The sequence below is a fragment of the Anomalospiza imberbis genome, chromosome 6 (assembly GCF_031753505.1).
Source record: "Anomalospiza imberbis isolate Cuckoo-Finch-1a 21T00152 chromosome 6, ASM3175350v1, whole genome shotgun sequence".
NCBI classification, from domain to species: Eukaryota; Metazoa; Chordata; class Aves; order Passeriformes; family Viduidae; genus Anomalospiza; species Anomalospiza imberbis.
Window position 1 is genome coordinate 20,144,150 of NC_089686.1, and position 243,793 is coordinate 20,387,942.

Sequence of the window (243,793 nt, forward strand, 5' to 3'; positions counted from 1 at the left end):
GATATTAACAGATCCTGTGAGAACCCAAGAGTCAATGATTTAAAACAGGCAAAGAGGGAGGACATAGGAAAGGTGACTTTTACAGTGGCTTGCCAGCTATCAGTTTTGACCCAGTGTTAACCTGTTTCCTTCTCCATTCCCTCTTGTGCCTGGAGCAAGGAGCAAGCTGCTGCTTTACAGGCAATTTACTGCTTAAATAGCTTTAGGTGAGGAAATATAAAACCAAGGGGTCACCAATAGATGACAGTGTCAGCTACAGAAAGATTCCCAGCCATAAATTTTAGGACACACTGCACACGCACACACTCAGTGCTCATTCCCCCTTATGGCTGAAAAAGTGGAGCATCATTAATTAATACAAGGATCCTCAGTGAATCCTCCCTCCATTCTTTCCCACTCAGGTCCCTGCTGCCAGAATACACAGAATATAGAATACCTAGAATATACACTCAATCTTTACTGCTCAGTACTCAATCTGGCCCTGCTCAGGAAAGTAACTGTCAAGATACTTTGGGGCTTCTAAATATTTCAAGACCAAATATGTCAATATTAAAAGTCACTCAACTTCTGCTGACTCAATTTTGGCCATTCAAGCTGCTGTTTTCATCACTTCTCACTAGGAATAAAGGTTTCCAACAAAATAGTCAGCTAAGATCAACTTTTGTATACATGGCATAAAATCATCTGTTCTGTGGTTGTATTAAGTCTACAGAGCTAGCAGGGGAATCACTGAACTATTATTTCACTGTTTTGCTACAAGAAAGATTATGTACTAAGATCTTAGGGAGATGCTGTTGAGACCTAACTCTACTTATGTCAAGATTTATACTGGGGAAAATAAAAAACTATGAAAAATATCAGCAAAATATTTTGTTCTGATGGTGTGCTACCATGATTTTCACCATTTGTAAGTGATAGTACAAAACTGGACAATACAGTATAAACAATTTCACTGTCTGTTGAATAAAAATGTGCAATTTAATGATGTGTTTTCAACAGGAGACAGAGTTTAGGGTAGGAAGCTATCTATTACAGCTTTGATAGTTGGCAACATTATTTGGCATGCTGTATGTTTCCATGCAGGACTGTTTTATGTGGTTATTAACCAATAACTGCTCATAAACAGAGTACAGCATTGACATTACATCACTAATTGCAGGTTTGCCTATATTTAAACTTGTCAGGAAAGTAGCAATGAAAGAAGTGTGGCCTTTTCCTTGAGGTTTTCAAGCGCACAGGATTTATTTCTGTTTTGGCAGACAGCGTTCATTTGCTAGCATAAAGGTTTTTCTCAGCCTCCTTAAAATTATTCAGGACCAAAACCGTTTGCTAATCACCTTATAAAGAAACAAGAGATCTTTCTAAAAGACACTGGGAAAGGTTTCAAAAACCACCAAGCTGGGACTATAGGACCCTCTGTTAAACAACACAGCAGAAATCACAGTCACAGAAGGGATTGGAAGGGACCTCGGGTAATCACCTAGTCGAACCTGCCAAGGCAGGGTCACCTAGAACAGGTTATACAGCAACTGTTCCAGGTGGATTTTGCAAGTCTCCAGACAAGAAGACTCCACAACCTCCCTGAGCAGCCTGTGCCAGTGTTCTGCCACCCTCAGCATAAACTCTTGTTCATGTTGAGGTGTTTTCCAGTTATACCACAAGGGAAGATTTCCCTTTCATTTGCATTATTTTCACTACTCTGGAAAATTAAGCTTTGAAGTGAAAGCTAAAACTTGGAGTCCTGTTTTTTAAAATGAGAAAAAATATTCCACCTACTCCATCACAAAGGCTAGTCAGCAGAGATAAAAAAAAAGGTCCCTTCCATGAAACAGGTCTCTAGATGCAGCTAGACCACAGCCATCATGAAGGGATTCCAGTACTGTCCTTCAGCTCTTGGACTTCACTGTACAGGTGGCAAATATTTAGCTGAAAGGAGGAGGTAGAAAGAGAGAATTCAGAGCTAAAGACAAATTGCCAGTGAAAATGCACTACTCAGGTGTATTGCTGCAGTCTGGATTATTTCAAACTCTGAACAAGGCAGGACGGGGCTGCAGAAGCTATCGGCATAACCCCTAGTCTACAGACTGGCCATTGTGCCCCCCAGCACATGGCCTACATAAGACTGCTGAGCTTGTACACGGCTGTAGCTGTGTGCAAATTACACACTATTTATGTCACCTCTGAATTCAGCTTGTTGCTTTTTCCTTTTAATAGAAGTTGGCTTCTACACATGGCAATTAAAACTAACCTGGCAAGTGGGAAAACACCTGTATAAACCTCTCATTATTCTGGCATTCCACACTAATTGTAACACATTTTAAGAATTCAGTATTGCCTGAGGTGGACAATTTTTGTGATGTTTTACAGCCAATGAACTTCCACCAGAGGAGCTGACACTTTCCCTGAGCCCACAGTTTTAACATTACCAAATCCTGATTAGCTTTGTGGATTAATCAGGTTTCAGGTCTAACAGCCAAGATGGATTTTACCTAAAGCTCTACTCACAGTTGACTGGGCAATACCTGTTATAATTTACAGGCACTGGCAGATCTGCTTCAGATAGCTCCTTGGAAGTGATTATCCGTCTTGCTTCACGGATGCTACGTGTAATATATTCCAAAACACTAAATTACACAGAATTTACTGATGTCTTGAGTTTTTTTATTCAAACTCAAGACTGATCACATTCATCCAGAGGGCCACAGGCCTGGAACGAGCTTCCAAAGAACTGCAATTTGTTTATCATGCAAAGGTAGTGGCTTCACTTTGCTTTCCTGAGAGAACAAAGCAATTTTGATTTGGAATGTGTTTTGCTTGGGTAATCTGAGACTGCTTAATCCTGAAATTACAAAATTCACATCACCTAACTATTTGCCTGAGTTTTGAAGAGAAACCTAGCTTCACAAATCCTGCTATCAAGGCAAATTCCTTATAAATAAAAAGAATCTGTTCTATGTACAGGATGCAGTTATAAGGACTGAGAAATACAAAGTTCTTCTACAACTCCTATTCTGCTCTCCTTGAGGTCAGTAATATTTTGGGCAGGCAGAAGGCAGCATGCTGACAGAAGGGAACAAGATACCACAAAGAGAGCTTACCTGTGTTGATACCAAAAGAGTTACTATATGGAGGTACTCGAGGCCAGGGTGGACAGGGCTCTGGGTAACCTGGTCAGGAGGAAGGTCCTCTGCCTGTACAAGGGGCTTCAAACCAGATGTTCTTTAAGGACACTTCCAAACCAATCTATACTATGAAAACTCAAAACCTGTTTAAGAATACAAACCTCATACTTAGGAATCTTTGGAAGGCATTACTGAGTGTCATCACACCTTCTCCCTTTGAAAAGTTGAATATTCACCTTTGTACCACCCTGTCCAAAAGAAACTTATTGTTTTTATTTCATCAACTTCAACTGATCCTGTTTTGCAGGCAGGCCTATGCAAGAGTGAAGGACAGAGGGAAAGTAAAGGAAGTAAAGTAAAGGAGGGAAAGTAAAGGAAGAAGGCAGCATGATTACAACTCCCAACAAATCCTGGACAAAAATCCTGAGAAGGATGCAATAGTATGGGGTGCTGACCCTAGCCAGCAACCAAACACCCATCCTTCCTTGGCTCATTCAACTCTCTTGTGAGACAATAATTTTTTAAAAAAATCAAAGGAAAATAGCTTATAGATGGATATATTGACAATTTAATAAGAAAACTACAAGCTGTGTAAGCAAAGCAAAAAGAAGGTATTCACACCTTGCTGTTGGCAAGCAGGCAGATGTTGAGCCACTTTCTAGGAAAGAGTGCTTCCCCACATTTAACAGTTGCTTGGAAAGAAAAATGCCACTTTTCCCTGAACTTTTACTGTTGAGCACATCATACAGTATGGAATATCCCTCTGGTTAATTCAGGTCACTGTTCCAGTTTTGTCCCCACTCAGTCTCTTGCCCACTGCTAGACTATTCATAGGGGGAAGCCTTGACACTGCAAGCAACATGCAGCAGTGGTCAAAAGGCCAGTGTTACCAACACTGTTTTAGCAACGAAGCACAAGCTCCTTGTGAACTCCTGCAAAGTCAAGTACATAACTCCATCCCAGCCAGGACCAGTACAAGTATACATACCCCATGGCAGGGTACAAACCCAGTCTAGGGTACTCCACCCTAAAACGAGTTGGGTTTTTTTGTTTTTAAGGAGTGCACTCATGCATTTAACTCCACCTTTCTGTGACTGTAGGATAATAAGAAAAAATGCAGGAGGACAGAAGTTTGGGTTTGAGCACTTATCTGCCAAGTAAGTACAACAAAAAATGGTTAGTATGATTTCATTAAATTAGAAGAAAGAAGTAAAAGCAGGACAACCTTTCATTCTTGCAGATTACTCTTAGACTTTAACACTTCCACTTTAATATCACTTGTCACTCAACCCACCTCCTTACAATCCCAAGAGTTCAAGCAAGTTAAGGTTGGTTTAACCATGCTCAGCACCATCTTTTTGCCTTTAATTTTCAACCTTAGATGGAAATGCTCTCCATAAGTGGTTCTACTGCCAGTCTTATGCATGATTGCATTAATTAAAATGCTAGAAGGGATGATTTAAGAGTCTCATCATCAGGCTTAGCATAATTAGACTCCCAGACCCAGTGTCAAATGCTCCCAGGGCTGCCCCAACCTTTCATCCTTCTAAGACAGCCCTATACAACATGCTTTGCAGCAAGAACCATTTCTGAAAAAAAAGCTTTAGGAGAAAGGTTTTGTCTTCTTTCTTGAAACATAAAAATCCCCCTGGCACTTGTTCACAGAGTCCAGATTTCTGTTTATAACCACAGCCAAAGCAGCCCTAACATCTACGCCAGAAGTAGCTTTTTTTTTAGTAATGCCAAGTGTATGAAGTTGAAAATTGCCTGGTGATCCCTCTGGAGCAGAAGATGGTATGTAAATAGCCTCGCTATTTATATCCTATATAGGGCTAGGTTCAAACTAAAATGAGAAAATTAAATGGGAAAAAGAGGTCAGTGCATTCAGATATTCTCCAGCACTTGTCAGCATCAATTAAGCACAAAAGATCAAAGCATCAGAAACAGAACAAGACTTTTTTCCAAGGTGTCTCAGATCCCACTGCACTGAGTTGGCAATTGGGTATGTACCATGAAGGCTCGCCAGAAAGAGCCAGAAGTGAACCACTGTGGTCATGATATAGGTCTAGTCTCTCAATTACTACATTTCCTCTTTGTTCTTGGAGATTAGGTTCTAGCTTTTCCTGAACTATGAGTGCTGTTTTACATGCACTGCTTTCACAAATTAGAAAACACTGGGGAATCATCTTAATTGTTAAAAATTCTTGCCTGTTGTATAGAGGTATTATTACCACAAACGAGCAGCTAAAATGTTCATTTCTGGAAAATCAAATTAAGCAGGACATACACATTACTAAAATCTCACAGCTGGGGCCTTGTAGGGAGAACTTACACAGATGTAGTCAGTTTAAACAAGGCACATGGTAGTTTAAGTAAGCAGTTACCATAAATGATGCATTTTCACCACTGCTGAGGTCCCAGACTACAAGCTTTTCTGCACCCGCTATTTCTGTAAGTGTTGTTGTACTGCCATCTGGTGGGAAAAACTCATGGGAAGAAGGATCGTCATGAAGGCATAGGAACAGAGGCACTGCAGTGAGTGAGAGCAAGAGAATTCAGAATTCCCTAGTCCAATGGGTGTATTTTAGGATCCAATTCCAAAGTAACATGCAGATACATGGATAACTGCTATATAGTTTCTACACAATAAATAAACAAGACAAGGAGACTTGGGCTGAGTATCAGTAAGACAGATGCCACAGGCACCAAAGCATGTGACCAGACCACAAATCAAGCCACATGAATAGATACTGACACTCTAACATGAATCCTCTGAAGGCCCACATGAACAGAAACATTTTCTAGGGGAAAGAGAAACTTACATTCAGCAAATAAATCACTAACTAGCAACTATTATCAAAATTACTCAGAAGTGCACAGTGCTCAAAGGGCACATGAAGCTTTATGGATGTATCCCTTCTTCAGGTTGGTCTAGTTTTACAGTCAAATGCACTTAAGGGCAAACCATGGCCTGTTTCAGTCAATTAAACAAATTAGTGCCTTACCTTGTGCCACAAGTTTTAATCAACTTGGGAATGCAGTGTCCATTCTAACTTAGAACCTGCAAAAGGGTTCTATTTACCCCATATTTCCTTGGTCCATATTTCTGGTCCAGTAAGGGCCAAAAAGGACCATCTGTCCCTTGTTAGAAGAGCCAAAGGTAAACTGGAAGGGCTGCTGAGTTCTTTCCTCTGCATTGTCCAACCCTAAAACAGATGGTGCAAACAGTTCTCTGTGTCTGGCTCTGAAGAGGAAGCAGAAGGGATATTCCTGGGTAGATAAACTTGTCCTCTTACTTCAGTGAGAGCCAACTTTGAAAGATGATGAGAAAGTCTTTTGAGGTGGTTTGGTGGTTTTAAGACAAAATATATCCCATCAGTTGCCTTTAGCCAGTGAGTTTCAGGCCAGGACCTGAGATAATGGCATGGAAATGTGACTGATCTATTAATACAGCATGTCACCATCAAATGGTATTATTATTTACATTTTCTGAGTCTAAATGTTTGGTATATTTCTGAGTGTGCTTCCATTAACTCCAAGGCATAAAGGAACATGTTTGAATTTGGCAGCAGATTGTAGACAGTGTGTGAAAGCAGAAACTGGGAGAAGTGCAGCTGAGGCCTGCCATTCTCAGCAACAGGCACTAACTCAATAGCAAATCCCTGCCTACAGCCCAGGATGGCATGGCAGAGCTTAAGAGGTCAGTGCTTTCATAAATACAAATTTGCTATTGCAAAAGGGCATGATTCAGCTTACACATTGAGAGTTGCCAATAGTAATCAAAGCATTCTTGCTCTCTGGGTCATGTCAAAGCTGAGATCCAGGTATCTCAGGATCTACTGCCATGGTAACAACCAGACAAACATGGTTGTCTGGGTAGTTTATGGGCAGTGCCTGACCACAGATTTCAAAGAGCAAGGGACTGATTCACTCTTCATCACCCTCTTTTGAGTACAAGAACACACTAAGTTACTGTGAGGTCTTATCCTGAATAATTTTTTATTATTCTAGGAAACTAACGAGTGACAGACCAGAGGGTGTGCATCTCCATTGCTATTTGGAGGACAAACAGATGACCTTCTCAGGCTCAGTACTTAAGATAATACAAAGACAACTATACAGAAAACCAAGGATATGACTAAGATTTTGAATTACATCCTTGCTTTGACAGACTATCAAGCACTTCAAATAGTAGGGCCCAACCTAACCTGACTAATTTCTATTAAATTAGTCAGTGAACTGGTATGAATAGTCAGGATTTGTCCCTATCATTATTTGTTCCATAAATTGTATCAGTTTAGAGTCCAGGTTAATTCAGTGTGAGTTTGGTTTTAGGTACCTCAGAGATAAAGGTTTGTTTTTTTTTTTTTTTTTTCTCCCAAAAGTGATTCTGTGGTCACTGAAATCCACAGACTCTCCCAGAAGGGCATCTTTTCATTTAACAGAAGAGATGGCTGACAGGCAAAAATTCACACTACATTAGTTAAGAAAAATGGGGAATTTTCAGAAAATAGCAATTAACTCTTCAGGAACACCACACAGTCTATCTGCTAGACCAGGTAATAGATAAGCTGAGGCCATTAAGAACTGCCTGAGTAAGAGGGAGGTGTAGAAACAGACAAATAATGACAAGATAACAGTGCTGTTATTGTTAGAATCTTTTGCTGCTTCCCTGCGTCTTTAACTAGAAGCAGCTAAAATGCCTACCTCTAGAACAGTGAAACTGAGCAAATGTCACATCAACAGACACTTCAGGAACAATCATAAAAGCACAGGAAGGAAAAATGGAAGCAGATGCACCACTGGAACAGAAAAGACCAAAATATGATGAAAAGGTACTTCAGAAACTAGAGGGAGACAGACAAAAGAATAAGTTTACTGAAGTCAAACATGTATCTCCTCCTGTGAGAGACTGCTGGTCCCAAAAGATGAAAAAAAGAAAATTTACTTTTCTTGGTAATTGTATTTGCTCTATTATAGCTTATATAAGAAAACGCCTCACAGAAAGGAGGGTAGGCAGATGAATCAACAGATAACTTTACCCTTCAATGCCACCGGGGTTGTGATGGATGTTTAAGTATTTCCAGTCACAGTGCCAGAAAAATGCAAGGAAGTCTCTTGCCTCTTAACTGCAAATGCTTGGGAAGTTTGGAAAGGGCGGACACCATTACTTAATGGTAATGAAATCATGACAATGGAACAAACCCCAGAACAGCAGTGATAGTCCACTGCTCGGGAACTTTACAGGTTTGGAAGCAGAAACTGGCCAGATGAACAATGCCAAGTTTTAACCAAGATCCAGACCTTGTATTTCTATTCAGACTTGTACCAAATCAGACCACTTCTGAATTTCTCAGCAAGTTTCTATGCTTAACAACTTAAATCCAGTAAACCTAAACTTTGTGTTTAGAGAGCAGACAACCCAAAATCCAGATCTGAATCTAAAGCATGGAAAAATAGGCTTGAAAATATCACCTCTTCTTCCAAGAATTTCCAACTGAATGGAATTCACAGAATGGGTAAAGTTGGAAGAGACCACAGTTGGGTCATCTGGTCCAACCTCCCTGCTCAAGCAGGGTCATGCTAGAGCACATTGCACAGGATTGCATTCAGACCGTTCTTGAATATATCCAGTTTGCGAGACTCTGCAGCCAAATCTGTTTCAGTGCTTGGTCTCTTGCACAGTAAAGTTCTTCCTCGTGTTCAGGTGGAACTTCCAGTGCATCAGTTTCTGTTGCCTCTTGTCCTATTGCTGGGCACTACTGAGCAGAGCCTGGATCCTTCTTCTTGGCACCCTCCTGTCAGATACCAACAGACATTGATGAGGTCCCCTCTGTCATCTGTTCTCAAGGCTGAACAGTCCCAGCTTCCTCAGCCTTTCCTCATGAGAGAGATGCTCCAATCCCTTAATTGTCATTTTTGCTCTCCACTGGACCTGCTCCAGGAGCTCCCAGTCTCTCTTGTACTGAGGAGCCCAGAACTGGACACAGCACTCCAGCTGTGCCTCACCAGGACTGAGTAGAGAGGCAAGATCACTTCCCTTGACCTGCTGGCAATGCTCTTCCTGATGCACCAAGGACACCATTGGCATTCCTGGCCCCCAGGGCCCACTGCTGGCTCAGGGACAACTTGTTATCCACCAGGAGCCCTGATTCTTCTCTGCAGAGCTCCTTTCCAGGAGATCAGCCTCCAGCCTGGACCAGTAAGTGAAAGCTGCTTCTGTCTCTGCAGCAAAATTAATGAACTAATACATGGACAAACCTCCAGGTTCTCTGGATTTAAGCGCCCCTGTCCCTAAGCTCTTTGCAGTCTCTGGTGTCTGGGATCCTTTGAGCAGGGCATCCCCCCCTTAGACATCTGGGCAGACTTCATACTTTGCAATTCTTCAGTCAGGGACCATAGGTAATAGCAAAGTATAGTCTTCTGTTTCTCACTTTTAACATAGGAATGTATGCTAGTGATAAAAAGTACTGGAAAATGACCCATAATTCCACAGTGAAATTAACTGGGCACTTACAACCAAGTTGAAACAATTTTCAGCTATTTTATGCTACTCATTTAACTTGAAATATTTCAACTTTAAGATTTGTTATAAAGAGAAGGTACTAAAGGCAAAGAGTCGCTACGTAAAGTTTCTCCAGTTTTCCACCCACCAGATAGTTATTATCCTTAAAAATGCATACAAAACAGAAAGCACTTCTCTTCCCAACACTTGCTACAGGATGCATCTTTTGGACATTATAAGCGGTCCTCTATCATGTTTGTACATAACAGCTTCCTCTCCCACCTCCTGGGCATCAGCAGTGCTTTTGAAATGGAACCAAATTCATTTCAGGGAACTTTCTGTAGTTGTATTTTATTCTTGCATCGTCATGTCACAAATCCAGAGCTATTTTAGCAGTCTTTTAAACCCTCCTCTGCATAAATTAGGTTACTTCAAATGAAAGAAAGGTATAAATAACAGGTACTGTATTTCATTCTTGCTCCTTGTTAGACAGACTTCATTTGGGAATAATTGCCTTGTTGCACATGGCAAGCAAGATGAATAAATAAGGATTCAAAGCAGTGTAACATTACAAGCAAGCCTCACAATATAAGAAGCCTCATCAGTTAGTGTCAAACTACATTTTTATGGGCCAGTGGCTGCACAGCTCCAGTCTCCTATCATGAGACTGTCACAAAAGAGCATCAGATAGTGCGGTCATATCATGTCACAAGAACCTACTGGATGACTGTGCCAGAAGACTATAACTGATGTTGTCACACAACTCTGTGATATCTTAAAGGGACACTCCTGAGTCATCATTGCTTCATAACAGCACATTTTTGGCATAAAAGCAAATCATCTCTGAGCTGTAGCATGTGGGATAATTAACATCTGATATGTATCAAGATACTGCAGCATATGGGGAGAAATGCCAAAAGCAAACAGGTTTCACATCATCTGATTTTGGATGCCTAAATTAGAAGGCTAATCACCTCACATCATCCAGAGACAAAAATATATGCATTCAAAATACAATTTATAGCTACAGCTTAAGTGACCTTGCCCTTAGCTGCTTCCTGAAAGAACCCATTGCTACCACGAGGGGAAAGTAGTCTAAGATAAATGTCCAGTGTTTGACACAGACTGACTTGATTTAAATAATTGTTTGAAAGATTATAATGCACAGGGCACAGAAGGCCCCACCAAATTCAAACAAAAGTAGTGAGCAAACCTTGTACCTATAAGTTAACACAAATTCACTTATATCAGTAGAGCCTCGCTAGTTCCAGACTGTCAAAGAACCACAACAAAACTAGTTGGCTGCTGCATTCACTTCCTGTTACAAACAAGCAGGCAGTTCCACAATAAGATACACTCAATAAGTAATCAAAAACTTTAACACATAAACATTGCAGCATATACAGTTGAGAACAGCATACAGCAGTTGAGAAGGCCACAACACACAGAGTACCACCATACAATTCCAGAAAGCTTTAACCCATACAGAGTAACATCACTTAAAACATTACCATACCACAGCAGAAGGCTTCAGGTGTCTGCCCATAAAGAATAACACCATGATACTTCAGAAGGCTGCAAGCATCTACCCTTCCTGTTCTTTAGCCCAACCTTTTATACCCGCCATGTCCATGCATGGCACCCGTGTGTCCTCTGTTCCCTTTGTGATTGTTCAGTGCACCTGGGCCCTCCATGGCTCATTGCTTTCAATACTGCTGACCTGCTTCTCACAGCTTCCCACAGTAACAGTACCCATTGGTAACAGTGACAGTACCCACTGGACATGAGGCTCATCCCCAGAAACTGTGTACCTACACATGAATGCAAGAAAAAAAAAAAAAACAGAGATAATTCAGTGCTACATTTGTTGGTGTAATGTTTCCTTCATTTCTTTCAAAATGCATTTTTAATAGTGTAAGATGTGCACATGGCTGACCTCACTGAATGCCCAACTACATCATCACCATTTTAGTCCTGCTGTTAAAAGGAACTGCATCATTTATACATGTCTAGAAAAGCTTATCAAATCAAGTTTTCAAATCAAATAGAATAGTCTCTTTGTGGTATTCTTGAAATACACCGTGGTCCTCTTTCCTTTGAGCTCCAATTCAGAATTATCAATATCTCACATAAGGCTACATGAAAAAGATCAACAGCAGGCAAACCAAGCCAAGTGCTTCCCCAGCTCTGCCAAGAATTAAACACAGAGCTCCATCAGCAGGAGGGCTTTCTTTGGTACCAAAATCTGTTTCAGCCTGTATGTAAAAGGTTTCCTAAGGCTGCAAATTAAAGCTTAAAGACCAAAAGCAAAGCCTCAAGACAAGGAGAGCTCCTATAGAAAAAATGCTGTATAGAATTTCCAAAAATAAATAGGTAATAATTTTTTCTAGTAACAATAGTAATGGCAACAATAGTCCCCCTTTTTAATAATTCTCCTTCCCTAGAGATCTCAGCATGCTTTATAATTTATATAAGCAGCAGTGTGCAGTTCACTTAATATTGAAATCCAGCCACCTCTGAGCACAACTGAAAAAGACAGCATGAAATAACATTTCATCATGTAAGAAAAAAAAAAAAAAAAGCTATGTTAATTTGAAATCACAAGGGAAGTTTCACAAGACATTTGGTGAAAACACCAGGGCTACAAACCACTCCCTGGAAAAGTGCCATTGAATATTTAACAAACTGAAATGGTCAAGACTTCTTGCACGTCAAAAGGAAAAATTAGACTGCACTTCATCCCCTAACCCCTGCCAGCACTGCTCTGAAACAAGCTGGGGAGGCAGTTCATCAGTGATTGAAAGGGAGAAGCCCAAATGCTGTATTGGAGTGCTTTTAATAGCAGCTCTTAAAAAGGTTTGAAAAATGCACAGGCACTACTTGCCCTGGAAATGGATTTATTGGGAGCATGAAGCAGCCTGCTAGTTCTGTTCCACATTGCATGTATGCAAGCACGGGCTGATGTATGGACCATACATCTGACTGATAATGTCATATAAGTCTGATTTGTCTTAGCACAGTATTAAAGACAAAGGTGCAGTGTGATGAATGAAACTGTAGCAATGCAACAGATTTCTGAAGGAAATTAGTCGGACTTGACAAAACTGTGCAACCCAAAGATAAGTATCTTTCCTATTGCAATTCTTCTTGTTAATTAGCAGCAGTGAAGAAAGAGACTGAGCATTTCACTTCCTTCCCTTTTTATTAATATGCACAGGAAGTCAAAGTTTCCATCATACAAAGCAAGATGGAACACTGTTAGTCCTATTCCAAAGGAGCACATGGACCTCCTGTAATGTAGCACATACAAACACTTCTAACTCCTTCTGCTCAGCTTTTCCATCACCCTTCATTCATGCTCATCACTGAAAGCCATAAAGTGTGTGGTATTTCTCAAGTACAAATCAAGTGTTACACTCAGAAAGTATCATAATGTAAATAAAAATATATAACTGGAGGTAAACAGAATTAAAACAGAAATTTAATCATGTTTTTCTTTTAAAATTATCCTTGTATTCCCACCAGACCGGAAACACTAGATTGGAAATTCTACATAAGCTGTCTCTTTGAAACTCCTGTCATCTTGGATGTAACTAGAGTTTACAGCTAACCCCCCCCCCCAAAACAAACAACCAACTCAAAATAAAAACAGAAAAGAAAAAAAAAAGGCTAATAACCACATCAGAAACATACCTGGGCCCATTTCATATTGTGGAACTGTGGCCAAAAAAAAGGGCATCAATCCCAAAGCTGATAATCTAGTAACACCCCACCATGATTAAAACATGCTTCTTTTACTTTAATATAAAATAGTTAAAGCCAGCAAGACAGAATTGTCTTTTCCTTTTAACCAGCTGTGATGGCTCAACTGGCCTCTGATTACATGAGGCTTACAAGTCATCTGAACACATTCATATGTGACTATTTAATAACACTACAGTGATTAAGTGTCTAAAGTTATCTTAACCAGTTCAGTGAATATCTAATGCAAAGTGAGCTAAATTTACAGTGGAAGTGCAAGAGCTCTGATTACCGCAAGAGCATTACAGCCATTTCTTTTAGTCATAATCTCCTGCCAAATTGATGCTCATAGATATTACAGAATTGTTTAACAATGAAAAGTGGCCATACTGTCACATTCTCAGAAGTCTTGCCATGACAAGGAATGAATCACAGAGACTTAAACTGCTCATTAATACTCAAAAAGAGTAATCTTAAAAGGTGAAGTCCTGATATTGCACTGGAAGGAAATTTTGCTGCAGAAAAGACACCAATTAGCACATTTTATTAACTTCAGAAAATTGGCAAGGAACAAAAGCCACATTTTTTAGTAGCTTGAGAAGATCATGCCGAACATGAAGAAAAGTGTCTTCACCAGGAGGGTAATGTAGCATTGCATGACATAATCCAGAAAGATGGTGGAATCTCCAAGCTGCTTCCAGACAATACCACGGTTGATCTGGTCTATCAGTAAAAACAATCCTACTCTCAGAGTGATGTTTGGTAAGAATACGCTCAGAGATCCCATCCAACCTTTCCAAGACTCTGTGATCTTGTGAGCAGATGCAAACCAAGCCAAAAATTAACTGCAGCAGGAAATGGCTGCAGGAGCCCCTAGTACAGCAGTAAGGCCATACACCTGGACAACTCTCAGGTAAAGCCTCACAGAAGATCTTGTGCAGATGCTTTTGTCAGCAATCGCGTTTCTTTTCAAGACACTGATTTTGGCACTGCCTTCCACCTATCAGAAAATATTTTAGCTGAATGACTGAAGCTCAGCAGGCACATTCTCATCTTTTCCCTGAGACACGCTGTTTTGCCTATCAGACATGCCTTTGCTGAAACATGAAGATGTTCCACATGTTCAAGTTAGAGGGGAAGTCTGGCACACCAGGTTCCCTTGAGAACAGCTGGGGCTGGCATGTACTGGTTACAAATGCATGAAGAACCTTAGCATAGCAATGGGTGTTCAATAGAAGATAAAAGCTCTCTTTTGCTGTTACAGTCTTCATGGTTTAAATTCGAAAGAAATTCTCTGCTACAAAAGACTTTCATGCATATGAATGTGATTTTCAGCTTGTCTCTCAACTTCACTGTTACAAAGACTTGTTAGGAAAAAATAGTAACTGAAAGGACTCAAGGGTAAATGAAACTGACAAACCTTTCTTGTGCCTGGTTGCACCCTTCACCCCCACTGGTACAAAACATCATTTTTCACATCATTTAAAAATTGTGTGCATTGGACACTTCTATATATGCCAGTAAACATACTTGCATCTCAAGCTTTCTTGTAGTCACTGGTATGATTTGCTCTGCAGGGTAAGCATAGTTTTAATCAGGTGGTGCAGTTCTCAAGACAATATTTTTTTTCCTTTTATTTAAGTTTTGGCTGCAAGACTTTACAAAGAATTTTGGGGGAAAAAAGCTGTGGGTGGTATCCAGGGGCTTGCCTTCGATTGCAAAATTTTTCTCAATTTTTTAACGCCTGATATCCTTCTCATTTCAGTAGCAGACAAGAGAATTTACAATAAATACAGCTCTTGCTGTGACTGAAAAAGTAAAAAATCTTTAAATCAAGCACTCAGAAATAGATAAATCTCCAAAAGGTTTATTCTGTAGTCCAAAAATTGAGTGGGCTAAAATTCAGAGTCCTGAATTCTTATGATCTGCTGCAAAATTGAAAAGAACTCCCTTTAGCCCACACGAACCATATTAAAAGGGAAGTTACTGAAATGACCAATACATCATATGTGGCAAACATAGTGAGGTCTTGCTCCCAAATGAAGCATTTTATTCTTCCCCATAATGAAAAGTACTAGGTGAAACTAGTAAGTAAGGTATAACAGGCATGAAATATGTGCATGCTAAGACTGGGGCATCTGTTTGGAGTGGTTCATTCTCTAACATCCCTTTTCTTCTTAGCCTTTTCTCCAGTTTGAGGGTTTAGTGTTTTCCTCCTACCTCACTAATACTTCTTTCCTTGTTACTTCAGTTTCATCTTCCTCCCCCCAAATCATGGCTTTACATTTTACCTCACACTCCTCCTTAGAGATATTTAGGACATTCATTAGACAAAGTCTTGACAAACCCAGTCAAACCAGCATGCCCAAACAAACCACAGATCTCCACAGATTTTAATGCCTGCCGACCTCATCTAGCATGATTTCTTTAAATTTTAATACAGATTTCTAGCATACTTAAATTATATTTAAGTATGCTTTTCAACAAGAAAATCTTAAAATGTTAAAACATCAGAAGTGAGGGCAAGTCCACCACACTCCCTAGTGAACTGCTTGAAACAACCTTCACTTAAATACTGCATCTTTTTTGAAGTAAATTCATCTATTTCATTGTGTTATTGCAATGAAGACTGAAAATTTTCCCTACTAGGGCATCATGTTCTCATCTGGAGTTATTAGTATATATTAAGTCAACTTTGAGACTCCAGAGAAAGAAGAGAAATATATCTAAGTATTTAAATCCATCTCCAGCTAAGGATCATTTTTATGCCCTTCTCTGAAGTTCCACCAATGTTGCTATGTTGGTTTTGGATAGAAAGTTCTAAACTGAACATAAGAATGTAGTACTCATACCAGTATTTCATGCAGAGGTAGAACTACATTTGTTTGTTTACTTGCTATTCCGATTTTCAGAAGAGTCTCAGTGTTTATACCAGAAACGTTTGGAACATCACTTCAGTAAAAACCTGTATCATGACAGGTACTCACTTTCATAATTACTGCTCTAAGTTACCCCCTTTCAGGAGTTTCTTTGAATTGGTATGGCCAGTATTCTCTACTCCTACACATACTATGTTTTATTTATCTGCAAAAATGTGATGGCTTTAATAATTTAGATTACACTGTAATAATGCAGTCTTATAATTACAGTATTATTTTCTATTAAATAATTTAAATAACATTTCAGAACACCGCTAAAATGCTGAATAATATAAAGCAAACAGGATTCCTGAGGTACCTTGTCAGAAAACAGACACCCTGTTTTCTTCCCAATAGCAACTTTTTAGATCAGCCATGAAGCCAGATTTTAATCCATCTAATATATAAACTCTTGGAGCCAAGTTTCACTGGTTTCCCCCATCAAGATGTTAGAGTGATAAGACAAATGCCTTTGAAAAATTCAAGTATACTATATTCATTATGCTCTCTTTATCAGCCAGATCTATGATCTTGTCAAGTGATGACAGTTTTGTTTGACAGAACACGTTTCCATAAAATCATCTTGACTGACAATAATATGCTCTTCGTCTCTAACCTTTTGTAGATGGCATCCAAACTGTTCTGTTCTGCTGCCAAGACTTCTGTGAAAGTCACTATTCTGTTGAGTGGTGGATAGTTCCTTATAATTCTCCTAAGTATTTGTATTGCGATGGCACTCCTGCATTTTTAAGGAGCTTCTCCACTCTCCAACACTCTTTAATACTTAATTAATGGCTCCAAAACACAAATGCTAGATTTATTTACCTAGTAGGATTTCAGAACTGCTGGTCATAACATACTTATTTTTACCCAGTGCTCCCCATATTGCACTTTGACTATAATGAATAAACATATACTTATCTATCATATCAGGGTTGAAAAACAGAACAGAAACAGCTGCTGAATATTTCTAGCTGGTCTGCATCACTCTTTATAATTTTACTTTCAGTTTAGCAACAGATAATTTGACCCAATTTACATCTATCAACTGAAGGCTGATTCATAATATATCTTATTCATAATATACTTGCATAATATCCTTTAAAATGCCATCTTACTACTGTTAGATTTTGGTATTCACTTTACCCTCCATAGCTTGCTTTAAAACAGAGATAAAGTATACATCAACTTAGACAAAAATGTCCTTATATCAGTTTTACACTGAAAGAAATGGGGGAAAAAACCTTTTTCCAATAAAGATTGCCTAAGTAACAAAGTACATGGAAGAAAACATACTTCATTGAAAAAAATCAGATGACACTGCAAGCAAAATTTAGACAACTGCTACCTCAGTGCTTTTCACTTGACTTTGAATGCAGGCAATTACTTTTTATTATTTTTACAAGATACAGGGTAATACATAAACCTAAAAGACTCTTAATTGTTGTACAATGTAAAAATAGAACTGTCGCCTGTAAGAAACACAGCTGAAAGAAATCAGTTAAGGGAACCAGAAAATACTTCACCTTGGACACCAACACCCCTGACACACACTCTCCATCTCATGGTTTTAAAGCAGTGTACAGGAAGTTGAGAGACCAAAAACCTTGCAACCCTAATCTTTCCCAACACAAACGGAAAACAAAGGTGGATTCTGAGCTGTGGTTAAAAAGTGACTGCCAGAGCTGAACAGACACAGAGGTGTTCTGACTCCTTCTCTTGATTAGATCATTGCCTAAGGTTCGGTGAATTTCTAATACAGTTTTTTATGCAGCAAAAGTTTATTCCATTCTGTTTCTCTGAGGAGTGGGAGGAGATGGTGGAGAGGCATCCATACCTCTCCCAATATGTTCGGTGCTGTTGTGCTTAGCTGCGCATATGCCAGGGACATGAAGCATATGGCCCGGGGGCTGGCACTGTCCTGTTTAACAGATGTCTTCAATACATTCTGCCATAAAAATCTTTTGGGGGACTGGTTGATTGCTTTTTATCATACAATTCTCTCTCTCTAGTTGATAGACAGTTACTCACGTTACCTGAAATTCTACTAAGCCCCCTTAGAAAAGTTGTTTAGCTTTTCATATCCAGCAACTAGGAAATAAGATTTTACTGCTCTCTCAAATTAAGTCTGCACCTAGCAGATAAATTGGCTGCAAACCGACTACTAGGTGTCACAGGAAGACATAAATCTTCCTAAAGTAGTTATGCTGCTTTGCTTTTTTGGACCAAGCAATCAGAGACAGGAATCAATCTTCAAAGGCAAGCACTCTTCCCCTTGTGGCATTACTCCAAAGCAGCCAAGGATGAATACACCTGTAATCTGTGCAGGCCTGCCATGCCAGCAGGGAAAGAGGAAGACTCACACAGCTTACAAAAAAAAGCAATAGAACAAGTAGCTATTTGGAAATCCACTGTAAATTAATCTTGCATGTTGGCATTGTAAGGATCTACCAAATTATTCAAATGGTGAACATTATTTAATCCTGTGGGCTGTTTACAAACTCTGCCTGAATTGTTTTATGGACAGTTAATTCACACTTTGGGTTTGTGCATTTGACAATCCCTTCCCCATGGGGCTTCCAGTGTTTGGCACATCCATCAAGATGATGGACAAAATAATCCTGATAGGAATTAGTCCTTTTTGCCTTTGTAAAGGACACACCAGATAGTGAAATAATGGCTGGATGGGAGATGAAAATGCTGTTGCACAATATACCAAATCACATGACAAAATCACATGCCTATACCAAATCACATGACAAAACTAGACCATCAAAGGCAATTAGCTCCTAGTCAGTGAGCTCAAAGGCAGAAGAATACCCAAAACTGACTTAATTTTTTTTTTTGCTTTAGTTCTTTTTATAAAGGCTGAACACTTTTACCAAGTATCACAATCTGCTTTAGTTGAGCTCAATACCTGTATCACCCTAAAACTTCTACATCCTCACTTACAAATTAGAAGGGAAAGTGTAGCACACTTTGTGATCCCTCATGAAAATACAGAGTAAGACCCAAGAGAGCCCAGAAGAATTGCCCTTCAAGTGTCTCAAACTTGGAAACTGATGGTCCACATTGAGCATTCTCTTCCCCCCAACCAGTGGTAGAGCATTCTTGTTCCCTAGCTAGTGATATGAACATGCCAGGCTTCTAATAGGTAATTTTTCTTATAACCACAAAAACAACTCACACAAGAGACCTCTTTATTGATTCCCTTATCAATGTGGTCAAACGCCCTGATGAAAAATGAAATTAGATTGCCTCAACAAAGTCCACTCTTCAGTGAGCAAGGGTCTGCCTTAAAAAGAAGCATGGGAAGGCTTTTATAAATGACTCAACAAAATTAAAGAAAATCTGTATTATATCCCCTTCACCCCCTTCTGTGACCCCCTAGGGCCAGATTGTGTCTAAATCACAGATTAATCCATCATTTAAGAACAATAATAATCTTAGCTCCCCAGTATTTCCACTACACAGCTGTAAATAGCCCAATGGACAAACTTCTCCACCCCTCTTTGGTAGGCTAGTCCCTAGCTTAATACATTTCACCATCCACTTGGGGTTCAGTACTCCACAGATCACAAATTCTGAAGAGATTAATGAAAAAGCGTCTAATTCTCCTGACAAATTACAGTCCATGTAACCTTAACAAATTTTCCTGTATCATTCTCTGAGAAGTTAACCACCTAATTTCTGAGACTTTCACTAGTGTGCTGCCATTTTGAAAGACAGCATAAGAAGTGTATATTAAAAGACTTAAATTAACAGAGCTATTTTTGCCAGTCGCTTCCTAATCCTTAAAAACATTTTTCCTTGGCCCCTACCTTGCAAAGCACTTACAAGCACATTCTTCCCCAACTATGTGCCCAAAGTCCCAATGAAATAAAGCCTGCTTCATGTTTTCTATTCAAGCCAATACACAGACAAGAATATTACACATAACTGAACTATTTCAATGTAGTATGAACCCAACCTCTCTGCCCAAACCACTCAGACATCTGCTGATGACTAGACTAAGCAGATTACATGAAGAATTCATACAAGATTTACATGATTGCCATCACCTGTTCAAATTGAGGAGTGTAAGTGTCCATGGTGCCATTGCAAACTACATAAACCCTTACTCCCCTGCAGCCCATGAGCACTATGGGGCTATTGGATCCATCATATGATCACAATCTTTGCTTGGATATTAGATCTATGATATGATCACAATCTGTGAACAGTCTTGTCTTCTGACTGTTCAGCTTTTCATCTCTGTGAAACCATAAGAACTCCATGATTTGACAATGGTAGTGCACAGTGATTGCTTCAGGTGACCTCAGTAATGCCACTCACATTTTCGGGAATTAGACACTACTTTAAACATTTCTACCCACAGTCTCATTATTAGCCTGTGAAATTGTCTATTCATATAAAAAGCAAAACCAAAATAAACTACTGCCTTGACTAGGATTATTAAAGAAAAAAATGAGGGTAGGAAAATTGATTTTCTTGATGCAACTCTTCCAGAAAGACAAAAGACATTTTCAATTATACTAAAAAGAAAAAAGGGTGATCTCTGTAGTGCATGGGTAGCTTGACATAAACTAAGAGAAGGAAAAGGAAAGCAAAAGAATGTCAAGCACTGCCCATTTGTATATTTTCTGTGGAGAGAAAGATGCATGCTGGTGATAAACATCATGGCATGTGAGTGGAAGTGAGGCAGTGGCACAGCGCCAGCCTGGCTTTTTTATTTGAGAAAGCACTGAACACTGATGTATGAGACCATTTACTAGCAAAGCTGGGAGAGCAACTCACAATAAACAATTTAGTCTCCAAATGTAGCTCTTTTACTATTCAAACTGTCCACAAAGACCAAGCTATTTTATAGATGCTTGCTGTTTCTACTTATCCAGACAAGTATTTCCTTCTAGTCTATACCAATGAAAGTGCTAGTAAGTTAAGGATTCAGCACTCACAATGACAGCACTGTGACTGCTCAGGCAAGTCAGCTGGCATTTCTATTGCTCCAGCTTAGCTGCATATGCTAAATTCCTTTATACAGAACTAAAACTTCTGAAAGTTCCATTTCAGCATCTACATGTCTGGGGTTATTTGTCCCAAAACTTAGCATAAAACCCCCTGCTCTTTCTGTACACTTCACAACAGATGTGAAAAACATGTCACCATAGGATTTTATTGTAAGGTTAGTGGGTTTTTTTTACTTATTTCTGCAGTTCTGCTCAAAGGACACAGAGAAAAAGATAATTTAGTAGACAGTCTGAGAGATAAGACAGGTAGAATTAGTCCTTTTTGTTATATGTGCTCTGTCCCTTTTCTCTATCCTTTGAAATTCAATTTCTTGTTTGCTGATATAGCATCTCATAAAAGCTAACCAGAATACACATAAAACATTTCTTCTGTAAATCTGAGATTTATCTTTTCAGAAGGCAAGTGTAAGTCCAAGAGAATCATACAGTTACTTTTCTAAATGTAACTTGACTACAGACTTCATACAGCTCCCAAAATTATGGCATGATGATATCACATATCAGGCAGGTAATTTTATATACATTCACTGTAGTTCACATGCTTACTCTGTTTATTCATAATAAGCTGCAGCTGTTGAAGTATTTATGTTTCAAAAAATAAAACCATTTAGGGTTATGCTCTGGGATTTTAGGAAACCGATGGAAAATAAATTGATTTTTCGCCACAATGAACCTCAACAGGAAGACAACCATTTTCCATGAAGAATGTGATTCTTTGGGATAATACAATTCTACATATTTTAAAAGTCAGTGTTAGGCACAATGTTCCCTAATAAAACTGGACATACTGCTTCATAATATACTTCTCTGTAAGACATACAAAACTAAAGGTGCAAAATAGAAAACAAGGTTTAAACACTGTTCAAATCCTAGGTGCTGAAACAGAAAAAAAAAATTTGCTGTGATTTGGCACTGGAGAACAGATGAGATATAAGTAGTAGAAGATTAAAGGAAGACATCTGGAAGAGCTCAAGAAGCATTGTGCTATCTCAGAATTAAAAGGTTATCAGTCATTAGAAACCATGTGTCCCCTGACCTAGGGAAAAAAAAAATCACAGAGCACTGTACTCTGTACTTGCTTCTGGTCCAATAAATTTTCCTCATAATGAGGTTCTTTTCATAAAATCTGACCCAGTAAATATTCAGCACACTTTGGTTTTAGGTACAAGTGATACCATGCATTTCTAGGACACTATTCACATCACATAACAATTCACAGATTTCAAAGTTTGCTTCAGAACATCAAAATAATTAAGTTCTTGTAGGATTAAACCCATTACTAAACCTCTAAGGCACATGATTTCACTGGCACAGTGCTAATCATCACAGTGCTTTCTAATATGATGCTTTCTGTCCTGGAAAACCTGTCTCTCTATTTCATCTTAAACTAATATTTTTTGCAGTCCTAATAAAAATTATACAATTACTTTTAAGTCACATAAACAGAGTCAAAATGTCTGTTTATTTCTTTCTTATTCAAAAGTACAAATAAGCACATTAGCAAGAAGGGAGAAAAATGTTCGACTGCAACACCTATTTTTCTAAAACTATAAAGAGATTTTTAATGCATGAGAGCTTTTAGAATAATTATATTTCCAAGAGATTACTCAAGGATTACAAGTCTCTTTCAAATATACTAATCTTAACCTAATTAATATTTCTAATTTTACAGATGGGGAAATTGACATAACTGACATTTTCAAATTAGGTCTCCTATACTCAAATTACTATATTCACATTGAGAACTGAAGGAATGCAGGATCTTTGAATGTCAAGACAATATTTTAGGAACTTATGCATTGACTAAGCTAAGAATTACAGGAGTTAATTTTTGGGCATTGTGGTCAATATAAGACCCGGGATATAATTAGGAAGAAATTAATACCTGTTCAGTAGTTTGACTAGTGTCTGACTATAAAGCTAATAGCTTTGTGGTCTGCAGGTCCAACTGAAAGGAGGGCTAGAGGTTTCTGATCTAAAGCAGTTCCTCATTAGCTCATAATGCTGAGCCCGGATCACAGTGGTTGTGTATATGGGTAGTTAGTCACACCAAAGAAGAAAAGCCACTCTTGGTCCAAGCGTGAAGTCAAGGCTCAGTTCATTAACAAATCCTGGAGCCTAATTGTTTCTCCATGAACTTTGGGGAAATTTGAGTTTAAAGCAAGGAATCAGCAGGCTACATTGCTTTTCAGTCATAAACTTTCAGCATGGTAGAGGAAACAAACTCAAAAGGCTACAACATCTACAACACTAGTCGATTACATGCAGAAAGGTGTAGAACATGTTTGCAAAGCAGTAGTTACACCCACTTCACCATACAGTCTTAAATATCTAGGGCTGTCTCCAATCCCATTTTGCTTTAATTGAATTATGTGATAGTAATACTCATGCACAAAGAAACTGACCTTTGAACTGCTTCTCCTCCTGAGTCACTAAGAAGATACCAGTATCTCTCCCTTACTATTCCACACAATAAAACATTCTAGAGAATAAATATCAAATAACAGTGCTATCTTGATATTAACTTTATTTATCCTCTTTAAAGTCTCAGTGTCTTGCCACTAGCAAGTTTTCATCAGCAAGTACAATATTAAATCCTGATTTATTTCTGCCCTCACAATACACTGGTTCACTTCAGCAGTAATAAACAAAAAGAAACAAAGACATAAAATTTGGAATAAAAAACCCCACTAATCATTATGAAACTGGAACTGGATGCACTTGTAATGTCAAGCTTCAGCTACATCTCCAGCAATACTGAAAGACCAGTTTTAAATCAGACAGCAAAACTTAGCCACAGTTATCTGGAATGTGTTACATAAAAACTATATAGTTCAGGTTTCAATCTCAAATCAGAAAAGTGAGCTATTTTAAAATGAAATTGTTTTGAGTTATAAGTTGCTTAAAATTCAAAAGTGAAAACAAAGTTACCTAGTCGATCCCCTTTAGATAAAACAAAAACCTACAAGCAAAAAAAAAAAAAAAAAGCACACACTAAAAACACTAAAGTAAAAGTAGACATAAAAAAGGATAAAAATATAAACTCTTCCTCATGGTTTTGGATATACATACTTCAAACATGTTTAGAGATTAAAATGTCTCAGTCTCTGAACACTTGTTTTCATGATGAAGAAAACAACTATTATTCTACAACTTGGTGAGGCAGATTATGCACAATGATGCCACACGCTATTTACTGTATTGAAGTCAATTTTGCCCTGCATTGGCTTTCTTTGTGGTGTTTACCCAGAGATTTAAATAGCTATATTATTAAAATACCAGAATATCACTCCACAAGCAAGTTCAGAGAAGCGATGCGTTACTAATGCCATTTCACAGTTGAGCTATCTAAGTCTTGAGAGATCAAGGCAAGACTTCTCAAAAAGGGGACTCTGAACAAGAAAAGCTTTGCCTGTTTTTTTACGGAATGACAGCATGGGGTTGAAGGGGATCTTTGGAGACCATGTCGTCCAACCCCCTTGCTAAAGCAGGTTCACCCAAAGCAGGCTGCCAGGATCGCATCCAGGCGGCGTTTGAATAGGAGGTTCCGCAGCCGCCCTGGCTAGCCTGTTCCAGCGCTCAGTCACGCTCCCGTCAAAGGACCTTTCCTCGTGTTACGACGGAGCTTTGCGCTTCAGCTGGAGCTTGCTGCCCTCGCAAGAAGCTGGGCACAGCGTCCCTCCGGGACAGTCAGCAGCAGTGGCCCCTTGGAACCGCAGCAGTGTTTTCAGACACTCACAAGGAGACCCTTGGTACGTGTAAGCGGCGGGGAAATCCCTGAGTGCCCGCGGAGCCCTCCTTCTCCGCGCCCGGCAATCCCCGACCCGCGCAGCCTCACCCGGGCCCCGCCTGGCGCCGCAGCGACACCTGGCGGCTGCCGAGGCACCGCGGGCGGCGGGCGGGGAACGCGCGCTACAGGCCAAGGTCACGAACGGCACAAACACACACACCCAGACAAAGGTACACATGGCAGGCACGCGTATCTACGGAGCATTTGGATGTGAATACATCTAATATACCTATATGGTGTAACAACGACCTTAAAATACTGTTTGCAGCGTCCAACTGTCACAGCTTTCAGAAGCTTTGCGGTATCTGAGTTAGTACCCAGCAGGAAACTACAGTAGAGAGGACCCCCAGACAATTCAGGACAAATCTAATCTACATCGCAAGCATGTTTGTTTAAATTGTTATTTTACTTCAGTGTTTAGAACGGGCACTGCTGAGGAACAACGCCCAATCGCTAAACCAAATGTGATATGTATGGCAGCAGCAGTAGTACAGACAGCTTTCTGCTCAAGTCAAAATTATTCTTAAACTTGAACTCCTCCTGCACAACAAATGGATAGTTGGATCTCTAATCTAGTCAGTTTATAGCCAAGAATACTGAAGTTTCCAACATGAACACTGAGCTCCACCAGAACTGTTTGTATGCTGTGGCTTACAGATCAGCTAAGCAGACAAAAGCCAAGATCACAACAGAAGTTGGTCATGAATGTCCTGAAGGAATGTTAAGGAGTCAAAAAAGACTAATATGCCAAACATTTAAAACCCACAATCACACCAGAGGAAAAAAAATCTGAAGTTCAGTTTGTACTCCTTCCCAATGTGAGAATCATCTGTCCTTCCATGGTGTGAACTGACGGATGCTTGCCCTGAGCAATCCATTGGAAAGCTCAGACTCCTGGTGCAGCAGATGAGTAACCTGCCTTAAATCACATCTGACTGGCAACACCTTAACCTGAGCACCATAACTCTGAAGCCATCTGTGACACCTTTGTGTCCTCTAACAAGGTGAAAAATTTATGAGACACATAGCAATAAGAAAAATTCCAATTTATTTCCCAGCAATTCTTACAGAATTTTCTTACATTCTTACAGACATTCTTACAGCCATCTCACTTTGTAGCTTACACTTTTAGTTACAGTTAAAGCATTAGAGGAAACAGCTTTTTCATCAAAGCAAATATTTTAAAATAAAATAGGTTTGATACTTATCCATTATTCTCTCTCTAGTCATCTGATCACAGCATTGTTAGTGCATCAGGGGCTGGACATGAGAAACACAATGAAACTGATAGCAGTGTGAATCAGTGTGACAATATCATTTGGTGGCAAGGTGCTGTTCCATTCCTGAGGAGCAGAGCCCAACTCATATATTTCAGTCCTGTCTTTCTACTAGTCCCATTTTTTATACCCTGAGTTAGTTCTCTGATTATGCGCTTCAAAGAATCTTGCTGATATCTATTCTGAATATTCTAATATCAAATATTAGGATATTTTACACGTAAATTATTTCTACATACATGTTTCTAAATAAATACAATTAATAATTTTTACCATTCTCTGTTCCCAAATAATCTTAAAAAAAAAAAATCCCCCAAGCATGTTCATTATTTGAAAGTATTTGTTGAACCATTTTTCTGCATAAATTACACTCTGCACGAATGCCAAGATTGTTTATTTATGATTGATAGTTTAAACCTTGTGATTGTTTTCTGTTTTTTCTACCTGGATTACTCAAATTTTCTAAGCAGAGAATCCTAACTATCCATATTTAAGAGCTAACTCTGAAAAAGCCCAAGAAATAACAGTGTTGGCATACTGTAAACACAAATTAGATACCTGAGAGTTCAGAGAAAGCTAGGGGGTAGTTAATATAGCAAAATATTATGTTTTCAGAAATGCACTTTTATTCATCTGGCATTGTGTACCTCCCAGAATTACATCTCCCAGCTCTGGAGATGTTTCCCAGTTAATACTCAGCCCTATTACTGTAATAAATATCCTGCTTCTTGCCTGATCACTGAGCAGAACTCTGGCTTTGGTCTTGAGCCTGCAGTCTGCACAAAAACTTTCACGAAAAGGCCTCACAAGCTGGGAAGAAAAACATCAAAACCAGGTCCCACTTACCCATGAACCATTTCCATGCTGTACTTGTTATCTTGTCCTATTTTCCCTTGAAAGCTTTTAGCCCCATTAAGGTTTCCTTACTTTTAAGTAATTCAGGCTACTTGAGAAATTGTCACTAAAATAACTGACACTGCTAAATCCATAACTGCAGCTGAAGTGCAACATATATGAAATTTTTACCTTGCAGGCAGCATTAGATTTAATTTCATCTGCACTGCAACTCATAAGACACTTCTCTGGAAATCATGTGAAAAACACACTCATACACAAAAATTCACATATATGTGCATATTTCAACTTGTTTATCAATAGCCTGGACAAACAGATAGAATATACCCTTGGCAAGTTTGCTGATGATTTAAAACTGGGAGGAGTGACTGATCCTGAAGGCTGTTCTGCCATTCAGCAAGACCTTTAAAGGCTGGAGAATTGGGTGGAAAGAAACCTAATGGTGTCCAACAAGGCGAAGTTCAGGGTCCTGTACCTGGGGAGGAAGAACCCCAAACACCAGCACAATCTGGGGGCTGTCATACCAGAGACCAGCTCTGCTGGGAAGGACCTGGCAGTCCTGAGGGATGACAAGCTGGCCATGAGCCAGCAGTGCCCTTGCAGCCAGGAAGGCGTCATCAATGCATATTAATATCTCAAACATGGGTGTCAAGAGGTCTTATCAGTGGTGTCCAGTGACAGGACAGGGAGCAATAGCCATAAACTAAAACACAAGAAGTTCCATTTCAACGTGAGGAAGAACTTTACAATGAGGGTGGCAGAGCAATGGCACAGCCCAGGTAGGTTGTCAAGTCTCCCTCTCTGGAGATACCCAAAACCCACCTGGACAAATTCCTGTGTCACCTGTTCTAGATGACCCTGCCTTGGCAGGTGGGTTGGGCTAGATGATCTCCAGAGGTCCCTTCCAATACTAAAAATTCTGTGATTTTGTTCAGTAGCACAGAAAGGGAACAGACCATCATTTGTGATTTCCAATTATAGACACTTAACAGTTAAGACTTTCTTCTTTTCTTCATTTTGTTCAGTTTCTAAAAATTAGGGGCTAGAATACAATTCTACAGATTTTACACAGTCTCAAAGCAATAATCCAATTTTTTTTTAAATTATAAATACTATGTTTTCACCAGATTTGAATACAGGTCAGTCTGATGTCACTATATCTCCAGAGCAGGCTAGCATTTGTTTTGCTGTAACACTTGCAAACTCATTTGTGCTTGCTATTCATTGTCCTCTAAAGACAGGACCTCGAGCACACAGACAACTGGATAACATTATTTTTAGTGCAAGCACACCAACTGTTCTTGCTGGAGGGTTCCCACACTAGGCACCGAGCTGAAGCTCTCAGCACAATTTGTACACAGAAGAAATCTATATAAACAACTCAGTCATGCCTTTGGGACTCTAACATTACAATTGTGGTCAGCATCAATGTAATACTGAGGTTTCGTTCAATCCTATAGTAAATCTCATTGAAGATAACTGGAGATCTTCCCTTGAGAAAATGTACAGAAAAAAAAGCAAGTGAGAGCAGTAATTCAATAAGAGAGGTAAAACCAGAACCAATACAAATAGCAGCATGATCCAGGACCTTAAATAAACATGAGTATTTTTCCTCTATGCCACTGTAAGAGTAGGTAGACTGTAAAGAGCACGTGGTTCATTAAACTGTCTAGTTAAGAACCATTCAGTGTAATAGAAGCAACAAGGAAAACAATAAAGCAATAAGGAAAGGAATACACAAACCTTAATGCGCAGGTAATAAGGTGACAAAGACCAGAACTTTTCAGTCGCTGTTAGATGGGCTGTTAGAAGGAACTACTTAGACATAGGCAGGGGCAAGAGGGAGGGGGGAGCAGAGGAGGGAACAGAGAAGAAATCCAGACTTCATGACTATGATGGCATATTTAAAAGTCTTTGTGAGAGTGTACCAAAACCATGGAAAAGTAAAAAGAACTTGTGGGGGTTATGTAAAAATTATAGATTCTTTATAGGAAGTGAAAAATGTAAGGGAAGTTAGAGATATGGACGGATAGCAGAGAAACAAACATAGGATACTCATCTGAGCCACATGATCAACATGTGATCAGCACATGATCAACACATGATCAACACAGCGTATCCTTTCTTAATAAATTATAAATAATAAATTATATTACTTAATAAATTATATTACTGACTTTGCCTTTGTAACCTCAGTCTATTCTACATGAGTGCTACAATGTCCAATTGCCAGCAGCTAGAGAACACAGCATGAGTCTCCAGGTTGTAGATCCAGGTGACAACAGAGAGACTAGAATACAATTGAGATCTGAGCGCCAGCAACAGGGGAAGGGATCATTCCCCACTGGGAATAGAGTGTGTATTGGTGGGGTCTAAATGCCAGCAACTGGAGGCCTAAAACTATATATTTTGTAAACTAATTTTAAAAACTAGACATTTTTTTGCCAGAAACATCTGTCACAAAGCCAAAGTATTTTAGGACAGAAATCTTCCCTGAGAGGTGTCTGAAGCTTTCTCCTTTTAGTTTTTCTGAAGCAAGCTCAAAAACTTTATGAGAACATTCTGCAAAGAGAACTCTTGGGAAATTGCTCTTCAAAATCTACCAAGCTTCATACCTCTCCCAGTTGTGCCATTTTTCATTAAAACAAAATACAAGAAATTTTCTGCAATCAAAGTAAAAAGTGATGTTGGTACAACACAGATAGTTGTATGATCAAAATACATAGACAGAAGACAAGAGAGAGAGACTATGACAAATAATCATAAAGAATACATATCACTGAAGTATTCCTAACTTTACTCCTGCACTTGCATTCTCCCAACTAGAGAACATCCAATATAACATTATGCCACAGAAGCTAGGAAGTACTTAACAGGTCAAATTAAAAAAATCTCTTGAAAATTTAGATCAGATAATAGTTTGAGAAAACATACCTAAGAGTACCTGCAAAGGATGCAGTTTGGGCCCTTACCAATTTGTCTGGTCACTTGGACTGCTGCATAAGAGACCACAACAGTTTAGCACAGCATAGAGAGGAAGAACACTGCAAAAATACCTAAGACTCCATTCAAAGCTTCAGACAAGAAAATGCAAAATGGAATAAGAAAATTAATGGCAATTTTATGGCTGCTGCACACATAAATGGAAAGGCAGCAATAAATTTACCAGACCCTTAGAGTACAGAATATACTAAATTAATCAGAACTAACTCAGTCTTGCAATATTATATTTGTTTGTTTGTTTTGTTTTGGGGTTTTGTTTGTTTGTTTGTTTGTTTGGAAGGTTATTAATTAATTCAGAAAAAAAATCTGTTTCCCCCATTTAATTTTTCCTCTTGCACCTCCAGTTCACTTAACCCCCCACACAGAGCTTTAGATGTAGAATAAATTTGATTAGAAGTGACATCCAGAGGTCATCTAGTTCAACCTCTGCTTGCAGGAAGGCTGACTGGATCAAGTTGAGGAGAGATTTGTTCAATGAAGTCTTGAACAACTCATAGGCTGGGAGTCCGTAAGGGCTCTGGGCAGCTGTGATGGGTTGACCCTTGCTCATCACCAGGTGACCACCAAAGCTACTCTATCACTCTCCTCCTCAGATGGACAGAGGAGAGAAAATATAAGGAAAGGGCTGAGGGTCAAAATGAGGACATAGAGAGATCACTCACTAATTACTGTCAGACTGTCCGAGCAAAACAGACTGGACTTGGGAAAATTAATTATGAATCTAATCAGAGTAGGGCAATGTGAAGTAAAACCAAATCTTAAAGACATATTTTCCCCCACCCCATCCTTCTTCCTGGTACGAAGGATGTACTCACAAATTCTCTACCTCTCCTTCCTAGGGGTGCAGTGGGACAGGGAAAGGGGCTTATAGTGAGTTCCTCACTTTCTGCTGTTCCTTCCTCCGCAGGGGAGGGACTCTTCAAACTTGTGCTGCTACAGCATGGGCTCCATCACATGGGAGAACAGTCCTCCACAAACTTCTCCAACATGGTTCCTTCCCATAAGTTGCAGTTCTTCACAAACTGCCTCAGTGTGGGTACCTTCCACGGAGTACAGTCAGTCCTTCAGGCACAGCCTGTTCCAATGTGGATCCTCCGCAGGGTCACAAGTCCCACCAGCAAACCTGCTCCAACGTGGGCTCCTCTCTCCACAAGGCCCCAGGCCCTGACAGAAGCCTGCTCCAGCACGGACTTCCCATGGGGTCACAGACTCATCCAAGCATCACCTGCCCCGGCATGGGATCTCTGCTCCTCCATCAACCTCCACGGGCTGCAGAGACATAGCTACCTCACTATGGTCTTCACTACCCTCCAAGGACTGCAGGAGAATCTCACCTCCCACACCTGGAGCACATCCTCCCCTCCTTCTCTGCTGACCTTGGTGTTTGCAGAGCTGTTTCTCTCACGTGTTCTGTTCCACAGGCATTGCCACTGTGCAGTAATTTTTCTCCCTTCCCTAGAGGTGCCACCACTGTCAGTGATGGGCTCAGCCTTGGCCTGTGACAGGTCTGTCTTGGAGCCAGCTGCCATTGGCTCTATCAGACATGGGGGAAGCTTCTGGCAGCTTCTCACAGCCCTGTAGCCCCCCACCATGGCTACATGTTGTGGTTTGATATTGGCCAAATGCCAGGCACTTACAAAAGTTGTTTGTTCACCCTCTTCTGCTATAGTTGGGCAGAGGAGAGGGAAAAAATTAATGAACTGTTCATGAGTTGAGATAAGGACTGAGAGAAAAACACTCTAAGGGCAAAAACAGGTTCAAATTTAAAGGTATAAGGTAAATTTATCATTAACAGGGTCAGAGGAGGATAAGAAGTAAAATAAGCCTTTAAAACATCTTTTTTCCCTCCTAAGTCTCTTCCTCTTTCTTATCAGCAGTGCAGGGAGACAGGGCATGGGGGTTTTGATCAGATCATCACTCAAGATCTTCTTCTGTTCACTCAGGAAGAGGAATCTTTTTTCTGTTACGCCGTGGTGTCCCTCCCACAGGCAAACATTCAGCCCAAAACTGTTGTGGTGTGGGTCACTCATCCACAGGGTGCAGTCCTCTGAGGATAGGCTGCTCCTATTTGGAAGCAAGGGCCCTCTCTCTATGTCTGGAAGCAGGGGCCTTCTCTCCCTATTTTGGTCTTCCAGTGAATCAGACCTTTCTCTGGCATCCACCCGCTCCTGACATGATCCGACTTTTCCCACGGGCTGCGAGTGGATCTCTGCATCCCCCATGGACTTCATGCATTACAGGGAGACAGTTTGTTTTACCACAGTCCTCTCCATGGCTTGCAGAGGAATCTCAGCTTCGATGCTTGAAGCACCTCCTCCCCCTCATCTTTTTCCAGTGACCTTGGTGTTGCCATGTTATTTTCCTTCACGTGTCCTCACTTCTTCCTCCTCTCTGACTAGAAGAAAAAACTACTGCTTGTAGGTACCACTGTCAACAACTAAAGACTCCTGCAGGATCCCGCAGCACTGAGAGGTCGATCTCGTCTAGGTTCCGTGTCAGAGAGCCTCTCGCCATGTTTTCACTGCCAGCCACGCGGCCCCACCGCCACAGAGCGAGCAGTGGCAGCCGCCTGTTTAACGCCTCTCCTCACACGGGGCACCGGGAAGGGGAAGCCACCACTGCCACTCCTGTCCTTCTGGCTGCAGCACGGCTGGCCACAGGCGGCCAGGCAGAGAAGGTTTGCCGTGAGCCGCACCGGGGTGGCAGCGGCCACAGCAGCGCATTGCTGCACGCTGCGCCAGGGATGGCCGCTGGCGGCAGCGCCTCGCCACCCCTGGAAAAAACTGCACGCGCACTGTTCTGATCTTCTTCAGTATGTCATCACAGAGGCGTTACCAACCTCTCTAATTGGGCCAGCAGCATGTCCATCTTTAGACCCATCAGAGATTGGCTCTGTTGGATATGGTGGAAGCTTCTAGCAGCTTCCCACAGAAGCTACCCCTGCGGCCCTCCCCTGCCACCAAAAACATCAGGCCACATGAACACACTACCCAAACCTGCCCCACCCAGCCCTGCCCTCATGCCTTCAGGGCAGGCCGGAGCCATCTCGGGCAGTACTGCCGAGGCCGCAGGTCACCTCAGGCCTTTCATGCTGCCTCCCAGGGCTGGTCCTTCCAGCTCCCCCGAGCGCTGCCACTGCCGCACGCGGGGGGCTCACGCCACTCCCCACACGGGCGGGCTCCCCTCCTCCGCTCCAGGGGTGACATTCACGTTTACCAAAATATAGGTTAAACTTAGGGCTGATCTGAGCACAGAGAAGCGCCCCGGTGAAACCCCTTCAGACCCATTCCAAAATGGCACTCCCACGCCTGTTCAGCTTTGTTCTGCCGAACTGTTTAGCCATGTGTGCTGTTTAGCTGTAGTGCAGCTAGAAAAAAATTGAGTGGTACTTCAGGATTCTGCTACTCAGAATCAGAACCATTCATTAGTTCTACCCAAGGCACCTACATGCTCTTTACAGACACCTCCTGTCTGGAGCAGTGCAGGCATTCCGTTGCCTGCAGACCCTGCTGTAGCAGGCAGAAAATCCCTCAGCCAGCCCTGGGTGGGACAGCTTCTGCCACTGTGTCCCATAGGAAAAACAGGCGCTGGTGGCCACTCTCACCCTGCAGAAACCCCACGTGTAGCGCTGCAAGGCTCAGGTGGCTTGACACTACTGAGACAGAGTGGGAAAATCCCACCTTATCATTCAGCACAGCACCGTGTAACAGGACAGTCCTGTGTCGCGGTGACATTTACCACCCAGGCATGTTTCAGTCCAATAAAGGCTGGCTTCCTAGTTCCCTTCATCGTTTGCTTTCTAACTGACACAAAGATGCAATTCCTATGAGAGCCGAAGAGTTGCGTCCCACAGTTGCACTAAAACTCTTTTTGTTTCACATAGTCTATCTGTGCTGCTTTAGGCAGACACTTAATTTACTGCCGCTTCCATACTCCCACTCAAGCAAGCGCATGTCCTGCCCCGGAATTCCGCCGTCTGGAATGGGCGGGGTTCCGGGCGGCGACGCCGCGCTCGCGCCCTGCGCCGTTCGGCGCGGGGACTTGTGGGTGTCGTAGTCCCTGCCCCGCCGCGGGCGTCGGGGGCACACGCTCCCAGGCGGCGCCGCGGCCTTCGCAAGGACTTGTGGGTGCTGTAGGAATGGCGAACGAGCCAATGGAAGGGGCCGTTTCGGAAGGAATCGCTCGCGCAAGAGCCCTCGCTGAGCCACGTGCGGCGCTATTTGCTAACGGGAGGGCGTGGCGGGCGAGCCGGGCCTCCGCGGAGCCAATCGGAGCGGGCCATGTAGAGCCAGCCGTTCCCCGAAGTTGCGTGTGCTGCTGCCAGCGGCCCGTAGTCGGCCGTCAGCGCGGCAGCTGATTGGTGGCGGCGGCGCGGTGGGCGGGGCGAGAGAGCCGGAGTCGGGGGCGCTCGGCGCGGCCCCTCAGAGCCCAGCGGGATGGGGCGGCGGGCGCGCTGGGTGACCCTGGCGCTGTGCCTGGCCGCGCTGTCGGCCGGAGCGCTGCCCGCGGCCGGAGCGCTTCCCGCGGCCGGTGAGTGCCTCGGCTCCACCTCCCTACGCCCCCCTGGGCCCGAGCGCTGCGGCGGCATTGCCCCCCGGGGCCTGCGGCGGGGGAGGGGGGCGCAGAGGTATCTGTGCGGGTCCTGACGACGCCTGCACCGGGGCGCGGAGGCGGCGATAGCGGGGGAGGTGACCCGCTGGGCTCCTCGGGGCTTTGGGGTACGTGGGGGCAGCGCCGACCTCGCCGGGGCGCTGAGGCGGCGGAGCGGAGCGGAGCGGGGAGCGGGGCTCCTGTCAGCTGGGGGGCCGCGGGTGGCGGGACCGGGCTGGCTTGAGCTCTGCCTCACCGGCGCTGCCCCGTAGGCCTGCTAGGGGTAGACGCATTGCTCAGTGCCGTACCTGCCTTTAAGCAGCTCGTTAGCAGCCCACTCTGTAGTGCTTGCACTGCTTAAAAGCGAAGTGAGGCGTTTTTTCTCCCTAGAACGCGTTTTCTCCCCGAGGCGCTGATAATGCTGATTTCAGCCTTATCAGAACGGTTTTCTCACCTCGATGCGTAGAAAACATTTATGCGTCCTGTTTTATGTCCCCATAATATTTTTTCCCATCCCTGTTTTGTTGTTATGCTGCTGGGGTTTTGTCTGATTCTCATGTGTTGTCATCTACTTCCTTTCCTGGGGTTTCTACCTCCCACACCCTTCTTTCCACCATGGGCTGGTGGGGGGGATGTGCAGTGCATTTATTTATAAAGCCAGAAGCCGCTACCGTAACGACAGCCATATGCGGTGCTGCTGGGGATTGGCTTTTACACCGTTTCAGGAAAGTAACTTAACGTTTTCGCTAGAGGTAAGGTCAGTAGTCTGGGGTTCATTTTCCGGTATGCAGTCGGAAGTTGAACTTTAAAATAATATTACCGAATTATATGAGTTTTGTAGGTCATTTTATAAGCCAGGCGTGCATTTTTGAAGTTACAGACAGGATGGACACAAGTTCTGTGAAACCAAAGAGATGTAGCCAAACTTTTGAACTGTATGCTCTCATTTGTAGTGTATTTGAAGAAAAAAGCTAGGGTGAGATGGGGCTGTGAATGTCAGATGAATCATGTGTTGTGTACGTGGAAGTTAGGCGATAAGGGCTAGTCAAGTGTGCATCAGTGGCTGTACTACCATGCAGCTCTCCTCTCTTGACTGTTAGTCCAAAATCACAAAGTTGTTTTGTGAGCATGAAGTTCTGATAGTTTAATTCAGCCTGTATAAACAAAATGTTTAGATTCAATTGAAGTGGTACAATTAAAAGGCCATAGAAAGCACAGTGCATGAATGTAGGCTTAGGAGGTGTTTACAAACTAAAATTGCTACTGTGATGTCAATCTGTTCATTGATATCCACAGTTAATTAGGAGAGGGTGTTCAGAGTCCGTCATTTGGCAGAAAGCTGTGAGAGGAATACATTTCTTGCTCCAATTTTTGACAAGAATAATTCTGAAAGTTGTCCTCATTTCATGCTTTGATTTGCCACAGTAGCAGTATGACTTTCTGTATTAGAGACTGGTATAAGTCTTGGGACTGTGTCTTAAGTGCTTCCTTGAATGTTTAATTGCTTCTAATGTCTGGTCTGGAAAGAGTCATCTGGGATGTGAGTATAGTGGGAGGGGTTTTAAGAAGAATGAGTAAAAATGGTCCAAGTATGACATTTGCTTACTGTAGGAAGAGTTTTTATTGAGTATTTTTTTTTTAGTAGTGAATATTTTAGATGTAACTCTCTTGTCATAAACTTTGTTTAAATCAATTTATTGAAAACTTGAATATGAGAAAATTCAAGCGTAAGGGAATGGGCACTATATTTTTTTAAATGTATGATATTGCTGCAGATTATGAAGGCATTTAAAATTAGGACTGGGGAAAGATACTAAGAAGCACTGGCAAAAGGAGCTAAAAAGCGTTAAGCATGTGTGTGTTTTCCAAATGAAACAGGCTATCTTCTGGTCATTGCAGGAGTGATGACCTTCCCCTGCTGATCACTCATTAAGAACATTGAAAAAATCTTTTTTTTTTTTTTTTTGTTGATTGCCAGTATTATTTGGTTCATGGGATTGTTTCCTCTTGTTTACAGACTAAGAGGTAAAATTGTTCTCATTCTGCCTGAAGAGAGGAAGTGATTCTTCCTCTGACTCTCCTACGTGTTCCATGGCTAACTTCAGCAATAGGCAGATGTTTTTATGCTGTCCCACTGATTGGTGGGACAAATGAGCACACTCATATTCCTGTAGGGAGCTTCAGCCTATTCTGCCTATTCACAAGTCAGTGCTTTTCCCTGACCGTTCTGTTTTTACTTACCTGATTGAAAAATATTCCCTAAACTCTTTGCCTTGTGGGCTGGTTGGGAATCTCAGTTCCTACTGAGGAACTGCTGGAGAGTAAGTTCTGTAACTAGTTAGCCAGCAATTGTAAAGGACACTGGAAAAAAGACTTTTATTCAGGGTGAGGGCTGACCTATATCTCAATCTTCTAGTTGAACTAAAATGAGTGTGCTGCACAGATTGTAGCTGGGAACAATTTATTTGCTGCCAAGGATACTTTGGAACTATTCTTGCTGAATAGGTGCCACGTTAGGATTTTACTTAACCCACTGTATGTTTTAAAGCCTCATGTAATGGGAATAGCATCTATGCTATCAAGTCTGTTTCTGTGCTGAAACAGAAAAAAAAAATCAGTCAAAAAATTGATGAGAAGCTGTCTGAGGTATTTTTTTTCTTAAGATTACCTTCTTTCCTGCAAGAACTGCATAAACAGAGTTTGCATCCTCTTTCCATGTCTATCTAGTCACTGGCACAAAAACAACTTTGAAAGAAATTGCCAGAAGTACTACAGAAAATCTCTCACGGATGCTCTAAAGCAGCCACTGCCAAACCATTTCTGTTCATGCACCCCTCTCCATAGAAAGATTTTTGAGCATGCATTTTACATGTGTTTTTTGTAAGTTAAACATTGATGTACTCTTGTCCTAACATATTATGCGCCTCATAAAACATGCACAAAAACACAGATGAAAAAATAATGAAATAAAGGTGGAATTACCACTGTACTAAGAAAAATTTTATGTATTAACAGTCCAAAAGGTATGTTATTCCTGCAGCCCTGGTGAGTTGGCTGGCATACTCCCTGAGGTTTGCACACTCCACTTGGGAGATCCCTGCTCTCAGCAGAAGCCCACTAGTTGCTTTGTTGTCAAAGTGTTTAAGGCTTGAAGAGCTTGGCAAAAACTAGAAGGAAACTGACAACAGTAATCAGTTAGGGAGCTGTGGGAGACTGCTTTGCTTACTGAATTTTTGGCTACTTCCTGAGTGACCATTTTAACATTGAAACTAGTGGTATTTCTTGTCTGGTAGTAGCAGCCCTTTAGCTTTATGGGCTGTTAGTTGATCTGGTCTTCTGGTACAGCAAAACTTTGGAACTGTTAAATTGCCTCAAGCTAATGATGTTATTGCTGAATCACACTGCATAGCTCTTCTGATTTCTACCCTTCTCTCCTTAGTGCTCTCTTGAAAACAGTAATTCTCACAAAATGATAGGAGCTTTATCCAACATATGGGAGGATCTTTTTCTCCAGCATAGGCTGCCAGAGTACTTTTGATATATTTACGTACTTGAACACTGGCCTTTCTAATTGAGAAAAAAATAATACTTCTTAAAGCTGATTTTAATTATATATGAACTGGTGGATGGTTAAAAAAAGATTCTGGTTCTATGAAGTGCTTTAAAGTCCTAGCTGGGTGTGAGAGTACCCAGCAATGTCTACAGCTCATCACTGTTTGTAAGTGAAGCATTCTGTACAACATTGTCAGCTGCCCATTTGAGCCACAGGTATTTTTGCCTACCTTTTCCTTTTAATAGATCATTGCACTCCCTAACTTGTTTAACAAATTGTGAGATTAATCTCCATTTGGCCTTTTTAGAGGAGGTTTATGGCATTAGACAGCCTTGGTAACAGATAAAAATAATAATAATAATAATAATAAAAAACTTAGTTACTTTGTATAATTGAACTGTGGAAAAACAAGCTAAACTATCAGCTTTAATCTCTGAAGCAGGTGCATAAACATAACATCTGCGACTTTGTTCAGTAGCTCAGCCTTGACTAATAAACTGTTCTAGGTCCAGCTGTGACCTTTCATGGACCTGTCATTAACACTTTCAGAATAGTTTTAACAGTTTCATAGGAGTAAACACACTTCTATAACCAGTGGGTGCATATTAGTCAGCAGTTCTATGAAACAACAAGGCTGTAAGTGATCCCTCCTTTAGTCATACTATTCATTATCTCTGCAACCTCATCTGCCTATCTTAGAAGAAGACTCAAAGCTAAGAAAAAATATTATTTTGGTTTTGCTTTAGTGCCTTTTGGAACCACTGTTTGAAAACAGTCGTTCAAGTACTACTTCTCAGTAACAAAGCTGGTTTCTTCAGAGAAAATTTAAATGATGCAATAGAATGGAAATAGGTTTATTTACTTTCAAAGAAGAAGAGCAAACAGTGAACTCTACCTTATGTTGCTCAGGTGTCTCTCTCTTGCCTTTCAATTTAGTAAACCTTTTGCATATGAAGTTACAATAAAATTGTTCTGTCATGTGTGCATAGACAGTATAACCTATTTATATTTGTTCTTGTGTGGTCTTTTGACATACAGTGAACCTACCACCACAGATTGACATCAGTTAGTGAAGCCTTTTCTGAAATGTTAGAAAGCTCAAGTGCTGTCAGGTATATAGGCTGGTTTTATACAGACAAAAACAATCACCCTAGCTGGTGTAGCTGTTCAAAAAAAAAAAACAAACAAACAAACATGATGCTTCCTACTGCAGTAACAGGTACTTTATAAATGCTTTGTATATATTAGAAGGAGCATACAAGCTACTAGGTAGGTTACCCTTAGTTTTCCTGCTCTCCCGAAGCATGTCTGGATGTCTTGACAAGCTCTGAAGTTTGAAGGTGGCATTTGGTCTTAGATCAAAATTATTTAGGATAATAGAATATAACATGTAAGAAACATGGTAAATGACAACTTCTTTCATAATTTCAAAATAGAAACACTAGCAAGTATCCTAAATGTATGTGTACTTTTACTGAATTTAAAGACCAATTGTCATATCATGATCTGGAGTGTCAAAGTTCAGTGGCAGAACTTCTTATGATATATCACAATCACCCTTATCTGTTAGGTTCCTCAAGCTGCTAAGCCCTGAGGTCTCTGCCAAAAATGCAGCTGGCCTTGTTTTTTCCTTATGCCTCATGATGGTTTTTTTTCCAAATTTGTGTTTGTTCTAATGCTGTCTTGGTTGCTCCTTGCAGGGTCTGTTTCATCTGGAGTGCTCTGCTGTCTCCACAAGTTCTTCTGAAGTGCTGTATGCATTTTCTTTTTCAGACCTGTAGAGTACAGCTGCTTACCTGCCTCAACTGTTCTAGATCCTTTTTAATTCCATGACTGCTGGCAGTCAAACTCTTTGAGCTTTACATTCTCTGCACCATCCTCAACAGGTTTTTGTTTATATGTCTCAGTTGTACTCAGTCATCTCATCACCATAGTTTTTCAGCTTCACTTACAAGTCCTCACATTTTTTCTTAATTTCTGTTATGCTGTTACAGCTTAAAGTTGAATTCTCCCTCATATTTTCACTGGTTCCAATCAAAGGTTGCACTTCAAGTAACAATATGGAATCTAGATTCCAGAAAGTGATTTCCAAGTTGAACCCTTTCATTGTAAGGGTTATAGTAGTAGGCTTCAAAACATGACCCCATGAAGTGTCATGTTTGGAATTTGTTGCTTCAGAGATGGTTTATCTCTGGTAAGTCACTTTACTTGCATGACAATGAAAATTGTGCAAGTTTCGTTTGCTGCTAAGTGCTTACAGGAGTCAGCAGAGTTCTTTAAACTGTTGGAAGTGTTTATGCAGGTAGCCTTTCATGGCTAACTGTAGTGTACTAAATGTATCTCATGTAAAGGGCATTAATATCTATCAGTTTAGACACCTTTTCCAGTCACAGTGCAGGTCTCCAACCCATCATTTCTTTGCCACTGCTACAGGGCATTGTGCACCCCAGAGCCTCAAAAAGGGGGATTTCTAAGTGTAGGAGGAGTTAGTGGCAGCTTTGCTAAGTGGTCTCTTTATGTTTTGAGCTTTTATTTTAATGTGAGTTGTGTACCAGAGAGAGAGAGGCCTGTGGCATCTTCTGTCAAATGTAGGGGTTTTTTTTGCTGAAATGAGGTGATATCAGATACTGATGACTGAACAGTCACATCTCAGTGATGTTAATTTTAGAGGTTTCCCATCAAAATGATAATACAGGCCAAGTTGTTTGAAGCCCATTTTAGTTAAAGGAACAGACAATTGTTGCATAAAATATTCAGAAAAACAATGTCATAAATAAGCTTTTCTGTTTATCTTCACCTTTTCACATGTATTCCTTTAGTGTCTGCCTAATAGCCTTTCTTGTTTACCATTTCTTTCCTTCCAGTCTTTCTAATAAAATATCATATAGCTTTTAGACAAGAAAGATGACAGTTAAACAAGACTTCCATCTCCTGAAGAGTATCTTAAAGACAAACTAATTCCTCACAGTTTTGGAGAGAAACCTCTACATAAAGGTTTGAATATGCTGGTCAGGCAGAATGAATTGGCATTCTGTAAAGGACAATGTTTAATTATAAGCATGGGGGTATGAATATAACTTTCTGGTCACTGCTGAAGCTGTTGGTACTAATGCTGATTTGGTGACTAAAAACCTTATGTACCACAGGCCTTTTTCACTTAATGAACACCTTTTTAAGTAGTTTAATTGGACTTGAACCATTCAGACTGTGATTTGGATTTAGACAAATGACACTTTTTTCACTATGGAACACACAGTTGTGTTGGCATAATTTAAGGAAGAGGATCACCCCTGAAACATTTGATTCTTCCTCGTCACAGTAATAAGGTTTTTCTGAAGTGTATTAGTCAACATAGTACACTAGACTATTTCAGAACTATAGTACAGTATTGTAACTAAAGGTTTTCTTTTTGAGATAGTTACTCATGGAAAAGCATTTTTACTCACTTATGTCTCTTCTAGATGAAGAAGGAAATCAAGATGAATCACTGGAGTCAAAGGTGAGGAGATAAGTTTCTAGTCATTCTGATTAACCTGTGGAGTGAAAGCAAAGGTCTGAAATTCAGAACAATAATTTGATTTTAGCTTTTAAGCTTTTTTGTATCTCTTGCTGTCTCATTAATTTTTTCTGTGCATCAGAGAAATTAATACTGTATTACAAGTTTCAAACTTATTTTTTTCAAAGACCTGAAAGGGATACAGACAATGAGAGTTGATATAGCTCAGTTTACTTTTGATTTGACTGTTTAATTAATTAACCATACCTTTTAAGAAGTTTTTAAATTGATTTTAAGCCAGCTGCTGCTTCTCAGTTTCTAATCTTCTAAATAATGTGGCTGCTTTCCTTCAGACTTTATCTGCAGAGGACCAGGTAAAAGATCATTCCACAGGAACTCGAGTGGTAGCAGGTCAGATCTTCCTTGAATCTGGAAAATCGGACTCTCAGTCAGAGAATGAAGAGAGCTTTCACAGTCAGGAAGAGGAAAAAGAGAATTCACTGGAAGACTTGAACTCTCTAGGAATGTCAGATCTATTAAATAAGGATTTGGAAGAAGCAGAAATACAGAGTCCAGGTAACTGCTCACAGACTTTTCAACAAGTGTTAGCATAGATGAGTCTGCATAACTCCAGCATATGGGTGAACACAAACTGTAATTTTGAACGTATGAAATAAAAAGTGTCTTAACCTTTCTGCAATGGAATGGTAGTTGCTGCCTTTTTCATCAGACGTAGCATCAAAATGTCTTGAAATGTATTGTGATTGAAATGAGTAGTTATTTTCAGATGCATTTGAAAGAATATTCCTTTTTTTTATTGTTTCCATCTTGCTGGAAAGCTTTAACTATCAAACAGAGAAGGCTCTGACTTCTTCAAATAGAAGTCATTACAGATTCTGTGCTCTGTATGTACACCAGCAATACAAAGAGAAATTTGCATCAGTCTTTTTCAATCCATGGCTGTGTGCCTGGTGAGTTAATTGACAGAAAAGGAACAAATAGTAATGTAAAGACAAGCTTCCTGGAACAGCATTGCAAGCCTCAGGGCAGCATCTAAACTGCATGTAAACTTCATGAAGATTTAAATATAAGTAATACCTTACGTCTTGGGCCTAAATTCCCAGGAAATTCTAATATGGCTTTTTATGATTTTTTGATTTGCAGTTAGTAGTCAATGATAATTAGATGGCACAGTTGAGTACCTTAGCCTGTGCAGCAGGCTTTTCCTTTTTACTTGTCCATAAAAAGTAAATCTTCAATATTACTGAAAAATACAGTTATGTGGTGCTAATGATATTTGTCTTCTCAACTCATATTGAAATGTCAAAAGAAAGCAGGAGTTATTAAATGAGCTTTATCATGTAATGACTGTTTTCTAAGCTGTTTCCTTATTAGAGCAGAACTAATACAAGTTTGTGAAAACTCAGTAATAGGCTTAACCATTGCTGTGTTGTTGTTTGATCCGGTCTTGTACAGGAAAAAAGTATGTAAAATCCACTAAATGTCTTTCTGCCACAAAACAGTGAACTAAGCACCATATTTAGTCAGTGCAGTCTATTTCAAAAGTAAACTTTAAGATACTTTTAATCTAATACAAAAATATGTCAAGCTGACTAGCTCCTCAGGAATGAAGGTTTTTAACTGTGCCTATCAACATACAGCAAGTGACTTTCAAAAACCATAAGTTTAAGTCTTGCACAGTTTTTGGAACATCTTATGAATTAATGAAGCAGTGTGAATGGAGGAATTTTTCATTTAAAAAAGCAATACTGAAAGAAAAGTATATGTTTTCTGTTAGGAGAAAGGTGTGCTAAAGGACAGCTTTACAAACGCTTTAACTGAGCATCTATCTGAGGTAGAGATGTTACACTTCCAGATGAGCTACTGGTGATAGGACTGCATTAAGGGACATAAAAGCTTTTCTAAAAATAGTTTAGCTACTGTGTATGGTCATGACATTGCGTGGAACAGAAGTATATTCTGCAAATTTCCACATATGCTTTGTAGTATATGGAATAAAGAATCAGTAATTTACAATTAGTGCTAGTAAAGGTTTTAACTTTCTAAAAAAGTTGTCCTACTCTCTTCTGATGAGTGATGAGGTTGTGTGTAAAGAAAATGATAATTCTTTTGTTATTGCTATTTTGTGTTTTAGGGTTTTATAACACTAAAGCTCCATACTAACAATTTTTGCTGAAAATTGCTCACAAGTTTATATAAAGAGCTGGCAATTCCTGTTGCACTTATTTTCCTATTTGGAAGAATCTTACAGTAATGTTGCCAGTACTTGTAAGTCATCCATATTTGGGTTTCCTGCAGCTTAAAGTATGAAACAATTCATATGTAATTTAGAACAACTATAATGAAATACCAGGTATTTTATTCAGAGATAATAAAGAGGTAAATTGCTTCTGGAGCATTTCGTTTGACAAAAGCTGGTTTATCCTCTGGGTGAATTGTTTGCCTCACTTAGTATTTATCAATATCTAAGTACATAAATAACTGTTGTGGGCATTTTAACCTGTGATTGCATTGCTGTGTTGCTCTTGGGATTAGTCCTTGTTATTATCTGGGAAGAAAAACAGCATTATGGTTGAATTTAGAATTTAAAAAATGCAAAGTGGGGAGGAGCATTGGGGCAGAGTAATTTCATAACTTCAGTATGCAGCTACATCTCATGCAGAGCACTGTGTAAAACTGCTTTGCACACAGGAGACAAGGAACAAAACAATACAAGTAAAACCATGAGTTCTTGAGGAGTGCTGATATCCTGGACTTGGAGCTTGTTCAAATGACAGTGATAAGAGGTCCCATAAGTTGTAGTTACATGAACCCTTAGCAGGAGCTTCTATATTAACAAATATCTGAAATTATTCCAGGCTAATTGCATATTAACATATTATTTTTGAGTGGAGTTACTGAAAATAACAGTTTCTCTCTTTTAATATAATTAACTTGGAGTGATGTGGTGGAACCTGTGTGTAGGCATCCAATTATCAAGAGAGGTTTCAACAGATCCAGCTATACCTAAAGACTTTCTTTTGCTTCAAAAAATCAACCTGAAATATTTAAATTAGTATAGTCTTTAGGCCTTTCAATTATAAACCTTCAAAAAAAGGAGCTAGTTTTCTCTGTGACTACAAAAATTACAAAGTTAAATTGAAAAAACTCCATAATTGACATTGTCAATTGCATGGTTTGCAAATGAAGCTGAACCCAACTGTTGGATTTAGCTTAGTGAAAGAGGAAAATTTTTATAAAAGCCTAACTGAAATAATTCCATCTTCAAAACCTAGAGAGTGAATTCTTATTCTTCATAGAAGATTGATTTTATTTTAAAATATTGTGATACTGGAATCAGTAACCTTTGAAGTTTTAGTGCATGAGAAATTATAAATTGTGCTGTTCAAAGCCACTTTGAATGTAACTAACTAAATATATTGGCAAGATGAAATAATATTTTTAATCTAAGTATTTTCAAGAGTAGAAAATTACCAAACTCATAATTATGAGAATTCTTTCATCTACATCATAGTGATTTCACTTAAATCTTTTCATATAGTTGTATGTTCGAGTGTACTCCCTGCTGATACTCCAGTACTTTCAATATAGCATTTTGTCATGTGTAATGTTCTGTCATGGTTGTGCCTAAAACCAATACAGGAGCACTTTTCTGTTTGTAATATATGATTTAAATTTGGGAATAAAGGAGAGTAGTCTAATTGCTGGGTGTGTATTTCCAGTTTTGACAGCTATTGGAGGCACAGCAGATGGTGAACCTTGCCACTTTCCGTTTTTGTTTATGGAGAAGGAATATGCAGAGTGCACTGCGGATGGGAGGGAAGATGGCAGGCTGTGGTGTGCAACAACCTATGATTACAAGAAAGATCAAAAGTGGGGCTTCTGTGAATGTAAGCAACCTTTGGCTTGTCCTTGTTCAAGGAATGCTTTTTTAGGCTCATGTTTTCAGTCCTCTTAATGCTCTTTATTTCAGGATGTAGAAGTCCCTGGCCACTTCATACTATAATAAACAAGTAGTTATAAAGGCAAAGTTTTCATGATGGAAGAAGTTTTAAAAAATGCCAGTTCCCAGACCTGATTTGGAAATCTTGCAGTGATGGCATTTATAAAACTGTTTCTGAGGCTGTAGGAGGATAAGGGTTTGACAGTGGTGCCCATTATACTTAATGATTTGTTGCACAAAGGCAGCCCTTCTCTAGGAAACGTCCTTCTGAAGGAGGAACCTGCACAGGTTGCTTTTGAGCAATTAATGAAAAGAACATTTTAGCAGCAAAATTATACATGAGAGACATCACACAAGAAGAAATAATCTATTAATAAATATATCAAACACATCCATTAGAAAGCTTTTTGTAATGCCTTTATTGGTCTTCAAAAGCATGTTTCTCGTTGTATTTACCCTTTAGAACAAATAGGAATTTTGAGAGGATAGTCTTGAATGGTATAGTTTGAGCTCTTAATGTAGGCTTTTTTTTTTTTTAGCTGAAGAGCAGTCTAATAAGAGAAGGCAGATGCAAGAAGCTGAGGATGTGTATCAGATTGGAATGAAAATCCTTAATGAAAGCAGTAAAAAGGCTCAGAAGAAAGTGTAAGTATACCTCATCCGCCCCCACAGGAGAAGGATGATATGACTGGTCGCTTTTGCTTAACTCAAAAAGAGCTTGAATGAGCTGTCCTGAGATTTTGAGCTTTATTGGACTCAACATCAAACTATGCAGTGATAGAAGATAGATGGTAAATACAGGGTATTTAGAAAAAAAAAAATTCTTGCATTCCTTTGAATGCAGTAAAAATTGTGTAAGAATAATTTCCGAAGAGTGGGTGTCATCAAAACATTGACTTAATGCAAGGTGATGCTGCAGTTCTCTAGCTCCACTTTATACATGGCAACTGGCCAGGAAAAAAACTGAGAACGTGATATGAGATAATTGCCCTTTTTCACATGCTTCTTACAGTCTGGTTCTCATTCTGCTTCAAAGATGAAGTGGGAAAAATTGGCATTTCTTGTCCTGCTCTGTTTTTTCTCCTGCTTTCTGATGGTTTTAGTCACTATAAAAATAGTATTAAATTTAAGATAAACAAATCATTAAAATTCTAATAATTAATGTTGTTAGAAAGAAGAGGGTAATGCTTGTAGACAAATCAAAAAATTAGAAATTAGTGTTCTGTTCATTCTACTTTCTCTTCTGAAGGCATCCAATTACTGATTAAATAGCTGTGGACTTAACACTATAATTTAGAATTGCTGTGTTTAGATCTTCCTCCTATTCATGTTGACAACTTCCTCAGTAAGTGGTGACTTCTGCTGATTAATATGTGAGGACTATAACTTATTTTAGATTCATTTGTGGAAATAAGGGAGTGTATTTCTACTTTGTGTGAAGGAAAGTGAGGCACATCTAAAGTTGTCTGCGCCTTGGCAAAGACAAAGAGTGGCAATATCTATTGGATTCTGAGTAGTATTTTTTAGTATAAAATAGTGTAAGAATTCTAAAACAATATTAGGTGTTAGTTCTCTTGTACACCTTACACTTCCTTGGAAGATGTCTGTGAGGAACCAGGTATGCCTCAGTCTGTCCTAAAGAACAAGAAGAAGCCTGAGAATAAAAAGGAGAGGTAAATGAAAATCTTGGAATGCTCTCAAAGGTCCCTGAAGCTAAGCTGAAGCAGGCTTGCTAATACTGTGTAACCATGTGTGAGGTTAGGAGGTTTTTAATTGCTGTGAAACCAGCTGCTGTGAAATTACTTTGAAGGACTACCAGTTCCCAGACTGAAATAGAAAGGAGTTTCCAGAGATCCCCCTGTTAGTTAGCATGACTTTTTCAGCACCAAATTGATCATGTATGCAGTTGTCTTGGGCCCAAGGCTTGGTGTTTTCACAGGAGTGGTTTTGTACTCAGATTGTACAGACTACATAGTCTTTTTCACGCTGCTTCTCTTTACCGTGATATACAAGACTGTTACGGGAATGGTTCTACTGGAGACCTAGTACAGAACTAAAAATTGTTGCTACAAAAATATCATCATTTGACCTTACATTTCTTGTGTATCTTAGGAAATGCATACTGCTTTGCTTATGGAGTAGAGCAAACATTAAAATTCAGCTTGTCCATTAACTAAATCATGTGTTGTTGTTTATATTGATGATTTGTAGTGGGAACAAATGACTGTAGGTAGATGCATTTTTAGAAAATAAAGGCTAAAACAGAGAAACACAACCCTTCTCCAGAATCTTCAGGTTTATGAATGGAATTTGCTACATTGCTTCAAGTTGACAAAGAAATTGTTTTCTCTTAAGAGCATATCAGTATCTTCTGAAAGCAGCTGACATGAATCATACCAAGGCCATGGAGAAAGTGTCTTATGCTTTGTTGTTTGGGGATTACCTGAAGCAGAACATCCAGTCATCAAAAGAACTATTTGAAAAACTAACAGAAGAAGGTTCTCCTAAAGGACAAATGGTATGTATATCCTTAGATCCTACAGATGTTTCTATAGGTTTATAAATGAAATAAATGTAACCTATACATGTTTATAGATTGTACTTCCTCTAGGGTGCTTTTATAGTTGGCACCTATATCCTCAAAGTAAACACAAACACATCTTTTGTTGCAGTTTTAAAATATTTAACTACCAGTAATATGGGATGGTGATGGTCTTTTAATTTTTCCCCCTTTTGTATGACTGACAACATTGAATGTATAAGTCAAAAAAACAGGTAGATATAGGTGACTCCAGCCAACAAACCTTCTGAAACTGTGTACTTTTTATGTGTTTTTTGTGCAATGTTGTGACTTTTCATTTGCAGTTTTATCTGAATTTATAATCTAGGAAATAAAAACTCCTAGGAAACTTGACATGTGTTTAGTGGATTGGGACTTGCTTTGTCCCTGTGCCTTTGCACACAGAATTATTCATACTTACTGTTACAAAATGTCATAAAATATGGGTGTTACTGATTTGTCTCAGTATCTGCATATACTTATTGTTTAGTTATCACTTGTTTTGGAAGTGTCAGCTTCTTAAGGAGCTATTAACTTTGTCTTCTCTTTGGCTACTGAATCTCCAGGTGTTCCCTGTTTAATGGTAACCCATTTACCATAGAAAGCAGGAACTTGTTTTCTCTAGAGACTTTATCTCTCAGTGATGACCTTGACTTTTATCGATCTAAAATTCAGTACTGTCTGCATGAGATAATTTTTGTGTATGCTTTCAGATTGCCTAGAATAGTCTTAGAACACTGTGAAATATAAGCATCTTTACATATACACTATCTTCTGTGCTATTAGTTTCTATTCTGAGCTGCCAGCGGTAACAGGTGTGATAGGTAGAGCAATAACTATGTAAATCTTTAAAACAAAAATAACTTCTGAAAAAATCTCAGATAAATAGCTCAGAGCATTCTGATTGTTTGTATTTATAGTCACAGTTGCAAGTAACCAGTGGAGGAAGAGATGCAAAACTGTGAATTGATAGGATCTGTGAATCAAAGAGTGCGAGTCTTTTCTATGCAAGGCTGGGGTTTACAGATCTTTACACTGGTGTCTGAGGCAAACTGGGTACATGAATAACCTTATAGATACTGCTTAGCTTCACTTGAGGGTCTTGAAACTGGGATACTTTCACTGTTTAAGACCTTTGGATCTACACTTGATATTCTGGGAAGTAGTAGTTTGCTCCATGCATTTGATTCATTTGTCTGAATTGTAGTGAAACACTAATTAATGCTAGCATCCTAAGCAACTGAATGATTTTGAAACTTCATACTTTGAAAGGGGCAGGGAAGAGCATAGATATAGGCAGCACCAAACTGAAGGTAGAGCTTGGCATACTCTTTGCAGCTTTGAATCTTTATGCCTATATATTCCAGGAGAACTGATCCATGGTTTTTTAAAAGGTATGCTTTTTTATTTCTAGGCGCTTGGATTTCTATATGCATCTGGCCTAGGAGTCAATTCTAGTCAAGCTAAGGTAATTTAGAAATTTTGTGTGTGGTCTGGTGTTTTCTCTTGGGGGCTGATGTTAAATAACCAGTGATTTTTGTTTTAAGGCCCTGGTGTATTACACTTTTGGAGCTCTAGGAGGAAATCTGATTGCTCATATGATCTTGGTAAGTAAGATGGTTAATAACCTTAAACATAAAAGAGTATTTTTGTACTCCTACATTTTCAGTGTTAAGATTTCCTTTCATATGAATACCCTGTCCAAATACTGCATCATTTTGCATGAATTGGGTGGACAGTAGTATCTTCCCCATTATTCATTTTTAATTCAAGGATGAGTCTGCTCATTTTAAGCTATGTGCCGCTATGAATTTAGATGGACTATGTTTACATCTCTTGACTTAAATCAGAGTTGTCAGACTTAAAATTTTTGTAATCAAATGAGTACTATGAAAGAGTTCTTTACAGAAAATGCTGTTTTAATTAGTACTGTGAGATTTAAGACAAAGTGCAATATGTAAATAAAAGGCTTTACATATTTTCTGTTAAGCATTATTCTATTTGTTTGCTTTTTCTTGAGTAATATCTGAACTATGCTGGCCATGTTTAACCTTTTAATAGTGTCAGTCATTTGTTTTTTTTATGTAGCTACAATGGGCTCGTGACCTTCGTCCAGCCTATTGTCTTGTCAAATCTTGATCAAGTCATGTGAAAGAAGTTTGTAACATTGCAAGCAGTATGTTCCCAACTAATTGATAGTCCCATATTTATGCCATTTCCTTTCTAGGGTTACCGGTACTGGGCTGGGATAGGCGTCCTTCAGAGCTGTGAATCTGCTCTCACTCACTACCGACTTGTAGCTAATCACGGTAAAAACGTTTTACTAGGGTAACATTACTGACTTTCTGTGTGCTTCTTTATCATTCAGCTGGAAGATACTAAAGTACTTCCAACATTAATAGGATAAATAGAGAACTTCTGCTATTAAACAAGTTACCCATTTGGCTCTGCATTACGATATGCTATTTTTATCTCTATTGAAATGTCTTAAAGGGTGTCAAAGTAATTAATTCTCTCTTGAGTAACATCTTGAAGCTCTGTAAATGTCTGGTTTTACTAAGTTATGGTGTAACTTCTGTATTGAAAAAACCTGTCTGAAAATTTATCTCATCTGTTTTCCAGTTGCTAGTGACATTTCCTTGACTGGTGGCACAGTGGTTCAGCGAATTCGCTTAGCAGATGAAGTAGAAAATCCAGGAATGGCAAGTGGGATGCTAGAAGAAGACTTGATCCAGTATTACCAGTTTTTAGCAGAGAAGGGAGATGTACAAGCACAGGTAAGATTCAGTTCACCTAATGACATTCAGATATTTTCAAAAATTACAGGAACATCTTTATGAAACATGGGAAAGCATTGTAAGTTTAGTGTTCTCTTCATTTGGAATCAACCCGTTTCCTATTTTCCCCTTAGTTTCTATGTGAAGAGACTTATATTTTAGTGTGTTTAAGGTAGAACTTGGACAGAAAATGCAATTTTTTTTGAAAACAACTTTAGCATCCTAGGAATGAGATCTTGGCTTTCATTAGAAACCAGCCAGACTATTTCAAGGATAGCTTCAGATGTTGTGCAGGAAGGCTAGATAAAAATACTGGTCTTGACAAGGGATTTCAATTTCTCACTGCTCCTGCTCTTGTGTGACTGCTGCATGCTGCAGACCGGACCTCTATACACAGTCCAGGAGGGGAGGATGCTAACAGAGGCAAATTGCCCCAAGCCAACTTGTTCATGTATCGCTTATGACTTAGGTAGGCAGGATTCAGATGAACAGTTGTTACTTTACATCTAGGACAGTATGTTGCTTCTATCTATGATAAACTTCCATTTAGGCTAGTGTGAAAATGTAGGACTGTACTCTAGTTATTGAAGCAAATCTGTGCCTTCAAACTTTGGGGCATCTTTTAACTCTGATATTGTCTGTCTTTGTGCATGTAATTAGCTCGCCTGTATCTGTAGTGCTAGAAAAAGGAGGTCCCAAGGGAAAAGTCACTTACTTGCAATGTAAATTTTTTTTAGGTCGGCCTTGGACAGTTGCACTTGCATGGAGGAAGAGGAGTAGAGCAAAATCATCAGGTACCTTTTCTCTATATCTCTGATGCATATTACACTAGGCAGAGGGGGAGAAAGTATAACTGAGAAACTGATGCAAAAGTGTGTAAGTACCACTGTATGATATGTAATAATTTCAATAGCCTTATTCAATAAAACTTAGTCTTTATGTGACTAGAAGATGGAACTGATTTTTTTACATAATTAGTTTAAGATTAACCATCTCAGAAATAAGAATGTCAAAAATAAAATCTTCTTATCAAGTAGTACTGGAGCAGGCTGAGCTTTTGTAAATGTGGTACAATCTTCATGATGCAGTGGGCCTGCATTAGTGATGATAGTGTAGTTTGTGGCTTGCAAGAATCTTTTGCTTCTGTAGACAAAACACTGCAACTTGAAATACTAAAGATATTAAGTGTGCATAGAAAATAGAACTTCTGCAGATGTAAGCCAAGCTACCTTGCTTATGGAAGTTAAAATAGTTGACCTCGTCTTGAAGTATGTATTGAAAAAATGGAGTGCTAAGGATGTGGAGTCCTGAGGATTATTTAATCCAGTACAGTAATTATTTAACAGAAATTATTAGTCATCATATTTAAAATACCTCAAAATTACTGCTTCAGGAGGGTTCAGAGATTATAGTGAGTGATCAGAAGGAGTATAACCAGTTTCTGTGTAAAAGTAGAATAGGAATTGGCAAATCTTGCCTATTCTAAACAGGGTTTGATGGTACAATAAGAAAGATTTACCTGTGTAGCTAGTGCATAGTAACAGTTGTAGTTTGTTGGTTTTTCCCCTTCTGGTTTTTGGAATACACTGGTTGGAGGTATTGCTACTTAATATTGCAATTAAATAAGTGAAGAGCCCTGTCACATATATTAAAATAGGTGGGATTGGTAACTTTTATTCCCAGAAGAACCTGGTAACTTGGCAAACAAATCTACCTGCTTCTACTCCATTTGCAAGAAAAGTTGTTCAAATCATGGTGATTAAAACACTTGTTTTCTTTTCTATAGCGAGCATTTGAATACTTCAATCAAGCAGCTAATGCTGGCAATTCCCATGCTATGGCTTTTTTAGGAAAGGTAAGATATAAACACTCTGAAAAGTAAGAAAACTGCCTTGCAATGAAAAATAGAGAATGTTTCCTACTTTCTGATATCAGTCAATCTAAAACTTGAATTCTGGAATCTAAGTATTGCAGTTTATCTCCTGTTTTGAATTTTTCTGCAGGATTTGAGTGTTGTAGTCTTTTATGTCTTGTCTAAGTTTTCCTTTACTTTAGGAATTTTTGGAGTTTTTTTAAACAGTGCTTGAACTAGAGTTTTGTTTGGGTTTTTTTTAATCAAATAATTAAATATTTGAATGTCCTTTTTCTGTGGTGGAATTCAAAACTCTAAATAGGCAACTACTCTTTTCCACACAATGTATGGGGGAAACTAGGCTTCTCAAAACTTTTCCCAGAAGAAAATACTAAGTTGTGAAAGGAAATGGGAAGGAAATTATTTCCATTCCATTCTGTGTAGAGAATTGAGGCATCTGAGTCAGAATTGCCAATAGGCCTGTACTTACTTTGCACTAAAGCTTGAATGTATCTGCAGGGTGGGCCTTTGTTTCAGTTATCTCAGATTTAAGGCTTTTTTGTCTAGAGGCAAATCTTAATCTGACCCATCTGATTGCCTTCTATGATGGAGTGAAAACAATGGTCAGCAAGAGAAGAATGTCTGATAGCAGCTATCTAGATTTCTGTAAGGCCTTTGGCATGGTCCCATACAACATCCTTGTCTTCAAATTGGAGAGACAAGGATTGGAATGGTGGAATATCTGGGGGATAAGGAATTGGCTGGATGGCTATAGCCAGAGAGTTGTGATTAATGACTCTATGTCCAGGTGGAGGCTGGTGACAAGGGGGATCCCTCAGGGCTCTGTCTTGGGACCGGTGCTCTCTAATACCTTTACCAGTGACACAGACAGTGAGATCGAGCGCAGCCTCAGCAAGTTTGCAGATGACACCAAGCTGAGCAGTGCAGTGACACAACAGAAGGATGGGAGGCCACCCAAAGGGACCTGGACAAAACTGAGATGTGGGTCCATGAGAGCCTCATGAAGCTCAAGTAGTGCAAATGGGAGGGCTGCACCTGTACAAATATAAGTGCAGACTGGGAGATGAAGTCATCAAGACCAGCCTTATGAAGAAGGACTTAGGGGATCTCATGGGTGAAAAGCTGGACATGACCCAGCAGTGTGCACTTGCAGCCCAAAAGGCAAACAGCATCCTGGCCTGCATCAAAAGAGTAGTGGCCAACAGGTTGAGGGAGGTGATTCTCCCCCTCTACTCTGCCCTCATGACATCCCACGTGGAGTACTTTGTCCAGTTGTGCACTCCTCAGCACAGGAAAGACATGGACCTGTTGGAGCTAATCAGAAGAGGGCCATCAAGATGATCAGAGGGATGGAGCACTTTCCCAGTGTAGACAGGCTGAGACAGCTGGGGGTTTTCAGCCTGGAGAAGAGAAGGCTCCAGGGCGACCTCATTGCAACCTTCCAATACCTAAAGGGGTCCTACAAAAAAGAGGGAGAGCAACATTTTGCGCAACAGGTAGTGATAGGACAAGGGGGAATGGTTTTAAACTAAATGAGGAGAGATTTAGGTTAAATGTTAAGCCAAAGTTCTTTATTCAGAGGGTGGTGAACCAGTGGAACAGGTTGCCCAGAGAAGTTGTGGGTGTCCTGTCCCTGGAAGTGTTCAAGGCCAGGCTGGTTTGGGCCCTCAGCAACCTAGTCTAGTGGCTAGCATCCCTGCCCATGGCATGGTAGTTGGATCTAGATGATCTTTAAACCAATCTGTTCTATGATTTTTAATTTAAAACATGATTGGCAGGCTGCTGGCAGTGATGACAATGCCTTACTGCTTAGAAAGGTATTTAGGTCACTTGTCTGAGATCGAGGTTGCAGACTACCTTCAGCCTGTGAAGAGCTAAATCCTTATTAGTCCATTTGAGTACCTTCTAAGGTTAGGCTACAGTAAGCACCAGCTCTAGCTCATCTTTTTCAGACTGTCTTTGTAATAGAGGATTCAAAATTAATGTCCTTAAAGCCTAAAAAATAGCATAATATGCTGTTCAAGGCACCTGACAGAAGAAATTGCAGTTACTGCTTTCTCTATTGGTTGAGTGTTTTGTCGTTAATTGTTGTTGAAGTGAACTGTGTTTAGTAACCAATTTTTGCTATGTTTTTGCAAAGTATTTTGACTGTCAATACAGTTTGATGGCCACTGGTCTCAAGATTTTTGCTTGATTGCATGTTTTTCACTGCACATTGGTAGAAATGAAAAATAAAAGGTATTGTCATTTAAAAAAATTAATTTTATTAACTTTTGGGCAGTTAATTTTCCATTAGAAGGTTAAACCCTCTGAATTTTGCAGCAGAGAGGTGTATTTTCTGCTTCTGGACAAGTTCTAATGATTATTCAGTAATGCAATAGTCAGAATAATCTAATTACAGTAACTCCCTCTGAATATGTAAAGTGAAGATGTTTCATGGTCTTCATGCTAAACTGACTACTTGGACTGTTCTTCAATAATGGCTTTCTCTTTCAGATGTATTCAGAAGGAAGTGATGTTGTACCTCAGAGCAATGAAACAGCCCTTCAGTATTTCAAGAAAGCTGCTGATATGGTATGATTATCTGTAAGGTGGAAGTACAGCGTGTGCACTAAGTTGATAAACTCTGAAATGCTGCAAATGCTTCATGTGCTCTTCCATGTGCAGACACTTATTCCCAGCTTCCGTCCCAGCTTAATTAGCTCATAATCTTGCTTCCCTAACATGTCAAAAACTGCTCTGGCCATGGTGCTTCATGAAGCTCTGTTCAGCATAAGGAGTCTAACTCTCATGAATAGAGTCTAACTCTGTTTCATCAATATGAAATACTGTCCATCTAAACAGACTGCAATTCTGTGAAGTGCTAGTCTTTGTGAATTTGAAGTTGTCTTGTCAGAGGAATTTACAGTGCTTCTGTTATATGAATATATAATAGTTTTATACCTCTCATCTCAATGGAATGTTTGCTTTTTGGGAGGATGTATTTTGATCATGTTAATCCCTTATATGTGTCTTTGATCTATGCCTTATGATAGTGCTTGTACAATTAAAGCATGAGTTGTCTTCCAGGAAGGGTGTTCAGCATATGAAACACACTAGATTAAGTTCTAAAGGAATTGTTGTAAGATAACTGCCTTCATGGCTCTTACTTTCCACAATGAGGATGCTGTTCCACATCTCTGTGCTAAAGTAAGGATCTCTCAATGTGCTCACTCTGCATTGACTGAAACTTTCTGATCTGTCCCATTGCCTGTCCTGGGACTGAAGCAGTGCCATAGTGCCTGCTTTTGCAGGGGCAGTGGTTAGTAATGTAGCCTACAGGGCAGCCACCATTCCACCCTTAACACAGGTTCTTAGAGTTACTGGAGTTGTTTTGGGAGCTTCTGTAGCACCCAAAACACTTTGAAGTTGGAAAAACTAAAGATAAGTAAGCTATTAATGCCCCATCATTCTAGAGTTATGAGTTCTACATCTTGTATGACACTGTAAAAGTGTACAGTAGACTTTCATAACTAATGTTGAAAGCTTTTTCCCCGTTCATCAGCTGTGTAGTTACTGAATGAAAGTTATTGCAAATGCTGTTTCCTCCCTAAATAACTATTACTAGGACAAAAAATTAATCTCTCTTGAGTACTATATGTTTTCATGACATTAAACACATACCAGATTTGAAAGATAGAGGTGTAGGTTTTGCCTTTCTTTGCAGAAGTGTTTTTCTGTGTTTTCAGGGTAATCCAGTTGGACAGAGTGGATTAGGAATGGCTTACCTCTACGGAAGAGGTGTTCCAGTGGTAAGCTTTTGACAGTCGTCTTTCTTATCATAGGTGATTGTGTGACTTTTTGTTGCCAACAGATTTTTTTTTTTTTGCTGGAGGGAAGTACTGTGGAAAGCTTAATTGTGAAGATTTCTGTTAGACTGAAAATTCCTTGAGGAAATCTGTAATGTAAAAAAAAAAGCACTATGGGATTAGCAGCTATGAAAGAAACATCCTGATTTTGCTCTCAGAGGTTTGAAAATGTTGCTTAAGCTATTAGAAATGCACAGAAGTGTGCATTTTAACAGGAGATTTGAGCTTGTCTGTAATTTTCTTGTGAAATAAAATCCTAACTGTCCCCATTTTGTGACTTTTGTGGGAGTGAAGGAACACTGAAACTTCTAATTAGTTCATTTGCTTTATTGCTTTTCCCACAGGAAAGTTTCTTGTCAAATGTTTTATATTTAGCTCTGCAAACAGATACTCAAAATTTGAATTAGCCCAAAGTTGAGGAAATAAGTAGGTGTTCCAGAAACAGAACAGAGCTTCCATTCTGTTAAGCATAACTGTTCATAGCAATGCTATATGTGGATGTCAGCTTTGAGATAGCTGCAGAGCTACAACAGGCTAAATGTTATTGTAGTCTATTTCATTTTTTGCTTCCAGATTTTGAACAGGGGAATATTTTCACTGGAAAATCTTTCTGTAATTTTTCTGTAAAATAGATCTGTCCTTTCACATATGCACATGCATAATTTCTCTCTTAAACTTTGGTGAATTGCAAGGCTCTAATGACTGGACCAAATCTTCCTGCAGAACTATGAGCTAGCACTGAAGTATTTCCAGAAGGCTGCAGAACAGGGGTGGGTTGATGGACAGCTTCAACTGGGTTCCATGTATTACAGTAAGTGACATCAAAACCATTTGCAGGTCTAAGCACCTGCCCTTTCAGTCACTGTTCACTAGGTGGCATTAGAAGTGTGCATACACTGCATGTAGAATGGGCTTTCTACATTGAGCTTGTATTTAGTTCTGTTTTTTCCTGACTTTGTCACAAAGCTTTTCTAGAGTAATTTTAAAGAGTAAGTACTGTTTCATACAATGCTGCTTTGCAAGAGGAATGAGTAACAATGATTTAACCTTTCTTTTAGATGGCATTGGAGTCAAGAAAGACTATAAACAAGCTTTGAAATATTTTAACTTGGCCTCCCAGGGTGGCCACATTCTCGCTTTTTATAATCTGGCTCAGATGCATGCTACTGGCACTGGAGTGATGCGGTCCTGTCATACTGCTGTTGAGGTAAGGCCACCTGTTTGTTAAGATCAGTAATAGTGACTTGCAAGAGATTGGCTATAACCATATCAGCCTGTATAGGATGTTTCCAGCAGTGACTGCAGAGTCAAGGCTATCAAAAGGGAAGGCGATACATTAGCAAACTTTTTTGTATTTAATGAGAAAAATCTTTGGCTTTTTTGTTATGTCAGGTTTCTGTTTCCTTTATTAACTTTGAAGAAAATCAAAAGAATGGAATGCAAAGCAAGCAACAGTAACTTATAAGTACCAAATTCTTCTTTTATTCTTGGAGTTAAGTGTAACAAAACTAAGATACTAAATAATTCTGAGTAAGCATCTGAATCTTACAAGTTGCTGTCTTTGCTAATAATCTTACAAGTTGCTAAGCATCTATCTGCTTAGCTCCTTGTATCTTAAAGTAAGCCTTTCTTGAGCAGTGGAGTTTGCTTGTCATGTTTTTATGTGAAATACAAATATTTTGAACAGGCATCAGAATGTGAAAGTGTTACTTCTTGCAAAACCTAAATTTTTGAAGTTCCTGACAAACCAGTATCCTCCCCCTTCCTTTTTCCTCTGCAGTTGTTTAAGAATGTCTGTGAACGGGGGCGTTGGTCTGAAAGACTGATGACTGCCTACAACAGCTATAAAGATGGTGATTCAAATTCTGCTGTGGTTCAGTATCTTCTTCTGGCAGAGCAAGGCTATGAAGTCGCACAAAGCAATGCTGCTTTCATACTTGATCAGAGTAAGAATCTGAATATGTACTGAAAAGGGTTTCTCTGGAGGTGGAATGTTAGAACTTTAATGAAGCTCTTGTCCTCTTTCCTGCTTTTCACACTGGAAAGTTATCAGTTTTCATTTTCACTTCTAAAGATGATTTCGTAGACTGAAAGTTACAATACATTCAATTTCTGACTTAGGGATTTTAAAATGGCATAAGCAGAGAGTCTTTAGAAAATTGCACAGTGCTAAAAATTCTCTTCCCTGGATTTCCCAAGCACAATTGTAAAAGTAGGGATTGCTTTAGGTTTACTTTTGACCTGTACTATGCATAGAAGTCATAGTGTCCTTTGTTCTTTCTCTTGTAATGCATTTTCTCAGCACCTTCTTCTTTTTGTGACTTTACTGATGTTACTCTTGAAGCAGGTGTAAGGAGCTGGGCAGTTGATTCTCTTAGATTTGAAAAAAAACTTGTCCTATGTGTCTTGCTGGAACTAGATGGCTTGAACTTGGATTTGAGTTTGAAGTCATTGGGAGACAATGGAAGTGCAATGGCAAATCTTTCTAGAAACTGCAAAACCCAGTATTTTAAACTTTCTCTATACCAAATCTAGGTCTCATTGCCAGCTTTGTCTTAGTATGGAAAGCACCTATTGGTGGCTGATGGGCTAATCTAACATCTTCATTTCTAGTTAATGTTTTTTAAAGGTGTCTGAGTTAATCATCTTTAGATAAGGTACAGTAATGACAGTCTTGGCGGGAAGTGCATGCTTGCAAAGAAACAGCATTTTTCTATGAGTTAAAACTCTTATCGCCTTTACTCAGATATATCTGCATCTCAACTGGGGATTGATTTAAAATGACTTTATATGTTTTATACAAAATCCTTGTATCAGCTGTGGGATAGTACAGCTGAAACCATAATTACACTAGAAGTTCAAGTTATAAATCCTTTCAATTATCTGATAGTTCATGAACCTTCAAACTGTGACATGGACAACTTCTGAAGTAGCCGAAGCACTGCCATGTAAAAGACTGCAGTCTGGCTGGTTAAGGAGTTGAAGCCTTCGTTTTACCTGACTAGTCCTGGGTTTCAGATGGCCAAAGCTATAACAGCCTTGTATTTGTCAAAGTCCAAATTATGTGCTCTTAAGACTTGCATTTTCTGTCATTCCTCAAGTATGCATCAGAATCTCCTACAGCTGGCATGGGAGAGACACTTGGTAAGCCATAGTTCAGGGTGAAATTACATAGTTTGTTCCTAGCCCTCTTATGTAGGCAGATAAATGGAAAGGCCATATAAATGAAAGGGGTTTTTATGAGTTTCAGATGGGTTGAATCTTGTTTGTTCTGTAACACAGATTGCCTCAAGTTTTTAATATATTTCAGCAGACTGAAGATAAGCAGGGTTTTTTTTTTTTTGTGGTTGTGTGTGCTTATACCATGGTTCTATTTAACTAGATTATTTTCTTCTTTAGAAGAAGCTAGCATAGTAGGAGAAAATGAAACCTATCCTCGAGCTTTGCTTCACTGGAATAGAGCAGCTTCTCAAGGTATGCGTGTACCTCACAATTCCAATCTGTTTCTTTTTATGTTGAGGGATACATTCAGTGTAGGTTTGCAGCTGCAGTGTGAGCTGCAGGTTGAGCTCTGGGTGGGAGGAGCCAGAGGCAAGGGGCTATGAACTGCCAACCTTTTCCATAACAAGGGGCTCAGGGACCTGTGGCCCAGCCAGGTGACAAGACACAGCAGGAGCCAAGAACCGCAGACTTAAGTATGAACAGACTGTGAGGGTATAAAAACCCAGGGATTCTTTTGTTTGGGATTCCTCCTCGGAAATACAAGCTCAAGCTGTTTTTTGTGCTACTTTGCCATTATTAAATTATTTAAGAGATTCAGGCATCTGAGACTCTGCTCTTGGAATCCCAGGGTCGAACCAGTAAAGAAAGCTTGTTTGACTGCCTGAGAGTGGCACAAGAGAGTGGCACCAATCAGCCCTTGCAGCCACCCACTGCAAAGGGGGAAGGAGCTTCAGTCCCTGCAGTAACAGTCTGTAGTGGTGGGAGTGTGATGACCAGAGTGCCTCCCAAATGGTCAGATAGGAAGGTTTCCTTAACATTTAATAGAGCCATTAATGCCCAGTTTCATCTGTTTTGCTATGAAACATGTAAAGAGGGAAAGTTTTCATCTTCCTGTTAACAGAAGTTGTATCCCAGATAGGGTAGTTGGTGTTCTTGGGTCTATTGTTAGCTATAGTGTCATTAAAATATCCTTGCATGTCTGAGCCTTTCTGTGGTTCTGAAGACTAAAAAGACTAAATTACAAATGTACTATGTGTTTCTTTTGCTGTTCCATATGGAATTGTAGAGCAGTGTTAAACAATATTAGCAACATTTACACTGACTTTTCTAAAAATATATCTGCTTGGAAAAATAAATCCAAAATCCATAAGAGTAGTTTGTTACTTTTCATCATTTATTAAGAAATGCAATTTCCTATTCAAAGTAAGCAGTGATGAAAAATGCATCCTTGCTCTCTAAACAACACAAATTTAAACTCTAGTGCTTGTTTACCTACCCTAAAATAACCAAAAGTTAACTTAATGATGAAATATCTTGAGGCATCGAACTTCCAAAAGGATGTATCTACACTACTATCTGTCTACTCGTTTTTGACTTTAGAGCAAGAGTACCATGCAAATTCAGACTTTCAAGGCTTTTAGTTGAAAGTTAAGAAATTGACATGATGACATGAATGATGAGACACTATTTTTAAAGTTTCCAGTGTTACTGCTTTTAAAAAAGAGGTTGAATCCTTTAAAGGCCATATAAAAAATGAAAAGTTTTTCTGTAATAAGGGACTGATCCTGAACATGTTGTGGGTTTTCAGCTGATACCACTTCATAGCAATAAAAATGTTGGTAGGATTACCAGGAAAAGGTCTTACCTGCAAATAGAAATTGGTTGTGTTTTGGTTAGCTTAACCAAATTTTAAAAATAAAAGCTGTTTATGTGAGGGAGTGGTGAAAGATAAACAGTTTGTACACACTGTGAAAAGTAATACTAACGGTCCTGCTGCATCTTCATAGGAAGCCAAAAGGGTTTCTTTGCCTAGCTATTTTATAATTTTTTGTTGTTTTTTGATTTATAGGATATACTGTTGCAAGAATTAAGCTTGGAGATTACCATTTTTATGGGTTTGGTACTGATGTTGATTACGAAACTGCATTTATTCACTATCGACTAGCATCGGAACAGCAGCACAGTGCTCAAGCAATGTTTAATCTGGGCTACATGCATGAGAAGGGATTGGGCATCAAGCAGGTGAGTAAGCTGTACGCTGAGAGTCTTTGTTAGAGTACATTTGCTGATATTCAGTTAAGTCCACAACTACTACTGGGCTTTGGGTACTCTATAACCATGAAATTGCAATTAGCATGTCTCCCAATAGGCAAGGGACAAGTATATTGACTTTGCACTTAACTATGTGAAGTAATGATGTGTAGACAGGGAAGAAATGTTTGCCCAAAACCATGAATATTGGCAAAAGAGTGCCATATGCTTCAGAAATGCTTTCAAGACTTTGAAGTGTCGTAAAATGAATGCAAATCAACTCCAGGCTCATGGTATTTTAGTAAAGGATTATTCTTGTCCTCTGAAACACTGGTTAAATTGTTTCCTGTATCGTGACATTTTGAAAACAAGGTAACAAAGCATAACCACGACCAAATCAGCTGTGGTTTTTCAAGTTAGGCAAACATCACCTAAAGAAGACAGTATAGGTTTTCCTAGGAAGCCTGTGGTGTGTTGCTGTCCATGAGTTAATTCTTATGGAATCCAGAGCAACATATTTCTGTATGTGTCAAAATAATGTAATGGGCAAATGCATACTAATTTTGAGCAGCCTACCTTAGCGTCATGTATGAATTTAATAATAACTTGACATGAAACTGTAAGAAATGGCTTAATTTTCCCTATTTTCAGTAAGCTTCAACTTTTTTTTTTTTGTCTACTATGCACCTTTTAATTATTCCGTTGGTCTGTTATAAAAGACCAATTTTTGCTTCTTGACAAAATATGAGAACAATACAGAGCAAATCATAAGTCGATACTTTTACTTTGGCAGCATCGGGCAATCAACATTTGAAAAATGCTTAGTGACCTAGATGTAAAAGTGACAATACAGTACACAAACTGTATTTTTTTCTGAAGTTCATTTTCATATGTTACTTTAGGATGGTTTTCCCTTTGTAACTGAGCCCTCAAAGGTAGTTAACTTCTGAAAATAAGTCTGCAGCTAAAAGCAATAGTTCTAAAGTTGGAGGTTTCCTTTAAAAAAAAATCCTTTCAGTCATGGACCTTTTTATTTTGCTGCTGTCTTGAATACAATACAATTTAGATCAAATAATAAAAAATGTGAAAAGGTTATTGCATGATGTTCAGCATGATGAGAAAAAATATTCCTAATGCTGTCATTTGCACAGTGTTCTCCAGCCTGAAGCAGAGATGGCTACACAGAGAGCCAAAGTGAGTGCACAGAGGCTCATGATGACCATATGTAGCCTTGCTTCATGCAGAGGAATAATACTTTCTCTCCTTCAGATCCACCATGGAATGAAATGTTGAATTGCAAGGGAAATAGAGATAGTTAATATAGATAAAGGAGCACTGAGAATGTCTAAGCAAGGAAACTGCATGTATAAAACCAGTCTTAGTAATTCTGAATATGTAATGTCCTTGCTTTCTGTGTTCTAAAACATTACAACTGTAAGATGAGAAGATGGATATTTAGGACTGATTTAGATAAAGCTAGGGGCTGGGCCAGGATATTTTAAAAAAAGGCTAAGACTGAATTTTGCATGAAGCAGAATTCCTTAAATTGCTCTCTGTGCCAGACTGCTCTCACCAATGCCAGTTTATGTGCAATTTGGACAAGTAGTAAAATCTGTGTAAATGTGCAGAAATGGTTAGAAGCTGCACTACGCAGCAGGCATACTGTAGCGTAACTGAGAGGAAATGTTGCTGCATATTCCTCTGAAACATGGGTTTTCTAAGTCTTTTATGTTTCTTGTGTTGTTGGAGATGTTACAGTACAAGAGTTACTGAAATATTTGCCTTGGTTTACAGTGAATAAGTTGAATATGTTATTACTAACCTGTTTGTGAACTTCAATTCTAGTGTCAGTTAAAATAGTTTCATCCTCAAATTGAAGCTTCCATTTACTTGTATATTCAAAGATGAACATATCTCAGAAAAAAAACCTATGGTTAGTTTTTCAAGTTCTTCAAAACTCTGCTTTGAATTTTCTTACCTTCAGGATATTCATCTTGCCAAACGATTCTATGACATGGCAGCTGAAGCAAGCCCAGATGCTCAGGTTCCAGTCTTCCTAGCACTTTGCAAGCTAGGAGTGATTTATTCCTTGCAGTACATACGAGAAATCAATGTAAGTAATGCCGAATTAAAAGAAAACGGCAAATGTGTTTCCCATTTTTTAAATAAGCTCAATTTGTAATTTGACTTAAGTAAAAGTGTTGCTTGAACCTTCTGCAAACTTAGGATAGATTGTTTTCGACTGTTGCATATTAAGGAAGTCACTGAAGCTTTTATTCCTATTTCCTATTTGTGCAACTCTGTGAATCTGAAATATGCACCGACAGTGCTCTTCTGTGCTGTTCTTCCCTTGAAGAGAATTTCTCAAAACTGTTTGACTGTTCATATCTATGACCATCTGCTATCAAAATGAAGCAGATTAAACTGATATAATTGCTCAGGGGAAAAAAATAATATCCCTAATTCTCATGCTATTTTATATTCAGCTGTAACAACCCCATTATAGTTGTTTGATCTCTGTGGGGGAAAAATGTGTTTGTATTAGATAATTCAGGTATTTTATAGTGTTTCTACTGGGTGATGGCCCTGAAAAAAAAGTTTTCCGGAATTAAAGTGGAGTGTCGCAAATATTTCTTAGTGTTCTGACATGTTACTGCCTTTTTGGATTATTTAATAAATTAAAATGGTATGGAAGTTATTACCACTTAGAGCAAATGCAGCTTCAGGCAATTCAGCAAAGTTTGACAAATCATAGTAGTCTTGAGGCTGAGGACAGTCAAAAGTCAATTGGGCAAATACCCACGTAGCACTCACAGAAGCTGGTATGCAGAACACTGCAGATTTAAATTGGCAGTGACTGTGTAGTATCATCAGATATACTAGTGAAGCAGAGAAGTGCATGTTGGTTAATCCTTATGTAAATGGAGTCTTGCAAAAAGGCACTTCAATCAAAATTCCCTGTCCATTACCTGCAAAAACCTCAGCATTGTACCACACAAGTGTCCTGAGGCTTAATGCTCTGTCATTCATGGGAAAGCCACAAAACTCCATAGTGGAACTTTCATCTCTAAAATAGAAAATGGAGTACCTTATTCTATATAGCATGCCTCTTAGTCTTAATGGTATTTTAGTTCCTGGAAACTAAGAATGTCACTGATGTGATACTATTTTTTTTCACAGAGGAAAAGTGCCACTAGCTTTTAAAACTGATACTTGTATGTGAAAAGTGTTACAAGTCAAATTTAAAATCAAAGTAATTTCCCATTTGTGTTCTTTGACATGATGTGGACTTTTTCTTTCTTAGATAAGAGAGGTATTCTCACACATTGATATGGACCAGCTGCTGGGGCCTGAGTGGGACCTCTACCTTATGACTATCATCGCCTTGCTCCTGGGAACAATTATAGCTTACAGACAAAGGCAGCACCAAGCAATTCCCAGACCAGCAGGACTGCGGCCAGCTGTGCCTCAACAAGAACCACCCCCAGAGCATCAACCACCACAATAGCAACAACAGCCTCAGTGAAAGAACTGGATTTTTCCAAAAGGAACAATTTTCATTGTGAATTAGGACTTTGGATCAACAGTCCCTCCCCCAAAAGAGGCACAAAGAAGTTAAAAAAAATGTTTGAAAGCTGCTTAGAATGATGCCTTTTTTCAGGGATAAGAAAATTATTTTGAAACTGATTTGAATGTTATTTCAGTGCCAATGGAATAACACTATGGCTTTTTTCATGGAAACACAAGAGTGCTACTACAAAAATGTTGCCTGCTGTATCTAGTTCCTCTTTATTCAGAGTCCTTTTCATCTCCCAGAGAGACAGAAGGCTAGCAGTGGAAGGTTTTTGCCTGCTTGCTAGCAGTTGCCCTTTATAAAAGTAATAATAATAAATTTATGGCCAATTTAAGTCCAAGAAGCTGACCTATATTCAAATTCTGAAGACATTACGGCTGTTAGGAACTTAAATTCTGACCTGCATCCCAAGTATTTCTGTAGTCCTTATTTCTTTTTTTTTTTTTAGTAGTATTTCTTTCACTTTGATCTTTTAGGCTGTCTTGGATGGTTTAACATAGATTATTGATAAACCCTGTAAAACTAAGCCAGCAAACATGCTACTGTCCATTTGTGCTTTGTTTTGGGTATTTTCCTGCATTCCCCTTAGACAGTTCTCAGCAGTCAGTATGTTGCCCGTGAGGTGGACTGGGACAGATGAGGTCTGTAAAGCTTGTCAGTCAAAAACTGCCCACACAATGCCCAGACCTCACATACTTCTAAAACTTTTCAGGAGACTGTGTACTTTGCAGTCCTTCATGACATGAAAACCTATTGGTAGAGTTGCTAAATTTAAATTTGTCTTTACCAAGAGGCTGAGTCTAGATAACAGAAAGCACCAGTATTACTGCACACACTGAAGAAAGGAGAGAGCCAGAAGTCTCAGTGAGTTAGCTGACTTGCTTTTGGAGTTGGAAGTTTTGTGGTTAATTTTCAACAAACCTGTTAGTGATTTGCACTGCAAGAAAGAAATGTGTGTATCTCATGCATGCATCTGCTTAATGCATCTACAAAAAAGAGCCACAAAATGCATGCTCTCTACAAAAGGGCATGGGCTTATGCCATTGATGCTACTCCAAAGCTACAGGGGTGCTCTGGCTGTCGCCAACCTCTCTTGTACCTGGCGTAGAGGAAAGTCACAGTCATGTCTCTGGCTGTGCCATCTCAAGGACCCCTTGTAAAAAAAAGGAAGAAGACTAGTGGCTCCTTGATGCCACCAGGTCAGTGTAAAGGCCTTTTAATGAGTGTAAAGACTGTGACCTGTGGACTGATTATGTAAGACTGCGATAGGAATCTTCACTTAATGATGATTTTCATTGAACTATAATTTCTGGGGCTGGGGATGGGAAGCAGTGGCAAAATAGTTTAGGAGCATGAAATGCATAATTGTCTGTTCTTATTTTCCAATGGTAGTGAAATACTGGTTTCTGTACTAGCATTAAACCCTCTGAATATACTGTCATAAAGCTGAATGAATACAAATGAGGAGGCTTTAGCTGCTTTCTGACAGAAGCTGTTGTGTTTAAAGGGTTAAGGGCTTCTTTTCATGCAAATGTTTTTCTGGTGTATTGGCAACAACATATCAATACACTTTATTTAGAATTGAGATTTTGGTATGGTTTCATATTTGGTAAATGTGAAAGGAGATCATTGCACAATAGATCTCTAGTTTGGGATAGAAGAAAAGCTATCCATTCTTTTGTAAACGGAAGTGTCACGGATGACTAGTATTAAAGGTACTAGTATTATAGGTAGAACTCAGTACTTCACAATGCTTGTGCTGGTCATATGAAGACAAATCTTTAACTTTAGTGTGGAGGGTTGCAGCATGTGGTAGAGGAATGCCTTGTTCAGTCTCAATCATCATTAGCAGATGAAACAGTATTGAACTTAAATGTAGTGTCTTATATGTACAGCATTCCCCAGCAGCATTTCTAAGATATCTGTGACTTCTGAACACTCCCTCTGAAATAATTTTGCCATTGTCACTTAACTCTTTTTAGCTTGGCATGAGTAAATTAAAGATTATATGGAAAACATTTTTCAATTAAATACCATTCATTCATTGGTATTGATCTCTTAGGCAATTTAACAATTTTGTTACTGCATTATTAAAATGTTTTGGTTGTTGATTTATTAGAACTAAATTCTAAAAGCTCTGTTTTACTTGCATGAGAATCTCTCATCGCTGCTGCTATGTGACAGTCTTACAGATGACTTTCAGTGAATCTGATGCATTTTTACATCCAAGAAATCAGCAGAAGAAAACAAATGAAGATCAGCAAGTTACTTCATTTTAAAAAATGCTTATTGAAGGAGCAATAAGGAAATCTTTCTCCTGCTTTCTTCCCTTCCACCAAATTACTACCACCAACTCTTCAGATGACATTCATTTGAATGTGGTGGTAGAAGAAAAAGGTACTTACCATAAATAATGGCAAGTTAACTCAGGGATTAAAGATATGAATAAGTTTTCTAAATCAGTTATCTACACCATGACTTAAGTTTTTGTGACAATCCCTTACTACTCTGTTCTGAAACTTGCATTTTGAGGAAAGTATATTTAACTCTTACTAGCAATATGTTCCTTGTTGTGCACTCAGTTAATCGAGCATCTTTTTCCTAAAGAAGCTGAGTTGCTCAGTTTACTGCAGTGAAGTACTTTTCCCTTTTGGTAGCACACAGGTTATCTTATAGTTTATATGCAGGAGTAATTTAGAAGGGAAACTTGATGTAAGAGAAATCTTTCTGGGTGTGTTCAGCATGGTTTGAATAGAAAAGCTGTATTCTTTGTGTGTAGTAACATAGGCCAGAGCCTGCCTTTTTGACCTTCATAGACACATGCTCTTCTTTCCCTGCACAGAAAATGGAACTACAGAGCAGTAAGTGTTATTGGTGGGATTTTTATATGTAGGAGAACTGTGGGAAAATATGAAGAAACGCATTATTCTGCACCTCAAATTACTAATCAAATACATTAGCTGTTCTTGCTAGTTAAAAGAAACACTGAACTGTTGAGAAAACAGGATTTTAGTTCATCACTGGTGAAACTTGTCCCAGAGCTGTCTGTTGAAATAATTTTCTTGCTTTATATTGTCCATGATGGGATGGTGTAATAGAAGGTAAGGCCTTTGATACAAACATCCCCGTGAAACTCTTGTGAGATAGTTTTACTCACTTTTTAGTTATCTTCCATAAGTCAGCTACTCTTACTTTAAAAAAATGTTTTAATTTGGGGGGGAGAACATTAGGATATGGCTTGTGAAAGGACTTTTTAAGACTATGCATTGTCTAATTTCCACCTATTATATGCTAGTTTTGGCCTATAAAAGGGGATTACACTCACCTTTGCAAGTTGCTTTCCTTTTAGATAGGCAACAATGAACTGAAATTCTATTTTTTTGTTTCAGAGAATATTAAATTGAAAAGATTTAGTTTGATTTGAACTACTGCAAATGCATATGGCAAATAGGGACTATTGGGGGGAACCCTTTGTTTTTATCAGCTACAGTTCTTTAAAGGGTCTTGTAGGAGTTTTGTAAATTTATTTTGTATTTAAAATCAGTATAAAGGCTGGTCAAATGTAATATAATTGTGTAAACAAATTCTGTTAATAGAAAGATGTACAGATTCATTTTGTACTGTATCTTTAATCTTGTGAAATAAAGATACCACATGTGTGGTTACCCTCAGTGTTCACAGTGGTTATGATGACAGAAGATGTGAATTGCTAGTCATGTGCTCTGGTATATGCCACTGTTCCATGCCTCCCTTCCTATAAGGATTCTCATACTTTCACTTCCATTCCTTAGGAAGGGCAAAGAGAGGAGGAATGGATCATTGTGCATTTTGTCTTCAGTTATGCTATAAACTTGCCCTCTGTGTTCGTGTATGTGTGTGACAGTGTATATAGCATTTGTACCATGGCTGGTAGGCACAGAACTGCTGTGTGATTCAAGAGTAGTGACCAGTAACTTCAGAATTATTACTGCATTTTCAATGATACAGGGATAATTCAGTCAGTTGGAACAGATACTGGGGGAGGGACTACTGCAAGCTAACAGATTTGTTTGCTTTGCAGGCTGTTTTTGACCCATTCATCCCTTCAGTCTCCACCTGTTGAGACCAAGTACTCCCTTATTAAATTCATTGAGTTGATGCGCTTTCCAGTGTGCTTGTTCATTGCGGAGAAGGAAAGTAAGGACAGTGGGGGAGCAGTAATGCCTAGGAAAGGTATCAGTAGGTAAGTGATCCTGAGCATCAGCCCAAATCACATAGTTTTCTGAAGTACCTGGAGGCTTTCCATGTTGTCTGCTCCTGCCAATAGCACTTGTTGCAGGTAAAAGCAGAACTGCAGGTATTAAAACCAGCTTGCGTTCAACTAACAAAGCTCAAGCTTTGTCATCCCTCACCTTCCAAAAAAGTCCATTGTTTGAGATGTGATTGCTGACATACTCAGTTGAGGTGGGGTCAAGTAGATACTTTATTTTATTTGTAGCCTGTGTGTCAATGTGGAGCTGTGTTCTGTGGAGGGAACTGAGTACCAGGTGTATATGATATATGATGTGGTGTAGGAGAGTTTTGGGGATTTCTGTAGCTTTTTTGTTTTAAAAAGCTCCAGGAGTCCATTGAAAACTAGTATGTTTTGTTTGGTTTTGGTTTTTATATTGCTGTATTCTCTATATTTTAGTCTTGAGACTGAAACTAATTAAAATATTATTAGGGAGTATAATTTCTGAACCTGCAAGACCTGTTTGATTAGAATGTGTTATTTGGTATGACAAAATGTTCTTCCTCCTCTCTAAACTATCATAATCTTAATGGATTTTCGAATCATGACTTTGATTCCTTTTTTTTGTAAAGAATATTTGAGGAAAAAAGTCACTCTAGCCTACTTACTGTCAAAAATCTTCAGACTACTGTAATCAACTTCTTCTAAAGCCAAGGATGAGGGAAGACAGTGTACCATCTATCCAGATAATGAAAAATGTAACACATAGTCCTAAATTTTATTTTCAGAAAAAAAGTAAGTGGAGATGGAGTACCATTGTAGTTGCACTTCAGGTAGTAAGGGAGATAGATGTCATTTAGCTTCCACAGAGATGGGTTGCTCACATTTTTATTTCTTTGATGTCCAACTTCTTGAGCTTTCCATATAACATGGGTTACAATTCCAGATTTTTGAAAATAACTTTGAAGAATATCAGGTTTTTGTGTTGCAAAATACTGAAATTATAGCTCTTTGATTCTTCTGTCAATCATTTTCTGTATTTCCTTATTTTTATATGCATGTTTTTCTTCATTCTTCCTCCTAAACATAGGCAGTTCTGTATAAAATTAGTTGTTCTAGTTCCCATCTGTTATGTGGCTCCATTTCTGCACAGGAGTCATACCAACTTTTTTTATTGGTTCTAATTAACTGTTTTTGCTGGGGGAAAAAAATATTGTGCCTGGGATGTGTGTTTGTAGCAACAAGGGGGTGTTAGACAATAATGGCAACTTGGACTTGTTAAATACTAGAGGTCTCAAAGATTGGGAATGGAGTAACTTCCAGACTTTGAGTAATTGTCGCATCTTGAGAGAATGTATGTGTTTATATACATACACATACACAGAGATATAAGAAGCCCTTGGTTGCAGGACCTTCGGAAACTTAACAAAATTAAATAATTCAACAATTTTTATTTCTGTCATATTTGTGGAGCAAAAGTTCAAAATTAAAAAACACTGTAGCTTCTGGTAAGACTTGGTAAATAATGACCTTCCCATGACTATTAAAACTTTTTTAGTATGTAAATCATTCTAAAATGTGCCAAACTGTCTACCAACATTGCTTGGAATATTACATGCACAGCTCCCAGGAGAGTGGCCTCTTTTGCAAGGTTAAATCCATATTCTCTTAGAGGACAAAATCTTTCCCACTAAAATAGGTGATGAAGAAACTTTTTTTAATCATTTTTCACTGACATCATCTGATGCAATTATTTGAGCTATCCAAATAGCTTGAAAACTTACTAAAAATATGTTACGTTATTTGTTTCTGACCAATCTTACTTTAATGTTTGTTAGGCTCCAGACTTTGCTATATACTGAAATTCTGTTAATTAATGGCATTTTAGGTGCTTCTAAATAATTTATTATTATAGTTATCACTGCTACTATTTGGAAATTTTCCCAGATCTAGTCTGTTGGGGAAGATGAAATAGGAAAACCTTATAAATATGATTGCCTGGCAAAAGATTTGGAAAATACAGACATGGAGATGAGAACTAGATTTGAAATAACAAACCTTGACTACTGAATAACTAGAAAACAATAGTATAGCCAGGTTGAAAGCAATCCCCCCTTCTGATTAAACAATGCCCTTTACCTGCAGATAGGTCCAAAGGTCAAATGGAATGCTCTGTCTCACCCCCAATGTATGGTTCATCCCACACCTGTAACCCTCCCCTGAAGTACCAGGTATCTGTGACCCCATTGGCCCAAGTCCTGTTCCAGCCCACCTTGAAGCCCCCTGATAAGGTGTGCCCGAGGGATCGGACGCTCTCTTGGACCTTCCCCTGGGACCCTCACCTGGAACCCTTGCTCCCTCTCTCTCCTTCTCCCTCTCCCCCTGGGCCTGCCACAAGTTGCGCCTGGCAACTCCAAGCAGGGCCTTTCCCCCTTTAATAAACCACATTTTCTAAGACCGACTTCAGAGATCTCTCATCCATCCAAACCGTCCTGGAGACCTGCTCTCGCTACATAGTCAACAGCAATTTTAAAGGAAAAGCCAATTTGCACTGCTAGTATTAAAAAGTGATATGTCAAGTGATAAGTCAAACACACTTCACAGACTTTAAAGTCATCATTATAGCTGATGTTAAAATTACTGAAGAAATATGTGGAATGTTCCAGTTTAAGGCTTATAACTTTGCATTATAAAAAATATATTTCTTGAACAATCATCCAGCTTTGAATTTAAAAGCCTGACAATCTACATGTTGGTGAGTTTTCCAAAGTGATTTTGTTATCTTCATTACTGGGGCAGTGAGATCAGTAGGACTTGAGTTAATTCTTTTCAGGTTGTATTTAGTTTCATCTCTAGTTTTCATCCTATTGATTATAGGACTGGACAGTCCATTAGGAAGAATAGCCACACCAAAATACGTATACATTTTCTTGTAGAATCCAGTGTTATGTTAATGTTCAGCTGTAATTGGATAACTAAAGAGTTCGTATTTTTTACAAATGATTCTGTGTTTGACTTAGTTGTTGAAATCTGGGAAACATTGCACAGAAGGGAGGTGACTCTAGTAAGAAAATTCAGACCCAGTGAGATAAATGTGGTGATCTCACTGCACGCAGCTGTGTTGGCTTTTCCTGCCTCTTTGCTAAACTAACAACTTACTGAGTTCCCTACTAGGAGTCTGATTTTTTTGGAAGGCAAAGGGTGCGAGTAAGTAGGAACTTCTCAAAACAGGGCAAGAAAGAAGGATTTCTTCATTGATGTAATCGCTCAACTAACAAACTGGACATTGTATATTAACTGTTTGTGTACTCTATCTTGCATATTCAGTGAATAGCTCCATAGAGACACAAAAAATACTTCAGGTGTTTTGCACATGTAATTGCAAAAAATTGGCCTAATTATTATGTTTGGGTTTACAAGCCCCAAAGAGTTTACTCTTCAGTACATTGTCATTCTTAGTTCAGTTCCAAAAGGTAGATTGATACAAAATACTTCTAAATGTCTCTGGTGATATTAGTTCAGCATCATAAATCACAGCTCTCATGTTTAGAGTAAACAGTTTGCAAATAATCCTTTGGCTGAAAACTGAAAAACTCTATGGTAAAAACTACTAAAATTTACAGAAAAGTAAACTAAAAATAAATCCCCTTTAAGATTTCAGATCTAGTGTCTCATTAATCCTATTTGGCACTGTGAAAGGTGCTAGAACAAACGATATTCTCTGTCATTTTAAAATACTCTTCCTTATTTAAACACATCAAATAAAATATTAATTTCCACTGTCTCCTTGGGATTTCTAAATGCCAAATCATAAAAACTTTCTTGCAGCTACAGAAAAGAAATCTTTCAAATTACATAAAATGAGTATGTTTGATATGCCTTTAGCTCTCTCTATGCTTATATTAAGCATTTGATGCTTCCAAGTTTCTCCACTGGCCTTTGCACTCCTGGCACTGCTATTCTACAAACTCTTCATTTGCTCAGATTGCAAGAGAACAGATACTCTGCAGATACTTGGTTTGCTGTGATATGGCAAAACAAGGGTGTCTGGTCATTGAGAAATGCCCTTCTGTGGGAAAAATATTGTGTGTGAAGGGGAGGTGAAGGTAATGGTCTGCCATGCTGGAAATAGTGCATTTGTCCCAACAATATTTGCTTTAAACTAATCTTGCCATTACTGAGATGTGCAGTTAAACAAATCTCTCCTGAAGGATGTGATCTTCCAGGCTGGGCTGTGGCAGCTGAAGCAAAGACCATGCAGGTGTGTGCACATGGTCTGTGCTAAGAGCGCTAAGCAAACAATATTTTGGCACCACACATTTCTTTTCTTTTACTGCTCTGTGTGTCAATATCAGCTCACTGGCTGAGAAGTAGCACTCCTGTGAGACTACTTTGTGATTCAGTATAAAGAAATACGAAGTACAGACTTAATTGTGGGAGCAAGTCCAGATAGGTAAAGAAAATCTCAAAGTGCTTCTGTACACTTCTGGATGGAGCCTCTGTTGGCACACCACTAAGGGTTAAGTCACACTGCCTCATTTAATATGATGAAATATATTGAATTCTGTTAACTGACAAATTTAATTAAATTTGCAGTAAAGCTTGCATGAGAATCATGGGTTGGTATTGGAATAAAATAGCATTGTTTTCCAGGATATAATGAATTATTAATATCTTTATAATTAAATATTAACATTAAAAACTCTAGCTGTCAAGTTGAAAGAACAAAAAGTCAGGTTACGTGTATATTCAAAATAAATTAGAATTGGGATCATTCTAGCTTTTAGTTACTCAGTACATGTGTTTATAGCTATGATTTCACATGCTCTAACCCAGTAGAGTCATATCCTAAATACATCTTCTACATCAGTCAGAATATCAATAATAGAATCCTGTAATTTTATGGCTAATATGGTTAATATTGTCATATTCTAGAAAATGGAAGAATATAATCTTTGTTCTTCAAACCCAAAGTATTTGAAGTAGGAAATCAGACTCTCCGGAGTAGCTTTGATTTTTTTTTTTTCTTTTTTTTTTTTTTTTATTTCCCCTATGTCTTTACTTTGGTGGTGATAAACGTTCAAGTATATTCTAACTTCTCTTTCAATTGTAGGAACAGCTATGTTCAAACAGAAATTGAAAATACTTATTTAAATAGAATAATTTTGGGTTTGATATTCAGATGTAGTAGAATATTTCAGTGGAAAAAAGGACCTGTAATGACCATCCAGTTCAACTGCCAGACCACTGCAGGGCTGACCAAATTGTCTTCTGTGGTTTTGATTCTGAGAAGACTCAAGAAAATATAAGAACCTCTATCAGGTATGTTACCTGCTAGTCCTTCCATTCCAGATCTTGCTAGTAAAAGAACTTCAGAAATATAAAGCAAAAATTTCTTGCAAGTCCAAACAGAATAGTAGTAGAAAAACAGAGTTGTGTGATGTTGTGGTAAGGATGTCATAATTTGGATGGAATAAATAGTGTAAGAGAATCAAATGTTGTAACACGTTTTTGCTCTCCCCCCACCTCTGTCCCACTCCTCCTTTTTAAAAAGATGCTTAATACAGGAACTCCAATTTGCCTAATATCAGAAAAAGTAATTGATCCTACAGCAAATTTAAGCCTGGTAATCTGCATAGAAGAGGACAAAGTGCTCAAAAAAACCCAATATATTATATGCAAGCCCTTTTCCTTTAATGATATCTTAAATGAGGAAACATCCCTTTCCTCAGCCCTTAAGGGCTGATCTAAAGGCTATCAGTAAATATGCTCTGGAGTGAAAAGAAAGCAAAGATGGAAAATATATATCTGGTGATTGCAACCTGATTGATGACATTTCATGCTTTGTGCTTTAGCAATGAGAGATACAGCAACCACTGCAGCTGTTGCACTGTTTGTGACAGCATTTGTAGCTGTCACAAGCCGTTGTGATTGTACATTCAAATACTGTTGTGAAAAGTTACTCTGTAATAGCTTTTACTTTTCTTCAGAAAACAAAGAAGAAAAAGCAAAAGAAGAAATGGGGTTCAGAACTTGACCAAAACCAGGGAAGGGTTGATGGCCTTCAAGTCTCTTTCTAGCCAGGATCTTTCATAGTACAGTACACCAAAGGTCAATAATGTAATTCTGGATCCTGGATTTATAAAAGATGGGGAAGATAAAGGGAAACAATTGGAAAACTAATCTGTAGTTCTTTCAGCTCATAAAACAACCCTGAGAAGAAACAAAGACACCAGTTGTACCTGAGTAGAACTATCCATGTCCTTGTTGAATTTACCCTGTACACATGTAAATGAGTCTGACAGCCAGCCTAAACCCATTCTGGCCCATGGGGAGATTATTCAACTGAACATCTTCCAGGTGACTGGCTTTGTCTGGGCAATCCACATCTTCTACTCCTGGATAAGACAGAATCAGCAAGTCCCGTTTGGGGAATGTGCGAGCCGTGTGCTCTTTTCTCCCAGCCACCTCTAGCTGGCACTCGTGTCGGTGCTTTGGGACACGCCATGTCTCCCCGCTTGTGCCACGGGGACTTTGGGCTTCGTCTCGAGTGTTCTCTGTAATGTGTGTCCCCGCACTGCTCTGCACCAGGACCCCCTTTGAAAGCTCCTTCGAAACAATCAGGTAAACCAGACATGCTAAGCTGCTGAGTGTAACATCAGTTGTAATTACATGGTTATCTTGCACTTTGCATTTGAGATTTCCCAGTGGTTTTGCACTTTTTAAAACTCTTAGTTCACCCAGAGAAGAATAAAACTGCAGCTTTATTTTTGTTTTCCTTTTTACAGTCAGCCCCCATTACTAATTAAGGCTGTTATTATCATGTTTATTGCAAATGGTCAATAACATTTCTCAGCTTGCAAGGCTGAATTTTCTAGGAAGCTCTTTGGTAACTTGCTACTCCCTCAGCTCTCCAGAGTCATTCTCTGAGTCTGCTAATGGCTGTAAATGTACACATCTGTGCTCATGTTTGGGCTAATGATGATGCACATGTTCATTTTGCATAAGCTTCCTTTCAGCTGGAGTGTCGGAATTGTACTGGGGTTAGAAATTAATTTCGCCATAAAGACATTTTCATATGCAAATTGCTCTCCGAACTATTTGGAGGAAGAAATAAGATTACTATTACCATAAAAATTATTTTATTAGGTTTGTAATACTCTTGCAGTTTAACAGTTTAAGCATAATTTGGTTTATAGACATTGTATTAATTTATACCTGCTTAATCCATAATCCACAAAAAACATCAGGATCCAACAAAAGAAGTGAGGTGCCTGTTAACTGGTGTTAAAAAGCGTGTACACGAACTCACCAGTTACAAATAAATAGCGCTGTATTTAAGCACGCCCGGTGAATATCCCCGAGCAGAAGGATATTTTGTTTGCATTATCGATTGTTATTTGCACATTGCTATTTATTTTTGCCCGTGGGTGAACAGAGACGGCAAAGTCCGTTGCCTTTGAATCGTACTTAGAAGCGGGCCTTAAGAAACTTGGAAGGGATCGATGCCGGGAGTGCGGGACGAGCCGGCCGCTCCGCCGCCACCTGTGCGCGGGCCGGCGCTGCGCGGCGGGCAGCGGGGCCGGGGCCGGCTCCGCGCGGGGCGGGCCCGGCCAATGCGGCGCCGCCGCCGCCGGGGAGCGCCCAATGGCGGCGGCGCGGGCGGGCCGGGCCGGGCCGAGCCGGGCCGGAGGCGATTGCGCCGGGAGCGCGCCCGCGGAGCAGCGCGGCCGGCGGTAGGTGCGCGGGGCCGGGCAGCCGCGGCCCGGGGGGAGGAGGGGGCGCCCCGTGCTCTGCCTTCGGAGAGCCTCGGGGAAGGGGGGCCGCGGCTTGGGGCTGGCGGAGCCCAGCAGAAACTGGAGCCGAGGAGCCCTAAAGCGAAGGCAGGTGGCCCTGCTGGTGGAGCTGGGGCCGCCGCCTGCCCCTCGGTGCCTGCGGAGCGGGGCCGCCCGAGGTTCCCCTCCGCGCTCCGGCCCTTTCCCCGGCCGGGGTCGCGGCCCTCTGTTCCGAGTGTGGACCCGTGCCCCTCGGTGCCCGCAGCCTCCCTCAGGGCCGCTCTCCGCGGAGGGTGTTGGTGCCGGGCAGCCCGGCGCCCCTCGGGATGTGCGGCTGTGCGCCTACGAGCGGGTCGGCTCTTCGGCTGCGGAAGGGTTAACGCTCGTTAGCAGCAGCGCGGGGAAGCTGCTCGTATCCACCTACCCCTCAGCTGCCCTGTGTAATTACTCATGGTTTGGATGTCTTTTTTGCTTGGGTCCGCTGAATCGTGCTGCTTTTGAAACGTTTTTCTGCGGTTCAGATATTGCAAGGTAAACAAAAATCAATCGCTCGCTCATCTTTCTGTTGTCGCGTTTGAATACGCTATGTAAATTGTAGGTTTAAAATGCTCAAATTGCATATTTCCGCGCAAAGTGGATTTTTCTGTTGTTATACGATCAGACAGCCTTTTCTCTGCCCATGTGTTAAGTATTCTTCCTGTGCTGCATCTCTACTTTTCCTCTATTGATTTTTCTTCATTGTTTTGTGGATTCATTTGTTTTAATCAGCCTCAACTTTTCTGATTTTTTCTTTCCCGTGGCTTAATCTTTTTAAGACTTCAGGTTTCCAGAGACACAAAAGTTTTAAAAATGCTCAACTGCTTGGCTAGATCGAGTGATGCTTTGTAGCTCCTCTCTTCTCATACTTTAGTTGTGCCTTCTGCTGGGAAATATCCTTAGGATAATTTTGCAGTATTGGTTTTAGGGCACTTTTGGTATTGTCGAGGCAAAAATTTGGCAAACATTGGCATTTCTTTACTTGTGAATCCAATATGAATCACTCTTGTCTTCTGTGAAATGTGTGTTTTGCAAATTACTAGTCTGGGCAAGTAAATTTCAAACTACAGGTTGCTTGGAAAATGATTGTGTTGCTAATTCTGGCATGTGACTCTGATTTTGTTTTTTCTTTTCTCTGCCAAGGTGATGGAAACATACCTTGCATTAGACAGACAAGTGAGGTCTGGACTTTGCCTTAATATTGTCCAGATAGACAGGTTTATTTTAGTTATCACCAAAAAGCTTAAAGAGCAGTTTCCCACATCTCTATGAGATGTATTATGCGGGATTATGCAACACATTGGACTTTCCTAAATACTGAGTTTCCTAAAGGCTAGGTTGTCTCTTCTCTGAGAATTTTCAGATTTGATTGATTATAATTTAAAGCAATGTTCACTATGGATTACGTTATTATGTCATGCTTTTTTCAGGTAAATCTTTGACCTTTTCTGTATATTATTAATGGCTTTTCATTATATTCCTTTGATGCTTTAAAGTACAAAGTGAGTAGCAGTAACTGCCTAGCAGATCTAACATACAGGTTTCCTTATATATAGGAATACAGCTGGCAACTTTAGTGATCTCTGCTCTTTTATAGATTGGGCTTTTAAATTATTTTTAAAATATCAGTGTCATCAGGAGCATGACCATTAAACTTTGCAGTAAGAGAAAAGGCTCAGATATTTTTTTCTCTCACATGATGCAGAGTATCTCAGTTCTGACTAGTTGTATGTTCTTATAATTTGTGTCCTCCATTATCATTAAGGACAGAACAGCATACCTTGGTCTTTAACTACAGAGCTTTCCTTGAGTTCCTTGTATCCCTCACTACATCAGAGGCATAATTAATACTCTGGTTGATTTAGATTACAGTCCAAGGGATGCAAGGTAAAAAGGTAACAGCTACAGCCCAGCAGTGGCCAGTTCCCCATGTCGAGTCCTTGTTTGTGCTGCCTTGCCACCTATCTTGTTAAGAACTAGCAGCTGGTACAGTTCCCAGGTTGAGAAACCCAGACTGTGTGTGGGTTAAAACCATATTGTGAGTGGGCTAAATCCATCATGTTTATGGAGTCCGTAATTTTCAGCTATCTCAAGTCTGGCATCAGCAAGTGAAGATGAGAAGTGGTATCTAAGTGTGTTACAAACCTCTGAAGATGTTTTGCTCTGCAAGGCTTCTGTTGCCCCTGAAGCAGTGACTTTCCCAGTCAGTGAGACAGTTTCCAAGGTGGCATCAGCTGTAAGGTCATGGCTTGTGGATTCTCCTGCTCTGACACTTGGCTCCTGGTAGTACCCTTTCTTCATGCAGCTTTTAACCCAGGTATTGCACTGAGGCTTTGTGCAGTAAGCTAACAGAATCCATTTTGAGTTGTTGAAGTTCTGTTAAAGGCTGTCTTTGCAACACCATCAGTTTTCTCTTTGGAAGCTGGAAAACCAAAAAGATATTAGGAACTAAGCTATAGAAATATAAGGTTTCATGTGGTAGTGGCAGTCTTCTAACACAATCTTTGCAATCTAAAAGTTGTGTTTATTCTAAAGGCTATTCTTGGCTAATTTGTCTGAACTATGTTGCATTACCAAAAAAAAAAAAAAAAAAGTATTCAACTGCAAAACCAGAGTATTTTGTCCTCAAATGTCTTAGTACATTTCTTTGGAGTCCATCATCACAGATGTTTTCTTACAGGATTGTGAAATCTGCTAATGGCTGTAATAACTTCACAGGTGGTTAACCTCAAGAAAGGAATGCCTGTCACTGTATGTGTCGGGTATGAGCATGTGCTGTCTTCAAGACTACAGCTGTAATTATGACCACAAGAATTTGAGACCTAGGAAATTAGAAGTTTTACAACTTGGCTTGTATATTTGGAAGCTTCAGGGATTAAATCTTTGTTCCTTGTAGGTGGTGAAAGGTTAACCAGGACATTAAACAGGGACAGAAATCCATCTACAGGTGTCTTTGTGGGTGAGACTGCTTCCCAGGAAGGGATTATGTATTCCCTATTGACTTCTGCCATCAATTTTCACTGTCTTCTAAATTTTCAAATAAGGTGAATGGAGTGGAACCTCCTATTTTTTTCTAAACTGAAAGGGGAGTAAAATTTCAGAAACTGTGATTGAAAAAAATTTAGAAGACGCAGTCCTGTGGCAATACCAAGGAACACACATTAGTGTGCCAGATTTCTTTTCTTTTCTGAAAAAAAACTGTAGATTAAAATACACAAGCACATAATTTAGAGCAGGAATGTGCTTTTTAAATGAATGTCCTGCATTTCTGCATCTAAAAAAGATGCACATTAACTGATTCTATTTGGAATAAAACTGAGCAGAAGGAGGAGCTCATTTAATGTACTCCGAGTGCTAATGTAAATTCAGTCTACAGGATCATTTTGGAGATAATTGTAAGCAAAAACCACAAAAAAGGTAGTGTGAAAGTTGTGCCCTTAATGCTAAGAATTTCACTCTACCACTCAGCTCCTACTGGTAAGGTTTTATGCTGTTTACTAGTGTAAACTTAGGATATAGTCTCTTGACCAACTTGACAACCCATTTTTAAATTTAGCGTAATCATTATTACATGTTGACAGAAGAAAAATACAAGAAAATTAATAAACATCATAGAACAATGCTGAAAGAGTTAATAGCAAACAATGTGTCCCTTAGATAAACATAGAAACAAACAGTGCTTTTTAAATAGGAAATAATCTTAAAATAAGTAGATTACTGAAATGCATAGCTTTCTTGTACATCAGCTCTGTAGAGATACAATTTCTGAAAGGAAACCATAAAATTAAAGAGCTTTTGCTCTGATCAATCCTGAAAATCCTTCAATAGGTGCTCTTTTGACAGTAAGTATTTCTCATAACACTGAAAATTTTTTACAGCAGTGATATATTAAGGTTTGTCAGCTGCAGTGAAATGTCTAGAAATGTGTGTAAGACTTCCTTGAAGTTTACACCCTTAGATGTGAAAAAGACATGCCAGTGTAAGTTAGTTACCATACTCTTCTGGCAGGGGGATTCACCTCATTTGAAAATAGATCAGGCAAAGGACCTTCTGCAGTTGCTGTGCTCCTTGTACTGACTATAAGCAGAGCATCAGGTGACTATCTCAGGTGTCTGACTGGGTGTCTGGAGTTAAAGGAGGTGTGATTCATCTTGTTTCTCAAGGTAACAGAACTAAATGTCTCAGCACAACTCCTTCAGCTTGAAACGGAGGGCAGAACTGACCAGTGTGCTTCAGGATTCTATGGAGATGCTTTGGTAGTTAAAAACTATGCTGATATTCAAAGAGCAGACAGCGTGCTCCAGAGCTGAGATTCAAAGTGGAACTCCTGGTCCAAGGGCCAGCAGTCCTGCCTGAGCTAGAGAGAAAGGATGTCTTTTTGCTGAGCTGTTTCTTAATTCATTATGCTCTTTTAGGCCAAGTTTTAGTTGGCATTTATAGACATGAATATTTATAGAAACCAGTTCTCTCTGTGGGCTCTTGGGTTTGCCAGCTGTGAAATGAAATGAACTATCTTCAATTTACTTTTGAAATAGGGGGTGGCTATATGATATAGTAATTTTGCTATCTGAATCAGGGGCCTCTGGTGAACAGAAGGTACTATTTTACAGAACTTCATGGTGGTTTTGTGGTTGTGTGGGTGATGGAAATGCATGAAAAAAAACATCTACTAAGCATTTTTGAAGAGAAAAGTACTACGAGCTGCAAAGCTGAAATTAGAGCTGGTCAAGCTCCGCAGCACAAGGCCTGTTTATTTTCTAATGGAGCAGTTTCAATTGAATAGCTGTAAGGAAGAATTTGGCCTATGAAGTTTAATGATTAGTTGCTGTTTAGTTGCTAGCTGCTCCTAATGACAGAAACTTGCCTACAGAAATGCTCCTTTCTTTCTGGTCCTTGTTATGTTGTTTCAGGTTCACCACAGTTCAAGTATTTACCTAGCTAAAGCTTATATTCTATATATAAAAATTATACATGGTGAAACATCAAGTGCATGCTTCCAAATTTATCCTACATTATCCAGTACATGAGTTTAGCACGAGGAATGAGATCTCAGTTGATAGGTACATGGATTACTTTGGGGGCATTCACAGACAGAATCTCAAGTGTCACTGAAGAGGATAAAACTGAGGTAGAATAGATTTGGCAGATCTGGGCTTTCTTCTCCTAAACAACACATCTCTGACCTCTGCAATTGAATTGTCCAGTCTCTCTGAATGGAGGCAGCTATGTTAGTTTACCACACTACACGCAGGCTCAGAGCTTGACACCAGCATTCAACTCTTTTTTTCCCAGAAAAGTTTGCTGATTCTCGCTGTATCCAGCTAGGCTGTTGATGTGAATGTGCTTGGAGCTGATCATTAAAAGATGATCTCATGGAAGCCATGCAATAACATTGGTATTAATCATTTGATGCCCTCTAGCATGAGGTGTGACCAGTCCTTCTTCCTGCAGTTGGTATCAGACTTGCATTGTCTCCCTGTTGCAGCTTCCTCAGCAAAATACTGAGTGTAATAAAATATGAGTGCCTTGCTGCCTCCATATGCAAGAGGGGCCTGCATCACTCACACCATGTACCTCTGCATCACTTAAAAGATCTCACCCAGATAGGTGGCCCCATGTCTTGGATTCCCCTTTCGGAATGCACACGGTAGCCTGCTGTCTCACAGGCACTGTCATCAGGGTGCTACCGTAGAGTACCACTATTAGTGTGTGTTAGTAAAAACAAAACAGCCCAAAACCTCAATAAAACCAAAACCAAACAACAAAAAGTGAATGATTTTTCTCATACCCTCTGTTCTACATCTTGTTAGTGTCCTGTGCATTCTTCTGTTTTGACAACTAAACAAATACAATTAGGCACAAAAGCATTAGACAGTACCATTGCAAACATACTCTTTTGTACTGTGCATGAACTTGACTTGTCAGGAACTTTGTTTCTACTTCAGATATATTTTTGGTAATATTATATAAAATACTGGGTACCTTTAAATTCAATCTTTGCACAAGCTTTTTTTTTTCCTAGGGTTGTTTCATCATTCTCTTGAAACAGGAGTAGCCATGCTAAAGGAATAGAACCATCATGTCTAATGGGCCTATATTTAGGCTGTCTAAAATAGAGTGACAACAAACATGATATTTGTGGGTTGTCCTGAAGGATTGCAGTGTCCTGGCATCACATTCAGTTGCATTTGACTCTTCAGACACTGGAAATGAGGAAAGACTGGTTGGATCATAGAAAGAATTTTCTGCTAGGGCAAACTTGTTCCTTGTTCTGTCTCCTCCAGAGTACTGGATTTTGTCTGGCTTTAAATAATCAAGCAGGGTTTCCTTAAACTGGGAGACAACTTCGCATTTTAATGTTGCCTTTATCTGTAACAATCAAGAACCATCTCCTTTAAGACAAAAATGCCTTTTTAAACTCTTCATTGGAAGGGTACTGCTGATACAGATTAGAAGTTATAAAAGATGTCACGTAGAAATACAATTACAGGGAAATTATTTTTATATAAATAGTTGCTAGTTACATGGATATACAGAGAAGGCTTGAACAGAAGATGACTTTCTCACTCAGTGCTCCTAAGCACCCTTTTGAGCCAACATTCACCACAAGAAAACTTCTTTGCTTTCATTCAGGGCTGCATCACTTCCTCAATAGTCCTTGTCTTCCTGATGCTTTCACAGTTGGATTCTGTGTTTTTCTCTCACTCTGAATCTGTTCTCCCATTCTGTGCATACTCACAGCTCAGGCAGATCAATGCCCATCCTATCTGTAGGCAAACAGCCTCCAGTGAAGCATCTCTCTGCAGAATTCAGTTCCTCCCTTGTCTTGAATGTGACTAGTGTTTGAGGGCTTGACTTCCTTCTTTCTTGGAGATTTTTTTTTGTTTGGGATTTCTTTTTTTCCTCTTCCCCAGCTGTCTTAGTCAAAATGGGAGTTTAACTGATACTGATTGATGGCAAATAATTGTACTCACATCTTCACTGAAAGTGTTTTTACTCATCTTCTACCATTTAACTTATTTGTAATCAGAAAATAAAGCCCTAGTTTAATTTGTGCAGGTGAAACACTGCACAATGGAATTACCATCCTTACTGATGGAAGCCGGATCAGTTTTTGAGTAGTACAGTGAATACTTGAAATGCAGTAATTTGTTGCAATGCATATAAGCAGCGCTGGAAAGTTAGTATCTGTCACAATAGGATGGCATTTCATACAAGCCAGGTTGTGTGTTTTCTAAAAGAGTGTTTATCATCCAGCATGATATTCCAGTAAATTTGTGATAGCTTACTCCCTTCCCTTTTTCTTTTGTCATTAGTCCCAGTATAGAAGGAGGACAGGTAGATAGGATTTTATTATCTGTGTTCACTTCTTGATGGCTGTCTTCAGTGATGTCAGGCTGTTATGGCATAGTTGGTTCTACAGTGATTGATTGTAGAACATTGTGCTTTTTGAGTTAGTGAGATAACTTTAAAAAACAGTTTTATAATCATCACAACAGCAAATAAAGTACAGGAGCTTTTGGAGGGTTTGGTAAATGGAATACATCTGGCTAGCTTGTCTGTGTAGAATTTAAATGAGAACATATGAAAACATCAATATCAGATGTGCAAACCAGGTCACTCAGTGGGAATTTTCTTTTGAAACACACGTTCCTTGTATCACTCACTTTTTGATGTTTGAAAGAAGAAATCATTTCTTAAACACAGTTCCCTCCACATACTGTGGACTGGAGCATCGGTTTTATACTATTGTGTTGTGCAATAGTTGCGACCACTCCAAATTCACCATCCTGGAGCAGAGAAGAATCTGTGATACACGTAATGGGCAGGTGTTGAAGTCTGGGATCTGGGTGCTGCTTTGGACTTCTGCCCTGTGAAGGCCTTGAGAAAACAAGGAAGAGTAGTAAGGACCCTGTACCCACCCTCTCCTGAGGGGATGTTAGCAACCTCTCCTCCCTTACTGCATTTACATTTCTTGTTGCCTACTTTGATTACCAACAGAATTTTGCTGAACAAAGTAAAACCTGAACTATTCTAGTCTTTGAGAAGAAAAATCTTGAATTAGTGGTTTTTTCTTCTGTTTTTTCTCCTATTTGTAAAATATTGACCGTGGGGACAAAAAATGCCAGATTTTAGAGATGCAAATGTTCTGCTAAAAAAATTGACACATTGCCTCTTTCCTGTGATCTTGTCCCAGTCTAGTTTTATTGTACTGTTGCTCTATATGGTAAGAGAAGCATTTGACTGATTGTTGCCTCAGATTATAGTTTGAGTTGAAAGGCTGGCGGTTTGGGAAGTTGTCCTTCAAGTTCCCATGCAACTACATGGCTTCAGTTACACTTTGAATGAATCATGTACCCAGTGAGCTATACGGAAAGGCCTGAGATGCAGAACTTAAGTTTTCCTGGTGTGACTGTTGATGTGAACTATCACTGTCAAACATTTTGTCTCACATCCTCCCTTGGTTTTTGCCTGCTGTATATTACTTCTAAGAGTAAAAATAAATACATAAAAATTCCTATTTTGTTTTGCACTGCTGGTTTTCTACAATGTTTTTCTACATTTCTCAAGCTTTTAGGAGTACAAGTAATAGAGGAGATTGTACAATTTATCTCCAGCATCAGACTTTGAATCTCTGTCTCTCAATATGAAACATCCAGAATCCATGAAGTGTTTCTGAGGCATGGCCTTGGCAGGAGAAGACATTATTGCATTCTGAACTGCCTAAATATGCTGGTATTGCCTGCAGGAGAGCATTTTAGGTGTCTTCTGTCTCTCTGTGGAAAACAGAGAAGCTTCTGTGGCAGATAGATTTGGTGCAGAGAAAACAGCAGCTGTTGGCCTTCCAGATTTGAGCCTTGATGCAAATATTCCTTATGACTTTCTTACCAATGCATCCTGGGCAGACTCTCCTCTCGTCCTGTCACTGAATTGTGAGCTTCCAGGAAAGCTGGGATGTATGTTTGTGGCATATGCTTTTATGGGTGCTGGCTGTGCTGAAGAAAATAAGGTCATTCCAGGTCACCTCAGCTTTAACACTGCTTCTGCCGTGGACTTGCAGTGTAGATTTAGGCAGATCACTTAGTATCTGTTGGAATAATTGGGAATGGTCATTAGTGTGGCTGCAGTGGGCCCTGGGCTCAGGCAGACCCCCAGGCTGCTTTTCTGTCATTCAGTGTGCCAGACAGCTCTAGTCACCTTCAGTACCTCACTTGTAATGGCACAATGGGCATTTGCTCTTGCTCTGCGGACACAGCACTGTCAAGGCTCTTGTTACCATTCACTTAGGTGGAATCCATAACTGGAAAAGCCATCCTTTCTCCCAGAGAGGCTGCAGGAGTTCCATAAGGCATGTCCATTTATCTCCCTTTGGATCCTAATTCTTCCTTTCATATTGTGAGTTTTTCTTTGTTCTGCTTTTGTGTGCGTTAGTAGGTAGTGACTGAGTTTTGTAAGATACATCTGAAGGCGTGGAGCTCATATAAAAGCATGTATCAGAGTAAGTAAAACTGGACTAAGATCTAAAACAGAGTTTTACCAGAGACTTTCTCAGGGCAATTTACAAGCTGGCAGAGCTGTATATGTGGAGAAAATATTGTCCATATTATGAATACAATAATCACCAAATATGACTTTATTCCTGTCATCATCTAGCTCATTCATAAGGTAATCTTATCTCAGGCATTTAAGCAGAGGTTGGTAAAATGATTTTTTTTCAGTAAGAATGATATCCAGATCCACTTCCTTTATTTCATTTGGTTTCTCAAGTTCATTGTTTTGGGCTTTTTTCTATTGTTTAGAACTGTGTTCTGTTCATACTGTTGCACCTTGAAGTAGCTGGGACTTGGTTTTGATGCTGGAGAAGAGAGTTCCAATTTGGAGCTTGTTTATTATTCAGATCATGATGTGCTGATGGTCAGTGTTTATTTACAGGCCAAGCTGAGAGGAAGAGCCATTAGCTCTCTCTCACTTGGAAATTTGCCCAAGGAAGCAATCATTCCTCAGCTCATGCTATCAGAATAGTTCCATCTGTACAGGTTTGCCAAACACGTGGTCAAGATAAAATTACTTATTTTTCCTTGAGGCTTTCCTGGTGGGAGTGAAGTTTGTTTGTTACAAGAAAAGCCCTGGTCAGTCTTTCCTTTTCTTACTGTCCCTTTGGCTTAGTTTCTTTTCTCTTCTAAGTGGAATTTAACAGCTTGTCTAGTTGTTTTCTCACAGTGGTCTCCTACAAAACCAAATGCAAAGCACTGTAACCAGGTAATGTTTCAGTTCCCGAGATTGTAAGGGAATGTATAAGCAAGAAAAACAGAATCACTGTATGGATTACAGGATTTTTTTCAATAATGTTACCATGTAAGGCAATAGAGTCTCTGCAATTAGCACAAGCTTGCTATTGATATATTTGGAAAACAAGAAAGCAAACAAGTGAATTTCATTCTCAATATTTTTATTCTGACTTTTTTCTCCTGTTTTCCCATATAACTGTAACCTAGTAACTCTTGGTAGTAGTAACTCAGCCAACTGCAGCCTGCATTATATGGATGTAACTTGAAGCAATTGGAGAAATTACCCTTAGTGCTTAAAATTATTAATTGTGCTAAGTTGTTTCTTCTAAGCAGAGTTGAAATCTACTGAGAAACTGTTTGAGTTTGCTGTCCAAACACATGAGTAATTAAATACTTTGAATGGTATGTTTACAAAAACACCAGGCAATTACAGATGTATCTGAAATCCATTACAGTTATTTCTGATACTTCTAAGCCTCAATTGTGCCACAAACATTTCTACGTATCAACATTAGTACTGTTGGTGTTTGTACTCACATAGTGTGTAAAGGTCCCACCTAAAGTGAGGGCTCACTGTACAAGGTGCTGCATGTCAGACTTCTGGATAATTATGTGTGTCCTTCTGAAATACATGTTTTTGGTTTACCAAGATAAAGGGATAAGGACAATGATATTCCTTTTCATCACTTGCTAGAGTTGTACAAAAGAACAGATGTATAATCATGTCACAAGAAGGAATGGCTGTAGTCTGTGAATTTACATAGTTTTGGAATGAGAAGTTTCTAGTTATCAAAGCAATTTTTTCATTTTAGAATGAACCTTCATCAGTTTTCAAAGGGCTTGTATAATGTGTTTTTATCAAAACACTGGGAAGTCTAAAGAGACAAGGAGTTTTGTTCCAGCTCTGTGATCTCTACCTTCTGGAGAACTGGAAATAACTGTCACCTACTTGTCACTCAGATTTATATGCACCACTGTGAAACTATAATGTGAAAAAGGGACACCTGAAGCAGAAATTTCAGCTTAGAGAGTTTTTTTGCCTCATGGTCAAGTCACTGCCTTGGAATTGATGGTAAGGATCATTGGAGTGAGTAGGTAAAACATTGCATTTACTGTGTAATAGTAGGAAACAAACTTCTGATTCACATTTTTTTTTACCAAAAATCTGCTCAATTAGCTTACTTTTTTTTTAACCAGTTCAGCACCAAAAGCTTAGTGAACATAATAACACACATCCAGAAGTAACAATCTAAACAATCCTGTTCATGTAGAGAGAAAAAAATTGCTGGTCTGGCCTGGTAATATCTTGTTCCAAGAAATGTTTTTCCATCTGCTCTTGTTTGGGCTGTGCAGCATAAACTTTTGCTTTAATTGTAGCTCACTTGGAGTTTAGAGGATCCATTTGTTCTTCTTCCTAGTAAGCTCCAAAGTTCATTGCTCTACAAATAGCCAGAGATGTTTGACAAGTCTGAAGAACAGGAACACTCTGAAATTCACTTGCAGAGTACTCACTGCAGTGTTTAAATAGTGGTCCTGACTGCTTTGGTACAGAGAGGATTCAGGTTTACCCACAATTCAAATGGTTCTTCTGGAGAGATTGACCTCTGTAGTAGTTCTGCAGATTGCAGCATCATTGTGTTAACTGAATGCACAGTGGCACTGGTGTTGTTCTGGCTGAGGCTCATTGGTTCACAGTGGGATGGTCTTAGGTGTTTCTCAAAGAAGGATTTTGGAGAGTGAATGAGAGGTGAAAATTTGTGGATGAAGTACTTTTTCCACATAGTCTGCACGGGTGTTAGCTATACATGATTCATAATTCTGTACAGGCCTTTAGGTCAAGGGGTGGGATTGAGGATCTTTTGTGAATGTTGAAAGAATGCAAAATTCTGTCTTTTTCTTTTCTATTTTTTTTTTAACCTAACATATGCCTCTATTCTGAATATCTTTGAAGTTATTAGCTACTCAGACTGCCTTTCTTCTCTTTCAGGCTGCTTTTCTATAGGGCATGATAACCCTGATAAGTCAACATAGTCTCTTTTATTTACCAAACTGAGAAGTCTCTAGAAAATTCCAGTCATGGGGAAGTTGTGTAACCCTCAATGTACAGTATTCTGTCGCTTTTCTGAGCTTATAATGATCACTATCCATTTTGAAGTGCTAGTTTTGCTGTCTGGTACTAAGTGGATTTTAAGAATTATGTTTGTCACAGGGCAGTAGCGTACTAGAGGAAATCCATCTTAAAATAATGCTATCATTCTCCCACATATTGGTACTGCTGAAACAGTCCATTTTCTTACCTCCTTTCATATCTTTCTTCCCCTTGAAATTAAAAAGAAAAAAATTAACTTAAACATGAGCTCTACTACAGTCTCTGTGCATCAAGGGCAGGCTAAACTGTTTTCTTTTTTCATTTCCTGCCACTTCATGCTTCTGTCAGACTTTTCCAGGAGAAAGGGCCGGTTAGTATTCAGTTGTCTGGGAAAAGAAAACTTAGTTACAGATATTTAAACAAGCCCAAAACAAACAGTTTAATTGGTCACATGAGGAAAACAAGACACCAAGGTCATCCTCTCCTTCCCTCATATGACCTCCAAATGACCCTAAATATCTGATTTTTTTTTTCTCTTAGCTTGCTTCTAAGTCTAGCTTTGTAGTTTCTATTAACAGCACCCAAAATAGATACTCAGGGCAGGCAGGTGTACCTGCCCATACTGCATGGAGACAGGGGTCCTGCCGTGGCAGTGGAGGAAAAGGGGCTCAAGTGCTGCTGTTCCTCCTGCAGGAGGGAATTGGTTGTGTAACAAGGGTAAGATATGCAGGGTGACTGGTCAGGGGGCCATGGGCTCTGGAAAGTCTATGGCAAGGGGATCAGCCTTATGGCAGATTGCACTTCACCATCAGGATTATCTCTAGGAATCCTTTTTTGAGTTTGCAGGAAATTGTACATTTTGCATTCTATTCTGCTCAAAAAGATTTATCTTCAGACATAAATTCTCTCTAGTTGTCAGACAGGTTTGTGACTTCCAAACTTTTGAAGTTTTCAGCTCTTTTTTGATTGCTGATCTGCCTTCAGCCAAAAAAGACTTTGTGGCCCTGAGGAGAATATTAATGTTGGAAGCTATTTGATGATCTGTCTCCTTCAGAAATACTTAAAGATTGAATACATTTTAATATGTCTGCTTTTTAGGTCCAAATTTTGTTAATACGGGGTAAAGAGAAGTCTCAGTGAAGTATCTGTTCTTGTATACTAACATGAACTTTCACTCTGAAAAACCCTTTAGTTAGTTGAGAGATAGGAGGCCAAGAAATGCTGCTTAAAGCTCTTTCAAATAGGTCTGAGTTTCAGTATTTTCAAGTACTTCAATACCATGGCAACAAGAGCTTCAATGCTTGAGATAATTGGGGACAGAATTAGCATATTTCCCTAGGAAGAGTCTTCTGAGAGTTTTGAAGTGGTTTGCAAAACTGAGGTGGTCATTGGTTCTTGTCAGAGAGAATTGCTCTGCCTGGACCTGACCCTTCCAGTTACTAGCTAACAACCAGAGCGCTTTCCCCTGCTCCATTCCATCTAGCAGATTCACATATCTGTGTGGGGTGCGTACTGTTGGAGGGCCTACTAAGTTCAGTTTTCACATCTTCATATCTGTGAAAAAATTTGCTGAGCTACAGCAAAATCATGCTTAACTCTGGAATAGTCTAAGATTGGCTTTTAAAATTAAAATGTGAAGTTCCAGTCAAGCAGCAGAGTGGAAGTTGCATCTAGATGAAAGGGCAGCTCTCTGTACCTACACCATGATAAGAGTCATTGGCCACTCATCCTCATTCCAGAATTTGCTACATAAATGTTATTGATAATGAAATGTGCAATGTATTGTTTGCTCTGGAGAGGGATTAGACATTGTAAGCAGCAAGGTGGGCAAAGACATGTTGACAGCTTGGAGTGAGGATTAAGTTACATCATAATCAAAATTTTCTAAACCTGGGAGAATCTCCTCATCTGCTCTTGCTGGGATTATGAGAGGCATGGCTCCTTGAGTAAGGACTAAAATGTTGGGTTTGGTGATGGACTGTTTGAACATGAAGATGTCTCAAGACCCTCAGTTGCTTTATATGAAGGAGTTGTTCAAGTGTAACCCTCCTCTAGACACAGGTGACATTCCTGTCTCAAAGGTGGTAGTGCTTTGACAGTACTGTGACTGTGGTACATAAATTGCTTTAACATTCTATTTTATAAAACGGTGGCACAGTTCCTCCCATTTAATTTTCTAAAAGACATAATCTACTTTCTTGTTTTAACAGCAGTTGAAAATAAAGGGGAAAGGAGTTGTTTCCCTCCATTGGCTCATCGTCACCATACCTCTCCCATTCTGCTTCCTCCTCCTTCTGATCCCCGAGTGAAGATGAGTGACCTGCTGTGAATATGACATCTCTGACAAGTGTCATTGCCTCCCACCAGTCCGAGTGGGTGTCCTTCACTGAAGAGGTGCTCCTCCCTGTTCCCCCACGAGGTAAGCTCTGATTTTCTCTGGAACTGGTAAGACTTCCTTGTTTGATTTAGACCAACTACTGTCATATATCTAGCATGGGAGATCTTGCCTTCTACGTGGAAAGAGTTTGTGCAGAGATTGAATTATCTCCTGCTACCCCTATGTAATGGGAGAATTTGGGCCAAAAAGGCAAATTACTCTCCTCGTGTGATGTAATGTAGATCTACTACAGGTTTTGGATCTGTGCTTCAAAATTCAAGACAGTATCCAACCAACCATGGAGGACATCTCGCCTATTAAAATCAAGTGCAAGACTGCCCAGCATTAATCCAAAAACTGAATTAGGTGAAGGAAAATTTCCTACATTTAATGGCAAATTTTAGATGTTTCAATAAAAACCAATGAAATAATGGTCAATCCTGTAAATCTTTCTATGTTACCTCTATTTTAGGTAGCACTGAGGCTCCTCCAGTGAAATGTTTTAATTCCTCAGACACATCCTCAGAAGAGAACCACAATGCAAATGGAGAATTTCAAGACCTTTTCTGCACAGAGCTGGAGGAGGCAGCTGAGCAGTCCAAGGTGGATTCTGCTGTGCTTGGTAGCCATGTATCTCCCAGCACTGATCTGTCATCATCCATCAGTGCTTGGGTTCAGTTTGAAGATGCACCGTGGACCAGTGCTTCATCAACCCACCCACAAACAGGTGAGGCAAAACAATGAGAAGGACTGTTCCAGTAAGATAACAAAGTACAATGAGAGCATTCAGGATTTTTGCCTTGCTCTTTGGCTTCTCAAAGATTTGAGTAGTTTGTACTGTATTTTAACACAATTAATGCTATCAGAGTTTCAAAAAGGGCTCACACTATCTTTCTAGACTGAACAAGAAATATTTTCTTTTTGTAAAGAAAATGAAAGCTTTTTGTGATTTGCTCCACCTGTGTCTTGACTAAGTCTTGGAGATGGCCAAAATTCATTCATGGGGAAAGAGCACAGAGGTGTTTTCAGTCGTGACATTTCTTACATAGATGTGTGAAAAGCCATTGAAAAAGTCTGAGCCATATTTGCCTCTGTAACCTGGAACCCAAAGAATGGTGATCACCTCTGTGATCATAGCCTTTACCTGATCTTAGTTCCCATATGCTTTTTGCCAGCAGTTCATTGATACCAGAAACTAGTGTGCCAGTGCTCATCAGTACTTCCTGCTGTCTTTTGATGCTGTGATTTAGCAGCTGGAGAATTACAAAGACAACAGACATTTACCTCAATTCCAGCACTGCATGCACTTTTCTTCAAATACAGCAGTTCTTTCTGACATGCTTTAAACATGCATGCAAATCCTCTGCCTTGCCTCATCAGCTTATGGTAACTGATGTGGCTATATGAGCTTCTAGCTTTTCTTCATGAACAGATTTCTGTCCTTCTTGCAGGAGTTTGCGGAGTAATTGCCCAAGAAAACAATAGTTTACTTTTTCATGTTTAAATTGAGATTCTCTCTTATTAATTCCACTTTATGACTGCTATTTATTAAAGCAGTTTAAAGAGTTTTAGCTTCCCTCTGCTCACTGAGTCCATCAGATATTCCCTGTAACATGAATAATACTTCTTTCAGAAAACTTGGATTGTCAGCTTTGGATTGGGTTTTGGATAAACCCCATCTGGTTTTCCATCTGCTCTTTTGATGGGTGCTACAGACCGGTACTTTTGAGACAGTGTGGTTAGACCTTTGTGCAGAAGTAGGGGAACCCTTCAAGCTAAAAGAGATTTCTCTGACCTTCTTTATATTTATTTGTTGGTTCTTAGTTGTAAATACTTACTTATCCTTATGATGTGGAGAGAAGGAAGAGTACCCATGAAGTATAAATACGTAAAACTGAGGTGCTCTACCTCTCTCTCTAGTTTCATGGCTATGTAATCCCTATGCTTACTCATGCAGTCATGTACTTTTTCAAATGGGGCTGTTGGTTGCTCTGACTTGGTATTTCCTTCCTAATGTTGTTATAACCTTGTAAACTGAAAAACCTGTAAATGCATCATCTTAAGCAAAAAATAAAAATCTTTGTTCAACCTTAATAAAGTGAATCATAAGAAAAAGACTTCCATAAAACAAATTTTATGGTATATTACTTGATGCCTTACCCTTAGAGGGATGTGGCCCAGTCTTAAGGTATGTGCTTACCAAAAACACTGCCTGTTGGTGTGTGTTTCCAGTCACAGGGGACACTAGTCTATAGGCAGAGGTCTAGGACATCCAGATGAGGAGAGCAGAGCAGACTTTCCAAAAGCATTGCAGTTGTGAAGGAGACAGTCATTTGTACCCCTGTAGAGGCCTGTCCTGTGTGATCCATGTCATTCAGGGAGGAGATTTACACACTAACTTTGGTGTCTGACTGAGATTCATGGAGGAGAGTGGTTCCCCTAACAGTCAAACCAGGATGGTCTCCATGTAATTCTTGCGTGGGTAGCTATTATTCTATGAACTATATAGGAGCCCTAAGGAAGTGTTTCCTAAGGATATTTTAAAATCCTTACTTATGAGCTGGTCCCACTCCTTTTCTTGAACCTGTATGATAAAGGACCAGACCAGTGCAGCTGACAGCCTCTGAAGGGAAGCAGAAATGACAGCTCTTTGTTTCTGGTCCTTTACTTTGAGGGACATTTGACAGCAAGAGGTAGGAGAACTGTCAGCCTAGTTGTTCTCCATTATTGTGCAGATCACGATTTTTTCTATGGGCGGCAGCAAAGCCGGAGACCTGTGTACGCTGACACCCTCAGTGGAAAGCCCTGGTGACAGCAATTATTCACTTCCAGTAGCAAACATTCTGCATAAGAACAATAGCAAATACCCAGCCAGGGGGAGGGAAGAGTATAAAAGCTAAGTACAAACAGAAGGATTGGTGTGAGAAGGATGGACACATTTGAAATCTGTTTCCTGTGCAGGCAGCTGTGAGGAGCAATGTCCTGGAGGCTCAGTGCCCCCGGTTGCATTCCTGTCAGGGCTCCAGCACTGTTAGGAAATCGTGTCTGTCTGTCTGGCTGTGCTTGAGCAGCTGCTCAGCTGACCAGATAATTACCCAGGTTGCCTGGAAACACATTTTGAAAAGGGCTTGCAAAGTGGGATTTCCAGAGTGCCATGAGAGCAAAGAGGATGGGACCTCAGAGAGTGAGATGCTGTCTTGCTCTGACATTAGGGCTACAGTATTTTGGTGCAGGTTCCCCCAAAAGCAAATATTTCTCCCCAAGTGCTCAGAGTCTGAAAAAATAGCAATTTAAAGACAAAGTGTCATGGTTATCCTACAAGAAGTACATTTTAAAGAAAACCAAGGCTAATGCTGGACCCTTGCTGTTCTGGGAAAACTGAAGTCATTATTGGGGGAGCAGAGGTTGGGGGATTGATGGCAAGAAACAGGGCTGAGCAAATAGGCAAAGAATTTGGACGATGAAAGAAAGGTCAAAATTTGAGGTACAGAAACGAAAAGCACCCATAGTAAGTCTCACAGTGAAAAGTATTCGGGATGTTCTTGTAAACCCTTCCTTCTACCAGGGTGAGGCAGAGTAAATGCTAATCAAAATGTTTGTTTCAAAGTATTTCTGCACTTGGTGTTTATGTATAGTTAACTGACAGCTGCCAAATCATGTGGATTTCTCCTCAAGAAGCAAAAACCCTTGAATGAGGCCAAAGAAATATTTAGTCACAGAAATTATGTATTGTGGTGTCCCATTCGCTGTTTTCCTTTTGCTGGGAAAAGAAGAAATTTGATTTTTGCTATGATTATTATCAGCCTAGTCAAACTGTTACTGCCAAAGTGAAAAATGAGATTTTTAGGCTGACCCAAATGTTCCTATCACAAATGCTACACAATCTGTAAATGATCACAGCCAGCAGGTGACAAAACATTTGCATTTGTTACACAATGGGCCTCCAGCTCACAGTCTCATATTCTATCAGTGTTAGCTGCACTCTTCAATTCAATGAGGTGTTCTTAGTCACCATAATTAGACTAAGGCAAGATCTGTTACATCATCCATCCAACTCAGCCACGCCCACTTCTTCCCAAGAGCTTTGTCTGGTTTTAAATGGGTCAAATTACTTGGACTCTTACCATGTCCCTTGAGAGGCTATCCAACAGCATATCTGAGCTTAACTACTTTGTGCTGTTCTCTCTGAAACAGGCAATATTTGCAGCACAAGATCACCAGCTGGAAACTACACCTGTCACTAGAAACTGTGATGCTATGTTAAAATCAGAAAAATCTGAAGTCCTATGTGATAAGAAAGGAAATGATGCTAACATGGTTTATTGTAATACAGTGTAGGGATCAAGGAACAGGTCCTCAAAACACCAAAGAGGAATTAATGCTTCAAGGTAAATCTGCATGTTAAAAACTAGTCCATTGTATTAAGAATAAACATGTCAAGAAAAGTAAAATGCATGTTGAAGGAAACATTTTTTCTTTTGGGAAACAATGAGCTGATTTTCAGTATCCAACGCATGCTACAGAATTTGCATTTTACGGATAGTTCTGGCACTGGTTTTTCAACATAAACAGATTTCTGAGAAAATCCTACAGCAGAAAGGCTGTGACTCTGACTGTTGGCATTAGAGACTGAATTCAAAATCTCTACAAAAGAGCCCTGCCTCATTTAGGAATTTGGATGCAGCACTTCCAGGAATCTGAAGAGGAGCAGCAGAAGCATCTGAAGAGAGATCGTAAACATATGTAGATGTTTACTTTTGCTTGTCTTGCTTTTTGAGATTGTTAGATGGTCTTCTGGCTCAGCATAGGGGGAAATGCCCTTTTGCTAGTTTTAATAATTACTGTTGGGGAACCTAGAACAATCACAGGTAGAAGTTGACTGTAGTAAGAATTTAAAGAACATCTGTTGCAGGAGAAGCTGCCTGTGATTTTGGTTTTCCGAAGTACAAGACTCATTTTAGAAAAAGAGCAAACGTTTCTGTTCTTTCAAGATGGCCCAACTTGCCTGTAATAAAATTAATTTGCCCTTACATAGAAGTATTTGGCAACTCCAGTCCAGTGAGATGCCTTCTTAGATAAAAATCGAGTTTGGAAAGCACAAAACTAGTTGGCAGTATTTGAGTTACGAGATCTTAAATGTTTCTGAGTTAGCCTATTTTTTCATATTGTTGTGACTGACTTAAAAAAAACTGGAAATCTAAGATTTTTTTAAAATAAAATAGTTCCACAGTTTCTAGGATATAAAGCACACTTTAAAAAAAAAAAACACTTGGCTCCTGTTAGTGATCCACATACAGATCTCAGCTTTTCAGTTTGTCCTCTATGTCCAAAAAAAGTTCTCTGTCTGCCAAAGCAATTTCAGCTGAAGTTTTAATGATGGCTTTTCAGGTGCTGTGTTTAATAAAAGGATTGAGAGAGAGACTGACAGATTATAATCATGCATTCATCATCCTTTCTCTACAGGCACTGAGCACCACACAGTGTGCAGCTACTGCAGGGAGGAGGGATGGGCTTTGGTTGTGTGTCTGGCACAACAGCTGTCAGCCTGTGCAATAAGGAGGCAGATCTGACTTTCAGCTCCTCATCCTCAGGGATGACTCCTCAGAAGCCACTCAGTGTCAGTAGGCTCACAGCTGTACACATATAAAAATACCACTGCCTGCTTAGCTGAGGCTATCAGTGCAGATATACGAAACACATTCACACTTCTCAAGAGGCAAGGCAGAGAGCACTGTTTGGATATTCTGTCTATGCACACATTGTGGTTTCCATAATGAGGAAGTGTCCTATCACATCGCTTGGATGGAGAGAGATAAATCTTCTTAAACATTAATTTATCATTTTTTTCCAAGGTATTTGTCAACCTAGTAAGGGTTGTTTGTTTATTACATACTGAGAAGAGAATCTCTGTGTCAGTAGTTGTTCACTGTAACTGCGAGATTTGGGGAGCATCAAGATCTTTGTTGGTTTAACAGCTAAATACAGATGTGCTAATTTAGAAAACAGTTATTAAGCTGATATTCAATTAGAACTAGTATGTACCTGTACACTTTTCCTTAGTTCAGGAAAACTTTTTAACCATAACTTTGTTTTTTATTAGTATTATTTCCTCACTAGAGTCACCCATTGTTGCTAGCATTCAAGTGATGATGTGGACAAAGAGCATGCAATACAAAGAGTACAGAATACAAACTCTTAGCAGTGGATGTGTGTGATTGTGTTCTGAACTCTGGGTGATGGTTAGGCAGGTCTGAACTGTTTGGCATGCAAGTCTGGCAAATGAGTAGAACAGGATTTTTGGTCTACACTGAGCAAAAATGTTACGTAGTGTATTTAGATTGGGACTCTACATTCTGCATGTTTAGAAACAAAAGCCATTCCTAATTCACATTAATAGGTCAATTTCAGGTTATTTTTATACTCCCCCTCCATCCAGAGCATTCCTGAGATGATGGCTGCATTTGAGTAGGTGTCATAGATAGGTAATGCTTAATAAATAAATAAATATAACCACTAAATATATATATATATATATATATATATATATATATATATATATAAATAAATAAAACCACTTAAAAATATCTGTGGTGCTGTAAAAATTCCACTGTGTTGCACAACAAACATATTCAGGTCTTGTCAGCAGTGTCAGAAACATGAAATCTTCTAAAAAGTCACAGTTTCTCCAATACTTGAGCAACAGGAAAGCTTATGGCTGCCTGCAGCACGGAATCTAAGGCAGACAGCTGAGTAGTGCTGGAGGGTGACAGTGCCAGGGACTAGCTAAGTTGTTCTGCATTTGTTATAAAATAACTGTGTTGCTGTGGATGTTGGAATTTGTATTTACAGAGCCCCAGTACACTGATCTAGTATATCTTTGGAATAGTTGTGATCTTCATGTAGATTACCCTGCATGTCTGTAACCAATACCTGTTTTCTGCAACCAGTGTCTGCATCAAAAGCACCCAGCTGGACTTCTCCCTCTTCCAACTCTTCTGAGAGGCAAGCCCGTGCCTCAGAGAGCAGCTGGACAACCAACTCAGAGGACACCAGCAGCCCAAGCATTGCTCCCTCCTACACAGATCTGCAATCACTTAATACCGAGGACTTGACCAGTGGAAGAACATCTGCAGCAGATTCAGCGGGTAAGAGGGAAGCCTTCAAGCTTCCATCTCAATCTTTTTGATGCTACACAAACTTAATGTTCAGAATTGAGCCACAGGGAATGGATCCAAAGCAGAACAAACTCAAGGATTAGGCAGACTAACATTTTGTTCTACTCTAATTCCAAAAAAATCACGCTTGCATTTTTACACATGTGCACTGACATGTGCAGGCTTCTGAAGTTAGAGCCAAATGCAACAATGTACCTGTTGATAGACTTGGAGCATTTCTGCTTTTCACATGCCAGGTCAGCTTAAGTTGATCTAGGAACTGGTATGTTGTGGAGGAGGCTACTAGATGCCTTTCCTGAATTTCCGCGCAGAAATTTTCTCAGCAGTGCATTCAGCTGAGGCAGGCCCAGTTCTGCTTGCTCCTCTCTGTTTCAGTGAGTCCAAGACACAGACTCAGTGTGCTGGAGGCATTCCTTGCATTGTGCTTTGCACTGTTACTGAACAGTAAATGCAGAGAGAGTGTAAGACGTGGCATAAGATGGTTCAGTAGCAGATTTTAACTATTTAAGCATCTTATATCTGACCTTGTAGGGCTCTGTTCAGACACAATCCTGATTGTGGAAAAATGTGCTACATGGCATTGTAGCTTTTTGCTCCTCAGTTGTACTCTGGGTAATCTGAAGCAGGAGAAATAAAGCAGAGTGGTGCCAGTCATGTCATGGAGAATGGGAACTCCTGAATGACAAAGCTTTCACAGTGCATAAAACAGCTGACGTGTCAGGACACAGAAAAAAATACACAGCTCCAGGAGGAAGCACCTGCACTACGTTGAAAGCTGTTCAACCCAAGCTGAGGAAGGTCAGTAGCTATGCAGTTAGGTGATGAAAATTGATTCCCTGGTGTTGTGATAGCTCAGACCTGGGAGATATTTAATGTGTTTTCTCTCAGGTGGTGAATGTAAAAATATGTGGGAAATAAGATCTGTTTTGTGAGAATCTGTAAGATCTGTTTTGTGGCTTGTTTCCCAAGACCTCGCTGAGGTCTTATGGCCCTTCCATGCGTACATCACCTGCAAAGAGTGTTATTTGCTGGTTCAGTGAAGCTGGGTTAGACTTCTAGGCAGGTTTATAAACAGCAGCATGATAGGTACTGGCTCAGCACTTTTGACAAAGGATTGTGGAGAAGTAGTAGTTACTTTGGATAAGTAGAGATGTTTCTTTTTTCAAATAATGAAGTTACTAAAAATCTGTCTGACCATTTTTATTTTGGAGTACTCTACTTCTCTGTACCTCTGAATTTGGAAACCACTTTTTGGTAGAAAGATAGACTAGGCAAGCTGGAGCATGTGCTGGATATTGCTATTTTGTTGATTTGGTATAGGCTGCTGTCACTAGGGCTGTCTCCATCTGAGCAAAGGGAATGAGGGATGCCCAGTCCATATATAACTTCACATTATATAGGCAAGTCAAGGACAAAAGGGCTGCTGTATATGCCTGTCATATACACAGGATTATATCCTATATATGGCCTGAAGTGAAGCTGATACTTCAGTAAAAGCTTTGTGTGCAACTTTTTTATCTCAGCCAGTCACAAACTGACATATTTATTAGCAAGATGAGTACAAAAACTCACTCCAGTCACCTAAAATTTTTTACAAGTTAAAAAGGAGATAATATAAGCAAAGCTGTGCTGTTAGTTAAAACATAAGATACACTAATCATAACCATAAGATACATAAAACATAAGATACACTCACGCTTCCAGTACCTTAGTGATACTAGAACTTGAAGTGTGAAATACACAGTCTTCCTGTCACCAGGTGCAGAGTTTGCAAAAAGGCAGCATGAACAAAGTGCGTCTGTTTGTCCTCTTCCTGGGATGCCTCACAGTCCACTCCCTGAGGTGGCTGGTGGCATCAGCCGGGTTTGTGGAAGTGGGGAAGCTAAGGACATAGTGGCCATGGAATTGTTGTACAATTCTGGCTGCTCTTCTGTTGTTCAGTCCACTGTCATCCCATCATAACAGTGCATAAGTGGACAAAAAATGTATGATCATTTTCTTTTCTCCATCCTCTCTGCCCCTCTCCAAAAATTCAGTTCATTAAACCTGACTTGATTCAAGCATTTGATTTGCATTTCTCCCCTCAAAGGACTGGCTGCCTCAGTCTATAGTAAAGTTTGAAGGCTCCATCAAGACAATGAAATGGCATGGTATTTTGCCATGTAGGCAAAGAGAGGAGTCCTCATGCTCTGTGTGATGATGAAGTCACATTGACTGCTAACAGGATATTGACTTCCAAGTCAAGCTTGCTGGAGGGGAAAAAAATCAGACTAATTTCACTGCTAAAAGCCCTATGAAAATAATAAATCAATGTTTGATCTATTTAGTGATGGTAAAGAATCAGGTCTATGAAACAGTCTGGGTTTAATACTGTTTCAAGTGAGAAAAACCTAGTGATGAGAAAAGTATGAAAAATTCTGCTCTGTGATCAGATGCTAAGTAAAATAACTATTTTAGCCATGGTGAATTTTTATTGCCTGAACAGAATAAAAGGATACTCTGTTCCGTAATTTCACCACTTGTCTTGAATTTATCCTGCATGCAAAATGCTTAAACACCAACTGCCTGTGGTAGTTCAGGGTACAGGGTTTTGTGTGGGAGCAGATTAAAGCCTGAGGTAGATCTGACTGCAGGCATACCCAGAGACAAGTCCCAGCCAGAAAAATGTGCATCTTGGTGTCCAGGGCTGGTAGGCTCTAAGCAGGTCGAATTGGCTGGGAATTAATTTTCTCACTACTGACACAAAATTTGAGTGTAAAACCTATGGGCTTGAGCTTATATAATGCATGTGTTTATGCAAGATATGGCCTAGGAAGATGAGAGAGACGTGAATGACGCAACCTGAAAGTTTACCCTTGCTACAGGGGACTGCAGAAAACCTCCCAACTGATGGAGTTGGGATAAGCAGACTGATGTCCTGTAAAGGCAGCAGTGTTCACAGTGGTGAAGGTAAATGTTGCATGAGCAGAGCTGAAAAAGATTTGCTTTTCTATCAAGTGCAGCTAAAAGATGCTGCACTTCATTGCCTATGCTTGTTTGAACTCTGGCACCAAGAAGCCTTTTATATTGTTGTCATCTTTGTCAGCACAAGGGACTCTTTAGCCTGCAGCAGCTAGCCAAGAAATGTGGGTCAGGTGATAGCAGACTGTCCATTTAACAGGGGCGTTAACAGACATGTTTATGTGGTTATAAGAGCAAGAACTTTGCAACAGCTGGGGTTTCACAGTGTGTGTGAAGCTGTGTTTGGTGCTGGTGAAGTGCCCTTGCCTCAGAGTTCTTACCATGCCTCGCCATGTTGCCCAGCTTGGATCAATGAGCATGAAAAGAAGTAGGAACTTTTGGCCTTTGTGCTGTGCTGTGCAAGATAAGTAACACAGGACATCTCTGTTACTGATACAATACAAGTATTTGTTCCTTCTGTAGCAGATGCCTGTCTCAGCTTTCAAAAAAGGCCAAATATCTGCGAGACAGAGGAGCAATGGAGAGGCCTTCTTGTAACTGTGGCTATGGATCTGTTCTGAGGTTGTGCCCAAATATCTCACAGCTTGATTTAGATTTCTGCATTTATATAGATAAAATAATTTTATCTATATAAATTAAAATCATATTGTGTACAAAATAGAAATAGTTATATATGGTATGTATATAATAAAGAAGATATATATATTTACATAGCTCATAAACTATATTCTGTTATAAACTTAATGTAAGATATAATAGAATCTCTCTGAATTGCATAATAAAGCTGTGTGTGTGTATGTCTGTGTGTAGGCATGTTTCCTCATAGCAATTTTAGGTTCATCATTGCTCGTTGTGTTGTTTCTGTTGTGATTTGTATCTTAGCAAAGCTGCAGCTATGCTGTGTTTGATGTTAACGGTTCAATTTACTGACCAGTTGTTCTCTTTGGCACTTCCTTGTATCTCTGGGACGGCTGGGATACTGAGGAAATTGCTGTGTTATTATTTTCTGAGAACATCTACATGTTTGGAGATAGAAGGTTGCATGTGTGACCCCTAATTTCTCAAAATCCAGACAGTTCATAAATAGCACAAGGAATTAATTCTGAGAATGTTGTTATTTTCAACATCATTTAATGGGGTTCTGGTGCTTCTGTTCCAAACTTGGAAATGGCAATTCTGACAAGCTCAGCTCCAGCTATCTCTTGAAGGAAATAGAGGACAAGTAATAACTTTTCAAACCTTTTCCTAATGCTTTTCTGCTGTAGTTCTGTTACATTTCTTCTGTAACTGTAGCCAGTTAGATACTGAGTCCTGATATGATGACTGCAAGAATGGTGTTCTGTGAGTTTCAAACAAGCAGCTTTGAACAGATTATATAGATGTGCAGTGTGGTTGCACTGAATGCCATGAACAGGCTACGAGCTCTGAAATTATTCCACATTAATTACTGTGGCAAGGGGGAGAATAATATATGCTGATGATTACTACTTCCATCCAGAACTGCATTTCAGTTATTCTGTGTAACTATTAACCAGCTTGTGCTGTGTCCCAGTCTCAGACACATGGACAACTTGTATATGAGAAGCTAAATGCTGAGCCTGCATGGTATTCTTTATGTAGTTCACTCTTTGCACACGTATTCACCAATGTTTTTACATAGATCAGCTGAAAGACAGCAGAGAGAAGTCCAGGGCGAGTCACAGGACTGACCTTCTGATCTGCCTTTATATAGGCAATATCCCAAGAAAATATATGTGAGTAGGTGCTTTGTAGTTTGTCTCAGGCTAGTGAGGCAGACTAGGTGGTATGAAGTCCTTTATTTCTGTTTGAAAGGCTGTGATTCCTCAGCCACAGTGTTTACATTGGCCCCAGCTGGTCTCTAATGCAGAAAGCCACATGCTGATATGATAAGCCTGAGGAGTTCAGCAGGAGATTTTGCATCTGGACAGGACATTTCAGTGTAAAGCTTAATTGGAGATGGGATGCTTAAGTGCAGCAGCTATTTGTGATTGCTGTGTTCACAGAGAAATAGCTTGGTTTATTTGGACCACTTCTGCAGGATGCTAAGTGGCTTCCAAGCTTAAAGCTACTGGGAGTGAAGAAACCCAAGGTATCTCCCCACATACATCTCTTAAGAAGTGAAAAACATCAGTGGCAGTTTTCAGCAACATCATCTCGCCTGTTGCATTCAGTTCCTGGGAGCATGCTGCTGTACTGCTGACAGGAGGCTGGAATGGCACTGTAGCCATGGAGTAGCTCTGAAAAAGCAGTGTCCCAGCTTCATGCTGCTCGGCACCACAGCCAGTGCCCTACAGCACTGGCTGCACCCCAAAGAACACAGTTCTGCAGCTCCAGAACCACAGCGGGATTCACCGCAGGGAGGAGTCACCCACCTGAGAAGTGGCATTTTCCACACTTGATTCTACATGGCAGAGAAGCAAGCAAGCCTTCAGCAGCAGTACCAATTAACAAGAGTTGTAAATCATTGCATGTGCAATTAGAGATCCCAGTTCTGTGTGGAATTTCCTGTCTGATTATGAAGGGGCTGAATGGAGCTGGTAGAGTAAAACAGCAGTGAAAAAGCTGGCAGCAGCAGCAGCAGACAGCAAGTAAGATTGAGAAATTTCACAATACCCAAATGTATGGATTTGCTTATTTGTCTTGCTGTGATATCATCCAAAACCTAAGAAAGGCAGACTACGCATCACAGGAATTGGAAAAGTGATGATGAACCTATAGGAGATCAGTTAGAGAGTCATCTCCTCAAAGAACTGTGGGGTAAAATGGGAAGCAGATTTGTCAAAAACATGAATAGTGAACAGAATAATTTAAGCAAAACCTTCAGCTTCTATGTTGACAACTTGTTTTCTTGTGCCCACTTATAATGTTGTGATAAATGTCCATTTTTATCAGGGCTTCTACCTCCCTTTTTCTTTTCTTCACTGCCAGTGTTAGGGACAAAATGTAACACACTCTGTTCTTTCAAGGCAGAAATGAGTAGAGTTGGATGACAGTACCCTAGGGAAACTGCTGATTTATGTCTTTACTTCAATATCTCTGGTTTTCACCTCATCTAGTCTTGATCAAACCGTATAATACTGGAGCACAGGTATGGCATGAATCTTAATAACTATGCTCATCTGGTATTAGAAGCAATTTGATCTTAATTGTCCTCATGTTTGACAGATGAGACCAAAATCCTCTGCCTATATAAACTGGTATTTGCATTATGACTCTGCGTATTACATGAGAGAAAGACGAGACTTCATGCTATTTCTTCATTCTGATCTTGGTTAGCAAGAATGAGAATTGTGATTCTGGGTTTTGTCACATGGATGCCAGTCCAATTTACTTGTCAGTACCCTTGTGGTACTGCAGTATATTTCATGCACCCTGATTTTAACTAATCACTTAGGACTGAATTTTTTAAAACTATTAAGAGTGCTCAGTACTTTTTGTGAAGAAGTCCAGATCTGGGTTTTGCACCTAAAACTGTTTCCAAGATTCTCATGTCTCAGCTATTCTTGTTAAAGTTGAACAAAATTCTCAAACCGCTTCAGCTCCTCTCCAAATCTAGCCATTTAATTTAGTGTCTAAAAGGAGATTAGAGATCCTGCCAACATATGCCCTGTAGCTCTGTATTCTCAAACCCATTACAGGCTTTGTAGAAATTATTCCATTTAAGTGGAGACTTTAGTCAACAGTTTATTGAAGCTGCTGTATTTTCACATGTAGACATTTCAGAGAGCTTTAAACATGATTCACTTAAGATCATAGGAATGAATCTATTGCCCAGGACCCTGATGTAAATGTATTCATGACCATGTCCTATCCATGTGTTCCTGTGCCAATATTGTCTTTCAAATAGCTTTTTGCCCTCTCCAGTGTAAGCATTTTAATATATTTATACAGGGTAATTATCTCTCTCTCTTTGTGTTCATTTGCTAAACTGAATGAGACAAGCTCGTTAGTATTCTGTCTCTCAATTCTCCTCCTCATCCTAGAAAGCTTTTCTCAGCTCACATTGCTGTTTGAATTAATCTTTCGGGTATGTGGTGATCAAAACTTTACAACACTGAGGTGTCACCACAGCCTGATATCAAGATATTCGTTTTCCCATCTTCAGGAATTGTCTCCTTGATACATCCCAAGATCTTATGTCCTTTTGTGGCAGTGCATCAGGCAAGTGCCCTTGCAGTATTTTAAACTGATAGTCTATATGTGCTTGCTATGTCCTGCGTCTGCTACACGTGCATTTGTATGCTTGGTGGTTGGCGTGAGTCTTCAGAAGGGGCTGGGGTGGAAGGGGAGCAGAGGCCAGCACAGAGTGTACAGAGAGGCACATGGTGCGCCTGGCAGAGCACACAACTGGAGGGTGTTAGTGCATTTGTCACGCCAGCCACAGCACCAGCTTCATCGCTTCCTGTGCCTCGGGGCTGCACAGCGCTGCCTCCAGCACGGGCAGCTGGCTCCAAAGAGGGACACGAGGCTGGCCCAGGGCGATTCACTGCACCTCCTCTGCAGCAGGCCCCTCACCAGCCAGCCAGAATTAGGATCTGGGTGGGAAAGTTTACATAAAAGAAGTAAAGGGGACTTTCCTGGTGGCTTTGCTTTCATGAACCCACCACTCCTCCTCCTCCCCCGGACTGATTTGTTTGTTCAGGCTTGGTTGCCTCCAGCAACGCATTATTAGTGTGAACTATGGTGTATCCTGGGAGACCTGCAGGATTCCCCACAAATCTTTTGAGTTTTTTGTCTCCAAGGAGGAAGAGACACAAAGGCATTTCACTCTCTTGACGCAGTTGCATGTGCATTGTTCCCCTTCTTTGAGTGTTGGTGTGTCTCTTCAGCAAATGCTGTAATTGGACTGCACAGTTTTCATCTTGCATCTTCATCTCAGTAAGTAGATTATGCTTTTCTTGGTAAAGCCACCAAACTGCACTGCTTTAAAGATTGTATTTGAAAACATGCTTAGCTGAAGAGGTTTCAGCAGAGCTGTGTGCTTATTGTTGCACACACAGATCTGTCCTTGCTGATGGCAGGCCTCAGGCTTTCAGGGTAAATCTGGCCTTAAGATAAATACAGATTGTATTACGCATGAGCAGTTTTCCTTGATTTAGCATGGCTGCCAAGGCAGTGAAGACACAGTGACAATGGATTAACAACATGGGTATGTTCTCAGGGCGCTGCTGAGACCATACATCTCTGCTAAAATCCATGCCACTGCAAATTCTTTAGATATAACAAGTGTAATGAGAGCTTCACCACAATGTGATCAAACTCTGCAGGTATGCTTTTGATCTCTGCTTGGTTTGAAATTACAGGACTCGGCTTCAGCTCCTTTGGCTGTTCTGTGTCCCAGGCTTGCAGGAACCAGCCTGTGTGTCACAACACAGTTCAAACATCATGGAGAGCACTTGATTTCCTGATTAGTCACATATATGTCCAGAGATGGACAGCATCAGATGAACTGATCTCCCATAAAGGTCAAGGCAGCTTAGCTAAGAGAGGTCAGTGCTCCAGTAGAAAAGGCATCAACAACAGATGGCATCTCAATAAGAGAGCAGTCAGAGGCAATGGACATGAGGGTTCTCATAAGGGTGATGTTGTTGGTAATGGGGGGCTATTAGAGGGCAAGGGAGTTAGGGAAATAAAGAGAAGGTGTTTTGAGTGCGATCTGCTTTCACCAGGTGATTCAGTTGCCAAGAGACTCAGATGTTAAAAAGCGGTGACTGAGGCTTCAGCCCTGTCCTCTGTCCCCCTGCCAAGCTGATCCAGGTCTGCCAGAGGGTGGGGGACTGCTGGGGCAAAAGGGTGAGCTGTGCTCTGCTGAGATTGACAGTCCAGCTGCATCCACAGAACAAAACCAGTTTGTCTCGCGTGTCTGAACAACCTAAACCTGAACTAATGGAACAAACTGGTGTGAAAGGAGAAGGGTTTTGCCAGAGCCAGTAGCTCCTTGTCTGCTGGATAAAAGGAAAAGCAGGTCAGTAGAAATCAACCCATCCCTCATCAGATGGCAGGGAGAAGAGTCACTCTTCAATGAGCAAAGGCACTTAAGAATAACCTGATAATTCCTGGATCACTCTTAAGTCAAACAGCACAGGACCAGGACCCAGAAGGCTTCTCCTGCTAGTCCTGGAAACCCATCTCATGTACCTCTTGATATCTTTCTCCAGGGAAGAAGTAAGGGGGAAGAAAATACAAGGATGGATGACTAGGCTATACTTTTTTTGCATTTGGGTTATTTCTTAGTGAACAGCTTTAATCCCCCCTGCTTCAGTCCATCTCCTGCTTTACAGAAAAATTTCAAGGTGGCTCTTGAGCCTCTCAGTTGCCATGCTAAGAAATGCTCTTTAACCCACACGGTCCCTTTTCCCTTTCTTCGCCATGGGATTTTCTCCCTGCCCATTTTTTTCTCTTCTGGATGGTGCTCTACTTCTATTTCTTTCCAATTTAAAGTAACTCAAATGCTTAAAAGCTTTGATGCCAGTGGCATCACCTTGTTTCTAGTGGGTGACCTGCTGCATCCTGCATTCCCTTCTGGGAGGGAAGGAAAAATGAGAAAGGGACCGTCATTCCCCTTTACTTGGCAGAAGGTCCTTCTGCGTGCAGAAGAATTTCTTCATAATCTACTTACAAAGTTAAATTTCTCTTTGTTGACTGGATAATTGCAGTAGCACTGTTGCAAAGTAGTGAAGTAATAGTAGTCTTTGAGAAAATACATACCAATTCTAGCAGTAGCCAATGCTTTACTGGAGTGCCCTGCAGTGTCATTTGAATTCCATCAGTGATTACAATTTCTGCACCTTACGGGAATCTGAAGCTGCAATATTTCCCTAGAATATTTCCATAGAAATTTTGCTATTTTCTATGATGCTGTAGGAGTTTGACTCTTATACCTAGATTTCTACCATCACATTAAAAAAATATGTATTATCTTTAAAATTCAATTTTATGGATGAAAATTTTGTGGATATTTTCATTTTTCTAACTTCATTCATTAAATCATTCCCTCACATCTCAAAAAAAAGCTTTATTTTCTATACTCAAACACTATGAGTAGTGTTTGAGTATAGAAGTCTTCGCTCAAATTAGCATAAATTGGGAAAATACCACTCAAGTTGATGAACAAGTTTTGGAGGCAAGTGGTCTCTGTGCTTAACATCATAACCACCTAGAATCCCCATGCAATAATCTAGAGAGACATGTATTAGAACCAAATTGCTAGCGTCACACTGAACCTGTCACCTACCTGAAATGAAAGTGTAAAATATGTTATTTAATCTAATTGCCTAGTAATCATCAGGAGGTAAATATTCCTTATTACCTGAAAAGTTTAAGAACTTAACACTCCCTAGATATTTTTTTAGGTTTTTGTTTCAAAAGCTTTCAATCCCAGTTCACTTTGGCAAATGCAGTATTTTGTATTTTTTTCATGTATGTAGAGCTGGCTTTGCAATGTGTTTAATAAAGTCAGTTTTCACACTGACTATGTGCAACCAAAAGGGAAGATGTTTAAAAAGAGGAAAACACTATGGTGAATATACAGTAATGGTCTCCAAATTGTATTCTGCATCTGCCAGTACAGTTTACTTTAAAGTAATTTTCAAGTCAACACTTGTACAAAACAGTGAACAAATGGTAAAAATGATGAAAAGACAACTTCTGTTAAAAAATAACTGCTAGACTCACTAAGGCATTGAATTATGGCCATGGCATGTTTTTGTGCTATCTCTGTCTTCTGTGATGAATGGCAGGACTGTTGAGCACTATAAGCATAAAGTAATTTTTTATTTCTGTGATGAGGTAAGATGGTGGGAAGAGTGAAGATCCTCCAACATAGTTTTCTACTCTCTGTTTTCTCCCACAGAAATTTGAATACAAAGGCTGCCTTTATCAAGTGCATGGGTTTTTTTTTTTCCCTAAGCTTCTCATATTTTATAATTTGGCTAGGAATTTTAAAGAATGGAGCAGAGATTAGCACCCTTTGTGTCTTATTGAAGACATATCAACCCCTCCTCCTTAGACACTACAAAATTCCTTGCTAATAAGGCTGACTGAACAAGTCTTCATTAAACTGCATGTTGCTGGCCTGGAGAATTTGTCTCCATCAGCCATTCAGACCATGACCTGGACAAATCAACCGTGATGCCTCGGATGTGAAAAGCCTTTGTTTGGCTTCTCATGTTCTGCACACAATTAGTAGCTCTGCAACTCATCCCCTTGGCCAAGGTAGAGTCACACTGTCCCTTGCTGTAACTACTGGTCTTGAGGAAAGTCACTCTGAGCATTCCTCAAGTGATTCAGTAGAATGTGATTTTAACCATGTTACTCCCAGTCCTATGGAAATGAGTGGCAGATGAGAATTAAGCTGGTCACACCCAGTTAGAATAGTCATGCTGTACTGCCTGTGCTGACAACCTAATAGGAAAGGTAATTGGACAAAATTTCCACTAAATTGAGGTAAAGAAACTGACTTTTGCAATGTGTCTGTCATTAATGTGACTGAGGCATCTCTCAGCTTCCAGACACTGTGGTCCAGATGTTTACCACCTCTTCTTTCAACCAGAAGTAAGTTACAATAGATGTGACTTTTGTGTAACGTGGCAGAATACACAAGTCTTTCATTAAATTCATCTCCCACTAGAAGATAAAGTTATTATAAACTATACAAATAAAGGAGACAGCTTTTTGTAATAGTCATTAAAGGCTTAGGAGCTGTTTCACAAGTATGTAACTCCTTGAGCATGTCAGAGTTTGCTTTGCTCCAGAAGATTGAAGCTTTTTTTCCTCCTCATAAATCCTGAGGATCATGCATTTACTTTGGCACTGGTTTTGCTGCTTCTTCAGGTTATGTCTCGGTTTCCTTCAGTGTTACTGCACTGGAGAAGTGGTATGCCTTCTACTCATTATGGTCAGGAATTAAGATTTCAGATTTTTTGCCTCAGGCACTGGTTGAAGCCTTTCTCTGTTATGTGCCTGCAAGTCACAAGGCAGCAGAAGCATGCAGCAGGTGAGCCAGGGTACTCTATCTTTCTGTCTATTCATATAATTATCTGTATTTCTATGTATGTGTGGGGGTGTGCATGTATACCTACTCTCATTTGTAAATTCTTGAAAGACTTCAAACAAAAATATCAGTTGTGGTTTTTGTTGAAATGGATGGGTGAACATCAGACCAACCCAACCAAGTGTCTCTTCAATCAGACAGGTCTTAACAGTTCCCTATGTTTTCCCTGGCTTCCTCACCCACTCCATCCCTCTCTTTGCATACAGGTCCTGATCTCCTCAGCCACAGCACAGATTGCTTTCCAGCAGCAGGAGAAATGTTTTCTGTCAGTTTGAATCCAACCAGGATGTGAGGAAAATAGCATTGTCAGACACTTCTGAACCAGCCTTTTCTTTGGGGCACAGAGCTCCTGCCTACAGCTCGGAGGCCAAGAAGGGCTTGGTCACTTGTGATAGGAGGTGCATCTGAAGGGATCCATTTCAAATGGATTTAAATGGCAGGCATTGTTAGGACACCCTTAGGGTTGAGGGAGGCATCTCTCTGAGTTCTCAGCATGAGAACTGGACCAGTTGGACAGTGGTCTGTCACCTGTGAACTTCTCTGCAAATTTTTCTTCTCACAAACCTTAAACGCTTATTGGCAAAAGGCTGCTTCAGGCATGTGGATTTATGTAACAAGCAGAAACTCGTCAGAGACTATGTCTTGTAGATGTCCCAGGTATCAATGGCTTTGGCTATTCATATTTTCAGTCAACTTTCAGAGATGTTGTATTTAGCTCTGACTAGTGCCTGGATTATGCCATGTGTTACATAGCTGAGGAGTATCTGGCTTTCAGTTAACCTTTTCTCCTAATGTATTTTGATGCCTTTCTTTCTCTATGTTTTGGTTTTTTTGCTTTGATTATATCCTGGCCTAAGCCATCTTGTCCTGCTAGGAAGATACTACAGAAAGCCATTCTAGACTACTAGAATGAGCTTTAATTTTTGCCATCTTTTCCTTCCAAGAAAAGGATCCTGAAATAGCAACTGTTCAGAATTCAGTGGTTGCAAAATAATTGATAAACACAATCCAAATGCTGCTGGCCGAGGATTGTCTTCAGCCTGGGCTTGGTTCCTTCACTCTTTCTCAACTGCTGCAGGACGAATACAGGCCAGCAATGACAAGATACTGCTCAAGAGCAAGTCCTTATCTGTTACCTATGCTTCAAATGCCTCAGGAAACAGAGCTGAAACAGACTTTCATACAGCTTTCATATTTTGCAAAGATGAATAAGAATAAAAGAAATATGAATGTGAGGTGTGATGAAAATTACACCTTCTCGGGGGTAGCAGGGAGAATGTAGAGGTCCCTCGGTGATTTGCTCTGCAATGAGATCCATTAGGCTGCCGAACAGGCCCCAGCAGTAAAAGCTCTATTGGTTTGCTCTCTACAACACTATCTGCCAAAGAGGTGTCAAACATCCAAAGGACAATCTTAGAAGTGCTGAACTAGACACACAGTATTTATCAGCTGGCTTTAGTTTTTTTGTAGGGATTGTTGAAAAGGTATTGTGGCCACACTGGATTTTGACTGAGCTCCTGTCAAGGTCCAAGGTGGGGTTTTGACAGACTGGACTCAAGCTGGCAATTTCAGGGTGGGCAGGATCCTTCTCTAGGCTGAGAGACGTGAAGTTCAAGTTGAGCTCTTAAAGAAAAACAGAGTTGAGCTTAGGTTTCCCACAGCCAAGCAGAGGCTGAGTTACCAGCTTAACAGGCATTTTGGAGTGAATTTATCCTTTACATTTTTCACAAAGGCTGTTGACAGTTTTTGAGACATTGTGCTTAGAGATAATAACAGCTTTATAGTGCATGTATTTTTTGGAAAGCAGATTTTATTTCTTTCCCCACAAATCTGATTCTGTCCCTAATTTGAGTTAATTAATTTTAAAAGTTTTAAAAGTTTAAAATTTTAAAAGTGCACATTTTAAAAGTTTTTTTTTTGTATTAGACAAAAGGTCAAGGGACTGCCACCTTATGAGGAAAAAACCTGTTTCCTGAGAAACAAGTTTGCTTCAGTATGTCTGTGACATCCCAGCACCCCATGCAGTGCTCTGTTGTGGTGGCCAGATTAATTATGGACCCTAATTGGGAACAAGAAACAAAAGAGGGAGTCTAAGGAAAGATGACTTCATCTCCCTGATCATCTTACATTACCGTTCCACACAAAAAGATTGAGGCAACAGACAGAACAGCAAAGAAAACTATCTACATAGAGTTTTTCCTTGGCTGAGGAGAGAAATGATAAAATGAGAAAAGGAACACTGTTCACCTGGAAAGTCACAAGAGCAGGTCTGATTTTTCATCTTTTCCAGCCAGCATGTTTGTTTAAGCCCACACCTTTAAAAGTTTTTGTTCAAACAGTTTGTCCTTGGGCTAATTTATCCATCTCGTTCTGCTTTAGCCTCAACTTGCTATAAGCCTGGGAATTTTTAGCCTCTGTGAAAGAAGCTTTCTCTTACACTGACAGAGAACGCCTTATCTGCTACATGAAGTTGTTACAACAAGGTGTGGGAGGGAAGTGAGGCATGACGGTGTTGCATAAGGGGCGGCTTCACGGTTGGCAGACTCGGGGGGATTACAAAACAAGTGTTCCGGTTCTTCCATTAATTGTTTAATTTCAGATGAGTAGTATAGGCTAAAATTGGCAAAGACCCAGACAGATAGGTTGGCACAAGTAAGGACAGCATGTGGCTATTCCCGATTTACTAGTTGTTTTGGGTTTTTTCTGAGGAAAGGCACCTAACCCCTGATTCTGAGTCCTTGCCTGTCAACACATCCCCTCTAGTAAGGCAGCCGTGTCTCTTCTGCAGGCTGGCAGGCTCCAGCTTTGTTGCATGCTGTTTGGCACCTTTTGCACAGGAGAGACTCACACAGTTGTCCCTGCAGTGCTTGATCACATTCATTCCATCACCTATGCTCACCCCCTTTCATCATTTAATTCACAGTCATCATTGTACCAACACCCAGAAGTCATATCTTGGCCTTTCATTTCTGGTTCTGCATGCTGCCACAGTCCACCATTCAAACCATAAAGCCATTTACCGTCTGTGGGTAATTTCACGTACTTAAAATTATTTCTATACTGAGATAATTTAATAGGTAAATGGCAAATCAATCATTTTTCTGTACACCAGGTACTTTTTGGTACTTCCCAATTATCCAGACAACTTTGCCTTCAAACAATCTGTTTTCCTCAGTGTGTCAAAATATCATATGTATTTTTTTTCTGCATAGTAATCAATAAGGTAAAATGAGAAAAACCTGAATAACCCAAGGAATGTCACAGAGGAGCAGAAGGATGTTAGCTGTTTCTCAGAGACACTGACAGATTGTTCCTGTGGTTTTCAGTCTTACACCTGAACTGCTTGGGACAGAGGTAAGGGCAAGGAAAGAAAAAATACAGGCTAAACCAGGGCATTTAGGAATACCTAGAAGTGTATTTGGCAGGTGGAGCACTCTCTGTTGGTGGACCTGGCTGTTTGGTAGGTAGGTTGGGTCTCCTTCTCTTTCCTTTTATGGCAAGAGCTGGCAAGAATTTCCTGGATCATTAAGTCTAATTCCTTCTATCACAAATGGACATATCCTATTATTGATGTCATAAATTCGTCTTGCTTGGTGTTTAAAAACAGGTGATTTATTCCTTCCATTTTCCATCTGTAAGACTGTACTGGAATCTCATATCCTTCCAATGATCAAAAACCACCCTCGATTTTCTGTCCCTTAGTTTGAGAGACTCGTGTCTATGATTGAAAAACATAGGAAAATATTTCCAAAGAGATTAGAAATGACTGGTTGAGTTCTTTAAAATGTGGTATGTGCTTTGCATTTGAAAGTTATCTCTGTATTTACCCAGCCTGGAGTACATCCAAAACAGTTCACCTGAGAGGACAAAAGGAAATCCCAATCCTAAAGCCAGTTGGTGACGGAAGAGTTAATGGGACACAGTGGTTCCGCTGCTGACACGGGGAGCAGCCTGCTCCATTTCTGCAAGGTGATGAGCTGAAATGTTTGGCAGTTTGGTTTAGTTTCACCAAAAAAAAAAAAAAAAAAAAAAAAAAAGCCACCAAAAAACAAAGGCGCTTTTTAGTGGAGGAAGAAACCCCAAAACTTGGGGAGTTTTGTTCGGCGGAGTTTAACGCGAAGTTCCGCTCCGTTTCGCCGGCTGCTCCCTGCCTGCCTGTCCTTCTCGCACCTCCTGCTTTTCTGGGTGTGCCAGACCTGCCCCCAACCTGCGCATTCCCCAGCTCCCCGCCCTGCCCAGCGGGCGGGCCGGCGCGGAGCTCCTTCCTCCGCGCCACGGGCACGGCGGGGACGGCCAGCCTCCCGAGGGACCTGACCCCGGGCGGTGCAGCCGGGACGGGATCTCTTCATCTCGGCCGCCTCGGGTTAGTTATCTTTGCTTCGGTGGGAGGAGGAGGAGCGGCGCATAAACTTTTAGAAGCAAGGTACTGCAGCGGCGCGGCCGGTGCGCGCCTGGGCAGGCGGAGGGATGGCTGATACTGCAGAGGAAAGAGGCTGGGGGAAACACCTCCAGCCCATGAGGTCCAGGGGAACCTCCAACACGGTATTATTGACTTGGGAAAGTTTTATTTGCAGGCAGAGTTTGATGCTGTGAGCACTATGGTAGGGATGAGGCAGAGAGTTGACGTTTCGTCCCCTGAGAACAAGTGATTAAAAAGAGAATTGTACGTTTTATGCAACTAAATCGGCATTTGATTTCCCCCTGGGCCGTATTGCTAGCGCCCGCTGCACTGGTAGGAACGCACCGTGTTGTAGAGCCGAGGAGGATGTGGGGGAGGAGGGTGGTTTGGTTCGTGAACTTTCGTGGGACGTTATTTCTCTGCTGATCAGACGGAGGAAAAGTTGGCTGTTTCTCTGTAGTAGAAGATAAAATGAAACGTACAAAAAGAGCTATATTAATTTTCTCCAAATATTGCTGAAATTATAATGTAAATTTGCGTCTGTGCCCACTGAGATGTTGAAGGAAGGGAAGGTTTGGAAGCAGGTTTTGCTGTGAGCTTAACAGCTCGGAGTTGTTCTGTATAGAATTTCAGTGGGTGAGTGAGCAATTCAGATTCGTCAAGGCTGCATTGTTAGGGGATTTCAGTGCCTCGGTATTTGTTGAAAGCACAAGCAGTGTATTGCCCTCGTGTATGCAGGAATAAGCAGCTGGATTTACACAGAAGTGTACATCAGGAACCGAGTTTTGAAGTGCAAAAAAGCACATTTCAGCTCAGTTGCGCTCTATGAGGATAATCTCATGAAAAACATTTTCTTTCCTCTGTTATTTTCAACATCATTTAATACTACAGTACCATGTGTAGGATCATGTATGTCTGAGCACTTTGAGAGCAGGTTGTGTGAGGACATCCTCACAGAGATGTTTATATTTGGCCTTCTGAAAAGTGGTCTGGCTTTCTTTGTAACTTGAATTTTTCACTTTTTACAGCCAGTTCCAAGATGCTCAATTTTACCTCAACTCTACGCATCTAATTTAGTTTTATTAATATTTTTCTGTGAAGGGAGCAGCACTAAAATTCATTCAGCTGTTTTGAAATTGATCACACAACAGGGGAGTGAGATGGAGGTGCTTAAATAACCATTGCTATATTTTTTCCCATGCAGATTAAAAGGTCAAAAAGCTTTCATGTGATCATGTAGCTGGAGCTTTTGCATATCACACAACATAGCGCATCCCTGACTTGGTTCCTGTGAGAACTAGAATCATCTCACCTGCCTAAAGCACTCCTGTGACTTCACTGAGCAGGGTTTTTTGTAAATCAGTTCACTGGTTAATTACCTCTGTGTGGTTTTTAATATCAGTTTCTCCATGTTGCCTACCAACTACCACATATCACTTATTAGATCACAGTAGGTTTTCTTTTATAATCTTCTGTGTAGGTGCTTACAGACTGATTGTTCCTGAATCTCCTGTAGAACCAATTAAATAGGTTGAGCTTTTGTCTTTTGGTGTGTGGTAGAGTTTTTATTCCTTTATATTGTTGTGAATATTTTCTGAAGAGTTCTGAGTTTTTCTATGTTCCTGAATTGTAGACAAAAGATAGGGTTCCACCAGGAATCATACCATACTACATACACAAGTGAAATTATTTCCCATCCCCTTCATGTTTTTCTCTTCCTAAATCCTGTTATATTGGTTCTTTAGTCTCAAGATCACATCAGAGGTGATAATCATTCAAATCTTCTCCAGAATCACTGCTTCCAAAGGTGCCATGCGTCCCATAATGTTGCCTACTTCCCTCTGACCCTCTTTACCTGAGGAAAATCCATACACATTATCCCTCAGTACATACCACTAAACATACCATTTATGGTAAAACACCTTTACAGTCAACATTAAATGAGGTGTACAAAATTATTTCCATCTAAAAAGTGTCTCCTGCTGGCTTATTGTAGCAAGAAAGGCTCCCTTTTGCCACTTCAGCAGAATTGCTGCTCGCAGGATAAAGGAGTTTGTGCTTTACATATCTTTTATCTGCTGCATCGTGCAAGTGCAGACATCTGAGGAATATATTCGCTCAGCACTGTAATCTGCTTGGCATCTGGCCATCCATGGGCAGACAGGGCAATACCCCCTTTCCAGGTGGTCCCTTGTTAGGAATTGAATGAAGGAATGTAAATGAAAAGAGCCAACCTGAACTTTCTCCTTCCCAAATTTAAGCTGAACTCCAGAGCTCTACCGAAGCTGGAAGCAGTTCAGTTGAACTTTTTGTCTGTTTTGCAGCTGCCTCAGCATGTACAGGTTCCAGCTGGGACCAACAGAGAATCACTGAAATGCTGTCAGGAATGCTGATCCAGGAGACTCTGTCCTGACCTGAAGTTCATATACGCTCATGAGAGCTCCTGTTCTCAAGAGATTTTCAGCCTGCTTTGCAGGTCAAAAAGACAATAAAGAAACACTCAGACTTTGGTGTACTTATATAAAACTTACAGTTTACAAACTGCTGAAGTGGACAGCTGCTGCAGGCAGGATCCTTGTTCTTCCAACCCCATCAAAAGTAAAGCTGGTCTTGGCTGAAAAGGGAGTTGCTTTGTCTGCTTGACATTGTTTCCTCAATTTCTGTACCCAAACATGACAGTGAATAAGAAGGGAAATAAGAAGATAACAATAGATATTTTTGTCTTCTTTTTTCCCATCAAAAATCACTGAGAAAAAGGTCTTGCCTTTCACAAAAGCAACCAGAACTTTTCCCTTTGGACAGTGAGGCTCAGGTGTGGATTATCAGAATCTGCGTACTCTAGAGCTGCATGTATGTACAGAGACTCAATGCTGGGAATCAAAACTTGGGGAAAGCATGTTCCATTCCATTCCATTCCATTCCATTCCATTCCATTCCATTCCATTCCATTCCATTCCATTCCAGTAGCTGCCCTCCTGTTAAACTCTACCCTGTGTTTACAGAGGATAATGCTACCAGTGCTCTCTGTATTTATTCTTTGTGTTGGGAAAGTGTTGCCACTTCCACTCAATGACTTTCTAATGGTTCCCACTGTAGCCTGCTTTGCTGGAGAGATAAAATATGTAGAACTAGTTCCTGCCTTATGTTAAAATTGCTAACTGTCCACTCAACATCCGTGATCAGCCAGAGCTTCCTGTGAAATGACTATAGCCAGGGACCTCCCGTGTTTTCCCAACACGGAGATTTCTGCGGGGCCCTGAAGGATGCCAGTTCCAGGCACGCAATGCTTTTAACGTGTTTGGTGCGTGTTAATTTGATCTAGTTCAAATTCTGTACCCAGCGCCCAGGCTTGTCCGTACAAGCCGGTCCTGCGGAGCAGCCTGTGGCGAAGGCCAGCCCGCAGTGAGCGCCGCGCAGCCCCGGCGCTGCCCTGCCCTGCCCTGGCCTGGCCTGGCCGCCGCGGGGCCCGGCACGGACACCCAGCCCCGGGCTCCCGGCGCTGCCCTGCCCGGCACGGACACCCAGCCCCGGGCTCCCGGCGCTGCCCTGCCCGGCACGGACACCCAGCCCCGGGCTCCCGGCGCTGCCCTGCCCGGCACGGACACCCAGCCCCGGGCTCCCGGCGCTGCCCTGCCCTGCCCGCCGCGGGGCCCGGCACGGACACCCAGCCCCGGGCTCCCGGCGCTGCCCTGCCCTGCCCTGCCCTGCCCTGCCCTGCCCGCCGCGGGGCCCGGCACGGACACCCAGCCCCGGGCTCCCGGCGCTGCCCTGCCCTGCCCTGCGCTGGCCGCCGCGGGGCCCGGCACGGACACCCAGCCCCGGGCTCCCGGCGGAGGGGAGGGCAGCCCGGCGGGGAGGGCAGCCCGCTCACCCCGCTGCTATGGCAACAGGCCGGGAATGCCTCTGGCTCAGCCGTCCCGCTCTCCGTTCCGAAGCGCCTGCTCTGCAGACCGCTCCATTGTCTGCCGGACAGTGGTCTTTCCATCGGCTTCCAGCGAAATAGCCTCTTCCCGAAGACAAAAGGCTCGGCACAAAGAGATTTAACAGGGCAAAAAGTTTAAAGGGGAAAAAGAAAATCCCCTTAATTTATGTTTTAACTGTAGGAGAGAGAGGAGAAAAATAATTCTGGCTTCTCCTAAGTGATAGTTGGTGATGAAGGAGAGGGGTCATAACCAGGTTTTGTTGGGATTTGGTAATTGCTTCCTGATGCATCCCGAAACTGTTCACAAGGAGACTGGCTCGCCCACAGGACTGTGGCATGGTTTTTATCCCTGCACAGTCAGGCTGCTGCCAACTGACAACTGTTCAGATCACGTAATGACAGATCTAGGTTTCAATTTGCTTTATGGGTGAACCACTCTTTATATCCAAAATCATGAGAGCTGATCCCAAGAAACAATTTTGTTTAGATCCAGCTCAGAGGACTCAAGTGCACATTTGCCAAGTGTCAATAGATACCTTGTTTTCTGGAGTTTCCCCCTTATGTTGTGGTGCAGTGATGATGGAGAAATTTAGGGGGGAGGATACTGCTGAGGTAGTAAATACAGGATTTAATCTTGCAAGCTGTCATCATTTCTAGAGCATTAAAATTCTGGTTCAAATAAACACACTCCCAGTACATTCTTTTTTCTTGTCTCAAACAGAAACATGCTTTCCTGAAGCCAGTGGGAAGGCAGAATCCTCCTTCATGACTTCAGGTGCTCATATGTGTGCTTCTGAACAAAGCCTACAAGAAATGCCATTCCATGTGAGAAGTTAAAATCGAACCTTTCCATAGGGTGCCTGTCCTTGTCCACATGACTGGCCTTTTTGTTTCTGCCATTTGACCTTGATGTGACCTAGATGAGTGGTACAAATCTGCAAACTGAAGACATGCAGTGCAAAAGATCAGAATACATTACATTCCTAAACGAGTTTAGATATTTCTTCTAGACTTGTTAACCTAGTGGAAGTCCACTTGGGGGTACTTTCTCATCTGACAGCTATTTCTGACATTTTATACAAGTCCTTTATCCATATACACCAGTGGATGAAAAAAAATTCTCCCACCCCTATTTTCATAACATACTGAAGCAATTTTGCAGCATTATCTCATGAAGAAAAAAAAAATTTCTTCCTAGGACATGATCAGTCTTTGAAATGGTAGAATAGAATGCTCACCAGTGAACTGAGCATTCTTGTCCACAGCAGCGTTGTTCCTCCTAGGTAACTCCTGTCAGTTTCCTCCACCAGTCAGTGCACTATGTAAGATACTGCTTTTGGGTGTTTTGGTTACGCATTAAGCGTTGCCCATTTATTTCTTAAATGTTCATTGATCTTTTTGTAGGAGTACAATAAATACCTACTTTATAATCTGAGTACCTTTTGTTTAAGCTCAGTGAAGTCCTCATTTTATTATCCCATGTTCCTCATTTCTCTAATCCCTGTTGTTTCCTTTGGGCAGACCTCAGTTCTTTCAGGACTCTTCTGCAAAATCTCACATGGCCCTTCAGAAAGCTGAGCTTTGTTTACAGGGCACAGCAGCTGTGGGGGCCCTGTTGTTTTCCTTCACATTGGTCACATTCTGTGCTCAGCTCTTGTCTCTCCGGCGCCACCACCAAACCAGCTACGCAGTTTGGTGATAGAGGCAGTGAGTCTTCTTATCACATTGTCCATACTTTTTTTTTTTCCTCCCTAATCTTGTCTTGTACCCTGAAGGGATCTGTTAGGTCCCTTCCACATTTCCAGAATATAGAAGTCTATTTCCACTTAGCTTTCTGTGGTGTATTTTGTACAGGGATTGTGCTGACACTACCAGAGCTCCATCCTATCCAGCCCTAGTAGCCCTGCCTAATTCCTACTTCTGGTGCCTCAGGACAGAAGTTTTCAGGATTCCCTGTTCCTTCCCTCTCTGCATTCCCAACAAAGGAATGGTGAGCATCATTTGGGATTGAAATAGGGCACACAGCTAATACTAGGTGGTGATGAGGGTTGTTAAAACTTAAAATTTGTAAAAGAAATCAGTTGTCTGAGAAGTTATTCTGGACTAGCATTCAGAAATGTGCACCTTTTATACTCTGTTTTGCCTCCAGCCAGAATTCTAGCTTGGATTGAAGATGCCTGTTAAAGATGGAAAGCTGGGAAGTTAAAATCAGCACAGAGGGCTGAAGTATAGGTTTCTTCTTCACTTCTCCCCACCGTGCTGTGATAACATGATGAGTTACATCTTTCCATTCTTCTTGTGTGGGTCACTTTTGCTCAAACTTTTACACTTAACAGAATCCCATGCCTTTCTGTTCACTCTAATCACACCAACATGGTCCAAGGGAGGGAGGAAGAAATTGCATGTTGGATCATTTCTGTTTGGCTGCTTCTGTGGAGTGACCCTGAATAATCCTGTTTACCATGGCAGCAACACACATACATACAAAAAGGGAAAACAACTCCAAATGACATAAGATAGGCAACAGCCCAGTATTTGGTTCTGTTGATTTCCTGCAATTGTGAATAGCTGCACAACAGCTGGGGTTTTATGGTGGGAGCCTGGACTGGTTGTGCTAAGGGAATCTCAGGCCTGGAGCAGATGAGTGTAGAAAAGGGGGAATGGCCTCATCAATCACAGCAGTATATCGTAAAACAAGCAGGTCTGTCACAGCAGCCTCCCAGGCTGGTGGACAGCTGCCTGAGGTTGGAGATGACATGCTGATAACACCACAGGATGATAAGACTCTCAGACTAGGACAGAGGGCTGTATAGCAGGACAGTTAATTAAAATATATTTGGATGAACAAGCTGGAAAGTTTTCTGTCTTCCACCCTCTTTGGGAGTCCTTTTGTAATATGTATACAATGGGTGAGATGGGTCAACTGTTATTTTCCAGAGTTGGCTGAAGTTGTTAATGGTAGGGCTATGCTCATCAGACTGGCAGGGCAAGCACAAACTGACAGCGCAGCCGTGCTTTTCATAACACTCTCCAAGACAACCCCTGTAGCATCACTTTTTTTTTGAATGGGCAAAAACTGAGATAAGTGTCATTGTAGAGGAGACTGGAGTTAGGTTACCAGTAGTGGGAATATTTCTTCCTGCTATGTTCTGTCTCTCTGAATTGTCCTGCTCAGCATATACCCAAAACACATCTTTAAAGGCCTCAAGAGGTGAAAAATGGCAGTGCAACATCCTGACTCAACCCTGCAACCCAATATGAATTTTGAAGACAATAACAGAACAATAACCAAATAAAGTGGTGCCTATCTCACTGTAAGGAGCATGTTTCACAATCTGTTGCTGCAAGCATTTGCTTTCCAGGGTCTTGGTAAGCCTTTTTCACTTACCTCCGGTATTTTCTGGTGGAATCCTCCTTGCCTCTAAGTAGTGTGGACAGTACCCTGTTTCTCAGCCTATGGGAGGAGCAAACAGGATGAAGCAAAAGCCCAGCATTTCTCCTTGAAGTTCACAGCCAGTCCGGTATGTAAGCATTGAGCCTTAGCTGTTTACTCCAGTTTCTCCATCTTTCTCTTTGTTTTCATCCAGATACACTTGCTTGCAATGGCCAGTGCACAAAGAACTACCTTGACACACATAAGTTAAGTTTTGCTCAGCCAAGGGCCACAGCTTCTACTCTCTACAATTGTTTTAGTCCCTACAGGAGCTTCTTTGCTTATTCTCTTTATCATTTATGGTTCCTAGAAAACCCACAGGCTTTCACATGACTTATGACAACTTATTTATCAAACACACGTGACAACAACCATTAACGCTTCCAATTACATCAGTATTTTTGCTTTGCTACCGAGAGAAAACTTGTGGAGCAGAGACCATAAATTGCTAACTGAAGGTCACTTAAACAGTCACATGGTTCAGATTAGCACCTAAGACTTTTGTAGCCCATTCCTGTGTCATATCCTTTGTATCATCCTGCTTCTCAGGCACCTATAATTACTATTTTTTTTATTGAGGGTGTGGGTGTTGAGCTGGCAGGTGCATCTTCAGTGATATCTATGTGGGTCAGGCATTGCATGTAGATCATGTCCGTTTTGTTTTCTCACAATATTTCCAGCCAGTTACCTTCAGTCTTTTGTGTTATGGGTCAAAAATCCCTAAAAAAAAAAAAAAAAAAAAAAAAAAAACCACCACAAATTCAGACACACACGTGGCTTTGTTACAGCTCTTCTCACCTTTGCATTGAGCACTTCCCATAAAAACTTTCCTGTAGCCTGGAGCTCACATATGCTTTGAGTCAAGAAGAACTGGCCAGACTGTCTACTCTGATGCAGTTACATGGTCTTCTCTGCATTTTAAACAGAAAATGTTTGCATAACAAGCTACAGGGGTGAAAAGTGTAAGTGTTAGGCAAAAGTTGAGCATTTCTATCTTCCATAATTTATAGCTATGTATCAGCTGTGTTGTTTATGAAACACATTTGTCTTCACAGTTCACCTGGTAACTAAATTATTAAAATACATAACTGAAATGGAAGTTTCTGCAGACTCTTATATTAGAAATTTCTAAGTGGTTCTTTGGGTTTGTTTTAAATGTCAGCAGTGACATAACTTGTAAATCATTTTGATATTGCTCAGGGTGAAGGTAGCATATAAATACAAGATTACCTCTTGACCGCATGACCTGAGATATGCAGATGTATCTGGCGGACAGGATGTGAGCTGCTGACTTGATATGATATAAAACCTGATCCTGGGAAGTGCCTTGGGCACAGGAATGAGGAAGTTAGTGCTACTATTTTTAAATGTTGTGAGGAGCCAGAAGTGTTTGCAGTAGTGCATTTTGAAGATGTAAAATATCCTGTCTCTTTCTAAATGATGTGCAGTGTTTATTTTTGTAAGCAGTGGATTTAGCACTGGTACAGGCTTATTCAACATCCCTGTGTATTGACTTTCTTTTTTTGCTAAAGAATCAGCACAAGATGGAACAGATAGTTGGGGTGACACTGGTTTCAGCCATGCACTAACTGCCCACCTAGGAAGCAGAGAAACAGTCATTTTGCATTGACTACCAAGTTGTTATCAGCTGATGTTACCATTTGTGGTCACTACCAGTACAGTTGCTGAACTGATGGACTGGCAATAGCAAACCCAGAGTGCCACTTAACACACGATGGTCTCCTACCTTGGATTTTCCTATAGTTATGGGAACATTTCTCACATTTATTCAGCAGGGCCAGACCCCACACCTATGCAGTACTGCAGCAGCCATTTGAATCCATAACTCAAGGCATGAGACCATAGTGTGTTGCTTTGCTATCAAAGGTTATGCTGCTCAGTGGGACCCCAGATTCTGAGTGGATGCAGTAGCTGGCACATTTCCACCTGTAGTCTGGCACTGTAAATGACAGGCTTGTTCCATGTGGTATTATCTCAGGTACTCAAGACAAAACTAACAAGGTCTGCAAACCTTTGTATTTTGTTACTGGTCCATCATACATTGCTTGAAAAGTTACAGCATAATGAAGTAATGTATTGTCTGTGCATGAGAGATTCATGTGATTGCCTTTTGCAAAACAGAGCTTGTTTAATGGATGGTAGCAGCACCTCCTCCAAGATGGAGTGGGATTGTCTTTGCATTTATAGGGCTGGCTACAGATTTATTCTGCTTGCCAGATACCAACTTCATGAAGCATCCTGGGCTTGCAGACACATTTCTCTTTCCTCATTCACTCTCATTTCTTCATGAGGTCAATAGTCTCATCTCAGTGGCCGTTCCACTATTGAAGGATATGTTGTATGTACCGTGGACTAAAATCAGAGAGGAAGGCAGACATCTGTGGAGAGAAGCAAAGTCCAAAGTACATTGAGAAAAAACGTCTTCATTTATCTTTGCCAAAGTACCTTTAAAGGAACCTCTTTTGAAAAATGTTGTGCATGTCTCGTTCTCCTTTGCTCCTTGTTCTCCTTTTTGGAAAAAAAAAGTAGTAGCCTGATTCATTCTTCTGCAGAGACTCTCTCATTCTCTTACTGATCTCGCTGCTGAAACAGGTCCAGTTTGGTGTTTTCCAGCTCTGCTCTGTCCCTTCACACACAGGCTTTGTCTTGCCTACCCAAACTGGGAGTGTAAGTATTCCCGTGGCAGTAAATAACTAAGTCTAGGGTGTAGTCACTGCCTTGGTAATCTCTGGACTGAGCACACCTTGCTGAGAACCCAGTTAGATGACATAGTGGTGAAAATATGTCAGTCATATCTGTGCCATGTCTTCAGGGATAGAAATGAAGGTGCCTTCTAATGAATCATGTAGGTATGCTTACTTGCTAAGACAATTACTTTATGACTATACCTGTTTGTTTAATAGAAATAAGTTGTCAGGTAGAAGAAGGAGGTTTAAATCTTTTCTCCACTACTTAGATAAGATCTGTTCACAACTTGGCTCTAATTATAAGCAAATAGTGTTAAGTCACATGTAGCATGTGAATTCTTTGAACAGGCATAGTGTTGTGTAAATCTTGTAAAAATCTTGAGCACTTTTTCCTATTTTATCAGTGTTAATGTACCACCTTATGGCCTGCTAATGGAAACACATGAACTGATTTTCAGGAGCTTTCCTAATCTGTGGCTCTCAAATGGGCTACATCAAAAAGCCTCTTTTTCAATAGTAGTTCTGGGACCCATTCACTACCTTGTGTTACACAAGAGAAGAGCTCCACTCTTTCAAGTATATAAAGAGAACAAAAAGTATTTACTTCAATTTCTTCTTAGAGTAGCCATACTTACTGGAAAAAAAAAAAAACAAACAACAAAGCAAGATACGTTTAAGTGATAAGCAGTGCTTTTACTTGGAGTATGAAATGTTTCCTAGCTATGACTAGGAGAATTTTATTCCCTTTAAAAGTAACTGCCTCTTACCTTTAGTTCCTGCCTGATATAAAGATGTAACAGTTTATTCAAGACACTAACAACCTCGTCCATTATTTTTATGAACTATTGGAGTCTACTTACATGAATTTGGAGTCTACTGTTCAAATGATAAATTGGTATGAATTGGAGACACAGGCACTTTTACTTCAAAGCTATATATCTCTCTTTGTTGCAGTATTCTGGTGATTTTTGCATAGGCTGTATGCTTGTTCTTGACTGTAATTCTGTCTAGGAATATTAATACACTAACTTGTAAGAGTTTCTAGGCTAAAAACTAAGCAGTAGATCTGGAAAGAGCATTTTCTGAATATGCATATTTTCTGCACAAATCTAATTTATCAGTTTTATGCACAGTGTGTTACAGATGCTTGGTTTTGTCTTAAGACTAGCCAAACACATTCTGATTTCTTAGGGCACTGCATAGTACAGACTGCACAACACATAAGGAACTTCTATAAAACTGTAGTTGCAGCTAAGATCTGTACAAGACAAAGGGGAGTTCACTGTACACGGACTATGAATTGCTGAAATATTTTTTCAGTTGTTCCATACCATATCTTACACGCTGGTGGTACGGAATTTTTTTTATGAACTAGAGCTTTAACTACTCAATAAACATAACACAATAAAAATGCTGAGTATTTTTTAAATTAAATCACTCAAGAAAGTTCTACATTACAAACTAATTTTGTTATCTTGAACATTTTCTTTATTCAAGGAAGAGTGAAAGGGTTCTGAATTAATTAGTTTCTCCAGTTGAATAAAGATAAACAGAGAAGAGGAAGATGATTGATAGCTTTCTGCATAGTGCAGTGAGACTTACAACTGCAACTACTGCTGTTCTGGTAGTGTGAAACCAGTGTCTTAATGGTTAGTTCAGTTTTCTTTGTTGGGAAGATGCTCTTCTCCCTGCAGCAAGGGGTGGTGTGAGTGGAGGGGACACCAGGCAAATAATTCTGGGCAGTAAAGCGCTGTAAGCACAAACTCCTGAAATACAGTATTCCTTCCTTCCCATAAACACAGACTTCTGTGTAGAGTGATAATTATTAGAAAAAGTCAAAACATCACTGGAAAAAGTCAACAAAAACTTCTAGGGTTCTTTAAGATAACATGTAGGGGACCGTCTTTTTCAACATTTTTCTAGCAGTATGAGGGCTGCTGCAACCTAGCTGTGAGGGCTGAGTCATCATTTTCTTGTATTTCATCTTCAGTTTAGTATCTGCATGATGGCTTACATTTAAAATGAAATATAGCAGTTCTTATAGAGACTCATCAGGATAAATTAATTGAACCTAGATGAAATTCACTGTGTTTTAAATAGATCTGGAAGCTCCATGATGTAACTTCTTTGTAGCTACAGATGATTTAACTTCTTTTGACAATTAAACTTCTTTTAGGACTTAGGATGAATTTGCAATAGTTAACCAAGCAACAGACATTGTATTTAAGTAGTCACTGAGCCACTGCTAGGAACAGTCTGTTTAGTACTACTGTAATATGGATTTGGGATGCAACAAGGTTTAAGCAGGCCAGATTTAAGAGGCCTACATTTAGACAATTGTGTTCAAAGAGATGTTGTGATTTGGCAGAGTATTATGAATTGAAATTGTAAGGTACCTGAGGATGAATCCATTCAACATGACCTGAGAAGTCAGTCAAGTGGGAGGAGAAGGAATAAGAGGAAACTGCAGAGATCAGATATGTGACTTCCATCTTCATCTTGCACCTTCTCTTGCTGCTTATTTAGTCTGTGGTGATTTTGAATTGTCTCTTAGCTGTGCCATAAAACCGAACTTTTGTACCAACAGTTAACATGTTGGAGAACTAAGTTGCAGTTAAATTTTTGCATGTGGTGTGTTCAGTAGCAAGAGTAGAGGGCTTGGCCTGTGTGAGCAGTCACCTCTTCTATGTGCCAGAACTTGCAGAGACAGTCAGAAAGTTTGAGGAGTGCTTACAAATCTATCTTGCAACCTGTTGCGTGTTGGTGGTCAAGAGATTTGCGATTTTCCAGCTGTACTCTCTAATCTTCTTGAAAAGAGGCAAGGCGGATGCCTCTTCTTCTGTCTCCAAAATCTGTGCTGAAGCTCATGGGAAGAAGGTGTCCTGCCAGGTTGTGAGAGGACATTTTTTGATGTTACCACTCACTAATTGATAGCAAAGGTACCTAGGAAGCACATGGATGTAATAACTGCCACCCTCACAGGGATTTCTTCCAGGCAAAATAAGCAGGTAGTACCCTCCTGTTGACAAGTCCTCTTCTGTGCTTTGAGCTGTATACTCTTGTATCTAGTTTCCGTGCACTTTCCTAGTGTCTGTTTATGCTGCTGTTTGCAGCAGTAACAGATTTGACCTTCTGCCATTAACAGAGCTGTGACAAAAGGAAAGCTGATTAAAACAGGCCTGGTTTCATAGCTTGTACAAAACTTGAAAGTTTTTAAAAGGGCATAGATGCAACAGAACTATTAATTGAATCAGTTTATTGGTTTATATCCACTTCTGTGGGATTTACCCACTTACACTGTGTTCTGGAAGAGTCCTAGAAATGTGCTGGATACTGAGGTACAGAGGAACAGTGTTCCACATGTAACACTTTTATAGTCCGAAATTAGAAAAAAGTGGGAAGAGAACTAGAAGCTGTGATGTGATATGATAGTGATGTTTTCCCAGAGCCACATATGAGGTTGGTGTCAAGGCTGGAAATAGGAGTTCAGTTGTATCATTTCAAAGTGATGGCCCACTCACTCAAGTCTTTTAAATTACACCATCTCTCATGGTAAGATCAGAAACACGACAGACCGCCCCAAAAAAAATGTGCACAGACACAGTTGTATTGACTTGGATATGGAAAAGCAAGAAAATTACCAGATATGGATGTCATGGAAATGATATGGTAGTATAATCTTTATCATGGAGACGTAACTGCACAGCAGCCTGGTCCTTGATTTCTTCCAGATTCTGTCTATCTTCATTTTCTGCTTTTCTATAATTTCTTATACAGATGCCACAGGTTTTGTTGCTGGTATCCTTATGACCTGACTGATCTTTAATGACCAAGTCTGTATACCAATGTCTGGTGGACTTTATGTAAAGAGCCCTAGAAGAGATCCACTATGCCAACAGAAATCTTAGCAGTGCTTGCTTTGTCTGAGGAGCTGGCGTAGACTACATCAGGGAAGTCAGGACCCCTTTGGAAGGTGTGACATGGTAAGAGTATGCCTTTACTGCAGACTTAAGTTCAAAGAGCTATCTGAATTACATGAAAATTAATATATTCAGGTAACAGGAACAGTCATGCCATGCAGCTCTGAGCTAATTTCTCTTGAGAGGCAAAATAGATGAGTACTCAGAAATTTGGAATTTCAGGCATTTGCTCAGGTCCAATTCTGAAAGTTGTTATCTGCCTTTCTCTTTTTGAAAGGTACGTAATACCCTCATATCTTCTTCCTGCTTCCATGGCGCAGTTTTGATCACAAACACTTTGCAGTATCAATGTCCTTTAGCAGTTGGATGGCTGCCTTTCCCCCATGCACAAGTAACATGATATAACCTGATGGTTTTGGCCAAAGTAGTCGTGGTTTAGCCAAATAGAAAAATGAAAAGATGATACATTAAAGAGAACCAAAGCTTGCTTTCCTTGTCACAAGGAAATTATAATTGCAGGCAGAGAAGAGGTGGGCTGCTCTTAAGCAACCCAGATCTTATAAACACTGGAATTTTAGAAGTCCTAAAGGAAACAAGCAATGTTTTCCTGGAAATAGCATAAAACCTTTGCTTCAAGGTGCTACATACTGGATGACCAAAGTCCTGGAAAGACCTGAGACAGCATAGACAATATATTAGTGTGGACTGAGGATTAGAATAATATCAGATTATTCTTTGTGGTCTCTTTATTACTTTCTCATTCAGGGTGTGATTGTGGTTAATAGTCAGTTTCCCCTCGCCAAATCTTTTTATAGCCTGGTGGCAATACTGAGCAGATAAGGAATCCACCACTGCACCTTGTGGTGTGACCAGTAGCAGGGACTACAGACAGGCACTGTGCAAAGCTGGGAGTGAGATAGCAGGGTAGAGAAGAAAATCTGAGAAACTGAGACAATGGCATTTCTTTTAATAGACACTTTGCAATGCATGGGTAGTCTGTAAAAGCTGTCTGTTCTTGTTATTGCTTTGTATTGCTGTGGCTTGAAAAATAAATTTGTATCATTCACCTTCATATATAATTCTCAATTGTAATAACCCTTAGAACTTGGTTGATGTGTTTTGTCCTTAGATCAGAAGGTTGGGTAAACTTATATATTGCTGGAATGAGAGGGCCAGAATATCAAGTTATCCAAGACATTATAATGAGCTCATGACAGCACTTCGGCTAGCATGATTATTCCCTATTTCATATTCTGAATGGTAGCTGAAATAAAATTCAAATTGTCTGTTATGGTTGAAGCAGAATGCTTCAAGCTCATCTTTTTTGGGAACTGGTGGCAATTTAAATAATGACTTAAAGTGGTTTGGTGGTGTTGTTGCAGTAAATTATGCTCAAATCACAGGTGTACAGCTATACCACAGGGCTACATTTTACATTTACTTCTTACTTGTACTGAAGAACAGTGACTTGTGTAAAACATGAGATGTCTGGGAGAAGCAAAAAGCGCAAATGCCAGCACTGCTGTATCATGCAGAGCAAACGTGGTGCAGCTACAGAGTATAATTTCATGCTGGCTGCTCATTTTTTGGAGCATTCTGATTCATTAGCTCAGTAGGAAGAAAATGGGAAGAAAATAATTAAATTTCTTAACGCTGAGAATTTGTGCTCATTTTGGAAAACAACCGCTACAACAGTCCTGGGAAGAGCTGGGACTGAAATAGCGCACTGTGATACAGTTTTCTAGGAAGTGTCTTGGCAGAGCCCAAAACTAGGAAAATAGCATTCAAAGGTGCCCTGTCCTGAGAGAGGATGAGGGCAGCTTCCACAACACAAGTCAAAACCTTGTTTTTCCTTATCCTGACTTATATCCCTAGAGCACAGGTTCTCTGAGAGATGTTTCAGAGACATCCAAGGACTGTCAGACTCTTACACACTGGGTACGACAAAGAGTCTCTTTGCTGAACACATCCTGGGGAAAAATCACACCTGGGCACCTTTTACAGTGCTGTCACCATACCCCATGTGCTTCTGTGGTAATGGCAAATGCACGGGCAAGTACATGGGGACAGATCGCAGATGTGCTCTTCCTCAATGTTCATTCCTCTTCCTACTGGATTATTCTCAAGAGCAAAGGGTATGGGGACAGAAAAGGGAAGAAAATTATAACATGAGTGAGTGACCATTCCAGGCAAATAACGGACGATTACTGTAGAGAAGAAATGCATCCTAAAAGTTTAGAGAGGGAAGTTTTAAAAAATCACCATGACATGTGGTTTCTCCTATAGGTCATTATGTTGGGATGAGATCAGTATAATCATTGCTGTCATTCCTTTAATATGTCTTCCTGGATTCCTTTTCTGTGTTCAACTGTGTGTCCTTTAATTAATTCTTGTCAGACTCCTCAGCATTTTAGCCAAGTCTTTTGACTATCTTATTCTTGCCCAGCATTTGAATAGCATGCTTCCTTGAGCATGCTGACTCTGAGGTTTTTTTTTGAGGAGAAAAGTAGGTAACTCCAGAATAATTAGCTGAAATTTCCTTCCCTCCCCTCTTTTTTTAAAGACAACTCCTCGTCTCTCCAGGAAGATGAAGAGATAGATATGGAGGCTGTCAACTGGCAGCTGAGCAACACCTCCATGAATGGCCATTCATCTACCCCAACCACAGTTCGCTTTCCCAGCTGGGTGACCTTTGATGACAATGAAGTCAGTTTTGCACCACAGAGCCTTTCTCCCTTGAAAACAGATACCCCACCTGCAGAAACACAGGCTTCAGATGTTAACTTTAATCTCACTACATCTTTAAAGAAAAGAGAACGTCCTAAAAGTACATTGGGAGACCTCTCCAAAATTCAAAAACTAGATCTCTCCTCTTTAACCAAGTTGCCTTCTGTTGAAACACCACCGTGGAGTGCTACTAATCCCTTTCTGGATGAATCTCTTCGAGATGTCCAACCCTCACCCATCAATCCATTCAGCTCATTCTTTGAGGAGCAAGAGAGGCGTTCCAAAAGCTCTTCTGTTTCCAGTGCTCCAGGCAAAAGCCAAAGAGACTCTCTCATTATTCTCCATCAAGAGCCTGATTCCGTCAGTTTCCATGAGGCAAACAAGACTGTAGCACACACAGATGCTGTAGAGCAGCTCAAACAGCTCCAGATTGGAGACCCAGATGGTGTGAGCAGTCCTACCTTGCCTGATGATGACCCCATGATGCCATATGATCTGGATGCAGCTTTATTTAACCTGGCACCAGCTCAGCCAAAGGATGGATGGCCAATGATGCTGAGGATCCCAGAGAAGAAGAACATTATGTCATCCAGGCACTGGGGACCAATATACGTCAAGCTGACTGACAGTGGATGTATACAGCTTTTTTATGAGAAGGGGCTAGAGAAGCCTTTTCGGGAACTCAAACTTGAAATCAATCATGAGATTTCAGAGCGCAAGCTACAGAACTATGATGAGAATGGAAGGATACACAGCGTGCGGTTGGATCGCACAACATACAAGGAGAAAAAGAAGTATCAGCCTAAGCCAGCCATTGCACACACTGCAGAGAGAGAGCAAATTATCAAGCTTGGGACTACAGATTATGAAGACTTCCTTAGCTTCATCACTGCTGTGCAAGACACACTGATGAACTTGCCAGCTTCATCAACAGATCTGAGCACAGTGGGACTGAACTATCAAGAAGAAGAAATCACTGTGGATGTTAGGGATGAGTTCCATGGCATCTTGGCCAAGGGAGATAGTGTGATTCTCCAGCACAGTGTGCTGACTCATATCTATGTTCTCAGCTTCCTTTCTGGCCTGGCAGAATGCAGACTGGGCCTTAATGATATCTTGATCAAAGGGAATGAAATAGTTGCTAGGCAGGATATTATGCCCACTACTACCACTAAGTGGATTAAATTATACAGCTGCCGCTTCCATTCATGTGTGGATGAGGATATGTTTAATAACTCCCGTATTATCCTGTTCAACCCCTTGGATGCCTGTCGGTTTGAACTGATGAGATTCAGGACTGTCTTTGCTGAGAAGACTTTGCCTTTTACTCTGAGGACAGCTGCCAGCATTAATGGTGCTGAGGTGGAGGTGCAGAGCTGGCTGATGATGTCCACAGGGTTCTCTTCCAACCATGACCCTTTAACTCAGGTCCCTTGTGAAAATGTGATGATCCGCTACCCCGTGCCAAGTGAGTGGGTGAAGAACTTCCGCAGGGAGAGTGTCCTGGGGGAGAAATCTTTGAAAGCCAAGGTGAACAAGGGAGCCACTTTTGGATCAACCAGTCTGTCTGGTTCTGAGCCAGTAATGAGAGTCACTTTGGGAACTGCCAAATATGAGCATGCCTTTAATTCCATCGTATGGAGGATAAACCGACTGCCTGACAAAAACTCAGGTGAGTGGCATATGCCATCTCGTCAGGAATGAACTAAAACAAATAATGTATTTTGAAAGATAAGAAATACTGAGTTTAAATGGTGAAAGATATATCATTCTCTGTAGTATACCAAAGGGCATAAGTTAGTTACATGAAATATTTGTCTGACCCTTCGCTGTAATAGTTTTACGTATACTAAAAATATAGCTAATGGTAAAAACAGTTTTAGGTTTTTTAGATGCAAAAATATGTTTTTTGTCTCTGCTTGGAGGTATTTAAAACAGGTAGTACTTATGGAGATAGGTTAGTGGTAGATTAAATTCATGCTAGGTTAATGGTTGGATTTGATGATACTGAAGATATTTTCCAATAAATGGTTCTGTGATTCTCTGATTATGAAACCTAGGCCTCAAACACCTGTGTGCTCTGTACTGTTATTGGAAGCAGGGCTTTTTCACGTAACTTGCAAAAGCAAGATTCTGTGCTATGTGACTGAGTGACAGGATCAGATATATTGCTGTAGCTCCAGCACATGCGAAATCTTTTCCAAGCATACTGGGCTACATATTTCAATGCATACGCCACAATTAATGCCTCTGAATTATCTGAAATGGGGATTGTAAGAGAACAGAAGACACTCTTTAACCATTTAAAGATAAAATAGACATTTCCGAACACAAATTTGTGGCTATGTTTCTGTAATCAGTGCAGACAGGGAATTATAGCTTAAACCTGAAGAGAGAACACCAACATGAAACCCCCGTTGTATTTCTATCCCAACTCTTTTTATTTCTAGTAACATGGTCATAATTAAACATGAAAATTATGTAGGCATGCTGCTGTTCCCTTTGGCCATTTCTGGTAGTCATTCTATTTGCTGCCTGTCATCCATGGTGCACAATAAAGCGGGACATCTCAGGTTTATTCTTTATTGTAGTGAAGTCTACTTCTTGACCTATCTGATCTAGAACAGCTTTTAACAAATGAGATGGACTTTTCAGTATTAATGCTGTAGTAATGCATGTGGGTCACTGGGTGGGTTTCAGTGTTCCCTGAAGGAAAGTTCATTGTAGTACCAGATTTGGCACTCTCTATATGTTTTTCCTGAGTTTGGTTTATAGGGTCAGCAAAACAGTGATCCAAGTGTCCTAATCTTTTGGGTCATGTTTCACCCCAAGGACACTAGTTTACACCACTGGCTACAAATTTGGAGGGATATCACTGACAAAAGGGAAGGCTCCAGGTTTGCTGTAGACTGAGGTGTAAGAAGATGGAACTTGGAAACCTGAGAGAAATATAGCAATGAAAATTTCACCCCAGGCTGTTTATGAGCAATAATGTGCTTATGAAGAAAATCTCAGTATGCCATCTGCATGAGCTCTGAGAATGAGATGCTGTGAAAATTGGGACTTCTGTGGCATCTGCTCTCCAAAGATCTCAGTGTACCATACAGACATCACAGGTGAGGAAATGAAAGCCCTCAGACTTTAACACAATCACAGAACATGCCAGTAGCAAACCAGGAGAAGAGGCAAAACCCCTGTCTCTACTGCTTCCGGCAAGGTGATGCTGCCTTACCCGTTGCTACTCTGAGGGAGATACTGATCTGTGCCTCTTGTTTCCTTCTTTCCCATTGTGACTCTTTATTGTATATACACTGTGACAGGGGGAAGGAAATACATTACAGATTTGTTGCTGCTGTTGGACCCCTGCCACAGAGCATCTATCCATCAGTGTCATCATGCAAAACGCAGGGCAGTGTGTATTTGTTTACATCCTGAGAGGAAGAGAGTGTCCTCACCCCTCCGGTCAGATCAGATGTTATTTCAGGGAAAGGAAGAGCCTTGGAAGCACTGTCTTGGCCAAGACACATGAGGTATGTGAGAGGGAGGGAATCCCAAAGTGATGACAGGGCAGGCCAAGTAGTTTATATCTGACCTTGCCCTTCAAGGACTATTTCTGTTTATTGGGTGTGCTTCATCCCATGGTTCTCCTTTCTCAAAGTATACGGCAAACAAAGAGGTATATTAAGTGGTACTCAGAAGCATTCATTCCCACTCCTTCTTAGATGTGATAGTCATGTGGGATCTAACTACCAGCCTTGTGCACGTTTGGCTGTATCCAGCCCCATCCACAAGTCATATAATAGCCCGACTTCATGTATTTGTCATAAATGATGCAGTTCTCAAGCACTAAACACAAAAAATATGAGTCCACTGACTCACACTTTATGCTATCTTACTGTGATACCTGTAACTCACCCCTAAGAGCACTGTGGGTCTTCCATAAATATCTGGCCTGCTAATGAACTGCTTTGATGCCTAGGACTCCAGAGCACTGGAGAAGTAGTGGCATCATACTGGAACTGAGGGAAGTGCTGCAGGTGGCACAGCCTGCAGCTCCACCTGCCTCCAGAGGCCACACAACGGGTCCAGAGCGCTTGGGGCATAGGCATTGCGTGGGTGCTCCAGCACATATGCCCATCTGCCAGGCATGCTCACAGGAGTACATTTGTATGCACACATTTTGGGACTTTCTGTTCATCCACAGTGTGTGCTCTGACACACAGTCCCTTGCAAACACAATCTCAACTCCAGAGGTCTCCAGATAGCCAATTGGACCTCCTGTGCTTCACTCTGTTCCCTGAATGTGGACTGGTGCAGTCTCTGTAGAGGTGAGGGGCATGGCCCCCAAACCTGCCGTCCCCAGGAGAGTGTGTCCCTTCCGTAACTCGCTGCTTGAATGCAGATTGTAGCATCATAAGCACCCAGATTGTTAAGAATTATTTCAGGAACTTTGCACTCTTATCTAAATTTTTTTCTTTCTGTGCTTTCTAATAGGATGGGGCCCTTTGCACTCTCACTGTAGGAGACTGTTATCAGCACTGTCTGTATTATTTTGTAGCCAAAATATCTGCTTATGACTGAACATTGAAAAGCATGTGACAAGTGAAGGACAGTGCATACTCTGACTATGATTTGATGTAAGTAAAAAATTAGGACTGGATTCTACCGAGCACATTGCTAAATTCCAGACAGCAAATATTTGTCCATTTTTACAGCTTAGTAAACTTCATTGCCCGTGACATATTTAAAATTAATATGAACAAAAGTGTTGATGAAGAATGCCTATTTGTAGGCTATTTACAAATCCAGTTGCTGCTGGCTGGGCTTCACATGTTCTTTTTTTTTAATCCATCAGTAGAATATTAGGGAAATATCCAAACCGTCTTTGATCGTGGGAAAATGCTCTTTCTGTGAAGCAGGGATGTAACATCTATGCAGAGCTTTGGATCTGGATTTGAACTTTACTCTAGTTTGGCTGTGGATCCCAGGCATGCTGCCTGGAATACTTTCTGAAGTAAACTAGATCTTTTAATCCAAGCATGTTGGGAGAGTTGGAGTGTCATGAGTCATTTGGAGCAGATTCTCTCCAATCACAGTTACACTTGCATATATATTAATTGTCAGATCCTTGATTGTCAGAACAAACTGGTAGTAGCTCAAGGAAACAAGAGGTGCAAAACAAAAGCAGTGTGTTAATTCCTCCTGATTTTACTAAGAAGGGTACCTGTTCATTAGAGAAAGAGCTCTGAATGAGCCTGTTGAACAGTCTATAGAGGTGGTGCCTGGTGAGCCTCATGCCCAGGACAGTAATGAATACTGATGGGCTAGGTAATTTTGCAATAGCTTCAGTGGAGGAGTTGCTTTCTTAATCTGTTTGCCTCCTTATCTACCACACTGAGCTGATTTAAATTAATAACATCCATCATTTTTATGCAGTGGTGAGGGGTGTTACCAAGTGTTCAGTTGAAATTCTGAAGAGTTGAAAAGCTCAGCTCTCCAAAGCACCTGGCATGCAGTGTGCTCAAGCTCAGTTGAACACTTCCCAGTGATACTTTGACACACATTCACCCCAAAAGCAGCTGAGCACGTGCCAGCTCAGGAGTGTACCAGCACAAGCTGAACGTTCTGCAGCTGTGGATGTGGCCTGCACCAGGAACAGAGCCACTTCTCCTGGGCTGCTGGCATTCTCCAGTCTGAAGGAGGGAGCAACCCACAGCAAACTAGAGAGAAAAAGCATAGCAAAGCAGATGAGCAGGAAGGATTACAATGAGGAGTCTGCTGAGAGTGGTACAGTGTGAGGAAAGATATAAAAGGATGAGGGAGCCTGAGACTGAGGGTTGCTTGCCACTACTGAGTGCTGAAGACAGATTTTTGAAGCCAGTTTTAGGCATCTTCATAATGCAATACCAGAGAGCAGTGCTGTGTCACCCAGGGGCCCCGTGTCACATCCTGAACTCTGCTGCCACCCTGGCTGTGCTCACCACAGCCACCGTCAAGAACTGGCCAGAAGCAAAAGCAAAGCACTGTGGTGCTGGAGGGCACAGTGATCTCCCTGAGAGCTCTTGGGGCTGCTGCTCTCCTGTGGTAGGCAGGACTATCAGGAAAGCCTGCTGTGTTCCACAGCTCTTGATCCAGAAAAAGCATGTCCATGTATGAAAAGCCAGGAAGGGCTGTCAAACAGAGATCCTGCCTTGCTCTAGAACCAGGGCAAATGAGTCAGTACTCTGCTTGGGATAATTAATCCTGATAAAAAGCAGATGTATTTTTAATGCTTGCAAGAACTTGAGCTTCTGTATCTGCTTGATAACTGAACCCATTCATTCATAACTTGTTTCCAGTTATGGTGCTGCATATCCTTGGTCTCTGCTGAACTGCACAGCCTCTGACTGGATTTGCTGCACACACATTATTTTAAAAACCTTCCAGTGGTGAGGGAACTTTGGCTAGACCGTTTTGAAATATGAGGCTGACTCTAGATTCTTACCAGACTTAGACCGAGTAGAATTTTTTTTCCAGTTCTATTTCAGAGGTCAAGTGGGATGTTGCAATGCTTAAGCCCTCTAAAGACTGCCTAATTTCATCCTGTTGAGACAAGTCATACTTCAAAATCCTATATCTTGCTTTTCAGGCTTCAGTTTAACAAGGCTGACTTTGGGCTAAGCAGGTGTGCTCCAGCTTTTCCCAGTGGGAGCTTCTGGGCTTTCCCCACCAAGTTCTCTTTACTTTGTCTGCCTTCCTCCTTCCTTGTCTCTGTCCTGTACATCTTGCTGACCTGTATGGAGAACTTTCCTAGTGAACAAGTATTCAGGAATCCTAAAGCCTATAATAAAGGCAGGCAAAGATTCCATTCATTTACTTACACATTCATTTACACATACACAGATAATAGGATCTTTTCAATCAGAAAGCCCTGCGTGGCTGTGAAGGCTTTCATCCTGATTTTGCAAATAGAAAAACTGAGGCAGAGACATTAAATTACTTGCTCAAGAACTTAAAGAGTTGGCAGCAATCAGAGAAAAAGCCAACTCAGTTTGACTAGAAGTCCCTACTTTAATTTCTAAACATCACTGCTGTCCAGCAAATCAAAGAAAGAATAATTAGGATAATTTACATATGACAGAGCTAAACATTACCTCCTCTCCTTGCCATCCTTAATGACTAGCCACCTTGTCATGGGTCTGAGTGAGGAATAAATGGTTATTCTGAAGTTTTGCAAAAATTTTTTTCTTGAACATGGGAAAGTTATTTAACCTTATCGAGTAAATTTTCTTCTGTTAAAAAGGAGGATAACTATTTCAAATAAATATATAGTTCCAAACTCCCTCTTTCCTTACTGTCGTTTCATAACATTTCAGAAGGATGTGCCATGATGTACTTAGCATATGACAGACACTGAGGGAATCAAGAGGACAAATACTTTCACCCTACTGTATTTGATTTACTTTTATATTTTCACCCACTAAAGGCAAAATAGAGTGATTAGCAATCATTTTTGCCATTTGTTTAATTCCTTTGGTACTTCAACCTCATCGAAGCAGGTAAGACACTTGCTGTGAACTAATTCACCTAGGGAGATTCTCAGTTTCCTGCAGCTTCATGATTCTGCTTTCTCCTAGGCATTGTGTTTTGATTCATCTGACACAACTCTCATGACTTTTTACTCTCTTTTTCCAGCTTCTGGCCATCCTCACTGCTTTTTCTGTCACCTAGAGCTTGGCTCTGACCGGGAAGTGCCTTCCAGTTTTGTCCGGTATGTCGATGTGGAATTTGACATGCCCACCACTTCTGCGTCCAAAGCCACTGTTCGGTCCATCTCTGTTGAGGACAAGACTGATGTGAGGAAGTGGGTCAACTATTCAGCACACTACAGTTACAAGGTAAAACTGAGCAGTGCTAATCACCATGGTTACTTTGCATGCTTCATTGTTTTGGAAAGTATGGGCAGACAAATAAAATACCATGGACAAAAGAGGTGGGAATTTGGCACATGCCAGGCTGTGTGCAGTAGCTACCCATGTGCAGCTATTGATTCATGGCAAATAGGCAGTGGATTGTCTCAGCGAAGACGGAATAAATTTGCTTGCAGTTGGCTGTGGAAGAGCGTGCACACAGCCAGCTCCCAGGGATTAGATGATACGGAGAGTTTGAACAGGAGTTTTGCTGCTCTTCCCTAGAGGGAGTGCTACTGTGGGAGCCCTACTGCAGACAAAAGAATCACAGTATTTCTCTGCTTAAATACTTCTTTCTTCTGCATGCCCTAAGGAGAGGAGCAGATAGGAAAGTGCACTATGTATATACCTGCCAAAATATCTCAGTAAATTTGCATGTTATATGAATGCTCAGCACAGAATTTGGCATCCTACCTTGCCTTCTTTGAGAGCAATGATAAAGAGATTCTGAAGATTCTCATGGCAAATATTTTTACTGGTAATTGTAATTATATTTTTAGTAGTTTCTTAAATTCCCTGGAGATAATATTTGATCTTCCCAAGTATCCCTTTTAAGAATTAAAACACTGGATTATTCCTGAGTTTTCAGAGATGTGGAAATTTTGAACCCAAACATAGATCCCCTTGGCCTTGTTTCAATCCAGATTGGTATCTATAGGCCAAAGCACCTCAGCCTGAGGACAGCAGGGAGCGTGCTGAGATTTGGGGTAGTGTTAGGCACTGCTTCAAGAAGCAGGGAGTTGGATTTGATGATCCTTATGGGTCCCTTCAAACTCAAGAGCATTTAAAAAATCTCTCTGCTTTATACATCAGTCTTCTCATAATTTATAATTAAGGCTGATTTTCTCCTGTCACCTAGGAAGCCACCTATCGTCTGCAGATTTGGTTCTGAGCTTGTATTCAGAGTATAACTGGGAATTTGTAATGAATATAAAATCATGTGAGTTCTCTGTATGACATTATCTCTTTTGGAAATTATTTCATGACACTGCTGAATTGCAGAACTGCTTAGATTAGACTGAAAATCCTTATAGTAAATAAAATCCAATTTTCCCTGGTCCTCAGTCTATTTTTCCTCGCAACTCTCTCAGGTCACCAAGAGTTTCTTCGCCTGAGCAGAAGGACCACCACTGAGGAAGATTTGTAATCTTTTGTTTTCCTTTCTCATTACAAATTTTCTTCCTCTTTTTCTTCTACCAGGTTGAAATAGAGCAGAAAAAAAGCTTGAATGAGGATCTGAAGGGAGAAAGTACTGCAGATGTCAATGAATGTGCTACACAGTAAAGGAAGATCAGTCTGCAAGTCCCAAGAGGGGTGATCAAATTAACAGACATGGAAGAAAGGACTTGCAGTGGTTGGGTATTTTTCTTTTAAAAAAATAGGGACTACAATATTATTTCAAAATAATGCTCTGAAGAGTATAATTTTTTCTCCTTGTGATGATCTGTACTTTGAGAAGAATGTGGTCAGGGTTTGTTTGGAGGGGATCCACAGGTCTTTGCTGGAACAAGTACAGTTGTACAGTCAAGCCTGCCTTTTTGCCTTTGCACCATTTAGGTTCTGCACTCAAGTATGGTCTGGCAAACATTGCAGCCACACCAGAAAACAGCCTTTATCTCACAATCTTGCTCTCCCACATGAAGCATTTTGTTTCAATGCCTTTTGGTTTGGCCTTTGACTGAATTGCTTCCTTCTGAACTGCCAAATAAAATTCAGGGAGGATCAAGTGGAAAATTACATAAAATCTCCTTTCTGAAATGGTCCACAGAGTGAAAACCTTGAGCATCAATCTGAAGAATCAACACACTCTGCATCTTAAACAAAGAGAATGGTCTCTGTGTTGAACTAGATGAACAACAGACAGGACAGCTGATCACAGAGCTGTCCCTCTCTTCAGCCCTTCCTGTCTCATCCCTTGAGTGACATGTCACTGTGCACGTTTCCATGGGGTTTGCACAAGTTAAAAGAAAGCCTCTACAATTTCTTAAAATTTTTACTTTGTAGTCTGAGCCGTTCTGGTATCTTGACTGAACATGGTCGTGGCTGCTAGTAATAGGGAATGTGTGTTACAGTAGTGGAGATACCAGAGGGACTTTGCTAAGATTAGGTCATTCCTGCCTAGAAAGATATTTAAGGGAAAAACATAGGGGTTTAGTTTTGGGTTTGGGGTTTTTTTGTATGTTTTCTTGGATGGGTAAAATGGGTGGTTATTGAAAATGTCAGAACACAATTACTTTAACAGAAAATGTTTGTTTTCCTGAAAATCCTTGGAAGTCTGTCCAGCACAATATTTTCATGTCCTATCTTGAATCTACAATATAGGTAACTTGTATCTTTATAATACTCCCATTAACTGGGCCCCAAAATCTCTTTCCAAAAATTAACAAGCTTGTATCATGGAGATTTTTTATCCCCACTTACCTGGAAGTAATAGCAAGTCTTAAAACCTCTTTGTAAATAAAAGTGCAGAAGATATAAATCACTCATTTACACATATTTTCAGAGAAAACAGTGTTATAAGTAACCAATTTTAGTTGTTTCTATGGCTTGTGTAATATTTTGTCTCGTAATGTTAAATGTAAAGTAAGTAATTTATTAAATCATTTATCTTTTGAAAGGTTACTACTGACTATAAAATACACATTTGGAAAAATTTGGCAATGTAATTTAAAATCATAATGAATTAAAATGAGAGCTTTTTTATGAATTTATTTCATTTTACATTTAATATAAAAAAATATACTCTTGATTTACCACTTTCACTGTGACACCCATAAAAATTACTGTGATGTTAAAATCCCAGATAAATCACAAAATTAATTTCATTGAGTCTCAGACTGATAGTGGTAGAATTTAAAATAAATTGTAGGGAACTTTTAAATGCCTTTTTTATATGCATCTGCATTTCAAACCTGCATCATCCTAGTGACACCCTAGTGTACTTAAGACAGGTACACCACTGTAAATATGTAAAGTCTCAGTCCTTCTAGGATTTAACAAGCCTGTAATACTCCACTGCAGGTAGCCCTTCTGGCCCAAGATGCTCCTTGGAGCACACCAGTTAATACTAAGCATTTGCAACATCTCTCTGTAAATGCAAGAATGCAGTTAACTTTTATTAAGACTTTTGAGATAAATGGATTAAAATTTCTGATATTATTAATGATAACTTGTATAGGTTGTGAAATATCTGGGAGAACAGAGCTGAATTTGTGACTGATTTTCAGCTCTGGCATATGCTGGCTGTGATGAGTTGCATGGCAACTCCCCTACAAAATTCACTCCTGTTCAAAGGCAGTCAAAGAATTTCTGGGTGGTCTTCCTGCTTTTCACTGCAGCTCGTAATGTACAGTTTCTGAAATCCCACCATTAAGAAATAAAATAAAATAAAAAAAACCAAACCAAAACAAAACAAAAAAAAAAAAAACCAAAACAAGCTAAAGCAGTGCTGAGATGTTACTGAGGAAATGTGAGAATGTTTTGTGAAAGAAATGGAGATTTTCTACTCTGACCTGCAGGCTCAGTGTCTGATTTTTTTTGCCTATTGCCCCTCAGCTCATGGAAACACAAATAAGTAATACAAGTTAGCAAAGTTATGTTGTACACCTTAAGAGGGGAGAAAATAAAAGGAATATAATTTTCCATCGCTGTTGAATTGTTAAACTATTCAGCCTTGAACTATTAACTATTGTTAAACTATTCAGCCTACCATACCTGTGCACAGAACATTCTGTGTTCCAGTAACTGAAAGATAAAAATATTGGAGCTTTATGGATTTACTTGATTTCTTTACCACTTCATCACTGATTTTGTTTTAATTCAGAATCAGTGAATGAAAAACCTGACTCTCATCTTTCTTGTGTAGTTGTACACAGAAGTATTTCTTCCAATCATCATGAATTTATGCAGGCAAAACTGGAAAAGTGTTCTGGTTTATGTGAAAGCTATTTTAATCCATTCTCATCTCTGGAGAGTGTTTTTAGATACACCTGCCACTGAATTTTCAAGAGTTAAGGATGAATACCCCAGCCAGAGTCTCAAAAGTCTTATTTCCTTATTTCCTAAGGACTGGAGTAAGTAGTTTGATTTTTCAAGAGTGCTAATAACCAAAATCTTTAGGAAGTCTATTGTTGGAGTCACCAGGTGTCTCACTTGAATTCTTTTATCAGTCCATCACCATTACGAGCATTGAGAATTTGAGCACTGGGATCCTAAGTGCCCTTACTGAGGTCTCCACTGTTTTTTATTGATTAAATACTGCCAATTTTTCAGTGTTACACACTGTCATATATGTACTTTATGTACATATACTCTTCACTCGTGAGTACAGTAGTAATTTGAACAGACTGTTGATTGGAGTGAAGGGAAAAGATCTGAGAAGTTTGTGAGTTTCAAAGTAGCAGAAATTATTTAGATACAAGCAGTGCCTGTAGTGGGGATTCAGTTTGGTTTTTTTTTTCATTGTGCGGAAAAATCTCTCTGACTAGTTTCAGATTACTGCTTCTTTTATGAAAGATGCAGTCACTGTCCTTTGGTATATTTGAAAGCTTTGTAGTACTCAAACACTCCATGCAGGAAATGTGCCTTCAAGGTAAGCATACATTTACTCCCTGAAGTGATTCCCACTTTCAGTCCTCTTTCTATTTCTCATTAGGGTTTTAATATTTGTACTGTGGTAAGACTTGAGGTATTGTATGGAATTTTGCCTAGAAACATGAAGTGTCTTTGATCACAAAGGGTAAAGATGAACAATATCTCTAGGCAGCTGAGCTTATTTTAGTTTATGTCTCTTACATTTATTAACTATGGACACTCTGATAGAAAAGGAAAATGGTTGAATTCAGCTGAGAAATGCTAAAATTGACTGATGTTATTTTTGTTCTTTTATTTAGATTTAAATTTAGTCGTCCTATGAAGGAGTCAGATATAGCAGTATCATTACAAACACTGCAGAAATAATCTTCCTTCTCTAGTGGGTTGCTGGCTGACAGTTACTTGATAGGATGTCCAACACCTGTTAACATTATTTCGTAGCTGCTAAAACTCCCTCTTGAACAGCCACCTCCCAGGATAGACAGCAATTGCATGCAAAAGAACATGAAAGCAAGTGGAAAAGGTGTATGAAGTTCAGCCTAGAGGTGCTTGCTCTTTTGCTTGCATAAAATACTCTGTGATTTCCTTGGCCATTCAGTGCATTAATCAAGTCCTTGATAGGTCACCTTTATTCCAGTTGGTGAAAAATTTATTTCAGTGACTCTTAGCAGCTCGTGTGCATAGCTGTATTAATCTCTAGAACTGACCAGCATAAGAATTTGCAGCACACAGAGATCACTTAATGGATGAAGTACTTACCCATTTCTGCCACTAAAGTTAAATCTACGTCATGATATGTCTAAGATACAAAATTTTGTGTGATAACGTGTACAGCTCTTCTAATGTTCCTGTTTTGTTCAGTCAGCCAGCCACCCCTCACACATTCAGCCATCCATCCTCTCCTCACACATTCAGCCATCCATCCTCCCATCCATCCTACTCTCCTTCCCCGTCTCTCTCTTTCATACTTGCAATTTATTTTTTGCACTATTGACATTGATTGGTTTAATTATTATTTTATAACATGTTCCTACCTTCTCATTTTGTAAAATAAGAAAGTCTATACACTGGCTAACTTCGTAGAAGTGGTTTATTTTTTTTCTTTATATCAATTGAAATGGGATGTCATGTTTTTGTTTAAACTACATGAAAATTTAAATAAATGTTAAGATGAAACAGCATATCCACATTTTCACTGTGAAATTGAAGTCGTACGTGCTGTATATTCTGATAAATCAGAGGTCTTGAATTCAGAAGAGGAAAAGGAATATTTTGAATGGTATAAAGGACAACATAAATTAAAAGTTAAGGGACTACATACAGAAAAGAGATAACTTCATTTGATCAGGCAGCTTGAACAATAGACTGCAAAGGAAATGGAGCAGGCCTAGAGCCTAATCCACATAACAGTTTGAAGTAGTACTAACATAATATGGAAGATGGTCCAGCATTGGGAAACAAAGTAATTGAGGATTGAAGCCTCTGCTGAACGGTCTCTACTTTGACCACTAAAACCAGGAGTACATGAAAAAGTGGTATCTTCCTGTGATCAGAACGTGTTTGCAAAGCAAGTATCAGGTCTAAAGTACGTAGAGTCCTCTATTACGATTTTCTGTGTTCTTTCAAAGTTCAGTAAGCCATGTGTCATTTCATACATCTTTCCACTCCTCTCAGAGTCACTGAGACCCACTTCAGTCTGTTGTTTATCTCAAAAGCATTCCTTGTATCACACTGAAGAGCTTCTCTTGGCCAAATAAAATCAGATACTCATCATAAGTGCTATTCAGAGTATTGCTCTGAGCTCAGTACAACTGACAGTAAGTCAACCATTTTACAGTATCAGAAAATGGAGGTATACAAGGTACGATGCCTCATATTTGTTAATTTAAGAGTAAATCAGGTCAGCCAGGAGAAACAAGGAGAGTTAAGATTCAGTGGCTGTTAGTACTAAGAGTTTTTTACTACAATTCAGATACTCAGTGACTTCTGGAAATGAACATATAAAACTGGGAGAGTAGGATTTTATTATCCCTGATAGCATGCATAATGTTTTTAAATATGTTTTTAAAAATAAAGATTTAGAGAAAAAAACCCAGAAATTTTAAAACCAAGGAGCTCAAAGTTCCTTGGCAACAGTGTAGTCCTTAGAGATAAGCCAAAATAACATCCTACAAGAGATGGGGAGGTCAGAGTGCCAGTGCAATGTGTACCCAAACAAAAGACATCACTAAAGAGAGATAGCACAATTTGGACAGAAAAAAAACCACAGTTTTCTTTCAGTACTCTTAGTTACCATGATTGCCCACCCTGACTAGTCGAGATATATTGTAATTTTTTAAGACAAAAAGTGCTGAAGGTCAGCTGGAGATGAAGCAAAAGATGGAGGAGTAGCCCACTGTTTTAGCTTAGGTGCAGGTATGGGTCACAGCAGATGTGTCTGAAACATGAAGTGCACCAGTTCCAGAAAAAATTATTCTCCTTTTGGTCACAGTATCAGAAGGCTAACAGCAACTGCTGTATATAAAAAAGTATTTGGAATATTATTTTGTACACTAGCTATGAAACGTGTCTTTCTCCACTCTGAACAATGGGACAGCAAAGCCTAATGGACAGGGGTGACTGTAGTACTGCGTTCAGTAGCACTGGGGTACTTCAGCAAGTGGTGGACACATGCTGGGGTTCAGGAGGTCTGAGCAGACTGGTCCTTCCCTGGTTGGGGGCCTTCTGCAGCCTCCCAGTTGTTACTGTCCCAGGGGCTGTAGATAAACTGGGAGCAGTCAGCTGAGCCTAATGAGCTTTTGAAGGCAAAGGTTGAATACAGGCTGAATCCAGCTGAAAGTAACTCAGATTGGGAGCCTCTTATGTGAAGGTTTTCCTGATGCAGGACTGAAAAGATGAGCTCAATTCCTCTGTGGAAGCAAACAAATTTGTTAGGGCATGGTCAGTTCAGCAATCGTACTAATACAGAGAGTACTCAGACTGAAAAGGAATGAAGTGGGAAAACTTTGTGTCAGTACACAAATGCAGGCACAGTAACAGAGTTCTGACTTCAGGTCAACCAAAACAAAAGCAAAACTGCAGACAGTTTTCAACTGAGATTAAGAGTTCAACTGCTGTGGCATCCCCTGTGCCCATCTCCCTTTTATCCAAACCTTGTTTCTCACTGCAACAGTCAGCAGGTTTGGTTGATTTTTTTTCCCCAAACTGTTACAGGTATCCTTTGCTGTGGCTGTCGGGAAGTGACAGTTGGTGCAAGCGGAACACTCAGGAGAGTGCTGGTGGCAAAATGGGATATGCTGAAGTTACAATCTCAGCAGAGAAAAATGTGTGCTAATACCTCATGAAGTTCTGTGACAAGTCAGGAACTATGCAAAAAAATGTGACTTGGGGAGTCCCAGTCTACAAATACTGATGTTGGGAACAAAGGAACAAATGCTGTAAAAATTTATATGAATATTCTAAAGGACTGGAAGGCTTTTGAACAAACAGATTTAGATCTGAACCACACAGTCAAAATCAGCTCTCAAATTGTTCAGGGCCAGCAGACACGGCATGATGAAAATGTGAGTTGACTGACATTCTGCTTGGTAAGTTGGGGTCCATGGTATGGATCTTACCTTGAGAAGTGAACCACAGATTGGAATAAGGTACTTAGCTGTGTGCTCACACTCTGTGGGTTCTCAGAGGTGAAGAGACTGTTGCTCTCTAGTGGTCACTGCCAGGTTCTTGCCTGGACCTGCTGCACCAAGCTGCCTCAACGAATCACAAGTCTCACTGGTTTTCAAGACTCTGAATTCCATGCAGAATTTGGCCTGTTGTAACCCAGTTGGATCTCAAAACTGGGTGTAAGAGTTGACTACCTCAGCTGATTCCGTGTTTAGCTGAGAAAAGGACAACAAGCAAATTAATTTTTCAGTGATGTTGACTAGTCTTTTCACCCAAGTATCCTTACCTGTCTGCACAGTCATGCACATACTCATTTTAACTTTACATCTATGAAGCACTTCAAATATCTCCAACAAAAATGCTGTAATAGGATAATGTTTAACTATTTTCTATAAAAAAACAAAAGCATTTGTGTGTGTTGTATAGGCATGCAAAGATATATATCCATCAGTTATGCACTGATGGAAAGAACAATTCAACAAAAAAATTGACCTTTTTATTTTCTGGACACTCTTAAAAGAGACAGCCACTCCCCACCACCCCAAGGTAAGCCGCTGTGGCTCAGTCCAAGTCCAGGCAGCCAAGCCCACTAATCCTGTCTCATCAACCGCCATGCAGCTGCTACCTTGTTCTGGAAGTACATAATTCCCAGAAGCTCTCATAAATTTGCATGAAAGATGTCTGCAAACACCAACTGTTCTTGTATGTGACCCAAACTACCACAGTTCCATACAGCCAAGTCCAGCTTGGGTTTTCAATCAAGGTATTCCCCTACTCTCCCTCTCTTGAGGAATCCAACCTGCTGCTGTACTCACAATGAGCTGTGCACTTGTCAGAATACTGCACTGCTGGGAAGTGAAGGGGTTTGGGATCCTTTTCTTCTCCTTGTTTGGGACAACCTAGAGGGTGAGTACAGAGGTGGAGACAATTAAAGACTGAAAAGAAGGATTGAAGACTTTGAGGGTTTAGAGCACTGACCAGGTTTGTCAATCCTTGACTGCAGTTTATGAAATTCTGTTGAGTACATTATGGAAATAGTCCTTGGAGCAGAAATTAAACACCAGAGTTACCCTCTCCCTCCATCCAAATTACTTTCTTTTTTGAGCTCACTGAATCTAGAAGGCCTGTTGCCCAGTGAAAGTACTTAATAGGATAAATAATAGCACCATTTGAGGCTAGTTCCTTATCCGTTTGCTGAGGTGCTGTGAAAATTGAATGGTTTAAATACATCCTTACAATGTATTTGCTAAGAAGCAAATTGTCATAAAAAGTATTCTTTCAGAAACAAAATGAACTTTCTGTATTAGAGCCTGGCACAAATACAACTATATGCCTTTGAATAATGGGGGCAGTCTTAGTTCCCATCTACAAAAAAACACATGAAAATCAGTTTCAATCTCTCCTGAAGTAGTTTCTTACCTAAATTTTAGGTTTAGGAAAATGATTTATTAGTTATTAATTTTCAACTTACATTAACCATTTAGTATTTACCATGCATTGAGGCTACATTCATAGGAGTTACAGCCAACAATTATTGTTCTCAGTGCAAGAGCTACTGCACAGCTTTAGCTCAAAGAAGCAAAATTTGAAAGTGGATTTCTGATTTGTTTTTTGCTAGGGTTACTATACTGCCATAGGAGTTCTGCCTCCCTCTTGTGGCTACCTCTTTTACTTTCAGCTTGGAATAGAAACATTCACAGTGCAGCCATGATCAGAGTTCCTTATAGTTGCCTTCCTGATACAAGTCTCCTCCTTAAGTTTAGTAGAAAAAGCCCCATTATGTCTGGATTCTCCTACACAAAATGAAAAAAAACTTTTAAAAAATTGTCTACCTGAGAGAGATTCTTTTTCACATTCATGTGGGAACAACTGAACATTTTTGATAAAATCAGTGGTAATCCAGGCTAGTTACATTTTGTAATTGGGTCTGAATGTTTGGATTCAAGTCACATGTAGGAGCTCAACCTAGGAGCTACTAAGATATACTTCAGGGGATGTGATATTTTCAAGTCATCCGAAAACCCATTGCCTATACATTTTAGGATATAATTTTGTTCTTTCCTATCACCTTCTATTTAAATATTATATAGCCCATTTAAAACATTAAGAAATCAAGCTATCTGAAGAGTTAAATAAAGGATGGTACCTCTAAGGTGATAGGAAAACCAAGACAGCATTAAATGGCTGCCTTGGAATGGTAGAGCCCCAGCTGAATGCAGTTCTAATGTCCCTTCATTGTTTCCTCAACCCAGAACATCTTCTCCCTACAAAGTCCTTAGCAGACTTACAGCATTTGCAGGGTGACAGACCTTGAGTGTGCCTGCCCTATGCTCTTCATTCTTTTGCAATTTACACTGATACCAATATAGCACTCTATAGCCTGACACACCATTCAGAAAGAGATGTGAATTTTATCTTGAAAGCCATAGCTAGAAAGTGGGCAGGAGGGACATGAAGATTTCCAGAAATCTACAGTAATGGAAAGAGAATAAGCTGCACAGTTCAAACACTACTGCTGGTCATCTTGCTTTGTCAGGTCTAATACAAAGTGTCTTTCTCATTCTACACCACTTGGTTGCATCCTCCAGCTTCATCCCCAACTTCATCTGGCTTTGGCAGCAGGGCAAGGGACTTTCTTTGACCACTCATATATTTACACAACTTTTCAGATGATGTGGATAGAGACCTTATCCCTTTGAAGGTACTGTCATTCGCTTCACATTAGATGATACCCATCAGCACCTCCTGGACAGCTGGCCAGGGAAAGCATTCATGAGAGCTGAGCCCAGCTGACCAGGGGCTGGCTGCAGTGACAGCTAGAACTCCTCGGGAAAAATCATCCCTTGTGCCTACAGACCTCATCCAATAAAGGCAGCATTGCGTCCTCACCCTGTAAGTTTAAAACTGTGTCTGCATCTGAACAGATAGGTCAGAGCCTGGGTCAGTCTCTCCAGCAAAAATCCAGCTGTCTGAAAACTCTATAAACTGGAAGTTCTGTTTTCTGCTCAGCAGGTGTTCTGCTTATACCATAAAATAATGCAAATATTACAGATGTGATGGGATGCCTCACTAGAAATATTTTCTTTCAACAGAGACACAGCCACACTGACCACTAATCTGCCCAGAGTCTCAGTGGGAGAAATGAGATGGCTGATGTCAGTAGGCCATATTGCAAATCTAGGGAGATCTCTAGTGGAAGATGATGCTTAAGATGGAAGAACTCCCTTTCGTCCAAAGCAGCAAGGCAGGGACTAGGAAGCAGGTGAGGGAAAAGGTGAGTCCCAGTCTATAAGTGCCGCTTCCCATTTTTTAATATGTTGGCAGCTGTCAAAATCTTGGTATGCCAAAGACTCCCAGGTTATATATCAATTACCATGAAGACTGGAGCAGAGAAGAGCTCTAGAAATTGGTCACAGGTTAGGAATGACAATAAATGCCTAGGGTCCTAAGGCTCCACTACAGGATGAGCTGGGCTGGCTCATTCCTGCTGTTTTCCTTTCTCTTAATGCCACACTCCAGCTGCCCAGCAGTTCTCACACTAAAGCAGTTTTGCAGTTAGATAAATTGCCTCAGAATGAGAACTCCACATTAACTATTCATAAGCCATAGGCTGGTTCCAGCTGAGTTTATGTTCACTGTTCCTCTCTGGGAAGACTAAATTCAGCCAAAACTGAACTGGACTTGTCTTCTGCAAATTCCACCCAGTCCTGTGAAAAACAACCCTAGGACTCATCAAGGGAAGAAAAAAAAAATCTGCTTCTCTGTCTGATGCCTCTCATGCTGGGTCCCAGAGAGGACATAGGATCACCTCTGAACAGGCTGCAAAGTGTAGGACACACCTATGTTTTTTCCATTATATGTGCAGACTCCTTGCCCTTAAATCAGCTCTATGAAATTCTCAGCAATCCAGAAGCTGGTGTGGATTGCAAGGCCACTTACTTGGGCACAAAGGAACAGAAGTATTAAGTGGGAGGCAGTGAGCATTTGAGGTGGAACAAACCTGCCTCGCACAAAAGCATTTTTAGCAGACATGTGAACATGTGGCTGAAGGAAAAACCACAGAGTAAAATCCACCACAGCACATCTCTGCTTGGTGGCAGCAGCCTGTGTGCTGTCTCCCACTCTGACAGCTGTGCCAGGGAAGCTGAGGCTACACAAACACACACACTCCTGAAGGAATCACAGAGTTATCACTCACACAGAGCAGCACCATGCCATAGTTACACACTGAGTATCTGTATTCTGGCATACCCCAGGTGAATTACTCAATCTTAGGTCACCACATGGAGCCTGAGGTACCTAAGGCTTCCAAAGGCACACTATATAGGTCACTCTCCATATTTTTCTCTATGGATATTTCATCCTCTGATGCCTGTATATATCAGGAATAACTTTGCTGAAGTTAATTCAGTTCTGCTGTGGACCTTTGCACATCATAGCTGCTGGATGGAATATATGGCAGTAATCAGTAAAAACATCTATCAGCATGCTATGTACATCTGTGCTTTGGATCAGTAAAGTAGGACATTGTGTATGAGGAGACTAATTGGTATTTTAAGTCTAGCTTTTTTTAATCTGACTTCTTTGTTATTTGGTTTCATGGATCAGAACCAGCAATATTTTGGCTGTTGCTGAAACATCATCACAGCTGAGTAGCTGTGATTCATAACAGTTACAGTCTGTGTGAATAGTGCTACTACTTTAAAAGCACTTCAGCAAGGTACTAATGCAGAATGTGGAACTCAAAGGCACTTCTTTACCTCACGCCCTTTCAGAGAAGCTCTAACCTTCAGAATTTTAGGGACTTTTTTAAGCTATTTAAGCATCAGTACTCTGTATTCAAACTATAAATCATTCAGTTTGTGGAGACTTCAGCGTTCTGTCAAACATGCACACATGTGAAAAATGAAGGGGTGGTCCATGCTCTAAGACCAGTAATCTTCCTGCTACAAGCATGAGAGTTTGATTACAGCAAGCGGGTATGCATTTTAGTAATGGTCAATTCTTCTTCGATAAAAGGAAGCCTGGAGACTTTTCTACATGACAAAGCATTTGGCAACAATGTTGTTTTGAAGCATTTCCTCCTTTAGTCACTTATTTCTACTCCTGTCAGCTCTTTCAGTTGCATTAACATGTCTTTTGTAGGGCTGCCCTATGAACCAGATCAGGAAACTGATCCAGGTTAAAAATTAGCCAACACAGGAGGGGAAGAAAAAAAAAAAAAAAGCACAGTGAGGAACTGGCAAAAGCAGAGTAGTGGCACAGAGACAGAACGAGCACACAGTGGTATGGGAAGGAAGTACAAATACCTGAAATTCTGATTATCACTGAATACTTTGGAGGGTCATGAGAAAACTGAGTGTCAATTAAGATTTGCCTTTACAAATTAAGTGTAGTTTTGTCAACCAGAAACATGAAAAAAACCACAATCTCAGGTCCACAAAAACCACGATGGCAAAAATAAATGTAAAATAAATGTAAAATAAATGCAGCATATGGCAAGAGCCTGGAAAAGACCTATTTGTTTCCTCCAGCTATAGCTGATCATTTACTAGAAACAGCTGTTATAAAGACCACGGTGCACAGGTGTGAAATAATTCCTTGAGTAAAGTCAATTTCCTAAGCAGAGGAGGCAGGAGTGGTCCTAAAAAGGAGCAGTTTTGCAAAATCTGACATGGAGTTTGTGTATAAGTCAGATAGGGAACTATGATTCTGCTAAAAGAGAATCCTGGGCATTGACAGGAAAGGGTTGAGCAGTTGTTAGTAGCAGCTTTAGAAGAAAATTTCTGCTTGATCTCCTGCTCATGTAAGTCTTCTGTGAAGTTGCAACTTCGGTATTTTACTTGGGGCAGGGAAGATTGATTTCTTATGTTGGTAGCTATTTGGCTCTGACTGGATAACTAAACACATAATTTTATTGTCCAGTTTAGACATGCCCTAATGAGAAAGGGGTATATATAAGTTGTTATAAAAAATGATAGGTATTCTGAGAGTTAACAGACTATATTAAAGAAAAAATTATTTGTATTTCCTATTTTGCTTCAGTAAGTACTTGGTAAGAGCAGAGCAGACCTGAGACTCTGCAAAACTAATAATGAAATAAAAGCTTAATGTGTAACTCAGAGACACTCCTTTAAGTCACACCCTTTCAGAGAAGCTCTAATCTTCAGAATTTTAGGGACTTTTTTCAGCTTTCTTGAAGGCCTTGCCTGCTCTAGCACTTCAAAGATGATACTTCACTGAAACATTGTCTGCCCTCTGCAAGATCATGATGCAAAATACATTGCTGTGGGATGAGAATGTTTAGCTCTCCGAGGGCTGTGAGGAGGGCTGTTGAATTCTACATATACTAGGCCCTTAAAACTGGTGTTGCAATATGCTTTGGTAAAGCAAATTGCTGTGCTTCAAATTCCAGATGTGAGAGTAATCCAACTATAAGAATAGAGATGCCTTGCAATAAGGGTGATGTGAGCTATTTCATTCCATTTCTGCCTTGCTGAAAAAAACATTTTTTGGAAAACCTGTTGCTAAAGGCAAGAGGGACATGTTTATTGGTTGTGGCTTCCAGCTACTAGATCATGGTGAGCAGGCTGTTAGGAGAATGTCAATTTATATATATATATATATATATATATATATATATATATATATATATATATATATATATATATATATATAATACTATTTAATTAGGGAATTTTTATTCAATACCTGAACACTGTCTGAAAGTCATATCATGTGAGTTTTGTTATGTGTCAGCCTCCCTTCTGACTCTTGAGGGCTTGTTGCATCTAGAAAAGCTTCATTATGATGTGTCTGCTTTTAAATTCTGCCTGTGCCCAACATTTTGGATTGTGGCTTGGGCCATTTGTTTTTAACTCTGTATGGACACTTAAAAACCCCAAAGAAACAAAAAGAATAAAAAAATCGACCTCTCACAAACAAAAAAAAATTCTCAAATTTCATTTAAGGTTATATTCTCTCTTTGGTACAGTGAATGGAAGCAGTAAGAGAGACTTAGAGGAGAAAATAACCTCTAATCTCAAAATGTGTGAATATAACTTCAAGAAGCATTTTTCCTTAAGAACATTTTTTACACTGCCTTAGTTCTGTGTATGTTCCTGTTTTATCCTTTAACACATGCTATTGCAATTTGAAGCTAAAATGTGCATCTCATTCTTCTGGAAACATGCCATTTCAGAGATTGGGTGAGAAGGTTCACTTTTTGACTAATAATACTAGTGTGTTGCCAAAGCCTTCTGAAAAGTGTTCAATGGCTTAGATTGTTTCTAAGGTAAGAGTGTAATAAAGATACTGGGTGAAAATTGTATGTTGTCCTCATGCCTGAAGCAGGAGACTTCACCAGTACAAGAGCAGACTGGTAATGTGGACAAGACAATGATGACAGCTCTGGAAGGTGTGCTGATGGTGAGCATCATTTTGTCATCCTGTAATATAGTTAAGACCAATTTTTGTTTTCCTTGCTCAACCACCCCCCTCAGAGGGAAGGGGCACTAGTAGACATAATCACAAAACAAGTTTTGCTTTGTTTCAAGAACTAGCAAATTAAAAACCAGTGTTGTCAGTAACACCTCATACTAAGTACTCTATTCTTCACTGTATGATCAGAAATTATTTCAAAGAAAAATAAGTGCATGCTGATACTGCTCTGGTAGTGGTTTCTCCAGGTGTAGGAGATAAGGTGTGTCTGTTCTTGGGGGTAGAAAAATAGTTTCCTTTCCTTTTTTTTTTTTTTTTTTTACAATTTTCAGGTGAACCACAGAAACATCAATTAAAATAAACAACTAAACAACAGAGAAAAACAGAAATTAAGATTGCAGCTTACATTGAATGTGTTTTAACTTAGCATTGTGATTTTGTGGTTCTTTCTTCCAGCTCAGTTGCTAGTGGGTGGTTTTCTGTGGCAATCACAGACACTTTGCATCTTTGACTTTCTAGATTCAAGTGTGTCCCATCCTTCCCCCATTAGCAAATACTTATACATCAGTTATCCCTTTGCAAATGTCTTCTTGAAAGATACGCTTTGTAGAGCAACCCATTAGTACTTGCCAAGAACTTTAAAAAAGGGTGGTCAACCCAAAAATCATACTGAAGAAAATTTATTTATTCTTTCCCCACCCCCTGCAGCTTCCTATTCACAAGTTCAAAAATCTCTATTCTAAAAGAAGTAGCTCCATGATGGACTACAAAGAAGATGAACTACAGCTACCCCCATATCCTAGACCCTTTGTATTAATTTAGCTACGGCTGCAGTGGTAAGTAATTTGCCCTGCTAAGGAAAAGCAAAGGATGCTTCTGAACAGGCCAGGAATCATTCAGGATACTCAATGTAGACTGTGTGTCTCTGAGAGCAAAATGTTTGCTGTAAAAGATGGTTTGTCTTTGTTTCAAACATTTGGTAGAGAAAGAAATATGATTGTTTGGGATACAATCCCAAATATGAAATAGGATTGAGTGGGAACTTTTCTATATTATTTCCTTCTCTAACACATCAAGGATCAGCTTTTGATCTTGTGCACAAATAGATTTTTCCCTACACTATCCTATATTTGGCACGAGTTTTGCATTGAAGGAGAAAATTTATCCAAATCCCATAATCTTTGCTCTCGATGTAATGTCCATCTTCACTATGGGGCTCAAGTCTAGCCAGCCCGACAGCTAAAATAGAAATGCCTACCCAACAGTACAGCTGACATTATTGCTAAACCTGGTGAAGCCACCCTGAGTTGTCAGTGGTAGAAACATCGGGGAGAAAGATGACAGGGTAACAAACAAACTTAGGAAGATTCATGCTTGCCCAGCAAACAAAGGAGAATGCTGGCAGATAAATACAGATAACTATAAAAGTAATGCTGTTATGTAGCTTATGCTTTCTGATGCTCCCCAGACTATCAGCACTGCTCCTGCACTATACACATGCATGTATGTTATTCCAGTTGAACAAAATGCTAAATGAAGTAGAATCCCTTAACATCCATACAGCAGGCAGCCAGGGTGAACAGACTTCAGGAAGTGGCCAACTCGCTTGACTCCCCAAGCAGCAGCTGAATTGCTATGAATTAAATGGACCATTAGTCTTACTCAATGGGGCATTTCTCATGAGGGTTTGATTTTGTTCACAGCAATATTCTCCAGAGGCACTCGGGTTCGCAGTGCTGTGCTACAACTGGTTATTAGTGCCTGAGAAACTGTGACAGGGCTGTGCACACAGGTCTTACTTTCTGGGAAGGCAGTCTGGTGAAATATGGAAAGGAGCATGACACCAGTCTGAGGCAGTACTGCTAACATGGCCAAAAGATACATTTTTAAACTATTTAGTTTAAAATCTGAAATTTAAACTCTGAAAAATTGGGCCCTCACAGGTAGGTTCCAGGGTAGGAAACTGTAGCCATGCAATGCCTTGTTTTGAAGAGAAAAGGAGTATGAATGGCAACCTGATTCTTTCCTGGTAACATGCCAGTCATTTTGGCAGTTTTGTTTCACAGTGAAGTACAAACTTTTTGCAAGAGACTACTACATTCCTGTCAGAGGTATCAGAAATCAAGTAACACCAGCATCTCAATCAATCCCTGTAATTCATTCATCAGACCATGAATTAGGGCTCCTGAGTGGGCAGATCTTCCTCAGTCCTGTTGGCTGTGCTATGCAGGTGGAAAACTCCAGCAAAAAGGTGAGATTGGACAGGTGAGAATGGTAGAACTTGGTAAATGATGCTATTATTTTGGCCAGGGCTCCAGCAATGTGCACAGTGAATAATGACTTAATCAGTGGACCCACTCTAAACCAACCAGTCATGTCTCTATACAAAGTCTGCAGTCCAGCAGGGAAGGTAGTGTGTATTACTGTAGAAATGAAAGACTTTGAGGAAGGCCTCCTGTACCCACTATACCCACTAACAAACTCCTCCCCATCAAAAGATACCAGACAGGAGTTCCTGAACTTGTTACTGGGGCTAGCTAATAGAGAGGACTTCAGTCTGAAGGTTATTTAACAAATGTAGTTTACACCACCACAACTGTTGAAAACATGTAACCTACTATGTCTTGTGTATGCCAAGTCAGAATTCAACATTATTTTTCATTTATGCTTGAGTGGACTTCACACAAGTGAGTTATTGGTGGAGATCTAAGGGATAAGTGGAGTTCATAAGTTGTGCTAAGGACTGAGTGAAGGTGGGAGTGGTCAACACTGATGGAACAATACTCAGAGTTAAGAAGATTTTCCCATGTTACATGCCTCTTGCAGGTTACCATAGAGAAAGAGGATAAAGAGGGAATGGAAAAAAAAACAATAAAAAGGGGGAAATGGAAGTCAAGCCAGCTGGCAGAGCTGTCACAACCTTTTGCACAGATGGGAGATCCTGTTGCCACTGACTCGATGAAGAACTGTTAAAAGCAGCAATGCTGCAGATCAGTAAGCACCTGTGGGCCTGGAGGAGACCCTGAGGAAGGACAGCTGTAAATGCTTAGGTCGTGCTGCCTCCCTCTACCCTCAGCTACCAGCCCAGGTGGTGGCACACTGCCTACAACAGTGGCACCTAGGCCTGGGCAGCTGTGGGAACCCAAGGCAAGGGGGATACGCCCCTGTCTGCCCTGGGGTGCTCTGACTCCCAGGAAAACACTGACTTTGACCATCATTCATGGAGAAGGCCTCCTAAGCCTCAAAGTAAACTAAAGACCACAAAAGTGTGAAATAGATTATAGAGATTGTAGAGAGTAGTTTAGTATGTTACATGGGTGAGAAATATAGATTTTAGGATTTCTAGCATATTGTAGATGGGTACAAGATGGAGGATACACGGTGTTGTCTCGAGTTCCTTTCTTCTTTCTTCTTCTTCCTTCTTCTTCATGGGTTTAGGTGGTATCTTGTAATTGGGTAGAAAAATACACACTGCGGGTCTTTAGGGGTCAGGTATTGGGTTAGAAGGGAAAATAATCTAGGTGTCACTCCTTAACTGAGTAGGTTAGTTTTTGATTAGACTTAAAAAGACCTTGCAGCATGAGTTTGTTAGCCATTTTGTGCTGTTTTCACGCATGCAAGGTCTGGGTGCAGACAGTGTGCTGAAGTCTTGATAAGATAACAATAAAACAAGAACCTGAAGATGGAAAAAGTCCTGTGAGTCTGCTTTTCCTGACAAAGAACTGCTTCAAGAGGGTTTCCCCCTGCCAGGGGAGCCCTCAGGGAGTTGCCCGACATGGGGCTTGCAAACTCACAGGCCGCCTTTAATCAACTGCTTGTGAGGGAAAGCACCAGTGCTCACAATGCCGACCAGGGCTCAGGACCCCTTCCTGATGGGCCCAGAAGAGCCATTTCTGCCTTGTAGTGATTACTTGCAGTTTTTAATTGCCTTGGAGCAATCTCCTGGGGACTGAGGTGAGGCATGTTGATTTCTGCAGAGCCTGGCACCAGTTGTGACCCGCAGCTTGGACAGCAGGGCCCGAGCCACCTCCTCTGTGAGGGCTGCCAGCCCTTCTCCCAGCACTCTGCCCTGACGTGGCCACCATAGCCCGGCCCTGGTCAACAGCAGCTGAACGTGAGTCAGGTGTGCCCTGGTGGCCAAGAAGGTTGATGGCATCTTGGCCTGTATCAGCAATAGTGCGGCCAGCTGGACCAGGGCGTTTATTTTCTCCCTCTACTTGGCACTGGTAAGGCTGCACCTTGAATTCTGTGTTCAGTTCCGAGCCTCTCACTTCAGGGACGACATTGAGGGGTTGGACCATGTCCAGAGAAAGGGAATGAAGCTGGCGAAGGGTCTGGAACACAAGTCTGATGAGGAGCAGCTGAGGGAGCTGCGGTTGTTGAGCCTGGAGAAAAGGAGGCTCGGGGGGATGTTTTTGCTCTCTACAACCACCTGAAGGAAGGCTGTAGCCAAGAGGAGATTCGCTTCTCCTGCCAGGCAACCAGTGACAGGGCAGGACAGGGCAGGTTGAGGGTGGCCATCAGGGTGAATTGCTTCATATAAAAGGTCTTTAGACATTGGAACGGGCTGCCCAGAGAGGCGGTGGAATCATCACCCCTGGAGGTGTTTAAGGCCGTGACACTTAGTGCCCTAGTCTAGCTGACACGGTGCCGTTCGGTCATTGGCTGGACCCCACGGGCTCACAGGTCTTCTCCAAACTAAACGATCCCGTTTTTCCGTCCCACGCGCGATCACGGAACGCCCAGCCACCTGCCGCGCGCGGGCCGGGCGCGGACACTTCCGCCTCGGTAGGGCCCGGCCGCGCCGCCACTTCCGCCTCGGTAGATGTCATGGCGGCGGGGGCGGGGCGCCCCACGTGACGCCTCCGCTCCCGGCGCGGTCTCGCGGCAGCTCTCGCGGTGCCTCGCGCCCCCCCCGCCCGCGTCCCCCGCTCGCCGGCCGCTCGCGCAGCGCTCGACTCGCGCTATATAAAGGGGCGAGGCGGCAGCGCGGCGGCTGCAGCCCCGGGGCCGCGAGCGAGCCCGGCACAGGCCGCGGGGCCGCCCGTGAGCCGGGGCGGAACGCGCGGGCGCTGGGGGGACGCAGCCGGGCAGGTTTATTGTTTTAGGGGCGACTCCCCCCCCCGCGGTTGGGGGCGTCCCGGGGGGCTCGGGACATGGCGAGCTCGACTAACACAAACCCCGTGGTAAGGACCGGGTCGGGGGGCGAGGGGGGCCCCGGGGGCAGCGCGGGCGGAGGTGGCCGGCGGGGCCCGCCGCCCCCTCCCCCGCACTCCCTTCCCTCCCGCCGCCCGCCTCGGGCGGTCCCGGCCCCCCGGCGGGCAGGGGCGGCGGGGGGCGCGGGGCAGCCTCGCCCCCGCGGCGGCAGCCAACTTGTGGCGCCCGGCGGCGGGGAGAGAGGCGGCGGGAGCGGAGCGGTGGGGGCGCGGGGCGGCGGCCCGGGGGCGGCCCCGCGGGGAGGCCGGGGGTCCGGCGGGCAAGGGAAGGAAGGGCCGTCGGGCGGGGGGCGCCGCCGCCGCCGCCGGCGGGAGGCGCCCGGGGAAGGGGCGAGAGCTGGAGGAGCGCGGGCGCTAACGCCCGCCCCGAGACGAGGGGATGGGGCGCCCGAGCCAGGTTTCGGTTTTGCGGTGTCGGGGAAGCCCGCCTGGCCTCCGCTGGAGCCATTTTATGTTGCTTTGTAAGAAGGAGACGATGGTTGAAAAGCACTTAGCCCACTCCGGCCGGATCGGCTAAGCCGAGTGAAAGCCCTCAACTCTGGCGAGCGAGGCAGTATTTATTTTAAAAAGAGAGAACGAAGAAAAAAAAAAAAAAAAAAAGAAAAGAAAAAACCCCAAACCTCTCCCCCGTTCCCTTCTCGTGCTTTCTGCACCTTGGCGGGTGGCTCGCTGCTGCACTTGTACTCACAGAGGTTTGCAACAAGCAGTCACACAGACCTGCGCTGCCACCGAGCCCCCCCGGCCGCCGCTCCGCTCCCCGGCGCGCCCCCGGCCGCGACCCCCGCCCCGAAGCGCTGGAGGAGACAAACCCGGCGTCCCGGCGGCGGGTTCGGCCCCCTTGTTTGTGGCTCTCAGATCCATCATGGCTTCCCCCTGCCTTTCTGCCTCCCTGCTCCTTGTGTTCCTCCTCCCTGTGGCTGCCCTGTTTATATAGCGCTATTGCCGCTCTCTAATATAGACTCTGCTAGGATGGGAAGGTGCTTTCCAGCCCCACGTCACCGCCTCTCCATTTAAACACCACATCAGCCTTTAAATAGGGAGCGAGCCGCGGAGCGCGGGCTGGGAGGTGCATGCGTCCGCGGCGGAGGCTGCGAGACGGGCGGCTTGTCCCTCGGATCCCGGCCGGCCTTGCCCGTCGGTTTCTCTTCCCTCCGCGCCGCCCGTCCCCGTCGCCACCGGGCTGCGGAGCGGTGGTGCTTTGCGGGTGCGAGGGTGTCTCCTAGCCCGTGTAAATGGGCTTTCTTTTTCTTCTACGCATTGCACAAAGACAGTTTTCATCTGCTCCTGCATTTGAATCTGTTCTACCCTTTTTTTTTTTTTAATTTATTTTGCTTGGTTGGTTTTGGGTTTTGCTGTGGGGTTTTTTTTTTTTTTTGTTTTGTTTATTTAGGGTTTTGGGTTTTTTGTCCTTGGCGTACAGCTCGCACACGTTCCTGTGCTCCTTTAAAATCTTCAAAGTAGCTGTTCTGCTTCGTGGGGAAAGGAGTGTTTAAACGGTTCTTACCCAGTGTATCAAGGAGAGTTGTGGTATTTATTTTATGGCGCTTTGCCAAGGTCTGACTACAGCTGTCTCCCCAAAAGTGAAGTTAATATTCAAGTTTTATGCGTGGGTCATGGGCTGCAGATGCTGCTCAATGATTTATGTGTGTTTCTGGTGCCTAAAGTGTACAAATATTTTATTGCATTCCAGGCAGAGCAGTGGTTTTGGAATTTTCGCTAGTTTCATTACAGTATTTGGTATACTACAAAATATACAAAAGAAAATGCAAAATGTCTTCATTTTCTTTTCCTAATCTGAAACGTTAGAGACCTGCTTGTGAGTTAGGTTTATGCAATTGCAAGGAAACTTTTTTGATTTGATATCAGCTTTTGTATCAGAAAATTTTACGAAAGTAGTCAGCTGTTACACAGAGGGCACTTACTCAGCAGGATGCATATTGAATGTGTGTGATTTGAATCTTCTTCAGTTTATGAACTTCTGTTTATGAACAGTCCTTCTGTTTATGAACTTAATGATTTGTATTTTTATTGTAAGAAAAGGTTTTATTTCTGTGTAGTAAACTAGAGGTTTTTCCTCTCTTTCTTGACTGAGGTAGTATTGAATAGCAAAAAATTACGTATGTTGAATAATCTTCAGAGGACTTGCAAATATTTTTGACTCAGCAATTTACTAAGACTTGCTTTTTTTCACTGCATTTCTGTACAGGAAGTTCTTTTGAAAGGTGTCAGTGTTTGGAATAGTAAAAGCTAAGTTTAAAATGAGCCTGCTTCAGCTACGTACGCTGTAGGTTAATTTTCAATTAAGTAGTAAAATCGTACAATTTTGTTGTTGGGTCTCATTTAGTAGCAAGAAATACGTTACTTACCCAAGGGTTGCCAAAGATGAGTAGGAACATTTTGAAATGCTGCCAACCATGTGACTTTAGGAAGCTGGACTAGGAGCCTAATGTGTCAATGGCATCACCTCAGCATCTGATCAAATCTGAATCGCTGAATTGCAAATCTGAAATCTCTTCTCTGTAATAAAGGACAAATATTAGGTATTAACAGTTATATATAGTATAAGATTTTATGCGTGATAAAGGTAATACATTTCTAAAAGTCCACAACAACATAAAAAAAGCTCAAATCTTAGTGCTTGCAATGTAGATTATATATGTTACTTTTTTATGCACATCTTTGATGTAATTGTGACTAGAAGTTACCTTTACAGTGTGCTCTGCTGGCTGCCTGTGGCCAGCTTACAGTGGTAATTGCATGGCTGGGAGAAAGATTAGCAATGTTTCAGAGAGAGCTGCAGAGGCAACCAGGGACAAACCGTTGTCAAATGTACAAAGCATGCTGTAGTCCGTCTCTCCATAACCATCTTGGTTATTGGAAACCCAAATTGCTGAAATCCCAGGTGTTGTGATAATAATTACAGAGGATTGCAGGTTTTGTACCCTCGAAGCGGAAGGAATGTAGGAAGTGTAAGCCCCCAAAGGCATGTGGCATTTCTTAAAATAGCTTGCTGGTTGCTCCTGGATTTGGAATGTGTGTGTAGCAGTGTCACCATACTCAAGAGTTTTCTTTTCAAGATGCACAGAGAAAGTAAAATATAATCATTCCCTTGTGTTGCTGGAAGGGGAAATAGTAGATTCCAGATCTCTTCTATGTGTTTGTGGTTGTATCTAATAAATTAGGAATTTTAATTGTTGTCTTTAATCTGTAGTAAGTGCTTGGAATAGTGTTTATTGAAGAGTGATTTGAGTATTTTGCTCTTAAAAGTGCTTGACATTTACAGCAATGTACTCTTTATGAGGGAGGCACTTTAATATAAACCAGATGAAAGCACAATTATTTTAATAGCAATCTTTAAAGTTTTCATTTGTTCGCGTTGCTTTCTCTGACTGAATGCAGAAACTTAGTGGAAAGCACACCTACTATGCCATCTTTAGACTATTCAGTAATTGCATTACCGTGTTCATTTTTTGAGTAAGCAGTGTATGCAAATAGTTTTGTCATTCATCTTCAGGCTCTTAGATGACTTATGTAAACAGCTTCAGCATCATATAAATAATGCTTAAAGCTAACACTTAGTGTATGTTGAAAACAGTACAGTGTGCTCTCTTTTAAAATCTAGGACTTAGGACTGCTTTGTAATTTTACTGGATATGCCTCTTTTGAGGTAGGAAAAGAGCATTTTGTGTTACTCTTCAGAATTCCACTGTGAGTGTCTCTTGAAGGCATTACTACCCTCAATGTGGGAGATGTTCCATCTAGGCTGGATGTTCAGTAAGAGTATACTGATGAGAGAATTTCAACTGGACAGGCTATTTCTGAGTATTATGTAAATGTGTATAGGTAAAATCAGACAGACATTGTTTCATTATAAGCTTGCAAATGTTTTGTTTTCTCTTTTCTTCCTCCTAGTCACAGAGCCATGAGTGTGTCATGTATATTACTCTGTGATTAGAACCAGTCTGAAAATTCTGACCTGTTTTGAGATCCAGTGCACTGTGAGGCTTATGCAGAGGGACACATGTATGTACACATTGCTGATGGGCTAGTTAACCCACACAGCACTCCGCTCACTCCAGCCCTGCAGGACTGTCCTGTTTGGGGCACTTACCTGCTTGTTTGGGCTGTTGGAAGTAATGCGGATGGATCCTGTGTCAGCAATGGCAGAGTGAACATCTGTGCTCTTAATCTGCCTTTCTGAAGTCTTGCTAAGCTAATGCTGGACACCAGAAACCAGTGACTGCTTGAATTTGGTTTTTCTCTTACCTATGTAGAGGAAAAAAGGAAATTCCCAAGCAGGCTGTTGTGCTGTGGAGTCAGTTTGTTGTATCTGAATGTTGTAGGGCTTTATAGGCTCAGAAGGCTTTGTGAATAAACCTTACAAAAATACCTGACTGTGGAGATAGGAGGAAGTAACTACTGGTGGAAATTATTAGGGCCTGTTTGTGTGAAATCTGTTTTATTAGAGAAGTAGACCTAATAGGTAATTTAGGGATAGGATGATTAAAGGAGAAAATGCACCCTCCATCCTGCAGGAATTTTGATTGCAATTTTAGGCATACAGGTAGTTCTCTTGACTTAAATAAAGGAACTTACATGCTTGAGGTTAAGCGTATTTATTTGCAGAATGTGGTTTTGGCATTAAGGAACAGATGCTTTTGATGTAATAAGGAACAATATATGGAATAAGTTAAGTAGTATTTCCGTGCTGGTTGAATTGTATAAGCTTCATGCAATTTGTTTAATTATAGACATAATAGGACTTAAAGTAGAATGTCCTTTCGCATGTTATGAATTAAGTGGAACAATAGTCCTGTTAATGGTGCTTGGTATTTCTGAGTTACTACACAGATTTAAAATACTAGCACTCAACACAAGTCTGGCTTTGAAAGTCTGTTTCAATGTTTATAAGCTCAGTTAATGCAGTATTTCAAACCTGGATAAGAGAGCATGCACTATGGTATGTTTTAGGGTTTTTTTGAGAATTTAAGTTGTGGACATAGGTGCTGTAAATGTGGTTGTCAAGGATGGCAAACTTACTTGAAGCCAGACATTTTTAGTGGGTTTGCTTTTTGGTATATTTTTAAAAGACCGGTAATAAAAGGATGAATGATAACATTTTAGCTACTTGATTTGCAGCAGCATGTTTTAAAGCTAAAATGTGATTAATAACATAGAGTGATGTGTTGGGTCTTGTTGGGCTTTTTTTTTTTTTTTGTTTATTTTTGTACTTCTTTTTTGGGTGAAGGGGCTGGGGCAGGGGCTGTAAAAAAATAACTTGATCATACCCCAGTGCAGAGCTTTTTTAAACAGTAAGGGCATAATGTACTAAGCAGCCATCAGGTTCCAGATATGTTCTTTTATTCCCTTGTAATCTTTATGGATTTTCTTAAGCTTTATTTTCCATTCCCCCCCCCCCCCCCCATAGCTAAAAGTAAAGATATTCCTCTTCTTTTTTGTGCTTATTGACCATGCATGTTTTCCCTGGATTAGTAAATTATGAGCTACTACCCTACCTCCATGGTACCCTAAATTAGGCATAACAATTCCATAAAATGTGAAATACAATTTTTAGCATATCTACAACAAATTCAGTACTTCTGGAATGTATTAAGAAAATGTCTGTGCATAAAATAAATGCTTCAATGCATTAAGTAAATTTGTGTAGTTCTCACACCTGTGGACTATCTGCTTGTGTTTGGTGCAGATTTCCTGTGTGTGAGTTGGAGGCACAGCCTTCCTGGAGTGCCTAACCCGCTGCACCGGTACAGGATGATTGTTTTCCGTATATACAACATACCTGATGTGTGTGGCATCAGTCAGGATTTATTGCTTAAGGGAGTTAGGCAGTGGGGCTGATGAGGAATTACAGTTCAGGGAAAGTTGTGGCTGCTTTCTGATGGTTTAACATTGGTGTACTCACAGCACAAGTAGCAGCCTTGGGCGGTGAAGTATATGTGGTTCGCAGGCTGCAAGATTATCAACCCTAATTTACAGCTTGTACTGCTGCCTTGCAATTAGATAGCAGAGATATTTAAGCCTAGCCAAAATCCCATTGATGTTCATACGTACAAAAACAGGTCCGAGCTATACTATTTAAAAGCTACAGCATGTGCATAGTACAGTTCTTGTGTAGTCTGTGGATTAAATGTTGTGCTTTAATTGATAATGTTAAGTGTGTACATTCTCTGTTTCAAAGTGTACCTTCATTTTAAAATTCCCAAAATGGTTGAGCTTGGAAGGGACCTCTCGAGGTCTTCTTGCAACCCTCTTGCACAAGCAGGGCCAACTAGAGCCCAGGATGATGTCCAGATGGCTTTTGAATGTCTGCAGGAATGGAGGCTCCAGAACCTCTTTTGGCAGCCTAAAGTGAACTGATAGTTTACGTGTGAAAGCAGTGTAATAATAACATATTTTTAGTATTTCCCCATGAAAAATTTGAAATGTAAAAGCATAAGTAGTGATTGAAAACAGAAGTCTGTCTAACCTAGTATCCTGTCTTAAGGAGTTTCTGAAAAATATGTAAGGAAGAACAGGACATCCAGGTGAATCCTTCCAGTTTTTTGAGCCTTCAGTGTTTTTCAGCTCAAGATCATTCTGAGCCATACTTGGTGCAAGTACTAACAAGTTTCTTTTCCTGTCTTTAATATACTTTCAGACTTTGAATGTTCTTTCATGCATTTTGTACACATCTCAGCATTTTTGTGTTTAGGATCTATGTTTTCAAGCAGAAAACAAATTAACTGCATGGAAAACAATCTCCTTGCCTCTGTTTTAAATTATACTCTTCATTGCTTGATAACTCTTGTGCTGTAATTATGTCACAGAATATTGTGAGCAGTGCCTTTTCCATTTCACTTTGTTTGAACTGTTCTTCCTGATTTATACCTTCCTGGATATTTCAGTCACTTGGAAACATGTGGTGTATTCTGAAATGCAATTTTTTGTGGGGGGAAATCTTATTTTATATTAAAGTGACAGATTTTTTTCAAAGCAGTGCTGACTAGTTACTGGTTTTTTTTTAAGCCTAAATTGTACAGGTCTGTAATTGAAGATGTCATTAATGATGTCAGAGAAGTTTTTCTGGATGAAGGAGTGGATGAACAAGTTCTCATGGAACTCAAAACAGTAAGTTGAACTTAAAAGTTCTTTTTAATAGACCAATGCAGCAATTAGTTTCCAAATCTGGCTACTGTTGTTCACAATAGAAGTACTAATTTTTAGTTAATTAAACACTGTAATCTGCATATCTGTGACCCCATATCTTTTGAATTGCACTGTTAGATAGGTAGATCTGCTCACCCTGCTATTTTCCCTAATCTGACAGCAGTCATCTGAATGCAGTGTTACTTTGATCCCCAAAACACTGCATCTTTAAAAAAGGCAAAAATATGTTTATTTTAGAGACACATAGTTCTTAGTGTTTCTCTGCAGGAAAAATAAAAGGCCTGCACTGCTTGATGTTTTTGTCTTTCTGAAGAAGAGTTGCATTGTCAGATTTTTGCATGTATGGTTTGTAGTTTCAAAAGTATTGTCATTTGGGGGTTGGTGCATAAGTCACACCATATGTATCACTCTTGCCTGAAGATCTGATTCAGAATTGTTTTACATGGAGTAGGTTTGAATCAAAGGTCCAAAATCAAGGCACGATGTTAACCTGAGCTCTAGTGGGTCTCCTATAGCTTTCTTCAAATTCTTCAGGAGTAAAAAAAGCCTTTCAATGGGGAAGGGAAATAGCAGGGGAAAAAAAGGCAAAACAAAACAGCAAAAAGAAATGAAACTGGGAAAGTAGATGACTTTTTATCTTATCTTCTTCAGTGAGCATGGTGTCCCACATTCACAATATTTTTGAAGTATTAAAAAATGGATGGAGTGGGAAACAAATTTAGAATTTGACTAGACAGAAACAGGCGAAGTCTTTTCCCATGAGACCATGACCTGTCTTGGTAGAAACACAGTGAGAGCTATAAAAAAAGTGCTATGGTATTTGTGTCACAGATGTATTCTGCAAATGATGTCAGAAAAAATTAATGAGGAGAAAGACAAGAAGGGAAATGAAGTATTGAAGAGGAGGGGAGCCCTAAGCAGATTTTGAATTCACGAGTCCTGGGTGCCTGTAGTCTTTTAGACTCTGATGCGTATTACGGAATACTCATGTTGCTCTTTTTACAAGAGCTGCTTTTTTCATCTGTGTCTGTCCTTTGGAGACATGTCACCTGACATACAGAACCATGGGGCTGGAGAAGCTGAATTTGGTATTGTGATAGAAACTGTATAAATGATTGCAGAGAGGCATTATCTTAGGTATACTGGTAGCTTCTCTTGTAGGAGGCAGTAGTCTTTAAGCAGCTTTTATTGAGGAGTTCCAAGAAGAAATGGCTGGAGGAAAACTGTAATAAAGAATTATTTTTGTGATAAAAGAGGTAAGAAAGAAGGAATATAAGGAAATGGAAAACTTGAAGTCTTACTTAAAGTTACCAGTTTATCTCAGTTCATGCTTCTCTTAGGGTTGTTGTGAATCTTCCACACTTGGAAGAAAGAAAGGATGTTAAAGTTTAATCTTGGGTTGACAAGGGGTATTTAATTCCTTTTCTTAACTCTGTGGACTTATCTTTTGTATCTGCCTGAAGGCATTTTGGGCTTTTTGCACAAAATAAGGTGTGAAACTCAGTTTTGGAGTACTGTCATTATATTTTTGCAAATCCTGTGAGTAAAAGTTATACACAGATATTTTTATTTCTTTTTCCAAACTAGCTGTGGGAGAACAAGCTGATGCAGTCTAAGGCTGTAGATGGCTTCCATTCAGAAGAGCAGCAGCTTTTATTGCAGGTGCAGCAACAGCAACAGCAGCAGCAGCAACAGCAGCATCATCACCACCATCATCACACACCTCAGCCACAGCAGACTGTGCAGCAGCAGTCTCAGCCACAACAGGTCCTTATTCCAGCATCTCAGCAAGGTCAGACTTAATCTCTAAATGCTCTGGCAAAACACTCTGAAGTTAGTCCAGCTTCTTAGCATATTCTAAATCGAGGGCTGGATGCTTGTCTGGTGGTGAACTTTCTGCCTTTCTAGTCAGCCTCTATTCAATGGGTCAAGAAAGCTGGGGGGAAAGTGTTTTGGTATTTGTTTTAAGTCATATTCTTTAGAAGATTTTGAAAAAGCTGGATTCTTCTCTTGGTCTCCTGTAATATAACATGCTTTCAGAATGCACAACTTTGAAAATTCCATTAGCAGCTAAGTTCAAGCCAATATACATAAGCAGCTGACAGTTTAGTCATGAGGTGGTAATGTCATTGGGAGCGAATTATTAAAAAAAAAAACATTATTGGTTAGCATAACTCAATGCTAGGACATGAAAAATACTTGTATAATAGTCTGAGTATATGTAGATTTTTTTAGCTTTAAAAGATTGCACATTGTGTAGATGTGGATGTACAAGGTATGTTTTAGCCAGGCGTAACAGTACTGTTTTTTGTAATAACTGTCTTGTGTGTTTGTTAATTATTTAATGAAAAATTTTTTCAGCAATTATAATTTCATTTGAAAACTGAGATAAATACTACTGGATTTTACTGCATATAAGCTAAGTAAACATATCTGCCATCTATGAAAAGCTTGATTGAGTTTTCAGTGAATTAAATTTGTGACATAAAATATTCATCTGTGGTAGTCGCAGACTTCAGTCATCTTGTCTGATTTCATGGATCAGAAAACCTATGTTGCCATAAGCACGAAAGATAGATATGAGTTGATATTCCTCACTGCCTCCCCCCAAAACCATCCAAAACCCAACCACTGTGTATTCAACTCAGTACAGAAGTAATGTGATCAGTTTTTCCACAATATCATTTTGGTTGGCATTTCTGTGGTTGGTTTGGGGCACTTTTTTTGATGGGGAGGGAGAGATGGCTGTTGGTTGCTGGTTTTCTTCTTATAGTACTTTTTATTTTAGCTAGACATAAATGAGTTTTGTGTGTTGGGATAAAAATAATTTTGAGATGAAAGCCTGTCAATAAACACGGTGGCTACAAAGGCTGGGTGTCTCCGTGGGGGCGGCTGCTCACCGCGCCCTCTGGCAGCCCCTTGGCGGAGCAGCCGCCACTCCCCTGGCCCGCGTTCCCTGCACTGGAGCGTGGAGCTTGTTCCCTGTGCTCCTGGGGTAGGCAAGATCCTGCCCGTGGTAACACGCTTAAAGCTGGTTCGTTGTTGCCCGGTGTTGCGGCTTACAACTAAATGATGGCACAGAGACTGAAGGTAATTAGGATATCAAAGCACTTCCATCACAGAGATGCAGTTTTATGTATTACGTGACTTCCCTGTTCCATGGTGGAGATGGTATAGTAGTTCTTCCCAGGGATGGATCAGGATGATCGACATGGTGATTCCTGCTGTCCTTTCTGTGGTCTTGGCACAGGTTCATGAAATTTCCTTAATCTTTTGCCCTCCTTCATTTCCCTGAAAGTTGGAAATGCCCTCAGATCTCTGTACAGGTTTTGAGGCTTCCTACCCCAGAATCTTTTCCAGAAACTCTTATTCCTAGTATTCTCAAGTGTCATTTGTTTGAAGGATTGGATGGAGAATAGTTTGTCAATGATAACTTAATTCAAATTTCTCTGTCACTTTGAAGTTTACTGTCACTGAAATAGCAGTGGCAGACAGCTTGTTCCATAGACTTGGCCACGTGCATTTCCAGATGATCAACAGGTTGCTGTACATTTTAGCTATCTCCTTCCTTTAAGCACACCAAAACTGCATTGTGTGGGAGAGGTGGTTTATCACATTTCATCTGCTTCTGGTGCATTAGACAGTGAAGATCATGAGTTTAAAGCTATGCTGACTATGCATAGCTCAGGCTTGCTGCAGCATTCTGTTACTCTTCATCTTGGAATAATTCTTGCTTAAGTCTGTTTTAAGGGTTAACTGTTTTTGTTTTTGAAGAACTCTGATACTGGGCATCATAAATTTTATCAACATCTCACTGATACCTTTAATTTCAGAAATACATTTTCAATCTTGCTTTACCTAGATACAGAATAGGTAACTGAAGCCCTTGAAATAAGATCTGTAAAGAAAGGCAAAGTAGTCATACCCCCCCTTCAGAGCTGCTGTTGAATATTGTCTTGATAGTAAAACTTACTAAGACCAGAGACTGCTTACTGTTTGTTTTTGTGATGAAGCTCAGCTGACGTTTGGGTGATAATCTTTCTAAGTTACTCCGGCTTGCATGTTATTTGGGCAGATTGTATATTTTTCATTAAATGCTGTTTTTTTCGTTTCTAGCACCTCAGCAGCAGGTTATTGTGCCAGATTCCAAGCTGATACCACATATGAATGCATCAGGCATGGTAAGAGAAGAAGTTTATACAGGCTTACACTGTCATTATGTAAATTGTTTTGATTAAATAGTAAATACAAATTTCTTAGTCATCAGGTGCTTAAAAGTAATTTAGGACACGCTGGTAAAACTATGTGCCACCTTTCTGGGTTTTGCTGCTGCACTTACAGTCTAGGAACAGTGATCTATAACTTCAGTTCTTCTGACAAATCTGGGACTTATTTTGATCCTCTGCTTTAAATATATTTAACCAAATTTTTCCAAAATCAGAAATTGGAATACTGCTGGTATGGATCTCTGTGATGATAGGCTCATATACCAATACACCACCATTAACTGATGCAAGCATAATATATTTGCTAGATGCAGGTAAAAGTATTAAATATGCTGAAACTTAAGTTTATGTTAAATGAGAGCTGATTCAGCATTTCACATAGATCTTTGCTGGTCACATTAATTTGATTCACTAAATATGTAACAACATATAGAACTGAGTCTGGTCGTGCACAGTTTTCTTGCACTCTGTTTCTCTAGAGGCTAATATTGCTTATCTTATCTTGCTTTAAAGGCCCTGGCTTAATTTAAAGAAAAATAAGTTGTTTTCAAAACTTTGAGGACAACCCCTAATGTAAGTTTAATATATGTAGTATGACCAGAATTCATTACATTCTTACCACTTCTATGGTAAAAGCCCATGAAGCAAAGTTTTGAAGCTGGAACAGCCTTCTCTTTACTTTTTCATTACCTGCTGATCTTGTTAAAGAAAATAACTTTGTTACTTAAATAGCATGATTTAGCCACAAGCCAAGAGCACTTAAACATTCACCTTTTTCTTATCTTTGACAACCATTTTAAATGGGATATGTAACTTTACAAATCCAACAGTTAAATATGTTTTTGTCCTGTCTCAGTTATCTCAGGGTATAGAAAAAAAGAGTATGCCAAGCTTTTTAAACTCCACTACTGTCAAAATGTTGATGCTTTGTATACCGCAGAGAACTACTGTTCAGCAAAGTGTTACAATTAGTTTGGAAATATTGTTTATTAGAAACATGAGTTGATATGAAAGAGTGGATCTGACAGACTTTGAGTATTTTGGAAGGCAGAGATTAATGAGAGTTCATTCACCTGTATTTGTCTGGGATGTGAGGATGCATACAAACATATTTTAGTTGTGTGGTGATCTCTAATCTTAGGAAATGTAGCTATTATATTGACTAGACAGTATGGGGAGATCCTGTTTCTTCTAAACAGGAAATATGCACTCTACCAAGTAATGAAATTTAAATCCTTTCAGTAACAAAGAATAATTGGCCATGGTTCCCTAATAGTAGGGGAAGGGAGGCTTTTCCTTGGCAGCTGAAGTTGGACCCTTGAAATGGAGAGGTCTCTAGAGAAGTCCATCATCCTCTGCAAGTTAAGGACTTAATACAGATTTTTGTATTTGGAGCTCCCTTAATTGTGTTGGAATTATGTTTCCCTGCGGGTTCAAATCATTACTCATTGATAGTTCCACTTTATCTTTGAGCCAGCAGTCTTGTGAGAAAAAATCAGTCATTCTGTGAACAGTCAGTACACAGTATGTGTAGGTTCACTCAGAGGAGATGTGTGATGTGGGACTTGACATACAAATCACTTACAGAACAAAGAAGAGTGCAAACCTGATTACTATACCTTGTGAAAACAAGACAGGCGAATGTAATCGTTGCTTCAATCAGTACCTTATGTTCCTTCAGATTTGTAGGCCCATAGCCTTAGCTGCTTTGAAAAAGTGTAACTGAAGTTGCCACATGAGCAATGCAGTGTTGTGCTGTTTTAATAGATCAGCAGAGAAGGCAGAGGTTTATAAACCAAGAAACCACATGGAGCTGCGTTAGGGTGCGATATTTAGTGATTTTGCTTCAGTCTTCTTACTATTAGAGAAGGAAAATAATTTTTATATGTAGTATAATGTACAGTTGAAATATCTGCATTTTAATAGCTGCAGGAACTTGTGTGCAAACACTGTAGATAGCAATAAAAAGGTATGTTCAGGCAGCGTCTTGTGAGAAGAAATACTGTCAATATTATGTTTGTGGTTAAAACACTTTTCCTGTATTTCAGAGTGCTGCAGCCACTGCAGCTACATTGGCTCTCCCTGCTGGTGTTACTCCAGTTCAGCAGATACTTACAAATTCAGGTAACTCTCTTAACAATGAGGACAAGCTATAGTTTTAAGGGGATTAAGAGGGAAGCATTCTGGCCTTACTTGTTATTTACTGCTAAAAAGCAGGATTTGGGAATCCACTCTAACAAAGTAGTGCAGTCTCTTTACTTGGTTCCTGTACTTTTTGTGGACTGACTTTCTTAGGAATCTTGTGGTTCTGTCCTAATGGTGGTGTAGGTTAGAATCGAAATTTTTCCCCACTTAGAGAAGTTCTAAGGTGCACAGGGATTGGTGTTGCTGTCTTTCCCCTTTGTGTATTTCTGACCTTTGTGATGCATGATCCAAGCTCAGGTACTGAGCTACTATGAAAGTAGAATCACTACTTCTGTGACTTCAGAAGAGTAATGTCCTAAGGTTTTTTGTACCTGCTAAGCATGCAAAGTGGAATTTCTAACTTTGCTAGCAATGCTAGCTTTATTTCATATTTATAGTTTCTAAATACTGTTATGCCAAGCATTTAGAGTATAATGAAATGTTACTTTGATGAGCAGCATAGCTGATATTTCATGTACTTTCATATTATGTTGATTTTATAAATCTGATTATAGATCTGTACTGCACAGGAAGTAAAGAAATGCCTAGGAAATCTCATTTTCTAGATCTAGTTGCTGCTTTTGCTGGAGCTGTGCTCAGGATCACCTGGGGCTTAACCCTCCTGCTTTAAACACTATAATGTTTAACGGTATATAACTGAAGTAAAATTTAAATGTGCAGCTCTTCTAAAAATCAAAATCTTGCCAGTTTTAAGGGAGCACATCTGTGTTTGTTATGGCACAGAATAATCTGCAGCATACATTTGTTACTTTTGTAGTAATACTTCAGTTTTGAACATTTATAGTAATTTCTTAGACTAGGGCTGGGGAAGTCCCTTCTTTCAGGTACATTTATCTGTTTCAGTAAATAAGGCTTTGCATTTTGCTGTGAAGAGAGAACAGGAAATCCATCTGAGGGAAATGTATAAAGTTCAGGATTATCTAATTTAATTTCTTCTCTCCTCTTATTCCACCTTTCTGATAAGAAATGTGAAAAACTAATGTTGGAGTGTATGTTAGGTCTTACTTTTCAGAATTTCAGACTATTTGTGTGTGTTTGTCTTGTATGTATTTTGTTAAGTGATGAAGGGTATGAAATGCTAAAGCTAAAGGATAACAGAAGGAAATCAAGTACAGGCATTGTGGGAACAGAAAGGAGATGTGGACAATAAGTGTAAGGATAGATTTTTTTTTCCAAAAAACACCTACAAATAATACTGTAAAGAAAGTTATGGACAGAGGAGTTTCTTGCAATGTGGCAATCGGAAGGGAAAAATTCTGAGGAGAGGTCATAATTTCACAGGACCCTGGAGATATCATAGTGTTAGCAGTGGATAGAATTTTTATATTCTGAATATCTGTACTTCCATTTTGGTTTACAGTAGTTTGTCTTTCCAGCTATAAAATCTATCTTTTAAAACAGGAGGTATACTCATAAATGGAGGCTATTATCTAAAATACTGTGCTGTGTTAAAGGATTAGTCTGTGGCCTGCAAAAGTAAATTTATTTTTGGATACCTCATGATTCTGTTTAGATAGTAAACAACTGCATTCTTTGTTTCTGGCACAGCTGCAATTGCACACTGTCTTTTCACTGATGAAAGTGAAAAATTTTAATATTTCCTCTCTTTTAATTGCCATTGGTATTCTGCCAGGAAACAAGCTTCTAAACTAAGATAATTTAAAAAGTGAACTTGTACATTTGATTAATTTGATACTTATTTTACTACAGGCCAGATCCTCCAAGTAGTTAGAACTGCAAATGGAGCTCAGTATATTATTCAACCACAGCAGCCAGTGGTTCTACAGCAGCAGGTTATACCCCAAATGCAGCCTGGTGGAGTACAAGCACCTGTTATTCAGCAGGTAAAGGAGATTTTTTGAATGGATACACTTGGAAGAAAAAACCATAATAGTAATTACTAAGGGGGCTTGCATTTTTGTGAACTAGAACACAAACTCAGAAACAGTATAATTAAAAGAGGAAGTTGTGTCAAGTGTGGCGGGGGTTTGTTGTTTGTTTTTGTTTCTTCTTGTGGTTTGTTTTTATTTTATGAACAATCTTGAAATGTTTTCAGTGTCACTTTTATTCTTGCCAGCTATTGTCTGGCTGCAGTTTAAAATTTCTTTTGTGCATCTCCTGATTTTATGTGCATGATCCTAGTCTATGTACTTTTAAATTATTGAAATTATTCTGAGTCACATAACATGCAGAAAAAAATACCTAATACTGACACTCGTTGGTTATTTTAGCAGTGACTACAATGTTTTAGAAAGATTGTTGTTCATCTATAAGGTCAGCTGTGTGTCCAGACTATGTTAGCATTGAATTCAGCAGTCACATTGTCATCGTGTCACAGTTCTACAGTTTAAGAATGACTAACAATTTGTGAACAGTTTAATTTTTTTAATAAAGAAGATTTTTAAAATAATCTTTTACTTGAATTAAAACATTCCAATGCTTTCTTTGGAACTCAGCGTGGTTGTAGTGCTCATGTTTTAGAATGGATAGACATTTAAATTTTTTCTTAAATTTAGCAGTACAAAATGCAGAAATTTAACAACAAGTAGTGCAAGAAGGTATGTGATTAAAGTTTATGTACCTGATATAGGTGGAGTGTTTGTAACTCTTCTGTAATTAGTTCAAGTCAGATTGATATGCTTTAACTGTTTCCTTTGAGTCTGTGATGTGGTAGTCTCTCACATTAGTAGCCACAGTACTTACAATGATATTCCATCAGGTTTTGACTCCTCTCCCTGGAGGGCTTTCCCAGCAGACAGGAGTGATTATTCAGCCTCAGCAGATCCTGTTTACAGGAAATAAAACTCAAGTTATACCTACAACAGTGGCTGCCCCTACACCAGCTCAAGCACAGATTCCTGCAGCTGGTCAGCAGCAGCCACAGCAACAACAGGCACAACCACAAGCACCACTTGTTCTCCAAGTTGATGGAACAGGGGACACATCGTCTGAAGAAGAGGATGATGAGGAAGAAGAGTACGATGATGATGAAGAGGAAGAGAAAGAAAAAGATGGGGGTGAAGATGGCCAAGTTGAAGAGGTAAACTTAATGTTATGGTTGTGTTTCAATTTTTTGGTTGGTATTTTAAAGAAAACTGTCTATATCAAATAATACAATTACTCCAGTGATTTTGAGAATATGACTTCTACCCTCATACTTCAGATTGTTCATTTCCAATATTGAAGTCGTGGAAATGGTGCAGTGCAGCTGGGGAGAGTGTGGGGGACACAGCAAAAATTAGCTGTGACCAATACCATTTAAACATTTCAATAGGAATATTTTTGAAGTTATGGAGAGGTTAGTCATGAAGTCGTATAACCTTCATGAGCAAACAGAAATAGTCAACTCTGCTTGGGTGGAACCAAGTGTGTACAAAAGCAAGATGCTATGATATACAAAAAGGAGAGCAGCATTTGGTTCAGTGATGGGACCAAGAGATGTGGTCTACCTGTATCTCATTGGCTATTCCATTGCTTTTTGTTACACAGGAGCAAGCTTGAGAACTCAAATTGGATTAAAAAGCATCCTCTAGAAACACATCTTACCTTGATTTAATAAAATAAGGAGACAGGAACAGACATACTATTCTTAATAGTATGTGTTTAATTTTGTCTTTGAGTTGGCTTGGTTTTTGACTTCAGCCAGTGGTTCTTACTGAGTTTTTGTGTGCTGCACCAAAAAGCCTTACAAGAATAAGAAATTGTATAAAATGGGTAGAGAGTGGGGAAATACTTCTAAGTTAAAAGTACTGATACTTAGACAGGAAGTACTCCCTAAATCTGTCCCTAAGATGCATTTTGAACTTCCAGATAGCTTCCAAACTTCTCTACAGCCTTTCCAATTATTTTAGTTTCTATTTAAAATGCCAGTATGAACAGTAATTCACAGTGTGTATCACCCATGCAAAATACGCAGGTAAAACTTGTGAATAATCAGATTTACTGTAGTACAGTGGTGTGTTAACACTATTTTTCTGTTACAAATTACAGGTTGGGTTCACATTACTTTTCCATTATATGGAAAAGCATTGATGTCAGTTTGAATGTTTTAATAGTTGCCTTATTAAGTACAAGTCATCATTCTTAAATATTAAGTGCCTTGACCCTAATGCTAACATTCTGGAGGGAATTTTTATATGCCAAGATTTCATTATCAACATGTCACAAATCTTCCTTTTTTGCTTCCTTTGCTCCTCAGCCGATACTTGGAGTGAATCACTTCCTTAAAAACTTAGAGCTCAGTTAAACATAGCATTGCTTTGAATGGAATTACAACCTCTAGTACACCTTCTTCTCTCATTAGCATCTCCTCCATTTAGCTTATATATTTGGAAGTATATTAGTTGTCCTGTGTTCATTAGTGATTGTTTTAGCTGTTGAAGTGTTTATTATTCACATAAGAGTGTTTATGTTGAGGTTTGTTTTCAGTTTTGGTACATCAAATGTGAATAAGACTTGGAGTTTTATATTTATGGTCCAATCACTCCTTATGTGCCCTTAAAAATACAACTCCATGGCTTATTCACATTTGATGTCACCTTTCCACTGCTTAGATGCTTTATAAAAATGAAAACGTGCATACTTTTGCATGAACATTTACAGTGAAGGAGCAAGAATGGAATAGTTGTGATGACAGAAGGCTGCAGTGCTTAGAATCTGGCCTGGACATTGAAGTTCCAGACTAAAATTTATAAGGACATCTTCTCAGGATGGGAGGGTGAGAAGCATCAGAACTCTGTTGGAAAGCCTAATATTGCCCACCTTAACTGCATTATGGGTCCTGTAGTTCATAGACAACACTGTAGCCTCATGTTAATAACTGAATTAACAGCTCTAATCTTGCCAACCGTCACAGCTTTTTGCGTGTGTTTCTTTCAGGAGCCTCTGAACAGTGAAGATGATGTGAGTGATGAGGAAGGACAAGAACTCTTTGATACAGAAAATGTTGTTGTGTGCCAGTATGATAAGGTAAATCTCTACAGAAAACAATCCAAGAGTTTTACTTTCTCTGTTCATACTATCAAATACAGTTTTTAAGTAGTATCTTTGTAACTGCTAAGTACAGCTAGATCTAGACAGACTATAATGTGGATGGAAATGTAAGAATTACCTATTGTTTTTAAAACAGGTTTGTGTACCATGTTTGTACTAAACTTGGTAATAGATAAGGCTTAGAAAAAATTGGCTGCATTTTATTTTTCATAGTGTCTTTTTGTGCCCTTTAATAAAAGTACAATCTTCTGGGACCAGGAGAGGTGAACTATTGTCAATTTTGTACATTTATAGTGGCTATAAACAGGAAAAGTAGTTCTCAGGATTTAGACTTGTGGAAACTTCCTTGATCACTAAAAGTATCTTTTCTGGATGATAGGATAGTTATCAGAGGAGAATGCTCTTTCTTTGCTATGTGTTGTGCTACATCAAATGGCAGTGTGAAATGCTTGTGCTTGTTTTGCTTTAAATTCTGCTGAACTGTCTTGAAAGAATTTAGTCATTGCAGTGGATCATATTTTCCCTGGAATAGGCAAGGATTCATCTGTGCTGGAAACTTTTTAAATGTTTAATGTCTAGACGATACCAGAATCTTTTGGCTGAGGTAGTACAGAGATTATTTGATGTGGATTTCTTTTTCTTTTTTCTTCTCCTGTACTTGATTAATTGGGCTACAACGAATAGGGATCCTTTTTAAAGGGGGAGGGGTGGGGGGGAAGCTGTAAGCTTGTTGAATAAAAGCTCCTATGTTGCAAAGAATGGCTGGGTCAGCAAGTCTTCAGTTATGCCCAGACTCTGTGTAGACTTGCCATCAGATTCAACACAGAATTTAAGACCTACATCCTAGCCATCTGTCTCCTCTAGACTGTAATCCAAAACTGTTCTGAGGCAATTTGTAAGGAATAGTGAGGGACCTCAGAGCAGCAGGTAGAAAAGCTTATTGGGAGCTGCTGAAACTGAGCAACAGGAACTACTCTGAAATCCTTACCCACTTAGAAGTTAGGAATGGGAGCTTGGTAGGAGCAGTGTCCATCATTGACTTCCAGTGCCACATACTCTGAAAGAACTTCATCTCTTTTCAAGAAATCATTATTCAGTTTGCCTCTAAAATACATGGGATCATCTTAGATCTGAGCAGTTCCCTCCTGCCCAGTGTCCTGCATCAGCTGGTGGTGGATGCTTCTGGAACTACGAGACAAGAGCAGACAGGTAGCAATGCTCATGTAGGGATTTTTACCATCCTTCTGTGAACTGTCTCTTGAGGAAGAGAAAGTGCTGCTTTCTCAAAATGGTCACCAGAGGATTTTTTCCTTTATTTACTAGAAATCAGTTTGATTATTTTTGAATCCTTAAAAATTTTGCCTTATGACAAGAAGTTTTATAAATGTATTTTGCGATGTGTGGCGTATCACCTTTTTTTTAAACCCATTAGTTTCATATATTTCCTAGTTCTAAAGAGCCTTTTCTTTTTTGCTTTCTTGGTGCTGTTTATGATACTGCAGACGATCATAACCCTCCTCAGTCATGTCTTTGAAACCAGCTGCACTTTGTTAATTGTACCTGATTCAAATATTTGATTGCTCTTACTTTCATTCTGCAGATCTGTTTGATTTTTCTGTATCTTGTAAGGGTAGATAAGGTTTAGGGAGGAGCACAGGTAACACTTCAATTTATTTGCTGGTCTAGCAATGTTCTGCATTAATTTGAGTGTATTTTTGGCCCCACTGGACACAGGGCTGATATTCTTATGAGAAAGTGTTGGAACATTGGAATCTAATTCCTGACTTGGAATTGCTAGTTCAAACCCACCACTTTTATTGTCTGTGTAAATAGAAATTTATTTTTTCCCATTGTTACTATCTTTGTATGCCTTGAATGCCACCATTGTTTTCTTACACAATGACTTAGGGCAGTAACATCGTTCTGCAGCTCTTCAGTAACTAGTTTTTTTGTATCATCAGTACATTTTGTCATTTTTCAGATCCTTAGTAAGCTCTTGAACTGTGTGGACTCCAATCAGCACAAACTTTCACTGGAATGAACTAATTTTGCTGTAGAAACTGTGTTCTTACCTATGTTTTCTCATCTTTATTCAGTTATTCATCTGAGGATCTTCCTTCTAACCTCATGGCAGCTAAAATGCTTCTGATGAAGGATTTTTGTGGAATGCTATTCAGTAGGGCAAGTAGTGTATATAAGCCAGGCCTTTCCTAGTTCATTTACTTGCTGACTAACTTTTGCCACAGACTGTCTCTTTTCCAGTTTAAAGTGAGAACAGATCAAGCAGTACTAGAAATAATGGGTTGAGTGGTACGGTCATAGCTGTTTGGTGCCATGTTACTATTTCTGCAGCTCTAATGGTAGATGGTGAGACTTCCTATGCTTGATAAAAATTGAAAAATTACAGCAGGGTTTCCTGGTTTTATGACTTACGTAAAATTTTAACTACTTCTAGACCGTCTTTGGTCTATAATTACATCTTTGTTCCATCTGCAAAAGTTTATCATGAACTTTCCTCTTAAACAGCATTTCACCTTTCTGAAAAGTCTTTGCTTTCTTTGAGTATCTGGTCATCTGGTGATCTTTTGGTCTTTCAGATGCAGTTTTTGATAGAAGGCAGGTATTTGTCTGCTCTGTGCTTCCAGTATGTGGTGGGGGGGGTTGTTGGTTTGGGTTTTTTTAATTTTTCCAAAGTTTACTCCTGTACCTTTAGGCTGAATTTTGTTCAATTTTCTTTGGTTTAAATTAAACATATTGGCTGGACATCAGGAGGAATGTCTTCACATAAAGGGCTGTTTTAACATTGGAATGGGTATCCCATGGAGGTGGTGGAGTTGTTGCCCCTGGAGGAGTTTAAGGAAAGATTGGATGTGACACTCAGTAATTTTTAATAATTTAGTAATGTATGTATAATAGTTATTTTTATTTTTCTTGGCCTTATAAGTTACTTATGCATTGTTACCTATTTCTGATGCAGAGTAATAGGTTAATGTTTTTTGCCCTGTTTTTAGATTCACAGAAGTAAAAACAAATGGAAATTTCATCTCAAAGATGGCATCATGAATCTTAATGGAAGAGATTATGTATTTTCCAAAGCCATTGGGGACGCAGAATGGTGAAGTTTTAAAAGACAAAACAAAAGAACTCCCTGTAAAAGGAAAAAAACAAAACTAAAGCAGGAAATGTTGAGACTTGGATATATACTCCAATCAAAATGTGTATCTGCACATCAGAAATAAACAAAAGTATTGGAACAAAGGTAAACTGTGGCAACAAAGACACTACTTCAGATGAGCAAGCCATGGACTGTAGCAGCTAGAGCATTGTCTGGGAGCTGGTTTTGTGTGTTAGGAATACCTTAATTATCAATTCTACATACAGGTACCTACAGCTGGTATTTAGCATGTAAGGCTTTGTCCCCCCTGCCCTTGATTTAAGATTTTAAAATACTTCTTCCACTGATTGAAGGAACTATTCCCTTTGATAGATTATTAATCTGAAAATGCTTATTGTGTGTACAAATCTTGGCTTTGAACACTTCTTTTTGGTAGTGAGGATGGTCAGAATCTTAATTAAACTGCGTGCAAGCTTTGTACAGAAGGGTAAGAATTAAGGTGTTAAATTTTAAAGAACTTGTATAAGGAAAATATTTTTAATTCTGATATGCTCATTAATTATTATATCTATTTGTTGTTTTCAATGCCATTCCCCATAAACAGGTTGTTGTTCCTAGCAGTTATAAAATGATTTATGTTTCAAAATTATTTTAATTTCATGTGATAGGTTTCATCTAGGGCTGCATTTTTCAAATTTGAAGCACCTCATCCCCAATGAAAGTCAGATTGCTTAACTTGTTAATTATATTCTTGCTGTTTTGTGGTGGTTCAGAATCACTGAATTTAAACAAATAAGTTTCCCTTGATTTTTTAACAAAACCCCTTTTTTTAAAGACTTTGAAGACCTTTTGAATCCAATATCTAGATAATGCCATAATAGATGCATTCCTTTACTTGCTTACTATATTTGTAGTCCAGACACCCACAAATAATTCAACAGACCACAGGACAAACTAAATTTTTAATACAGAAAATCACATAAAAATTCTAACATCCTGGCTGCAACTTTTAATCAAAGATCTGCTTTACTAAAAAGTACAGCCAGAAATTGCCTGCATCAGTTAATCTCTCTAAAGTTTCCAGATGGCGTATAATTTCATGAAGAGAGCTGCACAGCTTTTGAGAACACAAATTTTATTACAGTATCTTTAGACTGTCTTGGTAACAGCAGATCAAGCAGTCAGATGCACTAAACCTTGTGTAGTCACTTTTTCACTTGCCTTTTTCATTGTTTGTTTGGGGTTTGGTTTTGTGTTCAATTTGTGAAAAGCAACAAAGTTATTCCCCCCTCCTTCCCTTTCTCACCTCAGAAGCTGAAGAACTTTTCTTCCTGCATAGGGTCATGCTTACAAACCCTGCTTTTGGAAATGCAGTTACTTCTGAATGAGGAGAGGGAATGGGCATTATACTTCAGAAACTGTTGAGGAAGGTATGTTCATGTGGCTCACCATTTCAAAAAAATTTTGCATTTTGTTGGGTGCTTGAAAAGATGATGAAAAAAGGACACAACAAAGACAATTTTTACTGAATTAGGTAAGACCATGAGAAGCATACATGATTTTTGACTTTATTTTTTGCTTGAGAATGAGACATCATAAACATTATTTAACAAAGTCACCAGTGTATTTCAGCAGTATGTAACAACTGCTTTAATTTTCATTCTCTGACTCATTTGCCTCCAAGTGCATTTGTAGTCTCAACAGTATGTAGAAAAATCCCAACAAATGGTAGAGAAGGTTTTATTGCTGTGATTTTGTACACCTGTGCTCTCATTGATAATGGCTAAAACTGCCTGTAGGCTATGTCTAGAGCCATGTGGCTGTTAGAAAGCCGTCTACATTCATAAGCTTTATGAAAAGTTAATTGATGATTCTTCTAATTGATTCTTCAGTAGTGGAATCATCATTTAGACTGCATTTTTACCTGGGGGCTTTCAAGGTATCTCAAACTGATTGGCGTTTGCTTTCTTCTGAACAACGCAGATATTTTATTTTTTTACCACTTTGGCACTTCTGTGTACAACTGCAAGGAAATCAATAGTATACCAACTAATTACTTCCCTCACTTTTTCCATGTCTGTTACCAATAAGTCTTAAGTAGTGAACTTCAGAAAAATTCCCATAATGCTGCACAACCAAACCAATAAAAGGAAAAAACATCCCTTTAGCTATAGCTATTCCTTTTTATACTGTTGGAACCCGGTTTACTTATACAACACTTTGTTTTCATACAACTTAGTGATATTTCTCACCCACATACGTATACTAGGAGCTGCATAGCCTCTCTATTTTAAGGGGTAGCTGAACTTTAAAGGTAATTAAGTTTAGTCTGTTCTGAAGGATGTTAGAAGCTTTCTGAACTTGCAGAGCCTCTTGCAAGCTAATTGTATGGTGTGCTTTTCAGATAGGTTTTGTCTTCAAATACAAATGTCTGTGAAGTTTTGGGAAAGCCAGTCAAACCATGCACATACCAAACTGTGCTCTTATTGCTACATCAAGTGTTCCTTTTTTAAGTCAAAAAGCATATTTTATTTTCATTTTATTGTAGCAGCTTGCTGTAAGAATGTAGTTTGCTTAATTTTATTATTATACTTGAATTTTTAATCATGGTTTTAACTATATAACTGAACAGACCATTTCATTAGGTTCAAAAGAAACCATTCCTTTCAGAGGGCAAGGGATTCCCATGTTCATAAGTGGTTTTTTCCCCCCTTAGAAATAGTGCTTTTTTCCCCAATTTAAATAGTTCAGTATTATGGAAACAATTAATGGTTTCAAGAGGGCTTATGTTAAAATTTGCACAGATAATGGAGCACCTTTTTTATGATGGAAAGAAAATGGGGAAGATAACTTCAGAATTATAACCACGATGGCTGATGGAATCTTGTAGAGCAACTGGGCAAAATTGAGTCTTGTGCCTTTTCAGTTTGCAGAATACCAGTTTTGCCAGTATGACAATGATTACTGAGAGAGTAAATTTCCTGCAGTGCTTCAATCAGAAAAGCGACTTTTTTGCGCTGATTCTGTTAGGTTTTAGTGTGTGCAATCATTTAAAACCATCTAAGTGGAAAACAAAATTAAATTTTTTCTTTTAAGGAGATAATAGAGAATTTAGTCACTTAAGGAACTTTATTGGACTATTTAAATAAAGTATGTTTTTATTCCCCCTCAGTTGCTGGTTAGTAACAGTATTTCTTTGAGATTTCATACTCCTTGTTCCTGCATTGTACTCACAACTTATATTTAAACATCACTCAGTTTCCTGAACGCTATTTAAAGTGATAGTTGTGGTCCGAGTTTATTTCCAGGATTGATATGTGATTCTGAAGCACATTTTCTAGAAGAGAGCAAAAAACATGTTGTGTCATGTAACTGATTTTTTAAAAATAAATATTTTCTTATCTTTTTGCTGCACAATTAGGAGTGTTAAAAGTAAACTTCATTGAGTCTGTGAAAATAATTTCACCTCTTGACAGTTAGTAGTAATTAAGTTACCACATAACACTACCAGAGCAAAATTTCTTCATTTCAGTGAAGGAGTTAAGAGACCTTGTTAACTAAAGTTCATATTGATTTAATTTCTTCAATTTGTAAAAGCTCCTTTAAAAACAATAAAGCTCCCCCCAGCATTTCCCCCAAAGTAAAAGCTTCCTTATAGAATGCAATAAGATGTCCAGGAAATGAACCGTGGTTTTAGGGCAACGCACACTGGATTGATACTGGGCTGCCTTACACAGCACCGTGGGATTTACTGTGTGCCATCCCACACCACCCATGCACCCCCATCTGATAATAGAGATCTTCTCAGACTTCGAGATTAGTGACTATACAAGATGAAGAAACTTGCATATTGTTCTGTATTGGTGTCTGGCATTTAACGTCTCGTTTTCCCATTGCTGTGATTGGTTGGGAAATGTGTAAAAACCAGTACATTGGTTTCCATGTTGTCTACTTTTTTCAGGCAGTTCATGCAGTGTGTTTTTTAATTATTATTTGGTGGATTAGATGTTGTGGAAAAAAAGGAGCTTTTTGAAACAGGAAAAACTACCTTGGGTTAGCTATATGTACAGTCATCCAATGAGACATGTTCCAGAGTGCATAGGGTACCAATAGATTATGGAGTGGGGGACTATCCTTTTTTGCTGTTCTGAGCTACTATTGTCAACTGCTGTTGTACATATACTGTTATGTGTAAGGGGGTAAATATATTTATTATGTTTGTAAAATTCATTCTGTACAATTGCAGATCAAGGTTGCTCCTCTGTGATATACAGGATATTATGTTTCAAAGGCCATGCTTGGAATACGATTAGAGAACTTAGTATTTTGATGTACTAAGACCTATTTTAAGTTTAATATTTTGCCTTTGCAAAAACTTTAATTAAAGATGTTATTTAAAAATGTTTGCCACTTCATTTACTATCTTGCATGTGAATTTGTTTCATATATGAGGCTTATTACTAATCCATAATAATGTTGAGGGTTCTGAATTGATTTTCATCATATGGAGGTAATTTCACTGTCACTTACTTGTTCAGTTTGCCATGCAGACTTTCTGTTTAATACATCACAGTGTTACAACAAAACTCATGGTTTGATCATGAGGCCACACTTGGGTATTTGTTTAAGGATTTCTACCTGTGGTAGCCTAAGGCTTAGCTGTTGAGGTAAGATTGGTTGCACAACTTTGTCTTAAGGCCAATGGTATCCTGAGGTGCATTGGAACAGGGGCCTGTGAGTTGAGGGAGGTGATCCTCCCCCTCTGCTCAGCCCTGGTGAGGCCACATCTGGAGTGCCATGTCCAGTTGTGGGCTCCCCAGTACAAGAAGGACAAGGAGCTACTGGAAGAGGTCCAGCAAAGGGCCATAAAGATGGCCAAGGGATTGGTGTGTCTTTCTTAGGAGAGACGGAGAGCTGGGCTCTCAGGCGTTTAGTTTGGAGAAGACTGAGAGGGGGTGTCATTACTGCACAAAAATACCTCAAACATGGGTGTCAAGAGGATGGTGCCAGACTCTTTTCAGTGATGCCCAGCAATGGGGAAATGAGCAGTGGGTAAACACCTAAACAGGAGGAAGAGCTTCTTTACAATGAGGGTAGCAGAGCACTGGCACAGGCTGCCCAGGGAGGTTGTAGAGTCTCCACCTGGATTAGTTCTATATCACCTGCTCCAGGTGACACTGCCTGGCAGGGGAGTTAGACTGGATGCTTTCCAGAGGTACCTTCCAACCCTATTGATTCTGTGATTCTGTGTGACATCTTGATATTAGTCCTGAACGTGGAAATGTGAGAAAATACCAAGAAGTAAAGTGCAGAGTTCTTGGATGATAAGTGGCCAATTAATAAGGTTTTGTCTTATTCAGTTAAACTAATCTGACAGAATTGCTTTCTGGCATAAGCAGGTGACATCTTTTTAGTCCCTGTGTAAAAGCAGTATCTTGAGACATGACTTGTGATTTATTTTTAAATCTAAATTTTGAACTTGAAACTCTAAAATAATTAGGAAGAAAATAAGTGTAGACTATACTGCCTGTATAGGTGGTGTGCTTCGGAATGTGAGGATTTTGAAGTAATTTTTTCTCTACAGTGGTGTCAATATATAAGCAAACCAAGCCTTATGAGGAGTGGTGGTGTTTTGTTTTTTTCCCCTAGTATTCAAGGATGGAGCCCCCTCCTCTGCACCCCAATACTCCTCTTTGCTCTCCAGCTCTTAACACTTAAGGAAATCTAAAAAACCACAATACTGCTTTTTCCATACAATTTGCCTTACTTGAGAGGGAGTTGGAGTTGATTCTGTTTACATAACTATTTATTATTAAAAAATCCACTGTTTTTCCAAAAGAGATCAAGCTGTTGTAGATTGCATGCCACTTACCATAAGCAACTGTTGTTTTGGCCAAATGTTTTCAAAAGTACCCTGATAAAAGAGGAGACAAAGCAGAATGCTGACAAATTAGTAGCAAATTTAAGTTACAACAAAAAAAAGGCTAGATTTCATCTGTGTGAGAAAATATGAGTGTTATTATTCTTAATTGAATGTTAATTGTGCTTTCCAAGCTGTGGCTGAGCAAAGTATTTAAATGATTTATTTTTTTGCAAAATCAAGTATATTTAAAAACACATAATTTTCTTCTCTGGTTTTGATGTGGCTTAATTATTGTCATTGCAGAGGTATGAAATGATAAGAATCTTGGGATATTAGCATACCTTTCAGTATATCATCATTTATTTTTAACTATACATTATTCCTTACAACTTATCTTAAACTGCATCAGCTTTTGAGTGTGTATTGTTTTTTCTAATGCAGACTTCTGTTTGTAGAATACTCTGTTAAAGACATGCCCCTTGTTTTCAGAGCAGATTTCAGCACTTTACCACTAATGGGATTATGTCAAAATCTAATCCTTTCAGGGGTAAGGACATCTGTGGTACGCTTAGGTGAACTACAGTTGAACCACGTTTAACCTTCAGTGTGGATATATAACATTAAGAAAATTTGGTTTTGGACAATTTTTTTTCTTTAGAGTGAAGACTTTCCCAGCTGTTTTTGTGTGAAGTGCCTATGTAATTACACTTTTTTACACAGTATAAATGTGTATACTCTTGTGTGACCTGAAAGAGGGTTATCTGAAATAGATAATATGGAGAAAGAATAAATGCAAATAGTACTTTATATTACAAATTATTCTGAATTGCCCATTCACTTCCATAGGTCAAAAACTGCTCTCTGAAGATGGATATTCATGAACTGCTATTTTAATATGCTTTTTAATGATAGCTGTTTTAAAAATACATCTAGTTTTTGTTTTCCTTTTTAGTTCAGTTTGGTGAATAAAAATTTATTGAAATTGAAAGCATGGTGTTCAATTTGGATAAGTATATTTCAGTAGCAAATTCAAACCAAGGACTGTCATAAATTGTAAAAATAATAAATGATCTCGTAACAGCAAAAAATGTTATGTGGAGATGTGTGATTCTGTCAAGGTAGGAATGTTTTTCCTTTGCTAGAGGAACCAAATGAAGGAGAACAGTGTTGTGGAAAAATCCCTCTAGATGTCTGGAAGATTTAGACAGTTGGAATCCCAGGAGAGTCTGGACGCTGCTTTACGAGTACTGGAGCTGCTGGATTTAATGTCAAGGTAAAGAACAGCCCTCCTTGCTTGTGATGGGAAAAAAAACATTTTGACCAGCAAAATAAGGAAGGCAGTCCTTTCTGCAGCTCTTGGCTGCCTGATTTTTCCCATTTCTCCTAGGCATCCTGCTGTGAGCCCCCTGCAGATAGGGCTCCTCATGTGTCCTGCTGTAGCAGTATCTGAGTATTTCATACAGTCTTTTTCCCTCGGAGGAACAACTGGCTGACTCTAGGTGGACTGTCTGGTTCCAACAGGTAATGTATTCTGGGTAAGAAAGTGTTATGGGAAGTACAGCATTTCTAGAAAAGGATTTATTGCAAAATTCACTTGCTGGGAATACTGCTTGTAGGTTTGTTTTGGCACGGATTGCCTTTTGTTTCAGAAAATTCAAATTGTTGCAGGATGGAAGCCCTTTCCTCCTGAGCTCACTTTCTTCATGGTTTTAATGAAGAAAAAGCATTAGTGCTAGGAATAATATTTCTGACATCCTAGTTTTTGTGGGCTGAATTTGTCTGTCTGATTTTAATAAGTAGTTTCAGTCTTAAAACATTAAATCAGCATCTAGTGAAATTCCCTATATGTTTCAAGAGTTGACAAAGGGCTTGATAAGTGTGATGGTGATGCTGGTGTTAAAAATCAGGTAGCTAAAGGTGAAGCATATTCCTATCGCAGTTGTTTTTGCATGTGTCACTGAAGTTGGTTTTGGGAGGGGACAGAGAAAGTAGAGCAGTTCTTAAATTTACCAGATCAAATTACTGTTAATCTTTGTTCAGAGTATTCTTTTAGCTTTCATTTTCTGTCCTAAATGATTTTCATGTCCTTAAACTACTTCGTTATTTCTCTCAGAGGTTCCTGTGTTGCCAGGTAGCCTAAATCACTTCAGATAGTAGGTGGGAAACGTAAAGTAATTCTTAAAATAGAGTGTGGTGTTTTCCAATAGCAGAGGAAGGGGATGTAAAAAGAAACTGGAAAGAGGAAACAGTACAGAGGAAAAGATAAAATAATGCAGCCAGCCCTTAAAAAAAACAAAAATCAAGGAGAGATTGCAAGCTTACTTTCATGTCAAAGGAGAAGCGTATGTATGAATTGAAAACCCCTTTTTCTCCCTTCTGCACATTTCATGCTGCTTTATACTGACCGTTGCAGGGTTTAGTTGGAAATCTGTTCCTGGCTACAAGAGAATTAATTTGTTGTTTCCACAGCTCCCTCTAGGCAGCAGCAGTAATCCACATATAATTTAGGGAATACTTACTACAGTCAGACTGAAACCAGCACGAATAAAGCTTTAGTACTGCTTGGTATTTCAGTGCTATCCTGCATGTGCCAGCAGCAGGCCATGAGGAAGACAGACATTCAGGTAACAACTCAGAGCCTGCAGTGGAAAGGTTTTTATTAAAACTTATGTTACTGCTCCAGTTTAATTTGTTGCAGCTTGCCTTCATAAAAGACATAAGTACTGCAGTTTTTCTTCACTTTTCAAAGAAAAGCCACAGTCATTTCAGCTGAAGCTGTGAGACAGCCAGCATGGGCTTGGCAGTCCAGTCAGTTATCAGTCTCAGTGTTAGAAACAGAGGCTCTTCAGACAGCAAAGTAGATCTTATAGAAAGTATCACAGTATATGTGAGTAACAATCCAATAGTTTCAGTCACTGTCTAATGACTGTTTAGTGAGCTCTTAGATACGGGTTGTTAATGAAGTTGATGTTTACAACGTATTTCTTTCCTTAAGAGAGAAGAAAAATAACCCAAAGGATATTCCTCATCGCAGCTGCATATTGAATAGCTGAGAACCAAAATTAGTGGGTTCCTTCTCCTTGAACCCATTATCAAAGCTTCACAAGCTTCAGTGGAACTGCACAGGTGTGAAGCAGCAAGGCTATGACTTGAGATGGCCACAAGTACAAACCCTGGCGTTGCATATAATCGGGACCTCACAGAGAAGTCCTTGCAAAAAGGTGGGGTAAGATTCAAGTTGACTATATTAATCCCACAGAAGTTGAAATTTGAACTTACTCTTGAAAGGCGTAAGTTCAGGAGGGCCCCAATGAGGTCCAAGTCAGGTGCTACAGTTCATGAGACTTTTCCACATTTTGGAATAGTTACCCAATATATTCAGAGTGGAAAGTAAATCCAGGCAGTTACAAAACTACACAGCACTGGTGTGCTGTCTGAGAACCTAGAAATTCATACCAATGTGTGTACAGGGGGGCACTGGGGGTCAGGTGTGGAATGGGAATAGGAAGTTAGAGCTGGTGGGTTTTGATTGAATACTCTGTGCATTGACCTCATAGAGCCTTCATTTGTATACTTTCACATCATGATTTCCAGTCACACAAAAATTAGTCCGGTCAGATGGAAGTGACTAAACAGATGAAAAGTATTCCAGCTTAATGGAGATGTGTTGAATTCTAGGTTGATGATGTTGTCAGAATCTCCCAGTGTGCGTCACTAAGACCTCTTAACCATCTTCTGTTCCAGGGCGTGATGAGGGCCCTTCAACATCTCCACAAAGCCTACATGTAAGTGCAGTATAATGTCATGTTTTCAGAATACCTACAAAGGAGGGAGTGCCCAAGGGAAAGGCATAATGTCCAACTAATTTTGTGCCTCACTGTCCAATTTTAATAGCAAGCCAAAGACCATTTGATTACTGAGTGGTTTTAGAGTGCAGTTGCCTGGCATCTGTTAGAAAAACAGTACAGATTATACTGCTATTACCCATCAGCCTTCCCAAAGAGCCTGGGAGGGAGGGTTTGGTTCATATTAACACATAAGCACAGGGCTTCTACTCAAATCAAGCTTCTCTTTCTAAGGAGATTTTTGATACAGATTTTCCTGTAATGAGATCATTAATACTTTATTTATCCCACAAGAAAGGAAGCAAGAGGGCATTTATGTTAATAAACCAAAATGCTGTGGTAGTGATGTGAAATTTATCTTTGATTGCTTGTGCTATTTTCAGAATCCAAACACCGATAGCAGGGCAGGGTGTGCCCTTTGACCTGTTGCAGATGATGTCATCTAGAACCAATACCTGCTCTATAAAAAACTCACATCTCTCTTTGTTGGAGAGAGAGGAGAATACCAAAGGTCACTTGAAGCCATTAAATTGCTCAGAGAAAGTTCCAAGTGTTCATAACTAAGGCCCCATCTCAACTTTACAGCTTTTTTTCATTTGGGATTATCTTGGATGTAATGAAGGATGGTTGTGGAACCCCTGAGCTCAGGAGTACTACTGCTGTTCCTTTCTATCCCTACTGCACTGTCTGAGATGGCCATTTAGGACATCACTCTCACAGCTAGTGATGGAGCTAAAAGCCCCCAAACCTGCATCAGACAGTGTGTTATGGGATAGGTCAGCCAAGGAAAACAATGAAGTTCAATGCAAAATAAATAATATTAACTTCTTTTATAGAAAAAATATTTTAAAATTTCCCAAAAAAACTTGCTGAGCCTCTTCCAATTCCAAACAAAACATTTTATTCCCATGCTTTGCATTATTTCTAAAGTATTCTAGAAAACATACATACTAAATGCCAGAAATAATACAGCTTACTGAGACGGATTTACAATAGCAAGTATTACATAAAGGTGTGCGCAAACCCAAGAACGGCTCAAGGAGTTGATCAGAGCAGGAATGGTAGAGAATACCTGTAGGATACAAACATTTACAAGAAAAGATCTGGCAAATAAATTATTTAAATTCTATTTGCCTGTACCTTTCCAAAAGCTTCTGAAATATTTTTTACCAAGTTAAATACAAGAAGGGCTATGGAAGACAAACTGGAAATATCAAACTTTGTTGCTAAAGGCAGTATCTCAGAATTCTTTTAACAGGCATAATACATATGCAATAATGAGAGACAGAAAAGTTCAATAATGTGTAAATATATCTATCATCCATTAGTAACAGCAAACACCTGCATTAGTTTACAAACAACATATGCCAGTCCAACATACCACATCTTTCTGAAGTCCTACTAGTTTCTGTGAAAGAAATGTTCTTGTTTAAGATCCATGTTAATTTTGAAAACACTTTTAACATAAATTTTGATTTAGTCTTTCCTTTCTTTCTGAAAAAAGAATAAGATTTAAGTTTAGATTTTTCTTTTCCATTGGTACACCTAGTGTCTGTGAAGTCTGTAGGATAAATGTCCATTAGAGCTTGATTGTCTTTGTTGCTGCTGAGATACTAAATAAAGGCATTCAGGAAACTGTTTCTCCTTTTAAAGGTTATTCCAGTATCAGAAGGGTGGCAGAACCTGGCAGGGGGTGTATTGCATCTGAAAAGTCCCATGTTTGTATGGGACTCTTGAACATATGGGCAGAGCATTACAAATGTAGCTGTTTCAAGAGTAAGGAATTTTGCTGATCTGCACACTTAAGAAGTTGTCTTTGTTTCTGATGTAACACTGGGTGACTCCAGATTACAGAAAAGAAGGTAATAAATTATTATTTGCATGGATTTCAGCAGTTTTGCTTTCAGAGTTTTCTGAGAATCAACCTAAAATGTAAACATGCCTCTGCCCCAAAATAAGCAGCTAAATTTGTCTATAATGCAATATTGTAGATTTTTTTAAATTGTATTAACATTGATAGATTATTTATTTTTTGTAAGACCATCTAATGGAATTCATGAATCTATACCCTTACTTCTGCTCATTGAAGCAGACTTCATTTATAATCAGAAATGCAAAATCGAATTGAGTTTTAAATATTTGGAAAATGCAGAATCAATAGAGTATGTACATGGCATCTGCAATCACTCAGTTTCCAGCTGTAGTAGCCAGCAGTTCAAAGGGCTCTACCATTATGGTTTCTTTGGATACTAGTAGCCCACATTATATAAGCCCTTACTATTGTCTGATCAATTTAATTATAGTTCCACAAAGACTATAATTCCATGAAAACCAGCATAGCTATTACAAAATTAATTTAAAGGTACCTACCTGAAGGCAAATATTCACACAATATTTTCCATTCTTATGCCAAGGCTTTCAAACAGATGAGTGAAATGATCCATGGTAACCTTGGCAGCAGTTCTGCAGAGCCAGTCTGTGGAGCTGGCTGGGACCAGGTATGATCCTGCCAGCAAAGCCAGGCACTCAGGCCACTCAAGTGTTAATGCAGCTGGTGCAGAGCAGCTCCTACCCCGAGTCCTGATGTCTGCAGGAGGTGGAGGGCCAGGCCTCTGTTCATTTGTTTGTGGTGTATGAATAAGCTGAGCATAGCCAAGCTTGACCTTGGTCTGCCCCCATCTAGCAGCAGGCAGGGCAGAAGGATGCTTTAATGCTTCTACTGGGGGTTGTTCCTTGTGTCTGAGCATGGATTTCCTTAAGCACACTGTGGAGGGCATATGTCCCAGCTACAGCCAGCCTGTGGTCAGCCAGAGGATAACTGTGATTCTTGTAGTTGTGCTGCAAACGTTATGAAGGTCAGATAACAGATCTCACTACAAGACAGATGTTCTTAAAACACATTGGAGGAGCTAGAAGTCAGCCTTCAATGCAGTAAACTGTATGGCATGAAGGAACCTAAAGGCGTGATCGACTCCCTTGGTCTAAGTCGAGGTCTGAGGCGGCTCAACATAGAAAGTGCTAAAAGGAAAGTTCTACCCTGTGAGAGAGAGATAAGAAAGCAGGAGATGCAGGGTGTTCAGAGCAATAAATATGCTCACATAAAACAGCACTGAAATATGGTAACAACTGGATCAGTCATCCAAAAGACCCAAACAACCATCATTAACTTGACTGGGTAGCCTGGTCTTCAAAACAAATTCAAATAAACCAGCTCCGAAATAGATTTATCAAAAAGTGAGAGAGTGATAGTAACAGACACAAATGCCCTAATGTAGAAACATTACCTGATATCTTACGAGCAGCTGCAAAATCAGTGATAATTTGCCTTTTACCACTAAAAGGCAGTATGAAGCTTGTTTTCCCACCTCACCAAACTAAACCAAGAACAGCAAACAAAATACTAGATTTTTTTTCAGGTCAGGATGATAGAATGAGAATAAATCTGTTTCATTTTTAGGTATGGTGGAAGTTTTAGAAATTTGCTGTTAGAAAAAAACAACCTTTTGACGTGTAGCTGTCTGAGAGCTTCAAACTTTAATTTACTTTGTCAATTTTTTTTCAGTCATATAACTATGCCTGAGTCTTACTGTTGGGCTTCTTACTTTCTTACTTTTTTTTTTTTTTTTTAAGATGAGAATATTTTATATATATATGTATATATATATATATATATATATATATATATATATATATATATATAAAATTTTCCTATTTAGGTAAGCATTCACATCTACTTCTAGAATTATCATCAGGACTATGTCTTTTGCCCTCCACTGATAAGAGGTTCAAATAAGTGGTTTGTCTGAAAGAAGACCACTTCAGAGGTACTTTCAGCTATAGCAAAGCCTAACCTAGGGGAAAAGGATATGATCAATATTGTCTTCTCACTTGATTCACTGTATGCACAATCAACTCTTGACCAGGTTTTGGCTGTGATACTTTGAGATGTTAGAACTCAGTTTGCTTGCACTCTTCCATGAGAATTTGGTTCTGCATTGTCACAGAAGGAAGGTAATCATTGACTGGGTCTTGAATGCTTGTAAGAACCTGACCTATCCCTCGGCTGATTCTCTGCCCATAAGACTCACTGCTGTTTTTGGTTGAGACTGTCTGACCTCTGTAGACTTGAGCCTGATGCTCACATATACCAAACTTGCTTAGCAGAATAAACACATCTCTGCGGAAAGCTTTGGTGAAAATAGCATAAAGAAAGGGGTTGGCACAAGAATTGAGTGGGTAGAAAAGTACCAGCAGAATCTTGGAATTGGAGACAGTTATCAATGGTTTGTTCATAATGGCAGATAAAGCATGGAAAGAGATGGGAGCCATGCACAGAAAGTCTGTGAAAATCAGCACAGCCATCCGCTTGGCAATTTTGGTGTCTTTGTCCCCTGACTGGTACTGGGGGTTTCGCACAGTCGTGTAGATTTTTATGTAGCAGGCGCAAATGATGACAAAAGCAATAATGTTACACATTAAAACGAAGACAATGTAGGCTTCAGCCACTGGTGTTTCAGTGTCCATAGGCAGGCAGATGCTGACTTTGCTGTAGCTGCTGACACCAACCAGTGGCAAAAGGGCGAGCAGGATGCAGGAGAGCCACCCTCCCAGCATGATGAGCACGGCGTGCCGCAGGCGAATCTTCCGGTCGGGCCGCATGGCAAAGGTGATGGCGTACCAGCGCTCCAGGGTGATCACGGTCAGGGTGTACACAGAAAGTTCACTGGCAAAGACCGTGAAAAACCCAGCTGTGTTGCAGCCAGGCCCGGTCTGCCACTCTATGGCATGATTATAGTACTCTGACCTGGTGTAGAGATCCACTGAAGCAATCAGAAGGAGGTATAACCCCATGCAAAAGTCAGCAAAGGCCAAGTTACACATCAAAAAGCGAGGTACAGTCAGTTTATAATGACTGGTGAGAAGGATGAGAAGGACAAAAATGTTGCCTAGGATGGCAAGCAAGTTCACAAACCACACCACAATCCTCAGAAACTGATATCCCATTATATCCTCACAGGGATTAAACTCATCAGGCTCTGGCGTGCATTTTACGTCTTCATTGCCTCCACAGACAGGATAGTCATAATGACTGTCAAAGGTCTGGACATCTTCCATTTGAGGGTTCTTGAGCTCTTTGCCAAAGCCAAGATTTCCTTCTCCATGCTCTTCCAAAAAAATGTAATAGTGGGGATTTTCATGAAAGCTTGTGAACTTGGTGTTTGTGTCATACACACCATCGATTTGGTCTGTGTATTCTTCTGCATAATCTTTGTAAAATGGGTCTCTGAGAGTACTGACTGATCTCTTATGAAAACTGTGGCTGCTTTGGTTACACATCAGGTACTCCAGGATCCTGAAAGAGTAGAGGGGGAAAATCACTGCTGGCATTTACAGTCTGACTGGTGCACAGCATGTGAACAAAGGGAATGCTTCAAAAACAATTAATCCTGAATGAAAATGTACCTATAAAAATGCGATTGGATATATTTTTGTTAACAGATCATAAAATGTATGATAGCTTTTCTGGGCTATTTTTATTTAACTGTATTTTTAATTTTATCTCTAGTAGTAATTTCACCTGTTTGACATCTATAATCCATCTTCTTTTTTGAGATCTACATTCTTAGTAGGTAAGAAGACATGTATCTACTATTTATAACTTCTTGGATAATACATACAATATTACTTTATTTTTCACTGTTGCTCATGATTCAATTTCTCCCAGAACTTCCATCAGTCTAATTTCTGTTCAGTAGTTTCTTTTCAGCTAACTAGCAGTGCAGCAATTTGGAATTCTATACCTTATGGTGTGATGCAGCAGTATTTGCAGTCAAAAAAATTTCAGTAGTTAACAGCTGTTCAGTTAGAAAACATGAGACTTGAGGCTATAACCTCTCCAACACTTTCTTTCCAGGCCTTGCTGTAGCGCGTTACCCTTTTCTTTTTTCGTTCGCTTTAATTCTGGGCTCAACAAGAGGAGGAACTGCTGCAAAAGGTCTTAAATTCTTCTGCCAATTTGCAATTATAACCTCTTTCAAAGAGCATTGTCTATACCTAGAAAAAATTGTTACAAAAGTGCCAATAGATATATTTTTATAAACATTGTCTTTACGGATATATTTAAAAAATAAATGCCAGATAGTGAAACTCACCCACTTTTTTTTTTCCAGTTCTTGAAAGCACAGCAGTGACTTGGGTATGATAGGTCAGCTCGCATTAGCTGAAGAAATACCTTTACAGCTGGTAATTTCTTTAACGTCCACGTATTTTTGGCCATTAGTTCTTTTAGGCTTTCCAATCCTTTGGCTGGAAGGTTGGCAACAGCTGTTCTGGAGATGTCCCTAAGAAAGAAAAAGATGACTAGATCAGATTTTTTTTCAGATTGTTAATGTTCTTCAGGAGTTTCATAGAATTCTATAACAAAAATAAAATCCTGAGGAGGTGGGGATTTCATATTGCCTTGCTAAGTTCCGATACCATTCGAATTCAGGTAAGGCTGTTCATTTCTCTATGATTTTCACTGTCTTTTAAAGCTCTTGTCTTTAATGTCTTTTAGCACAGAATATGTATTATAAAGAAATATCGTGACTTTTAAAATTACACCTTTAAAGCCAAACAGATACATATGCAACCACATATTTTTAAAAATCCTTTAAAGAAATCACATCTTCCATTGAAAGAGTTATATTCCCTTAGACTTCCTTAGATTAATTTTAACCTATTGGCACACTTCAATAGAAAACATTGCAATTCCTAAAAGAATATTCTTTATATACTGAAATTAAAATCTTCTATTGCAGTCCATCCTGAATCTCTCAGAAAACTGAGTATTATGTTTGTTGCTTTCTACTTGTCTGCTAAGGTGGACTCATGAAAGAGATGATGCACAGTTGATGGGGAAGGTGGCTTTCCTTTCATACTGCCAGGTGAGTGTCACCTGGTCCTGCTAGTGTTTTCTACTCAGTTTTTGCTTTGTCCCAAAACCTCTTCTAGTGACACTTGAAGTTAAGATGTTTTTAGGGTTACAATCTGTGAAGAAGTAAACTTGTAAAAAGAGTTCTTTGTTTGAGCATTGTTTTATCATGAATGCCCTCATAATAAATCTGTTTTTTCTACACTGTCTTATCCCTCTAGAAGTCTTGGTCACTGTCTGGTTTCTTGCATCCAAAAGGAAATTAGAATTAATTTTATGCTTTAAACAACTTCTAAATGTCTACAACATTTGGGTTTGCTCTGTTGTTTCCTTTTTCCTTTTGGTTTGTTTGTATTTGTTTTTGAGTTAGGAAATGCTGCTCCTTTTTGTAGGAGGACTTTTTCACTTCTAAAAGCTCCCTTGCTATCATGTGTTCTTTAATATGTCACAACTAATTAATTTCAACTGTGTGAAATTCTTTTTTGTTCTCCTGGAGTCTTTTTTGATAGGTATTTCTACCAACAGCCTGAACTGGCTCTTAGAAGAGTCTGAATATTGCCTATCATTTTACCTTGTAAAGAATCACAGAGTAGTTGAGTTTCCAAATCATCCACTTTGACCTCCTTGATCAAAACAGCGTCACCTGGAGCAGGTTGCTCTGAGCTGTCCCCCATTGACTTCTCAGCATCTCCAGGTCAGGAGACTCCACAGCCTCTTTAGCAACATCTTATGGCATTTGAGCACTCTCACAACAAAGAAATTTTTTCAGATGTATGACGAGGTCACGTCTCAGTCATTTCTTCTCAAGGCTGAACAGGTCCAGCTCCCTCAGCCTTTTCTTGTAAGAGAGATGCTCCAGTCCCTTAATCGTCATTTTTGCTCTCCACTGGACCTGTGTCAGGAGCTCCCAGTCTCTCTTGTACTGAGGAGCCCAGAACTGGACACAGCACTCCAGCTGTGGCCTCACCAGGGCTGAGTAGAGGGGCAGGATCACCCCCCCCACACACTCACCTGCTGGCAATGCTCTTCCTGATGCAGCAAAACATCTTGGTAAATTAGATCTTGAGATAGACCTTACCAAGACAAGGCTGGCTTTTCAGCAACCCTCATGGGTCTCCACCAAGTTCTCATGGTTGTGGCAGCTATCTGCAGGTAGGTTAAACACTCTGTGATGGGAGATGCCAAGACTCTTTGAAAGAGAAATTACAACTCACAAACTTTGAGAGTTCTTTGAAGATATACTGGCACAAGCTTATGGAGAAAGATGATTCTGTTTGTGCAACGAGTTGGGAATTCTGACAAGCCTTGACAAAATCAGATATCAAGGGCTGTTGAGGTAACTAATCTGTTATGTGACAAGGGGAGTGTCTCTTCTGGATTAATTGAAAAATAAAAGAGCAGGGTAAAAGCCTGAGAACAGATGACAAGATTTCATGCTAGAGGAAGAATGGAAAGTTAATTGGTATCTGAATATACAGGTCATTGCAGCAGGGCCCACAGAGGCGAGGCTGGCTCTGGTGCTCCTGAAACACTCATAAACAGTCTGGGAAGGAAGTGAGAGTAACTGCAACAAAGCTTGTTTCTGGCACAAAGTAATACAAGGTAGTGAAAGCTAAACCTGGTTGTCTAAACAAGCAGAAGGCTTCTGCAATAGTAGGTGACTGAGCAGAAAAATAATATGCTTCAAAATTACTGAATGTAAAATACATTTAGGAAAAAAGCAATTTTAACTTTACATGGATGACAGTGGGGCTTAATTTAGCTAGCACTCTTGAAAGTTCTTGGAGTCCTCAGCAAATGTCAGGTCAGTTCTTTTAGTAATGTTGAAGAAAAATAGAATGCTAAAAATTCTTGAAAATAGAAAATAGAGCAAAAAAACTTGACTTCGTAAATCTAGTATGACTATAACTGAAATATTACCTGCCATTCTAAAAGTAGTATATGCAGTTACAATAAGAGCATGGAAAGTTGCAACTAGGATGATAGAAGTATCAAGTTGTTTATATATGAAGTTATAAGGTACAGATAAGGACTTTTTGTCTTGGGAAAAGCTGCATCTGGAAGCAGCAGTAGTAGACATGTCCCATGCAAATTGTGAAGAAGGTGATAGTTCCATGCAAATTATGAAGAAGGTGGTTGGTAATGATTATTCACCCTTGTGAGATGAGTTTTGGAACATTTAAGAATGTGAGGCAAGAGACTTAAAAATAAGAGAAGTCATAATTTTTCACGCAATTGTATAATTCTGAAAATCAGTGCTGTAGTTCATCATGTAGGCCAAAAAGTAACAAGAACAATATACCTTTTTGGTTTGGTTTTATTCACAGTTATGTAACATTCGCATCAGAAATATCTGGATCAGCAAGAACACCCTGAGGGACAGTGGCTGGTGTTTTGGAAACAACTGCTGAGAGGAGCTTCTCTGGATGTACAGGGAATGGAGCTGCAGCTCCTGGAGAGCTGCAAACACAAGGGAGTAGCAGGGCTCTAGTTGTGGAGGCAATTTCTCAGGGAGCAGAGGTGAACATGCAAAGTCTATGGCAGCTCAGAGTGTTACCAATTGATGTTAAAAAGTGTGAAAGAAACATCTGTTCAGTGAAAAGAAAGGGCTTGGAAGAAGGGCTTTGAATGCTTTCAGGGGCCATGACTCCACCACTTCCCTGGCAGCCTGTTCCAATGTTTTACAAGCCTTTCTGTGAAAAATCTTTCCCTAATATCAAATCTAAATCTTCCCTGGCACAACTTGAGGTGATTTCCTCTTGTCCTGTTGCTTCTTCCAATCCCTGATCAGCCAAGTATGGTCAGTCCCAATCAGTTAAGGATGATTAGTCCTGATTTTGGTCTGCTGAGAAAAATGGGAATTGACTGCAGTTATGTCTGTCTCATTAACATCCAGTCATATTGATAACTAAGATGATGCTTAAACACAGCAGTGCTTACATTGCTCGTAAGAGTGTCTTGTTGGCACTGCTAAGCTATAGCATGCACCCTTAAAGAAACACAAGAGAATGGGCAAGAGGTCTGATGGACTTGTCAAGAGGATCTGTCTCAAAGTGAAGTGACCATAAAACAGACTAGGCAGGAAACTGATAAAATGAATGATAACAAGTCAAAAGGACTGGATGGTTTTCACCAGAAAAGTTCTGAAGCAGCTGAAGGAGGAAGTAGTTGAATTGGTAAAAGAGTTGTGGCACCTTCAGCTTTGCTCTCCTGCAGAAAGGCAGCAAACAAGCCACCATTGACTATGATATACCTGGGGAAGGTCAGGGGCTTGTGTAAAAATAAGACCTGCCTTGCAAACTTCTCTGAGTGTTGTGCTTACGATCTGCTCAAAGTCTCCTGGGACTTCTACATGGCCTTTGACAAATGCCCACAAGGCTGAGACAGAAACAGGCAGACACTCTCTTCTGGAAGATGTCAAATGCTCAGGATTATGGAAAAGGCGAGCAACATTCTCAGCTAGCCTAGAGCCAGAGCAGACTTCAGCTTTTAAGTAGCCATGGTCTGGAGCCCACTCAGGTACTGGAAGTGGTTGTGTAGAGTTCTACACTGTGAGGCGGAACAGCAACCAAAGTGCTCTCAACCAATCTCAACATTTTGGCTTGGTAGTGGTTTTGTTTAGTCCTCACATATTTTCTTGTATTTCTAGGCTGTTGCTTATCTCAGCTGAAATTTACACATTATATTGAATGTTAGGGAGACATTGGAGAGGTTCAGGTAAATGTGGGAATAAAACATAGCTTTTGAATTCACAGATGTTGTTTTCTGAACCAACTGTATATTATAGAAGTGTTAAACAGATATTCAGCTGCTCAGATTTTTTTTCTTTTTTCCTGGGTTATTATATTTCAGTCTAATTCTTTGTTGGTTTTATGAAGTCACTATTTCAGAACTAGATCTAAGTGATAATAGCTTTTGTCAATAATCCTTTTCATTGCTGGAAGCATGCAATTGTAGTATGAAATCCAGTAATAGCAATAATTTAAAAGACAGTTAAGAAAATGAGATTGAATGCATCATAGTACAATTGAGAATTTTTATCTAATCATATACAAATTTCTGACAAATGGAATAGGTAAAGCATAAAATATATAATAGATGGGCTTAGACTACAGATACTATTTTAAATCTACTGAAAGATTTTTTAAACCTAAAAATAAGTATTGTTTGATTAGCAAAAAACTACAGAGTGCTCCTCTTGCTCAAAGACTTGCTTATATCCCATGGGAGGAACCATTCCTAGACTGAGAAATGATGCTTTAAAGAACAATTCTGCATTCTATAGATAATTAACTACTCACATATATCTTTTGTGACTGTAACATTTTGGGTTTGGACTCTGTTCAAAAGCTAATTGAATAATGAGCCTGATTGTATTTTTGTTGTACTCTGTTGAACTTTTGCTCTAGGCAGCAGCTCTTGTTGCATTTAGTAAATCAGGTCCACTGAGTTGCTGAATCCTTGCCAAGGTTTCATTTAGAGGTAAAGAGCAATGTACTGTCATCATACTCTTAAAATATTTTTCTAAAGGGAGCAATCAGTGTATACATCCACATACATCTGAGTATACAACAGTGACAAAGGAACCAGAATTGCTGACATCTGTTTTCCTCTATTCAGTGAGCACAATCCCTACTTCCTCTGCTGTTGTAAATGGCAAATTTGAAAAAAAAAAAACCAAACCAAAAACCCTAGCTTTTCAATACTTCAGTATGTTTAATTAGGTGGTCTGAGAGCATGATCAAACTCACCCAATATACAACATATAGTAAGGCAACAATTCTTTGTAGTTAAATCTTTCTCACTGGGTTTTTTAAAAGCCAAAATGGAACATTACCCCATTAGGGTGAATCCGTGGTCTGTATTTCAGTCTTTAAGTTGCTGTTGAAATCCTGATCAGAAAAAAAAGCATGATTTCTGGGGTACACATTCCAACTACCATAAATTCCTATCTCATCTAAAAAGTGCATATAGGGAACTCCAGACAATAAGTTCTGCCAGCTTTAAATACCACAATAATCAAGAGTCAAAGACCTGTGCTTCTGCAGGCTCTCATCTGCTGGAGCCAGACTGATTTTCTGGAGTTGAAAAGATTCTGAAAGAAAAAGAATTACTTCTGCACCTTTTGTTATTGCAGGTAGCTGCTAGGATTCCTTCCAAGAAAAATGCAGTTATTCTGCTATGATTAAGCTGTTTTCCTGAAGAGCAGAAAGTAAAACTTGATCTTACATGGACTGAGCACTGCCGGCATCATCTGGTTTTGTAGTGGAGGAAGAAATCCCCCCTTCAATATTTCAGTTCTCCCTGTGATCAGCTGTAGGCACTACATTACATACTAGACAATTTGAGTCAGGGGATGTGATTCTTCTGGAAGTTCTTAACTTCTTTAAGGTTTTATATTCATTCTGCATTATGATTCCTAATTTAAGTGAAAAGTTCTTTGGAGGATTATAAAATCAAAGCCAAATAACATAAGAAAAAAGAGCATCAAAAGTAACTTTTTTTTTTGTCTAAAATGATTTTTTCTTCTCTTTCAATTGTCTTTACATGTGTGATACAAGAGCCATTCTTTTGTATTATTATTGTAGAGCCACAAGACTGGTTGTAGTACAGAATCTTTCATAAGAATAATTGGTAGGAACAGTGTGTGTAATGTAGGATGTAAGCATTTCATAAATCAGTTCCCTAAAGCACAGGCTTTGTTGCTGGTACTATTTTTGTAAACATGCCATTCCAGTCCCTGCTGCTCTGATGCTAATTGTTGTAAAGAAATTGTAAGTTAAAACATCATTATTTTTAAAGCTTTCTCTAGTTCCTTTTCACCTACTTACAGTAGAGTTGGTCCACTGTGCACTCCCAGAAATGCATCATCATTGATAACTTTGAGGTATTTGTTCTTGTGCAGATAGCTGCAGAAACAAACAAAATACAGTTATTTGGAAGTAGTTATCCATAGGTTACTGAAGATCTCGAGTTTACTTGCCTGCACAGAGGTACAAAAGCAATATGTATAAAGGCCATCCATTCCCAACCACATATTGAAGCATAATCAGTTACTTCATCTTCTGTGTACCCAAGAAACAAAATACAGGTTTTCCATTTTTAAAAGCAATTAAATTCCCCAACAAATACTTTATTTTGCTAATTTATTTATTATCTTTGTTCCAAATTTTTTCTCTCACTGTCATACACATAAGGGCACATGCATACACACTATCTTCAAGTACGGAAGTGTGAGGATGATGTCAAATAGTTTTGTTTTCTTTCATCAGAATGGGGTATGGGGAATTACATGATAGAACACATAATGAACAAACAGGAAAACAATTTCCTCCATGTTGTGAGTTCAATAAAAATTTTAAATGCTTTAAAATCTCCATAGTCAAGTGGAAGTTTCTACATACAGGCCAAAAGTTAAGATCAAAGTTTTGTTATAAGAACAGCAAGGAAAGAATGGGATGTTTGGTACCCCATTATAAACATTGACAAGTTAGCTTGTGATGTAGCTAGTAAGATAAAAAGTGCAATAGGAAGGTGGTCACAACACATGTCAGATGGTGTCTTGTGAAGTTCACAGAGTCACAGAACATTGCGAGTTGGAAGGGACCCACAAGGATCATCAAAATCCAACTTCTGGCCCTGCAAAGAACAGCCCCAAGAGTCACACCATGTGCCTCTTGTCTAAACACTTCTGGAACTCTGTCAGGTTTGGTTCTGTGACCACTTCCCTGAGCAGCCTGTCCCAGTGTCCAACCACCCTCTGGGTGAAGAACCTTTTTCTGACAACCAACCTAAACCCCTATGACACAACTTCAGGGCATTCCCTCCTGTCACTGGGTACCACAGAGAAGAAATCAGTCTCCTCTCCTCTCCTTCCCCTCCCGCTCATGAGGAAGTTGTAACTGCAGTGAGGTCTCCCCTCAGTCTCTTCCAGGCTGAACAAGCCAAGTGACCTCAGCTGCTCCTCATACATGCCCTCAAGGTCCTTCACCATCCAGCCCTCCTTTGGACACTCTAATAGTTTAATATCTTTTCTTATATTGTGGCCAAAACTGCTCACAGTGAGGCCACACCAGAGCAAAGTAGGACAATCCCTTCCCTTGCCCAGCTGGCAAGCTGTGGTGTGGAAAAAATAAAGTAAATATTCTAATCCTGTCCTGGTTGAAGTCATTGACAAATTTTTCATAACATTCACGGGATATAAGCTTATATTGATCACCATAGTAAGAAATGAGAAGTAAATGCACTTCATCTGGGTTACATAACAGAAAGTCTTAGGGAGCCAAATAATGCTTCTGGCATGTTACTCATTGGTCATTACTCACGCCTTAAGCCTTGTTTCTTACAGAGGAAAATAGTTTACGTCACCATCTCAGCTGTTGTGGTTTGAAATAAGCTTTAATTCTTTATTAATATATGGCATTCTAGCATCACCTGGTGTTTGTGTTTTCTGAGAACTGATTTTCATATTCTGTAAATGGCACACTATTGTTCTGATTATTTCCTTTAGTCTGCAAATTTCCTTATGATTTTGTCTGCAAAATGAATATAAAAATTAAAACCAGAGTAACGGTTAAGAATTAATCCAAGATTTCAACATCTAAGTTGTGGTGTTGAAGGACATAAAAACCTGCTTAACCTAATAAAACCTGTCTGCTTTAGTAACTAGACACTATTATACAACCACTTAATTGCTTGTCCAGTTTTGAAATATTTTCCCCTGATGTTTGAGTACCGTAGTGACTAATAAACCTGAAATATAATAATTGATATGCTTGATAAAAATCTCCAAAGTTACAAATAGAAACAGCTAGAGACTTTGGGAAGTACAGAACCATGTGTTACTAAGGAGGGGCTGCAGTGTTAGCTGCCAGTTTTCACATCGATGAGTCAAGCCCATCAGAATGTACAATTCCTGCTGTTTCAGTTGCTTAGGCCCTTTTATTTTGATAAGTACTGCTTTTAGATGGTAAGAATAAGGCTTTGGTAAGTACTAATTTGACAAAAAAAGCTTATGTAGCATCAGTTGCTTTTGAAAATGCCAATAATCCTGCTGTTTCTGATATTAAATGATACAGAATGTCATTTAAATTCCCTGCAGAAGAGAAAACCACAACAGTGGTATCAACATGTCTAAACAATTTCCTCCATGTTGTGGAGTTTTAGAAATCACATAGTTGATGTGTAATATCTAGCCTCAGCGGGGACACTAGAATAATCAAAATTTTGGGGCGTTGGTGGATGGCAAGAAGATACACATGAAAACCACAGTGCAAACTGCAGGAAATCTGTAGCAGTAACTGCAGAATCTGGAGTAGAAGATGCTGATGTTTTTGTAGTGCTGTAAGTAAATGAAGGCAGTTTTTCACGTTTTTCAATCCAGTCAGAGCAGTAAGCCACCTATACTTGTGTCTAAGTCTCTATGGACTCAGGGTCAGGGGTAAGTAGGAAAATTATTGTGTTAAGTCTCAACCACACCAGAAAACAACAAAACTGCAGGATGCTGAGCAGGACCTTCTGAGGGCACAAAATACTAACAGGACTTTTCAAGTGCTATGTAAAACATATGCATCCAGCTGGGTTATGAAATGAAGGTTAAAGAAAGGGAGAACAGGCAAAAAAGATCCAAGTGAGCAGTACTAAGGATTCATCATATGATTTTTCCACACAATTGTTTATCTTAACTCTGATCTGTGCCAAGCATTATAAGTGAACCTTGAAAGTGTCTACTAAAGTAAATATATTCTTTTGGAGTTTATTTTTGTGATTAGATTTCGAGATCTCACACTTTCCACTTCAGTAATTTAGATAGTTCTGTAAAAGCTTATCACAAATATATTTTGCCATTCACTGAAAATATCTTTTAAAACTCTTCTTTCCTCACCAATTACCTTACAGAAATAAACCCTGGTGCAGCAGCACTACTTTGCAGGAGTGATGCAGTTTAGGACTTTAATGATGGGTTAAGATGATGGATTCAAGTGTCAGATAAATGCTTTTCAGTACAAGTGTCATTCAGCCCTTTGTTCCTGGTTCCTGACTTCCCTGCCCTTATAAAACTTACACAGCAATACTGTGGTTTGCTGTTAAACACTGATCCTTGCTGGATGACAAGATCAACTAGGTAGTGCTGTTATTCATTATGATAATGCAAACCCTTTGTCCATGGTTTTTCACCTATACTTGCATTATTTTTTTTGGCCCCCTTTAATTACATAGGCATTTTAATACTGCAAGAGTGGTAGAAAGACATAATGCATAGCAGAAGATAGCCTCCAAGATTCCCAAAATGTCTTCTGATTTATGGATGGAACATGAAGCCTTTTAATAATTTGTCAAAAATTTATTATTGTTTTTGATTGTTTTGCTTTTTAACTTTTTTTTGTCCTTGAGATAGTAATTCAAAACACATTCAAATTTCCCTCACCCTTTTTCTATTAGTTTAGTTTTGCTCCTATTTTTGTTAAATTCAAATGCTCTTGGATCAGACCCAGAGAAAAACAGGTAATTCCTTCACTATACAGTGGTAGATAAACAGGAGTTCAAATTAGAAATGTCAGAATAGAGAAAATGAAATATTTGCTTCTTAAATTAACTTAATGCTGCTGCTAGAAACAACAAATCTCCAAGCTTGCACTTAGCAAACTTATACTTTATCCTGTCATGCGGTAACCAAACTACTTCAGAAAATTAGTTTAGAAATTTCAGTGTAATTTGTAAAACAGATAAAATCTTTACCGCTCATGTTCAGCTCCCTTGTTTGCCTTGTAAATCTAGAATAGTGCTCTGCTCCAAGTAAATGTCATATGATTTGATTACAAGAAAAGTGTTTGTTGTAATAAACCATTTTTGCTGCTGGTAGATAAACCCATGAACATAAGTCTAGTTGTAGTTGTTCTCTTGGTTGTTGTTTTTTGTTTTTTTTTAAATTTGATTGACTAGTGCATCATAGCCAGTCTCCAGTCTCTGCCAGGATTCACTTAGGATCATAAATTGTAGAACATATCAGGTTGGAAGGGACTCATAAGCATCATGGAGTCCAACTCCCTAGTCCTTGCAGGACAATGAAAAACAAAATCGTGACTTTGACCATCATCCAGATGCAATTTGAACTCTGTGCTGTGACCACTCCCGTGGGGAACCTGTTCCAGTGACTGACCACCCTCTTGATAAAGAACCTTCACCTAATGTCCAATAGAACTTCCCCTGATGCAGGTTCATTCTGTTCTGTTGTCTCCTATCACTGGTCACCAGAGAGAGATCAGCCCCTGACCCTCCATTGTCCCCCTCGAGGAAGCTGTGGGCTGCCACAAGATCCCCCCGTCATGCTCCCCTTCTCCAGGCTGAACAAGCCAAGTTACCACAGCCACTCCTCATAAGTCTTGCCCTCAGGGCCTTTCAGCATCTTGGCTGCTCTCCTTTGGACACACTTATGGGTTTGATATCCTGCTCATATTGTGGCACCCAAAACTGCCCCCAGCACTTGAGGTGAGGCTGCCCCAGTGCAGAGCAGAGCAGGACAGTCCCCTCCCTTGCCTGGCTGTGTTGCTGTGCCTGATGGCACCCCAAAACAACGCTGGCCCTCCTGGCTGCCAGGGCACTGCTGATTTGTGCTCAACTTGCCAGTGACCAGGACCCCCATATCTACTTCTGTGGGGCTGCTCTCCAGCCTCCCACTTTGTATGTGTATAACCAGGATTACACCATGCCAGATGGAGAATCCAGCGATTGTTCTTGTTAAATTTAATATAGATGGTGATTGCCCAGCTCTCAAGTCTGTCCAGATGTCTCTGTAAAGCCCTCTACTCTTAGCCTTAAAAAATACTTATATATCTTTAAAGAATACTAATTACAATTTCTTTTTCTAAAAATAAGCAAACAGTATCTACAGAGGCTAGTATGTACTGTCTGCTTCTCTCCTTCCCAGTTCAATAAAGCAGATGTCTAGGACTCCAGATCTTCTGAAGCTACATTTTCCTTTGATTCTTTAATAAAAAGGAGAATTGCAAAAGAGACAGAAGCAATATCACCTGCATGCTATGAGAGAAGCATAAAGAAAAATTGCTACAAAAGAGTGTCCAACCCATGTTTTGTCGACATGTAAGAAATGGAAGAGCCAACACAGTTCATCTACTGGCAAAGGCTTGTAGAGTTTCTGAGTATTGCTGCATGCAGCTTAGAGGGATTCAGTCGAGACACTGGCTTTATTTTTGCCATATTTTACATCTTGCAATTTCTGTGGGCACTAGTACAAGCACTATGTCATCATGGAAAACTTCCTTTTTCATGTGAAAATTCAAAGTAACTGAACTAGTGTGAATAAAATCATATCTAATCCAGATCTTTGGTTTAACTCAAACCTTTCAGACTTTAAGTCTAGCTAGCTGCTAAGCTAAAATAGGCAGTTTGGAAAGATTAGGACCATGTGAAGGATGCTCTTATGGAATTCTTGTAGAATTTAAGCCTAATTTAAAATAAAGTACTAAAAATAATCATCCTTATATCTCTCTGGTTAATTTAAGAGCCCACGATGAAGAAATCTCTTTACTCATGAGAGTGACAGACTTTTCAGTCAAGCCTCTGTAGGACAAGAGTAAGCTCTGACAAAGTGAATGGAGTCTCTAGAATTGAGATTTATTCTTTTTTTGATTGAGGCAGATGATTTTGGGTATGGTGTAAAAAGTATTCACTCACTAAATATTATTTTTTCACAAAATACAATGAGAAGTTGCAGGAAAATATGAAATGGTTGATTCATGCTTTTGAGATGTGCATCTCATTTCCAGTGTAAGTGGCTGGTTCCTTTGAATTGCTCCCAGCACCTTACACCACTCTCTTTTTTGCAGGTAAGTGACACCTGTGAAAATACTGCTACCATTATCAGTGCTACACTTACTAACACAATCAGTCTTATAAAAAAAAAAAGCATAATTATCTTCCAAATTGTCTTAGAAAAGGTACTGATCAAATGAAGTTTTACTGTAGCTTCAAACCAGAACAAAACTCACAGTGGAGTTACTTGTTGTGATTTTATTTCTGAGCTATAAATATACATAATAAATGAAAGCACACTGCAAAAGACATTAAGCAATGATACTGCTACTGTTGGCTGAAATTAACATCCTCTCTTGGCTCCTTTAAAGTAAGTAAAATAAGGTACGCAATTCAGAGCCTCAAATCAGCAGAGAAGTTTGGGTTTTTCTCTTCTGAAAGAAGATAATTACCTGCTACTTACATAGCATCCAGATTTGTCCCATTAAAAGCATGGCCTTCAATACTGGTAAAACCATTATTGTAGAGTTTACTGCAAGCAAAGAACAAACTACATCAGTGTATTCTGGCCTGCTTCAATGCATGAATACCTAACATCTTATGCATCATTTTTCTTTGCAACAGCACATTTATGGGTGGCTTAAGTTTAACCTCTTGAAGGAGCAGTAGTTATTGTGCAAGGTTAAACAAATGCCCAGAAGTGTTCTTGAGTGCACCTAAATCAAGGATACCATGGGGCATGTGTGCCATCTACCTCTTTTTACAGCAATGATGGACTAAACCACTTTGCTATAATTTTCCCACACTTAAACTAGAAGCAAGGAAACAAAATCCTGGCAGGATTGATTACAAAAGGCTAAAGGAACTAACTAGCAAAAAAGGTCTGGTCTTACTATGAGGCATGCCTTAAATTATTTGAATTCATTCTTTTACTCCCTTAGAGCAAAAGGATTTTTTTTTAGAATTTCTTTAGAATTCATCTGTTTGCATTCTAATGCTCTTGCTCCCAGTTCAGGTCATAACTCATTATAGTTATTTCACTCCCATCAGCCCTTTCTTGTGGCTCACATTGACTGTCTTGCATTACTGAACTTAATTTAAGAATTTTCTTTCAAATATGACTCTTCTGATGTTTGTCATCCATTAGTTTCCATGGTATGTACCACTCAGGTTGTAAAAAAGTTATACACAGTTATAACCCTGATGAAGCTTTACAGGGGGAGAACTTTGCAGACTTTCTCCTTTGATTTTTGTTCAAATGTAAACATTCAGTGGCACTAGAATCATAGAAAAACTACTTTAGTCTAGCCAGTTTAAAGAAAAGAGCAGGACTGATTCAAATAGCTGTCAAAGTACAGAATTTATGCAAACTAGAATATGTCTGTCTGTGTGATGTTTCTCTGTTACAAACTACTAGACAGTAGGACAGGAGTAATTTTATTTTTAAACATTTTGCCATAGGCAATTACCAGAGAGGTGATTGCCTTGTGCCTTAAAGTGGAAGAACTTACAGGGTTAGAGATTCATTACAAAGCCCATGGAAAGCATTTGCAGGCACTGAAGTCATATAAGGATTATCTGCAATTTCACTGAAAAAGGAGACAAAATATCACAATCAAACATCTGCCCAACAGAGCATCTGGAGAACAGCTTTGTTATTATTGTTCTCTGCCTTGATAATAAATAGAAGTTTAAAACATAATTATTTAAATAAATTAATTTAAATGTACTTTAATATTAATATATTATAAAAGAACTAACATTGCCATATTTATTATATTATAAATTTATTTATTCAAATAAATAATTTAAAAATAATAACCTGTTAAGTTATATCTAAGGCCAGAAGATACATGTAGTATGAAGAGTTGAGCATATTCCAGCACCCAGGAAGATAGCTACTGAGGTAAAGGGGTTTTGTAGTTCTGGTGGGGTGTGCCAGCCTGTGTGATAGTAGTGGCTTAATGGCACAGACAGGTCCCTGGTCTCATGAGCCATAGAATTAGCAGAGTGAGTAAACATTAGCTACAGTGTCAATTGAACAACCCACATGGCTTTAGAGCTGAAATCCTACTCTCAAAATTCAGATAAGATGTCAGATAATACATTATTCAGGACAGAGGCATTTTACTTTACAAAGTGCATCTAGCACATCTCTTTCACTAGTAAATGAAATAATTTACTAATTCTTCTCACCTCTTGTCCAAAGGAGTGTTTTACTACTCATTTCTTAAATATTTTTTTTAATCCTACTCTGCATTCTTAGTAAGTACTATGTATCTTCAGAACAAAATTCTGTTGCAACAAAAGGGAGAAAGGAAAACTAAAGAGATTTACTGTTACTAAACTGGAGAAAGGAGAGAGGAAAAAGCTGGTAGAAACAAAGGGCAGAGCAAAGTCTTTGATTTCCCTTTTTCTGATTTTTTTCTGAATAATACTATAGTCTGTCAATGAAAATATTGTGCAAAGGTTTCTTTTTCTCCAGCTTATGGATTAGGTACGGCCTAATAAGGCCCATGCATAAAGTCCGTGGCTGAGAAGTCCTAACAATTACCCAGGTGCCAGAAATAACTTAATTCCTTTTCTGTGCTACATTTGTGCATATGTATGTGCTAACACTGAACAGTACTACAACCATTTTCATTCCAAGTGATTTTTCCAAGTAATTTTCCCTGATAGGTGGTTTCCACCGCAAGTTATTTGGGTTTGACATTTTGCAGATTGGTTCATTTTTTCTAAATAAATGTTTACTTGTAAGTTGCTTGACCTCAAAGGCAAATAGTAATATAATGAATGGGTTTCCCCCAAGCTATACCTTATCAATTATTTAGAAACCTATTATTTTTGAAGAGCTTTTTTTTCTTGATGAAAGAAACAAAAATTCTTTCATTGAATAGCAATATTTAGAAATATATATAATAGAACTATCTTCCTTGAAAGTACTGGTCCCTTCTTTAAAAACTCTGTGCAGCATATAAGACCTATATTTATCTTTTGTTAGTTATTGCTATAAAAAATATCAAGGCAGAAGTACAACAATATTTGGCTTTCTGCCACTTAGAAATGCTCTGAGCTAGTTGGAAGTCAGAACACAGATGGTTGTATAAACTGCTTTGTTTCATCTACCTGTTCAACTCTTGGTTCTCTCTACTATGTAGAAGTAGATCTAGCAGAGTTTTCAATCTAAGCTGAAGTCCTTCTGGTCTTTGAGAAACTCCCTAATAGTTCTTAAGATGTAGTTACATCTCACTCAGAGCTCTGACTGACTCAGTTTTAATCTTGGAGGCCTATAGCCAAGGTCAATGTGTGTTAGAACAAAGCTTATTTCTGGTCTCAGAAGATCCTTGGAAGGGAAGATCTCATTGCTTCCTACAGGTCTAGACTATTTAGCAAAACAAGCAGCATTTCTCTATTGCTCTGACGTTCATCTTGCCAATGGCAGACCATGAATGCAGTGGGAACTGACCCTTCTTGACCAAAAACACTGCTTAGCAGCACCGAAACAAGGCCTGCAGTGGATCATCAATCACATCTTTGCAAATCAGCTTCTAACATAACACTTCTCATTTTTAATTGCCTTTTGCCTAGCCCATCCAGCATTCAAGCCTCTTCCAGCTGAAAACTGCTGCAATATAAGATTTCTAACTCCTCTCTGGGACCAAGAAGTGACCAAGATACTTTTACCTTGTGTCAGCCTGCAAGTCTTCAGGTACTCTTCCTCCTCAGCTTGATTACAACCCAAAATTCTGATTTAGATTAACACAGGTGGATATTGTCTGTGCTTTTTAAATACCAAAAAACTCCTGATTATTTTATTTATTTTTGTTTCTGAAATGCCTCTAAGGATAATAGTGGGAGACCTCCTTGTCCCCATTTGCATTCTCATTCTCTTTCTTCAAGAAGTTCTGCAGTTTGCTTCACCATGCCAGCACAAATTTGTTAGAAGAATTTTGATAGGATGACCTGGTGTCAGAAAGATGTATGCCAGCTCAGGTCCCATGTGTCACACTATTCTGACTTCATATTAATTCAGATATTGCACAGCCATTGCAAAACCAAAAACAAAATAAAAGCAAAGGGCCTGTAGAAGTTGTGTATCATGAATGCACTGTGTGCCATGTCTCTAATTCAGGTCAAACGTGTAGTGCTAGGTGAGTTGGCATTTTCTAGATTTGGTGCTAATGATCATTGAAATACTGCTTGAGGAAAACCACTTTGTCAGACTTAAACGATATTTTCTCAAAACCAGAAACCTTCATTATACATTTTCATGTGGTCTGAGGATGGCAATATTCTAACCAGCTGTGAGGACAGATACTTACAGCAAAAAATTCACATCAAATGAATAGATTTTATTGAGGTCTGGAAATAGTTTGAGTCCAGTATTAAAAATACCACTGAAAGAGAGGAGAAACAGAAAGAATTACTACATCACTGAACAACAACAAACAATGTATTTAAAGTGTTTGACAGAGCAGGATCGTTATTGCATCCTCTCTGTTGTCAATCAATTAATTTATAATCAGCTGTCCAAAACAGAAGGATGCAAGAACAATATAAAAAATTCAAAATGCTAGACATGATAAATTATAGAATATAAAAAAATTATTAGATTCATGTATTAATGTAACATGTATTAATAAGCCAGGCAGATCTGCAGAGGGAAGCATCTTGTGAGGTTGATAGGAAGAAAATAATTAAAACTCTGGTTTATTTTAACTTGAGACATTAAGGCCGCTTCAGTTAATAGTCTGGACCCCTGAATCATCTATCTTTCATTGAGGCTAAGAGTTGTTTATACAGCTCTAAAAAGGGAAACTGTCTTAAAATGTGAAATGCTTAAGGCCCCTTCTTTATGAACTCTTGTAGACTGAAAATAACTGTAGTTCTCAATTTTTAAAACTACTCTCCTGAAACGGAATTTTTTACTACTTTCTTTTTTATTGCTTTCACATCTATAGGAAAAACCTGGACAAATCTTTCCTCCTTGCCACTGCCCCCACCACACACACACACGGAGGCCTTTCTTCCAAATATTACTCAAAATCACAGAAGTTTTTTTAGAAAATCGTGGGAAATTTTCAGGATTTCTTTCTGCCATAGAGGTCATATGAAGTCAGGTATCTACAGGTGAGCTTTTCACATTTGGCTGACAGGTAGGTTTTAAAACCCTGTGTAAATGTGTAGTAAATGCTAAAGACATGTATATATCTGTTGTGTCCCTTCTTCCCACTATTTCCTACAAAAATAGAGTAAGACAGCACTTATCATAAGAAAAGAGCAAGCTGCGAAAATTTGCTAAGGAATATCAGTGTGTTCTAGATATTTAATGGATAAGACAAATGGGAAAACTACTGATGAATTTATGAATATGTTTTCCTTTCTCACAAAAGTAGTAAGAGTTCCAACCCCTGCCCTTGCTGGCTTTCTGTCATTAGAATAAACAGGGAAAAACATGGCAGTCAGCTCCAAAATCAAATGCAAACTAACAAAACTGCTATAATGTAAAAGTCATCTGTGAGATTTAAGTACCAATCTGTTACAGGTACTGAATACTTACAGGTATTTCAGAAGTGGGAGGTTCTTAAAGGCATTTGGATCTATGTAATCCAGGTTTCTAAGATTTCGAATTTCACTGTAAAATGGAGGAACATTGATAATTAATATTTAATAATGTATCACAACAGAAATCAGCAATGTTAAAACGAAATTTCAGGGACCTAACTCCTGCAACAAGATTTTTGTATTGGACAGCACTAGCTCAAGACCAGAGCAATCTTACAATGATGCATTATCATCTGGATAGGTGCCATCCTGGGGACTGGCCCTTTGAAGCAAGGGGATAAGAAGTACCTAAGATTTGATTATGGATCCTTTGTCTGCATGGTCCTAAAATCAAAACAAATACCCTGTGGCAATAGCTATTACTTTGAACGTGGTGAGGGTTTTGTATCTGCAACATTGAGTAAAAAGAAAAAAAGTAAAACCTTCAGTATTTGTATATAATAATCCTATCAAATTACAACCATCTATGCACCTTATAATTTTATGTACAATTTTTCTGCTTACTTTCTTCATGGGTCTGACAGTATTTTGTATTATTTTTTCCTGTGTCTTTTACAGAACTCATCAAGAGATGGTTGAGTCACTTAACTTCGTTCTGAGACTTGAAATGGACACAGCATTCACTATATAGCCATGCCCAGCAGTAGAGAGGATAGCATATCTCTTTGCTATATAACAAGGCCAAGACATAACATAGATTTCATTCCTTATATCTCCTGTCCACGTTTAAGTCTTTAAACATTTCTACCCAAGAGATAGCTTGGTCTGCAAATGGCTTTTTAGTCGGGACATGTTAAAAAAAACCAGCCTGCCACTTATCACAGCTATGGCCATGATGGTGCTTTCTGTAGGTGTGTTGGTGAGGCTGCTGCCCCTCCAGCCACCACCATCATTGCCTGGAGTCATTACTCTTCCTCATTTTTCTGAAATGTTTGTTTCTTCCTATAGTACAATTTCCCTCAATATTTCTAATTCCTCTGTTTTCTAGCAGATTTTTTTATTTTCTATCTATAACAATAGTCAGCAATCTGGCTGCACCAAGCAGACTCTGCCAAAATTCTCAGTATTGATGTAGATTCAATAGACCTACCAATTTTCATCTTTTAGTTAAAAAGCCCTTCCCCAACACATGCAGACTTTTAATTTCTTGGACTCTTTACTGATTCTAGAAGAATACAGATGGTTTTGCATGTTTGCTTCTATTTGTTTACCTTAAATCAGCTCTGGACACTGGTCTCACTGCTGCGACAACTCTCAGCCTTTCTTAAAATAGAAACTATATTGAAAGAATGGTGCTAGGCTTCCTTCTGATACTAGCAGTGGAGCAATGGGTCTGAAGAAAACATTTCTAGCTACTTATATAGGGAAATTTGATAAAGATGACATTATGTGGGTGATCTTCCAGCCTTAAGTCAGTCAAAGAAGTGCTGCTACTGGACAGAGACCCAATGGGCAGAAACCAGTAGTATTTAATTTACCATGGCCTAAGTGTGCCAATTAACCTATATAATATTAGAATCAGAAAATAGAGATTTAAAACTACCTCCAGCTCTGGAATTGTTTTAATATGATAAAATCAACCCAGACAAGTTGTCTAAGAAATAGAATTGGGAAAAGAGACAGAAGTTAGTAGATAAATCACTATGTAGACACTGGTACAAAGACTTCAATCTCTCCATATATTGTTGTACTGACAAAACAGTTCTGCTTCACCTTTCAAGTCATCAGTTTTATCTCTGTTTACTAAAACACTGCAGGGAAATGAGGATTCCCTTTTACTTGCATGTTAAATTGATGTTATTAATTGCTCTAGTACTGCTACTGTAGTGCTGCATTCAACTATTCACATCTGTTAGCTACTTTGAAGTGTAGCTGTGTTTCTGCATTTAAAAGAAATCCTCTCCGTGTCAGTTTCTTGCTTCTCTTCAATCATTTTATTAGTTATGTAGCTATCACATTCCCAACGGTGGAATTTGCTTCATAAACATTAACTGACGTGTTTTTTCCATCACTGACTGCTTTCAAAATGTTGGACTTGTGAGCTTCCTGGCCTCATAATCCTCTGTCGACCAAGCATACTCCAGGGAAAGAGAGTCTTCAATTCAGCCTTTAGCCTGGAAATGGATAATGGATTGGAGTATCAAAGAGTCTTCAGGTTTTGGTTTGTTGCTATTCATAGTATTCTGCCTAAATTATTTGGATGAGGGTACTGGAAATAAGAATTCAAAATCAGCAGATGGTACTAAAATTAAAAGAACAAAATAATGTAACGAGACAATATTGATTTATTAAGTAATTGGGCCATGAGAGGACATTTGCTGATTAAAAAAGGCAAATGAAAAGCTAATTAATCTGGGAATAAAATATTTTAAACAGCCAGATGAGGCAGCACAGTAATGAGAGAAAATCTTAATTAATCTTAATATGAGTGAGGGAATCAATATGATTCACCCTAACATTGGGAAAAGGTTTATATCCCTGCTGTTCAATTTTCTTGAACTGGTAATGTTTGGATTCAAAAAGAAGTATGCTTTAATATATACTGTATTTATACTTGCAATTCATCCTACACTTTGTATTGCAGAGGTGCCTTAAAGCCCAAAAGGAAGAAAAGGGCCATTGTGGAGCAGATGGCCAGGCTTAGAAGTGTCTAGTCAAAACAGATGAGAGAGGTATAAAAATAAAAGGTGATTTGACAAAAGTGAGTGTTACATTTAAGAAAAAATGAGGACGGAAATCCAATTTTCCCTACTTCTAGTCCAGTTAAATGTGCCTCCTGCATCTGACTGGCCTGAATATGTGGCCTCTTGTTGTTGATGTCAGCGAACCCAATGGGAAGGATGATGATTTCTAACTCCAGTTCAGAAGGCTGAATGATTTCTTTATTATAATTATGCTATAATACATTAATATATTATATAAAAGAGGATACTAAAAACTACATGCTACCTTCTCTATCATATCTAACTAACTCACAACTTGTGACCTTCTCGCGAGAGTCCAGACACAGGATCACGTGGATCTGACTGGCCATCAGTCAGGCCCAAACAATCCACCGTGATCCAACCAAGCGATCACTCCAGGTAAACAATTCTCCAAACACATTCCAAAAGAGAAAAACAAGGAGCAGAAATAGAAATTGTTTTCTCTTTCATTTCTCTCTGTGCACCTCAATGAAAAATCCTGAGAGAGAGAGAAATGTGCTTGCCACAGCCTCTCATTTTATCTGGATGAAAAAGAGAAAGATCTTGTGTGGCATGGATAAATGTAGGTAACACCAAGTCAGCCATGACACACAGCTGAAGTGCAAAGAGTAGATTTATTCCATCATATTGCTGGCTGGAGGATTCAGAAAAATCAAGTAGAGACACATAGACTGCTAGGCTCATATTAGCAGGGAGAAAACACAGTGATGCCTGAGTGCTGCCTTACATATCAAAGGGGGCCTGGAACACGTGCAAATCTTCACCAGGCTGTGTTTTACAATCTCCCGCACTTCTTATCTCCTTTCCCTGCTTACAAAGATGCCCCAAATCTATAAGAAGAATGCTTTAAAGTCTTTTACAACCTTCCGTTATCTTGTGAGAAAATTTCACTTTAGTGGACAAAAAATAACCAAAACAAACACAGATACATGAATTCTCTGACACTGTTTTCCAACATCTCCTCGGTGCAAGATTTGTTTCTGAAAGAAAACAATTCTAATCTGATTTATTTTTCTCTCTTCTTACCAATCTTCTCTTTTCCAACCCTTTCCTTCCCACAGATCCTCAAATTCATTTCCATTCATGAACTGTGCTGCTGCCCTTGTTTTAAATACTCTAACATAAGTAGTCTTAGAGTACTGGAAGGAATTCCTCCCTAAAATCACAGATTTAAAGGATATCTATTGCTCCATCAATATTGGAGCCCATGAAGTTAAGCCTGTAAGGAGGAAAGATATTTGAATAGTTCTGATCTCATCAATTAACAGGACAAACTGCATTTCACAATTTCTTTTACAGTAATCAGTCATGAGTAATATACTCAAAGGCACATAAATGTTATATGACCCTAATTTTCAAACTCTAATCATAAGACTGTTGTGGTGTAAAGATTAATCCCAAAAGGTCCATAAAGATAGAAGAGCAAGTTGATTATCAGTAAATTCATCAAGCAGTGTTTGCACTTTTATCATTTATCTTCTATGAATTGGTGAGTTGAAAATATTGAAACTCGTGAACTTAAAAAGTTATGGTCCTTTGAAAAGCAGGTCTAGGAAAACTTTTAGTAGTTTAAGCTGCCTAAAATGCAGAAAAAGCCAAAGAGTATACTTAAAATTCCTAGTAAGCTAGTTCCCAGAAATCTAAGTGTCTGTGAGAGCTGATTTTAAATTACTTTTGGCACACAAAGTTTTGTGTGTCAAAACACAGCTTTGACACACTTTACAAATAGAACAATCATGGCATACAGCAGTGTTAAAATTCTGAGTCCTTCTGGGCATTAAGTGCTTTTAAGATATCAGAAAACCTGAGACAGTTAGTAGGCATTTTTGCTGACCATTGATGCAAAAAGGCAAAAGATGACCTGAACAAACATTTCACTTTGCAGTCCTAACTGAAATTACTTAGAGATGCTCATTAAAAAAAAGTACGCTGCTACTTACCCACAAGCTAAGAGAATTATTAGTGGAGTATTTGCAAAAGTATTCAAAGTTGCTTTACAAACTCTATTCTTGTAAGTACAGAAACCATTTAAAAACTGGCTTATTTGTGCTTTAAAGACACTCGGTGTTTGAAATTTAAGTTCTGGCACTCAGACTAGAAATTAAAAATGTACTAGGTTCACAATCAAATCACCACCTGACTGTCCAAGAACAGCAATTCACTTTTCCTCTTTAATGAAAATACACAAAAAACTTTATCACATCAAGAATGGATGTGCAGAGAAAGTCACTTGATGATATAAAGATATGTGTCAAGGCTTACAAATAACTATGAGCTTATGTTTAGTTGCAAAGCTATAACTACGTTCAAATCCAAATGAATCTAAAAATGAAACTAATAGTAAGAACTATTCAAATATTAGGCTAATTAATTAATTGAGACATATGTTTGCCAGCTAACTTTCAGAAAGGTTAATATACTACTTAAAATTCTGTCTGAATTTGGTAACATTAAAAGAAGCACAAACATTTACATATTTAAGTGGAATCTAAATTTTGTTTACCAGATGTGTTTTTCATACCTGCCTTGCAATATTGATATATTCTTGAGTCTGTTTAAGCCCAGAATTCAGAAATTGCAAATCTGGTTTTAGAGTAGCAATATAGCCATGTTATGCTGAGATACGGACAAAGACTAAGGATATCCAGGTCAGCAATTGTGAAATGTTTTAAATAATCTTTTTTTTCATTGTCTTGTAATAATCTGGGTCCTCCTCTCTACCTTCTGAGACTTAGTAGCTACCTTAGCTTCTCTCACTTGTACATCTACTTCCATGTTTTATTCTCCCCCTGCCAAACCATCCATGTTACTTCATCTGCATGCACCTGTTTAAGCCTTTGCACCACTGGCACCAGAAAACTGGCTTAGGCTCCCAACAGTCTACTCCCTACCTCCAGACTGCAGATTTTAACAAGATTTCTTTGCACAGCACTTATCCCAGCTCTGAAATTCACAGCAGGTACTCAGCACTCCCCCACAAATCTCTTCAGTCTTCCTCTGCAGTTGCTTCTCTCTTCTTCCTGCAGCGCTGTATCCCATGGCCTGGCATCACAAGCTGTCCAAGAGAAGTGCAGCCCTCACCCAGAGGATGGTGGGGCTGCTCTGGCCCTTGGCTCCATCTTACTGCAGAGCTGCAGAGTGGTCCCCCACCAGCTCTCCAAATGATGTCACATATATGAGGGCAAGCCACTTGAACCATAACCTTTGGCCTTGTTCCCAAATGCTGAGAGGGCTTTTTATATGGTTGCATAAGAGGAGAATGCTTTATGAGTTAGGAGAAGAGAGTAGAGAGAGAGACCAGGGGAGGGTGAGCCAAGACACAGAGAAAGGAGGAAAAAAAAAAAAAAGAGGTTCTGAGGTTCTGTTTGCAGGAATGTTTCCCTGAGAAAGAAAGATCTAATTACAACAGGTTTTTATTTACTGAAATGTTACCAAGCTTCAGTTCTACTAATAAGGCAACAACACAGAGACACTGATTGCTAATCAGACCTCTTCACAATTACATTTACAAAAAATACATACTTATGGAATTGTATGAGAGAGATCTGATTTCGTAAACAGACGTACTTAAAAAAGATAAATATAAAAAGAAGAAAGAAGAAACCATTGTGAGACCAATTTGACACAGCTGGGGAGAAAAAAACCAGCAGTTTGTTCCTTATTTGCATCTTCATAGAGTGGAAATTTTGCCATTAATTACCAGCAAAATGAGATGTGGCTCATTAAAATACAGCAGGTAGTCAGTATCCTTAGTTTGCAGAAGTTGCTCAGTACTTGAAAGGCATAGATGCATAAAAATATGACCTATGCCTAAAGAGATGAGGTCTGGAAGGAACAGAAAGTCAGGACAGTGGCACATGTACCAAATAAGGAGTGAGAAAATGGGTTTCTGAAGATCAAGGCTGAAGTGCACTAACTAAGCTTGGGAGGCAGATCATGATGAACACAGGATGCCTATTCACATAACACTTGGCTTAAAGCAAAGCATTAGTTTCTCCCTTCCACAAACACTGAATTTTTTCTTGAAAAGTTCTTATGTCTAAAAGCAAATGTTTTGAGAATGAAACTGTGTGTATAAGTTTCAGTTAGGGTAAAAAGATTATTTACATAAAGCTGCACTTTATGAAAGTTCAAAGACAAGCTGTAAAAATAAAACTCTGTGAAATGACTTTTCAAAACTGTTAATCTCAACCTCCTTTAAAATACTTTGTGCTAATCTTAACCTAGTATTATTTTAGCAATAATACTTTAAAACTACTATGTAAAATGAGAACATTAATGCATAGCGCAATTTGCAAGTTTATCCCTGCATTATCCTGTTGTTTGGAAAGTAAATCAAACTCAACAGTGATAGGTTTTAACAAACCAGGAGTTATAGAAAGAACTCATAAAAATTATCAATCTATAAATTGCTTTCTTTCACAGCTTATATGCAACTGTCTAACTTGCCAGATGCTTGGATATTCCCTGATTAAATTATACATGTGCCTTACTTCCAAACAGATTTTATAAACCTGGTAAGCACATTTAAGTGGTAGAGGTGGCCCTTCTTTGTGAGCTATCTGCAGAGTCTTGGGGTTTTCCTATAACTTTTGTGAGCAGAGTTCTGATGTCTTGTCCTATGTAATATTTTTGGCTCTTGTGCAGGAAAAAAAAAGTTACCTTGTATGTCTGTCTACAGTTTCTCTTGGAAGTGCTTTACGAGAAATACAAGGGGTCACACACTACCATACCCTTGTATAGTGGAGCAGGAAACATTCCCTCCATGCCCTCCCCACAAGCCGGTGCCAGGGGTGACATGAGAGTAGGTGCCTGTGAACTCGGCTGACTCCTGCACAGACCTGCAGCTTCCTGGTCATGGATAACACATCTAGGCCTGGGGGCTGGAGTGGGTGTTATTTTGGAGCTTTCAGGAGCATTTTATCTTTAATTTCTAATAAGGTGAACCACAAAAGAAGTACCATATGAGGAATTTGTAGTGCATAGTGGCAGATGCTTTATTCATTGCTGATAAAATCTGCTGCCAGTAAATGTTTCATTAAATGTTCATTTGTGTTAAACAAGAAATTTTAAAGACACAACAACTATGTAAGAGGAAGAGAGAACATGGACATGACAGGTTTAGGAAAAAAACATCTACAGAATAAGAAATTATATAACCAAAGGTAAGTACTAATATCACAGCAAAGCCTTGCTGTGAAACTCAGGAATAGTATTGGAGCATGTTGTTGGCCTGAAGTAGATCTCAGGATCCTCGACTCTGCTTCTAGATATGCCAGTCATGGTCTCTTAGAGGAGTCACTTACACTTTCCAGCATTAGTTTCTCTCTTTATCTTCATTAACAATAATTATATTTTTCTCCTGCAACTGTGTTAGTCTTTCTGATTCACACTGTGTAAAGTAAAAGGAAAAAAAATCACAGAAAACACAGCAGTGTTTAATCATCATCTAATTCAATCTGTTTCTCTGAGTGAAGATTAAATAGATCTATGGAATTTCAGATCATACAGCCTTAAAGGCCTGCAGTGGTAGAGACAATGTCTCCAGGAAAACAATTCTAGTGTTTATTTATACCAGCCATAGGAATATATTTCCTAGAGGCTGACATGAGTCTCGTCTAATCTACTTTAACATTTATTATTACTTTTTCAAACATTAGTGGGCAAATGGGTGGTAGCTTTCACCTCTTGCAACCTTAAAAAAATCAATCTACCTCTGGCATGTTTTCTTTCGGACACAAAAGACTTTTCTCTCTGACCATGTGTTCTGGATCCATGATGACCAACAGTGCTCTCCCATGGAACCTCTGCAAACAAAAATCTCTGAAATATGCCAAACTGTAATTCAGCTGAGCATAACAGTGGCACAATCCCTCCTTTGGATCCCAATCCCTCCTTTGGATCAGTAATGGAAACATGGAAGAGTACCAGATACGGGATGGGTCCTATGGAGCTCTCTACTCAATACCTTACATTCTCATTTTGACAGGGTCCTGATGGATGATAAGAATTCCCTGGATGTGTCCCACCAGTTCTGTAACTGCCCTTTCAGTGTCACTTGGTGTGGATTGGTCAGAACATGAGAACAAAAAGGTGCAAAAACACTTCCCAGAAGCCTTTTTCCAGAATATTTTTGTTCCATTTAATAACCATATAAACACTCTTCATTTTACTAGTGCACTTTCAGAATGATTACTTATTCTTCATGTCTCCAGCTAGTGCCATTTTGCTTTGTGCTTTGGTCCTTCTGATTTTATTTCTGATGCTTATATTACTGTTTTACCTGCAGTAAATTGACAGAAATAATTCTTAGTTGCCATTTTATTTCAACTTGACATCAAGTTCATAATGCACTCCCATTAGTTTCTCACTACCTTTACCTAAATTTCTATGGGAGATACAGAAGGAAATGAAAAAGATGTATGGAAAACAAGCACAATGAAATAAGCTCAAAAAAGAGACTGATTCACTCCACATTATGGAGAAAGGAAATGAAAAAAGGAATATTTAGCTACATAGGAGACAGGAATGATGAACATCATCATGTATGTTATTTCCACACATTCCAAATTTATCTCATCACTATATTCATTTATTAAATTACAGTACTTACATGTGAGTGACTTTGCTTAAACTGTTGAAGGAATGGGCCTCCAGACTCTGAAGTGTTTCATCTATTGAGATGTAACTAAACACCAGCAAACAGAAAAATAAACAGGTCTCAGACACTGGGAAGCCACAGCTAGTGCCCATTGTGACTCTTCATTTGTTTTCTCATAATTTTTCTCATCCATCTATGATGACATTCAGAAAGAGAGCAGGATTTTAATCAGATCAACACTTGGCACCACCCACAAGGCCCTCTCCCAGCCCTTATTTTCTTCCTTCTCCCTCTCTCCACCTTTCTTTGTTTTTTTCTAACCTCAGCATCCCCTGTATTACTGCCCATCAGTTGCCCCTGTTGTTCTCTGCTGCTGAAGGAGAGCACCTCGGTGACATGTGGGGCACTTCAGGAGAGGACAGCCAGGAGCAGGTAAGGCAATGGAAACTGAGTTGGTGCTGTGCTGTATCAGCTGGCACTGGGGAGCACATGCGAGGTGTGGGGAGCTGTGTGGGGGCATTGGCTGTGGGACAGCAGTGCACAGGCTGGGAAAGGCACTGTGTTACACAGGAAAGGGTGCACAGGGGAACTGTGCTTTACATGGGGCTGCTGGCAGAGAGAACTGTGGGATGCTCCTTGTGTGGAGAAGCAGTAGAGAAAACACTTTGAGGAGCTACAGACCAGGTGTTTGTGAGCTACTCGTGAATGTGACCCCAAAACATCATCCTAAACCCAGAAAAAAATGTTCCTTATGCTTGACCCTAAAAATACGGAATGTTCAATATGTTCCTAAGTCAGCAGAAAACACCAGGTGAAGCCCTTACACCAAGATGTAGTGTATTTGCCTTATTAAGAGTGTAAGCCAGAAACTTCAATTGCATTTGAATATCCTATAAAACTTCTTTTATTCAGTAATGCCTTTCTGACAATTAGCTTTGCAATTAAGCACATAATTAAAATGTTTTTTCTCTCATTCATGTGGAAAAGCAGCACAGGGAGAAAAAATCTCTACTTCTTGCTATCAAGAGTACATAGACATACATTCCTTTAAGAGAAATTGTAGCTCTAAAATTTTTGTTTAAACAAGGTTCATAAAGAGGACAACTAAATTTTCTATTCAGTACAGATTAAAAAAACATGTTTATTTGTGAAAATCATATAAGTAGACACCATATAGCAAAATGAAATGCTGTATTTTGAACAGTAAACACAGTATATATTCCCCTTTTGAAACCTCAGAACATTTTCTAGATGAATTTGCAAAACCAGGAACGATCTGGTAATTTTCATTGCACAGTTTTCATTGCACGGAAATTATGGGCTGGGAGAGGCAAATGAGACATGTGGTACATTAGAGGCCAAGACATACACATAAAAGTTACACAGGTACTAATTCCCTAACCTGAAGTTTATATCAAGAGGGTGGGAATTCATGTTTTGTGGTAGTAGTAATGCTATAAGAAATATCTAGATGGGCATTGACACTATTCAAATTTAAATTGCCAGTGGAGCTTTTGGAGCCAAAGAAGAGCTGACACCCTTTTACATTGAATCAAACTCTGTTCTAAACTAAGTTTATCCCATTCATATATAATACTATACATCATGTGAGGGATATTCCTCCCTCTCCAAAAGAACCCCAAACAATACCCCATCTATCTGATTAGATCGAGATGTGCAGATATCCAAGAACTACTACTTAAAAGGATTTTAGGAAGTCTTTATTTCAGTATATTTGCATGAAACTATTAAATATAATAGGCAGACCATGTTCCCCCAAAGTCCTTTTTCATGAATTCTTAAATGATCATCCTCAGCTATTCAGTCAAAGCTCATATAGAATTGAGACTTGCATGGGACATCAAGGGCAAGAAGAATTCCTATTGCTACATTAGTAATAAAAAGCTGAAGAAGAAAAAAAATGGGCCTGTTGCCTAATGAGGTGGCCTAATTAGTTAACAGTGGCCACAGATAAAGCTGAGCAGCAGGTTGAGTTAGAGCCCTATGCATTCTGGTTGGATTGTATGAGCAGACTGTGGACTAGAGCTCTCCTGAGTCCCTTCTAAATTACACATCTCTGATTCTGGGGAGGGAGTTGTGAGGTGGCAGAGAAATTCACTGCATCAAACAGACATGCACAGGGTCACAGATTATGGGCCAGCGACAAAGAACAAACAAATGCGGGACAACTTTTTCTCAAGACTGCTGACATCAACGAGCAGTACAGTGCAAGGGCAGCTGTTGAGGAATCCATTCAGCACAGGTAGCTGGGTTTGCAGCTGCAGTGTGAGATGCAGGTTGAGCTCTGGGTGGGAGGAGCCCGAGGCCAGGGGCCATGAACTGGTGCTGACCCTTTGCATTACAAAGGGCCCGGGGTCCTTTGGCCCAGCCAGGTGAGGGGCACACTCAGAGACACAGCAGGAGTGAGGACCCTGGGGTACTTAAATCGTGAGGGTGTAAAACCCCAGGGATTCCTTTGTTCGGGGTCCCTCCTTGGAGGCACCAAACTCGGGCTATTTTGTTATTTAGTTATTCAATCAAGATTAAACCATTAAAATATCTGGACATCTGAGACTATGCTATGGGAAATGTGCGGTCGAGCTGGTAATGGTGTGAAAGTGACTCTCAGAGTGGCTCCTGGATGGTCAGACAGGCAAGTTTCCTTAACATAGCCACCTTCAACGGGACAAACGTAGATGCAGCTGGTTCTGCTTCTGTGGACTGTATCCATGCATGTGTTTGCACACAAAAGAAATGACACAATGGAAGTCTCTCTCACATCACATAAATATTAATGTTTTGGTAAAAGTCCATCTCTAGTCTAGAAATGCCTCTGGACTCCAATAAGTTGTGCTACAAATCATGCTGGCAGCTGGAAACAAATTTTTAGCCAGGACTGGAAACTGAATACGTTAATTTGTTATGAGTGAAATGATTTCCTGTAATTTGCAACCTAAAAAAATGTTTTATAGCTTTATTTATCACATCATCTTCAATAAAGGAGGAGTGATCTTGTTCACAAATGCACAAAATGCCTTCCTATAACTGGTTCAGGTTATAAACAATAGAATTATTACCTTCAGTTCTAAAATGTAAGTGGCCAGGTAGCAAAGTTACCCTAATATTTTCATTTCACAAATTTTTATACACAGAGGCAGAATTTTGGAGAAGGAGAGTAATTTTTAACAAAAATTTAAAAGAATAGTATCAGAAACTGAACAGAACTTACATCCTAGAGATGTTGGGGAGATTGGAAAAAGCATCACTTGGAATTTTTCTTAGATGAGTCTCCAAAAATCTCCTAGAGAAACAAAAATTTGGCAGTTAATATCCTTTGGTAACTATAATTTAAGATTAAAAAGTCCTACACAGCTTCAGCTCTGCTCTAATATTTTTGTACTTATCTTGCCTTTTCTCCATGTTGCCATCTTTGCCTCATTTCTATTCCTGTTTCATTATGTGGCTTGTTTTGTTTGGTGTGCACCATCAATCTAAACTGCAGCTTTCTGCATCATCCCTCTCAAGAACTCAGGAGTCGGTGGTGACAATGGACCTTCCAAAACTCTAGAGCATGGCCAGCAAAACATATTTGCCCAATGAAGTTATTGAAGTATTAAGAGAATTCTTTTAATAATTTCAGGCTCCACAATGATATCCCATCCTTCATTCTGAGCAAGAAATTCAGGAATGTCAGCCAAAATTGAATTAGAGCAATTGCAACTACCTCTCCAGAATTCTCCATTTTCTTTGTAATAAATAGTACATTCTTCCTCCTATAACATCTGATGCGGGGGTGGCACCTTACCCATCTGCAGGAGATTTCAGAAAAACCCACAATATTTGAGGCAAATACTTATCAACAGCCAAGGTCTTACCAGAATGACTCTCCAGCAGATTCACTCCTCTAAATAAGAAAGGAGGAAATGCTTTTGAAAATCAGCCTATGATAGCTGTTAAACTTACAGTTACAACCTGTTGTTCTTAATCTTTGGTTTTCCAATACAGTTTGGGAATACACTTTCAGAACATCTAGTCAATGAACAGTTTGAAGAATAATCAAGAACAATGATAATCTTTTCCCCTAGCTGCTATTTAACAACAGTTAAAGAAAAAAGAAATAAACAAATTAGGATGATTTCCTGATTCTGTTTTGTTTCATAGTGCCAAGTATCTGATTACTACAATTATATTTGATTTACATAACCAAATATATTATCATCTTGAGACTTATCAAGTTTCTGGAACTTGCATACAAGAAATAAAACTGTAGAAATAGATTTTAATAATAACAATATATGTAGAAAATCTCCAAGGTTTTGTCTTGAATTAAAGTATAAATTGAGAGAATGTACATTCCTATAATCCCAAGGGAAGAATCTACTTCCCCAGTCTACCTTCTCTACTCCATATACTTGTTACAAAGAGGAGTAAAGACTTCTACTTTTCCAACAGTGGGTTGATTTTTCTCCTGACCTAAGTACACTTGGCTCCAAACAAGCCCCCAGCCACGGGAATGTCAATTGGTCCAGAGGTTATGTCCATATAGATGTTATTTTAACATCCACGGCAGTATCAGTGATGTTACTTCAGTAAGATATATTAGAAAATAAATATATATTTTACATAGTTGCTTCTTCATTTTAAAAGAATTTTTAAATGCACATCTACAAAACACAATAAGCAAATACACATCACCCAAAGAATTTCAGATTTAAATTATATGATTTATAATTTGAATCATGTCAACAAAAGTTTTAGGTATTTTAATGAACTATTCTCCACCAATACAGGGGGGAAAATTACCATATGTTAATATGAAACAGAGTTTGTCAATTTGAAACAAAGTAAAAAAAAAATTACATTCAAAATTATAAGAAGCAGTGACCTTCTAGCTTTTATATAGGAGAAATAAACATGACAACAAAGTAATGGCTAGGTAAACAGCTATTGACACATTCCTTTCTAGCTTTTTATATCCAATTCAGTCCAACACAAACAAAAATTTATTTTTAAATTATTCTGAAATAAATGCATTATAGTCTTTCAGTGGTGCAAAAATAGCTATAAAAAGGCATTTCACATAGTGAAATTTGTGCTGAGCTTACCAGAAGATGATTACCACCTAGTGTCCAATGCTAGTATTACCAGTGTAGTAAGAATGAGGGAAAGATTCACACAGCAAAGGAACTCTGCAAGTAGGGAATCACTTCTCAATACGCAAGACTACATAGCTGCTTTCGTACAACTAGCAGTCCAACAGAATAACATAAAGTATCCCTCAAAACTGGCCCAGCCCTAAGAAATGAAATAAATACTAGATTCATTCAAAATGAAATTGTACAGGTCAGTGCTCGGGACAAGTAGGTACTGAAAGTAAGCTCTTACTCCTTATGTATCCTCTTCCTACAAACTGAGGTACATATGGACACTCTCAGACTGGCAGGCAAGAATTTACATTGGTTACTTGCCAATTTATAGAAAATAGAAAACACCAATCCACAAAGCTTATCCTTGCTCAATTTGTGATCACCCAGTGTTTCTGACTGGATTTGAGTAAAAAAGTACTTTACAGGAAGGAATGATCCCATCCTCAGTCAGTTTTCAGATGACACCAAGATGGGCAGGAATGTTGATCTGCTGGAGGGTAGGAAGGCTCTGTAGAGGGTCCTGTACAGGCTGGAATGATGGCCCAAGGCGACTGTATGAGATTCAACAAAGCAAAATGCCAGCTTGTTGTGTCCCCTCCCAGCTCCTTGTGCACCTCCAGCCTGGTGGGGTAGTATGAGAAGCAGAAAAGGCTGTGGGTATCTAAACACTGCCCAACAATAACTAATACATCCCTGAATCACCAATTCTTTTCCAGCACAAATCCAAATACAGTCCAATCCATAGCACCATACTTGGTACTATGAAGAAAATTAAGTCTATTCCCCAAAATCAGGCCACTTCTCTGAAACTTTTTTTTTTTTTTTTTTCATTTGCTCCCAGTCCTCTTAAGTCCTTTGCCTGGCAGTGCAGTCTGAGGAAATGAAGCATTACCTGGAGTAGAGGATAGACCAAAGAAGCACTGAAGTGTACTGGACATGCAGTACAATGGGACCAGAAATGTTGCACCTAAGGGCAATAAGGGTGCTGGCTGATATCATTCTGAGGCTACCCTCTCATGGTGTACCCTCAGATAGCCTACCCTATCAATTATCATGGTGATCAAGGGAGATTAAGTCTGAAAAAGAAAAGCAGCATGCACATCTTCTAGTGAGGCAAAAAGGAGAATCTGAGAAAACACAGGCTAGTGGCTGTTATGTAGTTATTTTTTGTGTGCAAGTAATTTTATACATTTGAATGTCCTTTTGCAGGTGCTATGTACACAATCAGAGGCAGAAAAAAATTCCTCTATTTTCATCTATATTTCTATCTTAATAATTCCTAACATTCAGTTTGACTTTTTGACCTCTGCCAAACAGCTGGCAGCAATTTTAGACACTTAGTGGTTCTCTGATTAAACGTAATAGTAGCCAGCAATTACTGCCTATTCTTACTCTCTTTCCCTGTAGGAACTGAGCCTCTTCAGAATGCTCTTTTCTGAAATGTCATGGTCCTGTGTGGCAAGCACATTTCTTTATCTCTCAGGATTTTTTCATAGAGCAGCACAGAGAAAAGAAAGAGAAAACAATTTCTATTTCTGCTCCTTGTTTTCCCCATGTGGAATGCGTTTGGAGAATTGTTTACCTGGTGTGATTGCTTGATTAGATTCTGGTGAGGATTGTTTGAGCCTGATGGCCAATCAAATCCACCTGTGTCTGGACTCTCAAGAAAAGGGTCATGAGCTGTGAGTTAGATATGGTACTTAGAAAAAGTAGGTTTGTAGTTTTAGTATCTCCTTTAAATAGTATATTAATGTATTATAGTATAGTTATAATAAAGAAATCATTCAGCCTTCTGAACTGGAGTCAGACATCATCATTTCTTACCACCGGGTTCACCTGCACTTACAATCATCCTGTTTGAACCTTCTTTGCAGCAATTTAGAGGTTTTTAGTTCAATATTTCAGAAATACAGCTCTTCTCTATTGTAATTAGAGTATGTTTTATAGCAGGCTATCATGAAAGTTTAAAGTTCAGGGTAAAAAAAGTAGCAGTACTGGGTTTAGATCAAAATTTAGTTCAAAAGTAATGAAATAAGTATGTCTGTGATCACAATACAAGAAAATATATGAGGGTGTAGTGTTTTAATGTGGCAATCGGGTGAAGTTCCAGGTGACCGGAAAGGATGAAGCATTGTACCCACCTTTTAAAAGGGTGGAAAGGAGGACTGGGGTAACTACTGACCTGTCAATCTCATCTCTGTTCCTGGGAGTTCCTCACAGAAGCTATGCTAAGGCACAAGGAAAACAGAGAGGTGATTTGAGACAGCACAGCTTCACCAAGGTCAAGTCCTGTCTGACCAACTCAGTGGCCTTCTCTGATGGAGTGACTACATCAGGGGACAAGGGAAGGGCTACAGATGTCATTTATCTGGCCTTCTGTAAAGTGTTTGACACAGTGCCCCACAATATCCTTCTCTCTAAATTGGAGGGAGATGGATTTGATGGGTGGAATGTTAGATAAGAAACTGGCTGAATGGTCACATTCAGAGTGTTGTGGTCAATGGCTCAGTGTCCAGATGGAGAACAGTGAAAAGTGTTGTGCCCAGTAGTGGGAAAATACACAAGTCTTGTGCCCAGCAGAGAATAATATCTTCATCAATTAGATAAATAGTTGGGTCAAGTGTACCTTCAGCAAATTTGCTGATGACACAAAGCTTAGTGGTGCAGTTGATACATCTGAAGGTTGGAATGTCATCCAGAAAGACTTGGACAAGCTCAAGAAATAGACCCATGGAAATCTTGTGTAGTTCAACAAGACCAAATGCAAGGTGCTGCACCTGGGTCAGGGCAACCCCTGGTATCATCACAGCCTGGGGATGAACAGATCAGAGTAGCCCTGCTGAGAAGGACTTGGGGGTGCTGGTGGATGAGAGGCTGGGTATGAGCCAGCAATGTGCACTTGGAGCCTGAAGAGCCAATCGTATCCTGGGCTGCATGCAAAGCAGTGTGGGCAACAGGGCAAGGGAGAGGATTCTGCCCCTCTGCCCTAGTGAGACCCCGCCTGGAGTACTGCATCCAGCTCTGGAGTACTAAGCACAGGAAAGATGGGGACCTGCTGGTGTGGGCTCAGTGGAGGGCCATGAAAATGATCAGAGAGTTGGAATCCTCTCTATGAGGAAAGGTTGAGAAAGCTGGGCTTTTTCAGCCTGCAGAAGAGAAGGCTCCAGAGACACTTTACTGCAGTGCTTAAAGAGGGCTTCTAATGAAGTTGGGGAAACACTTTTTAGTAGTGCCTGTTGCAATACTGCAGGGCGTTATGATTTTAAACTTAAAAGATGGTCAATTCAGACTAGATGTAAAGAAGACATTTTTACAATTACCATAGTGAAACCCAGGCACAGATTGCTTATAAAGGTGGTAGATAAATCATCTCTGGAAGCATTCAAGGTCAGGCTGGATGGTACTCTGACCAGCCTGATCTAGTTGAAGATATCCCTGCTTCTTGAAGAAGAGGTTGGACTAGATGGTCTTCAAAGGTACATTCCAACCCAAACTATTGTATGATTCTATGCTAAATTATAGTATTAGGTTTCAATTCAATTCAATTATTCAATTCTATATTTATGTATCTACTTATTTGTGAGAAAAAAATAGCTCAATCTTTTCACATTGTGAGATTCAACCTTTCTTTGGAAAAAGTGCCATTTAAAATGCCTGTTTACATTCAGACAGATGACACTCACTGGCTGGAGTTCTTTTAGTATGTGTCAGCAGCCCATTGCCTACATTTAGGATTAAATTGTAGTGTTTACTATAGCTGCTCTCATTGCTTTAAATTGAGTCCATAGCATTGCACTTTGCAAAATCCTGAGTATCATTTCCCATTGACTTGGGTAAGGTATCATGGCACTGGCTGGTTTGCACAATCTTGAATAGAATAGAAGGTGTTGACATAAAATGGCCTTTTGCAGATGGCTCATTTATCATTTTTGAGTAAAACAAGCTACTTTTTCTACTCTCTAAATTTTGGCTACCACATAGTAGCCACCTAATAGCATAGCAAGCTGTTATGCTATTAGCAGCTTCACAATATATATTGTTAATTTTTTTGAGACTCTTTAATGTGTATTCTGTGAACATAAGGATAAGTAAGGGCTGCGTCCAATAGAACACAAAAGCATGTTTAAAGTTGAGTTTTTGAGGAACTGAGACTGTATCTCTTTTTCACTATTCCTGTTTTGGAAGATTAGCATTTCACAGTAGTCTCTCTGAACTGCATGTGGGAAGGTTCAGTCACACTTGGTGATGAAGGCAGATCATTTAGACATTTTTAAAACACTTCCTGAGACAGTCCAATTATCAAAATACAATCACCTTTTATAGACTGTTTGGAGGTTCTGTAAACCCATGTTAAGGAAAACACCAAACATTTCTTGATTTTGCAAATATACAAACAGACTGTATGACTCAGATTCATGAAAAGTTGCCCTCTCCACTGATATTAGCTATTTGCAAAAAAATCTGTAAATTATTCCTTAGTAGTCATATGGATTTTTCTTTTTGGTAAAATTTAAGCTTTTTCTTTCCTTTTACAGATGTATCAATAAGCTATGTTTCCCAATTCAAGAGAAGACTGTTGTGTGCTTCTGAAGTGTAATGGGTTGGAAATGTTATGTTAAAAGAAAACACTGTAATGAAAACTGATTATAATAGCAATTCAAGATTCAGTGTAGTGTAACACTTACAGAATCAGTCTGTTAAACCACTGTTGGAATCAACTCCCAAAATAAGAGTTTTTAAACTCTGGTATAAACTACTCTTTTGCTACTATAATGATCAAAACTCATCATCTTCTCAAACAAGGAAATGATACAAATTAATTTCCACTGCCTTATCCCCAGTGTCTTCTGTAAAAATGTGTGATATTCTTATTGAGGTTAATCTCTTCTCAGCATTTAAAAAGAACTACTTGCAGTCCTCCTGCTTTCTGTTGAGAAAACTATGTGTGTAGTCCAAAAATGCTGAAGTGATGCTTGTTTCTACTAGGAATGGCAACAGCATTTTGGTTTGTGCTTGAACAGTTCCTAGCACTTGATAGGCTTCTGTGCCAGGAAATTTAAATGTTCCAAACGTACAAGAAATGTTACTGATACAATGACTAATAAGGAATGAAAGAAAATATTGTATTCAACGTTCACAAGATACTATTTTGGTCTTTAGTAGTTTTCCCGTTCCCTTAGTCCCTAATTTCTGTCCTTCATCTGCTCACTTTGAGTTGGCCTGTGTATGTACAGTAAAGCAGTGCACAGTTTGTACGTTACTTCAAGAACCCTTAGAACAGTGCATCAATTTACTGTTGGGATTATGAACAAATCCTTTCACTTTAACATTTCACTTTAATTGAGACAATAATACATACAAATTTTTCAACCTAGTGTATTGGACCTACTGTATGTCAAATGCAGAATTGTTCTACATCAACAGCAGAATTATAGAAGCAATACGATGCCTTTCTAAGCAAAATATATAGGTAAGTATAATAACAAGCATCAGAATTGACAAGAAAGTTTAGTTTTATGTAAAATATAGTATTTAGGAAACATTTTTTGTTGCAGCCATGTACATAGAATTATTTCAATCATTACCTGAAAGGCAATTGTTAAAATGATTTCATGGATTTGGTAAGTATAATGATGTTTGGTAAAAAAAAAAAAAAAAAATTAAGAAGGTTCAAATCTGGCTTTGTCTTCAGAAATAGTCAAATACTTTTACAAATGAAAATAACCTTTTTTTTTTTTTTGAAAATGAATTAATTGCAACTAAAACATGATTTCAAAATGTGTAGCCATTCTATATTACCTACAGAATATACAGAATATATGGGCACTATTCAAAAGGCAGTATCCTACCTATGGCAAATTTACTGGAGCAAATGCAGAACTGTAGCTTAGTACCTAATGAAAAGAGTATATTCTTGAAGACTGTACTGGTTTTGTATCTATTTATATACCAGTTCCTCTGTTCTTGCCTAACATCCTCTTGTTCAATTTCAATCAAATTTGATTGTGTTGATGTGAAAATAACACCTGGGTACAGAATGGAAACCTTATTAACAGGGAAGGGAAGGGAAGGGAAGGGAAGGGAAGGGAAGGGAAGGGAAGGGAAGGGAAGGGAAGGGAAGGGAAGGGAAGGGAAGGGAAGGGAAGGGAAGGGAAGGGAAGGGAAGGGAAGGGAAGGGAAGGGAGAGATTAAGTTATTGTAGTAAGTGAATGCAGGAGATGTAATGCACACTGAAAAAGACACAAAATTTTTATTGTTTTATTGTCAAAGAAAAATAATTAAAAACAACTAGAAATAGATTTATAAAATGAAAATAATTGAGATGTGCATTGAGGTGATGCTGGGATACCACTTGAATATGTCATCATAATGATGCCAAGAAGTATATTACAATTATTCAAGAATTATGATGCAATTATGTATTTGGAAAAATATTGAGTAGGGGTTTGGTGATCTGTATGTGTAAGTAAACAAAAATATCTTGTACTGAAAAAAGGTAATCTCCAAGATCAATATCTGTGCATTCAGGGATTCTGGATAAGCACCTCCATTAACTATATTTGGATAAATAACAGTTTAAAATAAACACACTTTTCTGGCTTAAGTTCATGTCTACTTTTCTACCAAAAGAGTTAGAAATAAACTTTTATTGGAATTTCTTGTAAGCATTTCTTAAAAAATGGTTCACCCCATTCTTTTAAAGTAGTAAAAGAGAAATGAGAACAGTTCTGTTCTGACTGAATAATCAGAATGAAACTTTAATTGGAGTTTCAAGATCCTGTGCATTGAAAAGAGCTCATCATCTCCAAAAGCTGGCAAAGTTTTCCTAGACTCACCAGTCTCTTAGTCTTACAAACCCTACAAAACTGAATAGCCACACAAAAAAGTTTTTAAATTGGCAATCTTGTAGTTCACTCATTACCACCAAGAAGCAGAATTACTTTGCCTAAAGTAACAAACTTGCTGCATTTAGGGAAAACTATAGAGAGTTTTGACATAAAATGTGCAATATGTACAGCTACGTATTTCACCTCAAGGAAGCATTTATTTATTCTTAACATTAACAGAAACTTCAATTATTTCGGAATCTTTTGTCTTTGATTCAGAACTGCTGCCTATTGTACGACAAAAGGATGAAAACATGATGGAATCAGGGTCACACACTTTACAATCTCACAAAATTCTGCCTGTTGTTTTAACTGTCACATGCAAATAATCCAGTCTGAAGCATCTGAAAGCACTCTGAACAAAACCCACATATAGGTAAATGTTATGACTCCCATTTAACATATGGAGGGAAAGAAATATTAAGGCATTTGCAGAGAGCAAAGGACTACAGAATTGCATACAGTCCACCAGACTTCAGCAATTCAAATAAGAGAACAGAAGGAAAATAAACACATTTTATCCAGAGAGAAAACTTCAAACTGAAGTAAAAAACTCTGGTGGTTTTTTTTGGTTTTGATTTGGTTATGTTTTGTTTGTTTCTTTGGGGAGGTTGTGTGTGAAAAGAGCTCTCTTTTCCTTATTTCCTCAGATAATTCTCCCATTTGCTTTCAAATAAAACACTATGCAGCACACGTTCTACCGCTTCTACCATATACTATAAAATCACAATTGCCATTACCTGGAATATTTTCTTGACATGGCAGGGAGTACGCATCTTGAGAAGTTTGCAATGGTCACTCTAATAGGTGCACATGATTAAATTTCACCCCAAATAAACAGAAAAATATTTCTCTGTTGTTTTTATTAATTGCTTTTCCCATGGAAATAAGACCTTCACAGGGTGTTTTTGTCTTTTTAAACAATGGCTTATTATTTTACAGCCCCCATTAGTACAGGTGTTTAAAACACTGGAATTCCAGTGGTCAAAGTGCTTTGTTTGTGGAGCTGTATGCAGAGAGATACTTCTCAGCCATCAAACCAGCATATTTCAAGGAAAGTATCAAATTTCATTATGTGATCTCATTGTTTCTATTAACTATTTTAAATGTCTGTACAAAGGCATTTTGTCCTATAAACTGCAACTGCTATATTTTCTAACTTATCATGGTAGATTTCAAAGAACATACTGCTTGGTGCATGTCATAACATTACTTCAATTTCAACCTAAGTAAACTGTGTATATAAAAGTATTACAACAAAAAACTTGTATAATTTAAAATCTTATTAACTGAAATACTGCAGTCTAACCATCCAAAAAATTAAAGGCAAGCAAAAATAATGGAAATAACATCAATATTTTTTCGTTCTTTCTAGGCAAGTGGCCAATTTAAGCTTTTACTTTCAGTGTTAAAAAATCTGAGAAGCATTCAAATAAATGCAAATAATTTTATGCTTCTTATTTATATAAAGTCCTGAGAATCATTATCAAGACATAAAGGAATCAATCTGTTACTAGTTTACCTTGCAATTAAATCAACTGAGTTTGAGTTCATTTACTTTATCAGAAAGTAATCTATATTTATAAGTGAACCTTCCCACAGAGACTGTAAAACTTTTATACCTCAAGAAACAGCAAAAACCAGGAGTGATTCATCTGCTCTGTTGTAGCTGACAGGTGCCATTTCAGGCTCATTACAGTATTTGACTGACAGATATGACACAAGATGCTCATCTGGATTGGCAGCAGGAGCCCAGACAAGATCTTCTACTGTGCCTGTAATGTACGAAACACTTAGGCTGAGCTACCTGAATTACTCTATCACTTTGGCAAACTCTAAATTTGCTGCTTTATCCCATACTCCACACTTTCATCTGAAGTACCCTGTCTCCCAGACAGTTTACTTGAATTCTCACAGATTCTTTTTCTTTTCCACCTTTGACAAAGAAGCTGAAAATGCACAGAGGATTTTGTGGAAGTCTTTGTGAAGTGACACATCCAGTTCCTATTGGTTTTTAATCACAAATTTGTGTTTGATCTAACTTTCCTTCCCCTCATCCCCTAAGCACTTCCCACACAGAATCCAGCCTACTGCTCACTTTGCCCACAAACAGCCCAGTTACTTATTTTCCCACATTTTTCACAGAACTCTTAAGATCCAATGAACCATCTCTTCACAGCTCTTTAAGGTTTGAGAGTCACTTTTCCAACCTCCTCCTGCCACACGCAGAGTCTGCACACTGCCGTTCCCGCTATCCTGTACCTCCCAGGTAATCTGCAGCACCTCTCCCCTCTCACCGCTTCCTCATCTCATAGGACATTAGCTCAGAGCATCTCCTGCCTGCAAAGTATGAATACTCACAGCTGGCTTCCCTAAACCATCCCAAGGTACTCACAGGGTCTGGGTGTCCTCCGGAAGGCTGGGAATAAAGTAGATGTCCCTGCAAGTGATTTTGTAATCCTCCCAGTCAGAGCACTCGCAGAAGGCTGAAGGGCACCTCTCTCTACCCTGGCTGCACAGCACCAGCACCACCAGCAGCAGTAACTGGAAGGCTACCGTGAGGCACAGCATCTTCCGCCGTCCGCTCCCGCTCTGCCCCCCGCTCCTCCGAGGAGACGAGGAGATGCCAGAGCTGCGCGGGCAGACCACGCTGCCCCGCCAGGAGAAGCTGCCGGGGAAAGGCGGCACCTGTGCTGGACAACGCCGCCTCCTCACTAAGCGGGGTCAGGAAAGGTCTCAGCAAGCCCTGAAGGCCCTCGCCATCGGGCAGGGTCCCTCTCCAGGCCCCGGCTCCGCTCTCATCCCGCCGGCCATCCTGGACCCGGCCCCCGCTCCTCCGCACGCCTCCTGCGGGGTCCCCCGGGGCCCGCTCCCCGGCAGCGCCCGTTCCCCGGCTCTCACCGCGGCAGCGCCGCGCCGCTCCCGGGACCCCGCCGCTCCCGGGACCCCGCCGCTCCCCGCGCTCCGTCCGCAGCCGGCGGACCCGGCGCAGCCCCGGGGCTCCGGGGCCGCCTGCCGCGGGCGGCCGGGACTGCGCGGGGCGAGCGGGCTCTCTGCCCTACCCAGCCCAGCCAGCCCTGCCCAGCCCTGCTCTGCCCGGTCGTGGCGAGAGCCGCGCCGGCAGCGGGACCGGCCCGTCGAGCCGTTTCCAAAGGCAGCGGCGAAACATCGGACCCCGACCATTCCACCCGGCATCTTTGCAGAAAGGAACAGGAGGAAGGGGGCTGAGGAGGAGCCGTACTAACTCACCTGTGAAAGCAGTGAAGTTAAAGCAGACCTTTGCAGCAAGCAAATATTCACTGACTGCAAGTTAGATATGCACTAAATGTAAAGCAGTTAAAAAAGCACTGAAAGTTCAAAAGAGTGATTTTGAAAATGACAGAATAGAGCAAAAGAGGAGAGAGTAGCATTTCTCACATTATCAGACAAGATAAAAGCCATTCACCAAAGGAAAAAAATGAGGGAAAAAATCTAACCTTGACAGAAATAAAGTGGAAATATTGTCACCCTAATTAGGTACACAACAAGAAAAATGTCAACATAAATGTTTGTAATCTTCAGAGGAGGAAACTTGAAAATGTAACCTATGCACAGTATAAATTAGATTTCAATATTCTTGGATAATTAGTCCCCCTCCAGCTACATTAGAATTATTCAAATGTTTTGAGTACAATACATCAGATACTATTTTGATATAACTCTTTAAAAGTAGTTGAAGTCAGTTCACCAATATGTGTTTCCTAAATGTAATGAATCCCCTCAATACAACCTTTTAAGGTAAGCAAATGATAATATGTCCATAAAGAAATATAATATAAATCCTGATCTTATGGGCTTATGTTAAGCAGTTAGATCTTGTGTAAGTGAGGAATCTCATCAGTTACAGTTAACCCATTTAGGATGGGGTATCCTTAGGGGTGTCCCAGAGAGGGGTCAAGCTGAAGCACCCACAAGAGTGTCCTAGAGAATTTCACACTGCATTGCATGAATTCCCTTAGAAACACTGGCTGTCCTCTGCCCTGTTCAGTCATGTCCTTCTGACACACTCCTCACATCTGTAACTCACCTGCAGCCCTAAGAGCCACCACTTAGCACCACATTTTGGTGTCTGTACCAACCTGACTAAATAACAACAAAGCACAGGCAGATCACTGAATTTCAAGGCAAATGAACAAGAGAGATACACAGTCCACAGAGGCACAGATGAGACAAAAGTTGTGACTTAGTCTTGCCAAGTCAGACATAGGGCTCTGTAGCTGCTCACCACTTTGGTCAGTGCTAAGGGAGACAACTCCAGCATGGTGTAAGCCAGACTGGTTTGCTCGAGGCTGCTACCAAGGTGTTCAAGGTTGCCATCTTTCAGCAGTGGGATCATATTCTTTCCCAGCCAAGAGCTAATGACACATTTCATGAAGAAGAAAGCCACAAAGCAGTACAGGTTCTCAGAGTGGAAACACACCGACTTCTGTGCTGCTACCCCATCTGGTCCTGTCCCATCCATCTTGTCCTCTGTGGAAACAGCACCATATACTGTTTGGCATAGCTGAGAGTCAGCAAGTACAACATTACCACAGTTGCTACAACCTGCAAAACCTACACTTGTCCAACACACTCAGGGTAATATTGCCTGGCATTCATGAGGCATAGCATGTCTTCCGGTTTTCGGAACCATAGACAAGATAAAAATTCTCATCCACCTATTATACCAGTCGTGGGACACATTTGTATTATTTCATAATCATTTGAGGTCTTATTGATCTCTGAGGGCAAATCACCAGAACGGGGTAGTGGGGCAAGCTAAGGGTTCTGTACTGTGTGCTCCATTCAATCCCACTGATCTTTCCCAGATCTGGAAACACCACCTCAGTGCCCAACTGTACTATAGGGAGACTTTTGCCAGGATCTATGGGACTTGTCTTCTTTTTCCTTCTCATGCTGTTGTGGTTTCCACAGCCATAATTTTTAAAAATTAAATGCAGATATATCAGAGATCGAACATACATGAAAGTTTAGTGGATTTAGGCTTGCCTTGGATCTTCTACCCAATGGGGTGTAATCAGCCACTTAAACTTCATCTAACGTGTTACATGTTACATAAATCAT

The 243,793-nt window shown here is 39.7% G+C and overlaps 4 protein-coding genes and 3 long non-coding RNA genes across 10 annotated transcripts in view; 5 read left to right on the forward strand and 2 right to left on the reverse strand.

The window, feature by feature from the left end:
- Positions 1–6,898, forward strand: part of LOC137475413 (uncharacterized) — an 11,049-nt gene extending 4,151 nt beyond the window's left edge. The window contains exon 3 of the long non-coding RNA XR_010999877.1: positions 6,663–6,898. This is a non-coding gene — a long non-coding RNA (uncharacterized lncRNA). The remainder of the gene's footprint in view (positions 1–6,662) is intronic.
- Positions 6,899–34,577: 27,679 nt separating this feature from the next.
- Positions 34,578–69,394, forward strand: SEL1L (SEL1L adaptor subunit of SYVN1 ubiquitin ligase). The gene is made up of 21 exons (XM_068192681.1): positions 34,578–34,771; positions 41,846–41,883; positions 42,234–42,456; positions 45,624–45,791; positions 46,384–46,489; positions 48,200–48,362; positions 49,819–49,872; positions 49,952–50,011; positions 50,632–50,713; positions 51,027–51,181; positions 51,919–51,975; positions 52,968–53,036; positions 55,551–55,628; positions 56,783–56,845; positions 57,626–57,713; positions 57,961–58,109; positions 58,683–58,848; positions 60,302–60,376; positions 61,974–62,146; positions 64,140–64,268; positions 65,460–69,394. Exons 1-21 carry the CDS (start codon positions 34,678–34,680, stop codon positions 65,661–65,663), a joined length of 2,394 nt encoding a protein of 797 aa, XP_068048782.1. The 5' UTR covers positions 34,578–34,677; the 3' UTR covers positions 65,664–69,394.
- A 22,961-nt stretch (positions 69,395–92,355) lies between these two features.
- Positions 92,356–146,546, forward strand: STON2 (stonin 2). Of its 3 annotated transcripts, none has more exons than XM_068192693.1 (6): positions 92,356–92,547; positions 92,978–93,232; positions 99,453–99,650; positions 132,660–134,495; positions 136,144–136,353; positions 140,498–140,706. In XM_068192693.1, exons 1-5 carry the CDS (start codon positions 92,460–92,462, stop codon positions 136,350–136,352), a joined length of 2,586 nt encoding a protein of 861 aa, XP_068048794.1. In that variant the 5' UTR covers positions 92,356–92,459; the 3' UTR covers position 136,353; positions 140,498–140,706. The 3 variants fall into 3 exon arrangements, with proteins under 3 accessions (XP_068048794.1, XP_068048793.1, XP_068048795.1); XM_068192692.1 differs by lacking the exon at positions 136,144–136,353 and adding an exon at positions 141,973–146,546 and having other exon boundaries at positions 92,357–92,547; positions 140,498–140,700; XM_068192694.1 differs by lacking the exons at positions 92,356–92,547; positions 92,978–93,232; positions 99,453–99,650; positions 136,144–136,353 and adding exons at positions 102,497–102,629; positions 141,973–146,546 and having other exon boundaries at positions 140,498–140,700.
- On the forward strand, positions 109,703–115,717 carry LOC137475424 (uncharacterized). The gene is made up of 2 exons (XR_010999886.1): positions 109,703–113,591; positions 113,624–115,717. It is a non-coding gene; the product is annotated as an uncharacterized lncRNA (long non-coding RNA).
- LOC137475423 (uncharacterized) lies at positions 128,291–163,218 on the reverse strand. Its single transcript, XR_010999885.1, has 2 exons — positions 162,497–163,218; positions 128,291–129,058 (listed from the first exon to the last, which is right to left on the reverse strand). It is a non-coding gene; the product is annotated as an uncharacterized lncRNA (long non-coding RNA).
- On the forward strand, positions 161,378–187,793 carry GTF2A1 (general transcription factor IIA subunit 1). The gene is made up of 9 exons (XM_068192695.1): positions 161,378–161,657; positions 168,714–168,815; positions 170,442–170,646; positions 172,971–173,035; positions 175,129–175,204; positions 176,996–177,129; positions 178,005–178,325; positions 180,164–180,253; positions 183,289–187,793. Exons 1-9 carry the CDS (start codon positions 161,628–161,630, stop codon positions 183,394–183,396), a joined length of 1,131 nt encoding a protein of 376 aa, XP_068048796.1. The 5' UTR covers positions 161,378–161,627; the 3' UTR covers positions 183,397–187,793.
- Positions 187,794–196,807: 9,014 nt separating this feature from the next.
- Positions 196,808–241,542, reverse strand: TSHR (thyroid stimulating hormone receptor). 2 transcript variants are annotated; one of them, XM_068192682.1, is made up of 10 exons: positions 241,086–241,542; positions 229,886–229,957; positions 226,669–226,743; positions 217,346–217,420; positions 216,108–216,182; positions 213,297–213,374; positions 212,249–212,317; positions 205,845–205,922; positions 199,253–199,441; positions 196,808–198,453 (listed from the first exon to the last, which is right to left on the reverse strand). In XM_068192682.1, the coding sequence occupies exons 1-10, from the start codon at positions 241,259–241,261 to the stop codon at positions 197,049–197,051; spliced, it is 2,292 nt and encodes a 763-aa protein (XP_068048783.1). In that variant the 5' UTR covers positions 241,262–241,542; the 3' UTR covers positions 196,808–197,048. The 2 variants fall into 2 exon arrangements, with proteins under 2 accessions (XP_068048783.1, XP_068048784.1); XM_068192683.1 differs by lacking the exon at positions 241,086–241,542 and adding an exon at positions 234,805–234,930 and having other exon boundaries at positions 196,811–198,453.
- Positions 241,543–243,793: the final 2,251 nt, after the last annotated feature.

Coding starts and splice junctions, on each gene's coding strand:
- SEL1L (XM_068192681.1), top strand. CDS start 34,678: ATGGGGCGGCGGGCGCGCTGGGTGACCCTGGCGCTGTGCCTGGCCGCG. Junction 50,012..50,631: donor TGATTGCTCATATGATCTTG/GTAAGTAAGATG, acceptor TTTCCTTTCTAG/GGTTACCGGTACTGGGCTGG. Junction 51,976..52,967: donor GAGTAGAGCAAAATCATCAG/GTACCTTTTCTC, acceptor TCTTTTCTATAG/CGAGCATTTGAATACTTCAA.
- STON2 (XM_068192692.1), top strand. CDS start 92,460: ATGACATCTCTGACAAGTGTCATTGCCTCCCACCAGTCCGAGTGGGTG. Junction 93,233..99,452: donor ATCAACCCACCCACAAACAG/GTGAGGCAAAAC, acceptor TTCTGCAACCAG/TGTCTGCATCAAAAGCACCC. Junction 140,701..141,972: donor CAGCACACTACAGTTACAAG/GTAAAACTGAGC, acceptor TTCTTCTACCAG/GTTGAAATAGAGCAGAAAAA.
- GTF2A1 (XM_068192695.1), top strand. CDS start 161,628: ATGGCGAGCTCGACTAACACAAACCCCGTG. Junction 175,205..176,995: donor GCAGATACTTACAAATTCAG/GTAACTCTCTTA, acceptor ATTTTACTACAG/GCCAGATCCTCCAAGTAGTT. Junction 178,326..180,163: donor AAGATGGCCAAGTTGAAGAG/GTAAACTTAATG, acceptor TGTTTCTTTCAG/GAGCCTCTGAACAGTGAAGA.
- TSHR (XM_068192682.1), bottom strand. CDS start 241,261: ATGCTGTGCCTCACGGTAGCCTTCCAGTTACTGCTGCTGGTGGTGCTG. Junction 213,375..216,107: donor TTTGATGTGAATTTTTTGCT/GTAAGTATCTGT, acceptor CTCCTTTTTCAG/TGAAATTGCAGATAATCCTT. Junction 205,923..212,248: donor GGGACAAATCTGGATGCTAT/GTAAGTAGCAGG, acceptor TTGTTTCTGCAG/CTATCTGCACAAGAACAAAT.